The following is a 270,587-nucleotide window of genomic DNA, read 5'->3' as shown; positions in this document are numbered from 1 at the left end:
GACTAGATTAGACTCTGCTACTCAGACTCTTAGTCCATGAACTGGTGCCAGTCTTTGATCCATCAGCTGCCAGTCCTTGGTTTCCAGCAAGGAAAGAAACAATTGTAGCCAAAAGGCACAAATAGGGTAGCAGTCCCTAAGCACATTGGGGGGAAATAATTGTGCCCCCCACATCATATAGCTTGGATAGGACAAAACTATAAATGCAGGTCACCTTTCAAATTGACATTGTTTGGTAGGATTGCCCTAGTTAAGACGTTTGTCATCCCTAAGCTCTTTCTTTTGCTTTTGTTCCAAGTTATCCCATTAACTACAACAAAATATAACACACAAAATGGTAAAAAGGCTTAGGAGTCATTTACAGTCAAAAGGGTGGATCAGATTCTCAAAAACAGCAGAAGACTGTTTGCCATCACCAATATAATACATTATTATACTGCATTTTATTTAAACAGGTTGTACAAATAAACATCATGATGGTGCACTGCACTGGGTGAGAATGGAAACCTGATGCTTTCCCATAGCTGACAATGTACAGTAATCTCTTTTCTCCCTTTAAGACGTTTTTTAAAAGAGGAACAAGAGTCATTTTCTTTCTGGATACTTAAGAATATAATGCTGGGCAAAGGTTTTGGATCCTTCCTTACGCTCATTTCTAATCCACCCACACTTTTACTCTCCAGAAAAACTAAATGAGTGCAAAAATAGAAGAATAAAGGGTTCTAGGGGATTTGTTCCACCGGTAAAGCCATTTCCAAAGGAGCAGGCAACGACCAGGATATAAAGAGCTACAGTTAACTGGTTGTAGAAATCACAAATCCTTTCATTTAGAAGGAACTAGGAAGCAAGAAAAATACAACATGCTCCTGTACCCTCTGTTCTGGCCCTTCCAGAACTGGTAATTGCTTTCTCAAGCACCTTTTTACATGTTCTTCTTGTACAATAATGGTTTGGGAAAACAACCCTTTACTTGGAACTTCCAAGTAATTAATTATGGTTGCAAGCTTGGTTCAATCCAAAACTGCACACCTGAAAGAGGATATGTTCAAGGTGCTTCACAGATGACACATTCAGCCCACTAAACTAGCCAAAAATTATAAGGACACTAGCTCACCACCAGTTTGTGATAAAGATTATGGAGAAAGACATCCATTGTCCCACAGGTGCCTAGTGTATCCCAAAGCATGATTTGTAATAACTGCAATAGCTTCAAATCTAATAGATAATAGAATTAATGGATCATGAGCTTTTATTGCTTTTAATATTTATTAGTCACAATAAATCGTTAATACATAAGCATCTATTTTTTTCCGTGTAGATACTGGAAGGATGGTATTAGTTTAATGTTGGAAAAATATTAACATTGATTTAGCATTGACAAGTGGTTGTGCAGAGTCTGGCATACTGGCTGAATAGAGAAAGTGACCCATAAAATGTGTGCTGGGGGCGGGGAGGAGTCAGATAAGATAATACAAGTTTAGGAAGCATGTTTTCCATTTATTTATGTTATGAACAGTAATCATCTACTAATCAGCCCCTTCCTGAGAAACACATTGATTTCTAGAGGGATGCCATCTATTCCAGTGCTACTCAAACTTGTGGTCTGTAGACTGATGCCATCTGTAAATCAGCAACTGCTGGATTGCAACACGTTTTTCCAAGAAGCTACGTGAATGCAATAATAATATGGCATAAATACGATTAGAGTCTCTGGTATATTGGGGAAAAGATTGCTGGTCCACTACATCAGATGTTTAGAGAAACAATGTTTAATCTACCATGTATACTTGTATACAAGTAGTCCTTATGTATAAGTCGAGGGAAGGTTTCAGGGTAAAAATCATGGATTTTGATATGACCCGTGGATAAGTTGAGGGTAAAACAAAGGGGGTTATAACAAAGGATGGAAAGGGGAAAATATCACTTCAATCCCGCCTTCTCCTTCTCTGGACCTCTCCTAACACCATTTTTTTGGACCTGAGCAGAGAAGCTGAGAATTGGGGGGGGTCCTGGAGACGTCTCATTCACAGGGTTGCCATGAGTCAAGGTGGATGAGATTGACTCCAAGGCAGCTAACAACAACAAGGAACCTGATGTGGAATACATACTACACATTTTTAATATTACAGCTGAGCTCCTATGTTATCTGGTAGTAGTAGAAATATTGTTAGCCCTCTGTATCCACGGTTTGAAAATATTTTTTAAAAATAAAATAAAATTCCCTAATGCAAACCTTAATTTTGTCATTTTATATAAGGGAGACCATATTACTACACCATTGTATTTAATAGGACTTGAGCATCCATGGATTTTGGTATCCACAGGGGTCTTGGAACCAAACCCCAGCAGATACCAGGGGCCCACTGTACTAGAGTCTCATTCACTTCTGGCTCTAGTAGTAATAGTAGTAGTAGTAGTAGTAGTAGTAATAGGCTATTCCCTCCCAGGCAGGTGCTATCATCCCCTGATACACAGCCCCACATTGCGGTTTCTCTTTTGCCATGAGAGAATGAAAGCAAGGCTCCAGTTTGATGCCTGCCTTCCTCACAGAAGATTATCACACAGAGGATAATGATAGGAGTGAAGTGGATCTCTCCCATCCTTATGCCATCCTTATCGCAAGATCGTGGCCAAGATTATCACACACGTTGCACTTATCCCGTCATTATCCTGTCAGTCAAGTAGAATTGTCCCGTCAGTTTTCTATTAACAGAAACTTCCATTATTTAAAAATGACAGGCCAATTCCACTTCATTGACAGGATAATGACGGAATAAGCAAGATATCATCTGATAATGTTTTTGCGATCGCACGATAAGGAGAGCATAAGGATGGAATAAAGACAGATCCGCTTTGCTCCTGTCCTTTCCCCCGTGTGATAATCTCCATGGACTTGAATTGGCCCTAAATGCAATGGATGGGGATGGAATATCAGGGGTCCTCAAATTGTGCCCTTTAAGAGCTTTTAGACTTCAGCTCCCAGAAGCCTCAGCCATGTTGACTAATAGTCTGGGATTCTGGGAACTGAAGTCCAAAATCCCTTAAAAGAGCACAGTTAGGGGCCCCCATTATCTCCAAGCTGAACTGGAAGGAACTGTCAGAAAAGATTGTTCATTCCCTTTATTATTTATCATTCCCTCTCTCAGGTCCAAATCACAGTGAAGAAATAATCCAGTTTGAGACCTCTTTAACCGTCTTGGCTGAATGCTAGGGAATCCTGGGAATTGTAGTTTTTGTGAGACATTGAGCCTTCTGTCAGAGAGAACCCTGGGGCCACAACAAACTACAATTCCCAGCTTGAGACTGCTTTAACTGCCTTGGCTCAGTGCTAGGGAATCCTGGGAATTGTAGTTTTTGTGCTTCTGTTGTATTAAATTAACATTTCATTTTATCCTATGGCTTCTCCGTCAGCCACTGGTTTCCTCCCAGACTCTTTTCCACCAGTACGAGCCAGTAGGCAGTTAAAGCGGTGTCAAGCAGGATTATCCCTGCAGCGTGTGCGTTTGTTTTTTGGGACCTAAGTCCTGCTGAGTGAGAGAGAGAGAGAGAGAGAGGGAGGGAGGAGGCCTCGGCGCAGACCCAGAGCTCTTGCTCTTCTTGGGAGGAAGACATAAAATGGCGGCCATAAGAAGGGAGGCTTGGCTTGGGCGGGGGCGGGCCTGAGGGGTAGTAGGCCGGGCTTTGGCTCCAGAAGGGAGGCAGGGACTAGGCAGGCAGGGCCGAGGTATGCGGCAGAGGCTCTCCCTGCTCGTCGTCCCTCTGCTCCGCTCGACGACACAGCAGCCGCTTTTGGGAGCCTGCCTTCGGCCTCCTCCTCCTCCTCCTCCTCCTCTCCCCTCGCCTCGCCCCTTCTCCTTCTCCTCCTTCCTGCGACAGACTGGGTAGGGCTCCTCTGGCGCCATGCGGTGTGTCTGCGTGCCTCCTGTGCCCCCCTGGGACTGACTGCTGCTCAGGGCTGTGGGGTTGTGGGGGTTGTGTTAAACGTGTACTTTGCGTAGGCACTCCCTTCCCTCCCTCCCCCCTCTCTCCCTCCCATGCCTTGGTTGTGTAACCAGAGCAAGAGGGTCTGACCTCCCCTGGTTGTGTAACAGGCGGCAAAACAACAGCAACACACAAAAAAGGTGTGTGTATGTGGGTGTTGTTGTTTTTGAGCCCCTGGAAACGGGTGATTCAGCGTTAATGTTGGAGAGGGAGAGCGGTGCTGGTTGTGTTGCTGTAAAGGGGGGGCGGGTTAGTAAGTGGCTTCCATTCCACCTTCCTTGTTGTGTTGTTGTTGTTGTTGTGTGCCTTCAAGTCGTTTCCGACTTATACAGACCCTATCATGGTGTGTGTGTGTGTCCCCTTGGCAAGTTTCTTCAGAGGCTGGGAGAGTGTGACTTGGGAGTCGAACCATGGCCTCCAGTTGTTGTTGTTGTTGTTGTTGTTGTTGTGTGCCTTCATGTTGTGATTTATGGCAACCCTATCATGGTGCCCCTCCCCTTGGCAAGTTTCTTCAGAGGCTGCTATCCTTTGAGGCTGAGAGAGTGTGACTTGCTTAAGGTCACCCAGTGGGTTTCCTTTGGGATGTGAGCAGTGGCCTCCTGTTGTTGTTGTTGTTGTTGTGTGCCTTCATGTCATTTCCCTATTTATAGAGACCCTATCATGGTGCTTTTTCTTAGCAAGTTTCTTCAGAAGGGTTTTTGTCATGGCCGTCCTCTGAGGCTGAGAGAGTGTGACTTTCCCAGGGCCATCCAGTGGGTTTCTATTGGGATTCAAGCAACGGACTCTAGTTGTTATTGTGTGCTTTCATGTTGTTTTGACTTATGGCAGCCCTATCATGGTGTTTTTCCTTGACAAGTTTCTTCAGAGGGAGTTTTGCCATGGCCATCCTCTGAGGCTGAGAGAGTGTGACTTGGGATTCGAACCATGGCCTCCAGTTGTTGTTGCTATGTGCCTTCAAGTCATTTGAACTCTATCATGTTTTTTCCTTGGCAAGTTTCTTGAGAGGAGTTTTGCCATGGCCGTCATCCTCTGAGGCTAAGGGAGGGAGACTTGCCCAAAGGTCACCCAGAGGGTTTCCATGGACTTGAACCCTGGACTTCAGAGTCACACTCAATCCATTACAACTCTCTGGCTCTCCTTTGCCATGGAATAAATCTGGGCAGACAGCAGTCCAAAACACACTGCAGAAATAATCCAGTTTGAGACCACTTTAACTGCCCTGGCTCAGTGCTAGGGAATCCTGGGGATTGCAGTATACTGCAGCACCAGAGCTCTCTGACAGAGAAGGCTAAATGTCTCACAGGCGGGATACAAACCGCCGCTTTGCGGTGCTTCCGCGCGGAGCAAAAAAGGAGCTCCAAAATGGAGCTTCTTTTGGAGTCGCGTTTGCGATGTAGCGAGGCGCCAGGGGCGCACTCACTACGTCACAAAGGACGCGACACATCTGGACGCTATGCGTCCAGTACATAAAGATGGCGGCGCCCATGTGGAAGGGGCGCCGCCATCTTGTACGTATAGGATACGTACTAGGGTTAGGGGGGTGCGGAAGCACCGCCCCTTCCTAACCCTAGTACGTATCCTATACGTACTATATAGCGGTTTGTATCCCGCCACAGAAATACAATTCCCAGTATTCTCCAGCATTGAGCCAGAGCAGTTAAAGTGGTCTCAAACCGGATTATTTCTGCAGTGTGTTTTGGACCAGAGTGGGTGGGATGCCAACCATGGAAGGGGTTTTGTATGTTGCTCTGGACAAGCCACACGTTTGTGTCTTGACTGAATAAGTTGTAGAAATGCAAGGAGTAGGAAAGTAAGTAGTAATTTGTTGTCACCAGTAGTTAAAGTAGATTCCCCCCACCTTTCCTTTCTGATGTGTATTTTTTGTGGAAATGATGTTTTGTGGGAAGAAACTAACCTCGTGCAGATACTAAGCAGGTTTACTACAACCTACAGTAACATCCAAAATCAACAAACTAGTAGACTATAAAACATATGTCTTAAGCTTATGAAGCTCCACTGGCTCATGTTAAAATACTATAGGATATCTGTATGTATGTAAAATGTCGTACTTTGTTATATGGCCAACACAGCTACCCCAGCTACATTTCCTTACAACAACTTGGCAACTAGGGATCAGACTTAGTACTGACATGTTAGTAGTGTGTGCGTGGGGGTGTTATATTTTGTTTCTCTTTATAGCAGAATTATGTTTAAATAATGGTCTTACAGTTTTGGGGTGTCAGATGCAACTGTTCAAAACACATCCTACAACTATGTGCAGTTTCCCAGACAAGAGTCTTGCTGTGTTTTAATACCTTCTCTGTTCATTTTCCTCCCTCAGAGTAATTGTGATGAGTCTGTATGAGTTGGCAGTATTACGGTAGCTTCTTTCCTGCAGGGTGGATGGGAAGGACATTCTTGCAATACATAACAAAGTGAGCAGAAACTGTGTCTCTTTATAACGGAATAGTTAATGCTTTTATGTCTGTCGTGTAGGCCTAAGTGCACCATTCAGGCAACTTGATGTAGAGGAAGACAAATTGGAAACTAGTAGTCCAACATCATAAATATGAGGAACTCACTAGAAATCTTTCACAGTTGCTCTGGTGAAGAAATCGTTCCTTTCAAGAAATGTGAATTTAACATTTCAGCTGCTGTTTTCCTTTATTGACATCTGGTTGCAATACGGGTCTTCTGGGAAATCTGCATTCAGGGGCTTTGCAATCCTGTACCTTTTTACCTGGCAGTAAGCACCAGTGGACTCATCGATATGCATAGACTGTACCATTAGTAATTGAAAACATACCTATCAAACACAATAGGATTTGGCCTTTAGTCACAATGAATCAACAATTGGCATAGGCAGTTTGAGAACAATAGAAGAATCTGGACCTAAAAGAAATTTGTTTGCTACTCTTTACAAAGAAACAAAACAGAAATGAGGTGGGAAAAAAGCATGAATAGCTGCTTTCAGACTTTTAACATACAGTGGTGAAAAGATAGGTAAAACTATACTATACACACTTGGACTCAGTAGGCATTACCTGCAAGCAAATATTCATAAGGTCGGGTTGCACAAGTTTCTAGTGAATGTGCTGTGTAGAAGAAAGATTTTTAAACTTTAGATCGGTTTTCTGTAGTGAGTTACAAAAATATCCAGGTGTAGTAATCGGCTAAGAAAGTGTAAATTATTTGGAATACACGACTAAGGAACATTTTGTATGGAGCTATAATAAATGAGGATTTAATAAAGGTAAACAATTAGCCTAATCCAGTGTATGGAGTTCAGACTCTTTGACTTATAGGTTTTTTCCCCCCTGCCTATCAGATGTAGTTGTACATAGGATCATTTGCACAGGATCTCACTGTAAAACAGCATTTCTTCTGAAGGAGACAAAGAGCCTGTAAAGACAGGTCAAAATAAAGCTGCTTCGGGCCACTTTGGAGTATGCTGTTTAAATGATGCATATGCCCTAAGAGGCCAAAGCCAAGCTCCAGTCCTTAGGACTGGAGTGCAGTTTTGGTGCAGCTTCTGGCCTCTTAAGATGTGTGTATCATTTAAACAGCATACCTCCAAAGTGACCCGAAGCAGCTTTATTTTGGCCTGTCTGTATGGGCCCCGGATCAAAACAATGTTAGTACTTTCCCATTCTAGTAGTGGCAGAGTTATAAGTGTAGTCACAATACTTACTGACATGTGGAAATATTAGGAATATGATCGTGCTTTTGAAAGTATTGTCCATTTTTCAAAGAAGAGCTATAAAATATTATTTAAAATGTCAGTGTCTTTGGTTATTTTAGATCTTCATTGTTCTCTCTGTTTGTATAAACACATATAAAACAGTATCAAAAGTAGGGATGTCATCATATTTTAATTTTTTTTTTTTTGAGATTTTGAATTTTATATCAAAGAAATAGACTTTTGGAAGAAGAAACACACTTTGATTTTTAAATGACTGGTGCATGCCACACGGTGATCTCTCTTACACCAGAGGGATTGCCTTTTCTGATGTGACATTGGCTATTTGCATTTTAAGCAGTAAAATCAAATTAAAAAAAAAACACAAAACCAAAAGCAAAGCAGATATACCGTTTTAGTTGGTCAGAATATTTTACTTAGTTGATCTATGAGATTTTGAAGTCCCAATAAGAAAATGGCTACTTCTTGCTGGAGGGATAGTTTTTTGTTTGTTGTTAACTGCCCTCAAGTCAGCCTCCGACTCATGGCGACCCTGTGAATGAGAGCTCTCCATTCATCCCTATCCTGAACTGCTGTGCTTACATCTGCAGGCTCATGTCAGTGGCGTCCCTGATTGAGTGTACCCATCTGCGTGTGGTCTTCTTTTTCTTCTTCCCTCTATCTTGCCCAGCATTATTGTCTTTTCCAATAAGTCATGTCTTCTCATGATGTGGCTAAAGTATGACAGCCTCAGTGTCATCAGCTTGGTTTCCAGGGAGATTTCAGGCTTGGTCTGTTCTAAGATGTGGGTGGATTTTCCATCCACTCTGTGAATGTCCAAACCTAGCTAGCATTAACACAAGGGGATCATCTGTGTAACCTCCCACCCTGCTCTGGTATGCCCTTGATGCCTTTATTTGTTTGGTTTTTGCTATTTGGAGGCAGGATTGTTATCTCTAGGAGAAGTTTCTTTACCTTTTCTTTCTAAAATCAATGGGGCTGTAGGTTGCTATGAGTGTGGGTGATTTTCCAGTGTATCTACACGACATTTTCAGCGGACAAACCGCGCGGTTCCCCAGCACAGCAAAAAGAACCCGGAAAAAGCTGGTTCTTTTTGCGGCGTGGAAATGACGCCAATGGCGCACTTGCGGCGTCATTTCCGCATTGTGATGTGTGGACGCTAAGTGTCCGCAACATCAAAATGACAGTGCCCATGTGTATAGGGCACCACCATTTTGTACGTGCTCAGCACGTACTAGGGTTAGGGGCATCTGGAAAGGACACCCCTTCCTAACCCTAGTACGTGCTGAGCACGTACTTTTGGCGCATGTGGAACGTGCCTTTGTTCATGATTCTTCCTGTATGAATAGATAGGTACTTGGGCAGGTCCCTAATATAGTTCTCCTTTCCTTGCACACTGACTTGACTCCTTGTGTGGAATTACAAAATAAAAGGGTATTTTTTATTCTCACCCACTTGCATTTTAATGAAACATCAGTCATATAAATTGTGTAAGAAGATGCTTTATTTTAAGAATAAATGAATAGTTAATATTCATTAATAGTTAAAATGGTCCACCGTAGACTTGGAAGTTAACATTCAGGTAATGAATGGAACAGTTAAAATCTTTAAAGTTGCTCCTTTAGTCTCTTGGTAGATTCATAATTGTATTTTCGTGTTTGAAGATTTATTGTGATTTTTTTTACCTAGAGACACAATTTTTTAAAATTATCCTTTTAAAGCAGAGATTTAGGAGTCAAGAGGACAAGATGCAGCTCTCTAGGAGTGTTTCTAGTATATGAGAAGCACACAGGCTGAGTCTCAGAATGTTATCTGAACTTGTTATGATCAAATACAAATGGCCTAAAGACTACTGCAAGTTTGGCATGTGTATTTCTACTCCTCTTTCCTTCCCAGTCACTGATGATTATGATAATAATATTTATGTCTTATCCTCCTCTCCGCATCGATCAAGGTGGGGTACAACAACAATTAACAGACAAACATTCATTAAAAAGACATTGACTAAAAACACACATTAATTAAAAGAATAAACAAGATGTACCGTATATATATTAAAAAGAATCTATATTTAAAATTCACAATTTAAAATAGTCTGAATAAGCATTCCAGAAGAGCTAGCTACTGATGTGCCACTGGAAGCAATACAGGACACAGATGCATCACTGTGCTCTCAGTCCCTTCCAGAATGGAATTGCCAATTCAAGGAAGTGTGTCATGGCCTGTTTGAATTTCTCTGTGTTGCACTTATTCCATGTTACCACTAGAAGATAGGTAGTTTGAGCTGAAATGTGGACTTGCATTTGTAGGTTGCTTAATTGGACTGTTTCTGCTTATTTGTTTCCATGGGTGTGGGTCTTGATGCAAAATGTATATAGAGCATTAATTAAGAGATCTTGTAGGGAGCTTTTTAATGTTTTATATATTTATGTTTATATGTTTTTAACATACAGTTTTTATTTACCTTCTTAAAAACATCCAGCATAACATATAACATCTCTACATACATACAACAAACAAAACTTTTAACAATATCAACAAAAAAAAGAAAAGAAACCAATATGACATCATTCATAACCTTGTACCAAAAGATACTTTGACTCCCTAGACTCCCTCTGACTGTTATATTTAACTATACAGTATTTCTTTGATTTTATCTTTACGTCTTATCTCTGCACTATTCTTGTTTATCATAAACTGATTATAGCTTCTTGGCCCCATTCCTCCTTTAAATAACTTATCAGTGGTTTCCATTCTAATTTGAACTTTGCCCATGAGTTTAATAATAATAATAATAATAATAATAATAATAATATTTATTTATATCCTGCCTCTCTACAAAATGCAATCGAGGCGGCTTACAAGATTAAAATATACAGCCCAAACCCTCAACCCACCCACCCCTTAATATACAATTAAACAATGTAGAATTTAAAACATAAAATATGTATCAGTTTAAAAAGGTCAAGGTTTTCCCTTGACAAGATTGTCTAGTTGTGTCTGACTGTAGGGGGCCGTGCTCATCTCCATTACTAAACTGAAGAGCCAGTGTTGTCAAAGACGACTCCGTGATCACATGGCCAGCATGACTGCACAAGATGCTGTTACCTTTCCACCAAAGTGGTACCTATTTATCTACTTGCACTTTTACATGCTTTCGAACTACTAGGTTTGCAGAAGCTGGGACTAGTGATGGGAACTCACTCCATCACATGACACTTGGGCCTTGACTTCTCAGTCTTGTAATAGTCAGAGTCAGCGTCTTAACCACTGAGCCACCGCATCCCTGACATATGTCAGTTTATCTATTACCAAATATTGATATAATTTCATCAACTATTCCTTTATATTTGGACATATGTTCCCCCCCATTTATGTATATAGAAAACTCATGCGGGCATTGTCATATAAAATATGAGTTTACCATATTTCCTTCCTATATTTTCATTAGAGATCATGCTTAGCACATAGATTTTTTTGATCCATATTCTCTTTGGTTTTTAAGATATTTATAATTACTATCTTTATAATTATTGTCAGCCCTTAGTATCCATGGGGGTTCCATTCCACTCACTCTCTCTGTCTGTCTGTCTGTCTGTCTGTCTCTCTCTCCCACACACCTGCAGATGCCAAAAACAATAAGACCTCAGGTCCCATGGTTTTTAATGGCAGCATGTGCATGATCACCATTAGATTCAGTGGGCCTTGTCATCTGCAGGTGGGGCTGGTGGGCTGTACATTATGAATCTGTTTTCAGTATTGCATAGTCTATTTTCATGACTACCAACGATGATAAAATGTGCTTAATTCAAACTCACATTTCCAACATTTATTTTTTACATTTTTATGCATTTTAGTCGGTTTATAAGAAGTGAAATACCATCTGTATAACATCTAGTATAGATTTTCTTTCAAATCATAACTCATTGTTTATTTTAGTGTTTGTCCATGTTGTTTCCCATTGTGTTAATTTGATATTTTGACCTATATCCTGGGCACACATGATCTCTTTTATTGCTTTATCTGTTTTTAATCTTAACAAAAATTTATAAAATTGTGACATCTCATGGTTGTCTGTTATCAGTATTTTTTCAAACTCTATATCCACTGTTCCAGCTCCTGCAGTATTCATATCCATTGTAAAACGTTCTCAAAGTTGTCTATATAAGAAAGAATTGCATTTATAACCTTCTGTTTATATATTTCATAATATTTTATTGATCTATTCATCTAGCTCCACAGCAAAAAAAGACAGTTATGTGCCTTCAAATTGTTTCCAATTTATGGTAAGGTGAACGTATTATGGGGTTTTCTTGGCTAGATTTCTTCAAAGGAGGTTTGCCTTTGCCATCTTCTGTGCTGGGAAAATGTGGCTTGCCCAAGGTCACCCAATGGGTTTCCATGGCTGAACGGGGTTTGAATCCTGGTCTCCTGGAGTCCCAGGATTTTTAATGGTATATATCCTTCCTTCCTTCCTTCCTTCCTTCCTTCCTTCCTTCCTTTCCTTTAAAAGTCAGTTTTGGTGCTAGCTGATCAGACTGAACACAAAAAAAGACAAGGGGATGGGGAGGAATGACGAAAATAGCAAACAGTCCTTCAGCAGAGCAAGGCTCATGGAACAGCCCTATGTCTCAGTTCATCTCTCTCCCACAGCCTGCTGGAATGGAGTGCAGATGGTAATGGGAATGAAGAGGCTTCAGTGAGATCTTGTGTTGCTTACTAATTTCAGCAAGAGAGCAACTGAAGTTGTTGTTGTTGTGTGCCTTCAAGTCGTTTCTGACTTACGGTGACCCCAAGTTGAACCTTAGCAAGTTTAGTTCAGAGGAGGTTTGCCATTGCCCTCCCCTGAGGCTGAGAGCATGTGACTTGCCCAAGCCCCCCCAGTGGGTTTCATGGCTGAACTGGGAATGGAACCCTGGTCTCCAGAGTCTTAGGGCATGGAACAGATGACCAAATGAAGCTGCTCCTAGCTGCTTTGGAGGAGTGTCTTTCAAACAGTACCGTATATTCCAGCATATAAGACGACTGGGTGTATAAGACGACCCCCAACTTTACAACTTAAAATAGAGTGTTTGGGATATACTCACCATATAAGACCACCCTTCTCTTCCACGATAAGTCAGAAAGGAGCTGAAGGCACACAACAACAACAACAACAGCAGGAGCGACAGAGGAGAAAGAGGGGGGAGGAGAAAAAAGGAGAAGGAGAAAGAAGAAAAGAAGGGGAAGAGGAGGGAGACTCCACTACATTCTGAGGAAGGAGTCTGTTCCACGTTTGAAATAACAGCATACACAACATTATTTCACCCGCCTCGACAACTCCTCCCGCCCTTCCTCTTGGTGCATCTACACTTTAGAATTAATGCAGTTTGACACCACTTTTAAGAGCTGCTGCTCCATCCTATTGGAATCCTAGAATCTGTAGTTTTATAAGGTCTTTTGCCTTCTCTGCCCAAAGAATGCAGGGAGGGGCACTGATCCAAACTACAAATCCCAGGGATTCTGTATGGATGGAGCCGTGGCAGTTCAAGTGGCTCCTATTGGAATCAAAGCCCAGGAAGCTTTGTGCCAAATAGAAATGTGTTAGGCTGCAACTGCACTGCAGAAATAATCCAGTTTGACACCCCTTTAACTGCCCTGGCTCAGTGCTATGGAATTCTAGTTTTCTGAGACATTTAACCTTCTCTCTCAGCAAACTTTGGTGTGACAACAAACTACAATTCCCATGATTTCATAGCACTGGGCCATGGCAGTTAAAACGGTATGAAACTGGATTGTCTCTGGAGTGAAGATGCAGCTTGAGTTGGATCCAAGACACACTTTAGAAATAATCCAGTTTGAGACTGCTTTAACTGCCCTGGCTCAGTGCTAGGGAACCCTGGGAATGGTAGTTTTGTGAGACATTGAGCGTTCTCTATCAGAAAGAGCTCTGGTGCCACAACAAACTATAATTCCTAGGATTCCCTAGCACTGAGCCAGGAGAGTTAAAATGGTCACAAACTGGATTATTTCTGCAGTGTGTTTTGGACCTTGGTTATTAAAAATGCTCAAGGTCCAATCCATACTGCAGAAATAATCCAGTTTGAGACTGCTTTAACTGCCCTGGCACAGTGCTAGGGAACCCTGGGAATTGTAGTTCTATCAGAAAGAGCTCTGGTGCCACAATGAAGTACAGTTTCCATGCATCTGAGGAAGTACGCTTAAGTCTAGGAAAGCTGCCAACTTTTCTTTCAGTGAGTCTCAAAGGTGCTACAAGATCTCTCTCTCTATCATCATCACTATTATTATTATTATTAAATCCAAATGCACCTGCAGAAGTGGACTTAAATTGGCAAAACTGATTTACTGTAGACTCTATCTCTGGGGCTGGGATCTGGAAGCATGGAGGCAATTCCCTTGAAAAACCAGGGAATCCTGGGAATTGTAGTTTGTGAGGACAGGGGGGGCAACCACTGTCCTCTCTCTAATTGGCTGTTAGTGTGACTCCATCCAAACAGGATTGGTTGCTTTGTAGCCTGGCTCTCAGAGGGACTCAGGGGCCGAGAGAGAGAGAGAGAGAGAGAGAGAGAGAGAGAGACCCTTTTCTGAGGGTGGGGTGGCGACCACTCTCCAGCCCTTTCTCTGATTGGCTGAAAACTGTGAGTGTGTGACTCCAAAGGATTGGTTGCTCTCTAGCCAGCCTGGCTCTCAGGCTTGAGCTGAAATGGGCAAGTCACCAAATCTGCCCTGAAATAGAGCCAGGCACCAAAATCACACCCAAAGCTCTTTAAAACCCCCATTTTTGTGTGAAAGTCACCACATTGGCAACACTTCTGCCGTCTGAGGACAGGAAGGGAAGGGAGGGAGCAAGGAAGGAAGGAAGAGAAGAAAAGGAAGAAAAAGGGAAGGAAGGAAGGAGAGAGGGAGAGAAGGAAGGAGGGGGAAGGGAGGGAAGGAAGGAAGGGGAAAAGCAAAGGAGGGAAGGAACGGAGGAGGACGCTCCTTTGCCTTTGAGGGAAGGCTTCCCTGCCGAGGGCTCTCTTTAGGACCCAGGGGCTTTCCGGCATACAAGACGACCCCTGACTTTGGGGAACATTTTCCTGGGCAAAAAAGTCGTCTTGTAGGCCGGAAGATACGGTACATACTTTTTATTTATGAGATGGTTTTTAAGGTAGATGTATGCTTTATCTGTTTTTAACTTTTGTATGTTTTTGAAATCAGTTTTATAGTTTTTTAACTTGATGTTTTTAAAATTTGCCTTGTACCTATTGTAAATGTTTCAATGTGTTATGGAAGCTGCCTTGAGTCCTGGACTGAGAAAAAGTCAGCATATAAATAAAGTTAATAAATAAATACAGTCCGCTCTCCCTATACGTGGGAGATCCGTTTTGGAGAAAAGAGTGTATCCATAGGAAATAATCAGGCGCGTGCACGTGGCGGTGCAGAGGGTGCACGGTGCGGGGAAGCACCTCATTATTTCTAATGGGGCTTGCCTTCCGCGTAAGCTCAAAGCCACAGAAGGCAAGCCCGCCTATGAGGAGGGCTGGCTGTAAATGCTTAACATTGGTCCTTCATCCACGGCTTGAAAATACTATATATATATATATATATATATATATATATATATATGAGACAGGCAAATTTTGATTTTGTCATTTTATATAAGGGACACCATTTTACTATGCCATTGTATTTAATGGCACTTGAGCATCCACAGATTTTGGAACCAAATGTCAGCAGATACCAAGGTAAAGAATACTTTATGTTTGTTAAAGAATACCAACACTTTTTCTAGTTGAACCAATGGAGAGAGAGGAAACAGTCTGATTTGTCCATTCCATATTCTTTCATGCTGTTTTAAAAATGGTAATTCATTTAGAGAATGGAAACATGGGCCAACTTACTGCATGTTCCTGTTGATAAATATCAACTAATGTAAGTGGTGGAAGCTCTGTTGGTGACAAATTCATAAAACAGTTGGAACTGCCATGAGAGGCACTTCTAAATGATGTCACCAAAGTTAATTTTTATCTATTTCCATTTTCTCTCATTGAAATCCTCTAGTAGCTTGGCCCACGGATAAGACTGTAGGAAACTAATCAGATTGAACAAAGTATGATCAGAAGACGTCCCAAAGAAATATAAGCTCAAAATACAAGCAGAATTACAGGGAAAGTGGAAGCAAGATAAACCATATAAAATTGAAAGCTTATTTCATGGTATTCTTTTTTTAAGGAAAAAAATCCACACCATAGAAGGAGAAAGTACAAACTCTACAGGGAAAAGCATAGAAATGCTGGTGATATAGACCAGAAGGAGGAAGAGAGTGAGGAAGTTTCTGTTTACAGATTAGGTGTGGTAGGATAGCAATGGCTGAGGTTGCTGCAGCATCTTTCCTTTGTTTACATCTTTGGGATATATCCAAGATTGAAGTGATTTACAAAATAGTCAACATGCTTTGGCAAGTTGAGAGACTTCTGATGCTTCCATTTCTACAGTATCAGGGAAAGTATTATGGTTACTACAGCTGGCAGATGGAGTTCACAATGCCATAGAGAAAACTGGTGACCTTCAAATGACACTTGATAGTCAGCAAGGGATGTAACTAAATCATTTTGGAATTCCTGTTTGTGTTGATGCGAGATTGCATTCTCAGCTTCTTCATTTGCAAATAAAGCCCTATGTGAAACAGTAAATCTGCCTTTTCAGTCTAGCTTTTGCAAACACCTGCGTATCTGCTTTATATTTGTCCATAAAGTGGCTGTCTGAGAACTTTGGGCTTTGTCAGTGGGTGAATTCAGATGACACGACAAGCTAAGGGATCTGTGGGAGCCGAGGCTTGTTACGAGTAAGCATCAGGCTGGCTTGAATGCACCTGTTTACAGGGGCAACTAAACAAACCATAGCATAATTTTGTGATTTGTTTATCATGTCATACATTTGTATGCAATAACTATAGTTTTCTAATTTGTTTCAGCTAATTCCGGGTTTATTCTTATTTGCTCTTTGTATGCTATAAGCTGGAGCAGTTGAGCAAATCTACACAAGCATGCTTAAATACAACAAGGTTTGTAAACCCACTGAGTGATCTTGGGCAAGTCTCACTCTCTCAGTCTCCGAGGAAGGCAATGGCAAACCTCCTCTGAACAAATCTTGCCGAGAAATCCCTGTCATAGGGTTGTCATAAGTCAGAAATTACTTGAAGGCCAACAACAACAAGAAGGTCTTCTATGAATTTCTGGCCTGTTGAGATGTGTGATTTCTCTTGCTGCATTGTCAGTGGATGATAGGAATGGACGATAGAAAAAAATATTTTCAGAATTGCCATGCATTTTTCCTTGTTTCTGCAGTTTCCTGCTAACCATTCCAGAGTGCAACTTCTATACTTCTTCCTCAAACCATGCTAAATCCTACTTTTACCATTCAGTAATTTGGGATACCATTTGTATCCTTCCTGTTAAATCTCTCAGACAAGTTTCATGAGATGCACTTTGTGTGTTGTGTTGTAACCACACCAGTGATACATCTAGAATGCCCAGGTGACTAAATGTCATGCATCTTTAAAGCACTGCCCACACTAAGCTTATATTTTTACAGTATTGTGATTTATTATGTTCTGCACCACTTTCTGTCCTGTTACTTCTGGTAACAATACAAGGAATTTCTAAATGAAAACAAATGCTTGTGACCTTAGTATTTCTCCAAATCACTTTAGAACTCTTATGGAACAGTTTGGCAGTATGCATTTCAATTTTGGATATCATCATGTCTATAATTCCTTCCCACATGACTGTTATTTAGATCTGAATGAGTTGCAGGGGCCACCTGTGCCATAAAACTTATGTGGGAAGCAGCTGAAACCTCCCTCCCGAGGGTGTGCCTCATTACACGTTTCCTGTGTAACTGCTAATTCACAGTTAGTGATATTTATTGAGAGGGCCCAGAATATATGAAGGTACTCTATATGCCTCTTGCTGCTCATAGTTTATGTTCTTGGGTTTCTATCCAAACAAGTTTAGGATTAGTTGATGAAAGCCAGTGAAGTTTGTGAGAAATGCCACTAGCATCTGGTCAGTAGTTCACTTCTTGGTTAAACAGTCTAAAAGACAGGTAGGAATTGGAAGGAAGGTTTCTATAATGCCAAGTCCTAACTCCACAGGAAAGGTACAGTTTCTACTGAACTGGAAATTAATTAATCTCATTATCTGAGTCACCGCAGGTGGGTGTTTAGGTTGCTATAAATATAAGATTACTCCGACTGTCGCATGTTTGTACAGTATTTGGTCCCAGATGAATTAATAGGTGCAAGGTTACCAAATGTGTTCACTAGCACTGTAGTATCTACAGTGCTATCATTTCAGATTCTGTGGCTTTCATGGCTGTTTAACAGGCAATAATACAACATATGGATCTCTACACTTCTTAAATATACACACGTTGAATTTTTTCCTATTGGAGGACTTTCAATGAGGCAGCATCATTGCCACAAAAATGGGAACTGGAACATCATGAAAGCCTGTTTACATATTGAATTAGATGAAAGGAAAGCAGAAATGTGGTTGTGCCATGGCTTTGTTATAACATGCAAAAGGAGGCATGAAGTTTTGAATTTTAGCAGAGAAGTCAACCTTTAGCAGATAAATCTTTGCTTTGACATGTTATTTAAGTCAGAACTGAATTTGAGGTTCTAAAATGGAGCAAAAACAAATTCTCAATTTTTTTTCTTTAAGTAGGCATTCATGATTATAGTGGGAAGAATAACATGCTCTTCACAAATTGGTGTTCGGAGGCATTTTTACTAGGCTCTATAGAGGAGCTTTAATCTTACAAAGATTAAAGATTTCAAGCAGTATTCATTTTTAAAGCAAGTAATTTATACTATGATTCTTTCACTTCACCTTTTTATATAACATTATTATAGTTGGTGACTTTCAGGCAGTGAATTCAGTACAACTCAAATCCCCAATTTTCAAACTGCCGAGATTTTTAAATGTTAGAGAACACAAATGATGCTTCAGCCTGAGGTAAAATTTGAATCCCTGACTGTGATGGATGAATGCACTAGGTGTTTTTCAAGTACAATGAGTCTTTGTATTCTATCATTATGAATAATATAAAAATGAATAATGCAAAAAAGTATGACTGAATGCAATGCAATTTAATGGTTTAAGCAAGTCTGTATGCTGTTGAAACTACTCTTATTACTGAAAAAGAAACTGGCTGTTATTGGCTGGTGTACTTTAAATGTCACTATTACTTTAGGAAATATGTCACAATCTCAGCCTTCACTCTCTGTTAAGTGGTCTTTTTCAAGATGAACAGGGAATGTGCAGAAGAAGCATTAAAGCAAAATCTGTGTTAAGGAATGGACTCAGACTTAATATACGTTTATCAGGCAGTATTAGGATCAATGAAATCCTCCAAAGCTCTGAGTTTTGTCTCCATTGTAGAAGAGGTGAGACATTATATCATGGTGATTTCTATGTAGTGGAAATTGTGCAACTGATGGAGTATTATGGGACAGGTTGGATTCTGTGGGAATACTATATCTGGTTTTATCAAGTGTGGGAATTTCTGACATTAGCAGTCTGATGTCTTCTGCTTATACTATAGTTTGCCACATACTGTTTATTATAGGGTATATTATATTATTTAAGAATGAGTTTCAGCTATTAATGTCATCAAGATTCAGTAAGATGCTCTGGCTAAACTTCATACTGTAGTGTTTTTGAGGCAAATCAGACAAATATACATTACTTCAGTATAAATTAGGTAAGCCTTGCTAATTAAATATTTTAAGGGTCATATTTATTTATTTATTTATTTTTGTTCTTAGGTTTTTCAGAGAAGCTAAAGATGCACCTTTCTAGCTGCTATGATTTGCCTTTCTTGCCTTTGGATCCTTCTCTACATTCTTGCTTCAGCCCAATTTCTGTTCACTTTTACATACCATTTTTTGTTGCTGTTGTGTGCTTTCAAGTTATTTCCAGCTTATGACAACCCCAAGGTGACACTGTCTTCTCTTGGGAGATTTGTTCAGAGGGGATTTGCCTTTTCCTTCCTCTGAGGCTGAGAGAATATGGCTTGCTCAAGGTCACCCAGGGCTGAGCAGGTACTTAGATCCAGAGTTGTATTCCAACAGTCAAACCATTACACTATGCTGGCTTTTTGTTTAACATTTACACATCACATATCTGTTCAGTTGTTTTAGACATTTGCTAAATTAATTATGGGTTATAGTAAAAAGAAAAAAACAATAATAAAAAACTTCTAGAGTACAAAGCACAATACTGAAGAATTCATCCCCCACAGTCTAGTAATAAAGGTCACCGTCCCTGGACAACAAATTATCTCCTGCCTACACACTATATAAAATAACTATGTAATCTATCCGGAAGCCATCTTCCATACACATTTATGATGTTGTGTGGGAAGTGATTCCTGAACTTCAGTGTGGTAACACTGATGACCTGTTAGCTGCTATTAATTTCATTTCCTTCAGGGAGGAACTGTGGCCATGGCCTGAACTGGTAATACCGCCCAGGCCATACATAGAAAAGAGACTCCCAAGAATATAATGTTGGAATACGAACTATGAAGGGCTTAAAAATAAGTTCTGTCTCCTGCAATTTAATTTGAGTCTAGAAGCTTGATTCTTATCACCTCTCTACACGCCAGAGGAAGAAGTAAACTCTGGTGTTACTACTTCCTATGATTCTACTTTAGCTGCAGTTATCATCATCAGCAGTGCAACACATAATAACATTAATTATTTGATCCTCAGAGTTTAAAAGCATGAGTAAATGCTGTGAGATCTCTTGATCTCTTTTTTTGGAGTCCCTGATACCTGGGGCAAAAGAGCTAGGATTTGTCTTTTAAAGTGGACATTCTAACCATCTTCCCGTGTGCCTTGTTTCCTACTTTCTTTTTGCCGCTGCTTCCAAAATTCACTGAGGATGGGGGTATCAGGGGGCACAAAACATGCTGGAGAGACTACATATGTCCACACCTTCTTTAAAATACCCAGAGTTTTGCAACATCTAGCAAGCCCTCGCTATCATTATCTATTTAGCCATAAATAAGGCAGAATCGAAGTGAGGGGTTCTTAACCTTTGATCTGCTCCTGCAGATTCATGACCTGGGTGCAATACGTATATATAATTGAATTGGTTTTTTCTTCCATTTCTTTCAAGTTATTTTGAAAATTGTATTTTAAGTGCATTTCTCTATGGAGGGAGTCCATAGGTTTCATCAGATTGTCAAAAGTATCTGTAGCCCCTAAGAGCTTCACCAGTAGTGCAAGACCATACTTAAACTTTAAACATCTTTAGATGAAGATGAGTACCATCTTTCTCAAAAGTTTTTGTGTTATTGATCCACTTCACTTCTTGTTCTAATCAAACTAATTTGGCTCATTCACAGATTTGGAAGTGAGGCAGCTATCCTGACTTGGATGTCATCAGCATATTGATGATCTCTTACTACAAAGCTCTGAATGATATTTGCCAGTGACTTCATACAGGGTTAAACAGCACTGATGAAAGACTGCCATTTGTGAAATACACCAGTCATTTATTATTGTGTGTATATAATTTTTCCAGTGATTTCACTATGAGTGCTATAATAAAAGATCAAAGCAAATAATTTTGGTACTATCTTAGAGACTTAAACACATTCAAGTCAGTCTAAAAGATGGTCCTGTTTGCCTGTCAGAAGTTGCTAAGAAGTCCAGCAAGATCAGCAAGGAGATTTTCTCTCTCTTCCCCCACCCTGTGACCTCTAGATACAGATAATCCACCAGGGCGACTAATGCAGTAAATCCCATATCCATGCTGGAACCCTAATTGAAAATGGAGACAGGCAAGAGACAGTAGGCCTTGTTTGTATTTTGATAGAAGACCCTCATAGTGAAACATTGGTGACCCTTGCCTGGACTAATTCCTACTACAGATTATTAGACATTGTGATCATAGGTGTAATAACTGTATGGTAGCCTTCATAACCCCAAGTACTTTTTCCACAAATTGTCATAGGACAAAAGCAGATGGAGGAGAAAAGCTGGCTCACCCCCCAGGTTTCCTGATCTCTTGGGAGACCTTGCTGACCACACTGCCAGCTCTCACAATGGGCCGATAACCAAACTGCAGTCAGCACTGCCCCATCCCACTGCCATAGATGGACCTGCCATAAAGCAATTGCAGCTAAAAGCTGTGCATTCCCCCCTTCCACTCATGTGCAAGAATGCATAACCGTTCCTCTAGCAGCAACCAATCTCTCCCGTGCCCCACGGCCAGTCCATTGGACAGCCTGAGCGTCTGCTTGATCACACGATCAATAGGCTGCCCATACACCTCTGTGTACCCTGTGACACATTGGCACAGCACATGCCTGTCCAGCCATCATGTTCCCTCCCATACATACCCCCCTTCCCCCCTGTTGGACCAGCCAGTTTGTTAATGTTTCTATTAAATCCACTTTATTGTTGGTAATATGATGTGTGTGTTGTCATTTCACTTCACAGGGTGCACATTGGGTTGATGGTACTTCTGACCACTTGTGCAGTTCAGTCACAGGCAGGTGACCCCCCAAAAATATTTCCAGCCATGGCGCCAGCAGCCACCTGGCCCCTCCCCGGTCTCCGTACCGACTCACAGTCCACACACTGATGTGATAGATTCCTTTTTCTGGCTTGAATCAGAGCAATCTAGGATTTATTTGTTCTGGTGTTAAGCTCCAAAGCATGGCTTGGGGCTATTTTCTTGCCCTTTCAGCCATGTGCGTTGTCTGCATTAGTGTATAGATGACGCACATGGCTGAAATGGCAGGAAAACGGCTTCAATCAGCGCTTCGGAGCTTAACACCAAAGCAAAATAAATTCTGAAATGGGGTGGGGATGTTTCTTTTAGCCTGTGCAAGCAAGCTCTTAGTGAGCTGTATCTGCTCCATCTTCTAGTAGCTCTTACTTGAAGCTCAGTAACTATACCCTCCAGAACAGCTCAGCTGAGTGTAATGATGGTAAAGAGAGAGAAAATACATTGCCAGCATCTCAGAGTTTCAAGTGAACCCCTGAGCTTTCTCACATTTGGTGTGACATTTTTGCTACTTGTGTTTAAGCTCTCTCAACCTATTTTCTTTCCCAGACCTTTCCAGTAATTCAAGCTTTTATCAGATTAGAGAAGTGTTGGAGACTGATTTGGGCAGTGGTCCGGTAGAGCTATAATTTGAAAAACTGGCTAGGGAATCTGATTATTTTTAGAAATTGTATTGTTGTGTGCCTTCAAGTTGTTTCTGACTTATGGCAATCCAAAGGCAAACCCATTACAGCGTTTTCTTGGCAAGGTTTCAGAGCAGGTTTGTCTTTGCCGTTCTCTGAGGCTGAGGGAGTGTGATCTGTCCAGGATCACCAAGTGGGTTGCCATCACTGAGTGGGGATTTGAACCCTGGATTCCAGAGTCATAGTCCAATGCTCAAACCACTACACTAGGCTGGCTCTCACTTTAATAAATGGTATGTTGGAATCATACAAACTTGTTTCCAGGGACTGGCTGTTCTAATGGCCCTCCAGTTATGTAACTTGGATCTATGTGTGCTACAGTGTGACCTCAACAGATGCTTTATTTTAGTGCCTCCTGTTATCAGAGCAGCAGAAAATGCTGTGCAGTCCAGAACATAAAATCCAATATATAACCTTTCACACATAGGATCTACAGTAAACTGGAACAGACCCATTGTCATCGTGGAGACCATGATATTCTGAGCTGCTTGTTTCAAGATGGCCCCAGCAGGAATACTGAAATCGTTAATTACTACAAAACTCCAATAACAGGTCTGATGGTACCTTGTTGGATCTACTGTGACCTGGTATACCTGTGGGCTTCCCTGCTTGCCTCTGGGTTCCTTCCTAAGGTCTACACAGTCAAGACTGACCGTGTTTCTAGGTACCTGTTTCTCCTTAAACCTATGCTGATCAATGGCAAGGTCACTTCTGTGATTTCTGTACAGACCTGTTAAGAGTATATATCCTGCACACTTGCTCCCTGCCTTTTTGTTTATCACTAACCTTTTTATAGCCACCATTATCATTTAATATTTTTAATGACAGCCTGACTGCCTTGTTTTCATTTCTGAGACTGCATCCTCACTGCAGAGGTAATCCAGTTTGACACCACTTTATCTGCCATGAATCAGTGCTGTGGAATCTTGGGACTGGTAGTTTGTTTTGGCACCAGTGCTCCCTGACAAAGATGGCTAACAAAACTACAATTCCCATGATTCTGTAGCATAGAGCCAAGGAAGTTAAAGTAGTATCAAACTGGATTATTTATGCAGCATATGCAGAATGCAGAATTTCTGCAGCATATGCAGAGGATGCAGGATAATTGTTTCTTACTCACATGTAGTAACTGAGATGATGATGGCTGGTGTAAAATGTTAGTGCAAAATATTTAGGAATGTTAAGACTAGTGAAAACTAGCAGGATTAAAAATGTGAGTAGACTGCATTGATTCACTCTGGGTGTCAAATCTACAGCTGCTATGAAATTGATTGGAGAATGTTTGACAGGTTATTTATTTATTTATTTAAATTCTCCTTAAGTACTTCATGCTCTGTTTCAAATCTTAATATCTTATACATTTTTGCCATTACATCTCATATTTTCAAATTCTTTGTATCCTTTTCAAAACGGAATCTGGTTTTATCTTCCCTAGTCTGCATTTGCCTAACTTTCCCATTCTATAACATGCCACCCAAATTTCAGTTCATGCCCTTTCAGTTCTAGCATCCTTTTATTTTCTAATGTTTTTCAGTTTTTCAACCACATTAGATTCATGCAGATTCAAAATATAATTTCATATCCATAGCCCCAACCCTCCTCTCTCCTTTGCATTAATCAAAAGCTTCCATTTAACTCCTGGCTTTTTATCATACTACAGAAATTTTGTCAATTCTTTCTGCCAATTTTTTAAAGGCATATTAATGATGATGATGATGATGATTTATATACCGCTTTTCCAAATTAGATCAAAGCGGTGTATTACAGAGAATAGTTGGAATTGTCTGAAATAGGTACATGAATTTCAGTAATACACTCATTTTAATTGTTGATATTCTGCCTAATAGAGACAAATTAAAAATATGCCATTTATTCAGATCTTTCAAAATATTTTCCCAGATTTTTATATAATTATCATCACACAGTTGCTGATTTTTCAGAGTTAAATTTATTCCTAAATACCTCACCTTTTTAGTTATCTGAAATCCTGTCCTAGTTGAGAATTCTTCTTCCTCTTGGACAGATATATTCTTAGACAAAATTTTTGTTTGATCACTATTTACTTTAAAAAGTGCAATTGTATCAAATTCTTTTAATTTTTGCATCAGTTATTCTAAACCAGGGGTAGGCAACCTTTTTGACCCGTGGGCCGGGTTGCTGTCCCTTAGACAACTTGGGGGGGGGGGGGGGGCGAAGCAAAATAATAATAATAATAATTAAATATTTTTTTTAAAAAAATTATATATATAAATAAACCGGGACAAATGTAGGACAAAAATTTAAAATGGAGGACACTTTTAATAAAAAATGGAGGACACGCAAAAAACTGCTGATTTTTTAAAAAATGTTAATATAAATGCATGTTTCTGCATAGACAATTGCCCCCTTGCCCGCCGCTTGCTCCTCCTTGCCCCCCTTGCCCGCCGCTTGCCCCCGCTTGCTCCTCCTTGCCCGCCGCTTGCCCCCGCTTGCTCCTCCTTGCCCCCTTGCCCACCGCTTGCCCCCGCTTGCTCCCCCTTGCCCCCTTGCCCGCCGCTTGCCCCCGCTTGCTCCTCCTTGCCCCCTTGCCCACCGCTTGCCCCCGCTTGCTCCCCCTTGCCCACCGCTTGCCCCCGCTTGCTCCTCCTTGCCCCCTTGCCCACCGCTTGCCCCCGCTTGCTCCCCCTTGCCCCCTTGCCCACCGCTTGCCCCCGCTTGCTCCCCCTTGCCCGCCGCTTGCCCCCGCTTGCTCCTCCTTGCCCCCTTGCCCGCCGCTTGCCCCCATTTGCCCCCCCTTGCCCGCCGCTTGCCCTCGCTTGCTCCCCCTTGCCCGCCGCTTGCCCCCGCTTGCTCCTCCTTGCCCGCCGCTTGCCCCCGCTTGCTCCTCCTTGCCCTGCGCGCAAAGGTCCCGTGTGCTTGCGCGGGAGGCCAAAGGCCCCGGTGGCAATCTGCGGCAGGGCCGGGCTGGGGCCGGTCCCTAGGCCTCGGCAGGCCACATGTGGCCGACCCCTGTTCTAAACCTGTTCTAAATTCACCAGATATTCCAATCATCTACTAAATCATCTACAAATGATTTTAATTTAAATTCTTCCTTTCTAATCTTTACTCTGCTTATTGTTTTATCTAATCTGAGATCTCTATTCAAAATTTCAAAAATAAGAATAAACAACAATGGAGAGGGGAGACAAGTTATAATTTTTTAAAAAAGTAGAAACTAAAGCATCCCCCGTTCTACACATTAATAAGCCTTTTATGCCATAGTTATATGCCAGCTGTGTGGAGTCCAAAGATCTTTGTGTAAACTTTTTGTGTTGCAATATGTGCATGTCAAAAAGCATCTTTTAATGGTATACTTAAAAAGCAACTGTCAATTTGAGGCACAGAAATGTGAATACAGTGCTGGATATGTAGTTTTAATTTGATGTGTATCTTGATTTTTACATAGAAGCACAAGCCCAAAACATACATGGAGTACACAATTTTCTAGTATGCATTCTGCTTTCTATTGAAATGTTGTTTGTTTGTCCATCTTTCACTTACTTTTTTCAGTAAATAGGACAGTTCCAAAAATTCTGTGCTGATGTTTGTCTTGATACTTCTTTGCTTAATTTTAAAATTTACTTTAATGTTGTGACAGTAACTGTGATGATAGAGAAGATAGAGAAATGCTGTCGTTGTTTTTAATTGAATAATTTAGAACAGACATAATGTGATGCTGTTCTGCTCCAAATACCTAATACACTTTTTATTTGTCTCAGTGTTTCAGCCTTGTATTATCACTGCCAGGAAGTAGACAAGCACTGGGAACAAGTAATTCGGCACTTTGCAAATTAAAGTATAAGGCACTTGAGTGAAAGTGATGTGAATGATGTGAAAAAAGAAAAAGGAAGTTGATTGAAAAGAATTTTTAATTGACAGGCTGAAGTAAGCACACTTTTTCTTTTAGAGATAAAAACATAGAAAAATGATTTAGATACAAAATATCTTACAAAGCATAGACCCAAATGTAGAAGGCATACCTGGAATTTATTCTATGCAGAACACTTATTCCTTTTATTCAGTCTTATGTCAAGATAAGTGATCAGGCAGGAATAGGTGTAAGAAGAACAAATATTGAAGACTATATTATAATAGTTTTCCCCCCCCTGGAGAAAGATGTTATTGGGTACAGGTGCTGAACTAAACTATTTTCTGCTTTATCTATTGATCATGGCTTTGATGCTTGAACATCTGGACCAACTTGCTCATCTCATTGTGGCTTTATTTCCCTTTGCATTTATTGTAAAGCACTTAATCCTCATGGATTCCAAGAGCCATGCAGATACAATCTTGCTATGCCAGAAGAGATATACACACTGAGCTTTACTTATATCTTATCTGGAGTAATGTTTTTGTATAGATAATAAAGCATATATTGATACTACATTATTTTTATTTGTCTGTCAGCTATGGGTGTTGGTTTCAGGGGGAAATAAATCAGTGCCCTTTCATTATTGCAAATCAATAAGAGCTCGTTTGTTGTTGTTGTGAAGTTGACTGACTTATGGTAATCCTGTGAATGAGAGACCTCGAAGTCACCCTATCATCAACAGCCCTGCTTAGGTCTTGCAAACTCAGAGCTGTGGATTGCTTGACTGAGTCTGTCCATCTGGAATATGACTGTCCTCTTTCTACCACCTTCTCCCTTAGCAAGCATCACTGTCTCTTCTAGTGAATTATGTCTTCTCATGATGTGCCCAAGTACAACATTCTCAATTTAGTCATCTTGATTTCTAGGAAAACATCAGGATTGATTTGTTCTAGGATTTGTCTTTTTAGCAGTCCACGTATCCAAAGAACTCTTCTCCAACGCCTCCTCTGAAATGAGTTGATTCTCATCTTATCCATTTTCGTCACTGTCCAACAAAAATAGAAATAAAAAAAAAATACAATGGCATGGACAATCCAGACTTTAGTATTTAATTATACATTGTTACACTACAGAATCTTGCCTACTTTCTTCATAGCTGCCCTTTCAAGTCCTAGTCTTGACTGCAATCTCCATTCTGATTAATGACTGAGCCATGAAAAATCTTGAACTATTTCAGTGTCTTCATCATCTAGTGTAAAGTTATGCAAATCATCTGAGGTCATTATTTTTATTTTCTTAATGTTCAATTGTAAACCTGCCTTTGCACTTTCTTCCTTGATTTTTTCAGTAGTCATATAGTGTCTAGCTCAAGGGAAGTAATAGTGCCACTCTATTCTGCTCTGGTCAGGCCCCACCTGGAATATTGTGTCCAGTTCTGGGCACCACAATTCAAAAAGGATGTTGAGAAACTGGAGCGTGTCCAAAGGAGGGCGACTAAAATGGTGAAAGGTCTGGAAACCATGCTTTATGAGGAACGACTTAGGGAGCTGGGGATGTTTAGCCTGGAGAAAAGAAGGTTAAGAGGTGATATGATAGCCCTATTTAAATATTTGAAAGAATGTCATATTGAGGAGGGAGCAAGCTTGTTTTCTGCTGCTCCAGAGAACAGGACCTGGAACAATGGATGCAAGCTACAGGGAAAGAGATTCCACCTCAACATTAGGAGGAACTTTCTGACAGTAAGGGCTGTTCGACAGTGGAACACACTCCTTCCTCGGAGTGTAGTGGAGTCTCCTTCACTGGAGGTCTTTAAGCAGAGGCTAGATGGCCATCTATTGCTTTGATTGGATTTCCTGCATGGCAGGGGGTTGGACTGGATGGCCCTTGAGGTCTCTTCCAGCTCTGTGATTCTATGATTCTAAGTCTATATATACAAGTCTCTCTCTCTCTCTCTCTCTCTCTCTCTCTCTCTGTGTGTGTGTGTGTGTGTGTGTGTACATACAGTCACCCCTCCTAACTCATGGATCTGGGATCCGCGACTTTGAAAATCCACAGGGCAACCTCTGCTATTTTCAATGGGGCATGTGGCGCGAGCCTCCATTTTCTCAGGGGGGTTCGGAACAGATCCCCCATGAAAATGGAGGGCTAATTGTATATGTATATATTCCAAATATCTTGGGTTTGCCATTTTATATAAGGGACATTATTTTAGTACACCATTGTATTTATGGGTGTTGAGCATTCACTAGTTTTGGTATCCATGGGAAGTCCCAAATCCAAACTTCAGCAAATACCAAGTATATATGCTCAAGCATGGAAGAATTCAACACTTCTCACTATGAAGGAATGGCTATTGAAATTAATAGATTTAGCAGAAATAGACAAATTGACTTGTTTGATTAGAGAAAGGCCATTAGTGACATTTCTTAAAGATTGGAAATCCCTTATAGACTTTATGCAGAAAAAAGAAAATGATTTGGTAACTTTTGGTTTTGATTATTAGAAAGAATCAGATATTGAAAGTACGGAATATGCTGTAATTTTTAAATGGATATGAAGTGTGTCAGCGTGTGTATGTGTATAATATGTATGTCTAACCAGCAAAAGGAAGATTGGAAGTCACTTTGTTCTTTGCTTTTTCTTCTTTTTTTTAATTTCTAGAATTCTTAATGTATTTTAAAAATAAAAATATTGAATTAAGAAACTATGTATAGATTTTAAAACATCTTCAAAATATATTATTTAAAATATATTTAAGTACCGTATATACTTGACAATAAGTCAACCTCATGTATAAGTCAAGGGCAAGTTTGGGGCCAAAATTATGGATTTTGCCATGACCCGTGGATAAGTCGAGGGTACAACTTAGGGGCCTGTATAAAAGGATCTAAAGAATGAAGCACAGTAAAACAATGTAATAGAACTTACAAAATTCCAGCAGACATAACTCTGTGCTCATTCTTAAGGCTGGATGGATGAGAGGAAAGAGGAGGTCTGTGCTTACAGGACAGATTATACTCTTGCTTTTCACCAGGGGATGGTTCCTTCTTATAAATAAGAGTTAAGATACAGTACTTAGATTGACCCATGGATAAGTTGACTCAGTTTTTTGCAGTCAATTTTTTGACCTAAATTTCTAGACTTATACATGTGTATATACAGTGTATGAACAATCTGTTCATCAGTGGACTTACCGTATGCATTACTAATATTTTAGATCTGGTCATTAGAGGTGGATATTGTAGACCTAAAGAAGTTTCTTTTCATCCTTGTGGGTTTTTTCCTGTATTATTTTGGATGAAAGTGTAACTTTTACTGTTTGTTTTTTTTAGGCTTCAGCAAGACATGCACGACAAAATGAATGATCCTGCTATTAAAAGAGTAGCATACGATATTATCAAGTCACCTGAGGATAAACGAGAGTATCGCGGGCTAGAACTGGCAAATGGCATCAAGGCAATGCTTATTAGTGACCCCACCACAGACAAGTCTTCAGCTGCACTTGATGTACACATAGGTATTTGATCAGGTTTTTTTTTAGGTTTATAAACTAACCATGGAGTCATGCAGATGATTGGCACAGAAGCGCTGTGACTGCAAGGGCCCGGGCCTGATCCGAGCCGCTGCCACAGTCCTGAATGGGACGCCAGCAAAGAGTGGACTTTCTCCGCTCCTTTTCCGTCTAGCTTTCCCCGGCTGGGCACGCTCTCCACGTGGCTTCTGGCTGTTCTGGGGTTGTGCGTTGTCTAAATGCCATGCCCCCATAGCGGCCAGAAGCCACACTTTCCTGCCCATCTGTTTTGGGCCTATAAAATAATAACTTCCAACAGTTGCACTGTTTACTGGGAAAGCTTGTTGCTTACTTGGGAGTTTAATTGACATCATTTCCATATAAGGCTCACTCTACATCTGGTAAGGATCATGAGCATCTGGTTAGAATTAGCCTAACCAAATTTGTATTGCATTACTGGACAGAGTTCTAAAAATGGACACATTAAGGCTAATGAACTGAACAATGTTTAATTGGAGAACTGCAACCTCATGACTCAGTTCTTAAATATTTGTATAAATGTGGGCATATGAATACTGTTTGAAAGTACTAAAATGAACTGATTTTTCTGGATACAATCTATTTCTACAGTGCAGTTATCTTTATGCCTAGTCAGGCATAAGCCACATTCTAAACATTTGCTTTTATAAAAAGTATATAGTATTACATTCTTATTGAGGCTAGCTGTAGAAGTTGTATCTCTATAAAAGTGTCTGTATGAATTACTTGTCCTAAACAGCAGTGCATTTTATGAGGAAGAATGATGGGAAATGATTTTATGTGTCACCTTCAACACATTTAATTGATAACATGAAAGAAAATAGTGTAATACCAGGAACGGATGAATTATTAATGATATTTGAAAAAATTGGCTGCAACTAACTTGCATAAAAATGTTTATGGTAGTTCGAAGGTATGCATGAAGATTATACATTGGTGTATGTAGCACACATGGAATTAGAAGATGACTGTTTGTAACTTGTGACTAAATATTCTCTTCATCTTTGTTCAGTTATTTATTATGTGGAATCTGTTTTATTTAATCTATTTCCTTTTATGTTTGGAGCACTTGCACAAGCATCAGTCTCTGCTTAATAATGCCTTTATTATAACTACAGTACAGGTTCACATAAAAGAGAAATATGACACAGTTGTATACCAGCAAGTCCTTTCTTGCATAGTTTATCTGCAAAGCAAACTAGACCTACCCTATTCACTAAATATTGGCAGTGATTTCTTCCTCGGTCTAGAAAAGAAAAATATCAAAATTTTGCATCTTCTAGTTTACTTTGATTACACTGCTATTCTTACATGAAATAAAGATATGAACTCTTACATGAATTGCATTTCTGTAACTGTGTAGAATGAGAATCCTGTTAGTCAAACACTTGTATAATGTAGGATGACCTTTTCCATTTTTTCTCTTTCATTAGGGTCCTTGTCTGATCCCCCTAATATTGCTGGGTTAAGCCATTTTTGTGAACATATGCTATTCTTGGGAACCGAAAAATACCCAAAAGAAAATGAGTACAGCCAGTTTCTCAGTGAACATGCAGGAAGCTCAAATGCTTTTACCAGTGGAGAGCACACCAACTATTATTTTGATGTGTCACATGAACATTTAGAAGGTGCCCTGGACAGGTAAGGATATCTGTTAACAATTCAATATATGTATTGGTTTGTGTCCTTCACCATGCACCATTCACATTTAGTAGTATCATTCCTACATAGTGACAGCATCCGGAATGTAGAAATGATCTAGTTTGACACCACTTTAATTGCCATGACTCAGTGCTGCGGAATTCTGGGAATTGTAGTTTTGTGAGACATTTAGCGTTCTCTGTCAGAGAGCACTGGTGCTACAACAAACTAGAATTCCATAGCACTGAACCATGGCTGTTAGAGTGGTGTCAAACTGAATTATATCTGCAGTGTGGATACAGCCACTGTATTAAATACTTATGCTTTTTCAGTAAAAACATCTCATTTGTAATAGCTTTGAAATGAAAGATTTTATGGAACAACCCTCTTCATTATTATATAGAAATACTGGCAGTTTTTAGTGAGAATAGACAGTAGTCTGATGTGTATTTATAGCTTCATATGTTTTATTTAGCAATTCACTAGTGAATTGTCATACTATTACTGTATAGTTGAGAATGTGTTATTTAGGAACCTCACAAGTGTATGTTTCTCCTTTCAGTTTGAACAGAAGCTACATTATTCAACTGTTCTTCAAAGGCTTATTTCATTTATATAGTTGTTAAAAACAAGGCATATTCAAGCTAGTACTACTGTTTAGAGCAAATGAATTTACTGCCGAATTAACCCATTTTTAGTGTGTTAGTGAACTGTCCCTTGGCACTGTAGGAACTCCAATATATGAAGATGATTAAATTTTTATTTTTTAATGACAGGTAAGGTCTTAGATATTGTAGAATTAATGAAAATTATTTTACCAAAGGCTTAATAAGAAGGCCTCTCTGGATCAAAGCTCTGGACTGTTTTTAGGGATAAGGGCAACTATTGTCCTGCAATTAGTTCCTACTGTTATCCAGTTGTCATCTGCCTTTGTAGAGTCTTCGTTGCAACCCATTGCATAGTTGAATCTTTAGATCTGCCTCCCATTTCTTATGTCATAGTATGAGTGAGTAGCTTGACACATGAGAGAAAATAACTTTGAGCTTATGAAGTTTCAGGGTCTAACACTCATATTCAAATTATAAAATATTTATTTAGGATCTGAAAAAAGGTTAAACCTGTGATGAAAGATAGATAACAGATAACAGATCAACGTGATGTAGTGATTTAAATGCTAGACTACAACTAGCCTCAGAGGAAGGCAAAGGCAACCCCCCTCTGAACAAATCTTGCAAAGAAAACCCCATGATAGATTTGCCTTAGGGTTACTATAAATTAGAAATTACTTGAAGGTACGCAATAACAACGACAACAATAGATTGAGCCAGGAGTATCACAATTTTAATAGGTTTTTAACTAGCCTACACACTAAATCTTCTGACAGCCGGATTTGAAACATAGTAGTTGCACCTTAGGAAGCACCTTAGATGTGCAGGGAAGCTGGCACTTCCTGTAAGGAAGCAGTTCCTAATCTGAATCCTGAAGACCAGGGATTTGGGAATAAGGAGATTGTGTTATCCCATCAGGAATGAGGACATTGGGGAGAAGCTTTGAGTGGCTGACTAGTGGAACATGATATTCCCATACTTGGGTGGACTGGGTACTTTTGCGGGCAGAGTTCTTATACTTGAGGTTTTGTGTATTATGTACAAACATAATTTGTATGTAATTGATTTTAATTTACACATTATAGTTGAACCATCAGCAGCTGCCTTTGAGCAAGAAAAGAAAAATTAGAGATGTGAGTTGGGAGGATGCTCATGTCTCTATCTAATACAGTGGTCCCCAAACTGTGCTCTTTAAGGGATTTTGGACTCCAGCTCCCAGAATCCCAGACTATTGACCAACATGGCAGAGGCTTCTGGGAGCTGAAGTCCAAAATCTCTTAAAGGACACAGTTTGAGGACCACTGATCTAATAGATCAGTTAAACATTTCTGTGTACCAAAGCAGCTGATTCACTAAAGAGAAGATGAGCTAGAAGTTCAGTGGAATAGAAGAAGGAGACAGGACTTTTCCCCACAAGGATTTTTGGATCATACCGAAGTTGAAGGAGAAGGTTAATAAATGTTAAAAAATCAAAGGAATAAGATTAAAGTGGCAGATTCTGGGGTGGGTCCTGGATTTGTCGGATTACTCCCAGTATTTATTACACCACACACCACATGATATGCAGTAGGCAACTGCCAATGACACTTGGAATGTGTATTCATTCCAGCATTCAATAAGAAGTAGTAGATCTCTTGCGATAGGCAATGATAGTATCATAGATAAATATTGTGAGTGATAACTGGGGATTATTCATGTCAAGTATAGCAGTTTGCATCTGAGCAGCCATTTGGAGATGGTGGCTGAATTTCCAAATTTTGGGGTTGTAAGTGAACAGATTTGATACAGTTGTGGGTACCTGTCCAGGGCACTGAGGACAAAAGGGTAAGTTTTGGTGAGCACAGTATTTTGTAGTTCATTGTGCTTTTAATAATTCAGAATGAATGTAATATTTTAAGCTTTAAAAATGTCATTGCATATCCAGTATGTTAATTTGAGAAATATTAAACTTCTTTCATCTAGATTTTCCCAGTTTTTCTTGTGCCCTCTGTTTGATGAAAGCTGCAAAGATAGAGAAGTGAATGCTGTTGATTCTGAGCATGAGAAGAATTTAATGAATGATGCTTGGAGGTTGTTTCAACTAGAAAAAGCAACTGGAAATCCCAATCATCCCTTCAGCAAATTTGGCACAGGTATGTAAGAATACGTTAGACTTGAAGGAAGGACTCTCCAGACATACACTATGATACTTTGTCTCATTCTTTTGTATTTAAAAAAAATAAGTTGTTTTCATAAAAATGGCATGGTATGAGGTATGAAGGTGTTTTTTTTAATGATGCATCTTATATAGTTATGATGACTTAGCACTTGATTTACATTTAAAATCTGATAGACTGCAACACATAAGTGCAAGTCTTTGTGTGCATTGCCCTCAGTGAATGAAATGTGTGTTAAGCTGTTCAGAGGTAACATTGATTTAATAATTAGGGTGAGCTAAAATATTTAAAATAAACCATAGGCATGAATTAAAACCATGATCAAGGCAGAAAGTAGGCTCCCAAATACACTGGAACAAACGTGTGGATACCTACTAATACTACAAGTATTTTTTAAAATACAATTTTGCTCTTTATTTAGAACCATTTATAATATAAGAGCTTTCAATTAAGTTTTCCACTAATGGAGGTTTAGTTTATCCAGATACGTTTTTAGGGATAATACTGCATTTGCATAGCAGGTGAAAAGGTGAAAGTAGATGTCATCTTGCATCATGGTGAAATTAAATTTTATAGCTCTGAATGATGTCTCACAGTGATATTTAAAAGTCTGAGCAAGAAAAGTCAGCCTCAGGAAGTTCACAGAAGAACAATAATCTCCTTGCATTATCATCTGAAACTACAAAACAAAGCAGTAATTGTGAGGATGTGAAGGTTCTGGAAGAATAATAGTGGTTTCTTTCCATATTTTTCTCCCACTGTAAGTAATTACTCACAATATAGTTAGTACCAGTGGTGACAGTTGATTTAATTCAGGCATGTAGGAGTAGGATTACAAATAATTACTGCAGCCCAGCAAGACCACTAAAACTTGTATTAACACCTGAAGTATTTTTCCTCCACCTTTTTTCACTATAGAAGTGGGTCCCCTACTGAATTAATTTTGCTATAGCAAGAATCCGGGCAAAAAACACTCAGGTGTATTTTTAAACTATGAACATAAGTACAAAAGATTATATAAATATTAAGTAGATAATGATTAGCCTCTGTTAAACTAGAGATTAACTGGTTAATTGTCAGTTTCTGTCTTGCATATTACATGGATAGTTCTTTTTTGTTACATAACTTTAGTTTTTAAAAAGAGTTGAGCTTGGCCTTTTAAAAAACATAGCAGTTCCAATTCCCTGCACTTAATATGATAAGGTGTTATATAGTGGTTTGAAGTGGAAATGTTTGGAGACCTGTCAAGTTGTGTATTCTCTACAAAAACTGTGCATTCTCAGCTATTGAATAAAACTGTTTTCTTATTTATTTGTAATGATTTTTCTTGCTTATGTTTCTCTGTGCTTATTGCTACTGCTTGTAAAATGAGTTGATTATTTTATACATCCTTGTTTTTATTTTAAGGACATTGTTTTCACTTCATTTACTTTATGGTTCTTTGCCTCAAGCTTCCTTTCAGTACTATGTTCTGTCAGCTCAGAATGCTGCATCTTAGCTTCACTTTATATAGCAGTAGTGGTTGAGTCAGCATGCTGGAAACAGAAATTCCAAACTTCAATTTATTTTTTACAGCTACAGAAAACAAAGGATTGTCAGCAATAGTTGAGACAAGACTCAGACACTGATCCAACCTATTTCAAACTTTAACAAATGAAATACCATAAAAGTAGTTTTAACTGCCTGAATGTTGTTGTTGCTGCTGCTGCTGTTGCTGTGTACCTTCAAGTCATTTCTGATGTATGGCAATATTAGGGTGACCCTATCATGGAGTTTTCAGAGGGAATTTACCATTGCCATCCTCTGAGGTTGAGAAAGTGTGCCTTGCCCAAGGTGATGTTTAAAACTTCAGAGCTCTGAATAAGGTTATATCTAAAATTATGTCCTGATCTAGAGATAATGTTCCCAGCCAGTATCATACTACGTTCCAATAACTTCCTCCACCATTCATATGGTTAGCTACACACCTTGGCTTTAAACAATATCTTATCACCATACCCACAAGTTATTCATTTCTGTTGCTATATACACACACCATCAGCTCATTCACAGGTATAAATGTCTGTCCCTAGGTACTTTACTCCAAGTATCTGATGAAGAAGATTTAGACTATGAGTGTTTATGTTACTAACTTCTTTCCCTCAGTTAGTCTTAAAGGCACTACAAGTTCTTTATGTATACTGATCCAACAGATGAGTTTCCTGGCAAGTTTACTTAAGTGTTTCACATTTAAGGGAGCACAGTATTCCCATAGAATCTGAACTAGGAAACTGGTGTGTTTTGAAGGAGCCAGCCCAGCAAAGCATGCATTGGTCCTTGCTGAGAGCACTGAAATCATTTCCCTAGTTTACTCAGTATGAGAAAACTGTTTTAACATACCAGAGGATCTTCTAAGAAGGACATGCCAAGCAGATTGCTCATTTGTGCTCTTAATAATGAATAAAGTGTGACTAAATTTTGCCACCATTGGTAATTAGACAGGTAATGTTGAAACCAATGTTTCTCTGCCTTCCCCTAGATTCCATTCCTGCAAAATCTAGTCTGCTTTTTATGTATGTATGTGTTTGTGTTGTGTGTCTTCAAGCAGTTTCTGACTTATGGTGACCCCAAGGCAACCTTGTCAGGGGGTTTTCTTGGCAAGAGTTGTTCAGAGAAGGTTTGCTATTGCCTTCCCCTGAGGCTTAGAGCATGTAACTTGCCCAAGGTCACCCAGCAGGTTTCATGGCTGAGCTAGGAATTAAACCCTGGTCTCCGGAGTCTTAGTCCAACACTCAAACCACTGTGTGACACTGGCCTGCTTGTATGTTTCCTCAATATGCCTTTGAGCTATGAAGCCATTAACTGCCAATGAGGAAGTTATAGTGGCCAATGTTCATAGTTGATAAGCGCAGTCTGAATTATAGCTGTGTTTTTATTCTGCATAATGTTATATTTTGAAGCCCGGCATAGAACTATGCAAGTAAACACTTTTTTGTGTTATTTCTTGAGGATGACTGTTATACCCAATTCAAGATTTCACACTGAATTCTAGGCTACTTGATCTTACCGAGGTTGTGAAAGCTGCAAATAGGAGAAACATCTATCAGCCAAGAGTAACATCATGTCTTTAAAAAACAGAATGCCCATTTGTCATAATCTATATAGCCATGTTTCTAGTCCCCATGCTTTGACTTGGCTGAGAAATGTGTACACTAGTCTTGCTTGTCATTATAAGAATTAACAGCTTTTGTGAAATTGATTTTGGATTCATGACTGTTTTGTGACACATCCTTTATTTTACTTTTATATGGCAGGAAACAAATTCACTTTGGAAACTAGACCAACACAAGACGGAATAGATGTAAGGCAAGAGCTGCTGAAGTTTCATTCAACTTATTATTCATCAAATTTAATGGCTGTCTGTGTTCTAGGTCGAGGTGAGAATGACAAATTTATGGAGGTTTATTTAATCAATATTTTAAAAAATGAAACTATGTTTGAATTCATTATGTCGGGAATTAATTGAAAGTAAATTATATTGTCACATACTGAAATATAAGTTTTAAGCCACATGTTGAAGAAACGTCTTACACATAGCAGTAGAATTTCATCTGATGAAAATATTAGAACTAGGATCTGAATGAGTACAAGAAGCATTCTGCTTGTTCAAGGGGGCTTTCAGACGTCTTCTATTGGCACCTTCAGTGCCACTCAAAAAGCCCCTCTGCCCAAGTTCAACAAATTTATCTGGAGTGACCATATAAGAAGTTGCTACAGAATGAAAAAGTTGGTAATTGTCTCTCTTCCCATCTGTCAAATGTAAAAATACTTTATATATACAAGCATGGATCTGTCAAATTAGCAATCTGTAAGCTGCTCTGAGAGCCTTTGTAGGTAAAGAGCAGTATATAAATACATTAAATTAAATAAATAAATAACATGTGCTTAGTGTTCTCTGGATCCGTCAAAATATTTTGACTGGGTATATATATTTTGTGATTTTGAACTTATCTTGATAAATAAGTTTACTGAGTTTTCTATTTTCTTCAGTAGTGTAGCATGACTGTGGTTTTATATGTTGATTCTAATAAAACAATTTCTGTTGTCTTATTGGAACTTAGCTTTCTGTGCATGAATAAACTTGATGCTGAACAAAGTGTGATTTATATTTTAAAAATCCACTTTGCTTACATACAGTTCTAGTGCCTTTTATTTTTTAGTATCGATTAGCATAATTTCTAGGATAAAAATTATTCCTACATTTGAAAAATGGCAGCAATCCTCCATTAATTATTCGATAGATATTGGTTTGGATAGATTTCAGGATTTCAAACAGCAAAGGTGACTGCAGTCATATTGTAGTGTTTTTTCTTTATGGATGTGAGATAACCACAGAAACTATCGCCCGATACAGACGGGCAGAAAGGAGCGATGAGATGCTGCCCCTTTCTGCCCCACATGGAGGCTGCAGCAACCAAATGCTGCAGCCTCCAGGAGCTCTACAAAGAACCTGCTCCCGACTGGTTCTTTTTAGGGCACACGCACAGCGCCATTCGCACCCCTCCTGCGCGTTGATGACAACCGTGCGGCGTTATCATGGCGGCCTCCTGTGTAGATGGGGGTGCGCCATTATGGCGTGGTAGGGCTTGGGAGCGTGCGGTTGCTCCGCACTCTTGAGCTCTAATTTTGGCCCCAGGACGGCGCTTGTTGCCCGTTTGTATTGGACCTATATTTCTTTGCTTTTTTGTATGCAGATTCATTCATCTTTCTTTACATGGCCCATTTTTAGGATTCACCGGGCCAAAACACTCTGCAGAAATAATCCAGTTTTGAGATTGCTTGAACTGCCCTGGCTCAGTGCTAGGGAAACCTGGGAATTATAGTATATTGTGGCACCAGACCTCTCAGACAGAGAAGGCTAAAAGTCTCACAAAACTACAGCTCCTAGAATTCCTTAGCATTGAGCCAGGGCAGTTAAAGTGGTCTCAAACTGGATTACATCTGCAGCCTGTTTTGACCCACTGTTGCAAATTTTAGGTGAGGGCTGTCAGAGCCAGGGATAGGATTGGAGGAGGAATTCAGATGTGGGTAAGAAGGAGACAGGAATATACAGTCTCCTCACAAACCCTGAAATATAGGTTTATAAACCAGGTTTGATGCTTGCACTTGTGAATTGATAAGATGCTTTTAATATTCTTTAACATCAGGGCTCTATATAGACTGAAGGTTTGTGTTGAAAGTGAAAGATTTTGTCTCTGAAATTGGGCATTATGAAAATATCATATCTTAAACAAAGTATTGTTTTAGCCCCTGTAAATGTTTACTGATATTGAAAATGTACAATGTAAATATGTGGATACTAGAACATAGTTGGGCATGTCTTTCATGAGTAACAGATCCCTAGTACTCTTCAATCTCCATATGCTCTCTGCCTCTCCACTCTACACCCAATATTCCAGATGTCTTAGGAGCATATGTATTGTAGGCAGAATACACTATGCAGAGTAAAAAGTACAGAGTAGTTTAATTTAAGCATAGACATTTTATTTTTGAAATGTGTGTAAAACAACATTAACTTTCAGGTATGTGGCTTTTTTAAAGGCCTGTTCAATGGGCTTTCTTTAATAGGAGAAATAAAAAACAAAAAACAGATGCATCTGAGGAAGTAAACTTAAAATAAACTCTATGAAAGCTCATGCTGCCAACTTCTTTCTTTAGTTAGTCTCAAAGGTGCTACAAGTTCTCTCTACATACTAAAAAAACCCAGAAAGTATTGTGACTATAAGGAATTTCATTTTAATTTGTTATATAGAATCTCTAGATGAGCTAACCAGTTTGGTAGTGAAGCTATTCTCTGAAGTAGAGAACAAAAATGTTCCATTACCAGAATTCCCTGAACATCCTTTCCAAGAAGAACATCTCCGGGTAGGTTTGAAACTTTATGGTAACTCTTAATTTGGAAGTGAAGACTTAATAATGCAACCTGACATTAAGTGTAATCATTCATTTCCTGAAACTTCAGTAATTATTTTGATAGGAAATGCTCTTGAGTAATATATTATGTTATGGTCTATGCATGACATACAGTAATTATATGTGTTCTGTATTGTTTGTGGTGTATGTGGGAGAACAGATACTCCCCTGTAAAGACAAATTGTTGGTTTAGTTTTAAATCAGTTTTTTTTTATTTCACAGCAACTGTACAAAGTGGTACCTATTAAAGACATTAGAAATCTTTATGTCACATTTCCAATACCAGATCTCCAGAAGTACTATAAATCTAACCCTGGCCATTATCTTGGTCATCTTATTGGGCATGAAGGGCCAGGAAGTCTTTTATCAGAACTGAAAGCTAAAGGTAAGACTTGCAGTGAGTTGATACTGAAGCATAAAATATATTTTGAAGCTTTGGCACAAATACTTCTGGAGCCTACTCCCTAAAAGGTAGAATGAAGGACTCTTCCATGCCAGCCTGCCCATACCATGAGATGGAATTGACAATTTTGATGGGTTTAAGGTACAATGTTCTGTGCCTTGGTCTCTCTGACTCCCAAAATGCCAATAAATGGGACTGAGGGACCCCAGGCCGGAAGTGGTCAGAAATCTGTGTCTGGTTTTGAAAAACAAATTCCAATACACTGCCCTATTTGAAATGTGAATCACTGTTCTTGGAGTGTTCCAGGAAAAGCAATTCACTTTTCTTTTGCCCAGAAAAGGGGCTGCTTGAAAGAGTGGGAGGGGGTGTTACAGGTTGCAAAACCAGCCTTGTGGGGAGTGCATGTATGTCTGAGGCCACATTTTGTCCAATCTTGCCATAGGATCTTCTACAGAGGATGTGGATGTTTTTAGAAGGGTTAGGTGAAAAGGAAGCGAGCCCAGAGCAGAAGTGGACTATCAGAAGAAGAGAGTCTGAAGGGTTAGTCAAGGGAAAGCCTACGAGAGATAGAGTTCATAAATGGATAAAGGAAGAGTATCACCAAATTCAGGAAAGGAGGGACTTGGTGATAAAACTGAATGAGAGAAGGAGAGCTTCCATCAAACAGACTAAGAGCTGGAGTGAGAGAAAGAGCCCTGGGTTTGAGCTCAGTTGGAAAGTGGCACCATTTAAGAGTTGTAGTGAGAGAAAAGAGCCCTGGGGTTGGAAAGTGGCACCACTTAGAGAGGCAGAATCTAACCATGTCTCTTGGTAGGTAGCCATGTAGAAAGCTCTTCAGGAGGCTCAAAAGTAGGGTTTCAGGACATAAGACCATAAGGCAAGGAAAATAATGTGGAAAGTGTCCCAAAAACTAAGGGCCAGAACAGACCGGGAAGAGGGGGTAACTTGAAGCCACCCCCACTGAAGATGCTTTGGGGCTGCGGCAAACACGCCGCAGCCCCAGTCCACCTTAAACCCAGCCCAAATAGGAAAAGGTCTGCTCCTATTTGAGCCAGGAAAGAGCCAGCTTTCCCAACCGTGCCCCATTCCCAGCATGGCTTCAAGATGTTCTGGTGGTGTGCAGCTTCTAAACGTCGGCTTCTGGGCATCATCACAGTGTGTAGCTTGTAAATGCCTTGCTCCCAAGATGCCCAGAAGGTGTCTTTAACAGGACATCTGTTCTGGCCCTAAGTAATTGAGGAATTTGGATCTGTAAAGCCACCACCTGGCTATTGGAATAATGGGGTGAAATAATTACCATATCCAAACTGTGTCACCTTGTGCAATAAGGCAATGAAGAGCATGTCTGTACTACACAGTTATGACAGTTTGATATCACTTTAATTGCCATATTCCATTCTGTGGAATCCTGAGATATGCAGATTTTCCCTTTGCAGACATATGAAGACATACATACACACCATTCTAAGTATCCTGTCATGGTACAATTGCACCTCTCCCAAGGAGGGGCAAAGTTTTCGCCTGAAATTGTATTACTGGCGCTTTGCTTCTTTCTTGTTATTTCCATTCTTTTACTGCTTCAGTGGATTATCTCCTCCACTTTAAAAGATGTGTTAAGCAAATATTTATATGTATCCCTTTAAAGTAGATGATGAAATCAGGCTGGAACTCTCCCTACACTATAGGATGACTAAACTGAGGCTGTCGTACTTTGGCCATATAAGGAGAGCTCATTAGAAAAAATGATAATGTTTGACAAGGTGAGGGCAACAGGAAAAGAGGAAGACCACACCACAGATGGGGGACTTAATCAGGGAGATCACTGTTCTGGATTTGCGGGACCTGAGCAAGGCTGTTGAGGATAGGGTGACTTGGCTATCTTTTATACACGGGGATCACCATGGGTTGAAAACTACTCAAAAGCAGTTAGCAACACAAGACCAAAATGAAATGGAGAACAGAAGCTACCTATAAAAGAAGTATCATCTGAACTGAAGTTGTAAATCTGTAGTATTCCCTGTGTTTAAACCTGTTGTTTAACATTTATATTTAATTGCTGTGTGCATGTATTCTCAGTCTGTAAATTCCATCTGTTTCCTTCATAACATTATTTGATAGTTGTAGACCAAAGCCACACACATTTGTTCTGTTTGTGTGTACACAAGTATCAAATGTGAGAAAATAAATGTCAGGTATTGTGCCTAAATTTTCAATATACTTTACTTAATTCCACAGGCTGGGTAAATACATTGGTTGGAGGTCAAAAAGAAGGTGCTAGAGGCTTCATGTTTTTCATCATTAATGTCGACCTTACTGAAGAAGGACTTTGTAAGTGAATCCCTTCTTGCATTCTTTTGTTTTGTTGTTTAAAGCCCCTGAATATAAATGAGATACTCAGAAAAGCCTTTTTATTTGTCTAGAATGAGTAATACTTTGTAGAAAATCCATATCAAACTTGCTAAAAATCCATACTGTGCTGGAGATGAATAAATAATTTTCAGAGAAATTTACTCTTACAGTCTTGCTTTGGCAATGGATTTATTTTAAAAAGTGCTCTTTGGATGTACTTGAGCAGGTGGCCCAATTGGTGGCTGTCCTGTATGTTTGATAAATATTCTCCTTTTTCTAAATCTTGCTAGCATTCACCCACAATAGTTCCTGGAATATTAATTCTGCTGAACTAGCAGAAAACTAGTTGCAAAATACCCCCTCTTTTCGAATTAGCAGTGCTGCATGCACTCTGAAGGTCATAAGTAATTGATCTGCAACCTGCCATCTCTGAGATTCTTAGTATATTGAAGGCATAAGTTTGTGTGGCTTGCTTCTTACACTGTGATTTTGTTCTGCCATTTGCTTATGGATTTACCTGATGTATATGCACACATTTTTTCAAAAATACTCAATACCTTTAGTTTGGTATTAATTTATACTAGTTTAGTCTGTACCAAAATAATGAGTTGCTTGTTTGAGATATAAGGGCCAAACTAGATGGGATGCAGAAGATGTTTTTCTCACATCTGACAATAATATCAGCTACATAAAGTGTTATTTAGATTAGTGTTTTTCAGGCTAAATGATGTGGTAGACTGATTCCTCAGTTAGGAAAAAACAAAAGAGTAAAGGTGAAATATTCTCTTTCAAAACATCACTTTCCCAGTTTCCAAGGCAGTTGCATAGGAATGCTCATTCATTGTTTTTATTTTCCATGGAAGAAATACTACTGCCAGATCAATTGTATTATTTCAGTTTTGACCCTAAGGCTTGTATTTCCCTAAGAAATTGTTTATGCATACAATGTGTCTTTCTTTTATTGAAGTACACGTGGAAGATATTATTTTACACATGTTTCAATATATACAAAAACTACGTACAGAAGGACCTCAGGAATGGGTTTTTCAAGAATGCAAGGTAAGACTTTTTACACAAATATTGGCTATTCTATTTGCATTCAAAACAAAACAATATATTTAAAAACAAGGTATTGTGGTAAACATATCACTTTTATAGGTACAGAAATTGAATCTTCTCTTATTCAACTTATTTTAAGAAAAAAAATACATATAATGCTTTTTAAAATGTTTATCAACACAGACATGCGAACCTATAAACACAACTCAAATTCTATAGTGTACAATAATTTACAACTTTCTAACTTAAAATTCTGTGGTCTGTAACATTTATGATAAATTTAATCAGCAATGTACCAGTAATTTTTAAGTAGGAAAGTTTCTAGGTTTCCCCCTTGTTATTTCAGCCTTGCTCATTATTGTCTTAACTTTATTCATTAATATTTCTCCTGTCACGTGCTGCCAACTCTACCTCATTCTGTTCATCATCATAGATTCTAAGGTCTGATAAACTTGAGACACAGAGGCATTACCTCTTGGCAATATCAATTGTAGCAGCTTGCATAGAGAATGGGAGGATGGCTAGGTATAGGTCTATACTCTTGCATTTCTGCCTTTCATCTACCATATGCAGGAGAGAATTCCATTCTAGTAGATTCCAAGCCAACACAGAGAAGTAGCTGATATATGTGGTCACTCATTATGAATGTAACATGTGAATTATGGCTGTTGTTATATGTTAATGAATTAATACATTAAAGAGTTTTGCTTAGCAGCTCAAGAAGAACTGTTATAATTCCTTAAAACTAATATTACAGTTGGCCTGCCACTTTTGCAAGTTTAACATTTGCAGATTTGATTATTCACAAGTTTGTCCACAAGCACGGTCAGAAAGGGTATGTGTGTGCTTGTCCTCCTCCCTCCCAGGCTTTCCTTCTCAAGGAAAAAAGCCCAGGAGGGAGGGAGCAGTGAGGAAGGACATGCACACGCTCCTCTCACCTTCGTCCATGCTTTGGCCAGCTTACCTCAGCCAGGCAAAGCGGGGGGGGGGGGGGAATCATGCATGCATGGCCCACCTGCCTTCCCCCATACTTTGGCTAGTTGTAGAAGCTTCCCTCAGCCAACCAAAGCACAGTGAAAGGTGTGGGCGGGGCGTGCACATGCACTCCTCTTCCTCCCATGTTTAGCTGGTTGAGGGAAGCTTCCCTGAGCTGAGCAAAGCGTGGGGGAAGGAGGGAGGGGATGTGCACATGTTTTTCCACTTTCGCAGGGGTCTTGCCCTAACCCCTGCAAATGTGGAAGGCAGATCGTAGTCTCATTGTAGTTGTGACAGCCTTGATGATTAGGCTTGAAACTGGTTCAGAAGGTTATATCTACTTATCTATTTCTATTTTGAGTGGTCAGTAACTTGCAACTCCTCCCCTTTGGTTACCCATCATTATGTTTAGTTAAATATGTTTCTTGTATACCCCATTTTTGATCCTGTTGAATGCAACCAATCGCATGTTTTGTTTACTCTGCTCTGTAAATACAGTGTGCCAGCATCATACACTTATGCTTAAAGTCGCACAACAGAACTGGCAATGGCGCACACACTGCACCGCACCATGTGCACGAGTCCCATTGTTTTCAATGGGGCTTGAACATATGCGGTATTTGCCTTACACAGCGTGTGTGTGTCCAGAATGGATCCCCACGTAAGGCAAGGGCACATTGTACTTGGTAATAACATAATTGTGACTTTTTACAAATTCCTATTACGTTCTTATTCTGAAATTGATGTCTTAAGAGCCATTCTCTAAAACTACAAATCTGATGAATTTATAGGATAGGCAAGACTGTAATGAAGTTGTATTTTCTTTTTAGGATCTAAATGCTGTAGCCTTCAGGTTTAAAGATAAGGAGAGACCCCGAGGTTATACATCAAAACTTGCAGGGATGCTGCATGTAAGTGATAAGGTTTTATTTTGAGCTATTTATGAGATTTAGTATATGATCTCAAACTGCATTTAATAGTGTGTTATTTCTTCATTCATGATATTTTAAACTTTTATTTTATTTATAATTTTTATATATTTAACTTTTCATTAATGTTATTGTTAATGTGTGCCTTCAAGTTTTTTCCGACTTACAGTGACCCTAAGGTGAACCTGTCATAGGGTTTTCTTGGCAAGATTCATTCAGAGGAGGTTTTTCATGGTGCATTGTTGCCGTGATGTGTGGTCGCCGCAGCAACGATCCACAGAAGAAAGGGGTGGTGTCTTGCTGCCCCTTTCTGCCCGTCTGTATTCCCCCAAAGTTGAAATCCTCCCATTCCATTTATTCCCTTTTAAGATTTTGTAGACTCTGGCGGGGGGGGGGGGGGGGCGGGGAGGAGATATGGTTTCTCCTATAATAGAGGTTTTCCAGAAGAAAATTGTTCCACAATTATTGCCTAGTGCAGAGATTTGGGGATATGATAATGTTTGCCCTTTAGAAACTGTGCAGAATGCTTTCTTGAAATCCCTGCTGGCTGCCCCTCAAAATATGTCTGCTTCCTCTTTAAGAGCTGAAACAGGGCTAATCTCTCATCAGTGTGTCTATGGCTCTAACCTTATATTGGCTGAACCAACTAGCATGAATAACACCTAGGTTCCTAAAAAATGCTTCCTAGAAGAATTACAATCTTGTTCCCAAAACTCTTGGACAAATTCAGTCCAAATGATACTCCATCAGTATGGGATAAATGTTGAATACCTTCCAAATTATTCCACCAACACAGTCAAACAATTATTTAAATAAAAAATTCAGCTTTCCTCCAAATGGGCGGGACCTATGTACACTTTCCCAAACAACATATTCTGTATGGTAACCACTGTATACAACATATTTTGGAATAGAACAATATTTTTTAACCTGACCCTGTCCCCACCTAAAAAAGTGTTTACAGCCCTATGCTTTTACTATATGCCATCCACCTACTTGAAGGGAAAATATAACAATACTCCTGTGCACCAAAGACTTACGATTTGTGAGTCAGGGAAAGTAGGACATTCACCACTATCTTTTGCAAAGCTCTCTCTTTATGGTCCCTAGATAAATGTTTCTTAATTATATTCTCCACTCCCTTTCCAGTCAACCTTCCCTTGAACAGATCTGTATCCTATTGGTAGGCAACAATACATATATCAACACCACCATTTAACCATTGCCCTGCTGGCGCAATGGTTAAATGTTGGTACTGCAGCCACTCACTCACAGCCATAAGGTTGTGAGTTTGATTCCAGCCAGGGTTCCAGGGTCAACTCAGCCTGGCATCCTTCCAATGTCACTAAAATGGGTACCCAACTTGTTGGGGGCAATTAGCTTACACATTGTAAGAACTTAGAGACTGCTTAGTTCAGTATGAAGCAGTATGGAAATGTAGCTGCTATTACTATTGCTATGGTTGCAAAATTTTCATTGGCTGCAAGTAAGTTAAGATCTAGATCAAAATCATTTTTAAGAATTATATGGAAATGATAAAGATATATGGTACCCGATCCAGGGGCTTTTAATTTACATTAAAGATATTTTATTTTTTCACATTTGTATATATTTTATATTGCTTGTTCCCTGTATTCTATTTTAAATTTATTATTGTTATTATAGTTTATTTGTATTTTACCTTTGTTATATTGAATTGTGATAGCTTATAGTTCATAGCAATAAATAAACATGCAATTATTGAGTTTCCCTGTATCAAATTTAACTGGGGCCTGATTCTGAAAACATCTTCTTACTCAGCCACACTTTCAATATATTTTGTATTATCTTTTAATGTCTTCACTTTGGGAATTAGTATCTGAACATCCAGAGGTGGGGTGGCCAGCCCTCATGATGTTAATGAACATCTAGAACATTTAGAACTTGTGATTCTCCAGATTTAAAACAGTACTACTGCCAACATCTCTCATCACTGGCCATATTGACAGAGACTGATTGAAAACTGTAATCCTACAATGTCTGAAGGACCCTAGGTTTTCTAGGCCTGGTTTGGGAAAGCTTAATTATGTATTTGCTTATTAAAGTCGCATGTAGAGATAACAAAAGCTCCCACAAATTTATAAATTGGCCTTGGGCATAGACTTGCTCCTCTGTCCCTCTTCTTTTTCTAGATTGAATTCATAAATATTCAGGTCTTTTCTATAATAATAATAATAATAATAATAGTAATATTTATTTATATTTTTCCACCTCTCCCAGGTGAATCGAGGTGGGATTACAGCCAATAAAATGCATACAAAACATATCAATAAAATACAGTACAATAGTAATTACATTAAAACTTACACTATCATCACTATCTTTGGATAGTGTGGCTAATACATTTAAGAATCCTGTAAGAGATGCTGAAACCTGGTTTCTTGAGATACCTCTCTGTTATGTTTACTGAATGTTGTTGGTTTCTGCACTGCAAAAATATCCTCCAGGGGTCAGCATTTACTTCTTTTTATGTTCTATGTTTATTTTAGTACATTTAAATGATGGCCTTTGTTCTGAACCATTTATAGCATACCAAAATGACAGTGATTCTTTCCATGCAACCTTAGTGATTGGAGCCTTACCTATTTTAATACAGTGCAGAAAATCAGTGATTTTTAAAAATGCTTTTAGACTAAAAGTATAACATTTCATCTATTTTAGTATTATCCCATTGAAGAAGTTCTTGCTGCTGAATATTTACTTGAAGAATTTAGGCCTGACTTAATAGAAATGGTATTGGATAAACTGAGACCTGAAAATGTCCGGTAAGTTATATTGCCATAGCTAAAAAGTACACAGGTGAAAAGTATAGTGACTGAGATGAAAGTGTATGCAGTTTAATACTGTTAGTAGATCAAAATTACTATTTACAAAATAAAAAAGGCTATCAGACATACTCAGAGCTGTTTCAATTAACTATATAAATGTATCTATTATTTTCAAAGAAAAATGCTTAGCACCCTGTGCCTGCGGGAAAAAGAGGGAGGAAAAGTTAATGGTATTTGCTTTTCTCATATTTGGATGGGGGAGGGGGGGACACTTTTTTTTGGGGGGGTAGACTGTCTGGCCCTCTCCCTCGCTCCCTTCATTGCCCTTAGTTTTTGGAATATATACAGTATATTCCCCCCTCCCCCTGGTGGGTCTTTCTTCCATTCTTCTGATGGTTGCCATCTCCCATCTCAGACAGCTCCCTAGGGAAAAAACGTCAAAACGAGAAGTAGTTGTCTAGTCACTTCTGGTTCTGGTTTTTCCCTTACCTTAAAAACTTATTTTTATGGGTCACTTCTGGAGCTGGAATGGTCGGTGGTGCTGGAGTGAAATTGACTCCTATCACTCTCAAAAGTTGTCAACCCTCCTTTAGTCATTCAGTTATGATTTGATTGAATTAGCATTCAGATTTGAGGTACTTTATCAAGGTTACCTCAGTTCCTTTCCATCCACTGCACTGGCTACATAGGAGGAAATCTGTCTGAGCAAGTGTCTTTTTCTCTTTGGTAGTGCTATTATTTTTAGATGAAGATAGAAGATAATCATAACATTTTTTCTGCTTAACTTGAAATCAAAAACAAGATAAACTTAGGATAGGTAGAGGAGCTTGATGTGTCCTTCACATTCTAGATTGTCAACTCCTTAGTATCACATTGGAATTTCAGATCATACGAGTATACAATTCATATTACTGAAGTTATGATGCTTTAGGCTGTCACCTTGGATCTCCTAGCTATAGAGATCAGGTACCAGAGCTTAACATGATCCAAAGTCCTCCTGTCCCTCTTTGAAAAATGCCTCCAGCTACAGGACTCATTCAGCTTCATTTAACTTCTAACCTACATTTGATTTTGACCATACTCCCAGTTTTGAGAGTTATATCAGCACCAGTTCCATTGATGCATTTTATACCTGCATATTAAGGTGCACCCTCACCCAGTCTGCACCACCATAGACTTTGTTACTAATCCCATTTGGTTGATAAGTAGTACCATCTTTGCTCCCAAATGGCATCTTGTCAATCCGAACAATTTAGCCGGGAATCCCACAGGCTTTCACTGATGGTGATGAATCAGATTCTGCCTCTGCCTCCTACAGTCCATTGATACCTTCACTAGGCCCTACAGTTGGTGATCAACCTCCACTTTCTCCTTTTGGTAATGTACATTTTTACATAGAACAAGTGATGAGTTTGGCTGATGTCTTAGAATTACAACACAACCAACTTCCAATCCAGTCTCCAAGTGGGCTGAGTTACAAAGCAGATCTCTAGATGTAATCACCTTGTTACCTTCCCTATGGAAGTCCACTTAATTCTCATGATAAATACCCTCTTTCATTCTGCATCATCATTAACAATGTAGAGCTTTTATAGAGTGCAAGAAGAAAATTGCACTGTATTATTGAGACACCCACAACCCAATTCAGTTATAGTGGCGGCTACACAATCAGAATCTACCAGCTTTTTGTGGGTTTTTCGGTTTATGTGGCCATGTTCTGGAAGAGTTTATTCCTGACATTTTATTCCAGCAGACAATGATCACCAATTAGAAGACACTAATCCTCTTTTGCATATCCTCCCACTCTGAGACCCAGCCATCAGCAACAGAACAATACACAGATTAACATGGGATTCACTCCTCCTTACCCAGGATCACACAGTATATATATATACCCACTCTCTTCCAGGTCAGTATTCTCTGAAGATGTCAGCCACAGATGCTGGCGAAACGTCAGGAATAAACTCTTCTAGAACATGACCACATAGTCTGAAAAACCCACGAAAAACTATAGATGCCGGCCATGAAAGCCTTCGACTTCACAGAATCTACCAGATCTGCACTTTCCAATCTAGCTGACAAGGGAGTGCTGTAAAATCAATGCTATAGGATGGAAGACTTTTCCACAGTTTATCTGTTGGTTCAGATGGTAATTCCCAAGTATGCATGGGACTTAATAGTTTTCCTCCATGTTCCTTTTAATGTTCCCATCAAGCTGTTGATGTCAAGAGATCCCCAGTATTCTACATTTCTAGAAGTAAACATTTTCTTTTTTCATGAAGCTGTTAATCACATATGCTGGAACTAAGAAAGGCAGAACATGCCAAGTTGTGAACAGGATTGATTTCTCTTACCATTTGGCCCATCATCTCACAGAAATCTGAAAGGTGCAATATAAATAAACATTGATGATGATGATGCTAATTCCAAAAATAAATGCAGGAAACAATATTCTGTTGTGTAATGTTTCCTAGCTGGGGGAATAATGCACACCTCTAAGGCTTCTGAGAGTCTGTGCTTGTTCTCTACTCTCCCTCCAGCATGCATATATCAGTGAAAATGCTTTGCAGCATTTTCTTCATTTGGAGCAAATGTTTTGATTTGATATGACTCCTCTATGTACATGCTTCTGTCAGAAGATAACATCTATATACAGCAGTGGTAGCATGCACAGGTAGAGGGGAAACAGAATGGATGAAAGGAATTTAATTAAAAGTGTGAAATAACCACTTCTGTGTCTACTGCCACAGAATTCTGCAGTTTTTGCTGCAAAGGACTAACATGTCTAGTCCTGTGGAAGCATTAATGACTGGTCTGTTAAACAGAGAAGGCCTAAGGGAGTAAAAGCAAATACAAAGTGAACTCTGAAAAATGCCACTGAAGACTCTTTTAAAATAGTTTTGACTGTTTTTAGTATCTTCTTCCCATTGGAAGCTTATGTAATACGGGTACATTCAAGCTTCTCCTGAAGTTGCTTTTCAAATCTTTAAAGAAGATGGTGGGTGAGAAAGAAAGATGCTGGATTTTGTAAAACGTGATTTTGTGATTCTGTTTTCTGCAACTTTGTGACATTAAATTTCCAATTGATTCTTAAAATCACATTTTAGTCATCAGTATTGGGTGACTTCATTTGACAGAACAAGCAACTCTAGCTTGTCATGAATGAGCAGCACTCTGTGGCACATGGCTGTTTTTCTCACTTGCAATAAGAGCCATTAAGAAAACCATTCAGCTTTGCTCCATGGTTGGCTTATTGTGTAATCTAGCAGTGGATGCTTTCTCTTCTTTGACTAATTGCCTCCCTGTGAAACAGAGAAAGAAGCCAAGAACAAACTTTGGAATCTTTCTCTGATCTGGAATACAACAAAGACAGGAAGCTGCCTGCTTCCAGATGACATGATGAACTAATTGTGGAACAAATGCTGTGATCCCACTGCAAGGAAAAGCAGCAAGTGGCATGCACAAGCATACTCCATGTACATGACAAAGTAGGATTCCAGTGTCTTTTTGTGTCATGCAAAGATATCCACTGGCTGCATTCTTAAAAAGAATTTGCTTTACACAAAGACAGCACTGGACTTTAAAATGACCACTTACATTGAACCGAACCCAAGAAGGAAATCCGCAACACAATTCAAAGTTGTGAGATGAATTGTTTTATTTTACTTTATTGTTGAGAAGTCTTGTACATAGTTGTTTATTCATAATATTTTTAAGGAATTTGCTTAGCAAGGAGTTCCTGTTGATTTCTTCAGTGAAAAGGAGAAATAATAATTTGAAACAGCAAGAGCAAATACCATTTCTACTAGCAATAATGTTAGTTTTGCATCTTGGAAACAACTGATAGTTATTTTGAAGAATATAGGACATTTGGATCCACTGAGCACCTATCAATTTGAACATTTAGTACAAACAAAACAATGAATAGGGCTGAATAAGAGACAGAAGCAACTAGTAATTATTTATTTTAAACTTGTTATGGGCTGCTAAATAATATCTCAAGATGGAAGTGTCAGTGTTATAAATGAAGCATGCCATATAGCCTTTCCTTCACATTATGTATGAGTACAAGGCACAGTACAATAGTGTAAGGGACGCTTTATTTTCCTTTGCAATTAGTTTCTATGGTAACAATTCTGTCATTGGTACTGAGAAACACTGCTTACCTAAGTGTTTCTTGTGTGCACTCCCACAGAATCATGGCTTCAGCAAAAAAAAAAAAAAAAAAAAACCAAGTCAATTATGTACACAACAGCTGAAAGTCTATACTTCTAATATGAACCATGGTGTAAGAACAATGATAATTTACCATTATGTGAATATTATATTAATCTTGATCACTAATAAAAATGGCCTCTCTGTTGCAAGCAGACAACAGTGTTTTGCTCTCTGCAACAAGGTAATTATACAAATCACAGGACACAGAAGAGAGTAGAATACTGCACTGGTGAGAGTGAGGCAATTGAGGATTATTGCAACTGTTGAAATGGGCATTCTCACTCAACATCTAGTTCAAGGTCGTCTGACTGGGGAGAACAAACTATTATAGGTACAAACCATGATGAATCACATCTTCTATGGTAACTCTCTTATCTCAACACAATGAACAATGGGTTTACACATATGGACATGATGCTTACCTATAACTGTAGTTCTTTGAATAGTCATCCATAAACCCACACATATGGATCAATCTGCACCTGCACAGACATTCTCTGAATCTTCTACAGCATGTGTTTTAGAGCAGTTCTGCTCCCACACCCTGCAGCTTTATGCTGCCCCTTCCTACTCTTTACCAGACAGTCTATTCCAAACAGTTCCAAGTTTGCTGCAATGAAATAAATGCTATGAGATAAGGGCAGGACATGAATAGGGCGAAATGGTGGGTTGTATGAATTTACAGATGATTACTTGAAGAACAAGAGTTACAAGCATGTAAGCAACTTCTTCTTTTTCATGATGTTCAATTCACACTTAGGAGATTAAAAGCCTGACTCACCATGGAGGAGGGGTGTCATGCCAACAGCGAAGTGAGCACTGCTCTTCCAAATGCTATGTCAACTCAAGGTTTTGCATATAGCTTATGTACCAGCATTTTCATTGATATATGTATGCTTCAGGGAGAATAGAGAACAAGCACAGACTCTTGGAAGCCATAGTGGTGTGCTTTATTCCCCCAGCTAGGAAACATTACACAACAGAATATTGTTTCCTGCATTTATTTTAGAATTAGCATCATCATCATTAATGTTTGTTTATATAGCACCATAAATTTGCATGACACTTTACAGGTCTCATCAAAACAGCATATCACCTGCCAATGGCAAACAATCTAAAAGTCATAGAACATAAACTATACAAATGAAATAAATAAAAATATTGGTATAGGAATTATACCAGTGTTTAGTTCTGACAATGTCCAGCAGAAGGACTAATTGAGCAGAAAATTACAGAAATTCTTGCCCTCTTATACTTTGTAGATATATTGGCTTCCTTAGTTTTCAAATGTTATGTACCAAGGCTTCTGAAATCAGTTAGTAAAAAATAATAGGGGTTATGGTCACTACTGTTAAGTCACTTCATTAACTTTTTAAAATCCTTTTCTATTGAAACTGTTCCCATGTACATCTCGAAGCCTTGGGTTTGGAGGTTAATATGGCATAATTAATGGCATCTAGATTTCTAGCTAATTCAAGAAATAATGACATTAGAAATAAGACAGTGAAAGAAATAGGCCTGTAGAAACTTTGGTTCTCTGTTTTGCGTAGCATTTGATCTACAGCTAGCTAGAAGCCAGAACCGGAACTTGATGTATTCTGTCAGGGATGGGGAATCTGCACACTTAAAATTCATCCAAGCCTCAGGCATTTCCCCAAACTACCTCCTTCCTTGCTATTTGGTTGGGTACTGCTATTGGAAGATCATTCAGACACTGTTCTGCAGTAGTCCTCAACAGTTACTGCCTTCTTTACTTGTTCTGCACCAGTGCATCTCAAGCTATCTGATGTGGCAAACTGGACATTGTTTTTTCCTAGTGATTGTTAGCATATTTCTGTTATATTATTACTATATTTGCATAGTTTCCTGGAACTTCACCGTAGACCATCACTGTTCCACAGGCCACCTCTTTCAGTAGCACTGCTCTGGAGGTCATATCCCCCAGTAGTTCTGTTTTTTGTTTTTTAGGAATCCTCCTTCTCATTCCCTCTGTTAGGGATAGTTATAGTGTTGTTTCTGTTAATCAGTAGGTCCCACTTCGAGTAGACAGAGCAGCAGGAGATTAATAGTGCTTTAACACTGTCTTCTTGAGAATTACAATATTTTTTATTTTATTTATAGAATTTATTATTAAGAACATACAATTAACTATTTATTTCAGATTGACTTTTTTCCTGTGGATCTTTGACCTTAATGGGAAAGAATTCCCTGTGTTAAGTTCGGTAAATTTTTTCCTTGATAGTTTTGCAAATTGAATGTATTTGTTCATAAGTTGCAAACAAATTTTAAGTTTATCAGAGTCCTTTAACACAGTTCTTTTAACAAGAATAATTGTTGGCTGACTTGGATTTTTCATTGGTAAGAGTATTAAAAGGAGTGTGCAGATGTAGAATAGGAGTGCCAAAAATTGCACTGTCAATAAAAAGCGTCTTTATTAATATTATTATAACAACCATGCAAGATGGTTTTTTTGTTGTTGTTTTCTAGAAGAAAACCCTGGTTACTTACTATGTTTTAATTTTATTTCTAGGGTTGCAATAGTCTCTAAGGCTTTTGAAGGAAAAACTGATAGAACAGAACAATGGTATGGAACCCAGTACAAGCAAGAAGCAATTTCTGATGAAGTCGTTAAGGTGTGTTAAGAAAATTGGTAGTATCTAATTCTTGAAACCAGTCCTGGATACAAACCCTTTTTTTAGTGCTGCTAAGAAAGTTTTTATTATCTGTAAGAACAGTTATTACTAATTGTTACTTGGGCCATTACATTGTAACAGTGGAAATTATTCCAACAAGAGATATCAAAAATATTGCATATTCTACTGAAATGTGGAATTATTAATAGTTTTTTTATGGTGGGTTGATCATATTAAATAAAAGTCTGAAACTCTATACTAAATATTTATTCATTAAAATTTCTTTTCTTTAAAATATGAGATTATCTAATGATGGCTATTAAAAATGATTCCATTTTCTTAAAAACTGAACTCTCAGTAATAGTCACAACAAATTGAAAGGAAGCTTGTATTCCTGTGCAGGTAATTAGAAATTACACTACAGTATTGAACATGAAATTTAAAGCTGGGTCGATTCTTGAAAATCATTGTCTTCCCATTCTATTCACAAGGGTCTTATTCATGGAGGCTTACTTTTTCAATATATTGAGAATGGTAGTGATATCTATGGCAAGGTAGAACTAAGGTTATTGGTTTTTAATATGCACACTAGGTGATAGCAAAAACATCATTCTTGTTTACATTTTATACTCAGAAATGGCAAAATGCTGACCTTAATGGGAAATTCAAGCTCCCAATGAAGAATGAATTTATTCCTACTAACTTTGAAATAGTACCTTTAGAGAAGGATGCACCACAGTACCCTACCCTTATTAAGGTAAGTTTTTCCCCCCTATACATGCTGAATATCCCTTATCCGGAATTCCAAAATACCAAAATTGTTCACATGGCTGACTGAGATAGTGAAGAACTATTTTTTTACAAAATAGACAGTTGCTGAATCCATTACAGGTTGAGTATCCTTCATCCGAAATTCTAAAATGCTTCAAAATCCAAAATTGTCCATATGGGTGGCTGAGATTGTGACACTTTTGCTTACTGATGGTTTATTGTGCACAAACTTTGTTTCATGCACAAAATTATTAAAATATTATGTATAACCTTCAGGCTATATGTATAAGGTATAGACAAAACATAAATGAATTTCATGTTTAGACTTGGGTCCCATCTCCAAGATACCTAATTATGTATATGCAGTATTCCAAAACCCCAAAAATCCAGAATTAAAAACACCTCTGGTCCCATGTATTTCAAGTAAGGGAGACTCAATTTGTATCAAATAGAAATGTTTAGAAAATGGTGTCTGGTAAGTTATTTTAAAATTAGTTAGTTACAGTTCTCTAATCTTGATTGCTAGTTGCTCTTATAGTTGAGGGTTTTAACAATGATAGGTTATGTTTCCATTTCACACAGGTAACTTAAATAGATACTTTAAGTCACTATTCTAAAAATCCCGTCTGATTGCTATAAGTGATTGTGTCCTACAACCTCTACTCTCAATGCCTCAACATCTATAACAGAGCAAAAGACAATAATAGCATGGGCAAGCATTTTCACCATGTGATGTTCCATTTGCTGAGGCAACATTCCCATAAGTATAAAAGCAACTAAACATTAAAGGTACATCACAAAAGCAGTGGAATTATCCCTCACAGGATTCTGATATCTTTATACATGATTAATAAGCTATAAGATATTACTTTTGAGTAATAAAATTTGTGGGTATTTTTTTTCTGATGTTCTTATGAAAGATTAAGCTTATTTGTTCAAAAACCAAGCTTGTATATTCAAAAACCATCCTTTTATAATACAACTTGAACAGTATTTTAAGGTTATATGGTATAAGTGAATATCATCTGTTTAGCTGTGGTTTAAAAGATATTTTTCTCCGATATATAGTTTGCAGTTTACTGTATTCAGATATATAAGTAGCAGTGAAGCCAATGCTTAAATTGCAGAGGTTGAATATGAACTCCCATAGATACAACATTGCACCTCAAAATGAAGCAAAACCAAACTATTCCAGATTTGGGCATGGATTGTATTAGGGTTCTTCCATCACTAGCAGTGTTGCCAGCTAGCCTTCCCTCTTCTTAAGCTTAGCTATGATTCAAGGGCCATATGTTTTGCCCCTAAGTGCCTTTTTTATGTAGATATGATTAAATCACTTAGATGAGTCTACTAATATACAAATTTGGCACCCTCAGTTTATGATCTACTTGCATTGTTGTTGATGCTCTAAGAGTTGAGCCATGGAGTTATGTTAATTGCTTTGTTACTACACTCTTCCACAGCTGCGTATATGGTGGCTGTATTTCATGGGGGGGGGGGGCACTTCTAATGAAACAATACCATAGGACCCAGAAACTTGTTCGCAGACATGAATGTGAGCACATGTCCTCACATATTGCTGCCATGAAGAGACATTAGACATGAGTAGTTCCATGCATCCCTATTATGTCTACATCCATTCCTCAGGTCTGTGCACTTGAGTTGTGGAAATGCAAAATGGGACTCTGATGAGCCTTGTGGTATTCCTGTTTTGCATAGGTGTTGCATCTCTGATATTCAGAAGAATATAATACAAGTTAAAATGATTTCAAAAAGACAGTTTTTAAATGTAGAAACATATGTTGTTTTTAAATGCAGGACACCGCTATGAGCAAACTGTGGTTCAAGCAAGATGATAAATTTTTCTTACCCAAAGCTTGCCTCAACTTTGAATTTTTCAGGTATGCGAGCATTAGCTTTACAATTTATCATACTAAGTAGAGCATATCTTTGTAATAACATGATTGTCAGTCCATCCAATTCTTTCCTCGGCATTATGGTGAACAGTGAGCTGTTTTTGTGTACTGTTTTCTCCAGATTGGAAAATGCAGTTGAAGAGCTGCTTTTGTGTGGAAGACAGGATTCATATCTTCTCCAAATCAAATGTATCTCTAATATTTCCAAGATAGAATTTTTCAGCACATGAACCGTGGAGTAGACAGCTAAGGATAAATAAGCATAAACATGCTTCCATACATTAATAACTGTAGCTGAATGTCTTGGATTTTTTTTTTCATGCTCAGCATTTAAGCTGGAGTTCTGACAGTCAACTTCTTTTTTATAGTTTTTTGTGGGTTTTTCGGGCTATGTGGCCATGTTCCAGAAAAGTTTCTCCCTGACGTTTTGCCAGCATCTGTGGCTGGCATCTTCAGAGAATTCTTTTTTGTTACTATTTGGGATTTTTCTGATTATGGATGGCATTACCTTTCCGTTTGTTTAATGGACTTCAACTTTGTGATCCAACTGACAGGGGAAACAGATGGTCAAAAGGAGCGAGCTTCCTGGCGGACTGGGGGCACACTCCCAATTCTCTGGGAATCTTGCACAGCTGACCACACATGTGGCAGATCCACAATGTTTTGGCAGTGCAGCATTTACACATGCTGCGCCAAAGAAATGCCACAGCGGCAGCAAAGACTCCCATTCCCCAGTACAAAAAGGAGTGACTGTCTGTATGTGGTTGCCGCAGCCCCAACCTAGCGAGCAAAGAGGCAGTCAGAAGCTGCTCCTTCAGGGCCATATGTTTTGCCCCTAAGTACCTTTTTATGTAGATGTGATTAGATCACTTAGATGAGTCTACTAATATACAAATTTGGCACCCTCAGTTTATGATCTACTTGCATTGTTGTTGATGCTCTAAGAGTTGAGCCATGGAGTTATGTTAATCACTTTGTTACTATACTTTTCCTTAGCTGCTTAAAAGTTATTGTATATGGTGGCTGTATTTAATGGGGGAAGAGCACTTCTTAAAAAACAAGGTACTTAATAGGTGGAATGTGGGGCTGCTCTGTTTATTAAAAGCTGACAATTACCTCTTTTGGTTGGTTTATTTCTCATTTTTGGTAGAGAATAGTTTTTAGAGACATGAGGTATTAGATAATTCTCATTTCTTTACTATTCATGCAGTTTGCTTATGTATTCACATCATAGTCTATGGATTATTTAGCAACCATCTGTTCCCCATGGTTTTGCTAGGCAAATAGGCAGGGCACAACTTTGACTGGGAGGCAGGAAAAGAATTACATAGGGTGCATAGTGGGTATTTGGATCTAGCAATTACTAGCACATGGTTGCAGGGCCCCAAGAGGCAATTATATATTCAGTCTGCTGAGCTGCTTCCAGTTTTCTTCAGGTCCCGGGTTACAGCTGCTGAAGTATCAGTCTAAAATTAGACTGTACCATCATTTCCATGGTTTGTTCTTTTAGCATATCCTGTTTTGCATTTGCAAGGTGGAATTTCTGCCTGGCCTGGACACATATAACCTGTATGCAGGAGACAGCTGGGACAATAAAAAATCATAGAGCTGGAAGAAGCCACAAGGACCATCCAGTCCAGCCTCTTGCCTTGCAGGAATATACAATAAAAGCACTGCAAATCAGTATAAGCTGTTACTGCAGGACGGCAGTCTTTTATATAGAACCCTAATATTCACCTGTGTCATGACAATGCTAGGTATATATTTGTACACTATGTTTATATATTATATTAATATGTAGCATGTAATATATTAGTATTACATTTATACAAGCTAGCATTGTCATAGCATACATGAGATGCATACTTCTCTTGACAGAGTAACTGAATGGAGTGCTAGTGACAGCTTGTACATGGTCTATAGAGTCCATGTGGACAAGAATAATTTCTTTCTAGAAAAAGTATTCTGCATTGTCTTTTTTCTTCATCAGTAAAATTAATACAGAACTGTATGGGGAGAAATTTGATTTAAACAGGCATGACATGGATTCTGAGATCAAGACAGATTAAGCCAATAGGTGAGATACCAAAAAGCAGCACCAGAGGGCTGTGTTGCAGAGTACAAAAGCATTGTGGTCATTCCACATTAGACTGTGTGAGTTTAGTTTTGATTTATCTAGAAGCCCACATGAATTTCAGTGTAATCTGTGCATTCCCATTCAGAAGCAAAATCGAAAGTGTTTAGTGGTGCTTCTTCCCTGGTAAATGCATTTAGGATTACTGATATAGATAGCATATTCAAGTGAATCTGTCTCCAGAAGAAGTCTCTGCAAGACTTGTCAACAACAACAACAAAAAAGCTCTATGTCATTGCAGTTTTAGGCATAAGATAATACCATGGTAAGATGTAAATGGAAAAATACTGCAGCATTGTTCTATGAGTAGTAAACATACACTGAGGCTAAAAGCCTCCATGCACCTTCTTATGAGTAAGCTCTTTTGTGCACCATGAGACTTATGTCTGGTTAAAAATGCATAGGATCACTGTGCAGATCTGAATTACTGGTGTTATAGCCTGTTTCATGTGACTTGTAGAGTATTCTGATTTTCCTTTTAAAAACTGGGGGAAAATTATAATTTTTATTAGACATTGATTCAGTTTCTCTTTCAAACATCATTATATCTCACTTGTTTTTTATATTTGATTTTATGATAAAGACATACTTCAGTAAGGATTTTGTATGAACAGTTTATTTTTGTGCCAATTACAGGTTTGTATTTTTGTAACTGCTGCATATCTATGTACGTATCTGTAGAAGATTTTAGATCATGCTGTACACAAATTGTTTCTGATCTTAATCGGGTTAGTCTAGCATTAAGCAGTATTGTGGAAACATGACTTGAGTCTTTGAGTTGTCTTTGCCTTTTATACGTCTGTGCAGACTTCTGTACCTCCTTGGGATCTACAAAATTTTATCAGCCAAACATGAAACTTGGTTTGATATTTCTGTGCTTAATCTAAAGATGACAACTGGATAGTAAAACTAAACCCCCAGGTGTAATATTTTTCTTTTTCTATGAAACTAGCAGATGTGTTCAGTGTGATTTCATCTTGATACAGATTAACTTCTTTGTGAAGCTGTCTTATATGGACTAGCCATTGAAATTTAAATTAGTACTTTGTGGTGGATTTTAGTTCCCTTACAAAATGATTGTTTTGTATTATATTCTTTTTCTAAATTCTCTATACGAAACTCAAAATGTAGTGGGCAAAAAGGCATTTCTGTTAATGTAGTTGGTCAAAATGTTAAATGGGTATGTTTTTAGCTCTCTGTTCCCATTTAGTGTGTGTTTGTGTTTGTTTCAATATTGTCACAACTGGAACCACCAAAATGATTTTCTTAATTGTATCCTTGAGACCTAGTGTGGAGGATCTAACAGAAGTGGAAAGTAATTGTATCAGATATTTTACTTTCAACATTTTCTTCCAGCCCATTTGCTTACGTGGATCCCTTACATTGTAACATGGCCTATTTGTACCTTGAGCTACTCAAAGACTCCCTCAACGAGTATGCATATGCAGCAGAACTAGCTGGCTTGAACTATGATCTCCAAAATACCATCTATGGGATGTATGTAAGTACCCAGATTAAGGAGACTCCTTAAAAGCCTTAAATTTACATCCATGAATCAAAAAGCTACAGCAAAACTTGATTTGCTGAAGCGTATTTAAAATCGCCTTCCCAACTGAAAATCTTTTTTCTTCCCTTTTCAACCTTGGTTTCTGACTATACTTTCTCATAGTTTGAGTTTTCACTTAAATCTTTTCGCAAGTCTTCAACACTTCCATTCACATTCAGGACTTTTGGCTTCATTTTACATCATTTGCCAGATTAGTTGTAAATTTTTTTCACCTAAAACTAAATTAAATTGTGCTCCTAATTGGAGCTAAGATCTCTGCTCTTCCAGTTATTAAATCAGAACTTCCAATGAAGAAACAAATTCTTTACTATGATTTCATTTTTTCATTTCCAAGAATATTGGTTATGAGGCTGCATATACATACTCTTCAGTCATGTTTCTTCACCCCTTACCATGTCGCTGCTTGGAAGTATCAAAGCATCCTTTTTTTTCTTTTTGTTAGTCGCTACCTTTATGCTGACCCTCTCCATTGCAACATGACATACCTGTTAATCAGGTTATTGAAGGATGATTTAAAAGAGTATACATATGCAGCACGCCTTTCAGGTTTGGTCTATGCCATTGCATCAGGAATGAATGCAATACTTGTAAGTAAGCTGGGGGGAAACCAGGAAGGAATGAGATGGCTTGAGAGTTAAATGCCGTTTGGAAAAATGTTGGCTTCTTCCTTTCTAAGCAAAATGGCTACTTGTTCTGTGTTTCCTTGCATTTTTGTTGTAACAGGTAGGAAAACCCATGTATAATATTAAACTATTTATTGAATGGTTTGAACGTGATTGGCATGTGTTTTTTGTGAATTTTTTTGTAGTGTGCTGTGTAACATTGTAACTAATTTGCATGGTTAGTTATTTCTATAGAAACATTGCAAGACTAATGGTTTTAAAATAATCATGGAATTTTCTAAGTTATTGGTGATTTGAATTGTGAATTTGATAAATGAAACCATGCATTCACCAGAATGTTCTGTGACAATAAAGACTAATTGGTCTGTAGGAGCATGCGTATTTGTAAACCTAAATTAGTTCACCCCCCCAATATACACTTTACTAAACTGTTTTACTGACTATGAGAAAATTGCATGTTAGAGTCAAATAAATTTGAGTCCGCTTTTTCTGCAGTAGAAAAAAAATAGATTTTTCATACATTACTTCTTTCTTAGATTTTCTTGATCATATATAAAATATGAGATCTGTTCAAGACTTTTAAGAGGATATACCTCTCATCTCATAGAACATTCCTTGATGATGTTGTTTAGGCTGACCTGGAATTTTCTATACTAAAACTGACTGAAAATACAAACACAGTTTTTAATATTAAAGAGGTTACTAGATTTTTTGTTTGTTACTATTTAAATTTATATTCTGCCTTTCTTCCACTGTGTAACTCAAGTTGATGTATGTACTGTTCCCAGAGAGCCTCTCATTGAATCACTGACCCAGATCTACTTAGGTTAAAAAGACTGCTGCATCATATCTCTTCAGTCTGTAGCCTGGGATGTAGACAACATAATTTAAAACCAAGTCTAATTTCTTTGATCATCTACCATAGTCATTACCATTTTCTATCAATCATAAAATACTTCAGACATCTATCCTATTCATTACCCAGAGATTGTGATTCTGTTCTGTTAAAATAATGTTTATATAATTTTGGGGCGAAACAGACCACCCTTGTGCCGCTGTCTGAGCGGCTTCAGAGCACAGCAGTTTGGTGCCGCATGCTCTGAAGTCGCCTGGAAGCCAGCTTCATGGCATCTGGTTGCCCACACATGGACCGGCTTCCAGGCAATGCAGCATTTAGATGCCCCACACCACAGGAGCACTGTAAAGCTGTGGCAGGGTGGGAAAACCCATTTTTGGGGGTTTTTTTGCCAGCACAAAAAGGAGCAGCAATTTGCTGCTTATTTTTTGCACCGGCAAAAAGGCGGATTGGGGCCATGGCATGTGGTTGCTGCAACCCCAATCTGACTTTCTCATGGGAGGTCTGCTTTACCCCATAGTGACTTTATTATGGGATGATACAACTTTCAGGTATACTATATAATTTCTGCACCACAGGATGTCATGGGATAAGCAGCATTTTCTAAAAGAAGTGCACACTGATGCAAATGAACATTCAGGGTGAGAAAGAGAGAATGATATGATAAAGCAGGGTTAATGGAATATTAAAGTGGTATGCATTTCAAAGAAGCAGTACTTCAGTATGAGTGCATACATGTGATGATTAATCCAGTTATGCAATAACTTTAGAAAGCTATCATCTCAATGTCTTAAATTTTTTTACTATCCTACTTTTCTTAATAAGAGTATTGTAAACTCTGTTGCTTTAGAAATTATGGAATGGAGGTATTTTCTTCTATTTTTGAACTAGATTTTGAAATCTTAGGATACCTTTATTCTTTTTGAAATAATACTACATTGCTTTTGGGAGGTTATCACACTGTTTTTCCTATTTTAAATTCAGAAAATTCAAATGAGGATTTACCTTATCTTGTATGATGAACAGTGCTTTCTTTGCTTTGCACTGTACAATAATATATTTGCTCTGTGCTGTAGTATCACTTCCACAGTGTTTATTTTTGGTACAAGTTTATTCCTGAGAGTTAGTAAAATACTAGTGAAACTCTGCAGAAATGCAATGCAACTGATGGAAAACATTAAGAATTCCATTAAAGCAAGGCAAAACATTTCCTGTTGTTAGGAGATTGCTATTTACTGTAGTAATAGCAGTAGTTGTTGTTGTTGTTGTTTGCCTTCAAATAATTTTTGGTTTAATGGCAACCCCAAGGCAAATCTATCATGAGTTTTTCTTGGCAAGATTTGCCATGGCCTTTCTCTGAAACAATCTGACTTGCCTAAGACGACCTGGTGGGTTTGAATCCAGGTCTGTAGAATTGTAATCCAACGCTCAAACCTCTATGCCATCCTGGCTCTTAGCGATTTACAGCACTAATGGAAATCTCCATTTTACTTTAAAAGAAGGTTCCAAGTACATAAACAACTTACTTATTCTCTCCCTATAGCTTTCTGTAAAAGGTTACAATGACAAGCAGCATATCCTGCTGAAGAAGATTATTGAGAAAATGGCCACCTTTGAGATTGATGAAAAAAGATTTGAAATTATCAAGGAAGCGGTAAGCCATCTAGAAGTTTACTTTGATACTAAACTCTAAACAGGAAACATGCCACCCTATTAAAATTTCAAAAAGCACCATACAGGACCTACCAATGATACTTTTGTTGTGAGACAGACACCCACCCACCCCGCCAAAGAAAACACCAGTTCATTCAGTGAGACCTGTATCTGAGTAGACAAGCAGTTTCAAGTTCTTGTTATTTTTTATATATCTGTATGTTGGCTTCCCTCCGAAGGCTTTTGCTTACCCCATAAATCTGCTCTGAGGAGCTTTTTTTAATGGCTAAGAAATCTTCTGTGAATGGAAAGAAATCTGTACCCTAAATATCCCCTGTGTTGGCAGCAGCTTTTTTAACTGAAGCTCTGAGCTTCTGAAATCATCTGTTCAGCTTTTGCAGATGTATTCTTTTCCTAGTCCTTAACCACATTTCAGAGATTGGGAACAGGCTGCGAGTTCACACACTCACTCCCTGTTCCTCCATCCACATTGCTTTTGTTTTTGCTAGCATTAACTACAGGTGTGTACTATATTGCCACTAGTGTTAATATGGCATGTTGAGTACTGACTGTGCTAACTAGTTTCAGATAAGAGGGAACCCTGGTTGCCTACCTGAATATCTTTTGGCTGTTTTTATTTATTTTGAATATAAAATTTGAGAACTTGAGGTAATTCAATTCTTTTCCAAACTTCATTGTTAACTATTATGTGATTTTTATTGTAATTTTGGTAGTATATGAGATCACTTAACAACTTTCGAGCTGAACAGCCACACCAGCATGCCATGTATTACCTCCGGCTATTAATGACAGAAGTTGCCTGGACCAAAGATGAATTAAAAGAAGCTTTAGATGGTAAGCTTTTCCTGAATTTAAGCATCTTTGCTGACTAATGTTTTAAAAGGGCTAGAAAACCTTCTGCCTCAAACCATAGAGGATTGCTGGCTGTTAGTGTAGCAATATTGAACTGATGGTCCAATTTGTTATAGTGTAACTTGTGAAGTTTCTAGTCTAATGCTTCATCTCTCAACTCAATTTAGAAGTGTTCTAGTTTATTTCTTTTCAGTCATGAGTAGATGCTGGCATAGTGTTCCCATTTCATGGACAGTTTGAAGCTTTTCAGTAATTGACTTGCTGATGGTTGGAAAAACTGCCAGAAATTTTCTTCTCTGTCCTAGGGCTTTAGCCTCCAGATTTAGATTCTTGGTAATACTTAATGATGATCAAAACCCCATTTGGTTCAAGGGGAAGATTAAAATAACAGAATATTAAACATTTAAAATAAGTTGCTGAATAAATTTAGTGAATTCATCAAAATAAGATACCTAGTTGAAATCTAAAATATACATGTAAAAATAGTTTATTCCCAGAAGTTTAAGTTACATCAGCAGAAGCTAGGCTATCCAAAATTCTATGCTTTCAAAAACATACTGAGATGTAAACTTTGATTAAAGCCTTGTTCACATGTTTGCCTGAACAAGCATAGCTAGAACTTAGGCAGGGATATATTTGACTTACAAGTCTTGCTCCTAGTGTTCCTAAGCACCCAGACATAAGTTAGACTGTTCTGCATTTCCGCTCAGCCATCTTAATAACTACATTCAGCTGTGGTTACTGGGTTGTCTTCAACCCCCCCCCCCCCCCGCGCAAAAGTCTAAATCATTTGTGGGTGCTTGGGTAAGTAGGGTGAGGGCACCTTTGTCCCTGACCTACAAATCTAAGAGAAAGAAATTTCCTAATTTTGAAGCTGCCACATTCCAAGATCAGTTTTCCATCAGCTGTGCTAATGGAGTGTGTCTCTGCATGAATATGTGGAATCCCTACTGTCCTGCTTACACCACTGTCTTTCCTATCCAACAGGGTGCCCCAACACTCTGTGTAGCACTTTCATAAGGCTGGAGGGCTATTGTAGGGCAGGATAAGGAGATAGTATTATAAATTAGTTTTCCAATATTAATGAATAGTCTCGTTGTACATACTCTTTTTCTGATCCCAAAAGATCAGAAATGTGAGTAAATATCAAGGCGTGAGTAAATATCAAATAATCGAACAGATGAGTTAAATTGTTAATTGTTTGAATAAGCCATAATTCCCATTTTTGTTTCACTATCTTTAACACAGTTGATATTTTGAGGATGAAACTAGTGCTAATGGATTGACCTTAGAATGAGAATGTGTGTGTATGTGTGTTACTCCATCTGTTTTTTTTTTACCTATTAATTTCCAGAATTGAAAATATATTTGTCACTAAACTCTTTTTCTCCTCTGATACCAGAACCCTCGCATATGCATAGGCACATGTGCACGCACACACACATATACGGGTGGGGCATACTAATCTTATTGTATTCTACCAAAGAGGATTTGGGAAGGGAAACATTGGTCTGAAAAGTAGAGAAGTAGATGTTTTATCTCCACCTACTCTTTTTGTTCTCATTTGGGTTGTATTTGTGTTACTCTGAGAGCCAGTGTAGTGATTTGGACATTGGACTATGACTCTGGAGACCAGGGTTTGAATCCCAACTCGATCATGGAAACCCACTAGGTGATCTTGGGGCATGTCATACTCTCTCATCTTCAAAGGAAGGCAAAAGCAAACCTCCTCTGAAAACATCTTGCCAAGAAAACCTTGTGATAGATTCATCTTAAGATATCTCCATAAGTTGGAAACAACTTGAAGGCACACACAACAACAGTGTTGCTCTATTTGGAAATCTATTTCTTGTAGTCAGAAAGATACAGACATGGTACAAGCTCTGTGTATGTCAGGGTACAGTAGTTTATAACAAGAGACTTGAGAAATGTTTTCCCAGTGTCTAGTAATGATTGTCTCTCAGTGCCAGATGTAGGCTACAAAGCCTGGTGAATTAGACCAAATTTATGCCTGATTCTGTATTTGGTTTGCAAAGGTGGCCATACAATTGCTTCTGGATTAGAAGGCACATCTCATTGAAAGAAGTGCAGTGCAGATAATGACTACAGTGAAAGAGAGGTTACCAGTGAATCCTTAGATGTGACTGGACATAAAGATGGTAGCCTTAGCTAATGCACATAAACACACCACACAGACAATTTAATTTCAAAATGACAACTAGCCTTTAAGTCTGCCATTAGAAATAATTGCTGTCAACATGATTGACCTTCCTTCCAAGAAAAAGATAAAAACCCCATGTTCTTTCTGTAGTTAACAGCTTAAGCTTTATCTTCAGCCACCACTTGAATGACTGTTACTATTTTTGAAAGTGGATGTGTCTTTAGTTTGCTTGTAGCACAAAGTAGTCTTTCCTTTGCTTTCTTTTCCTTTTTTCCCTGTATTGGAATCTGGGTCAAACGACATATGAATTCTAAGCAAGGCAAATTGTGCAGTGAGCACAGCAATTTAGATCTGGATACTTTCCCAAATATGAGTATTTGTGAAGGAAAAAACACCCACTGCCTTTTGGTGGTGATTTTTTTCTTTCTTCTTCTTAAGAAATGTGTTTCATCTTAAAATAATGTACTTTTTTTCCAAATAGAAAACATGATTGATTTTAAATGTCAAAATATCTGTTGTAGATGTCACTCTTCCCCGCCTCAAGGCCTTTATTTCTCAGCTGTTGTCACGGTTACACATTGAAGCACTCCTCCATGGCAATATAACAAAACAGGTTAGTTTTGATGTGTTTTTCAGCTGAAACAGATTTATAATATTATGTGAACTTAGAATCAAGTATTTGAGTTTCTGTATAGGCTGGGTTGTTTTTAAAATCTTCATATGTTTACTATCAGTGGGTTTTATTGAAGGTTTCCTTATATATTTCTTCCTACTCTATTGATCTGTTAATATCTATTTCTAGAAATATGTGTAAAATATTATATGGAAAGCCCATACAGGAAGAATAGAATGCCATTTGTGTGAACTATAATCACCACAAGTTATATGTGTCCAAACTGGACATAACTATTGTTTTCTGTTGCATGTGTTAGGGGTGCTTGAAATGTTCCATTGCATTTTAGGTTTTTGGTTATGTCATATTACCCTTTTGCCTTGGCTATGCCAAAATACAAAACCCACTTATTAATAAATACCCATTAAACATAGCAGGACTTCAGACATGAATTTGGAAAATGGACTGATGAGGGTAGTGGTTTCATTTTCCTAAATTCCCCAGCCAGCATGGCCAGTGTCAGAAGAAGAAATTTTCCACATTCTGTCTTTAACTAAGCATATTTTGGGTTGTGATGTGAAGCCATTTGTATTTCATAGCATCATACGCCCAAAACACACTGAAGATATAATCCAATTTGAGACTGCTTTAACTGCCCTGGCTCAGTGCTAGGGAGTCCTGGGAACTGTAGTTTATTGTGGCACCCGAGCTCTATGACAGAAGCTAAATGTTACACCAAACTACATTCCCAGAATTCCCTAGCATTGAGCAAGGACAGTTAAAGTGGCCTCAAACTGGATTATTTCCACAGTGTAGTTTGGACCATAGAATCATAGAGTTGGAAGCGGCCTCATGAGCCATCAAGTCTAGCCCCCTGCTTGATGCAGAATCTCCAGCTAATGCATCCCCAGCAGGTAGCTGTCCAGCCTGTTTTTGATGACATCTAAAGTAGGAACCGTCCATCACCACTCTAGGCAATTGGTTCCATTGCCAAATCACTCTTACTGCCAAGAAGTTCCTTCTAATGTTTGGTTGAAATCTATTCTCTTGTAACTTTACTATTAGAATTGGCCCTACCCTCTAGGGCAACAGTGAACAGGCCTGCCACCTCCTCCCTAGGACAACCCTTTAGATATTTAAAGAATGTAAGCCTGTCACTTTGCAATTTTCTCTTTTCCCAGCTGAACATGCCCAGCTACTTCAACCTTTCCTATTATGTTTTGTTCTCCAAACCTCTTTATCCTCATTGCCCTTCTTTGAACCTGCTCGAACCCAGAACTGAAACCAATACTCTAAATGAGGCCTGACCAGCACAGAATTTAGTGGGACTGTTACTTCCCTTGACTTGGAAATTATGCTTCTATTAATGCAAGTTAAAATAGTGTTCATCTTCTTTGTTGCAGCATCACACTGCTAGCTCATGTTCAATTTATGATCAACAATAATCCCAAGGTCCTTTTTGCATGTAGTACTGGTGAGCCATGTATCCCCCCCCCCCTTCCTATGCACATGCATTTGGTTTTTGAGGCATAAACATAGAATTTTGAATTTGTGTCTATTGAATTTCATTTTATTAATTTCTGCCCAATATTCTAGTTTTGAATCTTCCAATGTGTTAGCCAACCCTCCCAGTTTTCTGTCATCATCAAACTTGATAAGGATTCATTTCACCCCTCATCTAAGTCATTGATAGTAATGTTGAAGATTAGTGGCCCTAGGATAGAATCCTGAGGTACTCTTCTTGAGACCTCCTTCGAGCTTGAAGTGCAGCCACTCTGAGCACAATTTTCCAATCAGTTATGAATCCATCTGACAGTGTTGCCATCTATTCCACATGCAAGAGTTTGCTAATCAAAATATTATGGAGGACCTTATCAAATGATTTGCTGAAATCCAGATGAATGGCATTGACAGCATTTTACATCATTTACTATAGTGACCTGATCAAAAAGTTATATGAGATAGTTTGGTAGGGTTTGTTCTTGATAAATCCATGCTGGTTCCTATTGATCTTTGTTATCAAGATACTTGCTGACAGACTCTTATTTAATCCATTCTAATATTTTTCCTGGTATTGAGGTCAAGCTGACTGGTTTGTAGCTTCTTGGACCTTTTTTGGAGGGTGCTTTTTTGAAGAGAGGGACAAAGTTTGACTTTCTCTAGTCCTTTCACACCTCACCTGTTCTCCAAGATTTGTCAGAAATTATGTCAAGTGGTTCAGCAAGTTATTTTAGTACTTTGGGGTGTAGTTCACCTGGTCTTGCAGATTTGAACTCTTTTGGGTTAGCTAGGTGACTCCTAACTCCCTGTTAATCTTGATTTGCAATCCAGCTCCCTTGCCAAGATCTCTGCTGCTGCATGCAAGCACACAGTTCTCTCTTTGAGGGAAAACTGAAACAAAATATGTATTGAGTAGTTCTGCCATTTCATTGTGATCTGTTAACATTTCACCATCTTTATTAAACAGCAGCTCCACTGTCTATTTGGTCATTTTCTTGCTTCAAATATATCTGAAAAAAACCATTTTGTTGCTCCTTGTTTGTCTAACCAATCTCAGCTCATTCTGAGCTTTTAACATTCCTTATACCATTCCTGCAAGCTTGGCTACAAGCTGTACTCTTCCTTGGTGATTTGCCCTTCCTTTCCACTTTCCCACCTTCCCACTTTTTCCCACTTTCTTCTTAACAATGGCTTTTTCAAACATTCAGATGTTTCAGATGTTTTATATTTTTCTTCTTCCATGGGATTGTTTGTGATTGTGCTGGGTGTCTTTTTCCTTTAGCATGTCTAGCCATGGTATTCCACCCAGTTATTCCCTGAACTTGTTAAGATCAGTTTTCTTGAAATCCAGAGTCTGTGTTTGGCTATACTCTTCTTTGCCCACAATTGTGAAATATAACATTTTATCGTCACTTCTCCCTAAAGTACCAGCTAGTTTGATTCCAGTGATCAGCTCTTACCTATTGGTTAGGATCATTTCATGATGTAATATCCATTTTCTCACCTTAAAAAAAATAAGTCTATAAAAATAATGCATGCCAGATCCATCCACTTAAGTTCTCAAACTAATAGTATATAATTTGAACAGAGAACAAGAATTCAGAATAGTTAAGAATGAAGCCAGTGTCAAATTTAAATGGTAGTGTATGAACTTGAAATAACAGACTTGGGATTTTGCTTTTTATAGTGCATGATGATTTGCTGGTAATAAGTATGTTACAGCATTCTGAGAGATTTGAATATTAGGTTGGCAAGGGCATTTTATTGCAGCACAGATAAGCATAATATAGATAATATTATAGAATTAGTTTGCTTCCCTACCAAACTAAAGTGAAGTTAGCCCTATATGTTAGCTCAAAGTATGACAGGACTGTACTGAGTATTTCTGTTTCAGGTTAGACACCAGATATAAGGGAAGGGGGAAGACAGTAGCAAAGCAAAGCATGTAGGAAAACCTACAAAAGATATTAGAGTTGTGTTTCTGAAATTAAGAGTTCGGTGCACCGACAGTGAACCTACAAGTTCAGCTAGTTTCTTCTGAGCACCCCAAAGTAAGGGAGACCACCACATTCCATCCAATTACTTATCAATGGATAAGTAATTTGATGGAAGGCTGCTTCTGAAAGTTTTCCAAAGTGAGGAATCAAGGACAAGTAAAAACAGCTTGACTTTTGCAAGTTAACAGAGAAAAACTAATTATGGCTTTCTTGGATGAACTTAGATTACTGGTGCACCTGATGGATGAATTCATGATCACACAGCTTTCTGTTTCAGGCAGGCCAAAAACATTGCACAGGTTTAAAAACAACCTCAATTTCAACTCTCTGAATATTTTCTTAAAGAAAGAGAAGCAAGACAAAATAGTAGCATACTTTATAAAGGAAGATCAATGGTAATAAAATCAAAGGAAAAACAGTAGTGCTGCTAGTTATTACTGCCATAGGTGTTGGACTACACAGATTCAGTCACATTTCTTAGTGAGACAAGGAATATGCACTGGAAGAAAATTGTGCCTTTCTTAGGCTGTACTTTCTTTCAGATCCTTTTGGTGGTCTCCCTTACAGCTTATGAACCTTGTAGCTCTAGGGCAGTGAAAAGTATGTTAATATTTGTAACTTGGGCCTGTTACAGACTGCCAAAATAAAGCTGCTTCGGGTCTCTTTGGAGGTATGCTGTTTAAATGATGCATGCATCCTAAGAATCCAGAAGCTGCACCAAAGCTGCACTCCAGTGCTTAGAAATGGAGTGTGGCTTTGGCGCGACCTCTGGACTCTTAGGACCCATGCATCATTTAAATAGCATACCTCCAAAGAGACCCAAAGCAGCTTTATTTTGGCAGTCTGTAACAGGCCTTAGTACATTTATTTGAACAGGATTGCTTATATTACCACATAGAACAAGAACTGGAAGCATGTTCTTGCAACAGTGCTAAAAAGCACAATTCTAGAATAGAGCAGTTGAAATCAATGGGATAAATAAGTCATGACTACCTTAAGTCCCAGGGATTTCCGTGGGTCTGCATAAAGTATGATGAAGTCTGGATCCAATCCTGTCAACCAGGGGGAAAACAGGGACTGTCTTTTTGTGAAGTTCTAAGAGTACAACTGGAAAAATTTTGGTTTTCTTAATTCGCCAGCACATTTTGAATTAGATCACATGATGCAGGTCAGTCCAAGTTAGTCCCTGTTTGAAGTTACACATCGGAGTGCAACCACCCTTTCAGAAGCCTTTAGGGTTTTGACAGTGCACCAAGGCACTTGCTTTCTGTGATGGTGGGATTGCATGCTCCTGTGAGGCAAGAGGCTATGCCACTGGTAACACTGCTGATAGGGTCTCCCACATCAGACAGGGTTTTGCTGAGGAGCCAGGCTAAATGTGCCAGATATCAACTGGGCAGCACTAGTAGTAGGAGTTGATCATTTGCTACCGTGCACTCATGGAGGATCTCTCATAAACACTGGCAGTGGCACCAAAGCTAACACTTGTTAGTACTGTGAAGAAAGAGGCACCAGTAAACCTCTCTTTGAATATCTTTTACCATGAAAATGCTATGATGAAACAATCCAAAATGAAACGAGAGAGTGCTAGAAGATGAGACTACCAGGTTCCCCAAGTTGGATGGCACAACGAGCAGAGGACAACTATGAGTGCACGGTTGCTAATGATGCAGCTGGACTAAAGGCAAATTATACTCATTTGTTGACATGCTCAGAGGTGAAAGAAAATTCCAAAGCTGCCCAACACATATTACAGGAACATGGATTGTGAGAAAAATGAATGAGGGAAGGAAGCTACAGATTATAAAACAAGAAGTGTATAAATATTGCAGTCCTTGGGGTGAGTGACCTAAAATGGGCAAGAATGGGACATTTGAGTCAGATAATTACACAATGTTTTACTCAGGAAATGCAAATATAAAAAGAAATGAAGAGGTATTAATAGTGAGAAGAAATGTAGCAAAAACAGTCAAGGGATATAATACAAAGTCTGACTGACTGATATCAATAAAACTTAAGGAAATCTTTGCAATATAGCCATAATCCACGTTTATGCCCTAACTATAGATGCAGAAGAGGAAGAAATTGAAAAGTTTTGTTTTGGGTTCAGGAGGAAATTGATCACAATTGATGTTGATAATCAAAGGCAATTGGAATGCAAAAGTAGAAAACAGAGCAGAACCAAACATAGGAGATGAAGGCTTTCATGGCCAGCATCCATGGCATTTTACACATAGCCTACATAGCCCGAAAAACCCACCCACCCACCCCAAAAAAAACACATAGGAGAATTTGGCCTAGGATCAAGAAATGATGCAGGAAAACAACTGATTGGCTGAGGCCAACAGTTTGTTCATCACATACACATTCACCTGGTTGCCAGTATCAAAATAAAATAGACTACATAATTGGAAGCAAAAGATGGAGAACCTTCATTCTTTCTGCAAAAAGAAGACAAGGAACAGAATGTGGCACAGACCATGATGTGCTATTATCAGAAATTCGCAGAAAGCTAAAGAAGAACAGAAGTTCAAAGTAAAGCTAAATAAGAATAGTAAATCAAGCATCATGCCAAAATACAAGTTGACAAACATCTGTAGGCTATATTTCAGAGGAAGGAACTCGCAAAATCACCTCTGAGTATTCCTTGCCTAAGAAAACCTTATGAAATTCATGGGGACACCATAGATCAACAGGCGAAGGCACATACACATACACACAACCAGTACTCAGGGTAAGACTCCACTTTCAGGACAGAATATGGAGAAACAGAATGGTTTCCAATTGACAAAGGGGTCAGACAAGGCTGAATTTTATCACCTTATCTGTTTAACTTGCATGCTGACTATATCATATGTAAAACTGGATTAGACTCTGAGAAAGAAAGTGTGAAAATTGGAGAAAGGAACATCAATAATTTAAGATATGCAGATGATACCATGTTACTAGCAGAAAATAGCAAAGACTTGGAATAATTACTGAAGAAAAGGTAGAAAGTGCAAAGGCAGGTTTATAGTTTAACATTAAGAAAATAAAAACAATGACCACAGATTATTTACATAACTTTAAAGTAGACAATGAAGACACTGAGAGTCACAAAGATTTTTCATTCTTGGGGTTGCCAGATGTCAAACTCAACAGGAGTTAACAGAGTCTGCTTTTAAAAGCTTTAATTCTTTCTGGATTGAAGTATTTAATTTTGACTCCAATCTAATGTTTTTGTTTTCAGTCAGTAAAAACAGTTCACTAAACAATCAATATACATCCCCATCCACAAAAAAAGGAGACACAAAAGATTGCAGCAACTATAGAACCATAGCACTAATATCCCATGCAAGCAAAATTATGCTCAGAATTCTATAACATAGACTCCAACCATACAATGGAGAGAAAAATCCCAGAGGTCCAAGTGGGGTTCAGGAAAGGAAGAGGCACTAGAGAACACATTGCAAACATACGATGGATAATGGAGTGAAGCAGGGAGTTCCACAAGAAAATCAGCATGTGCTTTATAGGCTACAGCAAAGCCTTTAACAGCATAGATCATGAAAGGCTATGGGACACCCTTAAACATATGGGAGTGCCAACACATCTGATAGTCTTGATGAGGAATCTGTACTCAGGACAAGAGGCTACTGTCAGAACAGAACATGGAGAAACAGAATGGTTCCCAGTTGTCAAAGGAGTCAGATAAGCCTGCATATTATCACCCTAACTGTTCAACTTATATACAGTGTGCCAGTGTTATATGTGTGCATGGCTTACGCGGCTTCCAATATACGCTGGAAGCCTGCACTGGAAGAAGCCTTGGCGCGCCAGGAAGAAGTAATAGGGCAAGTGCCCATGGCGCGTGCCCCACAGAGCGCCGCATGCACTAGCCCCATTCTAATGTGGCTTGAGCATACGAGTTTTTCGCTTATGTGGGAAGGAGTTCCAGAACAGATCCCCCATGCAAGGGAAAGGCACACTGCACAAAACATATTGTAAGAAAAGCAGGCTTGGACACAGAAGAAGGAGGAGTGAAAATATGAGGAAGGAATATCAACAATCTGAGATACGCAGATGACATCATAATACTAGCAGAAAACCTCAGAGACCTGGAACAACTACTAAGAAAGATCAAGGAAGAAAGTGCAAAGGCAGACCTATTGTTGAACATAAAGAAAACAAAAATAATTACCACAGAGAACCTACACAAATGTGAATTAGACAATGAAGAAATAGAAATAGTAAAAGAATTATAGAAATGGAGACTGCAGCCAGGAAATCAGAAGAAGATTAAGAATGGGAAAGACAGCTATTAAGGAACTAGAGAACAATTTAAAATGCAAGGATATACAACTGAGCACAAAAGTTAGAATCGTACAAGTCATTGTATTCCCTATTGCCATATATGGATCTGGGAGTTGGACAGTTGAGAAGGAAGATAGGGCGAAAATCAACTCATTTGAAATGTGGTGCTGAAGAAGAGAGCTAAGGATTCCATGGACAGACAAAAAGACTAACAAGTGAGCCCTGGAGCAGATCAAGCCACAAATCTCCTTAGAAGCCAAGATGACAAAACTGAGGTTGTCGTACTTTGGACACATCATGAGAAGGCATGAATGATTGGAAAAAACGGTAATGCTAGGAAAGGTAGAAGGAAGTAGAAAGAGAGGAAGACCGCATGCCAGATGGATGGACTCTATTAAAGAGATAATGAGCATGGGTTTGCAGGAGTTGAGTAGAGCAGTGGAGGACAGAGGATCTTTGAGATGTCTCATCAGCAGGGTCGCCATGGGTCAAGATGGACTTGAGGGCAGTTAACAACAAACAACAACTATTAATTAAGACATTTTGTAAAAAAAAATTATTCATTCTTCTAAGGGTCTTTTCATTTTCCTTAATTTCTACTTTCTTTAATTCACTTAGATATCTAGTCCATAAAGTAAGAAGAATTGCTGTACAGATTATTTTAAACATTGAGATACAAAAGGCATTATGCTGTTTGTCCAGTTGCTTTACATCATCCATGAGGTGAAGAAACAACTCTTCCATAGCTATAGGTTCAGGCAGACCATGGATGTAGAGTGTAATGTTTTCAAGCAGAAAATGAGTCAGCTTAGTGGAAGCATTTGGTTCTGCTACCTTCCCAGACCTGTGCACAGAAGATACCAAAGAAAGAGCAGAATAGTGTACCATGATACAGAGCCTTTGAACTGGAAGTGGCTTGGGAAATTTCCAGTAAATGAAGAGGGCGAGATCTAAAAGACATTTCAGCCTCAAGATATTTACAAAAGTGAGAAGATTAAGAAGGCTGGATTCCTCCCCCTCCCCCCAATCTTTTTTCTTTAAGCATTTAAAATATAATACAAGCATACATAGATAATTCTGTTTTTCAATTCTGAATGTTCCATAGTGGCCACATACATACTCAACTTTTAAAAAAATATTTGCATTTGATCTATTGCAACTAATCATCTCCTTTTCATTCCTAATTTTTCCATTTCCTCAGTGCTGTTATAATTCTATGCTTTACCAAATGGAAAATTATTATCATGAGTAAAATCTGCAATGAATTTCTTTTCTTCAGGCTGCGCTAGGAATAATGCAGATGGTTGAAGATACCCTCATTCAGCATGCTCACACAAAGCCTCTGCTTCCCAGTCAGCTTGTACGATACAGAGAAGTGCAGCTGCCTGACAGTAAGTTGTCCTTCTAGATGTAAACCATAAAATGGTTCATTTAAAACTAAGATTTGCGATGCATAAAAACTGAAAAAAATCTGGGGACAAATATCCTTTCTATCATCTCTAATTTGTTTTTGGAAACTGACACTGCAGAATCTTTCAGAATCAATGCCAGTGTGATTTGTTTGCAGAAATAAACCACTCCTGTTTGTAGCATTTGGTGGGGGGGGGGGGGAAACCCTGGCTCGTTGAATACAATGTAGAATAATTATGCAAATGAAATGTTCAATTCTCACTATTTGACTTTCAAATATATATCCAGAATTTATTCACAGCTATGAGTTATGCAGTGTGGAATAATAAAACTGATAGAAACATTTCGAGTTGCAGATTGATAGATCGCTAATATACACACTGAAAGTGTTGTTTATCAAAACCCTCTTTTGCATTGTTTTGAGATATTTATGTATTTGATCAACGTTATTGTTGAATGTCAAAGTCCTTTGCTTATGGAAACAACTGATTGCTAGAAATATATTGTCTGTCTTTGGCCCTCATCCATGTCTTGGATATATGTAGTGCTCTGTACCAATATAGAGCCCATCCAACTGTTTTGAGTTAAAAACTCTGACCATCTGACATAACACTGACCTTGCTGTTTGGGGCTTCTTGGAGTTGAAGTACAAAACATCTGGAGAACTAAAGGCTGAGAACCACGGCAGCAAACTACTCTGCAGCAAAGGATATGTGACATCTTCAGATCACATTTTGTTTGTATTAAGGGCTCAGTCCTTTGACTGTCTTTCAGAATGACCTTTTGTATATCTTCTATGTTTTTGTAGGAGGTTGGTTCGTCTATCAACAGAGGAATGAAGTTCATAATAATTGCGGTATAGAAATATATTATCAAACAGATATGCAAAGCACCTCAGAGAATATGTTTTTGGAACTTTTCTGTCAGATTATCTCAGAGCCTTGCTTCAATACCCTGCGCACTAAGGAGCAGTTAGGTGAGCTTTTGGTTCCTTCTCTCTCTCTCTCTGTAGATCAGTATATAACCTGAAATTGTCAGTGATGGTGGACTTTTTGTTTCTGCTTTTTACAAAGAATTCTACTCATAGTTTTAACCCAATGCTCTGGTTAAGGGCAACTAACCAATGATGAGATGCAATGAGTGTGCCTAATTATTTACTGCAATTCAGCATTGTTGTTTTGATTACTTTGATACTTCATAGCCGTGCTGCATCCACACTGCAGAAATAATCCAGTTTGACACCACTTTAACTGCCATGGCTCAATACTATGGAATTCTGGGAATTGTAACTACAAAATCCAATTCCCAGAATTCCATAGCATTGAGCCATGGCAGTTAAAGTGGTGTCAAACCGGATTATTTCTGCAGTGTGGATAGACTCTAAGTAATTTGGCCACACATTTTATATAATGTTTTGAATACAGTACTTAATTATAAAGTTGAGCTTGAATGCACTGTTTTTCTCACAAAATTAGATTTAAAATAGCAGGCTCATTAACAGGATGGGGTAGTAGTCCTTTGTGTAAATACTTTTTAAAAACCCAGTTGAAGTTTGTCTATATGCTGCTTTTCAGTCCTACGCCAGATATAGTAAAAATGCAAATAAAACAAGCAAAAAATGATAATAGGAACTCAGTTTACAGGTCCACATCAATTATACAGTTGTGTACTTTAAATACAAACAAATGGGGTATTCAAACAACCAGTCTTTCCCCACTGTTTGCTGACATTTGCAACCAATGTTATTTGAAGATGTCAGCAGCGTAATATATTCAGCTCCCTGTAGGCTTTGGACAAATCTCATCAGTGTGATGCGCTGGGAGTATGATGACTATAGAGTCCCATTACCTATTTAGAATTCTTCCCATACAGTGGTAAATCAGATTTAAATCATCTTTGCAGAAAAGATACAGCAGAATTGTAAAAATGATGTGTAGGTTTTTAATCTGTCTGCTGTTTTTTATGGTATAAAATGCACATTAATGTGAAATCCGCCATCAGCCTATTTAATAACTAACAGATCAACCTTAAGTGAGGTTGAGGAAAAGTATAGTTGCAAATCTTCTGCTGCATCTGAATCCATGACTGATATTGGCTTGGGAAAAAGGAAGAATGGGAGTGCATAGTCAACATTCTACATTAGTAGACCAGGAGACTGGTCACATGTCAGATCATAGTTGGAATGTTCAGTTGGTTGTGAGCTTTTGTTGGAGCAGCAGGTTATTGCTGTGAGCTACTGTGTTTTAGTTTGTAGCTGTGAGACAGGCATTGAAGTTGATTGAAAGTCAGAAAAGAATGTACAGTCAGCCCTTCCTTTACGCGGGGATCTGTTCCGGACCGCCTGCATAAGGGAAATACTGCGTATGCTTGAGCCCCATTGAAAACAATGGGGCTTGTGCATGTGGAGCAGCACAGCACAGTGCACCATTGCTACTTCCGGTGTGTGGCTTCAGCGTCACCTGAAAGCCACGTATTACATGCCCATATGGCGCAGGTGCACTGTGTATGTATGTATGCTCTTTTATATTGTACTTACTATATAACTGAAGATAAAAACCTCCAGGACTTTGGATGAATCAACAGTCTGCAAATGTTTCTTTTAAATGTGAAAAGTGGTCAGTGTACTGCCAATACAATAGCTGGTGTTTGTTTGTTTGTTTGTTTGTTTTCTACTCTGTTTTATTTGGTGAGAGCTAATAGGCTTAATTTGCTTGTGTTTTTCAAGGGTACATTGTGTTCAGTGGTCCACGGCGAGCTAATGGTATCCAAGGACTGCGGTTTATCATCCAGTCAGAGAAGCCTCCCCACTACTTGGAAAGCAGGGTTGAAGCTTTCTTAAAAACCATGGAGAAGTGTATAGAAGAGATGTCAGAAGAAGCATTCCAAAAGCATATCCAGGCTTTAGCTATTCGTCGCCTTGACAAACCAAAGAAACTGTCTGCTGAGTGTGCAAAGTACTGGGGAGAAATAATTTCCCAGCAATATAACTTTGACAGAGGTAAGAAGAAGATGACTCATCCCCTCCCCAACTGGTAAAGCAACATTTCCAGATAAAAACTTAATGAAAGTAAAAAAATATATATATCAAACTGTCTAATATAGCTACCACAAATAATAAAATAATATTTACTTTCATGAGCAAAACCTGGAGAATCTTTGTTTTTGAACTGCAGCTGGCTGAGAGATTTGAAGAATTGCAGTTAAAAAAAAGATATCTTTTCCAAGCTCTGGAAGGCTAGCATGGGTTTTAGTGCCCATTTTAAAGAAATTTGCTGTTATAGAGAGAGCTGGTGTGGCATAGTGGCTTGAGTGTTGAACTAGGACACTGGGAGACCAGAGTTTGAATCTCTGCTCAGGCATGGAAATCCCTCTGGGTGACCTTGGGCAAGACACACTCTCTCAGTCTCAAGCGGAAGATAAGGACAAAACCTCTCTGAACAAATTCTGCCAAGAAACCCTGTAATAAGTTTGCCTTACTGTTGCCATAAGTCAGAAAAGACTTGAAGGCAAAGTGCAACAAATATTGTACTCTATATTTTTGAAAGAGAAGATGTTACACTCCAAATATCCCAGGGCTGCTGTATCCCTTTCTTTCCACCAGACTGTGAAAAAGGCTTGATGGAAATTTAACACTACTAATCCCTTAGCCATGGTTAAGGACTGGGAATGTTGCATGTTCCAAAAAATACACGTATCATTCAGGATAGCAATAGTTTCAGTGGCAAACATGCTGAGTTTATACAATGTTTTAAAAATATGAAAGCTATGCATAATTGTATTTATCATCATTGTTGTCCAGATAACATTGAAGTGGCATTTCTCAAAACTCTTACAAAGGATGACATAATGCACTTTTATAAGGTAAGTTGATTATAATATTTCCGATTAATTTATTGAGAAATATTAGGAGATTTTTGTGTGAAATTTAAAGTAAATTATTATAACATAAGTAATAGAACATATAAAATGTGGTAAAGTCTGTTATTTTTTAGCTCAGATAGGCCAAGCATAATAGTTGAGGCTTGCTTACTTTCCTAGCTGTGATAATGGTACATTTATCATTTCCTGATTTTTCCCCTCAGATTCTTTTGGCCAGTTAAAAAAATATTATTCACTTGTCTTAATCCAGTAACAATGTCTGTCTACAGGAAACTCATTGAAGCAATGGAATTTATATACGTTGATTTTCCATTCATCATTTGCTTGTTGAGACTTGTAATTGGGTTTAGGCTTCTGATTATGTATAGTCACTCAGCAGAATTATATTTTCCATTTGACACTTCAGTGTGGTGTGCTTAAAGAGAATTAATTAATCCATAATACTTGGTTACTTTATTTTGTTTACACAGTCAGCATAATTCACAGTAAAAGTGGGGGTAGCCCTGTTTCCCCCCAAATCTTTTTATGCGAATAATCATATTATATAATCCTCAGACAATAAAATGATGGCACAAAAATGAGAGGAAAGGGAAGAACAACCCCTTCCTTTAATTTTTAACCAGGTTCTGCAAGGTAATCCTGAAAATGTCTCCACAACCTTGCTTATTTCCATTATACCTTGCAAACAGCTCTGGTGGGGCAATAATCCAGAATTAATTCCAAAACTGATAATGTTCCAATGCTTACCCTGGAGTTGCTGACTCAAAATTTAAAACTTTACAGTAAATAGAAAACACTCTGATTATTGGGAAGGTGGGAGATGCCAATGAAATGGCAGCTATACTATGCATGTTCCTTTGAGAGTTGAGGTAGTTGCCCATTCCTGGACAGGGATAACCTAGCCATAGTAGTGCACCGATAATCTGTCAATTAAACTACTGCAATTCATTTTGTCTGGGGCTGCCCTTGAAAACAACCCATGAAAATGCAGTTAATATAAAAACTGGAACAGTATAGGGAAGCCATATGACACCAATTTTAAAGGAATTACACAGGCTGCCAGTACACTTCCAGTCAGAATTCAGATTGCTAGTGATAATACTGTATTTCAAGATCTAAATGGCTTTGATACCTGTAGGAGGACCTCTCCTTGTCTATTCCTTCCCAAGAACTGAAATCTGTTGAAGGGGCCCAGCTCCCCAGTGGGGAGAATGCATTGTGGAAGTACAGGGGAGAGGGCCTTTTCTGCTCTGGCACTCTGGTTGTGGAATGTTTTTGTTTTTTTTCCTTTTCCTTTTAAGATTCGTAGCAGTGCTGATGTTACTCTGGTGCCAAGACAAAACATAGCTTTTAAATAAAGACTTTGGAGTCTAATTAATTTTTTTCCAATTTGCACATGTGCAATAGTCAGCATTATTTTAAATTACTTTAACTGATTTAAATTGTCTGGTTCTAAGTGATACATTATTTAATATATTTTTAATATTATAAAATTAATGTTATTGTTTCTCATCTTAAATTGGGATGCAAATCTTAAATTTGTGCATTACCGTGTAATCCTTGGATATAAGATGGGATATAAATACTCAAACAAACAAACATAATTTCTCTGACAACAACTGGCTATGTTTTTTCCCCTGTAGGAGATGTTGGCAGTAGATGCTCAGAGAAGGCACAAAGTATCAGTACATGTATTAGCAAGGGAGATGGATTCATGTGAGTATTTACAGCATTATTTTTTCCCCTGGAATCTCTTCAAGTCTGCACAGAAGAGCAGTTGGTAGTGTAGAGCAAGCATTCATGAAGGATTTTTATGACCTCTAGTGGATGGGTAGAAGTATATTTATGCATGTTAGACCAGAAAAATACATACCGTATATTCCGGTGTATAAGATGACTGGGCGTATAAGACGGCCCTCAACTTTACAACTTAGAATAGAGTGTTTGGGATATACTCACCGTATAAGACCACCCTTCTCTTCCACGATAAGTCAGAAAGGAGCTAAAGGCACCCAACAACAACAACAACAACAACAGTGACAGAGGAGAAAGAGGGGGGAGGAGAAAAAAGGAGAAGGAGAAAGAAGAAAAGAAGGGGAAGAGGAGGGAGACTCCACTACACTCTGAGGAAGGAGTGTGTTTCACATTTGAAATAACAGCATACACAACATTATTTCACCTGCCTCGACAACTCCTCCCGCCCTTCCTCTTGGTGCATCTACACTTTAGAATTAATGCAGTTTGACACCACTTTAAGAGCTGCTGCTCCATCCTATTGGAATCCTCGGATTTGTAGTTTTATAAGGTCTTTTGCCTTCTCTGCCCAAAGAATACGGGGGGCGCTGTTCCAAACTACAAATCCCAGGGATTCTGTATGGATGGAGCCGTGGCAGTTCAAGTGGCTCCTATTGGAATCAAAGCCCAGGAAGCTTTGTGACAAATAGAAACGTGTTCGGCTGCAACTGCACTGCAGAAATAATCCAGTTTGACACCCCTTTAACTGCCCTGGCTCAGTACTATGGAATCCTGGGAATTCTAGTTTTCTGAGACATTTAACCTTCTCTCTCAGGAAACTTTGGTGTGACAACAAACTACAATTCCCATGATTTCATAGCACTGGGCCATGGCAGTTAAAACGGTATGAAACTGGATTGTCTCTGGAGTGAAGGTGCAGCCTGAGTTGGATCCAAGACACACTGCAGAAATAATCCAGTTTGAGACTGCTTTAACTGCCCTGGATCAGTGCTAGGGAACCCTGGGAAGTGTAGTTTTGTGAGACATTGAGCGTTCTCTATCAGAAAGAGCTCTGGTGCAAAAACAAACTACAATTCCCAGGATTCCCTAGCACTGAGCCAGGAGAGTTAAAATGGTCACAAACTGGATTATTTCTGCAGTGTGTTTTGGACCTTGGTTATTAAAAATGTTCAAGGTCCAATCCATACTGCAGAAATAATCCAGTTTGAGACTGCTTTAGCTGCCCTGGCTCAGTGCTAGGGAACCCTGGGAATTGTAGTTTTGTGAGAAAGAGCTCTGGTGCCACAATGAACTACAATTTCCATGCATCTGAGGAAGTACGCTTAAGTCTAGGAAAGCTGCCAACTTTTCTTTCAGTGAGTCTCAAAGGTGCTACAAGATCTATCTCTCTAACATCATCACCATTATTGTTATCATTATTAAATCCAAATGCACCAGCAGAAGTGGACTTAAATTGGCAACACTGATATACTGTAGACTCATTCTCTGGGGCTGGGATCTGGAAGTGTGGAGGCAATTATTATTATTATTACTATTATTATTCCCTTGAAATTCCCTTGAAAAACCAGGGAATCCTGGGAATTGTAGTTTGTGAGGGTGGGGGGGGGGACGACCACTGTCCTCAATCTGATTGGCTGTTAGTGTGACTCCATCCAAACAGGATTGGTTGCTCTGTAGCCAGCCTGGCTCTCAGAGTCAGGGCCCCCGGGAAAAGGAGGACAGGGGAGGGGAGGGAGCAAGGAAGGAAGGAAGAGAAGAAAAGGAAGAAAAAGGGAAGGAAGGAGGGAGGGAGGGAGGGAGGGAGAGTAGGAAGGAGGGGAAAAGAAAGGGAGGGAAGGAAGGAAGGAAGGAAGGAAGGAAGGAAGGAAGGAAGGAAGGGGAAAAAGCAAAGGAGGGAAGGAACGGAGGAGGAGGCTCCTTTGCCTTTGGGAGAAGGCTTTCCTGCCGAGGGCTCTCTTTAGGACCCAGCGGCTATCCGGCATACAAGACGGCCCCCGACTTTGGGGAAGATTTTCCTGGGCAAAAAAGTAGTCTTGTACGCCGGAAAATACGGTAGTTAATGTTGGAAAAGATTTGGGGTTCACAATTTCCAGACAGGGAAAGAAGTCCTGCTCAGTTGTTTGCCTTAAACATTCTATGCAGAATTTGTATATTTACTGGAATATTTTAACAGAGACTTAGATGTGGTTATTGTTGTTATTGAATAGGCCCTGTTGTGGGAGAATTTCCATGTCAAAATGATGTAAACCTGGCACCAGCACCACCACTGCCACAGGTAAAATAAGTCCCTCATATCCTGGCATCTAATTTGGATATTGTGCAATTTATTATAATTAAATATATAATTTGCATTCTAATTATGCACATTCAACACATTAATCATTACATTTTTTCTACCATTATGCTTCAACTTCAGTGCCTGTACGAAGCTAAGAGCTTTCTTTTTTTTCTAACCCAGCTGGCGTGAAGTAAGGGAAGCTACCAAGCAGCCCCAGAGAGTAAAGGGACTCCCTTTACTCTCTTAAGGCTGTTTGGAATGTCCCAGTCAGCAGTCTAGCCCTAAGTTCAAGCTGCCAACACAATCACCACACAACTCACAGCCATCTTTGCTAGCCTCTTTTCCTTTCCCATCTTCTAGCCCTGTTTGGGGTAAGGAGGGAGAGAATTAAAGAATAAGGTGGCAATATTACGCCTTTGTAGTAGTAGCCGCAGCCTACAGGGCAGGATGAGGTTCCCACCAGTGCCAGTCTTTTTACACAGTTTCCTGCTTCATTGCCACTGCCACATTTTATCTACTTACTGGTTTACAGTGAAGGAGAAATCTGGGATTTACTACTTCAACTGGCCCAGCTGGCTGGGGCATTTTTTAGTCCCTTTAATTCAGGATTTTCCAGGTTTTCTGGGACAAATGGCAACCTTACCCAGAAGTAAATACAGCTGTGTTTAAATGAGCAAGTGTATGTAGGATTGCTGTCTAGGGATCCAGGCAAATATGTCTAGGATTGCATCTTAAGGGTGACAACTGCTTTTGAGAAAGAAATGTGAAATTTAGCAGCAGCACAAGAACGTGCTTCCTTCCTCTGCACTCGCTGTACCTCAGCTTCTACCTCCACTCTTTAATCCCAGTACATGAGTAATTTTGAAGCAAGGCATTGCAGCTGGCATAGCCATGGAGACCACATGTGCCATAGTGAAACAGGGGGTTTCCATGAAACTTTAATGATCTCTTTAAGAATGAGGCATTTGGGCCTGTTAGGCTATCTAGAGAGCTGTGCTTGAATGTTTTGCTATTGTGACATTACCACAGCAGAGAAACATGTGGCATGACTCTCCAGAAAGGCTGCTAATGTTCCATTTTGAGGGGTGGTCTTCAGAGCAAAGAAGTGCTTCACTCTGAGGACCTCTCAGAGCTGCAGCATCAGGCCAGATATTTCAGAGAGCTTATTTCCTCCTTTCCTCAGTATTTGCTGTGATAAAAAAGTAATGGCAGAGGTTTTCAGAGACATCAACTGACCACACCCAATCAATGGCTCACTCAAATGCCTCCTTCAGAGTAAGGCACTGTTGTCAAGATAGCTTGAAGACCATGTTTATATTTTAATTATTTTATATTTGACCCACTGAAACAGTAAAAGCTCTTTTACATGTAAGTAAATTGTGTAGAATGACTTAATCACTCCTGGGAAACCATATTACCATGAAGAAAGGAAGAACTATCCTCTACTGATGCTTGCAGATATAGATGTTGTGCTCTGTGTGGTGATTTGTAGAGCTCAGCTGTACATGTTTTAGCCAGGAAGGTTACATAGGTCACTACAATGGAATACCTTGCTTCTGGAACTTATCGTCATGGGGCTTCTGTTGTATTTGGGCTAATTTGCAAAGACTAGCCTTTTGATGGTCTTAAAATAATAGACAATAATGTGGAGATGATAGTACCCCTATTGCCAAACGTTTGATCTCAGTATCATTAGATTGTTTCGCCTTAATTTGGTTGATGTTTTGATAACAGCTATTTAGTCATGAAGGGAATTGGCATAATATTCAAAGACATACTGTTTCACATGTTCCAGGGTTAATCTCTAACAACAGAAACAGGTTCCAAAGATGAGTCTTGTCTCAAATTTGGTCAGTCCTCATGAGCTAGTACTTTCTCCCTATGTATCATTTGGTAATTATCTAACCTTGGGTATTACTCTTGAAATGGTTTATTGTTGCTGTTCCAAAACCAAGCTTCTGACATAATCTATTTGGAATATGTCTTTGTAATCTTATAATCTTTGTTTATCACAGGAACATTGGCTTTACAGATATTATTGGACTGCAGCTCCCAGCATTCTGCACTATTGGCTGTGTCAACTAGGGCTGCTAGAAGCTACAGTCCAGCAATGGCTAGAGGGCCTAACCTTGTTCACTCCTGTTTTGAAGTAGTTTCGTGTAACACAGCTTAGATTTGTCTACTTTTTGATTGTCCAAATTAGGGATGCAGTTACTCTTTCAGTTGATTATAAAAATGAATTTGCCACCATGACTATGTGTGCTACATTCTCAGTGTATCTTTCTTAAAATGCTTATTTGCAGCCTGATGTGATTCAGAACATGACAGAGTTCAAGCGCAGTCTACCACTCTTTCCTCTGGTGAAACCTCATATCAATTTCATGGCTGCAAAACTGTGAAGACTTGCTGGGTGAAGAACTGGAAGAGGATCATTCTTATTTGACCTCAGTGGGTTTTCATAATGAACAAGCATCTTAAATTGTTATTAGGACAAACAGATCTGTCCAATATGAGGGTACCTGATTCCTTCTAGGTTCATGCAGCATAAATGGTGTGATAAGGATTCAGCAAATTAGGCAAATAGGCTGTAGTCATATGTCATGTTTATTGTAGAGCCTCTCTTGGAGACCCAAATCAAGTGGTATATTCAAAGGTCTGTGTAGGTATGGTATATTTAACAATAGTGTGGCCCTTCAATGATTTTGTTTGCAAAATGGAACATGAAGAAGCTTTCTGAACAGACTGGTTTTACTTTAAAGCCTCTTGCTTTTCCTATAAATGGTCATTAAGATTAAAAATTTTGGGAGTTTATTTTATTGAATGTGGAGGGAAAAACATTATTAAAAACACACATATTGATATTTTGAAAGAATGAGCATGGAATGTTTTGTTTTTAAATGATTCTCAACTGCAACCAAGTTCTTTGGTTCTGTATAAAATCTGTGGAAATGAGAAAATGCCAACACATGTCTTCAACAGAAGAGGAGTTGCTAGGCTATCTTGACATACTTTTAATCTTTATACACAATTGAGGATGTTTTATATTCAGACTAGTAAAATGCTGGAAACACTTGGTAAGCATCCTTTTCTTACTTGAGTTATCTTCTATTTATAACCCTTGCATTTCTCAGGGTTACTCAGATAATCTGTTGTTGTTGTTTTTTCATAAATAAAATGATTTGATTTCCCCCCCCCCCCTTCTTTTTCCAGTTGTTCATGTACTGATTTAGATCCCCTTCAGGCTTGCCCTCACTTAGGGGTGAAAAAGACTGGCACAATATGCCAGCTTGGGGGCAATGTCGGGGCATAGCATTTAGACGATGCACGCCCCAACACTGCCCCATCATGTCACCCGTCCACCCAGACAGTGGGCAGCATTGGGGTGCTCTGACGGCACATTTGCACACCACAGGAGTGCCGAAAAGCTGCTGCAGTGGTGGGAAAGCCACCATTTTTTCAGCGCAAAAAGGAGTGCCATTTTGCCGCTTCTTTTTGTGTCGAGAAAAAGACCAGATTGGGCCTGCGGTGTGCAGTTGCCACCGCCCCAGTCAGGCACTCAAAGGGGCGGCTTAAACCCTTATTTATTATGTATGACTTGCCAAAAACTTTTTAAACTCTGGGCATGAGGCATACTTCCATGCTGGGAGATAGCTCTTAGCATTTATCACCAAAACAGCTCAACCTATTCCTGAATCCCATAGATGCATCATTTTGAATGTCCAGGATGGGGTTACAAAACTTACATCAGAAAATTGGCCCCACAAAGCATGGCACCCAACTGTATCATAATCTGTACCTACCATTATTATTTTTTAAATACTTGATGAAAGCTTTCAGGGTACACAGAAAACTTTTTGAGGCTTGAGTGTTAAATGTGAGACAATGTACATTTACAGTGTTAGTTCATGCCAGCAGTTACATTTTGCATTAATTGTAATATGTACAGAACATGAGTATGTACTAAGGCAGAATTTCTTGTGCTTTAAACCTTGTGTCAGTCTTTTAAACACAGCCTAAATGCTTTCCCTTTACTGTCTTCGGAAACTTCAGGTATCTGAAATGCCAGTGATAGCACAAAATATCAGTCAGTTCAGGATACAAAACAGCAGACCAATGGCAATTGATTTCAAGGAATACAGCACAAATGAAAGAAGTTTGTATGTAAAATTTAAAAAATAGAAATGATAACTTAAGTTTCTTTTGTTGATTTGTTTGGGTTTTTTTACTCTTCAAGCTATATGGGGGTTATGCCACCAAAAGCACATAGAGAATGATCAGATGCTGAAGATTTTATCAATCAGATTTGGATGAGAAAATGCATTTGCATGCTTTTTCAGTTATTTACTTTCCTCATGTTCATTACATAGATTCAAAATTCCAAACATTCAGGGCATGAGGATCTGTCCAATAGATTTCTAGACCCAGTTTCTATTTTCAAGAGAAATTGTGCCTCTTACCTTTTGAAATTTGACTTATGTAGTGATAACTATTAAGAGCATTGATTACATGCTTTGCAGGATCCAGCTGTAATATGGTTGTTTTATCCCACCCACATTTATTGTGACTGATCCTGACATACATTGGTTGTTTTATTAATTGACAGAAGAAGAAGGTCTCTTTCATCTTCCTGGAAACCAAGAACAGAGCAGAGATGATAAGCCAAAGTAGAAAGTAAACAACCAGCCTTAGACTTGACCTGTCTTCTCTTGTAGTATATAGTGTTACATCGTTGCTGGATTTCACTCTGTTAAGTTTGAAAACTTCTGCCACCTCTTACGGCAAAAAGGGGAACTGAAAGACAGAACTAGGCCAAAATGTCTCTAGGGCATGTGTGTGTGCACTGCTGAAGGTCAACCTTTCATGCTTCACAAGTTCAGTATTCATAGTTGCATTCATGGTAAAGAGGTCATTTGATGGATAACAGATTTTGTACAACATGCTTGGGGAGAAAACATGCAACAGCATGATGAACACTCAGAGGATGTCTTCACCAACAGACAACTGGCATAATTTGTTAAATTTGTCAGGAAGAGTCTAAAGAACCCAATGAATTTCTAGAATCAGTTTGTTTTTCCACACCATGGATTTGTATTTTGAACCTGGATGCCATTATATAAGTATATCGTGGTATTTAAATAATTTTATTTATGGGATGCAGGTTTTGGTATGGGCATCAAGGATTAATCATGTGAGCACTGTTCACGTATCAAAGGATTGGTGCTAAGGATGGAATCTGCTGAGGAATTATACTGCAAAATGTAAGGAGAGTTATACAGGAGCAATTCTTAGAGACTATTGATATGAGGATCCTACCCAAGGTACTTTTGATTCATCTTCCAGAAGAAAGTTTGTGACAAGTAGACTCTGCAATTTTTAAGATTCATCTAAATCTTTCTTAAGGGGAGGTTTGTGAATCTGTGGCCCTCCATAGGTCGCCGTTTGGACTCCATCTTCCATCAACCTTACCCTCCTGGCCAATAGTCAGAATTGATGGGAAATGCTAGTCCAGTGACAGCTGAACATCTACAGGCTCCAAACGCCTGCTCTAGGAGAACACTGAAACAGACTTTGAAAGGATCGCTTTTATAATACCAGGTTTTATGTTATTCATTCCTTAACTGTGAAAACAGCTATAGTGTCACTCTCTATACTGGTGGCTTTTTTGAAGAGAGAGTGTATGTTTGGAATTCCTTTCCTTTTTTTCTCTAATAGAACTTGGGGCATTAATAATGGCAGAAGCATTTTGAAAAATTATTACAGAATTATTTAGGGTCTCTCATTGGAGGAATGGAATAAACACACTGGGAAATGTGCTGCTTTACAATGATGTTAACAGCAAAAAACAACCACAATTTTTCATATATGAAATCCTATTATAGTTATCTTCACAGTTAAATTCTCTGTCCTCAAAACATTCAACAGATTTTAGATTTGTCTTCACCAACACACCATTTTTGTGTGTCTCCCTACGTTGTTCAAAATGTCTTGTATACCTGTTTTAACTGGAATACATACTTCAAAATTATATATTTTGAGATTTGATATTTAATTGGGTGCCATGGTCAAGAACTGTCAACAATTTATGTAAAAAATTAGTTTATGAGATAGAAGATAATCCTTAATATATCCACGTAATTTAAGAACATTGAATTTATATTGTAACTTAACACAATCATATAAACTGGTTCTGTCGCAGGAGAAGACATCTTTATATTGCAAGCATGGAAGCATTTAACAGGTAACTGATTTCAGTTAGATCTGCAGATGTTTAAATGGTTTGAAAATAAATGTTTGCCAGCCTAATATTAAAAATTGGTGCTAGGATTATAAGATAACAGAGGCAGTGCTTGCTTTTTGTGACATGACATTAGCACAGCATACAACAAATACTCACGTTGGTTCTTACATTCTGAAATGATGGATATGGAGTCTGGACTTCAGATATGTCCAAACACACATACAAAGCACTGTTCTGCTGATTTGCCCTTCCATCAGCAATCTTTTGTGCCTAATAGTGTGCCACTCTAAAAGGTCCCCTAGCCTTTGGCGGAGACCTTTTTGGGAAGGACTATGAGGAGGGGTGCCACTGGATATTGGGTATGCTGAAAAGTCACAATATGCTTGCAGCATACATCTTGTGACTGTTTTCCTGACCCATTTTTGCTGGCTATATTCCACACTTTAATGGAGTGCCCATGATAACCATCAGTCATACAATAAGCCTTATTCAAAAGTATCATGAAATCAACATGTCCATGTACTATGAACACAGTGTCTCTGTTAGCAATATTCAATTTCTCATTTTAAGTGTTCTCCAGCATTTTATAGTTTGAGTTTGGTAGAACAATGCAGTTTGTTAACTCAGGCATATCAGTGGATTCTCTCCAGTAGATCCAAAGCTGCAGTGTCAACAAGCAATAACAGACTACCTAGAGTACACTGTAATTCCGTTTTAGTGCTCGTTAACAAAATTTGTGTAACAAACCATCAATTATGACTAGATTACTGTAATTTTTGCAAGTGCTATTTTGAGCAGTTGATGTGGAATTGGGTGCATGTTGACATAGTATGGAGGAGTGTTTGTCATACTCTTGACAATAAACAATCTGAATACAACCTCTGCAGTTTTTCCATTGTTTTTAGTTTTACCTTGTTAAACACTAGTAGTCATTCTACTACCACTGACTTTACTGAGCTCCATATATAGAAGATTATTTTTTAAATGATGCTGCTGGCATGTTTAATGTTATGATTTAGACTGTTCAGAATAAGCTTTTTAAAACAAATACAGAAGGAAGGCCACCAGTTAACAGATGTGTTTCTGAGCATGACCTTTGGAATGGAAACTTTGGTACCACAGGTAGAAATAACATGGAAGGAATAAAGATCAGTTCCTACATCACAAAAAAGAAGAGCAGTTCAACACGTTTCAGCAAATGTTTTATTCAAAATGAACATTATGCACACAAGAAATGAAATAACCAGGTCAGGCACGTCTTGCATAAGTCAACAGAAACATTTTGAATTGTTTAGACACCACTTGAAAGCTTCTTCCAAAATTCATCCGCTTTCTTATGATTTCTATTTTGGTGCTGAAACTTACAGATCTATGCTTTTTTCATCATGCCATGGTAGCTAGTAAGGCACACTAAACTTCCTTTGCTCTCTGGAGGCAGTTGTTTATTTTGCTTGTTATACATAGGTACACAAACAGCTACAGTAGGATCATCTAGAGTAGAATGCTATTCTTTCCCAGGTCACACTTTATTGTATTGTTTACTGCAGACATGCTCTTGCAATCCAACAATGAAAGCCTTTCCCCAGATCTCCTACACAATCCTCCCAGTGCCAATGTGTCCAAAAACAACAACCTTCTGGGCAGAAAGAGCAATAAAACTGGGGGCTGGGCTTCCACAAAACCACTTCATAAAAAAGGCGCTTCTTTGTCAGGTTTTGTTAAGCGAGATAATGCCTGTACTAAGGGGTTTCAGTTTCTTTTCATCTCAGTTTGGTTTTTATAATCCTTTGCTGGTTTTGACAGCAGTTTTATCCACCTCCATCCTCAGCTTAAGCTCATCTAATGAGACACTGAAAATCCCTGCCTTCTGTGGAGGTCATGGGAAATTCATCTGCCCTACTCACTTGTCCTTTTAAAGGCTAGTTAAGGATTCACTCTTTAACAGCGAGCTCAGGCTCTACTGAAGTACTGTTAACATTTTATTGTGCCTTTAACTTGACAACAGTTGCTTTTTGATCTGTGTTTGGCTTTGGTATACAGCAGCAGTTCTCAAACTTAACCCCTACCTGCCCCCTTTACATTTATATGTGCGAGGGGAGAGGCACTTGACATAGTATAGGAATAAAAATAATTTCTTTTTTAATGTGTATATATTAATTCACATATACTTAAACACTTGTCCCTCCACATTCCCTGGAGTTAAGGGCACAGGACCCTGTGAATGTGGAAAAACCACAAATAACAAAAAAACTGTTTTTACCTGAGAGAACATCTCTCTAGGAATCTCTAGGTCCTTCAGTGCCACTCTGTGGTCAACATCTGCCAGAGACTGACCACAGAATTGCGCTGGAGGAGCAACAAATGCCTAGTGGAGTGTTCTCTCTAGGAATCTCTAGGTCCTTCAGTGCGACTTTTGGTTAAAGTTGACTGTTATAAAGTTGTGCTGGAGGACCTAGATATTCCAAGACAAAGCCGTAAATGTGGAGGGATAAGTGTATTTTAACATTTATAAGGAAATAACATTACAATCAAACAATGAAGGTCTTTGTAGTAAACCCCTTAGAGAGTGCTAAGGTCACCATGAAGTGGTATAGAAATGTAAAAGGTGCAACATTGTTCAGATTAGAATGTTTTTATTTCAATAAATTCAATACCCAGTTCAGCACAATGGTTATACTTAACATGATACATGTGCTTGTTTCTGAGTGCAATGTTTACTAAAATGAGGAGTAAGAGCAACTCTCTTAGAAAGAGAGAAACTCTTAGAAAGAGCAACTCTCCGTTCTTTGGTGACATCGAGTCTTGCATGATATTTATCCTTATTAGCTGTCCGAGCTGAGAACCCAGTTTCACAAAGGTAGTTAGTTGCAAACAGTATGAGCACTTTCATAGCCTTTTCCATTAATGTTTGGTATTGAAGAACACTAATCCAAAACTCCAGCAAGGAGTGCTCTTTAAATTTTATTTTTAAAGGAGCATCAGTCTGTAGATCAGTAGGATGTTCTTGATCAGTTACGTTTAATGATATTGGCTGTAGTGAATTTTCAAATGGATTTTTTATCCATCTAAGTGCTTCAAAGTTTTCATAAAAATACTTTTAAAATGTCCCTGTAATGTGACTTAGATGGTCAGTCAAATAACTTTCCAGCTGTGAAGGGGAAGTACTTGAAGGTCTGTTTCTTTAAGCATGTTGACAAGATTAAGAACAATTTCCAAATCAATACTTTTCAAACCATGTGTCCAAAGTTGTAGGTTTAAAAAAAAAAAAAGCCTTAATTTTATCATCTACTGAAGTATGTATGGTTGCTTCATTTTCCTGAAGGATTTGTGCAGAATGTTTAATTTTTCAAACGTATCTGCAAGATGTGCCCATTTCAAAAGGAAATCTATGTTGCAGTAAACCTCAGCAATTGGATGATTTTGTTTGAGCAAAAATGGAATACCTTGTGTTTCAGTTCAAAAATTCTGTTCAACACTTGCCTCTGGGCAACCATCAGGCTTCAAGAGTGAAACCGTAAGGCGGTGTGATCTGAACCCATATCTTCACACAAAACAAGAATTCATATCCCAACTCAGTCATGGGAACCCACTGGCTGTTCTTGAACAAGTCACACCTTCTCAGCCCATGCAAAACGAATCTTACCAAGAAAGCCCAATGACCGTGTTGTCTCAGGTGATTTGAAGACATACAGCAACATTTTTTTTAAGACAAGTTGAAATTTTCCTGTTATGCCTCTCATTTAAAGATATTTGGCTTCTGATGTTCCCTCATTTAGATAGTGTCTCTTCCTCATAACACTCTACTAAAATTTTAAAGTAGAGGGTTTTTTAAATCTATAGATTCAAACATACATGGCTTGAAAATATGTTGAGAATATATACATTCCAAAAAGCAAACCTTGATTTTGCTATTTTATATAAGAGACGCCATTTCACTATGCCATTGTATTTAATGGGGCTTGAACATCCACAGACTAGTATCCACAGGGGGTCCTGGAACCAAACCTCAGTGGATACCAAGGGCCCACTGTAACTTCCTTTGGGATCTAAACTATTTATTCTGTAGAAAAGCGGTGTATAAATAAATAAATTATTATTATTATTATTATTATTATTATTATTCGTAAACCCCATTAACTCCAACATAACATCTGTGTAAGTGTGTTCTGCACTGACACTTTACAAACTCAGTTTGATTGACAGACACATAGTTACAGGCTGAAGATGCAAAAACCGACTGGAATCAATGGGGTTTATCTCGCAGACATGGTGGCTCAGCAGTTAAGATGCTGACTGGTGATTGCAAGAGAGGCAGGTCAGCAATTCGAAGCCCAAGTGCCACATGACAGGGTGAGTCCGTCACTAGTCCCAGCTTCTGCCAAGCTAGCAGTTCGAAAGCATGCAAATACAAGTAGATAAATAGGTACCAATTCAGTGGGAAGGTAACAGCATTCAGTGAAGTCATGCTGGCCACAGGTCCACTAGAGTCATCTTTGGAGAACTCTGGCTCTTTGGCTTAGTAATGGAGATGAGCACCACCCCCTACAGTCAGTTATGAATAGACATTCATGTCAAGGAACTGCCTTTACCTTTAAGCACTCATAAAATGGCAGCCTTATTTGGGAATAACAGTCACAGCTGAGTTTGACTGGACTATTTGAGTATGCTCTGATCCTCCATGTGTTTAAATGTGTTCAAGATTAAAGGATTAAGCTACAATCCAAACCACACCTACTTGGGTTCAAGGATGTTGGCAGTCTGTTTAAAGGTAAGTAGTCCAGTTGAACTGGTTTGTAGATTGTATCTTCCCCACAGCCAATATGCATTAGTGAAATAAATTATTTCACTTGTCTAAATCAAAGATTCCAAAGCAGTCTCTCATCACGATGTAGTAAAACAATTTGAATAAGTAGAGAATATTAGCAAATAAATTCTTAGTTTGCATGTCTGGACAAAACTATTCTTTATCTACACAAATAACCACACTCTACAGCAATTACCATACAAAATACAATGGTGACTAAGGAAGCAATCTAATTGTTATTTCCTCTTGGCTTCTTCTATTTTACCCCTAGCCTACACCCATTTTATCAACAATCCTCTCTAATCAGATGATTGGAGATAATATACACAAACCAGGGTAGAGCTAGTTCTAGGGCTAGAGTAGACTCATTTTCAACTTGTGGTCTTTTAAAACTCCTAGATTCCTTTTGCATTTACTGTCCCCCATCCTATATCTGTGCATTTCACTTTTTTCTACCTAAGTGTAGTACCTTACATTTCTCCCTGTTGAAATTAATTTTGTCGCGGGACATACAGTCCCAAAGTGTGCCACCGCTGATTCTAGGGGTAGAGACCGTGCACCAACTGCACGGTCCCTAACCCTAGCACAGCACACCGGCGACCAAATGGCAGTGGCCCATCTACACGGGCTCCACCATCTTGGCGCAAGGGACACACAGCATCCGTATGTCGTTGCATGTTGTGTATGTCATGAGTGCACTCATGACAAAAACTGGGAGCCACAAAAAGAACCCGGAAGCACCGGGTTCCTTTTACTCCGGAGGGACACTGCACCATTTGGGTGCTGTGACGTCCCTCCGGAGGGAAACAGGCGCCACCATCCCAGAGGGGTGGTCTGTCCTGGGCATTTGTTAATTTGGGGTCAGCTCTCTTAATATGTAAAATTCATTATAAATTCTGGTCCTGTCCTCTGGAGTATTAGCTGCCTCTCCTAATCTGGTGTCATCTGCAAATTTGATAAGCATGCACTCTATTCCATCATCCATGTTTTTGATAAAGAATTTTTGATAAAGAAACACATTTCTCTGTGTTGAAATTCATTTTCATTTTCTGTCCTTTCATCATCAAAATTCTGAATTTTGATCCTCTCCTCTAGAGTATTAGCTACTCCTCCTAACTTGGTGTCATCTGTAAATTTGATAAACAAGCCCTTTTTTCCTATTATCCATGTCGTTGATAAAGATATTGTCATGGGCCCAGGACAGAAACGTGTGGCAACCCACTGGTCACTTCTCTTCAGGGTGAAGAGGAGCCATTGGTGAGCATCCTTTGGGTTCGGTCAGTCAACCAGTTAGAAACCCACCTAACAGTCGCATTGTGTAGCCCACATTTTACAACCTTTTTTGTAAAGAACCTTGTCAAAGGCCCTACTAAAATCAATATACACTACATTCGCAGCATTCCCTTCATTCACCAAGTTTATGACTCTATCAAAAAAAGAGAGAAGATTAGTTTGGCATAGCTTGTTTTTGAGAACTCCATGTTGACTTTTACTGATCATAGCATTTAATGATCCATCTAGTTTCTGTCTCTGGAGCTGTTTTTATAGTATCCCTAGTCTGTATCTATCATTCATCCCTGAACCTTGTTTTAAAATTTCCAAAATGACCCTGAATTCAACTCTATTATTTTGTTGTTCTGTGCATTGGCAAAAACCATGTGGTTTCCTTATTATGGAAAAGTATTGGACAGCACACTAATGGCAAGACTGTTTTAATTTTAAATTGTGCTTCTACTAGATTCCAACAACCTAATCTTTGTTTGCTCTTCCAGAAGAAAATATCTCATATTGTCAGTATGTAATAGCACACAGACCGTGGGAATTTCCAATGTGTCCTTGGACTGTAAATCCCATCAGCCTTTATCCTTGGCAGCCTGGGCTGGTAACTGATGAGAATTGCAGTCCATCAATATCTGGAGAGCCATGTGTTTCCTGCCCCATTGTAGGTTGCCAATAACCACACCACAGAAACAAGATACTAAAAGGAGGAAGGATCATGCTACTTTGCAGCACTAGTGCAGAGGGAAGTTATAAATGTTGTCTGCAGTTTCAGAAAACTGCAAGAGTAGCAGGTACTCTCTTTTAGACAAAGACCAAACTCTGGCAGCATTTAGTAGCAGCCTTCCCCTCCTCCTTCTTCTCCTCCTCCTCCTCTTCTTCTTTTTTTTAAAGCTTTTTGTTGTCTTTTAAAGCAAAAGGGTTGAAGAATGATGTGACATGCTCACTTGTCATGTGCTCTGCAGAGGCTAAAAATAATGTTGACATTTAGGGAAGATGCATATTTTAGCCATGTTTTGCTGTGCATGAGTCTTAGTGAGATCAAAGAGGTTCTGTATGTTTCAGGACGAATCTTTGAAACACCTTCTTTCCTGCCCTTCCTCTGCTGCCAGTTTCTTGCTAACTCTGGTCCCATTTTGTATCCTTTAGGGTACTGCAGAAATAGATCATTTATAATTCCTACCCTTGACCCTCCCTGGCACACACTGCAGTGGATGGTATGTTGTATATCATTGGGGAATGGTACTTGACTGAGACAGATAGATACCTCTTGCAATATGGGACAGTTTGGGAGTAAGGAATTAGCAATAATACAATTACTTGTAACAAGTTACAGGTACTTTTGTAACAAGTTATCATGTCACTTTTATGATCCCAAAGCAAAATAACAAGTCGGAACAACTTTACAGCATTGATGTTACAAGTAATATTTTCCAGCTGCTTTTTAGAAGTTACTTTCTCTATTTATTTTTAGAAGTTACTTTCTAAGCTCTGGTGGCCGGTGGCTGCCATGTTTGTGGGCCAGTGAATCAGTTAGTTCATTCTGGCTTAGAGTCTAAATTTTAAAGGCCCTCAATATATTTGGGGAATAGAGTTCAGTACTTCAGAGGCCTTCTTTAAAGTTCCAGCTAAAACCTGGAACAGAATCACAGGCCCACAGGTATGAAAGCCACTAGTTATCACTGTTTTTATAACAGCCTTTCCAGAGGAATTTGGTCAGTAATTTTTCACATTTACACCATTCTCTTATGCAAGAAGCATGTCTAGGGATAGTCGTGTTGGCCATATAGTAAAGTACAATAACACCCCAAATCCACAAAACAATGTGATGACCAATTCAAAACAGATACTGGATTGAGACTTGTTGTTGTTGTTGTGTGCCTTCATGTCATTTCCAATGTATGGTGATCCTAAGGCAAATCTATCACAGGGTTTTCTGTGGCAGAGAATATGTGACTCATCCAAGATCAGCCAGTGGGTTTCCATTGCCTAATGGAGAACTGAATGAGCCCTGATCTCCTTAGTCATAGAACTTTATCACATGCGGCTTTTAAACTTTCATAAAAGTTTGATGAAAGCACCTTTGGTGATGCCAATTGCACAACACTATCTCCCTCTCATTGCTGCCTTTTTCTAGAAGTGTGGTTAGCCCACAACTTACCATTGATGGATAAACGTATCAATAAGCTCCCAGTCATGCTGATATAGCACTAGTCCTCAGGGGCAGTAGATTACTCCTGCAGAAATTCTGGGATTGCACAGTCACATAGTGTTAGTGTCTCCTTCCCCATACCCCTTTGCTATTCCAAAACAGCCTTTTCTCCCTACATCCATCCATCCATCCATCTATCTATCTTTGTTAAACCACATTAGCATAGCTCTGGAATTGCATTTTTGAAAAATACACACACACACAAGGGCAAGGCATAGGGCAAGAAGGTGGGGTTTAAAGATGAAGGTAGAAGAGAGTGCTAATGGAAGTATGTGTGGTAGGAAATGCTCCTCAAACTTTATGTATGTACTTCCTTTCGTTAATATGATTGCAGCGAGAATATAGGGGTTGTGTGATAAACGTTCCAACTACTGACCCTTAGTTAAAAGATATGCATTCCCAGCAGGGTTCCCTGACTCCCAGACACTCTAGATGGTGCTATTGGCCCACATCAGGATCCAGACAGTCACCAACACTCTTCCTGATAGATAATCATTTGCAATTAAACATCTTTATTTTTCTGAAAACAGAGTTGTGTCTGCTTCTTTTTATTTATAGTAGTGAAGTCTTCCTCAGGAGTGTGGATCTTCTCTTGTCATCTCTACAGTGTGCACTGGTTTACTCCACAGTGTGGGATCCCATTTTAGATTATATATGGAAAGATATAATCTATGGTTCTGCACATTCTGTACAGAAGCAATGAGATCTCATTTAGACTGTTGTTGTATGCCTTCCAAGTCATTTCCAACTTGCAGTGACCCTAAGGCAAACTGCTGACAGTGGTTTTCTTGACAGGATTTGTTTGTGGGAAGTTTGCCTTTGCCTTCCTCTGAAGCTGAGAGAATGTCACTTGCCCAAGGTTATCCAGTGGGTTTCCATGGCTGAGCAGGAATTTGATCCCTGGTCAACAGAGTCATAGTCCAGCACTCAAACCACTACACCACACAGGCTCATTTACATATATATGCACAAATTAAATGATATGTGCATGTTTCTTATTGTGTCCATAATTGGTTTCTGCATGTTATGGCTTCTAAACTAGTGAACAGGAATAATCACTGTACCCTCCACTAGATAATAGAATGTTAGCGTCTTCCTTTTTTAAAGTAATTAGTTATAGTCCAGATCTCAAAAAGTAAGGACAACATTTTACTTCCTATTTCTCAAATGTTACTAAAATAGCTTTAATTACTTGAGAGAAGCACATCTTAACACTACAAGCTTCTGCCCTATAGTATAAAACACAGTCAACCCACCACATTGTTGCCTCAGCACCCACGACAGAGCACAAGGCACTAACCCAACACTCTGCACAAGCCACTAGAACCATGAGATGTTCCTTTTTTGCCACTTAGTGCATTTATATACACCCTATAACTATTAAAAGTTACCAAAAGTTACAGTTGTGCCACATTATTGGGGTAAGTAATTAATTGTAAACCAGGTGTTATATACAATAAGTTACTTGCAGTTTACTCTTTTCAGTTATGAAATAAAAAAAAGACTTAATAGGGGATTATTTCACTCCCTTTACTTCCAAACTTATGTTTTCTCTAGCTGAGGGCAGATGTAAAATGTAAACAAAATGTGCAGGGAGTTGTTACCAGTTGTACAACACTAGTTTTTCAACTTACCCCACATGTGTATACTGGCAAGTTGGATATAAAAGCAGCCAGAAGGTCAGTATTGCCCTTTCCTGATGCATCAGTCAAGCTTTTTTTAAAAAGGCATACCTGTACACATTAGCCGATACCCAAACCTGCAATGGTTTTAAAAACAGCCTCAAAACTCACAGAGCCAGTTTTCCCTCTCTAAGTTCATCTCAGGAGAGGAGAAGAAAGCATGCCTTTATTTTGAAAGCATTAGGGATTATTTCTGACATGGTCTCTAAAAGTGTTGTGTGTCTTTTCATTCTACAGTACATTGTATGTGAAAGGTGGGAAAATATTATGAACCCCCTTCTCTCCGTTACCATTAGTTGTTGTTGTGTGCCTTCAGTCCTAAAGTAGACCCATCATGGATTATTTTGGGAACATTTGTTCAGAGGAGGTTTGCCATTGGCTTCCTATGAAGCCGAGAGACTTAAAGGTGTGCTGTAAAATATACACAGATTGGAGGTCCAGCTTGGTCATTCACCGGCACAGTTGTTGTCTGAATTCTAAAAGATCCTGACTTGTTTAAATTCTTGTTCGCTATATATCAATAACATACATCAGATGGCAATTGATTATAAAAGCATTCTTGAATGTTGATCTTTCAATTTCTTCAATGTCTTTTTATCTGTGCCTTACTGATTGGGATTTTACTGTATTTACCTTTCCTGACCTTCCAAGCATGAGCCTCATGTTGAGCCCACCATGGAATGGGAAATCTGTGGACACACAGCTGCTGCCTATATGGATCTATTTCCTTATCTCCTTAAGGTGTGCCAGCTAACCCTCACCACGGGACTGGTCACAGTGCACATTTTCAACATTAAAAGCATGATTGGGAGCTTATTAGTGGGTTTTTCCATCAGTGGAAAGGTGCAGGCTAACCACACTTCCAAAACAAGGCCGCAATGAGAGGGAGATGGCACCATGCAATTGGTATTGCCAAAGGCTCTATTATCAAACTTTTATGGCAGTTTAAATGCCACATGTAATAAAGACCTACGACTTCAATTCTCCACCAGGTCAAGGAAACTCACTGGGAGAACTTGGAAGAATCACACATTCTCTGCCACAGACAATCCTATGATAGAGTCACCTTAGGATCACCATAAGTTGGAAATGACTTGAAGGCACACAATTTGTGTATTTGGTGGAGAGTGCTGGATCAAATCCTGCTTGCATCATGAATGGCCTGGAGTCATTTAGAAATATCTGAATATGGATAATCATTTTTTTTTAATGTGGGAGGCTTTGGGGGCTCTAGGGAACCAGACAACCATCCCTGGGACAAATTTAAAGAGTAATGTGAACAGATTACTTGGGGGCAGGAACCATTTCCAGTGCTAAACTAGCAGCTGGACAGTGTTCCATTTCATATATGTATTTTAAACAGCAAAGACTCTTCCCACTTTCCCAGTATACAGGAAAGGCCAAGTACATCTGAGTTAAAGGAGCAGATGCTGTGTTCATTTCTTTCTTTCTGAGCAAATGCCGAGTCCCTGTAAGGCATTTGCCCCTTCTGCAGTAGTTTCATAGTTGTTACTGATTTGAAACAATGCTAATTTGGGGATGGCTGCTTCCCTTAGCATTGGTGATTCTCAGCATATCATTTGCCTATCAAGAAATTCCTATATAACTATATTTTTAAAAATTATTTTCAGTTTCACAGAAAGAAGGAAGCTATGGCTGTGGGGATGAGGGACTTGGACCTGCCACCTCTGAGTGCTTGTTAATGTTTAACATGTATGGTGCTTATAAATAACAGGTAGAGAATATTTTATTCAATGGAAACACCTATCAAACAAAACATCGTAGTACCTACCCTAAACTGTAATGTTTTCATTGCTTTTCCACTCTGCCTAACAACATATTATGTAGACATAACTTGAACCCTGCAATGACACCTACATTAAAATATAAGGATTAAGCCCAGATCCATATACTTCTGGGACTCTTTATCTCCCATTCCATCTTAAGATTCTAAGAGCATTTTTTCCAAGCCACTACCATAACATAGCTAAAGCACTGCTGAGAGATGGTCATCCAACCTGTTTTTGTTGTTGTGTGGTTTTAAGATGTTTCCAATTTATGGTGACCCTAAGGCAAACCTGTCCTGGGGTTTTCTGAGGGTGAGAGTGTTTGACTTGACTGAAGTCACTCAGTGGGTTTCTGTGGCTGAGCAAAGATTTGAACCCTGGTCTCCAAAGTCAGTTTAAAGCCCTCCAAAGAAGAAGATTCCACCCACCCCAGGAAGTCTATTCTATTGTTGAACAATTCTTATAGTAAATAAGTTCTTCCTAATGCTTCGATGGAATCTCTTTTCCTATAATATTAATCAATTGGATTTAGTCTCTGGAGCAGCAGAAAATGAGCTGGCATTTTCTATGTGACATTCTTTCAAATATCTAAAAATGGATATCACACGTTTATGGGTTATCTGTTAAATGAACTTCCTCTCACCCATTTTGTGTGATAAAGAGATCCAGGGATCTCAACATGAACCACATTTTTGTGCGTACTTTGGCTGTTCCTAATAAAAGTGCTGCTTGGTTGTGTGTTTTGGCCTTGCTGACATCCTGGCTAAACCTGAATCTTTAGTATTATTGCATACCTTGCCTGGGAATCTTGGATTTGCCTGCTGTAAGGGCATCTCTGCTCAAAAGATGCTCCTGATGGTAGACTAAGACAAGGATTGGTTGGTTGATTTTACCACCTTTCTCCCCGAATGGGACACATGGCAGCTCACAGAAGATAATCAACTAAAATCTATCTATGCAATTTTGAAAACAATTAAAATAGTCACAATTAAAACAATAGAAAATCATTTAAAAACATACCAAAATCAACGAATAAATAAAGCACACACCCCAAGTCCCATCTCAGAGAGATGGCCAAGAAAGATATCATCGTTGATGGCATCGAAAGTCCTGAGAGGTCTAGAAGAACCAACACTCTTTGTCCAGTTCTGTGTGTAGGTCATCCATCAAGGTGACCAAAGCTATCTCTGCCCCTTAACTAGGCCTCAAGCCAGATTGAAATACATCTAGATAACAGTAGAAGATGTCTTTGTTCCTCAGCCCCACTGCAACCTTTTGTGGGTCCCCATATCGGCCTCAGAGGGTGTGGGGCCTTCTGGAAAAGGAGTGGGGAGCCTCAGGGGCTGGGGCCAAATCTGGCCCTTCTGTAATATCAATGTGGCCTGCTGGGAATTTCTTAAAGACCAGCCCCCTTCACCATTAAACAATTGTTGGTTGATTTCCCATCTGTTCTAGTTTTCTCCTGCCTCATTTTAAAAGTCTGAAAATACTCTCCCAAGGATCACGTAAAGCTAAAACTTGCTCCTGTTTTGGATCTCACCCTTTCATCTTTGGGTTCCACTGACCACTAGATGCTGTCCTTGATGATTTATCTGAAACTCAGTTTGTCCTTTAGGCTGAAAGAGGTTCCTCACCTTTGCTCTAGAACACTGACTAGACTGTAAAAGAAATAAGAACCTTCCTAGATTGCCAGTAGGATCGTATAATGGATCTTGGTTCCTTCTTTCCAAGCCCTTATTTTTATTTATTGTGAACATTTGATAGGACAGGCCCTTTAAAAAAGCAGCCAGGAATCACTTTGGACATCTGATGATGCAGATAGCTGACCTGTGTGCTTAGCAGCCCTAGTTACTTTCCCAGCACTTGTTTGTATTTCCACAGGGATCAAGTGCTTTCCATGTGATGTGAAAGTTGCTTAAGGCATGTGATTTCTGAAGCAATAGCAGCCTACTCTGCAGCGTAACCATCTCATATTCAATATAGATTACAGCTATGAAACTGATCCTGAATGATGAAGGGAATTGGAATTTAGAACAATGTGTTTCTGTTCTGGACGAAATCAGATTGGCCTAGTTTGGTTTCAGAGCAAAATGGCACAGTCTTAAATCTCAATTATCCAGATGTTACCTATAAATAAGGGGGAAGCCAGTATGCCTCCTAATTATCATATATATAGAAGCATTAAGGAGATTATCACACAAGGCTTCTACAGAGCAGCAGTCACATTTTTTAAGTACATGGAAACATACTGATATTATAGCAATCTTTATCACACTACCTCTTCAATACTGGTATGAAGTTGCATGTTTCTTCCATGCTGCTTCCCCTTCCCTCCCATAACTGCCTTACCTAGGGCATGCAGATTGGTCTGGGGATGGGAAGCGAGATTAAGCACTGGGGGGAAGAAAGATCAGCCTGGTGGATAGGAAAGAGAGATTGAGTAGTGAATTACAGACAAAAAAAATGAGAGGAGTGGGGAGAGAAAGTAAGAGGCGGAGAATCCTGTCTCTTCATGCCATGCTACTGCTGTCTCTTTTGCTTTGGAAGCAGAAGAGATTAACGCATGAGGGGGACTACCTGGATAGGACCACTATTTGGAGTCATTGACAGATTTTTGCCATCAGTGACAAGGTGTACTTCAGAAATTACTTTGGAAATGACTGAAGTGCACACTAGCAATGGGATGAAGATGATGTAGTGTGGCAAGTACCGGACAATAATGCTCTAGTCCTGCAGTAGAAGCCTTTTGTGATACTGTCCTAAATATGGTGCAGATGGGGAGGAAGTTGGACTTTGCTCATTGACAGTTCTATTATGCATTCTGGGGCAAGAATTTTAACAGTACTCCAATCATACGGCTTAGGGGGGGATTGTTTGAGGTTAATGTTATACGTTCAGCAATCTCTTCCAACACCCCTTTGCTTGCTAGATTGTGGGGGAAAAACTATAGTGAAGCCTTTGCCAGTCATTTGAGTTGGTCTCTCAGGGTCTTTCTCTTGTTGAAAACAGTAGCCTAGGTGAATGCATCTACACTGTAGAAATAATGCTGTTTGACATCACTTGAAGTACTGTAGTCCAATCGTATGGACTCCTGGGATTTGCAATTTTACAAAGTCTTTATCCTTCTCTGCCAAAGCATGCTAGTGCCTCACAAAACTACAGATCCCAAGATTCTGTAGAATGGAGTCATGGCAGTTGAAGTGGTGTCAGACTGCATTATTTCTACAGTATAGGTGCACTCTTTGTTTATCTTGTTAATGTGTCAGTTCACACATCAATTTTAGGTACTGAAACCTGCTTCACTTGCCTCTAGTGGTAGCTTTTGGGTGTTCTATAGAAGGCAAACGCCTTGAGTCACAGCAGAAAGGCTGCAAGCATTGTTTGGGTTCACTTTGAAGTGGAAGAGGATCCCTAGATTATAATCTGGCTCTACAGTGAGCAGCAAATGAGCAGGGCCCAGAGCATGACAGAACCAGCAGGTTGCTCAGACCTTAAAATGCAGCACCAAAATCTTGCTCAGGAAAGAACCAGGAAAGTCCCAGCAGATAGGGAGCAGATCCAAAGGGCAGGAGGAACAACAGGCACACAATTCTCAGTCTTTCTCCAAGGAGGTTGAGACAGACAGCTCTGGAAGAAATTAGTTAGGGAGGCGAGTATGGGAGCATAAAGGGAGAATTCACACCAAATATTTAGATCACCAAATGCCTTAAGGACAATTATAGCCATTTGGACTGTTAATAAAATATCCATTTTTCATTCCCCACCTCCTTACTAAGATCTTTTAATCAAACATGAACAGAGGCAGAGCTCATCCAGACTGATTAAAAAGACCAGAAAAACCCAGATGTTGTTCCTGGTCTTCCCAATTTGATTTTGGAGATTTGTTTATTCCAAAATATTTCCTGTCAGCCCACACTACCATCAGAGACTTTTATACCAGCTCCTAGGTCAGTTTATTTTAACCCAGTATAAAAGCAGAATAACAGGATGAAAGTCTGGGACTTTTCAGACAGTCTGGATGTGCCCTTAGCTGTCTGACATTCTAGGAAGACAGAACTAGGACCATAAGCAGCTATAAATGCTGGTTCAAAAAGCCTTTGGAGTTACGTGTCTGGAAGTTCACTGGCTCTATTGGGTCTGCCCTGTCATCCAAATTTTAAGTAGATGTGTGAAAAAATAGAAACATTACAGATTGTTTTGTTTTCCCAATGCATGTGTGTGTGTTTGAGTTTGTGTGTATGACTGGTGATCCAGGTTCCTGATTTGGATTTGCAGTCTGGATTGGAATAGATTTGGTCTGGCTCCAAACTGAACCAAGGGCTCGTGCACAGCCCAAAAATAGATTTTATATAGGAAGAGGTGACTAATCTGAAAGATTCTCTTAGAAAGATCAATTACAGAGAAAGCTCTAGGGTCCTTCTCTGATCTGAATGCTTTTAAAATAGGGCACATGTTTCATGCAAAAGTGCTTTGAAATCAAAGCCCCTTCCCCTTCTGCTGAAAATTTGGAGATGCTCCATGCATGGAGTTTGCTGCACTGCTTCTGATAACGCAATGTTACATTGGTACCAAGACAGAGATTATGTGTTCTCTTCAGACTGCTGGCTGCCTCCTACATGCCAAAAGGCAAACACCTTTTTAAATTAATTGGGTACAGGCTTCAGTATGTTACACAAGATTTAATGGGCAATGAAATGCATCTTATTCCAAAAATGAATATGCATTAATCCCTTTGATGGGAGAAGGCGATACCATCTGTTTGACTTTAGCTTTGAAAGGGTGTGTATGCCATATCTACTGAAATCTGAACTTTCCTAATGATCTTGAAAGATTCCTTTTACCAGCAGAAGGGCTCCCGCTGTTGTCAACAACGGCATGGAGGACCAAGGAAACGGGAGAAAACAGGACAGACACAAAGGGATTCATTATATCTTAGGACCTCCTGCCAGTATCTGCAGGTTTTTCAGCCTCTAAGGGTGTTCCTAGGCTACAGAGATATAGCAGTTTGACACCACTTTAAGTCCCATGGCTCAGTCCTATGGAATCCTGGGATTTGTAGTTCACAAGGTCTTTAGCCTTCTCTGCAAAAAAATGCTGGTGCCTCATTGTTGCTGTTGTTGTTGTGTGCCTTCAAATCATTTCCACTTTATGGGGACCCTAAGAGGAACCCATCAAGGGGTTTTCTTGGCAAGATTTGTTCAGAGGACGTTGGTATTGCCTTCCCCAGAGACTGAGAGAATGTGACTTGCCCAAGGTCACCCAGTACCAAACTACAAATCCCAGGATTCTGTAGGATGGAGCCATGGCAGTTAAAGCAGTGTCAAAGTGCTATGATTCTACAGTGTGGATAAAAGCTGTCTGAGTAGGCTTACCCTTAGTCTGCTTGAGTGTGACATGCATTACTGTTTGTTCAACCCAGCTATGGGGATTATGCCATCTTCCACATCATTGGAGGCTTTATAGATGTGATGTTAAGCAGTAACTCAGCTCCAGATGTTAGTCTGATCTTTAAAGGAATTATCTGTGTTGCTGAGCTCTATGCCCAAGATAGATTCAGCATCTTAAATAGCTACTTTAAGATCAGACTAAAAGCCAGAGAGGATCTACTGTAACATTAACATTACAGCTACCAGCCTTGACTGTTCCAGAGGCTGAACTGTGCTTCCAGCCACTGCAACTGGCGCAGCCAGGGATGAGGGATAAGAGAAGCCGCAGTGCAATGGCACCTGGGTGGCCACCAATTCCATCTTGGGGCTGAATCAATGTGTCAAGACTGTGCATTTGCTTTTGAAAACATCAGCCATTGAGGACTCATTGAGTAACACCCCAACCAATCTCTCACTAAGTAACAACTATGCTCATAATCGTACTGTTGAGCATGTTGCCAGAGAAACCAATGGTCATCGAGACATTAACAACAAATCACATCATCCCTCACCATTAGCCAGGCTTACTGGGGCTGATGGGGCAGATCTGGTGGAAATAGACACAAAGAAATGAACAAACAGGCCTCCTGAAATCATCAAGTGACAAACAGGATACCAAGTGCTGACTTGTACTTGTGAAACCGCCATTACCAAGAGCACATGATAGATGACATTAAGTTAATCTTAGTTACAGTAATTTTCAGGGGTGGCAGTTCTCACTTCCAGCTAGCAACAATTGAGCCAGGTTACACAACAGAGAATTAAGTAGGTTTAAGACCATAAAAAATCATAACAACCCAGCAGAGTTAGGCATCCTCAAGCCCATCTGGTTCAACGGCCAACTGTTCTATATATTTTGTGGGATCGTGGACACAAAAATATTAGATCTTTAGCACCACTGGGTGGTGCCTGTTGTGTAACATGTTGGTAGGTGATTGTCATGTACTTGCAGTAGCCCTCAGCCAACTCATTTGGTAATCTAGCGTTACAATCTAGCACCAGTATCTTTATCCCCACTATTATATTGCTTTGAAAATGTAATTTTCTTACATTACCAAGAAGAAAGAAAGAAAGGGGAGAAAAGAAAGAAAAGGACACTAAGGCTATAAAGGGGTTTTCTTAGCAAGATTTTTTCAGAGGAGCATTGCCTTCCCCTAAGACTCAGAGCAGGTCACTTGCCAGAGCTGGGAAATGACCCCTGGTCTCCAGAGTTGTAGTCCAACGCACAAATCACTACACCATGCTGGTTCTCACATCCCCATAGCCAGACCCATAATGATGACATCAATGCTTACATCCATGGGGATCCTCCAGAGCTTTCAGTGCTTCTTTAATCCTTGTGCATCTGACTATGGGGAGGGAGCCAGACACTTCTCCAATCCTGCTTGCTTGTTGTGAAACATGGGTGATTGTGCAGGGCACCTTCATTGCTTTACAGTAATTCAGGGGTGGTATATGGCTTAGCAGAGTGTAGATCTGCATGTGGATATTTACGCTACACCAAGGGGATGCTGGATTAAGCCAATATGTGTTACTTTTATTTCTCACTTTTCCTCCCACAGCAAGGCTGGTGGACATGTAGTCCTCCAGGTGACATTGGCCTGTAATGCCCATCACCCTTAGCTACCATCATTCTTACTGGCCATGGATGGAAATTTAGTTTCTGTTCATTTAAAAAAATAAGAATTTGCAGTAATTTCTCCATATTCAGAATGAATACAACTTGAGATTTTAAAATATTAAACATAGCAGAGCCCAAAGCTGACTTTTACCAGTCCAGGTCCAGGGTTCTGAGTGATAAGCCTTAAAACCTACATTCAACCAAGTTAGTTTTGAGTTAGGGTTACCACCTCTTTTCCCCGCAAGAGACCCTTCATCTTTTACATTTACAGGTAGGCAAGTGTATTCCTTTCCACATGGGGAATTGTTCTGCTGATTGAATTTGGCAAATGATTGAGAATTTCATTTGGTTTGTTTTTGACACGAATCTTCCGAAATCCATAAATTGTGTATTTAAGAAACAAAGAATTTGAAGGGTTTAAAAAAAATCTCTAAGCACGAAGAAGTAAAACCTGAAACTATTGAATGATAGCAGAAAAAGATCTATAAGATTGTATCTTACTAACTAGGGCCATGATTCTGCATTGGCAGACACAGCTGTGGTGATGGAGCTCAGTCACCTTACTTAGTCTGATGATGCCAGCTCTACCTCAAAACCTCCCTTTTCAGCTTGGCAGTGCCCCAGTCAAAGTGCTGCAGTTTGGGTCACTGGGAACAGACATTTGAAGTGCGCTGAAAAGATTTTTCCATCACTCCGCTGCAGAGAGATACAGCATGTCTGGAATCCCAAAACCCAAGGAAGAGTGAGAAATATATACAAAATGCTGCATTATTTTACTTACTCTGAGGTGGTGTCTGCACAGGCCACAATGTTCCAGGAGTTACCCTGATATAACCCCCCTGTCCATTCCCTGGGCACTCTCGAGTGATGGCAGGTGGTTGTTCACACATCCCATTGTGCTGCCTGCTACCATGGGTCACTCCGAGTCTGAAAATGAGGCACCCAGCCCTTATGGCTGGGCACCTCATTCTGGCCTCAGAGGGAGTGACCCTTGCCAGTGATGGACAGCACAGTGGGATGTGTTGTAAAAAGCCGCCCACTGTCACTCCAGAGGGTTAAATGCTGAACTGTCCAGATGCTGCCTGGACAGTTAACACCAGAATCAGAGATTGGGTCCTGCATCATCAGGACTACTCGCCATGAGAACGGGAGGGACATGGTATTTGGCCCATGTGGACATGGTTCTGGAAGGCTCTTTGAAATAAAAATAATGGCTGGCATCTTGTTTGGGAGTTACAATACTGTCAGCTGGACTTGCATATTCTAAACTTCTAGGGATCCATGTTTCTGGTTAACAACCAAATACGACTCCCATACCCAATAATAATAATAATAATAATAATAATAATAATAATAATAATAATAATAATAATATATTTTGTGGTCTCTTATTATTAATCTGGTCTCTTCCAGCTTTTTGATTCTGTATGATTCTATATACAGTAATTGTTATGTATAATATTAAAATTTGTACTGCTCTTCTGGTTGCCAGGATAAATGTATTATTATTATTATTATTATTATTATTATTATTATTATTATTATTTCTTACCCACCTCTCCCCATGGATCAAGATGGGGAACAACAACAGACCAACAAATATGTGTCAGTTAAAACACAATTTCTGTTAAAACATGCATCAGTTTAAAAGAATAAACAAGACATGTATTAAAACAATATGCATTTAAAATTCAACATTTAAAATTTACAGTTTTAAAATTTTTCAGCCTGGAAGCACCCCAACCAAAGGTTTTCTGATCATAGACACTGAAAAAGGATGATTGCAGTGTTCTGCTGGTCATGGGGCACACTGAAGCAATTGAGGAAGCAAGATTCCAGATCTCTCCAGATGCCCAGTAAACAAGGAGCGCACTGCCAGTGTCCGGCAACCAGGAGCGCACTGCAAATGGGGCACTGCCAGGCTGAAAAGGGAGGTTTTGGGGTGGGGCTGGCATCATCACACTAACTATGATGACTAACTCCATCATTGCAGCTGTGTCTGCCAATGCAGAACCTTGGCACTAGTTAGTAAGATACAATCTTATAGATCTTTTTCTGCTATCATTCAATAGTTTCCCTCCTTTCTAGAAGCAATTTTTCCAAATTACAACAAAATCAGGCTTTGTTCCACTGAAAAGGTTAGCTTTTGGAGTTCTAACACACTTCTGACCCCTGACAAACTGTATCATTGTTCTGTTTTAAATTCACTTTACTTTCAAAATTAGTTTGCTATGAAATATTGGGGTTGTACTTTGAGGGGAAAAAACAATCTAAATTCAGTCAGGAAGGAACTGGAAAAATCACTTCTGAGTATTCCTTGCCTAAGAAAGCCCTATGAAATTTATGGGTTCACCATAAGTCAACAAACATGCAAACACACACACACATACATGGAGAAGTGTTCCATTATTTCTTGGGTACCAGCGACTCAGTTAAATTTAGATACATATTCAGTCAGGGTAGTTCAGTGCTGACAGTAGAAATGGAGGCAATAGATTCTAAATTGCTTATTAAACAGGACCAATAGCAAAACAGATAAAATCTATTTTGAGCACCAGTATCTTCCAAGAAATCTTTAATTGTGTTGCTGTTGGCTCAATCTTAGCTAAAGGTTTTGATGCAATAAGGAGTCAACTACTCATAAAACCCTCCTTTTTTTTTTAACTAACAGCTTCCACACTGTTATATTGGTTAAATGATTATTGCTTTGCAATAAAATGCCTCCGCTGTCTGCCGACGGTATTTTCATAGCACAGCCAGGATGAATGTTCATAACTGCTCTCCTTTATTTAAAGAAGAGCTTAATTAAAACAACTGCAGACATTAAAATACAACAGTAAGCAAATTTCAATGATACATATGAGTGAGGTACCAGTGCTAATGCGTTCCTTTCACCACGAATATAGATTTATATGTGAGATTTACATGAGCTGGTCAATCCAGATGCAGAAATGGAGTGTAAGCTTTAAAATCTCACTGTCAAGCTATTAACATCCATTTTATGGTATACGGGAACACACAAAAATTAGCCTGCTCAGTTATACAAATGGAATACAACGGACTTCTGAGAAGTGAGGTCCAATAATGGCATTTAAAAATTATGGCTATGATACTGCCTTGGAAGGTGCAACTACCAGATGTAGCTGCAATAGTCTCCTGTCCCACCATCCCAACTCACCTTTTCTCAGCTACAGCCCCACCGTTTCCTGGCTCGTTTGGGAGTTACAATATTGTCAGCTGGACTTGCAAACTTGGAACTTCTAGGGATCCATGTCTATGGTTGTTAACAACCAAATATGACTCCAAAATCCTATCTTTTAATAATGGGGAATCTGAAAGACCACTTCCTCCATCTTCTGAAGAATCTGCTGTGTCTCAGTGCCCCAAAGAGGTAGGCTAATTATGTCAGGTAAGACTTTTTCACCAAAAACACCTTGATTATTGAACTTATTCCCCAGGCAGCCCAGACTGGTTTCTTCTTTACTGACTGTCCAATAGACCATTAAAACTGTATTACTCTGCTTTGACTTCTCTTTTTATTTTGTTTTCAATTAATAACTCAATAATTTCAGTAAGGCCTTTGACAAGGTCTCCCACAACATTCTTGAAAACAAACTAGTAAAATGTGGGCTAGAGAATGCAAGTGTTAGGCAAATTTGTAATTGTTTGAATGGCTGAACCCAAAGGTGCTCAGCAATGGCTCCACAGGGTTCTGTCCTGGGCCCAGTGCTATTCAACATCTTTATCAAAGATTTGGATAATAGAAAAGTGGGCTTGCTTATAAAATTTGCAGATGAGACCAAGTCATTAGGAGTAGCTAATACGCCAGAGGAGAGGATCAAAATTCAAAATTTTGATAATGAAAGGATGAAAAATGAAAATGAGTTTCAACACGGAAAAATGTAAGGTACTGCACTTAGGGCAGAAAAATGAAATGCATAGATATAGGATGGGGGACACTTGGCTTAATGAAACTATGTGTGAAAGGGATCTAGGAGTCCTAGTAGACCACAAGTTGAACATGATTCAACAGCGTGATGCAGCAGCTAAAAAAGGCACTACAATTTTAGGCTGCATCAACAGAAGTATAGTGTCTAGATGAAGGGAAGTAATAGTGCCACTGTATTCTGCTTTGGTTAGGTCTTACCTGGAATACTGTGTCCAGTTCTGGGCACCACAATTCAAAAAGGATGTTGACAAGCTGGAGCATGTCCAAAGGAGGGTGACTATGATTCTAATATTGTTTTTCTTCTGTTTTTATATTCTGATTTTATTGTACATTGCTTGGGGAAACAAAGCAGTGATTAATGAAAACAAACCACCAGTAAAAGGATTCAAAACATCATCCTCAATTATAGTCAATGTCCTGACTTATTTGAATACTAAGCCCAGTCACAGAAAGCTGAAACCATGGCTTGGATTCATATTTAGGCAGATGCAAGTGAGGTGGCAAAAAGCAGATGTAACTCCAACAGCTGCTTCCAAATTCTACAGAGAACCAGGTGACCTTGCTCAGTAGTGTAGGGTATGGTTCAGGGGAAGGGCATATCCCCCCCCCCCAAAAAAAAAAAAAATCAGGTAAGGCCACTTTCTGAGAGTGGAAATTTGCTCATGGAAAGTGCAGGGTTCAAGTTTTTTCCACAGCTTATATTTTGCCATCAGCAGGACCACATAACCTTCTGTGCAGTATTTTTTTTGGGGAAAGAATCCACTTTTACCAGGCCAGTGATGCGTGTTTAAATCTCACATTCAAAGATAACACAATTTTCAGCAACATTAAATGGTTTATTTCATTTACCGCCCACCTTCATGGAGCTCAAGGTGATACACTTGGTTCTTCCTCTCCATTTTATGCTCAGAGCAACTTTTTTGAGATAGGCTAAGAGAGGAGCAACTAGCTGAAAAATCACTCAGTATACTTTATGGTGGAGTGATCTGAACCCACTTTCCCCACTAGTAGCTTAGATACAAAAATGTTAAGTGATGATCTAAATAACAGGGAGGAAGATCAGCAAAATCTCAACGATTTCTTGTGGACAGAGGGAGATTCCACTGTGTGCAAAAAATGTGACTTGTGCCAAATTGGGCTTCCTGTTCTGTTCTGAAAAAGAAGCAGTTGTGCGTGTCCTTTGAGTGCACAGAGCTGCTTCCATCACTTAAGTCAATTGGACAGTGAAAAAAGGAAAGAGCTTAAAGTGTACATTTGAGTTCACATGCAATGTTCACTTAGGACAAATGGAAACAGAATAGATGAACAGAGTGGGAGAGAAATGGTAGGATTCAACCATTATCTCACAAATTAAGAGTAATAGGATCTGGAAGCTTGGAACATGACACTGTTGCAGTGAATAATGAAAGGACAGAATGGCCAGATTTAGAGTGGCACAATTTTGAGTATGTAAATCTAAATTTTAGTGAATGTGTTCCAACCTGAAATCTGTTGTGGATTGATCAAATTGTGTCTACCAGTAAAATAATCCATAATTATTTTGGATGTTAAATTAGTCCTGGTATGTATATATTAAAAATCTGAAGCCAGCAACAATAAAACAATTCAAATTTAACTTATTTTTCTGCATTTCCATAGTTTGCTCAAAACACCATACAACCAAGGAATGTAAAAAAAATTTATTCACTCTAATCCAATATGTGACCATAAACTGCACTACTAAAAACATTTTAACAGCACAGTAACCAAGGTAATGTTTTTGCTTCTGAATTTAAAATAACAATCTCACATTCTTTACAGTACATTTGTAGTGATATACAATAATTTCAGCAATTTTATCATAAGACAAATTACAAACCAACCCATTGCACTGTTAACTTCTATTCTGTGTAAGAGGGGGATTAAAAATCAGAAGATAACAAAGGGCTAGTATATCTTCTATAAAGACCACCTAGAAGGCTTCTTGCAATGAGAATTTCTGCAAGAAATGTTTTATAGCACTGAAAACCCATCCCACAGAAAGTCAGGATTTTGCAATATACTGCTGCATATAGAAATATATAACAAGAGTCCAAATGATGAAAATCTATTGCATTTTCCCCCAGTACTTATAACAAGAAACTAAAGTATTTTCTTATGCTTTAGATTTTTCTCATCTCAGAATACTAGATGGTCATTATGTACAGGTTTTTTTACACTTCTAAAACACTATATTTCAGTATTTAAAGTAATGCTTATGATGGAAAATCATTACAGAAAACACAAATCCCATTTTTAAGCATTGCTTGTTTTTTTTATTAAGAACATTCTACCAGTTCTTTAAAAGAAGGAAATCTTTCTCCTCCCCATGCATTGATATACTGCCATAATCTGAACATAATTTGAGAATCTAAACGCTGGTTTGTTAAACTTGCTTGAATAAATACCACCTGTAAACCTAGGATGATTTGTTTATTATATAGGTACAATTTTATTTGTACAGAACCTAACATTTAACATTAACACACTAACTCCATCCTCAAGAAAAAGTGCTGCCTAAAATATCTCCCACATAGTATGCAATTCTGATTTACCAGGAAATCCATCTCACTGATCGGAGCAGGATTTATGTATGTATACAGAACTAAAATCTCCCATTCTATGTATTTACCTAGGGTTTTACTCTGCTGTCTTTCTGTTAGAGCAATGGCGGGCAACATACGGTCTGTGGGATGCTTGCATCGCTCCTCATAATTTATGTACATTCTCTCAAAATCTGACAGCAAATTATGCCACTAAAGTTCAGTGGCAAACCAGGGAAATCCCATGTAAAACAAACTTTGTTTTCTTTCCGTGCCTTAGAACATTTTGCTATGACTTTTAGCTTCAAATCATTACAAGTCATTTCAAACATGCAAATTGCTTGTTTTACATACAGATTTTTTGGTTTGCAATCAAATTTGGGCAATGGGAGCATGAGTGAAAACCTTGACCCACTGAAATTGCCTGCTTTTGAAGTTCCACAACTTGTACAGAAAACATATGTCAAAACAGAAGCAGCTAATGTGAGCACCAGACATAAATGTAAGATCTGGAAACTATTTCTATAAACCAGGCTTTACTTTAAGAAATCAAGTCTTAATATTGGTATTCAAATGTGTATATTTTCCTCTGCACACAGCTACATCTTACCAGAACTGATTTTTGAATACTTGCTTCATGATGAAGTAATAATAAGTTCACAATTTGGCTGTGATTCCAGAGTACACTAGCACTAAGCAACAGGTCTAATATTGCAACTCATTACATGCACAGTGTCATTCAGTTCTTCAATTTCACAGGTGGCAAACAGTCAATTATATACAATACAACTTGCATTACAACCAAGAGCCAAACTAAAGCAACATGATGAAACATTACATAAAAAAGCAGTTTGCTGGTGTTCTAGGTGCTTATCAAAACTAGGCATGTCCAATTTAAAAAACAAACGCACACACCTTCTGGAAACCTAGGCTGTCTCAACTGGTCACACGTACTAGCAAAGATAATAAGTTAACTTTTGCAATCATGAATTTGAGCAGGTTTTAGGTTTTAACTCCATTTTAGCTTCAGTAAGGAATAAGAGAAGAACCCTTATTCACTCATATTAAAATTCCACTTGGCAATTAAAAAACAAGCAGTCCCTTATCTTGGCCCATGTAGCAAAGGACTGTGCATTTACTGCAATAAGCATACAAAAGATATTTCGATACAGTGTATTAATTTTACAACTGTTTGGCTTCTGTTTCAAAAAAAGGCAATTATTTGCCCACAGGAAAATGATTTAGATGTCTTCCGCCAAAAAAAAAAAAAAAAAAAAAAAAAAAAAAATGCAGTGAAAAACAAATCACATTCTTAGGCTCAACAACTAAAGAGAATTCACCCTGCCATAATAAAGTCCTTTATTAGTCTATGTAGGAAAAACAATAACATGACATTCAGCAGCATATCCTCCAATCTCTGCTCCTTCAGCCAAATAATAAAATTGGTACAATGCTACTGAATATAAGTAGATGAGATTGTTAAAGAGTCTGACAGCCTAAGCCATTTAAGCACCTTCTTGCTCAGGATAGTTCAAAATTTTCCGATGAGCTTGTCGCAAATATTGCTGCTGTTTGAAGTAGACCTTGAAAGCTCCTTTTATAGCAACAAAAGCAATTCCACCCTAAAATGAAAGAGAACAATTATTCAAAAGGTACAGAACAAGTTCAGCATCTTACTTTTTAAAACTCGATTTTACACACCCAACTGCAAGCAGTCTTTCTTTTGAAGTTAGCCTAATTAAAGCAATTCTACATAAACTTTGGAGGCCTGCAATTCCCTGTCAGTGTACCACTGCAAAGTTTGTCCTGTATAAAAATATCCCATGCAGAGTTTACACATTCCTTTGGATGCTTTTGTTCATTTAATTTTTAAATGATTATTATCTGCTGTAGAAAAACTGATTTCTATACAATGACTACAGTTAAGAAATTCCTGCAAACCATGGTTTGGAGAACTGGGAATGTGCCATAGGCTCAAGAATTTCCATCTCAGAAAATGTATGGCTTATTGATTTTTAATTGTTCCCTTATCGTAGGCTATCCTGACCAATATTTTTAAAAACAATGGCCATGAAAGATAGAGTAAAACATGAGGTAGTTTTAAAGTCAATGAATAATCAGAGTTCATGTTTGCGGAGTGTTACAGCCTGTTACCTTCATAATCATCATTCAAATTAATTTTACCCAAAGGTTTCAATATATTCTGCAAATAAGAGGCTTAATTTGAGAATCACCAAAAAATGATGACAGTTTCAGCCTGCATTGTTTATTTTAGGGTTTTAAAACTATGTCAATAGTACAGAGAAGTACTGCAATTCAGGAGAAGCAGCAGCAGCAGCAGCAACAGCTTTTCTTTTGCCTTTTTCCTTTCTGTTGGGATCCTTCAGGACTCTCCTTTTGAATCTCTTCTTTCCATCTCTCAGCGGTCCCTGGCTCATCATATCAAATCCAACAGCTTTTGGTACCAAAAGCATGGATCCAACATACAAATTATTTATCTTCAAAGCTCCACAGCTCTTAAGTCCCAATATACTTGATAAAATGTGTTCCTTCACCTCAGCCATCTTCAGCTTTCACTTCCTTCTTGCTCTTCTTCAAGACTACTTTTTCTCTTTTTGCTGCCCTGTATGTTTGAAATTACCTCCCTTAACGGCACTCTCTTTGTTCCTTCTCTCTTAAAGCCCACTCTTCTGTGAAGCTGCTTGCATAACATCTAGTTCCTGCACCCCACTGGAACTGATTTGATAACTTTACCCAAGAATATGCAAGTGAAACAAATATCCCTTCGCTGTTTGTTCCTGCCTCTTACTTCATACTCCTTTCAATTTCCACTTACACAATTTCCACTACCTGTCCTCTTACATTCTGCAGTGGTACGCATGCTGGTGGTGCTTACTGATGACAAACATTTTTAATATTAACTATGAGAAAACAATAAGCAGACAAGCTCAGAGCTCTAAGATGGTTTATTACTTTTAAAATAGCACAATACATTTCAGCCTGTATGAAAAAAAGGCCTTCTTTAGGGGCCTTCAACAGAAATCAAACATTCTCCAAAACACAGAACCAAGAAGTATTCTCACATAGGCCAAAACATGTTGGGCTATTTAAGTAATAAACAGTAGATTATCTAAGAGCATGTGGAGCTTATCTCCTTTATTGTTTTCTGCTCTTAATGTTTTTCAGCACACTATTCACTATTATGAATTATGACCACCACCATATAGGGAATACCTGACATAAGTTTGGAATACTTTTGATGAGAATGGTGACATAGGAACCATACAGACAGCCTGGAAGCTGGGCTGAGGATGTGGCAACCACATGCCATGCCCCCAACCTGGTGCAAAAAGAACCCACAAATTGCGGGCTCCTTTTCTGCCCTGGAAAGGGCATCAAAGGGTTATGACAACCTTTAGGAGGTGCATCATCTAGATGCAGTGGCAGGGGCACACCATGATGCCATGCGTTGTCTAGATGGGCGCACAGCATCATGACATGATGGGGCGGAGTCACAGCATCAAGCATGTGGACACTGTGCTGTGGGTCTGTATCCCCCCCAAAAAAGTTTTGTAATCTCAAACATCCATTTTATCCCTTGCTCTGTTCTCCAAGAATGCTCAAAGACAAACCTTCTTAGATATTTCAGTGGGAAGGCTCCCCACTTTTTATCATCATCCTTTACATGGACAAACAAGAAAATGACAGTGTTCCTGTTTTTCCCTTTCGTTTTCCACTTGTATTGATTTGTTGTTGTTACTGTTATAACTTTAAATAATAAAGAAAGTGATTTATCTGTTCTTGGCAGTGGCACTAATACATTTCTTATTCCTTTATAAAATGATACTCTGGGCTATTCCTAGCTAATTCATGTGATCCTGGTACTTATACCAAGCAAGTCTGTTTTCGTGCCATCCTCCCATGCACTCCAGCATGGTAATGAGTGGTGCATCAAATTAACATTTCAACCTATTTTCAGCAACTTAGACAACTTCAATAGCTTAACCAAAGAATTCTACAGCTATACACTGCAAGAGAATTTGTTCAGCCCATAAGCCAGATAGATTCAAGTTTTCCTCACAACTTGACTTCACTCCACATCCTTGCCATATCACACTCCCTCAGCCTGACTGCCCTTTAACATTTGGTTTTAATAATACTGGTGTGTTTAACAGGGAGTAATGAATGTCAACAGAGATTAATGCATGTGAAGACCTTTCTGTCAGAAATACAACATAAATGCTTCTATTATTGTTTTATTTAAATTTTTATTAACATGGCAGCAAAGGGATTTATTTCTCATGTAACATGTTATTTAACAGAAATCATGCTTATTATGTACCATGTTACCAAAAGGCATAAAGTGTTCTACAATCCTGCAGGCTTATTTCTATGTAGAACATTACACAGTCTTACCAGAATTGTCCTTTGAAGGTTGGAGTTAACACTGCTGAACATCAGCTTGCCAACAATTGTAGCAATAGTGGGAAAGACAAGAGCTCCACACAGAATACGAGTAGCAGAGACGTGATCTGCCAGAGGGTTGGCCTCAGCTGGAATACGAGGAACAGGACATCCAATCCCTAAAGAAAGATGCCATTGCTAACCGATAATTAGAATGCACTAAACCATATTGGTGATATAAATTTAACCTTCCAGTTAGTTTTTCAGTATAAAACTTTGACTGTATGCATATTCAGAATACTTCTATTCTGCAAGAAATCCTAAGAAAATAATCTATGCCAATGGATGCTTTATTTCACACATTAAACTACAGGCCTTCAACCTTCTGGACTATTTAGTGTGTTGTGGAGACTCTCACAAAATGGCCAACATTTAGAGACAATAAACCTGACAATAAATTTGAGGTTGCACCTCAGCTCTAAATACTAACTAAATGACATATTTTCTTGAACAAAGCATAATATAACCATTTCACAGAAGACAAGTTAGTGATAGGAAACATGCACAGAAAGAATACCTCACCTTATCATATGCCCATACAGTCCCCTCCCAGACCACATACAGGCATACTTGTTGCATGAGAAACCCTGCCAAAACACATACACACAACCCTCATCCAGGCAAAACAGACACACAAAAAGAAAACATACAGATCACACAAAAGACAAATGGGCACACCAACTAATACAAAAACTTTTTAAAAAAGCTGAAAGGGAATAGTACCACCATCCACACAGGCAAAAATCCCCCTCATTTCCTGCAACCCTTGTAGCTATCCTATAGCTATCCCTGTAATTTACTTTCCCCACCGGGCAGTTAGGTACATTCAAAATGAAGCACCGGGCAGCAATCCTTATTATTTTTATTTTCTAAGAAGGTTGCCAGGGCAGGAGGCATTTTCAGAAGTAAGAAGGGTCCTAGAAGTCTTTTGAATAGACTACCCTCCTGACCACACCAGGGATTCCAGCAATAGAAAGCATTAATTTTAACACTATAGCTCATATAAACTTTGTCTTACTCTTTATTCTATAATACTTACAACAAGCCTCACTTAAGACACAAGACCCCTCTCATCACAGGCTGTCCAAACTATGTTGTGTGATTTCACTTAGCAACCAGTAAAGGAAAGAGAACCAGTCACGTTTTAAATACTGAGATTTGTCTCATCCCTCCTCCAGAAACAGTCCACCTAGAATTTAATAGCATTACCTGGGAATATACTGTTGAGTATCTGTAGTTTGTTAGAATATTTGCGCCACAATCTAAGCACATAGTCTTCCCAACGAATCATCTTTCCCAATATAAGCATAACCGGGATGGTGGGAAGTCCAATTAAAAGGAACAAGGGATCAGCTCTTTCCATGACATCAAGGCCCTCTTTATGGCCCACAACCTGTGAAGTAAAAACATCACATTATTACATTATGCATGGAACCAACAGACATAACTAGTGACGATTTTATAATGAAATACTTCAGTGGCATTGAACTAGACCATTAAATTGGTGGAAGAGTAGCTGACAGACTGACTACAGAGGTGGAGAAACCAGAGAGTCAGAGCCAAGCTGCTGAGTCATACAGCAACTCAGAGAATCAGGTAATTATCTGTGCCTTTTGCTATGTATAGCTGTAGAATTCACTACACCTTCATGCCAAATAAGCCTGTGTGTACCTTATTAAAAGACATAACTGCATCAAGAATTTGGTTGCACAGAAAAAGATCTTTTAAGTGGTACTGGAACTTCATTTTAACAAAATGCAGACCAGTGGTAAACAAAGAAGAAAACTCATAAATAAAGATGACCCATGTTTCTGCTGATGAATGACTGCACATATAAAAATTAAAATTTGGTATAGCAGCAATAGTTCATTAGACCCATCGGTGCAGTTGTGACAAGTCTGATGTCAATATATAATGTGAGTATACAGATGAAGAGGGAATTGAAACTGATGATGCAGCTATACTCTGAGACAGGAGCTCAAAAAAGTTTGTCTCACATCATTCTGGCCAGAAAAGATGAATAAGATGAATTGTGGACAATTCACTGAAGTTTTATAGGGCCCCCATAATCAGGCTAGTGGCTTACACTCATTCGAGTATTATTGCATTTGTACTGCCTTCTCCACTCAAGGACCTCTCGATAGCATATATAAGGACTGTATCATTATATGAGGTAGCTTAGAATGAGTAAAATTTAAACCCAGGGCTCTGTGGTCTGTGTTTTAAACACTGTCTTTTGGCAACTTAAGGATTCTTACAAGAGAAATTCCTTTGCAGTGCTATGGTCTACCATATATTACGGTCTAATCTTGCACAAGTTATGCTCTTTTCACCTGAAATATCTCATAGGATTGTTGTAACTGTGAAAGTAAAACAGTACAATTTCTATGACCTGGGAGGAAGAGTGAGACATAAATAAATGTAGCATATAAACTTTAAATCCATCCATTGAGCATGCTTAATCAAATCAGTTTTCATATATGGAAATTTTTATCAGAGATTGATAAAGCTGGTTTGGCATATTAGCTAAAAGACTGAGTTACAAATCAAAAAGCCCTAGAGTTGGATCTTGCCTTGACTTATGACTATAGGCAAGCCACTCATTCTCATCCTCAGCTCCCTCTTCAGTTTGTAACCATGAGATTAATACTGATCCATTTTAAGATGTTGTAATACAGCGCACCCGCAGTTTACGCGGATGTGCCATACGCGGCTTTCAGCATATGAAACCTGTGGCTTTCCAAATATTGATGAATTCCATTTCCACCAGCCCTGGCTAGATTGGACAAAGGTAACACATGTTTGGAATAGTAGTTCACCAACAGGTAGAGCCAAATGTTTCCTAACCCAGTTCTGGAGAATCTTTGAATTATTATTATTATTATTATTATTATTATTATTATTATTATTATTTAACAGTTCAGTCATTCAGAACAGGAGTTGAAATCATGTTGTCCCTCAGATATTGGACCGAAGCTCCCAAGTAGCTCGCGTTAGCACAGTCAACAGTGATGAATGAGCAGATGCAATCTAGCAACATCTGAAGGGCCAAAAGATTCCCACTTCTGATTTAAATTTATGACCCAATACAGACGGCCAAAAGCGCCACCAAGGGCTGATTTTACGGCTCTGGAGGGCTGGGTGTCCATATGTGCCCAGCCCTTCTAGCAGAGCCCATGCACCATCTTGCCAGCACCCTGCCCACATGGGGTGTGCAATGACGCGTGGGCATCCACATGCTCAAACAGTGTTCGCCAGAAGAGGCGGTGTCAACGTGCATGAGCGCCATTATGGCGATCTTAAAAAGAAGCTGCTCTAGGCAGCTTCTTTTTTAGGGCATGTGTCGGTGCTGTGCGGTGCGGCTGCTGCGGCACCGACGAGGGGAAATGATGGGTGGCACAGAGCCGCCTGTCTGTCGAGCCCCTATCTCTGCTACTTGAGACATTAGGGCAAGAACAAAGGTAGGAGACAAATATCCCATGCCCTTCTTATCAACTCCTCAGAGTTACAGATGGTCACTGCAAGAAACAAAATACTTGGCTGATGCAGCAACACAGCTCTTATGATTCTTAAAAGTATAATTTAAGTGTCAAAGCTGCCTCATGTCTGCACCATTCTTTCTAAATCACCCTGTGTTAAATAATATAACACATTTTATTAGGCAGGATTATCTAATAGCAAGCAATGGGGAAATTGGTTGATCTTGTAAAGCTGCATTCAGGTATTTTTTACAAGGAAAGGTGTGATAGAAGGGTCCAGCTTGTGGATTATAGCACTGTTAGTCAAAACAGCTAGATAGGCAAACTCAGTATTACACCTGGATTCAATATTCCAATTACTATAGTCCTCCACAACAAACACATTGTTGAACCAAGCAAAAAAAGATAAGCCCACCTGATTTACATCATTATGAATATATGAATCTAATGCCAGAAATTTATCAACTAAACAGTTGTTCAGGGTGCTAAAAGTGGGGAAGAGTAAATCAAACCAGAATCCATTTCAACAACAAAAGCCTCCCTGTTAACAAGATCAACCACAGTGAGAAGCTAGACTGCCATTGCTTGAACATTCTGCAAGAAATGGCCTTACCAGCTGCTAAAATGGTCAACAAAGAGAAGGATTCATAGTGGGAGAAGTGACTTACGAGCAGCAATGTGACAATAAGCAAGAATAAATATATTGTAATATAAGAGCAAGAAGAACCTGAGCTCAGAAGAAAAAGTAACAAGCTCATGAGGTATCTTTCCTAACTCAGGAAGAAGAAGGGATTTATTTCCATCCAATCAGCGGGTATTCTCAAACAGTGAAACACTTTCTGCTCATTTCTCCACTAGGTGTTGTGGAATAAAAATGGACAGACGTGTGTCTAACTATGTTGGACATACTGTATGTATGAATGGACACAAGCACAAATATGTGCAAGATGTGAGTCATCTCAGGATATTAATGAGAAAACCTTATCATAATATATTTATTATTTATTGAACTTATACCATGCCTTTCTGCCTGTTTATACAGGGCAGGAGCGGGGAATCTTTGGTCTTCCAAATATTTTAGCTTAAAATTCCCCTATAGCAGGACCTTTAGGATGGCCATGATGAGGAACTGTGGGAGCAATAATCCCACAACCATCTGGAGGGTCACAGGTTCCTCAGTGCTGGTACACAGAGAGAAGCTGAATGTATGTGCACCTGTTGGACAGGATTTGTAAATCTAAATGTTTGAAAGTTCACAAAGAGAAAGGAAATCGACATAGCTATGGGAAGCAAAATCTGGAGCTAACCTAGTAAACTGTGTTTTTCAATTCTCCCTCTGAATTCTCTTCCTTACCAAAAAAGTATTTCTTCAGCAAATCTCTAGCAGTTTCCAGCTTGATTACAATAATTTAACATTTAGAAAGTTTATGTGAACCTGCATCACTGTTACAGCTCCATAAGTAACAGCTGTCCAGTAGATAGAGCCCACCATTATTCCAGCTGCAGCAAACGGACAGGCTTTAGAGATAAGACGATCTGCTAGATCTAAGACATAAACAACTGGACCTATAACATAAAAGAAGAAATAAGAAAGATCATGAACTGCAAGAGAACATAGCAGTGACACTGTGCTAGTTCTGGCTTAATAAAGTTATGCTGAAATGTAACCAATGGGATATGTGTCCAACTGATCAGGTTAGGAACACATGTTCTACTTCTGTCTTAAAATTACTGTAACATCTTTGTACCAACTAATACTCCACTAAACCACTAATGCTATTCATTATTACATTATTGTATTTGTGACTGGTAGAACTAGATTTTCAATATAGATGCTGTCACTGAACAAACACTAAAAGAATCTTAAGCTGGAAAAATTAGTTTGCGATGTCACCCCTGCTTTCTTTTTACTGCGACTATTATTTCACCCAGTAAATGTCCTAAGTCAAAACACACAGATACAATCTTTTAGGTATTCAGGTAGCTTCTGAAAACAAGAACGTGTAACACAGCATCAATAAAGATGGCAAACCATTAATTTACATTTACACAGAAATTGTACCCATCTACTCATTTGCTTCTCTTTCATGTGTTCTGTTTTGAAAGTCTACAGTAGTATGGCTGTATCTACGCAAAACATGCCAGGGTTCCCCAATTCCCACTAGAACTAGGGATTTTTGCATTTTCCCAGAAGTTTCATTTCAGAGACCAAGAAAGGATACGGTGACTAGGAAGGTTTTAGAAGCCCTACAGAATAGATGTTTGAAAGATCTGCCAGCAAGTCTCTGGATCCTATTTCATATCCCTTTTCATAAGTAGAACAGAAATGGTGAGAACATGGGTAAGGATTCAATGCACAAAGTGAAGAAGTAAGAGCATAATCCCCATCGCCCATAATCATCTAAAACAGCATGTAATCCGGGCATAATCATGAATAGATTGACGAGTGCATAGACTTTTAAAAAGTGAAAGAATTAGTCTATCTGGACTACTTAAACTGACTGTCCCTCCATGTCCCCACAAGACTGAGGATCAAATCCAATTGGCAGTCTCTATAACAGTTCACAAACTGAACCAGTGACTCAATGTACATAAATACTGAATCACAATTCAGCAGCTGATGTTAGGACCAACAATTTGAAGCAACCTAACCTGATTTGCAGTTCTCAGACTAATGTGTGGCTTCGAACATAAGTATATACTTCTCCAAATATTGTGATACAGTTTTCAGTTTAAAAATTGTACCAAAATACATATATTTCAAGTATTCATCCGTATACTCTGTCCAGTTTGTCAGCAATTCAGTCTTATTCCATGGATGGGCAAAGTGTACCTTGAGCCTGCATGCAGCCTTCCAATTCTGTTTTGGTGTCTCAATTCTCTTATTGTCCCATTTTAAAATGGATAGCCAGGAACATATACTGTATATACTCATATATAAGTCTAGAAATTTAGGTCAAAAAATTGACCCCAAAAACCTGAGTCGACTTATCCATGGGTCAATATAACTATTGTATATTAAATCTTATTTAAAACAAGGAACCATCTCCTGGTGAAAGTCAGAGTATAACATGTGAAGCACTGACCTCCTCTACTCTCTCATCCATCCAGCCTTAAGAGTAAGCACAAAGAGTTATGTCTGCTGGACATTGTTTTGCTTTGCTTCATACTTTAGATCCTTTCCTATGTGCCCCTAAATTTTACCCTCGACTTATCCATGGGTTATAGCAAAATCCGTGATTTTGGTCCCAAAATTTGCCCTCAACTTATATATGAGGTCGACCTATAGCTAAGTATATATGGTAGTTATGTCCCCATCATTTTTGACATTTTGCAGTCCCTTCAGGGGATGGAGCAGAGAACTGGCCTCCAGACCTACTGAAGCTGCCCACCAATGGCCTATTCTCTGTTAACAATTCATGCATTTTTATTGTTATGACTGTTCTGAGGACAGGATATAAATATTTTATACAGCAAGTGCAAAGGGAAGAACTAATTGCATCAATTCTGTTCTGCCTTTGCTTCACACAATGTTCACATACAGGTAAAATTATGCATATGAAATGCATAATCTGGATTAAACTCATATGTATATCTTACCTAGTTTTGGAAATACTATTAAGTATTCTGCATTACACTGAGGACAGGCAACTCGGGCTGTACTGTTCCCTCTCTGTTTTTCATCCACCCAGCGCTGGAGACATGTTTGATGAACCCATTTTGTTGAGCCTCTACACCGGCATGGTCTCACCCACTCTGCTGTTCTGTCATCCTCATCAGTGGCAAAACACACCCAACAACTCCTGCAAGATGAACATAGGCCACACATCAGAAAGCTATACTATATACAACAAATATAATAACAGCAAAGTATTGTATCCCTGTCCATTTATCTTGACAGCTTGCTAAATCTGGAAAAGTCAGTTCTTCATAAATTTGTGTTACTAAATCAAATCCACTACATCCTAGTCCAGCAGCTACCTTTATATATATTGCATAGATAGCAAAGATGTGTGTTTAATCCTGAAGCTTCTATTAAAATATTTTTGTATTAAATATGATACAAACATATAATTTTCAGTGCTTTATTTAAGAAAGGCTGAAGGGCGGGATATAAATACCTAAATAAATAATAAATAAATAAATATAAAGTAAACAGTTTAATCCCAAGCAGTAGTGGAGAGATCTGCCGAGTTAAAACCGGAAATGGATTTAAGATTGCTTCCTAAATTCCTTAGTATTTTCAAATCACTGACCAGGATTTATACTAAAAATACTAAATGGTAGTGTACATTCTGAGGACAAGATCCTATTGCCCGCCTTAACTCTGCTAATACAGGAGGCGGCAATGCAGAGGTTAAATGGCTTTGAATCCTACAATGATGACAGCAGTGAGGGTAGGTGGCAACAAAAGACACCTCTATTAGAGCAGTTTTTTCTCCAGATGAAGACAGTGTTCCCCCCTCACTGCTGTTTCTCATGCTGCAGCTCTGCCCTAGCCAAAAAAAAGAGGTAATTTACAACAGTGGAAGTGACCAACAGGATCCTAGCTCAAATCACAAGCAAAGGAATACAATCACACTGTTTGAGCCAGGCCATCCTGTTTATTTGAATTAAACAGAATTTATGCAGGTATGCCTTGGTTAACAAGGTAGATGTGTTCCTTGGCCTTAATTCTTTAATAGAAAATTGGTACCAGAGATAGAAATAACATGGAAAGAACAGAGGGCAGGTTCCTGCATCACAAAAAACAACAACAACAGGCCAACCATTTTCAGTAAACTGTTTATTCCAAATGAATAATATGCACATGTAAAATGAAACAACCAGGTCAGGTAACCCTTGCATAAAGTAAACAAAAATATACTGAACCTTTTAAAGACCAACTGAAAGCTTCTTCCAAAATAAATCCAGGGAAGATTTTATTTCCCCATTCACCAGCCTCCTTTTTTCTTATGATTTTTATTTTGCTAACCAAACTATGTTTTGTTTTTTAAACAGACCAGAGGTAACTCATGAGGCAACCTTCTCTCCTAACCCCTTTTCTCTCTGTTGTGCTGTTCATGCACATTCAAGTAAGGGATTCTGGAGGCAGCTGCTGATTACCTTGCCTGTTGTATGCAGGCACACACAACTACAGTACGATCAGCTAGAACAGAATCCATTTCTTTCCCCAGCCCAAACCTTATTGCATTGTTTACTGAAGATGCTGCTGCAACTCTACACTCAACTCTCAACACTGTCTTTCTCCAGCCCTCCTTCACCATCCTCCCGATACTGGTGCTGCTAAAAATCCTTCAAACTAGACAGAGGATGAAGAAGAAAAGAGAGTGGGTGTAAAAAGACTTTGGGTGCACCTGCACTGTAGAAATAATGCAGGTTGACATCACTGTAAGTGCTGTAGTTCCATCCTATTTGAGCCTGGGATTTGTAGTTTCACAAGGTCTTTAATCTTCTCTGTCAAAACTATATGTCCCAGGGCTCTAAACGACAGAGCTGTGGCAGTTAAAGTGGTGCCAAACTCCGGGGCAAAACAGATGGCCCTAAAGGGGTGGCTTGCCGCCACCACTTTGATAGCTGGATCGAGACTGTGGCAACCACACGCTGCTGTCCTGATCTGGCTTTTTTCTGGCACAAAAAGAAGCAGAAAAATGCCGCTCCTTTTTGCACTGGAAATACACTGCCTTTTCCACCACTGCTGCAGCTTTTTGGCACTCCTGCAGCATGCAGTGTCTAAATGCCGCGCCGCCAGAGTGCTGAAAAGCTGCCCTTGTGTAAACAGCGGAGCGGCGTAATGCCGGCTTCAGGACAGTGTCGGGGCATGCAGCGTGCATACACCATGACCCCATGCCGCCCCGAAGCTGGCATATTTGCCAGTCTGTACCGACCCTTCATTATTTCTACAGCGTATATGCACCCATTTTAAAAAGGAGCTTCTCTATCAAATGCTTTGTTAACAGTGGTATGCCTCCATTTGCTTTTAAGCCAGGGTAATTTTTACAAGATGGTAAATGATATATTTTTTTAAAAAACTTTTATTATTATCATCCACCAAATCAATGATCTCTAAATTCACATTTTGAATTTAGAATATACACTAAGCCAGCTGTATTGTCTGGATAACCATCCATGGACTGGAGCTCCCATGGCTCACCCTGCCCATGAATTGGCCAATATAGGCTTGAGCTCCTGTGGTTTCCCCATCTGTACCACTAAAAACACAGGCTTGCTCCTATGAGTTGTGACCAGATTACTACTTGTGGATTAGTACGTTCTTCAATCCTCTGCACAAACCACTCTTGGTGGTAGAAATAAGTAATTAAGCATAAAGCACTGCAATCCTGTGACAGGGAGTGGGAAGCAACCAGGGAACCCTTGTTACACAACAAGAAGTGTTCTTCCACTTCCAAGGAAACATATTTTCTACACTACATTTAATACATGCAGACTTGTCAAGAAGCTGGCATCAGCTATCACACCTCAGAAAGCAATGGCAAACCTCTACTGAATAAATCTTACCAAGAAAATCCCATGATAGATTTATTTTAGGGTTGTCATAAGTTGGAAACTACTTGAAGGCACACAACAACAAACAGCAGGCCACACTCACTTTTTGCAAAGTTCATGCAAATGCTTAAGGTATGTATATATTTTTATTTCAAATTCTTAAATCCTGCTTTATAAATATATCCTCTTTAGTATAAGTTTCAAGCAATAGAAATTTACGATACGTTCACACTCAAAGGTCCAGAGTCATCACACTTGCTGCTGCCTCCTTGAGTCAGTAGACAAGTGGCAAAACCACCAAGGAGTGACTTATGTACAATAATAAGTATTTCTGTAGTATTCTCACATTCTGGATGTGACTTGTGGCACCTTACTCAAGAACTGTTCAAAGTTGTGTTTTGTATGATTCCTGGGCTTGTATCCAATTGCTGGAATCAATGGGACTAACATTAGTGTTTTAGCATTCAGTGGGTCTTCTCTAGCTGGAATAAGCAACTGAATTAAGGCTTCAGAGTTTATTCAAACAATTTCATAAATGTCTGAGCAGCAATTAATGCTACCTTGTAATACTTACATAGTTTATGCATATGGACAATAGTAACCATCCCATTTGCAAATGTTTCACTCTAAAAAATTTAATTTCATCAAATCCTCTAGAACAACACTAAAAACCCAAGACACACCTATTGAAAACATAATTCTCTAATGAAATTTTAAAAGCAATAAATCAGCATCTCTAAGCAAGCAGAAATGGAGCCACCCCAAATTTTCTTCTCCAATGTAGTGGTGGCTCATGTCTCTGGATCCAAAAATAGCTTTAAATGGATAGAATTAAATAATAATAGATATCACGTTGTTCTATCTAAGAAGCATATGATGCATGCATGACAGCTTCCGAAGCTTGCTCTAGTTGCAGTAAGTGTTGTGGTTTGGTTGTTACCTCAGAACTATTAATGAGGAGAAAGCTGAAGAACTGGGGCACTCATGTAAAGCTGTGAAATGCCTTCAAACAACCCGAAACCCAGAAAGGTCTGAAGTTCAGTTGGATGATGGGGAGAATAAAAAATGACAACACAACCTTGCAAAGTAACACTCCTGAATTAGTTATTGAAGGCTGCCCTTTGAAGCTGAAAACATGTTTCATACTTGAATATAGGTCTAAAATATAATGGATGCTAGTGATACTTCTGAATTCAATTTTCACATTGTAATGAAGCAAAACTGTGTGTATCTTTAAATTATTTTTATCTAATTCATTGCTCAATAGCTATAATTTAAAGAACACATGGTTTACAAAAAACAATAATATGATATGCTCTATATTTCTAAGCCTTTAGCAAACTATGAATAATAGATGGAAAATCCCTTGTTTTCTGTCATCAACTTTATTTTGCTATTGACAGTAGCTACAGTAGAAAGCTAAATAAAACCATTGACACAAGGATCTTAGTTCTTGCCAGATTTTCCATTTTCTTGTATTGAATAAAACATTAACTTGATCCTAGTACAGAATCAGGTCGCAACTAAGACAGCAACCAAAATAGAAACAGCTGGCTAGGTCAAACAAAGCATAGTTTCTGAAAACTCAAATCTCAAGTACTTGTTCTGCAAAAAACACATCAAGTGGCATTAATATATTTTTCCAACACTTATGCTATAAAAACACACAAACAGGCTTATTATTTCAGCTTTTGAAATATGATTTTTCATTCTATACATGCTACATTTACCAGAAGATGCCTGCTTTTACACAAAATAAAGGTAATGTATTAGTACCTAAAACTGGCATTCTGAAACTATAAGTATGTTTCTGACTAATGCTAGAAACATCGCTCCTCAAAATCCAAGGATTGCTAAAGTGTAGAACGAGAGAACTCTTACAAACCTACATTTTGGAGATGGGCCAATGTGAAATGTCTCATTTTCAGACAAATTTGGACTGCAACTTTAGAAACTTGGTTATCCAATCATCTTGAACATCTCTATATTCCAATACAGGTGTGACTCTCTTTGTTGTGTCCAAAGTTTTTAGTGAGTTTTTTTTAAAATGCCAGTTTCCAGATTCTTCAACAAGTAGTAGTCAATGTACCCAAAATTACATATATACTGAAGTTTGAAATTTCCTTTTTCCTGCCTATCTGGAGCAAGCGGGAGGAGAATAACCCAAAGTAAAGGATGTTGGGACCTTATCTGCTGGGAAATATTCAGTTAAGCCAAATAAAGGAATATCTAAAACTCCTTTAACTTGGTTTTTATATTACCTTAATCAAAGGTAATATAAATATAGTCTTTAAAAGCAACCAGGGGAGTTAATAGACTATTGCAGTTTTATATGGAGGATTAGATTTGCACTATGTTAAAGCCTTTTCAAATGGCATATAAGAACAATCTAAAAATATTAACAATTATGTAGTAGCCAGAACTATACAGTAAGCATGCTGTTTTCCCCAAATACAAAACAGAGCTTATTTCCTTTTAAAAACTAAATTTCACAATATTCATGAGAACCACAAAATGAAACTTTGCAGACTATCTTAATTCCTTTCCCCACCAGATTCAGGTCAAAACCACATGAATCCAAAGAGAAAAATCCCTGAGTTCACATCATCGCTTGCACTTGTCCAGAGCTATCACAATTGATTACGCAACATAGAACTGTTGATAAAAATGCTTTTATATCCTGCCAGACCATTTGGAGGAGATAATGTTTAATTTTTTATGTTTTCTGTGAGATTGCAGAGAAAGTGACCTATTTGGACTTCTGATTGCCAACTAAAGATTGCAAATGCTATCCCAGTCCTCAAGTGTTGGTATTTGCTTGCGTTTCCATTTTTGTGCAAAAAGAAGTCTTGCTACAGAAGTCAGGTATAATATTGTTCTCCAGTGCTGCCTCTGTGTATCTTTATCCATCATGTGTGTTATTTTGAGTAAGTAAAATTTAGGATTAGTGGGGTAATGTAATCCTAAATATTTGGGACATTGTAATTCAGTTTTATTCTGGCTCCCCCTTGCCCAATTGTCAGTTCAACCACATATGAAAACATGTATTGACACATTATTGGCATTTCCAACATCTATTGTCATGCATTTTATATATATTTTTGCAAGTTTGGCCAGTGTTAGATACCACCAACACAGCATTCTGTAATAATTTTTTTTAAGACTCTGTTCTGTGTTGTTTTCCAAGTGCCTTCCCAGTGTTCAATTTCTATATCATGTTTTACATTATTGACTTCACTTAATCATAGATTCTTTTATGACCTCTTATTCTAATTTACACTTTAGTTGCAATTTATACAAGTTGGATGTCTTCTTACTTCTTTTTTTCAGGGAAGACTTTATCAAATTCATTTTGTTCCGCCTCCAATCCTCCTAATTTCAGGTCCATTTAATTTTTCCCCATTAACTGTTTATGTAAGAAGCACTGCATTCTTAACCATTCCTTCTCCAATGCTTCTCTAAATTTCATCTTGGATTTTTTCTGTGTGTCCTCTGCCAAAATATGCTCATATTTTATCCAATTCTCTTCCTTTGATTTCCACCTCCCCAAAAGACTATGTGATAAAGAGGGATTTTGTTGTATTTCTACCAATTTTTCAAAAGGCCTTTTCTAGCATAATAATTATTCAATCCTTTATTTTCCTTCATTTTTCCATATCAGACATAAGCATGCCATGCATATTTCAAATTTTAATGTTCTTTCTCCAAACTGACCCTGTAAGGGGCAAAGCAGACCTACCTAAAGGGATGGCTTCAAGCTGGCCCCACCAAAGCCGGATTCAGGCAAGCACACGCCGCAGCCCCAATTTGCCTTGAAGCTGGCAAAGATCTGCTCCTTTTTCAGCTGGCAAAAAGCCGGGTTTTCCCACCCTGCAGCGTCTTGAAAACGGGTGTTCCATATTTAAACAGCTGAGCGTCTTCAAGACATCTTGGGGGCATGTGGTGCCTAAATGCTATGCCCCCACCCACCCAGAAGGCTTTACAGGGCTGTCTGGCTTGGCCCATAGGCAGGCCAAATGCAGAATAGAGTTTTGAAGTTCAAGACTGCCTCTTTCTTTCTGAATTTCTTTTTGTTAATCAGATTCCTAAATATTTCACTTTTTTCTCTGTTTTAAAGCCTGATCTTTGACTTAATGCTACGTCTGCAGCAGTAAAAAGATTTCAGCATCTATGACTGTTTTTTCTTTATTGACCTTGAAACCTGAAAACTCACCCAAGTCATTCACTAGCTTCCATCAATTCCTTAATAATTTTAAATGAGTCTTTATTACCAGATCATCAGCATAAGATTTCAATTTATAACTCTGGTCTTTTATTTTTATACCCTATCTCGGTTATTTCTAATGTTTTTATTCACCTTTAATAATGGCAATAACGAGCTTTGTTGCCTTGTTGCTTCTTCTATGTTGCATGGTTATTTTCTCAGTGCTGATGATAATTTGCACCATTTGTCTCTTATATATTGATCTGATTCACATGATAACATTACCCATTTTCTTAAGTGTCTCTAACATAAAAGTCCAATTAACATTATCAAATACTTTCCCCGCTTCGATAAATAGCATTGCCTTTTTTCCATTATTTTTCTGCCAGAATCACTGTCAGAATCTTATAGTCACAATTTAAGAAAAGTATCAGCCTGTAATTTTTTGGATATTTTGAGTCCTTCCTTTCTTTGAAAATTAACAATATATTTGCTGTGTTCCAGTTTAACTAGGAACATAACTGGTCTTTAAAGAGGAAGAAAGGAGCTTCTTCAGAAATTTTGACTGCACTGCAACATTTTAATGAAATAATGGTCATTAGAATTCCCAGAACTGATATTAAGTATTTCACATTCCTTATTTTTTAGCTTCCTTCGAAAAGAAAAAACATATTTTTGGACTTTAAGGTTAAACTAACATTAAACTCTAGCAATAGTTTGTTTGAGCATTCTTCAGAAAATCAGTAGGAGAATATTCCAAACAAATTATTACTGAGACCTTTTAATTAAATTATAGTTGTGCATATGTGCCCTCAGTGAAACTGCAAACTTCTTGCTGTATACCAGGTGTGTTTTAAGCAGTTACTTAAGCACTTAATCTTAGTTCTATTTAAAGACTTCACAAAGCTTCCTTATCATATTATACCACTAGGCTAGAATTTTGTGCCTTGTCATTCTCTGCTATGTACATAACTTAAATGAACAGTGACTTTTCTTCAACTGTAGATGACATAATGTTTACTCTGTTTGATACCTCCAAAGAGAAAATGAGAGCGGGGACATCTTTTTTTTTTTAAACTCTTAAAATAGTGTTTTCTTTTGGAAAGAATATCTTCCTTTTTGCAGATATATAAAGGATCCAAATACTACACATTATAAAGCACCACTTGCTTTCCTGGTTATATACAAAACCTAAGGTATGCATTTCCTTCTTTCATGGGTTACAATTATTTTGCATAATTGCAAAATTGCTACCCCAGTAAGTTTTGGCTGTTACAATATTTGGCTGGTATCAAACTGCGTATATTACTGTTGGAACTGCTTCTGTTTGCCAAATTAGGTGGTGATAGCAACTGCATTTATATACTGCTTCATACTGCACCAAGCAGTCTCTAAGCAGTTTATAACTGTAAGCAAATTGCCGTCAACAAGCTGGGTACTCGTTTTAGCAACCTTGGAAGGATGCAAGGCTGAGTCGATCCTGAGCCCCTGGCTGGGATTGAACTCACTTGTGGTTTATGAGTGAGAGGCTGGTGTATTGGCATTTAACCACGGCACCACCAGAGCTCCTAATGATCTCCCTGTCTCAGTACCTGTACATCTTCACACAAAGTCTGCTTTTTTCAGGTAATGTTTGGCTGCAAGGGGTCGGAAAAAGGAGAAAGATGCACAGAGTTACTACAATCTTGGATTTAAAGCACTAAAACTACCAAAACACCTTTTAGTAATTACAACTGTGCCTAAAAAGCTCCTTCACTAAGCAGTTTTCAGTTTGAACAAAAGGAACAAAGATGGCGTTAACTTATTTTTTAAACAAGGCCTGAAGTAGGTCCCTTTTAGGCCTGAAACAGACGGGCAGGAAAGTGAGGCTTCTGGCCATTCTGGGGGGCATGGTGCTTAGATGGTGTACGCTCCCAGAATGGCCAGAAGCTGCGCAGAGAACGTGTCCAGCTTTGTCAGCATTCTGTTCGGGTTCACAGCAGCAGCTTGGATGCATGTGGTCACTGTTGTCCCACAACAATTGAGGCAGGAGTGGACCCATGTGCATGACCTCATAATCAGCACGTTTTAACTAGACAAATGCTTTAATGGTAGAAACATATCAAATTAACTTAACGTGTGTATATCTTCTAGTTAAAAAAACAACAATAGGAGTGTGTGTGTGTATATATATATATATATATATATATATATAATCCTTCATCTTCAATTTCTTTTACTATTCTATACTTTGACAGAAATTAACATAGCTATATAAGAGCCAGCGTAGTGTAGTGGTTCGAGCGCTGGACTATGACTCTAGAGACCAGAGTTCAAATCCTGGTTCTGCCATGGAAACCCATTGGGTGATTTTGGTCACACTCTTTCAGTATCAGAGGATGGCAATGACAAACCTGTGGCTTAAATACCCTAGAGGCACCAGGTCCTGTCTGATCTTGGAAGTACTTGGATGGGAGACCGCCAATGGATACCAGTTGCTCTGGGCTACATTGCAGAAGAAGGACCTGGCAAAACTGCCTCTGAGTATTCCTTGCTTAAGAAAACTCTATGAAATAAGTTGACAAGTGAGTTGAAGGCACATACAGACACCTACCATTTTCTTCACCTTTCATTGTTGTGCCACCTGCCATGCTGTCTTGATTGTAGGCCCTTGGGACCTATAGGGAAATGTTTTCCATTTTCCTTCAGAAACAATCTGAAATAATGTTTCTCTTTCTCTGAAACATGCCCGCACATGTATTGTGCTATATAACTAAATGATCATTCTCTTCATTTCCCACATTCAATCTGCAAGTATAACTGCTTATGTTGTAGAAATGGTGTGAGACACAGTCAACAGGCTTGGGGTAAGCCCCAGTTCTTCAAACTTAGAAAAAATAAAAATAAAAATTTAGAAATTATTGGGACGGGGAAGGTGAACCCAAGAACTGCCCAATGAGGAATATGTATGCTCAGTGGCCCCAAGATGGTGATTGGTTGGGGAAAGGTGAGATGGAAAAGAGAGAACAGAGAATGAAGTGGCTGGAATCCTGGACAGAAGCACTTCACACAGCAATGTTCTGTTGCAGGTTCCATTTGTGTTTCCCAGTCCTCTGAAACTCATTTTGAGGGTGCACTGTGGGTCTGAAAGAGGAATTGCTCCATCCCATTCCTGCTGATGCAGCTAGTTCCATTAGCAAAATTACAGCATTAGATCCCACCCATCAATATACCAACCTGTACTAAAAATATGAAGTTAAAATAAAATAAAAAATCAGTAAGCACAAAATAAAACCAAGAATTAAAATAAAAGAAAAAGTAAAGATAAAAGACAAATCTAAAATCTTTTAACTGAGAATTTTACACCACATCATTTGTTTTAACCTTTGTAGGGTGTCTTGAGTCCTAGACTGGGTAAAATATAGGTTAACAACAAAGCTATTCAACAGATAACTGCAATCCTCTCTGTGAAGAGAAATTTCCAAGTAAAACAAGCACCATAGATTAAAATTTCCTATAATCACCTATTTGATCACCAATAGCAAAAGAACCCTGAAAAAGAGAATAGACAGATAACCTTTAAGATCCAAGCACGCTGACATGAACAAAGCTGTATAGTTATGCACTTAGGACATATTGGTAAAACAGGAGACTTAAAGTATTGTGTTTGGTGGTCCTTATGTAGACTTGTCTGTAGCTGCACCATATGGGGTAAACTCCTGCAGCCGTGAGAGGGTCTCTCCTGTCCTTAGCTGAGCACAGCATTTGCTGGATTTTCTTGGTCGGTATGTAGACCATTTGGAGATTTTGTTTGCTCACCAGTTTCCCTATTCCATCTGTGACTCCTTTAATGTATGGTAAAAATACCTTTCCTTTGAGTGGTTGGTTGTCTTCACTCCTATGGTTTTTTTCTGGGTTTGGCAAAGTCTACATAGGGACCACCAAACACAGTGTTCAAACACGGATCAAGGAACATGAGAGACACTGCAGACTGGGTCAGTCATAAAAATCAGCAGTAGCAGAACACGTTATAAACCATCCTGGGCATAAAATGCTGTTTGAAAACACTGAAATTTTGGACCAACAGGAAAAGAAGAAACTCTTAAAGTGAACAAACTTTGGCTACCAGTCCTGAAAAACACCACAATCAAAACCCAGCAAATGAAAATTAAAACCATCCAGGGTGAGGGAGCTTTCACAGCAGATAATGGATCATTAATTAAATAGACGCCCTGAGGCCTTGCCATTCAACAAGAGAATAATACACAGATTAACATGTACATTACTTCCTCTCAACCAAGAGTATATAAATCCATATTCCGTGCGAAGATCTTTTTCAAAATTCAAAGACCTCTGTAACCTAGCATAAATAGTCCTTTGGAGATATCATTCCATATGAGATCCAAAGTACACATTCCAGTGCTACCTTATTAGGTCAACCGAAAGGGTGCAAAATACATTATGCTAGCTTTTGAACTCTACTGGCTTTTTTTTTTAATCAGGCAAAGATAATAACAATAAAAGGCCAGGGAAGAAAAGTGGTGGTGTTAGAGTCACAAGTTTGCATCTTGCTTGAGGGGTTTGTCTATGTATTTATGCATGTGCCTTCAAGTTGCCTGTCAACTTTCCTGTTTGGGGTCACCAAGTGAATGATAACTTATTGGAACAAGAAAAATAATGAAGTCTGAGATATAAAACAATCATACAAGGCATTAAAATATGTTTGCTTATGAACCAGTATATAAACCGCATTATCCTTTATGATGTACAATGAACACACTGAAAGTAAAAGATATGCTTTATTGGCTCCTCTACAAAGTCAGCACTGCAGCAACTAGAAATAAGTTAGGCGGAGCCTAACATTTTATAATAAAATCTAAAGTTCCAAATCTTGTGCCTCACACTTTCTTTTCTTCATCTTGTTGTTGTACGGATGCTTCAGATTATTATACAGCCAGTTATGTAGTGGTTTGAGTGTTGGATTAGGACTTCAGGGGACCAAGATTCAAATCCCCATTTAGCCCTGAAAACCAACTGTGCTTTGGAAAAGTCAGACTCTCTCAGCCTCAGAGGAAGGCAATGGCAAACTCCCTCTGAGTGTCTTTAGAAACTGGCTGGTTTGGGGTGAAGGACAGCTTGATAGCGGGGTATCAGGCAACGGACAGCACAAGAGAAGCGAAACCCAACCCAGCCGGTTTTAATGGGCATGCAAGAGGAGAATTTTTAAAAACGCAGTCGGTTGAGTCCGTTGTGACACTTAGTTCAGTTGGTCTGCTCTAGTCTAGTCAGGATCTGGTTGGTAGTTCTACCAAGAGAGAGGGAGCAGTATAAAGAGTGGTTAAAAACCTGTGGAGTGTTTGATTTTAAAATACTCATACTAACCTTGACGTTAACTTATACAAAATACTTTACTTCTGTATGTTATCAATTAAAGTTACTGTTTGTTTTACAGTGGTTGACTCTGACTAAAGTAATTACTATTAACCGTAAAGAAGAACATACACACTACCTAAAATACTGAAAGTGGTTTATGGAGACACTTGGGATCCTAATTATTATACACTTAAGGATAGTGTTGAAAGGGTAAAAAGCAGGGCAAGTGCTAGTGACAGGGGTCCTTCTGAAGTTAGTAGATAAAAGCAACCTAGGTCTTTAAAAAGGTCCCATCACACCTTCTGAACAGATTTTCTCAAGAAAGCATGATAGATTTACCCTAGGGTTGCCATAAATTGGAAATGACTTGAAGGCACACAATGACAATTTTTATCCTTTTTAATCTTATGAGTTAGTCAATAAAAACTGTGTATCTCAGTACATTTAGGAGGTCAACTAAAATGATTCCATTTTTACTTCAGTTGAGCCATGTATTCTAATTTCTGAAGCCCTCTTGGCTCATTCTGCTAGTTATTGCGCTTCTAAATTAAATAAATATTTTTGTAACTACATTTTCCCAGTCTTCAGGACCAACAACTTCAGTGTCAGAAAATATATTCAGCTCAGAAGGCTACAGATGGACTTTAATCTCCAACACCAAAAAATGAAGGTAAGTAGTTTTATCTCTAGTTCAATGATTCTCAAATGGTAGGGTGGGACAAAGTATTTATTTTGTTGCTGTTATTGTGTGCCTTCAAATCATTTCCGATTTATGGTGACCCTAAGGTGAACCTATCATGGGGTTTTCTTGTCAGGTTTTTTCAGAGGAGGTTTGCGAATGCCATCCGCTGAGGCTGAGAATTTTTTGAAAAATCTAATACAATTTACTATTTGTACTGAACTATAAGCCAAACTTATGTGTGAATCGAGGGCAGGTTTTTGAAGCCAAAATCGTGGATTTTGATATTACTTGTGGATACACTGAGAATAAAATTTAGGGACACGTAACAAAGGATCAAAACGATGACAAAGAACATACAAAATTCCAGTAGGCACAACTGTTTGTGTTCACACTAAAGGCTGGATGGATGAGAGAGTAAAGGGAGGTCAGTGCTTCCATGGCAGATTACACTCTTGCCTTTCACCAGGGGATGGATCCTTTTTAAAATAAGAGTTAAAATACAGTACTCACTCTGACCCATGGATAAGTTGACATAGGTTTTTAAAGTCAATTTTTGACTAAAATTTCTACTTATATATTAGTGTATACAGTAGGTAATTTATTGTGTTGCAGTAGCAGTATATACTTATTATTTGTTTTCCCATAATATCATTATTGAAAAGGAATTTCTGGAATAATATACAGTTTAAAAAAGGAAACTATGTATACTATATATGACTATGATTGCTCTGTAAATATGAAGGCCTAACGGTTCATTAATTATTAATCAATATTAAGTTTCTGTAAGTAGGCACACTTCCTAACGATTATCAGAAGTCATCTCCTTTGCAATCTGAAGTATGCAGCTCTACATTCCCAAAGGAACAGTGGATACAGCCAATTTGTAACTTGCAAGGGGAAGCACTGAAAGAATGACATCTATTATGAAACCCTTTGGTATTAGACCAATTTGATTAGAGGAAGCATCTTGAAATGGCAGTTGAGAAGGAGGCACTATTAAAAAACACACACACACAAATAGCAAGGTCACAACTCCCACAACAGGTTTAATATTTGGTTTGAAGTTACAGCCACTATTCAGCTTCAGAAACCATTGAATTTATTAGACCCTGAGAGTACCGTATATACTCGCATACAAGCTGACCTCATGTATAAGTCAAGGGAAGGTTTCAGGGTCAAAATCATGAATTTTGATATGATCCATGGATAAGCCAAGGATAAAAATTAAGGGTATGTAACAAAGGATCAAAAGGAAAACACACTTCTCTCCCTTCTTCTCTGGACCTCTCCTAACCACCTAACACCACTTCCCAGATGCTGGAGGAGAAGTTTGAAAATTGGATTGGGGAGGAAAGGAAGTGGAGTTAAATGTGGTGTTTCTTTGATGTGAAGAGAAGGCTTTCAGATCGGACTGGTAAGGGGAAGAAGAGGAGCTAAAAGGGATGTTCCTTTGATGGGAAGAGAAGGCTTTCAGATCAGATTGGGAACCTCTTACACATACACACAACCTCCTCCCTCGAGGCGTGAAGAGTGGGGCATCAGGCGGTGCTTGTTTCAGGATCTTTCTAAGTGGTATTATTCTATTGACCTGAATATATGTTGACCCAGAATTTTAGGGTCAATTTTGAGGCATAAATTTCTTGGCTTATGGTCGAGTATATATGCTAAGCGTAATGAAGTAGTTAAGAGTGAGGAACTGTGGCTGGGAAGATCTAGGTTCAAACCCTCAGTTGTGGTGGATCTACACTGTAGAAATGATGCAGTTTGACACCACTTTAAATGGCATCCATGGCTTCATTCTACAGAATCCTGGGAACTGTAGTTTTGTGAGGCATCAACACTTTGGGAGAGAAGGCCAAAAACCTTGTAAAACTATAAATCCTAAGATTCCATAGGCTGGAGCTACAGTACCTAAAGTGGTGTGAAACTGCATTATTTCTACAATGTAGATGTACCCCCAAGACATAAAAGTTCACTGAATAATATTAAGTTAGTCATTCTTTACTTCAGCTGTATATGCATATACTCCATTCTTTCAGCACTTTCAAGTACTCCATAAATGCAACAGCTTAAAAAACAACATCCCAGAGCTTAAATTGTTGTGATGTAATATCACACAAACGCATATACATGTCTACTCAAAAGACAGGCCAACTAAGTTGAATACACCTCCAAGGAAAACAGTACAGAAGTGCAAAATCACAAACCAGTACAGGAAAGCAGGTCCAAGACCCACAATCAAAAGATAGGCAATTTTTCTGTTTAAAAAGTTTTTTGATTATCCTGTTTTTTAAAAAAACACATGTTCCAACATTTATATTACTGAGTAGCCACAGTCTGTCTATCCTCTCTTCCTCCTCCTTGTTTTGACTATCTGTTGAAATGTCTAAATAAGTCAAAGTTAGAAACCACAGGCCCTCCCACTTTTTGTTTAACAGTCCAGTTATATGGAGATTCTTAGGCAACTCCAGAAATGTCTGCTGCTGGTAGCCTGAATGATATTTATATGTTTTTTATATATTAAATTGCAATTTGTTAACCTTTAGGATTTTATATGCAGGTAACCATATAACAACCAGGTTGTTTTCTAAATTTTGAAATCTAATTTATTACAGTCTCCAAACTAAGTGCTGTTCTATATATTTTATGTTGTCTTGATAATTCCTGATTTTCATTTTGAAAATCCTATCACAAACTAAAGCAAGGTGACAAAAGTCATCCAACACATATCATCTCCCCCCTTATTTGCCAAAGATCTGTTATTTATTATAGAATATATACACCTGCTTTTCATCTGCAATTACTTCTCTAAAATCTCTTTTTTCCTATTGTTAAGTCCATGTCCTAGTTACAATTTTACATTTTCTGTGTTTAGCAGCAGGGCATATATTTAATAAATGGGTTTTTAAATTGTAATTTTAAATTGTTTGATGTTTTAATTATACTGTTGGAATCCACTTGGATTCCTTTGTGAAAAAGCAGAATACAAATTATTATTATTATTATTAAATAAAAGTTATTGCAAACTTTAGGAGCTCTGATTTACAACCAGTACTACCTGAAAACACAGACAAATCAATGCACTTCTGCAGTCTTACAGCTTCTCATTATCTTTCTAACACAGCCTAATAACGGGTGAACTCAAAAGCTTTTATTTTGATAGAAAAGAAAGAAAACCATTCCCATCAGGTAGGAAAAAGAAAGAACTATTCCTTTGTTGCATTTTTAAAACAGCACACAGAAATGAAAATGCACTGAGCAATTCTCAGTCCAATAGTCTTACCCCACAAAAAGCTTTCGCAACTCAGACACTAGCTCTAGGCTTTAATGGTTTTTGTTCTTCTTGCTACAGTTATATCACCTCTGCTCTAAACTTCCTTTGTTGTTTCTCTGCTCTTGACCAAAAGGCAAACAAACATGAACTCAGAAGGGGAGTTTTCTGTACCACAGGACTCCAATGCTCTTGACCAGAGGACTTGCAGCCTAGAAAGCAGTCAGTGCTGAAGGACAGCCACAAAAGCAAAGAGAAAGTGATGTAGGCGCAGCAATAGCAACACAAGCACAGGCCCCCTGCTCAGTGTGGTAATAAGAGAGCACCCACAGCCTGTCTCCCCAGTTGTTTTTCCTTATCAATACAAGATCCAAGCAACTAAAAGGAATGTGAATGTGTTTGCATAAACTGTTATTTTAGGCTGAGTTCAGAGACGTAGTTAGGAACGTCACTATGCAAAGGGATCGTGCAACATCTTTGAGACTCAGGCTACATCTGCACTGCAGATATAATCCAGTTTGGCACCACTTTAACTGCCACGACTCAGTGCTGTGGAATTCTGGGAAATGTACTTTTTTGTGAGACATTTATCCTTCTCTGTCAGAAAGCTCTGGTCTCACAACAAACAACATATCCTTGGATCCCACAGCATTGAGCCACAACAATTAAAGTGGTGTCAGCCTGGATTGTTTCTGCAGTGCTGATGAAGATTGAGAGAAAAAAGGCACAATCACCTCCAAATTCCACAAACAACAATCCCTTCACTGAGCCAGATGCCAGCTTTCGAAATTCTGCTGGCTTCTTCATTAGAAGCTGTTAAAAACCAAACATGAGAAAGGGAGGGGAAAAAAGACTTTAAAGGTATTGCTGTTTTGTGGCTTTTGGTATTATTGTGCTTTGGCAACTTGGCTATCCCTGGATATGTGTTTTGAGAGAGAAAGAAGTGGGTAGCATGAGCTTTCCTAACCTCCCTCTACTTCCTCAGAGGCCTGAAGCAGAAGCAGTGCCTTCTTCTAAGCAGGCTCTATGAATAGCCATAGGAATGCAAAACATGTGGGTTTGAGGAAGAGGTGAGAAGTTCAGTGCATCTGAGGAAGTAGACGGAAGTCTAGAAAGCTACGGTTTCTTTCCACCTCAAAGGTGTTATTATGCCAGGCTAGACATGCACACACTTACTTGCCTGGACAATAAACCTTAGTGAACGCAGGCAGAAGGCAACACAGAGGGACTACATGCCCCCACAAGGACAACTCATCCGCAGGTAATACATAATCACTGCACACAGGCGTAGACTGAGGGGGCCTCTGCACTGCAGAAATAATCCAGTTTGAGACCACTTTAACTGCCCTGGCTCAGTGCTAGGGAATCCTGGGAATTGGGAGTTTATTGTGGCAGCAGAGCTCTCTCTCTCTCTCTGACAGAGAAGGCTCAATGTCTCACAAAACTACAGTTCCCAGAATCCCCTAGCACTGAGCCAGGACAGTTAAAGCGGTCTCAACCTGGATTATTTCTGCAGTGTGTTTTGGGCCAATAAATTGGCAGCAGGAGCTTTCCTAGAGTAAGGTCCCAATCAAACACAGTGCAGGAATAATCCAGTCTGAGACCGTTTTAATTGCTGTGGCTCAATGCTAGGGAATCCTGGGAACTGCAGTTTTGTGAGACATTGAGCCTTCTCTCTGTGAGAGGAAGATCCCTGGTACCAGAATAAACTACATATCCCAGGATTCCCTAGCAATGCGCCAGGAGGGGCAGGTAAAGCGGCCTCGAAGTGGATTATTTCTGCAGTGTATGCTTTGGGACCTCAGTCTAGGAAAGCTCCTTTGGCCCAAAACACACTGCAGGAATAACCCAGTCTGAGACCGCTTTAGCTGCCCCTCCTGGCTCAGTGCTGGGGAATCCTGGGAAACTGTGGCTTTTTGTGGGTTGTTTCTCCAGTCTGGGACCTGAAAAAGAAAGGAAGAAAGAGGTTGAGGCGTCAGGAGGGGATGCTTCAGTCCGTAATTTAAAGCGGTATGGAGGCGCCGTGCGGACGCCGTACCTGTCCAGGGTCTGCGGCGGCATCGCCAATCCCGTCTGTTCCGACATCCTGCCTCTCTTTGGGGCCGAGGCAGAGAAAGAGGGCCGCTAGTCCGAATGGAAACAATAACGAGGAGGAGGAAGAAGAAGAAGGACGACGCTGACGCTGAGGATGCAAAACGGGAGGGCGCTCGACAAGGCCGCGGCTCTGACTGAGGCGAAGAAGAAGAAGAAGAGTGACTTACTACTGCGCATGCGCACGCGCGCGGGGAGGGGGCGTGGCTCTTACCTCACAGAGGAGAGGAGGAACGGCGCTGCTGGCCCTCGCTTTCCCTTCCTCCACCCCGTTTCCCTCCGCCTCGGAGACCGCCCGCCCCTCTCGCCCAAAGCACCACGGGAAATGTAGTTCTCCCGCGGCTGAGACCCGCGCGCGCCCGTTCCGTTACACTCTCTCTCTCTGTCTCTTGTGTCAAGGGAGGGAGGAAGGGGCTCGCTTTTGTCCCTCGCTCTTTCCCCTTCTCCTTCTCCTTCTCCTCCTCCTCCTCCTCCTCCTCCTCGGCTCTTCTGTTGGGGAGATGGCCACGCTCTCTGAGGGGAAGGAGGTCAGCAGCACCAGCAGCACGGCCGCCTGGACACACGACTGTCACTTGGGGTAAGCAGCTCCACAGCAGCAGCAGCAGCAGCAGCAGCAGCATCAGGGGCTCCAGCCCTCCTCCTCCTCCTCCTCCTCTCCCTCTCTGGGATACAAAATAATAATAACAATAATGATAATAAGGGTGCTTTATTATGTCCTCCTTCCTTCCTTCCTTCCTTCTCTCTTGCCTTGATGGAAGGGAAAAGGGGAGGGCTTCATAGCCTTGTGGGATAGGAAATAATAGTAATGATAATAATAATAATAGGGGTGTTTTAATAATAATAATAATAATAATAATAATAATAAGGGTGTTTTAATAATAATTATTATTACATTATTCCCTCCTTCCCTCCCTCTTGCCTTGATGAAGGGGAAGGGGAAGGGAAGGGGAGGGCTCCATAGCCCTGTGGTGTAGAAACTGGTGATGATAATAATAATAATAACAACAGCAGCAGCAATCATAGGGGTGTTTGTGTACTGTATGTAGAGAGGTCTTGTAGGACCTTTGAGGCTCACTGAATGAAAGAAGTTGGCACCACAAACTTTCTCAGGCTTAAGTCTGCTTCCTCAGATGCATTTGCTGTTTTAGTCCTACCTTCTTCGCTCCCTCTTGTCTGGATGAAGGGAAAGGGAAAGCGAGGGCTTCATAGCTCTCTGGGATAGAAAATAACAACAACAACAACAATAATAATAGGGTGTGTTTTTGTCCTCCCTCCATCCCTCTCTCTTGTCTTGATGAAGGGGAGAGGAAGATGAGGATGGTGTGCTCCATTTTGAGCATTCATAAGAAGCCATGAATTTACATTTATATATAGTGTTTGATAGATAGATAGATAGATAGATAGATAGATAGTCCTCCTGGATTATCTCATTATAGTGGGGATTTATGGTTATTAAATAAATAAATAAATAAACTTCATTCTTACACCTTGCCTTTCTGCTGCAGCAATCAAGGCAGTTTACATGACTAGAATATGTTGGAATAATACATTCTTTCAATAAATAAATTGACCCCCCCCCCTTTTGAAACAGGATTAAATACAATACCGTTTAAAAATTAAACCTGTTCAAATGACAGCAATTTTCTAGTAGAGGCAGTGGTTGCGTAAAGTAGGGAGAGTAGAGAAATTAGATTGAACTATTCTGGGAAGGCCTGCCGGAAGAGATCCGTCTTGACAGCTTTTTTGAAGCTGTCTAGGCTGGTTATTTGACTGATCTTCTCCAGCAAGGCGCTCCATAGTCTGGGAACGGCAGCGGAGAACATCCTCTGGGAGGCTGCCATTAGTCTGGTTTTTATGGGTTGCAATAAATTACTCACAGAGAACCTGAGGGTGCAGGGCGGATTGTACGGAAGTAGGTGATCCCTTATATAGGTTGGACCTAAGCCATGTAGGGCTTTAAAGGTAATCATCAACACCTTGTACTGTGCCTGGAAACCAATAGGCAACTACAGAAGAGATTTCAGTTCTAGTTTTACCAATGATCAGCCTGGCTGCCATGTTTTGTACTAACTAGTTTCTGGACTAGGTACAAGGATAGCCCTATGTAGAATGCATTGCAGAAATCAAGTCATGAGGTTAACAGTGCATGCACTACAGTTTCTAGGTCCCTTACTTCCAGGAAAGGGCACAACTGGTGTATTAGCCGGAGCTGATATCAGGCGCTCCTCCTGACTGTTGCATTCACTTGATTTATCATGTGAAGCGACAGGTCTAGGAGCACCCCCAGATTGTGAACACAGACCTTAAAGGAGAGTGTAACCCATCCAGGACTGGAGGTTGCAACCCAATACCTGGTTTGGGGGTCCCTACTGTAAGTAACTCTGATTTGTCTGGATTCAGCTTGAGTCGGGTTTTCCTCATCCAGTCCATTACCACATCAAGACATTCATTGAGGGGAGAAATGCCATCTGTTGTCATGGCTGCTGAACGAGACATGGAGAGGCTTCTGCCCTCCCTTTCCTGCCTTCCCCACTGTTAACAGGTCCACCTTTTTGATATACAGCCAAGTTCAACAGACCCCCCACCCTCCATTTCCCCTTCCTCACACCTCTTTTGAGGAAAGGGATGGCTGGCCAAAGAACTGCAGCTGTGACAATGTAAGAATGCCACTGTTTTTAAATGCACAGTATAGCAATAATACTAATATAGTGGGTTGCTCAAACAATTGGGTTATAGAAGAGATCAAGCCAGACTTTCCCTTTGAAGCCAGGATGACCAAATCAAGGCTGTTGTACTTTGGCCACATCGTGAGAAGGCACACTAGAACAGACAATGCTGCTAGGAGAGGTGGAGGGTAGCAGAAAGAGAGGAAGACCACATGCCAGATGGGTAGACTCAATCTGCAGGGCTTCAGCAGAGCAGTAGAGGACAGGGGCAGGGTGACTAGATGTCATAACTACAAAGGAAGACAAGTTACCACAAAATGTAGGTCATTCAAGAAAAATGTAGGACATTACAAAATAAAAGCTAAAAGCATGAACATAAATATAAATCCATGCTCAAAATGGAGGACATTTTGGAATTACGCCTGGACAGAAGGTTGAAATGTAGAGCATGTCCTGGAAAAGGAGGATGTCTGGTTACCCTGGACAGGGGGTCTTGGAGAGGCCTCATCCATAGAGGTCCACTTGAGGGTAGTTAACAACAACAAAACACTTGCAAAGATTCCACACTGACCTTCAAAAGAGACAAACACAAGCAAAGGTGTTTTAAATTGGAGTTGGGAGCAAATATGTTCTCATTGAAAATTCTTGTTGCTCCCTCTGTTAAAGCTGACCTTCAATTATGGCAGTTTATCTCAACCCCAGTTTCTGAGCAATAAAGTACAGTATTTCAGTTGGGTAATCTTTTCTGTCAGCCCTCTTTTGAAGGGACTGAGGCTTTGGAGCACTTTTTGTAATAAATGCTGCACCTTAAGTACAGGGGAAGAGAGAAAGACAGTTCATGATAATGCATGATAATCTCCCACCCACCCACATGAAAATATACATTTGTCTTTTAATCTCGTGCATGAGATGAAAGGCAATTGAAGTAAAACTGGTGTATCTGAAGTACAGTTTAAAATCTCACGAATACTAAACATGGGTCAGTTTTCTGGAATGTTCTGGGAGAAGAGTACTGTCTTTTCCCCCTTTGGTGTATGACAAATAAAACATACATGTCCAGGCATATAACCAAAGAAATTTTCAAACTATATAGATATGATGCAATATGTTCCTGACCAAGAGTTTGATGAGTTATGGGGATGGAGTATGAGTTCTTTTCTGTATTCATCTAGTGTATTCATTACAGTGCTGCATGTTATGACAGCGATTTTGAAATTAATGCTACGCAAATTGAATCTTACTGAATTATCAACTATGTGAAACAATCTTACTTCTCTCAAGAGTGAATACCATGCATTTGGACATTTCTAGAGTTCTAGCTTGTCAACTAGTTGCTTCCCCTTAACTCCCGACTATGGAGTGTGCTGGTTTCGGGTGACAGACGTTGCAGTCCAAAACATCTAGAGAAAATGACACCAGGGTCCAAAATACTGCAGAAATAATCCCATTTGAGACCACTTTAACTGCCTTGGCTCAATGCTAGAGAATTATGGGAACTGTAGTTTTATGAGACTTTCACCTTCTCTGTCAGAGTGCTGATGCTACAATAAACTTCAGTTCCCAGCATTCCCTAGCACTGACCCAGGACAGTTAAAGAAGTCTCAAACTGGATTATTTTTGCAGTCTATTTTGGACCCAGGTTGCCTATTTCATTTCTACCAGAAAAGACTGCATATCTAGAGCGAACTACAATGCTTAACCTTATAGTTTTCTGTACCTATTAAATATGTCTCTTCTTATTAAATTACCTCTTAAATGAAAGGTTAGTTTCCATGTTCAAAGGTTGTACCTACAACAGTATCTTATGAAGGATCTTGACATTTTGCTCCCCGGAGCCATGCATATAGTAAAGCATACAGTTCAGTTAAGCCATAATCTTAAAGGGTAACCCAAACATGTGATGTAAGATTAATGTTTTTTAAACTGAGAGCACTGTTAAATCATGACCAATCTGGGACAGGGCATATTGTTATCTCTGTATAACTCTCTCATGGAATAATTTGCTGTTTGCTTTGAATCTGCAATTCTGTATCTTGCGATGCAAGTTCATAGTATTAGCCTTCTATTGCAGTATGCTTGGTTGTCTAAAATAAGAAACTGAGAAAATAGATAGTTTTTAAAGAAGTTATCATAAGTTATTTGTTACTGATAGGCAATTTGTATCCCAATTTGCCCTCCACATTTGCAGCTTTGACTTTTCCAGATTTGATAATTTGTGGTTTTGATTCATATGTTCTTTGTAGGAATCTCTAGATCCTCCAGCACAACTCTGACAGAAGATGACCTAGAGGTTCCTAGAAAAACACACGTCTAGGCATTTATAGGTCCTCCAGCTTGATTCTGTGACCACATTCTGGCAGATACTGACCATAGAGTCACAGTGGAGGAGCTGGAGATTCCTAGAGAGGTGTTCTCTTAGGTGAAAAGAATAGTGTGTTTTTTATTTGCATCTTTTCCACATTCATCAGGGTCTTTCACCCCTAACCCCAGTGGATGTGGAGGGACCACTGTACTATGTAATGCAGTTGTAGCTTTTAAGCATAGTGGAGTTCTATCAGGAGTAAACATAGCAGAATAGATAGTATCTATTGCAGTTTTAAGTAATAAATGAGACATATTCTGTTAATTAGTCTTGACTAGAGTAAACCCATTCAACCAATGGAATTTACTTATATGTTGACTCATCATTCAACAATTTATGCCTTCTATATACTATTCAAAGAACAGACAATATAGCTTGGATCAACCTGATTCTGCCTGCTGAGCAACGCTTTCCAGTTTCAGTGCTGGCTTCAAGGTTTGGAAGTTATTACAAAAGGCACTATTGGTGGGCCTCTTTAATTTGATACAGAAAGAGTGTGTCTGCATGTGCTCACATATCCTCTTTCCTTTTTGGATGCTCTGTACCTAGTGTTATATTTGAACTGGAAACAGGCTCATCCAAATGCTGAAATCTGGTCACTGAAGGAGTCTGGGAATGAGAAGAAAACAGCTGCAATTACATTTCTTGCTTGATCAGGAGTAACTAATAAGAGTAACCATAGTTTTATTACTAAACTTTAGTAACTGTAAAGTAACTAGGTCTGTTGTAGTTGCACTGTGAAAGGAGTAAAGCTATCCTTTGTTACATTACAATTGTAATGTATTCCTTTGTTACTGCAAAACTGAATTAATGTTAAGTAACATATTAATAACTAGTTGGCTGCAAGAGCTGATGTTTACAGAGAAGCCTTTACCAGAAAGAGCATCTTTTTGGGCAATATTAATGCTTCCTGTTAATAACATAAATTTGCAAGCTTGATAATGTATCAGAACAACATCTTGCAAATGCATTATACTGATGTGTTATTATCATCTGGTCTCATCCATTTGTGTTCGCCTCATTTCAGATGACAAGAGCAAAAATGTTTTGGCTCCCAAATCCCTGACTTTACTCTTTCTCCTACAGAAGTCATCCCACTTGACTGCTCTAATCACACAATAAAGAATTCAGTAATTATTATAATAATTTATTTATATAGTGCCATCATTGTACATGGTGCTGAACAAGAAAAAGAACAAGAAAAAAAAACAGTTATCTGCCCTCAGGCTTACAGTCTAAAAAGACACACAAGGAAAGGGGATGGCAGTGGCAGAGGGTTAAAACCAATTGATTTTGTGGCAGGATGGAGGGAGGGCCTTTCATCTGCATCTTGGCCTAGGCATGGTGGAATGTATGTTTCACCCATACATAGTTTATATTAGGCCATTCCTTCTTTTCCCATCACTGTGAATGCAAGAAGCTATTCATTGGTATTTAGGACATGTCTAATTTCTGTGACTGTATCCTCATCTATAATATAATTTGACCCAAATAGCTTTATATTTGATATATCACCAGGACCACAACATCTTTTTAGATATGACGGTTAAGCATAGATCATTTTGATTTGCATGGTATCACTTATTTAGTAACTACTATTTTATGTGAATGAACTAATTTTATTTTCTCATAGACTCAATTTCTGTGTCCTTAGATCTTTAGAGGGATTGTAACCCTCTCCAAGGGAGATTATATTCTTGACTCTGCTAGACCACCAACAGTAATTCTGTCATATTAAATGAATGAAATGTATCCATCCATATTCAGTCCCTTGTTGCTCTCAGGCACCAATTCTAACTCCCTCAGATCAGATGAAAAAAAGAGATATGGTCTGGTTTGGAGCAAACTCCACTGGACTAAACAGGACTTGCACCTGAATCGACAAGTGTAATTGCCGTTAGTGGTCAAACCCAAATGTGTTGTGTGAATAGCAACTCATTATATCTTGGTACATTGGACCTGATTATAGGTGCTGTTGGTTGTTCTGTGCCTTCAAGTTATTCCCAACTTATGGTGACCCTAAGGAGAACCTACCATGGGATTTTCTTGGCCAGATTTATTCAGAATAGGTTTGCCTTTGTGTTCCTCTGAAGCTGAGAGAATGTGACTTGCCCAAAGTCACCCAATGGGTTTCCATGGCCAAGCAGGGATTTGAATCCTGGTCTCCAGAGTTGTAATCCAAAACTCAAACCATTGCACCACACTGGCTCTCATACCTGATGATATTGAAGCTTAAAACATTTTTGCCTTCTCTGGGTACTTCTAACAAAATGCTCATTTGTTGTAATTAAGAAAATATTATACTTAGCTTGGCTTATGAAAACATTTAGCTTGGCTTATCATAGTCACATTATCCTGCTCATAACATAACATATTATAACTACTGTATATTCAGAACATAGGAAGAGAGTTAGTTAATGTGATTTGTGATGATGCTGCATATTGGTAACTGAGGCGGACTAATCAATTCTTGAACTGTGGGGTGGGAGGAAGGTAACTTGGAGGCGGAAAGAATTGTGACTGGCTTTGAATGATTTTAATGTTTGTGAATTTTACTCTTCCCTGCCCATAAATGATACTTGAATCCAAGACATTTTAACAGAGCTCATATTTTGAGAATACATTGTTTTATCATATTTAACACTAAAATCTGGAGCAAAGGGATCCTGTAGTACCTTCGAGATTAACTGAAACAAAGAAGTTGGTAGCATAAAATATGGAACACTTCTTGAATTTGTGTGTTATCCTGAACTAAAATCTGATTAACCTGATATAAAATCTTCCCTCATTAAGAACAAGATAAAAATATTTTCTGCTTATTACTTACTAGGTTATAAGTGTCTCCACATCTGAAGGTGCTACACGTATGTATCTCCTGTCGGCACGTGATTGATCCTGCTCAGTGGATGTAGGAGGACAAAGTCGAGGAATGGATAAGTTTTGAATAGAAACTTATCAAGGCAAGATGGCTAGTCACCATTTATTTCTGGAAACAACCTGTGTAGGTTAACTCCTAGGTCCATACCATTGCAAAGGAAACAGAGTGAGTGTGCAGGCCACAGCTTAAAAACACAGCCCACATATGCCTTTGATTTTGATCTGTTTCATCAAGGCAAAGGGTATGTTAAGCTCCTTTTGATTTAAATTCTTGAACTGGGTACTTCAGTTCTAGTGCAAACATGCCTCACTTACCAATAAGCAGAGCCTTTGAAGCCTCTTTTTTTTACAAAGTCTTTTACTGCTTCAGGCCCCCTTTTTCTTCTCTTTCACTGTCTGGCTGGAAGGTGTGTGTGTGTTTTAAAGCAGTGTTGGCATTAGGAGGATGGTGAAGGAGGGCTGGAGAAACACACTTTCCATGTCAAGTTGCAGTAGTATGTCTGCAGCAAAAATGGTTCAGCTGGGAAACCATGGGATTCTGCTCTAACCAATCCAACTGTGCCAGTCTTCTAACAGGCAGGGTAAACAGCAGCTACCTTCAGAATCCCATACTGAGAATGAGTGAACAGAAATACAGATAGAAAAAGGGAGAGCAGATAAACCCTCTCCCTCTCCCTTCATGTTTAAAAAGCTTGGGATGGCCCCATCCCACTATCCATCCGTTCGCAGATAATGATTTTTTAAAAAATCTTTATTATAATGTGCAAGAAATCGAAATAGAAAAGACAGAGGTGAGACACAGGCAAAATACCACTATGGAGGGATACATGAGAGTCTCCAACAAACAACCATATAAGTGTAAGTCATCATAATCATTAGACTTCTGTAAACGTCCCCTCCCAGAAGTTCAAATGCTGATCCGGTGGTTTTGGCTGACACAAGTGACTGTTAATATACTCCACACACACACACACACACACACACACACACACACACACACACAAAAGGACACCTTCTCTTCTCAAAAGAAGCACAATAGAAGTTATCCATCATATCTGACAACTTTTCCATTAGTAAACTGTCCTAAAGCCTTGCCACCAGTTGTCTACTGTTAAGCTGCCCGTCTTCCAGTTCTTGCCTATTTCAATTCTTGTGATGGCCAGGAGAAAACAAATCAATGATTTATGTTTCTAGTCTTTGTTCTCCCCCAGAAATACTGGGAGTAATAAAAGACCCAGGCAGAGAGCTATCTCTTGAAGAGTGATCTCAGAAATAATAAATAGTACATTGGACCAAAATTGTCTAACATTATCACAGTGTAACCACATACGGACATACGTTCCTTTGCAGTTACAACCTTTCCAACATTTTGCAGCTGATTGCTTAGAAAATCTAGCCAGTTACATAGGGGTGAGGTACCATCTATAGAGCTATTTTAAGGGACTCTCTAAGCAGGGTACATCTTAATTTAAATAGGGGGAGACTCCAAATCTTATTCCAAGCAGCCTCTGAAATTGATATTTTCAAATCTAATTTCCATCTCGTTTTATATGAGATAATGGCTTTCTTGTGCTGGCAGGCCTTTGCAAATTGACACGGTCTGGGAATGTTGTGCAATTTAAATTTTAAGGTTTGTATTTGTAACATATTCTTATTTTAATTCATAACCGTTTTAACTTTTAAAGTGGTTTGATTGCTTTTTAAATGTTATATTTATACATTTTAATGTTGTACCGTTTTTAAATTGTATTGTTTTAAAATCTGCTGTTTGCCGCTTTGAGTCCCTATATTGGGAGAAAGGCGGAATATAAGAAAATAATAAATGAACAAATAAAAAACATAGACCTGTATGTCTGGCCATCAAAATAGGGAAAAAAAAATTTAAGTGGAGACTCATGGGAGGGGAAAGTGGTTCCTAGATGAATTTTGGAAGATGATCCAAAATGTTCTTGATATGATTTTTCATTTCCCATGCGCATAATGATATATTGAAGGGAGGCGGGAAGGAGTTGCCTGAAAGATGTTGAACTGCTCTTCTTTTCTTTTTGTGGTGTGGGAAGGTATCTCTATTCTTTTGTGGTGTAGGAACTTATCCCTATTCCTTTCCATGTTATTCCTGCCTGTAGTACACGTTTTTTCTGTTGAAGAAGTACTGTCCAGGAGCACATCTTCCTTGCTCTGCTCCAGTGCCAGAGTGAACTACAGTTCCCAGAATCCCACAGCACTGAGCCAGGGCACTTAAAGTGGTGTCATACTGGATTATTTCTGCAGTGTGGATGCACACTGGAGAAATAACCCGGTTTGGCAGAGCTTTAAGTCTTTTTCTGGCTCAAGGCTATGGAATTCTGGGAGTTGGAGTTTGTTGTGGCACCAGGGCTCTTTCTGACAGAGAAGGCTAAATGTCTCACAAAACTACAATTCCCCAGGATACCCTAGCACTGAGCCAGGGCACTTAAAGTGGTGTCATACTGGATTATTTCTGCAGTGTGGATGCAGCCACAGCTGTGCATTTGCAGCCACAAGCCCTCCCCCTCTTTGCCACCTCCCCTCTCCTCCCAGCCTGCCTCTGTCCAAGAAGGAAAGACTCCAAGCCCCACAATCCCTTGGGCGGCGCATGCGCCCTGGCCCTCCAGTTGTCAAAGTGCTCTTGCCGGAGCAATTTCTATTTGTCATCCAGCAAACCCCGAAAGAAGGAAATAGACACACACACACCACTGTCCCTTCCTTCGACTGACCTTTCCATACAGAGCACTCAAAAGGTAACTGGCTCTCTGCCTTGGCTGCAAGGGTGGCTGCATGCAGACGAAGCCTTTTTATATTGGGGGGGGGGGTGGAGATGTGGGTTTTATCGGAATGGATTTTATAGTCTGGCACAAATGCATCCACTTTGCAGGAAAAAGGGGAGCCCAATTTGGCTGGATGTTTGCCTCCTTGCCTTTTTTTTAGTATAACATTGAATATGTTCAGTTGTCTTCCTTTCTCTTAAGGTTTTTGGCCTTGACCTTGAGTGGGAGGGGTGGGATTTGTAGTGAAACCTTTAGTGTAAAGGATGAATAATATAATAATAATAATAATAATAATAATAATAATAGATGAAGTTCACAAAACAATCGCCTGATAGCAGAGCTGTTCTGTTGTATGTAATGTTTATAGTCCTGAATGGTTTGGGTGTGTGTTCTGTTAATGTTCATAGTCATCCTTGTTGGTATCAGCCTTATCCTGAATGGTTGTGTGTGTGTGTGTGTGTGATGGAATAGAACTGGAGGTATGTGTGTGTGTGTGTGTGTGTATATATATATATATATATATATCTTGGCTTTCTGTTGCCTGCTGTGGTGACTTTGTTGGGAGTGCAGCTAATGGAAAACTACACAAAAGGCTGTCGAGGTTCTGCCTCACTGCAGTGGCTGCTTTAATAAAGGCTGCCTCTCTCTCTCTCTCTCTCTTTCTCTGCGCCTTTCTTCGCAGCAACAGCAGAGACAGATGCAATGCTTTACTCCTTCCTGAATTAGGGATTCACTCCCAATGCACCCTCTGTATGCCTTTTCCATAAGCCTAGGTTTTATTCTAAGATCTGTGATGAAGCCAAGGAGCTTCATTTTCGTTTTCATTTTCCAAAATGGCCAAGAGATTGCAAGGCTGTGCCTTTTGGGAGTGGGGTGCCCTGGCTCAAGGCTATGGGATTCTGGGAGTTGGAGTTTGTGGTGGGGCCCTCTGGGCCCCACCACAAACTCCAACTCCCAGAATCCCATAGCCTTGAGCCAGACAAAAAGAGTCAAAGCAGTGCTAAACCGGGTTATTTCTGCAGTCTGGATGCAGCCAATTCCTGAACGATTCAGGGCCCTCCTCGGACCGGTGCCTCTGCTCAGAAGTAAAGCCCCATTCTCAAGCCACCCAAAGGGTCGGATTTTAGACTCCATGGGATCCCCATCTGGCCCTGTAGAGAAACAGGGTCCCGTACGGTTTAGGCGACTATGTGACCGAAAGGGACACAGAGTAATCTGTGAAGGGCAACAAAAAGGCAGATCTGGCTGCTGCCACAGTGTTAAAAGCAAAAGACTGAGTCTTTAGAACAAGGCACCATGTTGTTATGTGCTGGGATGGGGAAGGGGAAAAGGAGAACCCGGCCTTCTTGGGTAAGGAAAGGTGCTTGGTTTAGGCATACATACACACACACACATATACACACATCCATACATATCAATTTATATATATATATATATATATACACACACACACACACACACACATACATATCTATACACATACATACACACACATATATACACACACATATATATATGCACATCTATATCTACACACACACATATATACATCCATATCTCTCTATATACACAAGTATACATATCTATATATACATACACATACATACATATCTGTATACATACATACATCTCTCTCTCTCTCTCTCTCTCTATATATATATATATATACACACACAGTTACACATATATGCAGATACATATGGATGGCCATCTGTCAGGGATGCTTTGACTGAGAGTTCCTGCATGTCGGGGGTAGGACTGGATGGCCCTTGTAGTCTCTTCCAACTCTACGATTCTCTATATTTACACACATATCTATCTATATCTATATACACAGACACATATATACACATTTGCTAATGCTCGTCTTGGAGACCTGGCTTCGCTTGATTTGGCCGAAGCTGTTGGTGACTGATTGGGAAATGGGGCTCTGTCTCCTTTAAGAGTCTATTCCTGGGCGGGGGGGGGCTGGGGGAGGGAGGGGGTGAGTAAAGGCTGCTGTCTTTTTAACCTTGCTGAAGGACGCAGCAGTATTTATTGACGTATGCAAATAACAGGGGGGGAGGAGGAGGAGGAGGAGGGTGCAGGGAAAAACAGGAACCAGAATCAGTTGCTCATTGCAGGGCGAGAGCTCTGAGTTCCGGTGTCAGAGAAAGAGACGTGGCGAAAGAGCTCTCTCTCTCTCTGCCCTGTGAGCACATCTTTCCTTCTTGACACTGAAGGGGGGGGGGGGGGACGGAGGCGCCCAAGAAAAAGGGGGAGCCTCCTCCAAATGTGTATAGATATATATTAGGACAGAGTGATCTCTCTGATCCCAACCCCTTCCTCCTCCAAGGGATGGGGATGGTGGGGTGAGGATTACGTCTTAGCCTTGCAACTTGGAGCAAAGCAGTGGCTGAACGTTAACACTTTTGTCTTTGTGGGGTTCCCCCCCCTCTCCCTCTCTCCCTTTTCTTTCCAGCTGCGCAAACCATGCAGGATGATTTACTGATGGACAAAAGCAAAGCCCAGCCTCAGCAGCAGCGGCAGCAACCAGATCCAAACGCAGCAGCAGCAGCCGCCGAAGCCTCCTCTTCTCCTTCCATCGCCCCAGAAACGCCCAAAGCAGAGGACACTAGCAGCAGCAACAGCAGCAGCCCAGCGACCAGCCTTGGCTCAGCCGCTCCTGCCCAGAGCAGCAAAGAGAAGATGCAGATGGAGCCCCCCATCTTGCCAGGCTTGAGCTTCCACCAGCCCCAGCAGCAGGAGCCCGCAGCCGGCACCTCCTTGTCCCCCTCCTTCGGCAGCACCTGGTCCACTGGGACCGCCACCAACGCCGTGGAGGACAGCTTCTTCCAAGGGATTACCCCTGTCAATGGGACGATGCTGTTCCAGAATTTCCCCCACCACGTCAACCCTGTCTTTGGAGGCACCTTCTCCCCGCAGATTGGCCTGGCCCAGACTCAGCACCATCAACAGCAGCAGCAGCAGCAGCAGCAACAAGCCCAGCAGCAGCAAAGGAGATCTCCAGTCAGCCCCAACCAGGCCCCTTTTGCCCAGAGAAATGCTGCTTACAGCCACCAGCCCATCATGACCAGCAAACCCTCCTCCTCCTCCTCCTCGGCCTCCACTTCTTCCCCTTCCAGCTGGAACAACCACCAAAACGCAGCCTGGAGCACGCCTTCCAACCCTTGGGCCGGGCTGCAAGCTGGCCGGGACCCGCGCAGGGCTGTCGGGGTGGGAGTGGGAGTGGGAGTGGGGGTGCCCTCCCCGCTCAACCCCATCTCCCCCCTGAAAAAGCCCTTTTCCAGCAACGTCATTGCCCCACCAAAGTTCCCCCGGGCTGCTCCCCTGGCCCCCAAATCCTGGATGGAGGACAATGCCTTCAGGACCGACAACGGCAACAATCTGTTGCCTTTTCAGGTACCGTCTGTGCACCACTATAAGTCGACCTCGTGTATAAGTCGAGGGCAGGTTTGGGGGCCAAAATTAGAGATTTTGCTTCGACCCATAGATAAGTCGAGGGTAAAATTTAGGGGTGTATAGCAAAGGATCTAAAAGATGAAGCAAAGCAAAGCAGTGTCAGAGAGCCTATAAAATTCCACCAGACATAACTCTTTGTGCTTACTCTTAAGACAGGAGGGATGAGAGAATAGAGGGGAGTCATTGCTTCACATATTATTATACTCTTGCTTTTCACCAGGAGATGGTTCCTTCTTTTAAATAAGAGTTCAGATACAGTACTTACATTGATCCATGGATAAGTCGATTCAGGTTTTTTGGGTCAATGTTTTGACCAAAATTTCTAGACTTATACATGCGTATACACAGCAGTCCTTTTTCACTGAACAATGGGGTGGGATGGGAGATGTCTCACTTGTGATTTCATTCTGTGCAAAACCAAATGTCACCTTGGCTGTTAAAGCTCGCACCGACATTATATTAGACAGCTTCCCTGAAATCATTCAACTGCCCTTCTGGTGAGAAGGATTCACATAGGCCCAAAATCCCAAGGGCATAGTAATTGGATTGTGTGTGTCTGACCTTTCCTTACCCTTTCAACTTGTTTTTAAAGGTAACAAATATTGGCTGCTCGGTGACAAACCCATATCCTTTATTGCACCCCTCCGCTGCCCCTATGCCTCAAGTTTTAAGCATTTTAATTGGTATGCTATTTTTAAAACCTGAAACAGAAACGTGTTTTAGATCCAGTAAGGAAATGGCTTCACATCTGAAATTAAATGGCTGACTCAAACCAAGAACACTTGAGGAATCTGGTTAATGTGGAGAAGATAATTAAAGGGCTGAACCTGTTCTGCTTTAAAGTGCTCTCCCTTATTAATGCTGAGAAATGAGGTTCAACAGGATTCTGTTTGCAAAATCAGGCACATGAGTGCAAATAAAAACGCTGAAACTGCTGAAGTGTAATCATAGCACTGGGTTCAGGGTGTGTGTTTGAATATATTCAGGAAGAGGTTTGGGTGTGTGCTGACCTGAGTATCAGTTGCTTTTAATAAGAATTTCTTAAGAGCAATGAGTAGATTAAGGAGTCCAGAGAAGGGATCTGTGCAGTATAGAAATAAATTCTGTTTCATATACTACCAAAGGAAAGATACCACAGGACACGACCTTCACAGCCATATTGCAATGGAGCCTATTTACTAGCTACATAAGCCCTGAAATATTTAAAGCACCAGTGTCCTTGGCTGGTTTTGTTTTCTAAGATGTCAAGGGAGATCAGTTTCAACAACTGAAACGGGAAAATAGAAGCTCTGAAATTTTAATGCAGAATGGAACTTGTCTTGGTGTTAAATGCTGCCTTAACTGAATAATTGGCACACGCCACTGTCCTTGTATCCCATATCAGATTATGAAGATAAAAGCTTGCAGGGGTGGAGGGGGGAGTTGCTCCCAAGTTTTCACTTCCACTTGCATGAATTAGATGGTTTTAAAATGCAGCTGAGATTATTTTCTGTTTTTGAATTGGTCTCCCTGTGTACGGTAAATAATCCACATAATGATAAAATAAAAGCCATAATGACAGGCGATGAAAGTGCAATACATTAATCAGTACAGAGTAATATTTCTTAAAGTACTGCTGTCTTCCATTCAAACAAGAATGTTGACATGACTTAATTTTGCTGCTTCATTCTGCTTAAAGGGAGAGCTACTAATTTCCTATTGGTGTTCTAGGGCTAGAGGAGGAGTATGCTTCTGCCAGTCAGTCTCTGGAGTCTTAAAGCCAAGGGGGAGGGTACATAAAGATAGGAAGACTTCTTTTTGGCCACTTCATCTTCTCCTGCTTACACACAATGATTGTATTCTGTAAACTGTATCAATTAATTAGATTCCTCTAGCGTGTATAGATTATGATATTAGCATTTAGAAGCATAGATGATTAGGTTAAGATATGTAACAAATCTTCCTCTTCTCCATTAAGCCACTGGCACAAGCTAATCTACATAATTTTCCTTACAGACGGAGTTCTTTCCAGTAAATACAAGCCTTACTTTATCTGGTTTAAGGAAATCATAATAGGAAAAAAGTATTTTTAAAAGAACAGTGAGACTCAAAATACTTTGTGTAGGAAAGGAGAACGTAAAGTAATAGTACTAAAACTAGTGATTAAATGTTTCTCATTAAATGTTCTCTTGAAGTAAAAGAACAAATAGTTGACGTAATGGAGGTGTGATATTTAATTAAGAGATGTCTTCTCACCATAAAGATTACATATTTATCACATGAGACTATTTTTGAATAGAGAGGAGTGTAGTAGTTAACTACATGGTTCATGTAGAGATCATAGCTTACGCTACTTTAGTAATTATCCTCCTTTCTCAGAAAGCCTAAGAACATTGGCTTTGGAATGGAGGAGGGGGCTCTCCAATAGAAATAGAAAGATATTTATTAAATAAAAATAATACCAGATTTAGATCATGATAGTTGAACAAGTGGTAATAAAATTGTACTACAGTGATATCACATAAATGCTAATAGTGGGATTTGCATTGATACTAACAACACCATTGGCTTCTCGTTTTCATATGAAGTATTTGGATTTTTTTTCCTTTTACATATTTTTCAACTTGGAGCCACTTGAAAATATTTGGTTTTGTAGCTTTAGTCTAGCTGTTAACTTGGTTTGTGTTGGAACTTACTGATTTGGCAATTCTAAAAATAGCTGCATTTTGTGACGCCATTAGTTTGCCAAGGTCTAGTATTACGTTGTATTATCCATATGACTGAGAACATATAAAAAGTCAATATTTAACTAACTATAGATGATGATATCACTCTTCAACTCCTCCTCCAACTAGTCACTACTTCAAGCAGAATCATAATGAAGCACTGTTTTGGCAGTCTAGCTGTTATCAGTAACTTCCTCAATTTGATCAACAACTCACAATGTGCATCTGACTCAATAAAGTATGGGGTGATTCAAAAAGAATGGTGCAAAGGTAAACCTGTTCTTTATTAGGGTTTGCACCATTCTTTTGAATCACCTTGTGTTTCACTTGAAGATACCAGACTATTATTTACAGAGAGAAAATAAGTGGTCTTTGCTGGGAAAATAACATCCTCTTCAGTATAGAAATTTACTTGATATTGTTGTTGTGTGCTTTCAAGTCATTTCAGACTTATGGTCACCCTATCATGAAGGTTTCTGAGGCTGTGACTCTGTGACTTGCCCAAGGTCACCCAGTAGGTTTCCATGACCAAGGAAGTATTCTCCAAATGAATGTCAGTGTCATTCCTAATTATTACCTTATTTAGCAGTGTTTATGTTATTGCATTCACATAATTAAAATGTCCTTAGTTTGCAAGTTCCTTTGTAGGACAAGCAACTATTGTTGCTTCTGGAAGGATCCTGTTCTTGAGTTGTTACCAGGATATTCTGGGATTTGGGTCTCACGTTAATGTTATCTCTGGGGGAAAAACCAAATACGTAACTGCAGTAGCTTCTCTTTCACTGAAAAATTAAAAATGCTGCATATATTATTATTATTATTAAGCTTTATTTATATAGTGCTGTAAATTTACACAGTGCTGTACATACAATCAATTAAAAAAGATAAAATAAACCTGCCTGTGGCATACATTTGCATTTTTTGGTTAGAGTTTTCAAGCCCTTAGATTAAGTCCATAAATAAGGGAACAATTCCAAAATCTTGAGTACAAAGTGAGGACACATTGCAATAATTGTGAGCTTGTACTAAATTTCAGTCATGATGGCAACTGACTAAAGTATATGTTTAACATTATTTTTAATTATATTGTTAACTTAAGGAATTATGCTCTTTACCCCAGACCTACTAGTTGTAAGTATTATGCCATATGTTACACTCTAAAAATAAGAATCATGCTAGCCATGCAGAAAAGTATTGAAAAGAAAATAGGGAAAGCAGACATAGTATATTGGCTATGATTCACTGCTGATTTTGTTTAAGGATAAACAGATTAGATACATATCATGCATTGTAAAATAATATATGTTTTAATAATTATTGGAGCATGTTTTTCATGTTTACTAGTTGTTTTGAGTATTTCCATTATTCAATATGGATAGAGACAGTATAGCATAATAGTTGGTACATGGGATTTAAATCTGTTGAAATCCCTGCTCAACTCCCTCACAGTTTAACTTACCCTACAGGTATCCTGGGAGGATACATGGGTCTCCATTGCTGCCCTAGCAGAAAAAAACAAGATAAAATATGATGATATTACTACTGTTATATTTTATGGATCTGTGCTGTTGGCAAATACTATAACTGTAAGACAATAATATAAAGTGAAATTTTAAGTATTATGTCTTTATTGTACTTGACATTGTACAGCAGCTATGCTTCTTGCTTTGGTAATGTGGCAACCGATGCTACTGAAACAGGTTATATGGAAAAATAAAGGATGCAGTTTTCCACAGTTCATTTGTTGCTATTAAGAACGAAATATGAACCAACAAGACCCCATCCAACCATTATGCAGAGTGAGGCTGTCATAGCAGCTTTTAATGCCATGAAAAGGCAGAAAAGTGCTAGTATTAGATTTGTATTTTTTGTTAATTGTTTTTTCTGCCAGGAAGTAGAAAAGACACATTTGAGACTTTCTGTCTCCCTAGGCCAGTCTAAAAACACTTGATTGGTCTAAAGCATCTGACTTTAGAGAGGAACAGTAAGAAATTCTTGGGCCACCCTGTCATCAGCTGATACAGCAATTGGTAAAGGGACAAAACCTGGAGATTTAATTATTAAATTATAAAGCAAAACTAGTAAATACGGCTATCAGAGATCAGTATCCATATGGGATGGTGGAAATTTTCAATAATGCCAGTATGACAATCTGTACCAGTAGGAATCTTAGTGTTTTATGTGATGATAATAAACTGTGTTCTGGTGGATACTGCAATCAGTAAACATGCTGTGTAATTTTTCATGGCTATTTACCCCACACTGTTCAAGGGTACAAACATATTACATATTCACATGCTTATTCTTTTCTGTGTCATTTTGGTTATAAACCCTGATAACCAGCAGAATATGCTCTCTAGTACAACAGATTTTAAATAGATTTCCTTAATTAAAAGTCTCCAAATATTACTATGTAGTTTTAAACCCATTTAAATTATAGCAGTTAGTAGTCATGGAGACTCAAAACCTTTGTAGTAAGAAGGCACAACTGTTCTCTATACTATTGTTTGTAGTCTTTTGAAAACTATAAATAATATGCAGTTTTATTTGCTATGTGTCCCAAGCTATAGTACCACACTGTAACTGTGAATTCTCTTTCTGTTCAGAACTTATTTATGAAACGGAGTTTCAGATAAAAACAATAGGGATTGTAATCATTATTTCAGTATCACTGCTTCCACTAAAAAAAGTCTTTCCTTATTGTCAGGGCTAATAGTATGCCTTAGGTGCTAGCTAGAAAGAAATAGTGTGTGCGTATGTAATAATAAAAAATGATAAATAATAAATAATTTATTTATATTTTCCCGCCACTCCCAGATGGATTGAGGCAGGATTGCAACCTGATAAAATATACAAAAAACAACAATAAAATACAATAACAATTTACAAATAGTCCCATTAAAACAGGTTCTATCAAAAAGTGAGCAAGGAATAGAGATATTCAAATCTTAGTCAAGAATGGAACAATATTTCTTACACTAGGTCAGGTGGGTAAGCTTGCCGGACGAGATCCATCTTGACTGCCCTCTTAAAAGCATCCAAGTAGGTAATAAGATGGATCTCTTCTGGGAGACTGTTCCACTATTTCAGAGCTGCTACAGTGGAAGAATGTATGGATGTATGGATGTGCCTTCATGTCTCCTGTCGACTTATGGTGACCCCATGAATTTCATAGGGGTTTCTTAGGCAAGGAATACTCAGAGGTGATTTTGCTAGTTCCTTCCTCTGAAATATAGCCTGCAGTGCTTGGTATTCATTGGTCCAGCACCTGCTTAGCTTCCAAGAACATATGGGATTTGTTGCCTTTAGGGTATTTAGGCTGATACACACAAAGTCTGAATAGGCTTTGACTTGAAGTTGTTAAGAGCTACTTCAGTTCATATGAATAACAGAGTGTTTCTTCACTTGTCTAAGTGGTGGTGGGTCAGTGTTAAGGGTATTATATGCATTGGTTGTGTTTCTTGGAATTAATTTAAAATAGATCTTAGAGTGGAGTGAGCTGTGGCAAGCAGCCAGAAGCAAAGCTAAGCCCTAGTCATGGACTGAGAAAGAAGGAGCCACTCCTATTACCAGTGTGGGGTGCTTTAATCAGGAGATTTCTGATGTCTTCTGCTGCAGTGCCATAATTACACTATTGAATAACTTCCCATGAACTTGCAAATGAGTATGATGAGATAGGACAAAAAATAATTATTTTAAAAATGTTAATCTCTAGTTTCTCTGTAATTTTGAATAATCTATTGGCATTTGTCAGCAAGATTTCCATGGGAGAATCTGTTCCAGCGAGGCAGTGCCCTCATTACACTCTTGAATTGTCCCAATTTGGCAGTTTAATCCTCGTTTCATTTTTCAGCAGATTTTAAAATGTCCCAGATTGTCTTTCCTTCTTCCACTTTGCACACTTGTTATAAGCTAACTTCAGTTGCTGCAAACTGAGTTCAAATTGGAAAAGTAGTTTTGCATTCAACTCAGTGAGAAGAGAGAAGAGAAAACAGGCTGGGTGGCCTTGTGTCGGAGGTCGTTTGATTGTGAGTTCCTGCAGAATAAGGTTGGAATAATGGCCCCTGTGGTCTCTTCCATCTCTGTGATTCTATAAACAAAGGAGAAGTGGACAGGAGCAAGGAAAAAGTAGAGCAACCTCTACATTCCTTACCCTTTCCCTATGAAGGGCTTCGTGGATTAGTTCCAAAAGGAGAAAACATGCAAAGAGGCAGCAATCATAGCAGTGGGGAGGAGATAGATCTACCCAATGGTCTTATTGTGGAGATCTTGTTAAAGCTCCCACAGTTCCAATTGCTGTTACTACTAAAAACAGCCTGGAGCTAGAATTGGTCCAGGCTGAGATCTTACAAGCACACTCAGATCTCTTCAGATATTTTAAGAAAGATCAAAAAGACAACAAATATTTACTCTGTTGCAAGGGGAGGGAGAAAGATTGCCAAGTTTGGTTGGCTGAACCCATTCCCACTGATACAGGTCATAATAATTTCCAACAATTTTGCACCAGAATCATTTGTACAGGGCCACTGAATAAGGAAGCAAACAAAGCCATAATGACACCTTCAACATATAGGAATGTAATGACAGAATTTGTAGTACGACTGTGTGTTAGCAAATGTGTGTGAGTCAGTCATTGCAATGATGAAAGGAAAACAGTGTAGAGTGTCCCCTATCAGAACCTACCTTGAGTAGGAAACATATTCAGGGGTAGCCATGTGGACAGTGCAGCAAAATACAACAAAATACACAAAATGATGCACTCATGATGCAGTAATACATTTATTGGGCGAACTCTGAAGTATAAAATACATCATGCAAGCATTTGAAGCTTCATTGACATCTTCATCAGGCAAAGATATTAAAAATCATACAGCAGAAGAAAAGTGCCAATTTTGTCTCATGTTACCCTGTTGTCAGTTAAGATGGTACTGAAGGGCCTGTCCCCTTCTTGGTCATGTGAGAACTAGAGACAAAGGGCAATAAAAGGCTAGTAATGAAGTGTCAACTCCATTAGCAACAGAAAAAATAAATTCCCTTCAGATGCACCTGTCCCTGTCCTATGAGGCATTAAGTGCCCCTTGGAGTCATAATCTCAACACTCAAACCACTACAGCATGCTGGCTCTACACTTGATTTAAAATGGATTATGTAGATTTATGATTTCAACATCAAACAGTCCCCCAGCCTATTTCCTTCTGGTGCTAGGTGTAACATAGGCCAGTGGTGGAGAGAGAACCCTTGGATGCTGCCTGAGCAGCCTACCTCAGATGCTTTCCCTCTTTGGTCTTTCTAATCCCCCATCTGTTTGTGCTATTCCTGCTGCTTCACCCACAAGACATGCAAAGAAAAGGGAATCATCCTGTAATGTTCTGGAGTCAGGCGCTTACAGGATAACAGTTTGATGGACTGGTTGAAGACCAAATATCTTGGTAAACAGGACATGATGGAACAACTTGCTTTGCATATCCTGTTTTCCAACAGAACTGAATGCTGGAAAATATTTCTTTTTCAACAAGATTCCTACAAGAAAAGCAGAATTGCTGGGAGAGAGAGGCTGAAATGTCTCAGTAAGATGAAGGTCCTATAATGTGTTATATTTGGGGCTGTATTGTGTAGGCAATATGTTGTTCTGATTTACAAGAAGATGCTATCAGTTCACTACCAGTCTGAATTCAAGATGCTGGTGGTGACATTTGAAGCCCTATACATCTTGGGATTTCAATACAATATATATAGCAGCTTCTACCTATATATAGCTGCCTGACGGCTGAGGCCTAGAACAGCCCCCCCCCCCCAGCTGTGTTTTACATCTAGGGACAAATGGTGCAATGGAGGGTGTGGGAGAGGGTTTACTTAGCTGTTGTACCCAATTCTGGAATACCTTTTACTTGGAGGTCTGATTGGTGCTACATAGTTGTGCAGCTGTGCACAACATGGCTATAATGCCTAAGATTGGCTTATTGTGACAAATCAAAAGACAGCTAGATTGGTTTTAATGTGGGTCTCTTTCTGATGCAAAGTCAAGATGGGCATGCTTTAGTTCCAGTGTACAGCAGGTACATAGTGTGTACTTGTGATATGTTTACTATATATGTATCTTGTTTTTTACAGGATAAATTACAGGTTAAATGAAATACCTTAAATAGCTTTAAAATGTTTATTGATTTATTTCTACACTACCCTAAAATCCTGTTACAAAGAGTTGAATATCTGTATTTCCGACGAAGGAATTGGCAAATGACCTCTGAGTATTCCTTGCCTTAGAAAACCCTATGAAATTTGTAGGGTCGCCATAAGGCAACTTGAAGGCTCGTGCTTACCCCCCCACACACACACTCACGCACGCACGCACGCACAAATATTTTGATAAGTAAATCATACATAGGATTTTGCCTCATTTCCTTCCCAGCATTCTAAGTCAAAATAACTGCAAGGAGGGTGAAGATGAAATCCTTCTCTTTTCCAAGTTGTATGGGCAAGTTTGTTTGCATGTACAGTCCCAGTCTCTCAGACAATACCAAATTGCCTACCCTGATCAAACTGAAGAGATTATTGCTCTTAATAAATGCATTTCCTGATTGTGGGTTTTTATAATTTGTCTTATGGACTAACATAGCTTATATTGTTCAGATACGTTCACGGTAATCTTCTCTCATCATGTTTTGTTGTATGTTATTCATTTTTGTTCTTGTGATATTCTTGTCAGCATGGTACCATTCTAAACTTGTCTGTGAAAAGAAATACAAATTAAACTGGCTCCTGCTGATTATGAAATTTTATCCTAGGTTTTTAGTTTGACTGGCACTTTGATTATTAGGATGCTAGAGAATTCACATTTATCAGGAAGGCCACAAAATATTCCACTTCATGTATTGCTCATGCCCACTCAGGCCATTGTATATGCAAGTCTAGCTGTCTGCTTCCACTAGTATTTAACGCACATCTTTTGGCAACTATTTTCATAAAATGGGGTGTTATGGAAAGGGAGAAGGAATTCAGGGATGTAGTCAAGGTGGAAAGTGTCATAAAAATACAGTTGGTACTCCACATTTGCAGTTTTGGCTTTTGCAGATTTGATTATTTGTGGGTTTGATACATTCTCTCTAGGAATCCTTAGGTCCCCTGGTGCAACTCTGCCAGAAGCTGACCATAGAGTTGTGCTGGAGAACCTAGACATTCTTAGAGAAAACACTTCTCTAGGCATTTGTAGGTCTTCCAGCATAATTCTATGACCATAGAGCAGATGACCATAAAGTTGCACTGACTGGAGGAACTGGAGATTCCTAGAGGGGTGTTCTCTTAGGTTTATTGTATTTTAATTTGCAGTTTTCCCACAGTTGGGCGGGTGTCCTTCACACCTAACCCTAGCAGATGTGGAGGGACCACTGTACTTCATATTACACTGGGCCCTTGGTATCCACTGAGGCTTGGTTCCATGACCTCTCTAGATAGCAAAATCCATAGATGTTCAAGTCCCATTATAAACAATGGCGCAATAAAATGAAGCCCCTTATTTTAATAATGGCAAAATCAAGGTTTGTTTTCTGGAATTTATGTCTTTTTAAAATTTTCAAACCATGGATGGTTGAATCTGTGGATAAAGATTCCATGGTTAAGGAGGCTCAGCTGTATCATGCTTACTGGAGAAATGTGAGTTTCAGTTGCAGTAAAGACTGAGATCCACATCTAATCAATGCATGTGCCATGAAACAGTTGTGCAACCAACTGAAGAGGAGTCACACTAAGTTAATCCTCATCTTAGTGCCTGGGATCTGTTGCATGACATTAGTGTTTTTGCAGTCATCAGAAATCATGATCACAGTTGCTTTGAGGTTTGGAAGGTTTGTTCAGAAGGTCTAATATAGATCCAAATACAAAAGATTAAATGTCTTAAAATATAGTAATTACATAAAAGGAAGCCAAGTAGAAAAGACAAGTGGGTCAAATCTCCTCAGAAGAACTGGGATTTATTTAAAACCACTGTAATAAAATGCTGCTCCTTTCCCTTATCTGTAATATAGAAGTCCAAGAGGACATTAACACAATCGAGTAGATAAATGTAGGAAAGGCAAGAAAGATCCCTTTAAAAAGTGGGAGACTTGCCCAACTTAGGAGGAGAAAAATAAAAAGCAAAAGTTTTAGTAAATGCAAATAGTAAACATATGGGAAACTATCACTTAAACTTAGATTAGACAGCCCTCCAGGTTCTGACAAACTACTATTCCCAGCATGCCGTAGGTTTTCCACCCCTGATTTAGAGAAAAGAACAGCTGGTGCTCAATGCTTCACAGCCCTCCTGATGCAATTGTTTTTCAGCAGTTACTGAATATCAGTCACCAACTGGCTGGTGCCCACCCCAGATATGGGCCAAATATGGCCTGTGAGCTGTACGTGACTCCAGTCCCTTTTTGTATTCCTGCAGTCTCTGACTTCCTCCACTTTCTACATTTTGTTTAGAAAATCAGTCTGAAATGCTGTTGTGCATAAATTGACTTGTGCCACAGTTGCTCAACCATGGCCTGCTGAGAGAGATAGAGAGAGAGATTGTCTTTTAGAAATTTTAAATATTTTGGCTAACATGCATTTATCATGAATTAAAATGAACAAAGACTTCTCTGGCCTTTCACACTTAAGAAACTGCATGTCAGCAAAACTGATAGCTAAGCAAAAATTATTTTTTAAATAGGTTGACCCTTTGCACATGCATTGAGACATCTTCTTCTTCTTATGATTTCATGCCTTTTCTTAATTCAGCTTGGTTGTAGACCAGCATTGGGATCCATACAGCCCTCTAGCAATTGTTGAACTGAACTCCAGCCATTCCTTACATTGCCAATGCTGGCTGGAGCTGCTAGGACTTGTGTTCCAACACTTAGAAGGCAGAATGATTCACATTCTAGAAAAGAAAGGGATGGTGTAGGAATCTAAGAATTCCTCTGCCAGATGATAATAACAAAGGATCTAGAAATGGGCTTTCTGGAAACAAAAGGCACAATCCTGTATTAATTTATCTTATTTTGTACCCAGTGAGATATACTTCTGAGTAGACTGTGCAAAGATATTACTGTTGTATTCTTCCACAAAGATGTTAAAAGAGAAAGAAATAAGAACAGCTTGTGCTTTAGCCAGCTAATTGTTTATCTTGGCTAATATTTTTTCTAAGAGAGAGGAACGATACTGTACATTCCATATGAAATGACTATAACATTCTATGGGCAGAAAATAACTTCCACCGATGTTACATTGAGGAAGATAGCCATTAAGAGAACCTTGGCAAGAAGACTATTACATATGTGTTTCTGTGTGCACATCTAAAATCATAACCCTGTTATTTTTATATATCATTGTTAGATTTTGTTGTTTGATACTGTTACGTTAACCTCTTACTGTAGAATTCAGAGTCCTATCTGTGTCAGTCTGAATAATCAGTCTAAAAAGGGATCTTGCAGCATCTTTAAAACTCGCTGAAAGAAAGACATTGCTTTTGTAGACTTGAGACTACTTCCAAATGCATCTAAGGAAGTAGGGTCAAGTCTACAAAAGCTCATGCTACCAACTTATCTGTTTCAATTAGGAGTTTATAGCATTGTTAAAAGTGTCGTACCCCTCCTGGGATAGAGTCACTGGTGGAATGCAGATGGGAGTTATCACATGGAAAATGCTGCTGACTGCATCCTGCCTAAATCCCGGCTCCCAGCCATGCTCAGCTGGCTGGTTTCCAAAGTCGGGAGCTTTCTGGTTTTGAAAAACGGCAGGCTAAGAGCAGCTGGGAGCCAGGATGTAGGCAGTATACAGTATGCAGTTAGGCAGCAGTGGCATTTTCCATGCGATAACACCCGGCTGCATCCTGAAAGTGACTCTGTCCTGGGAGGGGTAAGTCACTTTTTTAAACAATGCGATAAACTCCTTAGTATCAAAGGTGCTGCAAGATCCCTTATTGTAGAGTTTATTGTTAGCCATTTGGGGCCAGTTTAAAGGAAAGTCAGGGTATTCATGTAATAACTATACAGTACAGGATATGTAAAACTGAACAAAACTAAAGCTTGGAACGTTATTATAAAGATTAATGTGTTACTTATTGATTCATTCTAAAAGTACCTCATTAATTTTACTAATTATTTTAACAGTAGTGTATTGATTACTGCGCCTTTAAAAATTATTTTTTAAAATACAATTCAATACAAATACAGCCAAAAATGTTCCAACATTAATTACCCAAATACAGCATTTAATCAGTAAAAAAGCAAACAATTTGTTAACACCAAAAATGTCACTAGTAATTATGCTGTTTTGTTTAAAACTTGACAAGGTAAATACTGTACATATTATGACCTTTCCCCCTGTGAGATGAATTTGGCTCTTGTGGGGGCATCCCAAGGCAGTCCAAGGGTGCAAATATAATGAAGATGTAGAGTGAACAAGAAGGCACAGACTACATGATGAGGAGTCTTCCTGTTTCCAATTTCTCTTAATCTCAGGCTACACTCACACCATGGCAGGAAAGCAGGGGGAAGTGGGAACGAATATAAGAACCAGCTACAGTTCACCTCTACTATGGTGTTTCTTCTCTGCTTCTGTCTCTTTCATACAGTCATAGTGTTGAATTTTCTTTCTACCTTGCCACTCATCTGAATACCTGCAACAGAGTATAAGGCATTATGGTGCAAAGCAGTGCACAGCATGAGTCAGCATGAATCTCCGTAATGTTGACAGAGGCCTTACCCCCATGATCAGAGAAATGCTTTTAAAAATTACTGGTTACACCACAAAAGGAGTGAAGTTATCCCTTGTAACATTACAATTATAGTGTAAAATAGTTCCCCCCGCACTCCCCATCACTACAAAAAATGACTGTAACATGCTACTACCAAGCTCTGGGTAGCAAAAGGGAGAGCCCAGCTGAAACAGAAGCAGGTACCTGGTACTGTTGATCTACCTTTGCCTCCTGAGTTGTCCAATAGTTGTTATGCATGCACTCTTGCTTTTATTGACATATAATTAGGTGCCAGTGTTACTGAAAAATAAAATTATTGTGAGATAGGAGAGAGGAGTGTAGTGTACAGGCTTGAGCATTGGACTATGACTCTGAAGACCAGAGTTCAAATCCCTGCTTGACCATGGAAGCCCACTGAGTGACCTTGGTCAGACTATACTCTCTTAGCCTTAGAGTAAGGCGAAGGCAAACCCCCTCTGAACAAATCTTGCCAAGAACCCCCTCCCCCCAAATATGATAGGCTTGCCTTAGGGTCACCATACATTGGAAACAACTTGAAGGAACACAACAACAGGCATCCAGAATGTTGTAGGGAAAGATATCCAAAAAGGATAGAAATAATTGCACTTATATTATTGAAAAATTTCAGAGACCTAAATCATAGAGTTTAGAATCATGATTAGAACTGTCCACAGGCCTTATGTTATACTCAGACATGTAAATTCATTTGGTTTTTCGCTAGTTCTCTAGTTTCTCTAGTTATATTTAGGGAAATTTGTAGGCGAGGATTACCTTGGGATGGAATCAGACAGCAAGAAAAAGTGGCTTAAACCTGCTTTTTCCGAAAGTGGTTCAAGACCCCACTATCTGCACTGGCCGCACCCAAGGCGGCCCAAATGTGTATGGCTCGACTGTTCAGCACAGCATCAAACTGCACCACTGGGTTTTTTGTTGTTGTCTCCCTACCATCCATGTTCAGTGTCACACAAATGCGCTGCCCGTGACTACCTCCTGTTTCGATGCCATCCCATTGGATGGTCACCCATTTCATTGGCCACACAGGCAGCATTCACCGGTACAGCACATTGTAGCATCAGGGTGCCCAGTAAAAAACTGGCAAAGCATAATCATGCCTGCCCCACATGCATTCCCATGCCCCTTCTTGGACTGTCTGGTTTGTGTATGTTGTACAGTAATTACATCCACTGGACGTGTCACACTTCCACTTTTCTGCATTGCTGCCCTGACTGCTTGGATATGACAGCACTATCCTTTTTTAATGTGCACCTGCACCAATGCCTTTATATGAAGCTTTAGGGTTAGGGTTAGGATGGATCGCTCCTTCAGAACTGCTCTCACATTGGGGTGTTTATATGCAGGGTCAAAGGTGCACATTTTCTGGGCTAAGTTGGAATATCACAGGTTCATTTTGCTCTGGTTTTTAACCCTTGAGCATGGCTTCAGTCTGGTTTCCACCTGCTTTGGAGGCATGTGTCATCTAAATGCCCTGCCTTGAAAGTGGTTTGAAACAGTTTTATTTGACTCCTGGGTTTCACTCCTTCATAGAAGTTCAACAGAGTAGTTCTGAAACCTTCGGCTTGAGCTGCAAGAACTTTCTAGCACATTGAAGTAATGCAATCAGGAGGACTATGAGTTTTACTTCAATGTCATATACAGCTTCAACGGGACTGGAACATAAATACATCCGCACTGCTTGTGTGTTGGCAAAATAACTGTTTACTCTTAATGATCAATCCTATCTGCTATGTAGCAAGTGCAGTAGGAAGTAGTTGGCCTAAAGTTGCTGGAAAGATGAAGTTTATAAATGTGAGTAGGATCAAGGAGGTATGCCATTTTCTTAAGTAATTACAAATACCACATGATAATCTGTTTGCAGAAAACATGCATCTGGTGCTTTGGACAAAGCTTATGATTTGGCAAACACTATACAGTTGGCCCTTCCCTTATGTGGGGATCTGTTCCGGACCCCACCGCATAAAGGAAAAAACACATAAACTTAAGCCCCATTAGAACTAATGGGGTTCTTTCCCATGGCGCGCACCCAGCGCACAGCAAGGTGCACACCATGGGCGCACACACCATTGCTTCTTCCGGGGCACGGGAGAAGTCTTTTTGGTGCGGCTTTCAGCATATGCTGGAAGCTGCGTATGGCACACCTGCGTATGATGCAGGCACACTGTATCTGCAACTGGATGAAATCATTAATGTAACTGGGTATTCCCACTGGCTGTATTCTGACATAGCCATAAGCAGTTGGTTAGTAACCATAGCTTAACATTTATGCCTAATTTCTGAATTGGCTAATTTTTCAGGCGCTGGCAGCCTGGTACCCTCTAGACCAGTGGTTCCCAATCTGTGGGTTGGGGCCCCTTTGGGGGTCGAACGACCCTTTCACAGGGGTTACCTAAGACCACTGGAAAACACATATTTGTATGTAACAATGAAAATAATTTTATGGCTGGGGGGGTCACCACAACATGAGGAACTATATTAAAGGGTCATGACATTAGGAATATTGAAAACCACTGCTCTAGACATTTGGGATTACAGTTTGCTGAAAGGTCTGCGTAGCCAGGTTTCTAAGCAAACTGGATGGGCCTGATGGGAATTATAGTTAAAATGATTTGGTGGGCACCAGTTTGCCAGCCACTTCTTAATTTCATGTTACAAGCCAAGAATAATTGTTTCTTCTAATCTGGACAAAATTTACTACAGTTTTAAAAAGGGAAGGAAAAAAATCCTGTTTTTTAACACTTAAATTGAAGGTTTGGAGAACTGGGGAGTCCACAGGCCCAATAGTATTCTGTTTGTTCCCTAATGAAGGGATGAGGAAGATATATGCAGGACATAAGCACTCCCTTGATTTCTTGTAAATTACAAACTTTTGGGGAACCCAAACATCACTCATATTACCACCCCAAAAACCTCAAAAATGGAAACTGGTATTGTTGGTGCTACTCCCAGGAGAGTACAAGGTGGAATTTGGCCCCATCCTCAGCTGCACACCCTATCTTAATGATAAACATAGTTTATTGTTACTTCTGAACAAGATTATTATCTGAGAGATAACTGGCAGTGAACTAGAAAATGATCCAGGCTCTGTTCAGCTAGTAAATTTGATATACCTTGAATCATAAGCAGGAAGTGGTGTTAGATGCTTCTCTCTTCATACATTAGCATGGAAAGCCTTCATTGCCTATGCAGAGTTTACATGCACATATCTTAGAATCATAGTAATGACATGCTCTGGATCAAATGCCTAATATTTTATATGTTTTGGCAGAAGCCAAAAGCTACAAAATCAGTCTACCTGTTATAAACAGTAAATGGCATATGCCTGTTTTGTATCAACATGTTCAGATAGTTTAATCAGCACTCTCACAGCATTGTTCAAATGTCCATGGCATATTTCTTTAGTTAAATTTCATATCAGAAGGCATGCATATCCTCTGATGTAAGAACAACTAAATCAGTGACAGTCAAAGGGACAGTGACGCTTGGATAAACCTATTGTGACATCAGAGAGAATCAGACAATGTTAGCAGTGATTCGGAAAATAGAGAGGACAGAAGCAGAGAAAATGGCATTATATGTCTGGACTAAAGGGAATACTCCTGATGTCTCTGTAAGCATTCAGAGTGGTCTATACTTTCATTGGCTTCACCCTGAAGCAAGTGTAGTGGGGGATCTATCCAATGGGTCTGCCCTTAGAGGCTGAGGGATATGTGAGGGCTCTGTGGGATTTTCCAAGTGGTATAACTAGTGCACCTGTTAAAGCTCTGGCTGTTTTCTGAAATTAAGAGTTAACCTGTGGTGTTCACTAATGCCATCCTCCCCAAGAGCCTTATTCTCTTGATAAGAGACCACGTAGCTCCTTATCCTACACCTGGGTTGAGAACAATGGGAAGACGTCTGGAACACATGTGTTACAGCCCATTATCAGCCCTAAATAGCCATGGTGTTGGAGTCACAAACCATTTATTCTTCTCCATTTTGTCCCTTTATTGTTGTTCAGTAAAGATGTGGTATACTCTTCATGCTGGCCTGCTGGTGCATGTGTGTGTGTATCTCAGAATCTTTACTGGCTACTTTGATTCATTTGCAAGATCATATGGAGACCAAGGTTTGAATCCCCACTCAGCCATGGAAACACACTGGGTGACCTTAGACAAGTCACACACCCTCATCCTCAAAAAATCCCATGATAGGGTCACCTTATAGTCGAAATGACTTGAAGGCACACAACAACAACAAACAACAATTCTTTCTTGCACAGAAAACTGATTTTAATGTTTCTACCAGAATTCAGTGCGAAGTTATAAATGTTACATTTTTTGGAAAATAGAGGAGGTGGGCAAACAAAGGTTTTGTTATCATTTTGCTGCCCATGTAATCTCTGTTTAAAAACCTCCAGCAAAGGAGAGTCCACTACCTTCCGAGGCAGGTAATTCCACTGTCATGCTGGTCTTACTGGCCCCATACAGACAGGCCAAAATAAAGCTTCTTCGGGCCACTTTGGAAATATGCTATTTAAATGATGCATGCGTCCTAAGAGTATGGAAGCCATGCCAAAGCCACGATCCAGTCCTAAGGACTAGAGCACAGCTTTGATGCAGCTTCCGGACTCTTAGGATGCATGCATCATTTAAACAGCATACCTCCAAAGTGGCCCAAAGCAGCTTTATTTTGACCTGTCTGTATGGGGCCACTATCAGGAATTTTAGGTGGAATCTCTTTTCTTCCAATTTCAGTACATTGCCACAGAATAACAGAATTAACTGAGACATATATGCCTTAAAGGCACCAGTTCCCATCTGATCATAGAAGCAAAGCACGGTCAGGTTAATACTTGGATGGGAGACCACTAATGAATACCAGGTGTTGTAGGCTATGTTTCAGAACAAGGAACTGGCAAAACCACATGATTATTCCTTGTCTAAGAAAAATCTATGATTTATGGGGTCGCCATAAGTTGGCAGGCAAGTTGCAGGCACATTGATGTTGTTGTTGTGTGCCTTCAATCTGTTTATGATTCATGGTGACCCTTAAGGAAGTTATCACAACGTTTGCTTGGCAGCATATACATACAAATGCCTAGAACATTTTTGGAAGGATGGGATGGTCGCATTTGAACAGATTTTTCTCATGAGATGGAGAAAATGTAAATGTTTGCCATATGCATTAAGTATTCACAATTTCAAGACAACATATTGTTCATGTCATGTAACTGAAGCCTTTAAAATAGCAGCGGATATTTTGAAAAGTGCAAAGAATGTAGGTGTTATCAGAGCCAGTTAGAGCTATATTTTAGGGTTGTTGCTTTGCCTCTCTGGTAGAGGCTGAAGCCTATTCAAGTGGTAAATCATATTTCTTCTCACCCACATTGTGCCTTTCACTATATAAGGCACCACATTTGGCAGAAAGAGCCATTGGCAGCTCATAAATGTGCTGCCCGGAAACGTCCTGCATTGGCGGCTGTGGTTGCAGTATAATTGTATGCATTGTGAAGTGTGCTGCTACAGCAGCTTAAGCATTTCTGCCAGGAAAAAAATGGGTAGTAGTTTTATCTGTATTCATTTTTTAAAATGAATTTCAAGACCAGGAATATATGGCTATTTCATAGTCCATGAATATGCAGATTTGGAGAGATTTCTCCTTGTTTGTCTTTTGGTTTTCTTTAAGTGATGGGCATCTTGTTTCTTAATTGTTAATGTGCACGAGTAATTTTCTTCAGATTTAGTCAACATGCCTATTAACTTTTTAAAATGGATGTATAAACCATAATATGTAAGTAGATTTTTATCTAAGGGCTGGTGCTAAACTATAGTTTAAATGCCAGCAGTAAGTGCTCAGTCAACTATAAACATGTCTACAGATAATTTGCAGGAGTATGGTCATCAAAGTAAGAATAATGACTTCCACTTTTTTGTAAAATCGAAAGGGAAACATAATCCATAATATGTTCCTGTATAATCTCTTACAGAAATGAGTGGCATTCAGCTTTGAAATCCTGGGTTTGGTGAGCCAGGTTTCTTCAGCTGCACATTTCTGTGGCTGTGTGCCTCATAATCGGCATAGAAAAACATTTTTGAAGTAGGCCAGCAGTATTACAAAATTATGTAAAATGTGTAGCAGAAGAATTGTTCAGTAAGTAAAATATTGTTAAGAGTTGAAGTGACTGGAACCCTGGGCTCCAGCAGAGAAACAAGGAGGACCATAGCAAGTGTGTGTCAGGGAAGAAAAAGATCTTGTCAGAGGCCTAAAAATTGGGAGACTTGTTGGAGCCTTGGAAAGGATCCCCCTTTCTGTTTTGTGTCTTGCAGGAGAGACAGCCCACAGCTGAAACAAATGGTCTATCTTTTATTTTCTTCTTTTGGCATGTTGGATATGCCACCTCATCTCCTTCTGTGTCTCTTTAAATTATGAGTTTAATTGAACAGTAAAATGAGTTGCTATATCTCCTGGATCATGCACAGCATGTGTGTAGCACAAATACCACAACAATAAGGTTCAAAAGGTTGTTTTTAATCCTTAAAGTTAAAAAAAATTGTATGTTTACAGTGCTTTTTCATTTTATACTTAATAATATTATTAAAAATTCATTATATACTTAATATTCATTCTGGATACATGGTAAAGAAAGCAATCAGAGTTTACTCAATAAAGATGACTGGCAGCATTTTTTCATAGGATTTCATAGGAAGGATGTTCCCACGAAACATGGTTGACTGCCACAGGATGTGGTGGACAGAAGCTTATTTAGTTTTTTAACAGATGCAATGAAATGTGAATTTCCAGACAGGCTGAAATCTCAAGTTGGTAGATCTCAGTTAGTAGGTTATGATTTCCTTTTTATTTCTTGTTACACTTTCCTCATTGCTGAGGCAAGGTTAGCATTCTCAGTGAGACCAATAGGAATATGTGGAAATGATAGTCAAATATTTTATACATTTACTACATTTGAATATAGGTCACAATGACAAGTAAGAGCCAGTGTGGTATACTGGTTTGAGATTAGACTAGGACTCTGGAAGCCAGGCTTTGAATCCCTACCTGGCCGTGGAAACCCACTGGATGACGTTTGGTAAGTCACAATCTCTCAGCTGCAAGAGGAAGACAAAGGCAAAGCCCCTTTGAATAAATCTTACCAAAAAAACTCTGTGGTATGGTCACCTTTGGGTTGTCATAAGTCGGAAACCATTTAAAGGCTCACAACAGTAACAGAACAAAATGACCAACTTTGAGAGATGTTCTGGCATAAAACAATTACAATTCAGGAAGGTTTTCTTGGCCCTTTTGGTTTTTACTGTAGCATATAAGTTAAGTGTGGTCAAAGAACGGGAAGTGCAAGTACTCAGGTTGGCTTATCTTTTGGCAGGGGAAATGGTTACTGAAAACATGCTTATAAAATTTGCAAAAGAAAAAAAGTAAGTTAAGAAAAAAGCAAAGGAAGAAAAAGGTTAAATTCATAAGCAAAGAAAGAAAAACAGTATAAATCCTTTCTTACTCTAATGACGATGCCTAGCACTTATGAAGGGAGGTAAATTTTCCTTGGTAAGGATGAGCTCTCTTCTTTTAAGCCACATTGAAAAACCTTTGGAGTTTGAATGTCCTTAGTTAATGTCTAATGTCATGAATTTCTTTTCTTGGCTAGATGTATTTGAAGAGGTCTGTGTCTCCAAATAAATGATCTACCTCTATGTCCTTTTGGCTCTACCATTGCTCTACTTTCAGAGTCTGACTTAATTTTATGAAAAATTATTTGAAAGATCATGTATATAAAAGGTGAGAAATCTGTTGATCTGGGGCCTGGATTTGTGATGGCTGAGTATCATAGGAGGCAGGGCCTTGCATCAAGCCTCCCCCCTCTGATATATCCCACCTCCTCCCGTATGTCAATTTCCCCTGCTTTATACAAAGAGAGTTCCTTACCTCTATCTGCATGGAGAATGATTCTGCTGTTTCTGGACTCAAGTTGAAGATAACAGTGGGAGTTTCCAGTCTTACTTGTGCTAGGTCCAGGCTATTTGAGAGACCCTATCTCCCCATACAAACCAGATAAGATCCTCAGGAGTAGGCTTTCTCTCATTCCAGCCACCATCACAGACTTTCTTGGTGAGGACATGAGAGAGAGCCTTCTCAGTGGCTGCTCCCACCCTCTGAAACTCCCTTCTGCAGGAGGCTAGGCTGGACCCCTCCCTGCTGGCCTTTTGCTGGCAGGCAAAAATGTTTCTATGCAAGCCTGGTTTTATTTTGGGAGTGTGTGTTAGATTATGTTTTTTAACTTTTGTATGCTTAAAATTTAACTTTGTAGTATTTTAATTAGGTTATTTTAATTGTCTTTATTATTATTATTATTTAATGTGTTTTTGTATTTGTGAGCCGCCTTGGGTCCCTTTTGGGGGAAAGGTGGAAATAAAATAATAAGTAAATAAATATATAGGTTTGTTGGCCAGATTCAGACCTTCTCTGGGCTGGATTTTCCCATCCCTTGTCTACATGTCACCAGTGAGGTAGCTCTTCAAATGAAAGTGGCTTAGAGTCTTCTTGATTCTGTCCTAGTTGATATATTACCTGTCCTAGTTGATATATTACCTGAAACACTGGTCTTCAGTGGTGTTAAATTAGCTCTAATGCATAGACAGTGCAAGCAAAAAAATAGTTTAAAATAATAAGCTTTTCCTCTAATATTTGTGGAGTATCATCCAGTTTATCACAAAGGGGTTAGACACATTCTTGGAGGATAGGTTTGGCAACAGGTATTATCCAAGATAGTTACATATAGGCCCCATTCCCACTCAGCTATTTGCTCTGGATGGAACTGGGCAGATTTGGATCCCCCCCTCCCAAATCCCTCCAGAAGCAAGTGCCCACTATCATTTACCTTAATTGGGGTTATTTACCCCTGAATGTCATTGCATTTCTTTGTGGAAAGTTCACATTTGCAGTACTGGTTTAAAATGAAAGCTCCTTTGCTGTCAATCAAATTCACCTCTGCTTTCGTCAACGGTGACGTTTCCTACAGCAATTGGCCAACAGAATGGGTGCTTTCCCCCTCCTTTTTTAAAAAAAACTGGCGGCAGAGTGAGCATATTCTGTCAAATTAAAAAACCTCCAGGTGTGTGTGTGTGTGTGTGTTGTGTGTAGCAAAAGCATTCACTCTTGTATCAATTTGCCAAATTGAAAGGGAAACATTTGTAACATTCACATTGTAGCATTCCCATTTTAAACAAAAATAATAATAATTTAAAAAAGCCTCTTAAAGTGAGGCTGCCGTTCTGGGAGCAAGCAAATGAAAGGGAAAATGTAGCACAAGCAGACACACATTCTATCTATATTGTAGCATGCAAATATTAAAATAATAATAATAATAATAATAATAATAATAATAATAAAAGTCTCTTGCAAAGTAAGGCTGCCATTCCAGGAGCAAGAGGAAATGAAAGGGAAATGTAGAACAAGCACACACACATTCTATCTATATGTATCACCCAAATAGCATTCACATAGTCTGTCAAAAATAAAAAATAAAAAGAGAGAGAGAAAGCTGCCTGGTGCAAGAGGGAGGCTTGTTCTGTTCGCTGCCCTCCCTCTGACCATGCCTCCCCTGAACTTGACCCTTCCTCCGGCTCCTTCCTCCTCCTCCTGCTCCATCACCTCGATTGCCCTTGGCACCCTTCCTCTGGCTCCATTCTTCTCCTCTTCCTGCTGCGTCACCCTGATTGCTGTTGGCACCCTTCCTCCGGCTCAATCCTTCTCCTCCTCTGTCACCCCGATTCTCTTGGCACCCTTTCTCTTCTCCTCCTCCTGCTCCATCACTCCAGTTGTCCTTGGCACCCTTCCTCCGGCTCCATCCTCCTGCACTTCCTCTGTCATCCTGACTGCCCTTGGCACCCTTTCTCAAGGCTCCTTACTTCTCCTTCTCCTCCTCCTCCGCCTCTGTCACCCCGATGAAGGGGAGGCATGTTCTGCCCTCTGACCTAAATCCCTCCCCTGAACTTGACCTGATTATGATCGGGGACAAGTTCATATTGACGGAACCCGTTCCCCCCCCCAAAAAGATGCAGCTTTTACTCCGCTTTCAAAAGACTCACTCCAAGGAGCATTTGCCCCTGAACGGGTGTGAAAGCCTCATTTTCGCTTGTGAAAGGATCGGGGCCAATATGAATTTCCCGTGGTTAGTCCAGGTTCTGATCCGGGATAAAAGGTAGTCTGAATGGCCCCAGCTGTGTGCTGGACGCTGGTGAAAAAGATTATGGAGAACACACTTTTCATTTCCTCTGTGAGATTGTCTACAGCAGTGGCTATTAATGTTTTCTTTACCAGGGACCCATTTTAAATACAGTGCGTCCGCGCCATACGCGGCCTTGAGCATACGTGCTCAAGCCGCGGCGCGCGGGGCGGAAGGGGCGGTGCGTCCCATTCAATTGAATGGGCGCGCGTGCCTGTTGCACCCCGCACGCACCCGCGCCGCCGCGCACGAGTCCCATTGTTTCCAATGGGGCTCGAGCATAGGCGGAATTCGCCTTACGCAGAGGGATCCGGAACGGATCCCCCGCGTAAGGCGAGGACGCACTGTATTGTTACTGTAGCTGCAGAACAATAACAAGTCTTGACAGGGACTGCAACTCCCGTTAACAATTATACTATCCATTAAACGTACCATCAGATATGCTGGGGTGAGGAGAAGACTTTTCTCCCACTTCTTGTCACCAATTTGTGGCTGCTTCAGGGGTATAACTGCCAGCCCTTCATCAGCTGCTTTCTTTTGTCCCCTTTTGCCAGCTGTAAGAAAATTGTGGGGAGAAAGGATATTGTAGCAGGGGACTGGCGGGAACCGGAGGACTTGCCAGTCTAGCAGCAAATAACATACTGAGTGTGTTTTGCTACCATGAAAACATGAGGTTGGATGACAAGCCCAAAATTTCCTGGCAGGGAAAGACACTGAGTATAATTTCCCACAGGATGAGAGGCCCAGTGAGAAGACTCCATTCTTCTTTGGAGCCCTCTGCCAGCATTCTTTCCCAAAGGCAAGTTTGTTGTTCCTGGGGGAACAGCTGGTGATGTGGGAGTGAAGACATAATTGAGGTAAAGGAGGTGCTTGAGGTGTAGGCTGCATCTTCTTGGTTTATTTGCAGTAGCATAGTTACACACTCAGGGGTATTTGCCCCATTCCTGTTGTTACTAAATTGCTTTCAGGGAATCATGTTGGTTCACTTCTCATCCTCTTTATGATGGGCTTTGTTACTATGTGTTTTATTTCCTTGAGAAGTGCCTAGAGCTCTTGTCAGCAGAAAAGTGTTGTATTAATTAAACTATTTTTATTTTGAAGGAGAAGCTTCTAAGACAGTATAAAATATACATCTTTGTATTTTGTGAAGTTGAAGGCTTTCATGGCCAGCATCCATAGTTCTTTGTGGGTTTTTCAGGCTATGTGGCCATGTTCTGGACAATGCCAGCCACAGCTGCTGGTGAAATGTCAGGAATAAACTCTTCCAGAACATGGCCACACAGCCCGAAAAACCTACAATAAATTATCTTTGTATTTTGTTATTTTATGTATATAGAGTTGCTTGAAAAGCAACTAAAAACATAATAATGTTGAGGGAAGTATTCAGGATAGTTGGAATCCTTTCTTTTTCTTAAAATAATTGTACTTTATATTGTTGTTAGCTTTTTGGCCTAGTATGGCAAGTAGGGTACAGAGCCTCTCAAATCTTCTCCTGTACAAGGGAGAGTTTATGATGCAAATTGATCAAGTGGTAGTACTGTAAAGCAAGTCTTTAGTTCAAATCTTCTTACTGCCATAAATTTGCAATATAGGCTTAAATAAGTTCATAGATCATTGCTTCTCTTCAATCTGTGTCGTCATTCCCTCTGCTGGTGCTGTGTGCTGAGAGACATGAAACTAAAATAGGGGCACTGAGAAACAAGAAAGAAGGCATCCAGTTGCTAGGGGAAATCCTGAGGTGTTGTTGTGTGCCTTCCAATTATTCCCAATTTATGGTGACCCTGAGGGGTTTTCCTGCAAGATTTATTCAGAGGAGGTTTGGCATTGTCTTCCCCTGAGGTATACTAAAGGAAAACACACACACCACCAGCAGTAGATCAGGATTCAGCTTGTTCAATTGCTACTGAATATTGAATGCTGTTTGGTACAGAAACAGAAAACTGGGTTGGGATGGGATAGAATGGTGTGCTGGATGCAACTCTAAGCAGGAACACTCTTTTCAGAAGATTAAAATACATTGCAGTGTTCTGCATTGTTTCACCTGAATAGGCCCAATAATGACCTACTTTCAGGGGGTTGGTAGGATTAGTGAAGTAATACTTGAACCACTTTTGGTACAAGGAGTAATTTTGAGTTTCACCTAGAAGGAAACCAATTCCCAATAAACCATGAATCTTGAACTGGTGACACTCTAACAGTGGTGCACAGTAAGTTTAATATAACTTGAGGTGATCCTGTGATGTGATAATCTGATGTACTCTTCAATACTGTACGAAGGGTGGGGATACTGATTATCATCAATGTAAATTCTTTGCTTACAAGAGAAGAATTTGCCATCATCTTAATAGTTAGATCAAAATATCTAAGCTTATTGATATTTTGCAAGCAAATCACGTCAGCTGCTATTTTGATAGTCTTATCTTTCCTGTATGTCATACAAGTGTTGTTCTGTGGCATTCATACATTGTTTTGGAATAATACAGGAGCAAATGCCAAACCCCTAGGCCCAATGCTTGGTGTTAGATATCTCTCCTGCCTGTGTATCTGATCTTAAATATTTTGAAAGTGGAGCAACAATCAATACAATCTGATTATTAGTCTAGTGGCTCGAATACTCTGTTTGAAGCTGATTTCTCTGAAATGAATAAAATTTAATTCAAGTTGATGTTAAAAAAAATTCAAGTTAAAATTATACTGTTAGATAGGCTGGGTTTTGTTTTGTTTTGTTTTGTTTGGTGGTGGTGGTTTGAATATTTATGGCTCAGTCCTCCACAGACTCAGCCCTGGTGGGAAAAGAATAATTCAAAAATATCAATACCAGGATTTACATAGGAAAGAGACATGCATTTGGAGCCTTAATTTTAACTGGTCTTCTAGAAAGTGGTAAAGGCTCTCAGGCATGGATTAATAATTGATTCTTTGTGCAGTGAATGCTAGCACTAAAAAAATTAAACGGAACCTGGCAAGGATTTCAAGAGGCTGCCACATGCTGCTTGGTCTTCTGTTGTGCTTCACTGCTTTTATCCACTCTCAAGTTGTTTGCACAATCTTCTGTGCCCAAGGGTTTTGTGTCAGAATAATTGCCTTATTTTTGCAAGCAGGAAGTGCAGAATTTTTCCTTGGGTGAAAATGTTAATGTTTTCAGGGTACAGTGCATTGTTTTTCCCGTAGACTTCTTTATCCCCAGAATCTGTTTGCCCAGAAATATAGACATCTATCTTAGTTGGAGGTCTGTTTCCGTAAAACATTTAACTTCTGTTAATATTAATTATGTGAACATCAGTGGGATTAAAGCAAAATTAAGGGCATCTGTTCTAAACTGTGACTTGATCCTAAAAACTGTAAGCTCTGCTCCAGTCATAGTAGTGTGCGGGCCATAATGTGCTTCCTCACATAATTTGTGAAGATCAGAAGAGCCTCTTGAAGGGATCTGATGAGGTGAAACTCTGGTAGGGGGGCTGCATTTGGAGGGCAACTGAAATCCATACACATGTCTTCTCACGTTAAATTATATGAACATGAGCTTTGATACTTTTCCTTCCTTGTTCTAGACCTGGAGTATGTAAGTCAGCTATTTTCACAGCATGTGGCTGTTTGATCTCTGTAAATTAGAGTAACTTAAGTGCACCTTGCTTATGTCTCTATGTGGGCATGCATGTACACATGTGTATCAGGGGCAGTAATAGAAGGAATATGTGAAAACATTCGATGTGAAGTGTACACAATGATCAAGTCCCTAACAGAAAGAAGAGACACACCAATTGTTCCACCTGTGAACATGTTCTGAACTTTTTTTCATTCATTTGCCTAAATAAGCTGTCATAGTAAAACTGTATACTTTATTATTATATTATTCACACTAGCCACAATATACTGCATTTCTGGAGAAGAGAGAAAAGTCTAATTTTGCTTTTTGCTTGTTCTGCTGCTCTCAAGATTCTCTGCCAGTCTTAACCAACCCAAGGTTTTAATCTTTTGCTAATTCTATAATAATTTATGATTAGTAGAATAATTGTTAAGAAGTGTTTGCATTATTTAGTGATGACTTTGTAACAGTCCTTTTATTTTTTGTTTTTTCCTAGGACCGGAATCGGCCCTATGATACTTTTAACTTGCATTCTTTGGAAAACTCATTAATGGATATGATAAGGACTGATCATGAGCCTCTTAAAGGTAAACACTACCCTCCCAGTGGCCCACCAATGAGTTTCGCTGATATAATGTGGAGGAATCATTTTACAGGTTAGGAATATTCATATGTTCATACTCGCTTTAAAAGAAAACAGCTTTTTGCTGATAAAACATTTACGTGTTATACCTTTTTGCTAGTAAACAAGTTGCTAAATATTTGATGGTACTCTTGGCTTAATAACCTCACTTAACTGAGGTTAAAAGTAAGTATGCAGGGTGGTTAATGATGCAATCAGATATTAAGTCATGATTTCTTAGGACATTTCTCATACAAAAATGTCCTTGGCTTTTGACTTTATTTTTTTAATCAAGGAAACATCCAGCTGAGAAGCCCGTTGTTTTGTTCTGCTTTGAAATGAACAATACTTGGTGTTTTTAATGTTTTCAAATTATTGTTTAAAAATCTATCAAGTATTATTATCTTTTCAGTGTGAATGCAAGATTCAGATCTCAAATGGCAGGGAATTGAAGCAGATAAAAATTACTTTTTTTTAATGACTTGCTTGGTGGATGTAATGAAATATTGATGATCCCTTCAGCTGAGCAGACCAGACTGTTCTTTCAGCTCCAGCGATTAAGATTAAACTACTTCTAGCACTCATCATAAACCATATGACTGAGTGGTTTGGGCAGCTTTTAGTTTAATAATTCATACTAATGTCTACTATCACATCAATCTCCTCAATTTTTAGTTAAACGCACTGTGTAGCCTCCAGGAATTATTTAACTTTGAGGACATAGAGCAGTAAAACTCTTTGTTAAATATTGTCACAAATAATAAACACATTTTGTGCTAAACATAATTGCTTTTGGGGATCAACCATATGGCAGAATTGGTAGAATTGACCAGGGGTAAAGGACATTTGGGGTCTAGGGACATCTGTGATCTGATAGCCCAGAAGAAGCAGATAGCCGGTAAATAGTGCTGAGCCATCACTAGCTCTGAGTAAAGATTAAACAAAAAGCCATGGATCATACTGGATACATATGAAATAACATAAAAGCTAGTACAGTAGTTTGCAGGAAGTTAGTGCTGGACAGGTGAACTGGTGCTGAGAACAGTGAAGATAATCTGGCTTTCTACTTCTTGTTTACCAATAAAATCGTTAGATTACAACTTCGTGTAAAACCCTACTGAAAGGGCCCATTGCTTTGTGGTGGCTTGCTTGAGATTAACTAGCTAAATATTTATGTATTTTTGTTTCCCATAATCTTTGTTGATTCAGTCAGTGCTGTAGTGCGATGATCATAATTTATCCCTAAAGATGACCACCATCTTTAGAAAATATAATTGAATTGTTTTTTAAAGGTTACATTTTAGGAGGCTCAAGCATAAAATTAAACATTGTCATGAAAATACAAACAAATGGATAGCTAGAGTTTTGAAAATAAGCTAGGGCATTATGGTGTTTGTTAATCAAAGGACTCCCAAGTTTCATCTGCACTGCAGAATTAATACAGTTTGCCACCACTTGTTATGGCTCCATCCTGTGGAATACAGAGCTCTCTGATAGTGGGTGCATCTACACTGTAGAAATAATGTAGTTTGATACCACTTTAACTGCCATGGTTACAGAATCATGGGATTTGTAATTTTGTGGAACAACAGTATCAGAGAATGCTAAAGACCTTGTAAAACTACAAATCTGATGATTCTATAGGATGGAGCTATGGCACTTAAGGTGGTGTCAAACTGCATTATTTCTATGGTGTAGATGCACCCAGAGAAGGCTAAATATTTCACAAAACTACATATCCCAGAATTCCATAGCATTGAGCCATGGCAGTAAAATCAGTGTTAAACTGCATTAATTCTTTAGCGTAGATGCAGCCTAACCCTTAAGGATTTGTTTTTTTAATGTTTGAAAAGAACAAAGAAATTACATAATAGAATGATAAAACTGTTAATGCCATTAGAAAACATGGTTATGGTGAAATGGCCAGAGCATAATACATTTACCACTCTTTTCTTCCAAGAGAAGAGAATAGCCAGAGGGCTCAGGAGTGAATTTGTAAGCTGCCAGTGTATTCCTCCAACTTGTGTCACCTGAAGCAGTTATCTCATTTTGACCAATGGTTGAGTTGGCCATGTAGACAGATACAAGTGCTAGACTGGTTTGAGGAACATTATGTTGTTCTGTTTAGCCTGTTTCCTCACAAATATCCACCTAGTTGGAACCATGTGAACCTAGATTGTTTTTGAGTTTTGATATGTATTTGCATGTGTTCTTCACTTTTTTAAAACCAATGGGTGGCCTTTTGCTATATTTACCATGGTAATGTTACTAAAGTTCTTTCAGAAAAATACTGTATGCACGATCTGAACCTAGATCTAGGTTTCACTGTGGCAGTATATCTGTGCCTCATTTGTATTGCTTCATAATTCAGGTGAGAGCTCACATAATGGGAATGCTGTCTCACAAAAAAACGGTCTTAAATGCAGGGCAACTAGCATGCTAAAAACAAACCGCACTGAAATGTAGCTTTTGATGTGCCACTATTATTTTATATAGAAAGATATGAAGTCCTGTGCACCTGCACCTGTTACAATACAGATGAAAAGCAGGTTATTCCCTCAGTTGTAGTGTCTGATATAGCTTTTGTTTGCTAGAGTCTAGTATATAGAACCTAAATACTACTGTTCTATAAAACAATGGTCCTCAAACTTTTTTACCCTTGTGACCCCCTTTACATCTACATGCATATGTTACCATCCTGCTCCAAATAGTATATGAATAAAAATATATTTGTTTACTATGTGTATTTCCATTCACACATTCAGGTATATTCATATTTTAACATTTTATTTATTTATTTATTTATTTAAATACGTATACCCCACCCTTCAGAGCAGCTTACAATTATTATTTTTAATTAGACAGTTCCCTGCCCTCAGGCTTACAATCTAAGAAGACACGACACAAAAGGAGAAGGGAATGGTGGTGGAGAAGGGATCAGGTCCAGCAGTTCTTCTCTCCCTCTGAGGCCTGGACCAAGGCACATGGACTGGAGGGAGGGCTCTTCTTCTTTGTTTGGGCCAGGCCTAATGGAGCTGGAAGGCCTCACTCTCTCCCTCTGAGGCAGGGGTCGGCAACCTCCGGCCCACGGGCCGGATGTGGCCCACGGAGGCCTTTTGGCTGGCCCCTGCACACTCCTGCCGCCGATTGCCGCCCCGCTTCCTCGCCGCCCTGGGAACCATTTTGTTTTTCAAAATGGCGGCCGAAGTATTGCGTGATCTTTCCCGTCGCGGGGCACGATGAGAAAGGTCACACGAGACTTTGCCTCCATTTTGAAAAACAAAATGGCAACGGATCTCTAGGAAGCCCGGTGCGGCCCCTGGAGCCCTCCAACAGGGTTCTGGCGGCCGCATCGGGCCTCCAGGAGGCCCTATACGCTCACTGGAGCCCTGTTGGAGGGCTCCGGCGGCCACATCGGGCCTCCAGGAGGGCTCCGGCGGCCGCATCGGGCCTCCTGCCCTTTCCCTCCCTTCCCACGGCTGCGACAGCCGCGGGGAGGGAAGGAAGGGGCGGGGGTCCTCCTCCTCCTCCTTCCTGCGCTACCCGCAGCTGCCCTTCCCGCGGGGGAAGAGGAGGAGGAGGGAGGAAGGAAGGAGGAGGAAGAGGAGGAGGAGGAAGAAGGAGGAGGAAGGGAGGAGGAGGAGGAGGAGGAGGAAGAAGAAGACTCTTCTGAAGGTGAGACAGTGTGACTTTCCAAAGTGCATTTCTGTGTATTTTCGGTGCTTTTAATGCTAAAAGGTCTGCTTTAACAATGATAGTGGTTTTGGCCGTCCCCTTCGGCCGAAAGGGCCCCTTGGAGCCTGTTCGGCCGAAGGAAGGGGCCGAGGAGGAGAGGGCGGGCACAAGCCTCCTCCTCCCAACGGGGCTTCGGCACACCTGAGGTGTCCTTTGGAGGACACGTCAGGCCTGGCAAAGTCCCGAGGAAAGGAGCAGGGGCCGCGCGCCTGTTGCTCCTGCCCCTCACGGGCCCTTACTGGTCCCCAGCTGTCTCTGAGAGGCAGCTGGGGGCCAAGGAAGGGCAGGAGGAGCAGGCGTGCACCTGTCACCCCCTCTCCCAATCCCCCCCCCCACTTCTAGCTGTCTGTCAGACAGCTGGAGGTCGGGAAAGGGAGCAGAGAAAGCCCCGCCCCCGGAGGGTGGAAGCCCCACCCCCGGCATGCGGCTCTGCCCCCGGAGGGTGGAAGCTCCTCCCTCGGCTTCAGCCCCCCAGTTGTCGGAGGGACAGCAACCCGGCCCCCGGCTCAAAAAGGTTGCCTACCCCTGCTCTGAGGTCTGATGAAGTTTTATAAGGAAATAGCTCTACTCCTCCTTCAGGCAGAGGCTGCAAGTGACCTCCTTGCCTTTCTTTTCCCCCCAGGACAGAAGGTGTTTGGGAAGTGGAGCAAGAGGAGGAGAGGGGGATCATGGCCTCCAAGTATGGTGCCCCCCTGCGGGTCCTGCCCCATAGTATGAGAACCACTGCTATAAAATATATATTCTGCTTCTTTTCAAAACAGTAAAAGAAACAGGAATGTCAGAATTAGACCATGTAATCAATCTACTGTTGTAATACCCTGTACTTTTTGCTATTGAGGCCTATAAAATGTGATTTGTCTTTTAATGTTTCCAAAGATGGGCACAAACTGTTCACTACTGTACGTCTAAAAACAACTAAGTGACTTGATTTGTATGTGCCAAGTATTTGAGGCAGCTTTCAAATGTGCAGTTAGGATGTCAGAGTAAATAGGCATTTGTGCATGTAATACTTGTCACTGTACCTGGAAATGCCCATCTGAATTGCATCTTTGAAGAAACATTAAAAGGTTGCAGAAATAATTGAATGTTGCTACTGTAAATATACAGAATATTTGGTCTGCAGATAGATCTCTTGTTGGTTGTCTGCATGAGCCAAAAGACCTGTGTTCCCTCTGGCCTTGTGTTGTCCTTCTTGGACAATGCAGGCCAAAACCCTGGGGCCAGGATTGGGATTCGGTGGATTTGGCCAGATGTCGGGGTAAATGGGTCTTAATGCGGGTCAAATTGCCCTGCTGTTTGCAGCTGAGTTTCCTGCATGCTCCTTACCTTCCTATGCCATTGCCCCTACTGAGAAGGCCCCCATTGCTACGTCTGATGTGGTGACAAGGGGAGCTTATCAGTACAGGAAGATAAGGAGTACATGCTGGTAGCAGATTCCTGGGCTGGCACAGAGACAGGTGTGTAAACACCCATCCATCCCTGCGCTGACCTGGAGGCTAACCTGGGTTAGCACACAGATTAGGACAGCACAGGCTGATCCCATGGTATCCTGGCCCATCTGCCCAGCCCCTAGATTGGTTCTACTTTGCTAAGTTTTAGGTGGAAAATTAGAACCTTTCTTCCTCCTTTCACCTGGCTTTGTGTGATTTTAAATTATCCTTTTAAATACAGTTTTCTCCTATTTTAATTTATTTGGTATGTTGTTTGCAAAGAAAAGTGTAGTGTAGATTGGAACTGGAGGTCTGGTCTTTTTGTGGTGATGGTGGGGCTAAATATATAAGCCTGGTTAAGTACTTGCTGACCTACCAAATGGGCTTAAGAAACAGTCCAAGGTACTCTGAACAAGGTATGTTTTACTATGTTGGTAGTTTGGAAAAGTACAGTTGGTTTTTTATGAGAGGTGACTATTTTTCTACTTTATGTGTAGGACATACAATAAATTTGATCACTTTGCTTAGTTTTTGACAAAGTGTTGTTAAACAATGCTTGTCTCATAAGTTTGTTTTTAGAAAAATAGACTTTTCCAAACAAGAGATGAATGGCGAGCATCGGTCACATGACCTTCTGCCAAATATACAAATTTGGAAGGTTTGCTTCAGAGCCAATAGGACTTCTTAGATAAAATGTCAGTTTATCATTGGACACTATAAAACGTTTTATTCTTCCTTGAAGTCGCCCTGAACTGGTTTCTATTTTGGCATGGTTGCTAACATGTTTCCACATAATTCCAATACTGAGGCAGAACTTGTGCTGATGAACTAAGCATCAAGCTCCCTAGCATCTTAACTGTTATAGTTATAGACTCAGAAGTCATAGGAAGTGATTCTGCCAAAATATATTCTAGTATTCCTCATTTTGCTTGATTAAAATTTCATAATTCATCACCCACTACGTCAGGGGTAGGCAACCTTTTTGAGCTGGGGGCCGGGTTGCTGTCCCTCAGACAACTGGGGGGCCGAAGCCAAAAAATAAATAATTAAATAATTTTTTTAAAAAATTAAATAAATAAATAAACCGGGACAAATGTAGGACAACATTGTCAAATGGTGGACACTTTTTTAAAACAAGTGGAGGACATGCAAAAAAATTTGCTGATTTTTTAAAAAAATGTTAATATAAATGCATGTTTCTGAGGCGTCTATAGACAATTGCCCCTGAGTGCGGGAGGCCAAAGGCCCCAGCAACAATCAGTGGCAGGACTGGGCTGGGGCCGGTCCCAAGGCCTCACCGGGCCACATCCGGCCCGTGGGCCGCAGGTTGCCTACCCCTGCACTACGTGGTACAGCTTAATTGAAGCACCTTTTTGCCTTCATATAATCCGAACATAACTAGGTCTGGACTAACCAGAGGCTTGCATCCTAATAGGCCCTCAGATGGCACTGAGAGAACATCAGGTGATACAGCCAGGATCAAATCGATCCTAGGTCAGTTTAGGCCCACTGGTTCTGCCCCCTGTTCCTGTATCATCCTTATTTTCAAAAAATACTTTATTATAGCAGCAGCCAACCAAGACGTGTATGGTTACACATATGTGCAGTTTTATTTTTATTTCAAAATAGGTAATAATTATTGTTTTATGCAGTTAAATGGTGCTCATTCCTAAGTAAATTTATTTAATATCATAAGCAAAATCTATTTTATGTTTGTAGTTTTGATGGTGCCATGATTAAGTGAGTTTAAAATTCAGAACTGCATGTATTCTGAATACTCGTTATTTTTATCAGGGTTGGCAAAGATTTGTTTTGTTTTCCTCTATGAAACAGTTATGTGGAAGCAATTGTAAAGCATGACACAGGGGATGAGAGCCATATTTGTCATACTTTTCACAACTGAAGTAAATACATGATAACTAGTGGGGTTCCCTTTAGTCAATTAAGTCCATACCTAGCTGTACAACTGACTTAAGAATGAACAATTTGATTCATATTATACTTTAACTCAGTGATTCCCAAATTGGGTGGTATGCCCTCATGGGGGTGGTGGAAAGATCTGGGGGGCAGTGAAGGAAAAAGGCAGCAGGGGGGCAGTGAGGAAAATAGGGGCAATAGAGGGCCTTCAGTCAAAGGCAAGTATTGATGTGCAAGAAAGACAAAGGGAACCAGTGGTCTTTGGACCATGGTGGAGATGAGAAGTGGGAACATGTAGCATTGGGGGAGAAGTGTCAGTAAAAGGGAGCTTTCACATTTGGGACCCTGCTTAAGCCTTATGAGCTTTTGCTGGGATTTGGCTGGCTCTGACTCGTCAGGCCTTCTTTGGCCCATTTGGTACTGGGAATATACCTGGTAGTTTGGGTATGGTTGTTGTGTCAACAATTGAAGCTGCACCCACCCTCAGGGCTACTGTCTCTTGCTGATATTTACATGTATCATAAGGCATAGCTGTTAGGAAAACATCTGTTAATGACTACCCCACTGTCTTCCTCTTGGTCCCAAATACATGTAAAGCAAAGAAAGCAACCTTTGAACACTTAAGAATCTTCCTCCCTCCATCATATGTGCATTCAAATTCTTGCCTAGTTGTTAATTAGTCAAGGGTAGTTGTAATAATCATTATCTAATCCATGTCCTTGCCCATCTGCCCTATACAGATTCTAAAGCAGTGATGATGAACCTATGGCACGAGTGCCAAAAGTGGCACTCAGAGCCCATTCTGTGGGCACACACGCCGTCACCCCAGCACAGAGTTTGCCAGAGTTTGTTACTAGAAAGCCAGAGGGACATGGCACTTTGAGATAAATAGTGGTTTTTGGGTTGCAGTTTGGACACTCGGTCTCTAAAACATTTGCTATCACTGCTCTAAAGGATTTGTCAAGGTCTATTGGGCAGAAAAAAGTCCCTCCCCCCAGGATAAAGGTTCTAGGATAGGTAAGACATGGACCTACGTATCATCCACCCCTAAGACTTGAAAATCACAGAAAAGAGAGAGCAAGTAAGTTCAACATACATAAAAAGCCATTTAACATAACCAGAGATAGGGAGAAGATCTTAAATTTGCTAGGTCACAATATGTACATTATACTGTATGGTACAATCCCCATATCCATGGGTGAAATAACCATGGTTTCACTTACCTGCGTCTGGGGGAAAAGGTCTTTCTAGGCATTTGGAGATCCTCCATATTATGTCTGTGGTCAACGTCTATTGGAAGTTGACCATAAAGTTATGCTGGAGGACCTTCAGATGCCTAGAGACCATCTGGAGTGCCTCCAAGGTGAGTGTATGTATGGTCTGCTGCCAGTGGAAATATAAGGTTCATATTATCCATGATTTTCACTGTCTGCACTGAGTTTAGGGACATATATCCTGCAGATGGGGAGTGGGGGGTGTTGCACTGTATGGTGTGTATGGCAATCCTAATATCTTTTCTTGTTCATTAGACTCAAGACTCTATATAATCAAGTTGAAATCTACACAGAGCATTGCATGACCTTACTTGGGAGTGCTGAAATGTTTTTCTAACTTTGGAAATTCTTGACCAGATTAATTTATTGAGAGAGAACTTGGGATCCAGGGTATAGTTCTATAAATTCTTGTTTATTTAAAAGATCTGTATGCTGCCTTTTATCAAAACTGATTCCAGAGTGTATTAAAAACAAGCCTAAAATTAAAATATAGCACAAGGAAAGAACCTAGCAATATAAGCAACAGATTAAGACAAAACAAAACAAAACAAAACTGGATTTTAAAATGCCTGGGTGAATAAAAATCATTTTGTTTGATTCCTAAAAACAACAACAGATTTCATGTGATGTGAGCATTCTGGGGGAGGGATTTCCATACACATGACAGACACTATGGTCACTAACAAATTTCGCATCTCACTAACATCACCTCAAGTCCAAAGAGGGGGAGAAATTTGTGAAAGCATCAGTAGAGAACATACTGTTTGATACCAAGAGTGGATAGTCTTTTGGGTGTTTTTTTCCTCCCAAACCTTTCAGTGCTGCCTCATTGGTTTGGACTTTTAAGCAAATGGGCAACCATTGGAGCTCTCTTCAAACTACTGAAATGTAACCTGCCCAAAGTGTAATAATTTAAAATTTTGCTAGTTTTAATTTGAAGCCTTCAATTTGAAGCATTCAAATTGTTTTCTAAGGCAGATCCCCTTGTAATACATTTCACACCATACAGAATCCTTAGTAATGCTTTTTTTGCACAAATGTTACTTGTAAATCATAATTCCCATATACCATTGAATGTAAAGCTAATAGTTGTGACATAAAAAACTAGCAAAACTAAAACGATACCTTCAAATAACAATATCATACACACAACCTAAATGTATGTACATATACATAGTGAAGATTTGGTTAATATGTGATTTTTATAAGAAAATTTAAAAAGAATAAAACATTTAAAATGTCAATTTTTAAAAAAAATTAAATTAAAATTTTGAAATTTTAAATTTTAATTTTAAAAATTTCTGGGTCCTCTCCCTTTTCCTCCCACTGAGTTTCACCTTACTCCCACAATCTCTTAAAGCATTTTAAAGGGAAGCAGATGAATGCCACCCCCCCTTAGGATGTCACCTGGTACAGTCTGCACCCCCAAGTGATCCCACTGGTAGTAATTCAGCCAGGTGGTTACAAGAGCATAGGTCACTGTTTCTTAGTACAGGAAGGAGGGTAGTACCATTTCTGACACACATAGTCTGTCATGTTGTCGGCAGGTTGTAATACAATTTCTCTGGCTTTTTCTGCCCTTTCTTAGAATTATGTTTCTAATGGTGACCATACTGCTCTATCCCATTTCTTACATTATGTATTTCCTCTCACTATACATTGCCATGGAAGAAGAAATGCAAAGCTACTTCTTCTAGAAGTAAACATTTTCCTTATTGTCCAATTTTACATTTAGACTCTTGATGCAAAATATTTTTAATGCAGATAACCAATAGCAAGTTGGATTTTAGGTGAGCTTTCCAGATCAATATGGGGCTTAACTATGAAGGCTTGAAATGGTCTGATTTGAAGCAGTTTAAATTTTACCTGCAGCTAGGAGGACAGACAGGTTCTACAGAATTGAAAATGAAATGAAAAACGTTCCTGCTTCAAGCTGCTATATTGAGTACAGTACATTTGTAGGAACAAAAGAGTATCCGATTTGCATTTTGTTTGCATAGTCTCTGTTTTTGCAGCATCACTGTCAAAATAAAAATTAGTATGCCAGATGACATCATGTAAAAGCTGAATAAGGTCAACCCATATATAAATAGTTGAATAATTATGGAAAAACATATTTAAATCTGAAGAAGTACTTAAATATTTTGTCAGTATTTTATTGTTTTTGTAGTTCATATTTTTCTTTTCTAATAGCAGTGCATAATTCTAGTAACAGTAACAACAAAAAATTGCAATTAACATATTCTTCATAGGTTTAACAAATCGCTATGGATGTATCCATGATTCTTACTTCCAGGTATGAAAATATACCTTGCAGTGGAGAAAAGTTTTTAATTCGCACATCAGCTATGAAACAAGTATTTCTGGCATTCAACTCTTCTCCACTCCATGTTAGAATGCTCTGGCACATGCAGCAAGCATAGGGAAGAGGCTGAGCTGGTGTTCCATTGCATACCAAGTCAGGTATTGGAGCAAAAAACAGCAATAAAAATTATTTCTGTTTATGACTGTCCATAGTGTATAATATACATTAACATAACATAGTGAGACTAATTCCTCTAATAAATTATGTATGTGCTATCTATCTAATTCCATGAAACAAGTGGAAGACCTGCCCCAATCTCCAGTTTCTTGGCATCATGGAAAGAGTTTGCTGGGAGGCCTGCTTTTTCTTACTTTGTGCTGGATGTCTGGGTAGCATGAAACCAGAATAAGCTTGTTCGTTGTCAGTGGTCACAGATTTGTAGATTCCTGCTGCCACATTTGACTATGTGTTTGTATAATGAGGGAATTAAATTTCAGACCTCTATTGTATGCTTTGTAGAGATTATTAACTGCTTTGCCCAGTGTGCATTCTGTAATTGCCCTTTGCACACAATGATGTAAGTGTTGCTGTTCACCAGTGTTGCATATAGGTAATGATTCTTCTGACAGACAGACATCTTGAAAATGTTTCTTATGGAAAATTCTGGCAAATCTTTATAATTTTGTTTGCTCATTTTATTTTTATTGAGGGGAAGGGCTCTGGAATATTCCCCATGCTGATGTGGCTTTTTGTTAAGATTTTTCTACATAATTTACAGCCAAGCTGCTGAAGTGCATTGTGGTAAAGATACAGTTAAGCAAAATACATTTAGTCCCTGTAGGAATGCACAAAGTCTCTAACCCAAATCCAGTCAGCTGAGGTCACGTGTCTGGAATTACATAGTTGGTTGCTAACCCTTTTTGGCTCAGTACCACTGGGACTGCCTGCTAGAAAAGCAAAAAGGAAGAGGACATTGTGTGATTAAAACACAATGCTCATGTCAAGTTTTTTTAAGGTCTCTTTGTCTCACAGACAGACACACACAGAGTGACTTCTTGTAGCTTTTCAGGTACTATCGTTCCCAATGTTTCCTTAAGGTATTAAGCAGAATGTTGTTCAAAATGTAAGTTGCAGGGTATATTTTATCTGATGAAATCTTGAGAACCATTTAATATCTTATTAACTGATTTACCTGCTCAGAATAATTTTAAATTGCCCTTCTCCAGTTAGTTAATGTCTTAAAATTTAAAACAATTAAAATATATCAACTACAAACAGTATACAATAAAACCAAAGTTAGTAAAATGAGACAGCTATTAAAAACTTGGTGGAACCATGTCACCAACTGGCTGACGGACAATAAAGAGGAGACCAAAGTCATTGGAGAGAGAAAATGTTGCTACAACTGCTGGCCTCCATTTCTGTTCCAAAGTTGTGCACATTTTTTCTGGGCTGTGACTACACATGGTCACTTCATGTTGACTAAAGAGTTGACTGCGATCATTGTGTTGATGAAACACTATGTTTAAGTTTTGAGTCAAAACTTGACTGGATTATTTCTGAAATTACCGGTAGTTGTTTTTGTCAGAATGGTTTCCAGTTGAAAAAGGGGTCAGCCAAGGTTGCATACTATCAGCATATCTCTTCAACTAGTGTGCTGAAAATATCATACACAAAGCAAGATAAGATTTAGAGAAAATAAGTTTGAACCTTGGAGGAAGGCATCAACAACTGAAAATATGCAGATGACACCATACTACTAGCAGAAAATAATAATGACCTGGAACAATTACTGAAAGTCAAGGATGAAAATGCTAAGGCAGATTTAATGCTGAACATTAAGAAAACAAATATAGGCCCTGGACAGACTGGCCTGAAAGGCTGGCCTGCGGGTGGAGTTGGGGCACCGTGTTCAGATGAAGCACACCCTGACCCAACACCCAGGGCACTGTGATGCTACACGCCACTCCACACGGCACGTGGCATCATGACGCTTCTCTGGCACTGCATCCATACAACACAGTGCTGAGGGAACGCCATATAGCTGCGCCGCCGTAGCTATAGCACCCTTTCGACGATGCAAAATGGAGCCACTTTTTGCAGCTCCTTTTTGTGCCCTCGAAAAGCTGGATTGGGCTCATGGCATGAGGTTGTCATGGCCCCGATCCGGCTAGGAAAGGGGCAGCATCCCATCGCCCCTTTTGGGTGGTCTGTCGCACCCCATAATGACCAGAAATGACTTTTAAATAACTTCAGATTATAGGATGAAGACATTGAAATAGTTAAAGATTTTCCATAGCTTGGAACAGTCATTAATCAGAATGGAGATTGCAGTCAGAAGACTAAGACTTGGAAGGGTAGCTAAGAACTGGACAAGATCTTGAAGTACAAAGATATCTCATTGAATACTAAAGTTAGGATTGCCCATGCTGTTGTATTTCACATCACTATGTATGGATGTGAAAATTGGATGGTGAAGAAAGTTAATAGATAAAAAAAATTACTCGTTTTAGATGTGATGTTGGAGAAGAATTCTGTGGATGCTGTGGATTGCTAAAAAGACAAATTAATCCTAGAACCCATTTATTTGTCCTGGTTGTTGTTTCGGATTTATGGTGACCCTAAGGCAAGCCTATCATAGCGTTTTCTTGGCAATATTTGTTCACTTAGGTTTACTTTTGCCTTCTTCCGAGACCGAGAGTAGTTTGACCAGAGTCATCCAGTGGGTTTCTGTGGATGATCAGGGATTCAAACCTTGGTTTCCAGAATCATAGTCCAATGCTCAAACTACTACAGCATACTAGCTCTCAGCATGTCAGATAATTTATGTTCATTTTAGTGCTCTTGCAGTAAAGAATGATGGTTGAAATCTTGGGACTATAATGTTAGTACAAAGATTTTTCCGGATTACCTAGGAAATTTCAGTAATTTAAATAATACTGTACATAGTTCAAGCAAAAGTATCATACCTATAGAATTGTATAAAAATTTATCTGAGTATATTTAATTATTTTTGGAAAGTAATTGATTTAGCTGCAGTTATCAAGCATGTTAATCTTAAAGTGGCAAAAATAAATCAAGATAAATTTTGATTTCAGTTCTTGCTTTGCAGAAAGATCTTATGAGATAGTACTTCCTGGAAGTACTGAGAGCACTCCTGTGATATATTTAGTTTTCCCATGTTATAAATATTTTTAAAAATATTAGAACAGTGTTGGGAAAAAGGTAGATCTGAACCTATTGGTTTGTGGCTAGATGATTTTCAGTAGAACAGGAAAGTTTTCTCACAGCTAAAAAAAGAGTACATTTTAGTGTGGCAGGGCAGTGGCCTTTATTTAGTTCTGGTACTCCTATGAAATCCCTCGAATCAGAATTCTTTAGTTCTCGGTCATTTGTAATGGCTTGACTGGTGGATCTCAGCATTCTAGCTGAAAAACAAAATATATTCTATAAACCTGAAACCTGTCCTTTCTTTGAGTGAGAGGAATACGTTCCATGTTTATTCATTCCCTGAACATATCATATGTGGTTTTCATACTGTTAGAGAGGTTAGTGTAGTCTATTTATGGATATTGCTTCAATAATACAGTTCTGAGGGGTTTCTGTGAGAGATACAAGAATGAAAGCTGACTCAAGGAACTAGAAAGGAGAGTTAAAATGGATCTTGAGATTAGAAGGACCATTTCTGAAATAAAGAAGTCAATTCAAAATGTTTTTCCCCCTATGCAGTCACCCAGGACAACAACATAAATAACCTAGAATGGAGTGAGCACGTATGGCCATCCCAAAAGCTTTGTAGTGAAACTCCCATCAGCCCTAAGTCAATGGTAAAAATTATAAGAGTTGCAGTCCAGCTGAGGTATGCTGTTTCAGGAGAGAATGTTTATAAAGTAGAAAGAATATCAAACTAATTCAGGCTTGTCCTCAAGCACTTGCCTATTTTTCTGTGATAAGAAAAAGTTGACAACTACGGTAAATACAAGCCTTCTGCTAGTTGAGACACATAGGTATGTGTCTCAGCTATGCTTTTCCAGTCAGAAAAATGAAGCAGCATATTGTGTCTACGCTCCATCTTCCACAAAATCTGTATTTTGACAGAAAAACAGAACAATACTTAGACGAAAAGGCTTTTATTGGAATGGGGAAGGGGAGGTCATGCACTTGATCAGGTGATATATATTTGTGTTACCTCACAATCAAAATTTGCAAGCTGAATAAATGATGTAAATAATGCAGGCTTTACATCTGATATATTTAAAGTTCTTCTTAACCATGAAGCTAAGAAGAGCTGCAAATCAAAGAGTCTACCCTGGTCTCAGTCAGTCACCACCTGCTTACATGATTCTTAGAATATGTGATCGAAGAAATGAAGTTTTTGTATATTACTATATTGAAATATAAAGGAATCTGACTTTGTGCATCGTAGAGATGCCTTTAAAACAGTGATCACTATTTGTGAGTGACTTCCAAATGGCAAATATTTCAGTCTTAGTTTGTTATCTGAGGCAGTTCAAGATCTATCATAAACTCTTTAAAAACTATAATGAAGTCCTTCCTGTTTAAGCATTTTAGTACTGTAACTACATGTATATTTATCTACTCTTACAAGCTGACATTATTTTCTTTTCTGGGAAGGTAGTTGTCAAGAGCAACTTAAAAATAGAAGGCCAAGGGCAGGTGACAAAATGTCATGCAGGCAGCACCTGGCACCGTGACTGAATGAACATGAACACACACACACCAGATGTCACACACTTGTTTCTATTTTTATATATATTTTAATAGCACAGCTCCAGTATTAGCAAAGGAAAGGAGTGAAAAGATTAAATATGCCACCACAGCTGTTATTTGTAGCATCCCCACTTAATAACTTGCAACTATCCACATTCGGTAGTCTATCACTGAAATAATTGTGTTAATAACTATTTTTGTCAGACATTTCTGTGTGCAATGGGACTCTCTTGTGGACATCCCTAAAGTTTAGATAGGGCTTTCAAGCTGTTTCCTTCTCAGTTATTTGGCTTAATTCCAATCTGAAAATCAGAGTTTGTCCTTACCCTTGAGGCAGTGTTCCACATTCTTCTGGAAAGGATTTATGCCAGTAATGGCAGAAACAAAGCACAACTCTGTTGTGCTTTCTTGGCCAGATCACCTTCAGGTGATTATTCAGCCAAGGAGTCTGGTCTGTCTCACCTGACATGTGTGCTGGCTGGTAATACCAACGTGGAGCATCTGTTGCATCTGAGCAGATTGATTGGGAAGAATCTGGTCTCCCAGCTGAAGCTATCAGTCACTATTGATTTAAAGCACAATTGTGACTTGATTTTCTTTAAAGGATCGTGAGGATGAGTGGAATGGAAAACAAGGATTTCATAAAGTGTGAAAGAACATCTTCCATGCTTGTATTGCTCAGCAGAAACACAGAACCTCAGGTTTAACTATATCAGGATGTATGCAGTGGGATCTATGAAAACTCACGCTACCAGCTTCTTTCTTTCAGTTAGTCTCAAAGGTGCTGCAAGATCCCTTTGCATACTGATTTTCCATACTAACACGGCTGTGTCTTTGAATTATAACATGATGTCTTTGAGATAAAATCTGGCTATGTTCAGAGATTTGGGGGTTTCTAATTAAAAGTCCCAGTGTTTCAATTTCTCTTGCAGCCTCTCTAGAATGTTGCATAGTAACACTCAAACGTATTTTAGATTATTTTCTTTCAGTACAGCTCTAATATTAGTTGCAGATTTTGGATTAGTTGAGATACTTGGAATTATACTGGCTTTAAATTCAGTTGAAAAATACTGTATATGATCAAATAGTCTGATTTTATTGTGATTTAGAGAAAGATCTATGTACAGTACCTGTTCACATAAATACGGACAGATATAGTAAAAACAAACCCTCAGCTTCAAAGAAGTCCTTCTTACTTTTGTTCCTATTTTCTGCAGGAATAATTCCTTTATAGGGCATAGGAATATAACATCGGCATTCACCAGCAGCCCAGATGTTCTTGTTAAGCACAAGGATATCTGCATGGTGCTTCTATGGGAGGGCAAAATTATAGTTGTTGCTAAATTTCCAAAGAAGCCATCTAAGACTCGGGCTTACTACAACATGAATTAAAACACTTTTCAGCTCTTTCAGCTATATTTGCTTGCATTTTTGGTGCTGATTTTTTTTAAACCCACTGAAATTGCACTGGCTGCAACTCTGTTTGAGACACAGACTTATTTTAGAAAATAAGATGTGTAGTACAGGCTGAAGGGTAAACAAACTGGTGAGTGGGACGAAGGTGGTTTCCAAAAATAACAAATTAAAAACATTTATAATTAAAAAAAATTAAAACAGTTTAAAATCCTTATGCTTAACACTATATAATCATTTAAAAAACATACAAAAGTTAAAACAAATAACCACAAATCTAAAGACCTTCGCTGCTTAACCATTAAAAGCTTGCTGAAACAAAAATGTCAAAGCAGTTCACATACACACTTGGCTGAATCACTAAAGCCCCCTGGTTAGGCAGGCTAATTAATTATCACACCTGATTTCATGAAATGCAAAATTCAAATCAAGGACTTTCTGATGCACCAATCTATGCTTCATTTCAGGCAACTGTGTTAGGTGTTTTTTTATTTGTATACAACCATTAGTGAATCAGAATGGATCATTATAAATTGCAGAAACTGTGGAGAAAGGAGATTTCCTTGCACTGTCTTGATGGTATATATCCTATGTGCTGTTGAGGATCATAGTGAATGATAGTTATTTCTGTTTGTGATATCTGCAGCCAGTTAAGCAGACACTGAGTAGCTGCAGGATTTTGCTCCTTGTTCCAGGTTTTGGAAAGAATTGGGGTTTATGGGAAGACATTACAATACAGTAGCCAAACATCTCTGTAGGATTCTTCTCAGCAATTTATTTTATTTTATTTCTTTTGCAGTACTAGTAAGGAGGGGGAAATCAGCATTTTCTTGTCAAGGGTCCAAGATTTTATTCAGGACATCTGCTACTTGCTATAATTTAAAAATTAAAATGTGTGATCTATGCTAATCTAAAAAAGTAAAATCTGAGATGTTTTAGTAAATTAGTAAGAGGAGATTGGAAGTGTTCACAGTATTGTTTTATTATTGCCTTGTTCTGTTTTTGTGATACTTGCTTTATATTGAGCAAGCAACATGATTTTTAAATGAGTTTATTACAGATGTGTAGTTTTTGTTAGTCTCATTACTATTTTTTTAAAATAATTTCTGTAAGTCTCATTACTTTCTTTTATTTAGTTGAAAAATCTAATATTGAAGAATCACCTAATTTACATAAAGCATGATGACAGAATATTTTGTTTCATTTTTTTAGGTCGTATGGGTATAAATTTTCATCATCCAGGAACAGATAACATTATGGCTCTCAATAGTAAGTTCATACCTTTCTATTTGTTTGTCTGTCTTACAATGCATTTTACAGTACTTGTATATCCATTATGCTTTTTCATTTAGGTACAAAGTGAAAAAAATGAAACTAAAAAATATATGTTTCTACATTTAATCAGTCACTTTAAAGCTGCTATCATGTTATCATAAGTCAAAAATTTACTTAAATCCTCTGCATGCATAATATTGCACACACATTGCTTAATATGTGTGTGTGTGTGTGTGTGTGTGTGTGTATATCATAATACACATACTTCAAGAATGGAGTTGTAGTGTGCTTCTTAAATATATTTGGTAAACTGGCGGGGTCACTTTTTCATAGTACAGCCCTGTACTAATTGACATTTGTATAAATTTATAGCTTGTATAAATTTATAGAATCATAGAATAGTTTAGCTGGAAGAGGCCACAAGGGCCATCCAGTCCAACCCCATGCCATGCAGGAAATCTCAATCAAAGCATCCTCGACAGATGGCCATCCAGCCTCTGCTTAAAGACCTCTAAGGAAGGAGACTCCACTGTCGAACAGCCCTTACTGTCAGGAAGTTCCTCCTAATGTTGAGGTGGAATCTCTTTTCCTGTAGCTTGCATCCATTGTTCCGGGTCTTGTTCTCTGGAGCTGCAGAAAACAAGCTTGCTCCCTCCTGAATATGACATCCCTTCAAATATTTACACAGGGCTATCATATCACCTCTTAACCTTCTCTTCTCCAGGCTAAACATCTCCAGCTCCCTAAGCCGTTCCTCATAGGACATGGTTTCCAGGCCGTTCACCATTTTAGTCACCCTCCTTTAGACATGCTCCAATTTCTCAACATCCTTTTTGAATTGTGGTGCTCAGAACTGGACACAGTATTCCAGGTGGGGCCTGACCAAAGCAGAATAGAGTGACACTATTACTTCCCTTGAGCTAGAGACTACACTTCTGTTGATGCAGCCTATAATTGCATTGGTCTTTTTAGCTGCCTCATCTCACTGTTGACTCATATTCAACTTGTGGTTTACTTGGACTCCTAGATCTCTTTCACATGTAGTCTCCTTAAGCCAGGTGTCCCCCATCCTATATCTATGCATTTCATTTTTCTGCCCTAAGTGCAGTACCTTACATTTCTCCGTGTTGAACATCATTTTGTTAGCTTTGGCCTAGCTTTCCAGTTTATTCAGGTCATTTTGAATTTTGATCCTGTCCTCTAGAGTGCTAGCTGCTCCTCCTAATTTGGTGTCATCTGCAAATTTGATAAGTATGCCCCTAATTCTGTCATCCAAGTCATTGATAAAGATATTGAATAGCACTGGGCCCAGGACAGAGTCCTGTGGGACCCCACTGGTCACTTCTCTCCAGGATGAAACGGAACTATTGTTGAGCACCCTTTGGCTTTGGCCGGACAACCAATTATGAATCCATGTAACAGTTGCCTTGTCTAGCCCACATTTTACAAGCTTGTTTGCAAGAATGTCATGGAGAAACCTGTCAAAGGCCTTACTGAAATCAAGATACGCTATATCCACAACATTCCCTTCATCTACCAAGCTGGAAATTTTCTCAAAAAAAGAGATCAGATTTGTCTGGCATGACTTGTTTCTCTGAAACCCGTGTTGACTTTTTGTGATTATGGCATTGCCTTCTAGATGTTCACAGACTCTCTGTTTAATGATCGTATAGTTCATATTTGTATAAGATTATAGATAAAAGGTGGTTCTGAAAGCCACTCCTCCATTGGACCTCAAGGGACTGTCTGCTCCCCCTTCCATTTTTTGACATACAAATGTTTCTTGCAATGTTTAAATAGCAATTCTCTGCAATAGCAATTCTACAATTCTGCCATGTCCTCCCAACCTAAGACTCTGTTTTTTTAAAAAAAAAACCAAACCCAGAAGTGACTTGTAGTTCTGGGGGAGATGAAGGGCTCATGGGCCTAAAACAGGACAGTGGTCCCCCATGTAACAAAATTGCTCCTTAGATACTGTGAGGTAAATAACTGGAAGGGTATTAGAGGCTGTTGGGGAACTACACTGTGGAGTATGTATAACCAGTAGGCCCCACTTTATCCAGCCTGGTATAATTTCTTTATTGGACTTCCAGTGTTTTTGTTTAACTTAATTATGACAACAGTATTGAAATTGTGTAAAGAGAGAATATAATTGCAAAGCATCTTACTATAATTTGCTAAATTTGTTAAAGATGTTTAGCTAAGTAAGGGCACTGTAGTTTAATTTTAGTTTACATTTGTACCTTTCAAACTATAGCATCTCTCATGCTACCCTGACCCAGTGGTGGTGGGAATCTTAAGGCAATCTCTAATATCTTTAGTTTGGTTCAGAGGCAAGGAAAATGGTGTACTTACTGTTTGTTTTTTTAAACTGCTTTGTTACAAATCCATAGAGTGAGGAGGAAGAATTATAATGTGGAAGAAATATTTACCAGCTGTTTTCTTCAAATCAGTTTGATGAAGATTTGTTTTCTTGTTACAGATCATTACATGTTTAGGTCTGGACTCTCTGAGTTGAAAAACCAGTAGGATAGCCTGCTCCCAAAAGCTTACGGGTTGGAATGGGTTCCTGATGTCTCTTGGGGATCTTCCTACTGCTATGCTGAAAAAGCTGTCACAGCTGTAGTTAACCATGAAATAGAGAAAAGGGAAAATTAACTCAATTACAGAACACTAATGAATGTCTTCTTGTTTTTCAAGTCTGGTCAGTTCCTTGATTTTCTGAGCAACTACAAACATTGAATAAAAATGGGGAAAGAATTGTTGCACCAGTCTCAGAAAACTTGAGACATATTTTTCAGACATAGATTGGTGCCTATGTTAACACCTACTCTGTGCTAATGTTGGTGACCAGTTTATTTATTTAAAGAACGACATCAGTCCCTGTACCATAGGATCTCAAGATGGTGTATAAAAAAACAATTTCAATATTTTGTATAAATTTAAAATTTGAAATATGAAAAGATTATTAAAAGAGATTAATAGAAATCTAACAAGATAAAAAAGGTAAAACAATTTAAACTAGGTAGGTGTACAGATTTGGATTAAATTACTAGAACCCAGAAATTATAATCAGTGACATAGAGTTGAGTTGTTTGACTTGGACTTGAGTCAGACTCAGGTTGTTTCAGACTTGACTTGTACTCGACTCTGCCATAAATGAAACACTGACTCAACTCGAGACTTGTAAACTTTTTGCTACCTACTTGCTGGCCTTGGAGTAGAATTAGGAACAGGACTATTTTGAAACATTTCTTAACTGCAGGCAAGACTCGCCGCTGAGGGTGCAGGAAGCTTTTCTCAGAAGGGAACATAGCAAATAAGTTTGGCAACAGGCTTGAGGAGGAAGGATCCTCTAAGCTTTTTCTAAGCCGCAGACAAGATTCGTCTCCAGAGCATGGGAAGCATTTCTCAGAGGCAGCCAAGCAGACTTCAACTCCCACCTCAAGCCCAACCTCTGGTTTAGTTTTCTATTTGCTCTCATATCCTTCCTGCTTCTTCCTCAACCAAAATGTAATAATTACATACTTCTGCACCCCCACCCACCCCATGCCCTCAGTGCCACTGATCTGCTTCAGCAACCTGGATCACTGTTGGAAACATACACACCACAACTATATAGTTCATAACAGTCTTCTTGCCCCTTCTCTACTTCTGATATCCTCGGATCGTGCTGTTCATGTTGTCATCTCCACAACTATCCTGCAGGCTTTCTGACTCCTTTTCACTCTTTCCTTTGAGTCGCTGACTCTTTGCTAGCTTCCTCTCTGGATTTCCAAGCTCCCCCCCGCCCAGTCAGCCAGGAGATTCAGTCTGTGCCTAACATTTCTCTTAAAGCAGGCTCCCAGACTTGAGACTCAACTTGAAAGTATCTTGCAAAGACTTGAGACTTGAAGGGAGAGACTTGAGACTTGACAGGAGAGTTGGAGTACAAGACATCACTGGTAACAACAACAACATATTTTCATTTGGGTCCTGGAAAGAAGGCAGGATCACTGCTGATTGTGCCCCCTGGGGTAGTGAATTCTATATGTAGGTACCACAGCAGAGAAAACTCTTGTCTCACAGCCTTATACAGTATATTGCTCCAAATAGTGGGACCCAAGTACAGCTGGTCTAACAGCCCTTGTGCCATCATATATAGGGAGAGATGTTCGTTCAGATACCGAGGTTCTAATCTGGTTAGTGCTATAAATGACATCACAAGTACCTTGAATTCAGTGGAAGAATATTGGTAACCAGTGCAGTTTCTTTATATATATATATATATATATATATATATATATATATGATTTTTACATCATGTTCTGGTCAGTAGCCTAGCTGCTGTGTTTTGCACTGGCTGCAGCTTCCGCAAGTGCAGCCTCGTGTAGAGCACACTGCAGTATTCTAATTGGAGAGCTACCATTGCATGAAGTGCTGTGGCTAGGTTATGCCTGTTCTAGAAATTCAGTAGCTAACTGACCAGTTTAAGTTGTTATCAAGCACTCTGCCTAGCCACCATGGCCCTCCAGTGACAGAGATAGTCTTCCAAGCTGCACAGTAATCCCTTAGGGGTGTGCAGTCTCTTCCAGAGTCTTGTTGATTACCCAATTTCCAGACCTGCAAACCTGCAGTCCACAGAGTTTCTGTTTTAATAAGATTACATTCAGTTTATTAGCATCCATTCAGCCTATTGAAGCATCCGGGAACTGGTCTAGCAGCTGACATCCACAGCTGACTAATAACAGGGAGAAGTAGAGCTGAGTGTCAGCAGCTTGCTGATGGTGCCCCACCCCCAAACTCACCCAGGTGCTTCATGTAGATATTAAATAACATGGTGGACAAAGTGGAGCCCTGCAGAAGCCACAGCATAATAATCTGGAACTAACCCTGTGAAACAGCACCTCCTACTCCCTTTTCACAAAACTGGTCCTGAAACAAGACTGAAATTATTTAGAATCATAGAATCGTAGAATCATAGAGTTAGAGAATCTGTTTCCTGCAGGAATGTCTGAACCTGCCCAGCCACCCACACAACTGAGCAGCTTGCCCCAAAAGAGAATCCAGATCATCTTCAGGAGAGGATGTACTACTGCCTCTTTCAAAGCAGCAGGCACCTCACCCTGACAGAGCAAGGGACATTTACTACCCCAAAACCCACACAGTCAGTCCATCTCCTCTGATTCTGAAATCTACTCAAAGTAGCATTGTCTGATTAAACTTTTTGCATCTCACAAACATACAACAGCTTATTGTTGCTGTAATAATATTCGATATAGCTCTGTAACAGCACAAGCAATTACAGTAATGTGGAAATTGATATAGCTCATGCTAAATTTCTTTTCAGAAAGTAACATCTGAAATGAGGTTAAGTTTTCAGTTAATAGGAGAGGAAAAAGGAGGATGGTAGGATGAGGGAGATGAGTATAATACTAGAGCATAGCATCTAATTATATGTTACTCAGTTTGTATAGCTCTGTATGACTTCCATGGAAAATTGATCTCACATTTGCTAGTGCTCCCTTAAGATTTAATTTCTGAAGAAGTTGTATAGATTGCATTCCCTCTGATCTTACAGTGCTGTGAAACCTGTGCAGTTAGAGAAAAAATACACATTTAACATTAATAAAATATGAAGTTTTGCTTTTAGGATTTATGAGATTAATGTCTCTACAGTACTTTAAAAATCTGTAATGTGGCATTTCACTTGTTATACAGGGAAATGTAGTTTGCTTTCAAACATGATACTTTTTTGCACTTTTATTCTGCTCTAGCACATTTGGAGTCTGCTAAACTGGCAAGGATTTAAAATTGTCATGAGAAAGATTGGAGGGATGCAGAAATCTCCCTCAAGTTATGAAAGATGTCTGTCATAGCACATTATTTTCCTCTTTTATCCAATATGTTGGATTTCTGCCTCACCCTTAGTGTATATGAGGATGAGGTCAATAGGTAAAAAATTATCTGGTTCATGATAGCATTTGTCTTTCTGAGTTTTCTTTCAGCTTTCCTTTTATATGATAAATAGTTGGCAAGAATGTCCCTTTTCTGGAGAAATGGGGAATATATATATATATATGTAAAAGCTGGAATTTGTGGGGGGAAAGTGGTGAATATCTAGAGATTATAGTCTACTTAGGGGTAATTCATACTACAATATACCCCAGTTTCCACCCCAGATTAAAAGTGGGACGTTCTCACTGGCGTCAGTTTTCTCACACTTGGATCTGGGGCTTGCACGCCAGATCCGGAACAAATGCCCCTCAGTGCAGGATATTTGAAACAGGGGTATATCCTGTTTCGTTTTGGAAAAACTGGGGCCAGGCCAATGTGAACTTGGCCCCGGTCATGATTGGGTCATTTAGGGGGAGGGATCAAAGGTCAGAAGGTGGGCAGTGGGCGGAACATGCCTCCCCTCTCGCATTGGAGGCTTTGGCTTTTTGATTATTTTTATTTTTGACAGATTATGCGAATGCATCGGGCTGGGAGCGAAGGGGACGTGAGAGGGCTTTGTGACAGTTTGGCCCTGCGGGGCTCCCTTTCCCTCCTCCTCCTCCTGCTGACCCCTTACCCTGGGGTCCAGGAGCCTGGCGTGACCGAGTGGGGCTCCCTTTTCCTCCTCCTCCTCCTCCTCCTCCTCCTCCTCCTGCTGCATGATGTGACCAAGCGGGGCTCCCTTACCTCTTCCTCCACTTCCTCCCTCCTCCTCCTGCTGAAGGAAGACGGCAGGGAAGGTTTTTCTTGGGGATATCCCATGAATGGGACCTTAGTATATCTACTAAGTAAATACTCTACACAAAGTTTATCTAGATTCATTGTGAGATGAAATACTGTGTTTTAAAAGGGAACTGTTATGGACTGTTTGCTGTTATACTTGTTTCAGAAACGTATGCAAGATAACAGAATGTGTGAATACAAAGGGCATGGGTGCTGAGTAAAACAAGAGACACTTTATGAGCTGACTCCATAATTTGAGAACAGAAGTATTACACATATGTTCCTGTTGCAGAAATGGATATACACCCATCCCTTCACATTCGCAGCTTTGACTTTTGTGGATTTGATTATTCACGGCAGGCCTTTCCAGACTAGAACACCCTTGCTGACCTGCCTCCCCCCTCTCCCTTCATCCTCCATCTTTTATCTTTTACCCTACCCAGACTCCGCTTGAAAATTTTATCTCATTTTAGTGTACTGTATTTATATATTCATGTTTTTAATTTTTCTTTTTTGGATTAATCTTATTTTAGGACTCGATTGTATTTTTATGTTAGGGGAGAGGGTTGGGGATTTTGGAATTTTTAATGTATTTCTCTTTTAATTGTATGTTACTTTACTGCTGTAATCCATTTTGGATTCCCTGAGATTAAGTGGAATATAAATTATTATTATTATTATTATTATTATTATTATTATTATTTAATAATACGTTCTCTTTAGAAATATCTTAGTCTTCCAGTGCAACTCTATGGTCAATGTTAAACAAAGGTTGCACTGAAGGACCTAGAGATTCCTAGAGAGAAAACTCCACTAAGCATTTGTAGCTCCTCCAGCGCAATTCTATGGTCAGTCTGGCAGATGTTGACCACAGAGTGGCACTGGAGGACCTAGAGGTTACTGGAGAGGTGTTCCCTCAGGTAAAAACATAGTGTTTTTGTTTTTTGCAGTTTTCCCACATTTATGGGGGTCCTGTGCCCTTAACCCCAGGGAATGTGGAGGGACTAGTGTAGTTTACTTACATGTACTTTGTATTTACATACTGTATCCTACATCCTGGGCCTATTTAGGAGAGGAAACCAGTATTTAAAATGGCCTTTACACTTTGGGGCATAGTCAAGACTTTTAAAAGACATCAAGAAGCACATCTTTTAAGAAGTTTAAAACTATTAGAGAAACTGCCCCTGCTTATCTCAAAAAAGATCAATAATGCTGAAAAGCTTCTAACATACTAGTAAAATGGAAAAAAGTGGTGTAAAAATTGGGATTGTTATTGTTTGGAATAATTAAATTTACTACATAATTTGTACCTTTTTTCTTTAAGTCTTTTTTAACCTTTGATTTGTTAAGGTTTAAGGAGTATGTGATACAACTTCCAGTGGAAGGAATTATTTTATGCAGAGGTAATGCTAAACTAAGCAAATGCTGTCTTAACCTGAAACAGAACAAAATTTAATTTCCAGGTACAGTCTTAAGACATTACTACATGTGGCTTTTAAACTGCAGCTAAACCAGGAAAGAGGCGGCTTTGACAATACTCATTGTTCGACGATGCCTCTGACTTGTAGTTGCCCTTTCCTTGATCCATCCCTTTTCGTTCATGGGGTAAACCTGCAGATGACCTGGCAGTTGTTGAATGGCAAGTGCAAAACGTTGCTCCTGGAGCAGTTGTGCAATTGCTAGTCACATGGTGTCAGTGTGCCCTCCTTCCCATCCCTCTTCGCCATCACTATTCTGAAGCACTCTGGTTATCTTCTTTCTTTCTTTCTTTTTAAATCTTCAGTCATGGCAGCAGAGCTCTGGGATTACATGGAAAAAGTGAAATTTAAAAGCCCGCTATAGCATGCTGGGTAGGGCATGAAGCAGGGAGACAGAGTTTAGGGAGAGGTCAGGAAGACAGCATGAGGGAGGGAGCAGCCCTAGTGGCGCAATTAAGAGAAGTGTGGTGGTGGCTTGTTTGGAAGCGGAATGTTCCCGTTTTATTTTTACTAGCATGATTGCTACAAGAACTGGGCTTGTGAGGATGAGTCCATAATTAAAGGCAATAGAAGACCAGAAAGGGGTGAAGCAGATGGCCGGGAGGGCTGCTCCGGCTGTCATTGTGCTGGGACCATGGTGACTGCATAGCCCACTCCCAAAACAGGCTGTTGTTTGTGTTACCAAGCTGCATGCTACAGGAAACTGATTTAAACGGTTCCTTTTTGTGGTGGCTTCGGGCTCCCTTCCGTGACCTTAGCGCGGCCTCCGGCTGCATGGAGGGTGTGTGTCATGTAAACATCATGCCTCCAAGTGATTGGAAGCTGCTTCTTTTGACCTGTGTATTTCAGGCCAAAGTCTTCTTAAGCTTAATGGCCAATATTCAAAAGTACTGCGTGGGTATTTTCCAGCATCCCCCTCCAACCAACCTTCTGTTGCTCCTGAGAAGCCCCTGTCAAAGTTCTGGGTCCTGAATAAATGCACTGCATGAGATTAGAAGGGTGTTGTCTGAAACAAAGGTCAGACATTAACCATGCATTTTGGAGGTGCTGTGTGCACTATTGCAGGGTTTCTTTGTAACTCAGCCATTGGCTTTTTATTTAAAAACTTAATGAAATATTTTAAACATATGGATTAAAATAATTATAAGTACTAAGAAAAAAAGACTACAGCTCTTCATGACATATTGTTTACAGTGGTTGCCTGCCAGTTTGGAATTAGCTTTTCTGCATGTTCGAAGACAATGAGACTAATCATTTAAAGCCAGCGATAAACAAATAGTAAACACACAAGAGAAACCCAGTTGGATCAGATCAAAGTCCAATCTAGTCTGCATCCTCTTTCCCAGTGGCCAACCAGATGTTGACAGGAGGCCCAAAAGCAGGGCATGACAGAATTAACTGAACTTAATTGGTCTTGCTCAGCCACTTTTACTCAGATATCCTGAAGGTAGTCATCATGCTTAGTAGCCATTAACAAATGTTAATAATTATATTTTGCAGTTATTATTTTATCAAATATTTGTATACTGGTCAACGATCAAATAAATTTTACTACTACATTAACACAATTAAACTTCATGAATTTATCAGATCCCCTTTACAAGCAGTGAAGTTGTTGTCCATCACCACATCTTTGTAACTGAATGCAGTTTGAAGTACTTTCTTCTGTTCTTTTACCATTCAGCTTCATTGGATGAGCCCAGTTTCTAACAGTATTTATTTATGTATTTATGGCATTTCTGTATTGCCTCGCAGCTCACAGAAAGCCCCAGAGACAATGCATAATGGATAAAAACATTTAAAACATTTTATAGATTGAAAAACAAATACAAAAAATAAGAGAAGGATGACCTCTTTTATGAGACTTATATTATCACAGATGAATGACCTTCCTGTCCATCTTGTCTACGCCATGCCCATCTTGTTTACTCCATGTTCCGCCTTGGAAGCCTTTAAGAAGGCCTTGAAGACTCATTTATTTCAGTTGGCATACCCGTCTGACTCTTTGTAGAATATTCCCCGATGGAAGTTCACTCTAAGGATTTGACTGATAGATTCTGAGATTGATGATTTTATCTTGTTGTATGTATGTAGATTTTAAAATTTTAATGAATTGTATGTTTTTATAACCATTATGTAAACCGCTTTGATCAGATGGAAAAGCGGTATAGAAATAAAGTTTTATTATTATTTTTTATGTATAATTTTATACACTTCTATGTGTTTCCACTTCAGATTTTTAAAACTAAAAAACTCTAAATGTTACAATTTTCACTCACAGAGGAGTATTGTATTGAGTACACTTTTTAGCTACTTTCCCACTCTGCAATATGCTTTTTAAGGTGTGGTGACCATAAATGTGCCCAGTATTCCAAGTGTGATACTTGTATAAGGGTATTTTGTTATGTTTGATCATCCTCCTAATGTTCCTGTCATGGATCCATATTTTTTTGGAGTTGCCACCTTCATTAAGCTGTCCTACTAACCCAACTTCACTCTTCTATGTATTTCTGAAGATCAGATATTTGTACCAGTGCACGTAATTTTACAGTTTATTTCATGTACATTTGTTATTTTATTGCTTGCTTACCCATTTTGGGGTGATTCCTTTGGAGCTCTTTGTAATCCTTTTGTTTATTTTTACATGCTGCATAATTTGGGGTTGGCAACAAACCAGGCCACCCACCCCTAATTTTAGGTCATTTGTGAAGACTTAGAAAGCGTCAGTTCCAATTAGGATGGATGAATCAGTGTATTTCCAGCCAGTGTCAGTTTTATATGTAGTCAGTCCTAAGTGTTCTTGGTCTCAGTACTATAACACTGCAGACACAGTTCTGACTAACATACATATTTTATATGCAATTTTCCAAAATATGCACATATTTATATGCAGTTTTGAGCCAAGAACTGTTTTGCAAAATTTGTCCAGCTTTTCTGTTGTCTCTTTATGCTCCTTTATCAGACTTTACTTTCCTTATTCTTAACTTTTTAAAGTCCAAATGCTTCCAAGCTGGTTTTCTGCTTTAATGAAATAATGTTTCTTAGGGAGGTTTTTTTGTGGGGGTTTTGGGCTATGTTCTGGAAGAGTTTATTCCTGACACTTCACCAGCATCTGTGACTGACATCTTCAGAGAATGCTGGCATGGAAGTACACACACACACTGTGTGACCCTTTGTTGAGAGGAAGTGATTTACATGTTAATCTGTGTGTTGATCTGTGTTGAATGGCAAGGCAAAAGTAATAGCAATAAGAGTACATTTCTATACCGCTTATCAGTGCACTTAGGCACTCCATAAGCGCTTTGCAAAGTGTAAGCTAATTGCCCCCAACAAACTGGGTACTCATTTTAGCAACTTATGGAAAGATGCAAGGCTGAGTTGACCCTGAGCCCTTTGGCTGATATTGAACTTGCAACCTTGTGGTTTGTGAGTGAGTGGCTGCAGTACAGGCATTTAACCAAGGCTGTATAGTAAAATACAGTCGACCCTTCTTTTTTATATTTTTTAAGCATTCAAGCATTCACGGTTTGAAAATGTTCCAAAAAAGTATAAATTCCAAATATCAAACCTTGATTTTCCATTTTTTATAAGAGACACCATTATGCTATGTCATTATATTTAATGGGACTTGAGTATCCACGGATTTTGTTATCCACGGAGGATCTTGGAACCAAACCCCAGGGTATAAAAAGGGTCCACTGTATATTACAGGATAGTAAAGTATAAGGCTCAATATATAGGCCTCAGGGTATCTATTTAATTATTGTCTTCTGAGAAACTTGCTGATTCTGGGTGGTTTTCATTTGCCCTTGCTGGGTTTTGATTTTGGCATTTTTCAGGACTGGTAGCCAAATTTAGGGGCTAAACAGACCGAATTTTAATGCCAGCCTTGGGGCAGAGTGGGAGTGTGGTGTCCGCACACCCTGATGCTGGCGTCACATTGCGCGCCTGACTTCACAGCAGGAGATGTCACAGCGCTCCTTTGGTGCAGCATTTAGACACGCTGCACCAAATGAGTGCTGAAAATGTGCCGCAAAATGTCAGAAATAAACTCTTCCAGAACATGGCCACATAGCCTGAAAAACCCAGAAAGAACTATGGATGCCGTGAAAGCCTTCAGTTTCACAATGTTTCTTAGGATTTATCACAAGAGCCCTGTTCTTACTATGATAGCATTAATAAAAGGAAATGCATACATACCAGTTTTGGAGCAGTCCTTACTACATGTCTTTGCTTGCAGGACTGCCGCTGTAGTGGCCATTGCCAATCTGGGAATAATAATAAAAACAAAAACAAAAAGCATGCTGAGTAGAGCAATAGGGCAGGGAGGCAGAATTTAGGAGCTCTTTGGGAGAGCTCCTAAACTCCGTGTCTCTGCCCTATTGCTCTGCTCAGCATGCTTTTTGTTTTTGTTTTTATTTTTCTCTTTTTAAATACAACTTAGGCATTATGCCAATGAATGAGGTGGGGGGGGGGAGGAAAGAATGTTTCAAAAAGGAAAAGAAAACCAGCCTGATTAGGGATAGCAGGGGGAGTGGAAAAGAGGGAGAGATGAGGAGATTGGTTCATGTGATTGGCCATTGCAAGAACTGCTGCTGGAAGCCTGTCACACACACAACTAATGCCTCAGCAACAATTGCAGCTATTGATGGACAAAGCTGGTCAGTGAAAAAGTGTGCAAGTCATAGGTGGAGGTCATACCAGCCATCACGTCATCTGATAGAAGTTCAGCCATAGAAGCAACTATCCTGCTTTAATTTCAGTTTTTAGCTTTGTGTGATATTATCTTTATTTTTTTTCCACATGAGCATTGTTTATTGTAAAGCAGACATACACATATTAATATAAAAAACATCACTGACAATACACAACATTAACATAAATAATATAGACAAATGACAAAACAAAAATATGCTTATCTCCTCATATCATATAAAAAGCTACATGCACTTCCGACACATTCTGCGGTAGTTAACTAAATGATGTTCTATCGAATTCCACTAAATCCCAACCCAAAAGAGACCATAGCCTTTGATATCTTACCTATATATCATATAGAGGAAAAGGAAAACTAAAAAAAAAAAAAGAGAAAAAAAAGCACACAGATCATTTTCTCTAAGTATACTATTATTTCCTAAGAGCCAACTGTTTATCATAACTTTAAGCCACAGTACAATTCCAGACATTCCCATCTTACAGTTATCTTCTTCACATCCTTATTTTTCAGACTCTCTGTTAGTACATCCATTTCTTTGGCTTCCCATAGCTTACTTAACCATTCCATTTCACTGGGAATCTCCTCCTTTTTCCAATATTGTGCGTATAAAATTCGACCTACAGTAATCATATACAATATTAAGGAAGACTTCTTTCTTACATTAGGTTCCTCCATAATACAAATCATATTTAACAAAAAAATACGAGGATCTAGAGGTATTTCCACCTGAAGGATATTAATCATTAATCTATGTATACTCTTCCAAAAAGTTCTAGCCATCTCACAGTCCCACCATAGATGAAGAAAAGAACCTTCCTTTTTCTCACACTTCCAACAAAGATTGTTTGAAGTCTTATAAATTTGATTAATCTTAACAGGTGTCATATACCATCTATGGAGCATTTTAGTGTAATTTTCCTTGTAATTTTGGCATACAGTAAATCTTTTCGTGTCTCTCCATGATTTTCCCCAGTGCTCTAGTTCTATAACCTTCTCTAAGTCTTGGGACCATCTAATCATTGAATGTTTCACTAGTTCATCCTCCAATTGTCTTGCTTTCAAAATCTTGTAATATTGTGACAGGTGTTTGTTCCCCTTGTGCAACAAAATCTTATCTAATTCATTAATTCCTTTACAAAAACCTTTCTGTTTTAAATCTAGTCTGAACCTATTAGCAAGTTGAAAATGCAAATACCAGTCAATTTCTTGGTTGTCCAACAGAATAACATCTTTCTGTTTAAATGATATAATATTATCTGGTCTCCAGAATATTAGGTCTTTGTAAGTCAGCCAGGAATTGCTATAATCCTTGGTTCTTCTGAATAAAGCCTCTTGTGGTGACACCCAAACAGGTAAACCAGTATAAAAAAGGTTCTTAACAGTATTCCAAACAAAAAGAAGAGCCTTTCTCAAAAAGTGTTGTTCAAATCCCTTATGTTCTTTCACTTTGTCGTACCACAGGTACGCATGTATTCCAAATCGCAGATCTCCACACTCCAAGGTCATCAGTCTTTCATTTTGCAATGTAACCCAATTCTCAATCCAACATAAAGATGATGCCAAATAATACAACTCAAAGTTGGGCAACGAACATCCCCCCCTAAGCACATCATCCGTTAGCAATTTCCACCTCACTCTAGGTCGCTTTCCCTCCCAGAGAAATTTTGAAAATTCTCTTTGCCATGAGGCGAAACATTTTTTGTTAACAATTATAGGAATATTTTGAAACAGATATAAGAATCGGGGAAGGATATTCATCTTTAATATCGATATTCTCCCAGAAAATGAAAGGTGTAATTTTGACCATAATATCATATCTCTCTTCACATCTCTCCATAGCCTATCATAATTATTCTGGAATAAGTCCATATTTCTACTAGTTAGATAGATTCCTAGATATTTGACCTTATTTACCACTCTATATCCTGACCCCTTACTTAATTCCAACTGTTCTGTCTTATCTAAGTTTTTCGTTAATATTTCTGATTTACTTTGGTTGACTTTCAATCCAGAACATTCTGAAAACAAATGGATTGTACTGTTGAGGGCCGGCAATGAATGGTTCGGGTCTTCTAGAAGACAAATTAAATCGTCAGCAAAAGCTCTTACTTTAAAGGAATGTTTTCTAATAGAGATTCCCTTAATATCATCATTAGCTCTTATCTTATTCATTAATACCTCAAAAGCTGTTATAAACAGAAGGGGCGACAGAGGGCACCCTTGTCTGGTTCCACGTTCGATTTTAAAGAACTCTGTTTTTTCGCCATTCACTAAAAGTTGCGCTCTCTGGTCTTCATAAATAGCACCTACCCACGTTAACAGCTGATTTCCTATATTCATTGATCTTAATAGTACTTTCAAATATCTCCAAGAAATCATATCAAAAGCTTTTTCTAAATCCAAAAGCAAAAAAGCTAGTTTCTTACTACAATCAGCCTTGCCATGTTCAATAATATTCATAACAATCCTAAGGTTATCCCTCCCCTGTCGATTCGGCAAAAAGCCACATTGATCTTCGTGAATATGCTTACTTAATATTTCTCTTAATCTATCTGCTAGAATGCTCAAGTAAATCTTATAGTCTACATTGGTCAATGAAATAGGTCTAAAGTTGTTTATATCCTCTTGAATATTTGGATTCTTAGGAATTAACACAATCAAGGCTTCTCTCCAAGTTTCTGGTAGACCATTCTCTGAAACATCATTTATTGTATCCTTCAACGGACCCACCAATATATCTTCCAATTTCTTGTAATATATTGCCGAGAAGCCGTCAGGTCCCGGGGACTTATTGATCTTTAATTTCTTAATGGCTTTTGATATTTCCTCTATCGTCACCTTATGGTTAATCTTCTGTCTTTCATCTTCATTGAATATTAAAGATTTTTGGTTACTCAGATAATCATGAAGTCTCGTTTCAGATACATGACTCTCTTCGGGTTTGCTATACAGATTCTGAAAATTTTTTTAAAGCGTTCCTTAATATTACTTTGTTCAGTATATTTTTTACCATTAAAGTTAATGCACATGATCATCTTTTTTTCTCTTTGTTTCTTTAATTGAGCAGCTAATAGCTTTCCCGCTTTATTTCCCTGCTCGAAAGTTCTTTGCTTTGCCAGCAGCAATTTCCTTTTTAGCTCTTTCACATCCAATATCTTTAACTCCTGCTTAAAAGCTTCCATTTTCACTTTCAATGCTTTATCGCCCTTTTGTTTCCATTCTTTCTCTATACTCTCCAGCTCTTCTTGAATTTTGGCCCTTTTGATTTGAGATTCTGTCCACTTGCTGAGCTATTGCACTATGAACATTTTTACCAGTTCCTTCAGCAAAATGTATGTCTTGCATTAGGTCCTGGGCACCAAACCATTATTTTCTGGTTGGTTCCCAGGCCAACTGTTCTAGAGCATAGTTGTCTAAAGTATGCATATTTTACATCTTGGTTGTGATCAGATCATCAGTTTATCCAATCTCTCTGTGAGTATTTGAAGTCTTTTGTTCCTTTCAAAAATTCTGCCTTGATCTCATTCTTCATATCAAGTTCAACCTGTGTACACACAAATAAATGTACCACACTGGTTTTCTCCATTTTATGAAATTTCCACTAAGTCTATAAAACCACTATGTCTCCTTATACCCACAATATTCTTTAAGTGAAAGCATTCCAGTTTCAACAGTGTACTCATTGCCTAGCTCTACCAAGTCCCCTTTTAGACAATCACACATTTTTACCCTCAGTCACTTCAGATGAATCATCCTGAACTAGATACTATCTAGCTCCTGTTGGGATTCACCCGGAGTTCTTTTTAAAAAATGCTCTTCATTCTATTTTGGTGCATTTGGAGCTTTTGTACAGACTCAGCTTATACCAAAATGTTCCCTAGTGCCTAACACAGGGGTGATTAAACTTTCTGCCCTGCAGGAGTGCATGATGTGATAGATGGTGGGTCTGAAGCCATAGACATACTTTTTTCAGACACATTAATACATAGCACTCTGTTGCTTTTCTTAAGAAGTTAATTAAAATCAAAGTTGTTGATTTAGACACAGAATTTTGCAATTTGCCATGTAATTACTTCATCAGATTCTTGCGCTTATTGTTTCTGTTCATTGGGGGTGAAAAATATTATATTTTAATATATCATATTATATTTAATAATATTTCATTAGATGTTATTATTTTTTATTAGCATTTTATTTATCTGTTTTAGTATTATATTTTCTCTCCTTCCACTGTTTCATGATTTATTTTTTTTACTGGTGCATGATATTATGGTGCTTTGTGTTTAGTTATTCTACAGCTATTCTAACGAAATGTCACTATTTTACCATTGATTTTCTAATTCTTTTTTTAAAATATTTTTATTACATATTCACACACAAACTGACACTAAATGTAACAACACAACAATACATATTCCACATATGAAAAACAACTACAAATTTTACACAATTACATACTCAATATATATATATACATATACAAAAACACATTGACAAAAATTATTAACTAAAGACCTTCTGAATGCCAAGATAACAGCTAAAAAATCATCCTATTTTTTGTAAACTTTTCTTAAGAACTTAAAAGGTAAATTATAAATGATTTATCCCATTTGTTTACTTTTCAGACTTCGTAGAAACTCTTTTAGTATGTATTCTTCCCTCCCATGAATAGCATAAATCAACTCTTTATTAAAGAAATTCAGATATAATCAAATCATCAGATCTTTGTTTTAGGGAAGCCTGAAATTTGTCCCAACCTTCAGTTAATTTACTGTTGGCTTTATATTCAAGTGTGTAAGTCAACTTGTCCATTTCTGCTATGTCCACCAGTTTTCCTGATGTCTCCCTATTCTAGTTGACCCTGACATGAACTCACTGCAGTGAGAAACAGTTACCCAAAGACATTTCAGCAGAAATTTACAGTTTTGTTTTCATAAATAGTAGGCCTTGTTTTATCCTTATCCCCTTGACAGACCCCAAGAAGCTTTCTCATATTTGGCTTAAAATCCATCCATCATTTGCTCTTTATCCCAAAAGTGCAGGCGTGCAATATTGATGGAATGAAATGGTATGTTTAAGATCATAAAGCCTGGCTAAAGTCTAAATTCAGTTGCTGCTCCTCACTAGAATAAACCCATTATTCAGGTACAGATCTTAGCAGTTTTTATGAAGTCAGTGATGCTTCCAGATATGGCCAGAGAGCAGTATATAACCCTGATCTTCAATGACCTTTGGAGAAGGTTGCCTGGCCAGCTGAAAACTGATCAGTGCACATGAAAAGGGTCTATATAAAGTTCATCTCAAGTCTTGTAGAGAAGTACTATTTGCAAGAGTTCTTGGCTCCTGCAAGATTTGGAATCTCATAGGAGCCTGGAAATCATGTGACTTATGCAGGCTTACTTTGTGTGTTACTTGCTCAGTCATTTGTACAGCTAAAAGCAGGAAGAGCAGATGCCAGCCACACTCACAACAGACTGACTGTGGAGCAATTGGTATACAGCAAAATGGCTTCAAGGGAGGGTTTGTCTGTTGTGAGCACAGTGGGTATCCTTTTTTCTTGCTCTCAGCTTTGCAGGCAATTCAGAAAATAGCACATGAGGCATAATTTGGGGCTGCTCTGCCTCATTGGCCAAGGAAGAAGAAAAAGAGTGGCACAATGCCAGCTGTCATCCCAGCAGCTGGACCTTCCAGCATTTGATATGTAATCCTATTTTGTTTTTTTACCAAAATCTTAGGGTTATTCTATTGGGAATACAGCTGCCACCTGCTCTCAGTAGGCCAAAGGATATGGGATTTAGGATGTCCCATACAGCTCCAATATCGGACCATATTTCAAGCCCCCAAATATGGGATGCCCTGTACAAACAGGACACGTGGGAACCTTAGCTTTGGCTCATTATTCATTTCTATGCTCTGCCCAAGGTGCTAGTTCTTAGCTTTGAATTCTGAAACAGTTTGGCATCTGAGCACCTTAAGTGCCACTTTCTCCCTTACTGATATTTCTTCTCATATGCTCTAATTTGCATGTGATATCCTGCTCCCATTCTGATTGAAATTAATATAAAGGGGAGGATAATCTTGGTTGTAATACTGACATTATTGAATTATCTCCCCAGGTAATCCCACAGCTCTATCTCGCTTTGCTTTGCTTTGCTCCTGTGGCACATCTCACTAAAATGTGGGTTTTGGTTTTAGCAGCAGATCACAGGGCTACTTTTCTGCCTGATTAAGACTCGGGTCTAATCAGCACTGTAGAAATAATGCAATGACACTGCTTTAAATGCCTTGGCTCGGTGCTGTGGAATTCTGGGATTTGTATTTTTGTGAGATATTTAGCCTTCTCTGGTGCCACACCAAACTACAAACCCCATAATTGGATAGCACTAAGCGGTAGCAGTTAAAGTGGCATCAAATTGCATTATTTTTGCAGTGCAGATTAGACCTCAATATTTTTATGTTGTTCAGTTTTATTATTGTTACTACTACTTGTTCAGATTTTTCTTGCTGCTTATTATATTCTATGTTACACTTGTTTGCTGTAAGCTGCTATAACTAGCAAAGTTATAGCTACACCGTTTCCAGTTTCAAATTTTGCAACCCAGTAATAAAGACTTTAAATTAGATTAAGTTTGCCTATATTGTATGTATGGAAATGCACTAGATAGTGCCAGATAGAGGTATTGAGCAATATTTGGGACTTTTAAATATCTATTTTTGTGACAGTGCCTTCAAAGTCCATAGTCTGAGGCAAAACAGTGGATTAAGCTTTTTGCCCAGTTGGCATGAGTTATTCATTATTTTTCTTAGGAGAGTACACACAGTCACGGGGTTGAACTGTTCAGTATACTTGCATTCTCAAAGGAATTGTTTGTCTGACTGAATCCTGTGCAGTTTTATGTTTAAAATAACACCCAGTATGGTAACTATAAAAACACAGAGATTTTTTGAGCTATGTGGCCATGTTCTAGAAGAGTTTATTCCCAACGTTTCCCTTGTATCTGTGGCTGGCATCTTCAGAGAATGCATTTTCTGAAGATGCCAGCCACAGATGATGGTGAAACGTCAGAAATAAACTCTTCTAGAACATGTCCACATAGCCTGAAAAACTCACAAAAAAGTATGGATGCCGGCCATGAAAGCCTTTGACTTCACATTATAAAACACACACATTTTGACGATCTCCCCCAGCCATTTAGCTGTTGCTTTATCTAGTTCATGATGACAGAAAAGGAGTATACAGAATAAGTGCAAATGGGATGATTACTGCATGGAGGCAATGGTATCAGAAAATGAAAACAGTCTATTTGCTGTTCTTAGTAAACTTACATAGATTCCTGTTCCCTTTAGAAACCTATTGCAGGTTTTTGCTAGCGGGTGACTTGGTACCATGTGGGTGCTTCAGAGACTCAAATTTTTATGTTGAGCTGTGTATGCTTTTTCTATGAATGTTTGAATCACCTGAGCTACATTGTCCAAAAATTGATTTTGTTAAAAAACAACAACAACAACCTGTAAATAGAGCAATTAATATTATGCCACCCACCCATTATATTTTTCTGTATTTACATGCAGCCAGGAGCTATGGACGGAGACGAGGTAAAAATTATTTTACAATTTTATTAAACATTATCATGGGAGTGTCAAATTTGGGCTGTGTACAATTCATTGTTTCTTTATGGTAACTGGAATGACAACCTTTATTGCTACAATGGTACTAAACCTTGATTCTGCTTCAGTAATTTTATAATTACTTTATATACTCATGTATAAGTCTAGAAATTTTAGTCAAAAAATTGACCCAAAAAACCTGAGCCGACTTATTCACTAGTCAATGTAAGTACTGTACTTTAACTCTTATTTTAAAAAGGAACTATTGACTCCAGTCTATCACTCATCCATACACTCTTTAGTATGAGCACAAACATGCCTTTGAGAATATTGTAAGTTTTTTGGCATTGTTTTCCTTTGCTTCATCCTTTAGATCCTTTGTTATATGTCCCTAAGTTTTACCCTCAACTTATCGATGGGTCATGTCAAAATCCATAATTTTGGCTCCAAAACCTGCCGTTGACATATACATGAAGTTGACTTATAGTTGAGTATATATGGTAAATTAAAATATTGGAGTGAGAAAGTGGTGGAAGGAGATATTTTGTTGGTTTCTCTTAAAGACTAACAACAATATGCTGCTGGATGAGAGTAGCAGATGCTATTCAGAGGAAAATTGGCCTAATTTTTTAAAAAGAAAAAAAATACTCTTGAAATGTTGTCAGTTTGCTATGATAAGCAAGTAATATTTTACCATCTTTTTTCTTTAAAGAACTACATGAGCACACACATGGACAAGCATCTATGTACTCTTCCACTTAAAAGATCAGAAAGAAAAAAATGTAATTGAAATTTCAAAATTATTTAACAGGTATCTGAAGAAGCTTCCAGTATGTGAACAAATGTATTGTATCAGTGTTGCTGTGCTTCGGGACATTTAAAGCCAAACTGTGTAACATTATTCTTCACATGTTGTGATCCAGCATGCCTGGGAGGGGAGGGGAACTGGACTAAGACCATGGTGTGGAAAGGGACATGAATCATATGGCCTGCTGCAGTTCTGATCAGAATTTCCCTACTGTGCCTGCTATCTCACTAGATGTTTTCCTTTTACTGTTAACAACAGACGTAAGAACTCCAGTTCAGTCAAAACTGTGTTTGGGGGAAATGGTTAGAGATCCTCTCCTCCCATTCCATCGTTGAATTTGGCTTGGATCTTCCTAGACAACTGAATGTGTGTGTGTGTGTATGTTTTAAATTGCACCAGACCAAACCATGTGAACAACGTCCTGTGTACTTTATGCAGTTTTTCCTAAGCACATCTGTAATAGCTCAAAATAATTTTTGTTTAAATCTGGGGAATATGACATGTTCACTCCTGGTGATGGTTGCATTCACATAACAGCTCCAAGTCTCTGTAGTTCTGTGTGTACAAAGAGCTGTACAGCTGGCCTTCCACATTTGTGGCTTTGACTTTTGCAGATTTTATTAGTCAAGGATTTGATTAATATGTTCTCTCTAAGAATCTCTAGGTCCTCCAGCATGACTCTGTGGTTAACATCTACCAGAATCTGTGCTGAAGGACTTAGAGATTTCTAGAGAGAATACATAGAGTTGGAAGAGAATTTCCTTCTTCACAGTTTCTAGGCAGTCCTCCATATGCATTCTGCACCTGCACAGAGCAGTGTTTTAAATCCAACATCAGGCGTGAGCAACTGAGGCTTTCCAGATGCTTTTGTCCTAGACCTTCCATCACCTCTAGGTAGGGTTGCCATACTTGTCCACTAAAACACGGGACAAAATGTAGGACAAAATCTAGACCAAACTGTAGGACAACTGCATGACAAAACTCAGCCCAAAATGCAGGACATTTAAGAAAAATTGAGGACCTTAAATGTCCTACATTTTGGGCTGAGTTTTGTCCTGCAGTTGTCCTACAGTTTGGTCTAGATTTTGTCCTACATTTTGTCCCAGGTTTTAGTGGACAATTATGGCAACCCTACCTCTAGGCAATCTTGCTAACATTGGTGGATTATGGGAACTGTAGTCAAAAAACATCTGTGGATCTACAGTTGGCCCATCCCTGCCTCACAGCTAGGCAATAAAGTTATTTGGTAAGAAGATGTTCAGAGGGCTTAGCCCAGGGGTAGGCAATCTTTTTGAGCCGGGGGCCGGGTTGCTGTCCCTCAGACAACTGGGGGGCCGAAGCCAAAAAATAAATAACTAAATATTTTTTAAAAATTAAATATATAAATAAACCAGGACAAATGTAGGACAAAATTTTCAAATGGAAGACACTTTTTTTAAAAATGGAGGACACGCGAAAAAATTTGCTGATTTTTTAAAAAAATGTTAATATAAATGCATGTTTCTGAGGCTTCTATAGACAATTGCCCCCCAAAGGCCCTGGTGGCAATTGGTGGCAGGACTGGGCTGGGGCCGGTCCCAAGGCCTCGCCGGGCCGCATCCGGCCCGTGGGCCGCAGGTTGCCTACCCCTGGCTTAGCCCCTGCCTTCTCATTCACTGCCTTCTTGACTGCTGTGTTACATCAGGCATACTTTCAGTGTTTCTGTCTAGTGTAAACCCCAAATACTCTCCTTCTCTTTCCCCCCTGCTTTCTTTTTATTTATTTTTTTGATCATTTGGGTAATTTTGTCCTCTGGCATCTTACTGGTATAGTACCTGTGGCACATTGGTATCTTGCCCCTGTTGTCAAAATTTTAGAAGGGGGCACATCAGGGGACCTCTGATATTGCAGAATTGAACTGGTATGATTCCACTTTAAGTGCTATGGATGCATCCCGCGAAATCCTGGGATTTATAATTTGGGAAAGCACTGGAATAATATGTCTTAAGAATTCTAAATACCCCTCCCTAAACTACAAATCCCAGCATAGTCTTATGTCTGTATTCTTAGAAATGATTTAGTAGTTAAGCAGCCAGCCTATAGACAGGTTTCTGTGTTCATATTTTCTCACCACCTCTAATGTGATATAGACTTTTGGCACTAACACCAGTCTGTAATTTAGTTTATGCTAACCAGAATATAATTTTATCTGAAGTCTGGTCACCAAATTAAAAGGACAGTAAAGGATTATGATTCCCATGGCTGTAGTACAATCTGGCCATTAATTAAGGGATATTTCATATTATATCTTTTCTGCACTGGCTTTTCTAAATAACTTTTTTCTAAAATCAAGTAAATATACTCAGGTGAAAGATGACTGTTTGGCTAGGCTGTTTAAAAGGCACAAAGTTTTGTATCTGAAACTTAAGAATGCGGAGCAGAGCAGACATTTGCAATTATATTTTCTTTCAGTGCTTTATTGCTATCTGCATTTCATTCAAGTGCTACACAAGTGCTATACAAGGGCTACTCTTTCCCATTCTGTTTTTTTTACCTATAAATTGATATGTTGATTATATTAGTTATAGTGGTGAAACCAGCATGATAAGTATAATTCCCCATAGATCTTGAAAAATATTTTTATTCAATTTATAAAATTACCCATTCATCAGATCCCCACACACATGGTAACACTCTGTAGATTGTCTGATTAACACTAAAATTATTATAATTTATTATAACAATGATAATTCATTATAATTATAATTATTATTCATACTCTTAGATCTTCTGAAATTGGTAAGAATGGGTTGGCCAGATGCAAGAAGACAGAAAGCTTCAGGACTGGGATTGGGAAAAACGCATCCCATGCCTCTGTCCTGGCTTCTTGTTCTAAGATTCCTGCTGCTTCATGGATTTTAGAAGCAAGAAAACAGAGAGGAAGAGAAATGGCAAGGAGATGGAGTAGAGGGGGAAGGTTGATGGGAAGGTTATTTGCTTGTTCAGCCAGGCAGTTATGATCCTTTCAGAATATTAGACTCTTTAGAGCTGAAAGCTGGAGCCTCTCCCCTGCACTGACCTGTGCGGAAGTTATTTTTGTATTGAGGGGGAGGGCATTGTGACTCTTAGGTTTTGCTCCTCTAATATTTATTGATTTTATTATCTCTTTTTATATATCGTTTGGAATGAGCTACCTTGAACTGCTTTGCACTTGTTTATGGTTTTTGCTCACACAGTGTTTGCAGTTTGATCATTTAATGAGATGTTTTCTTCATCCTCTTCCCACCCCCATTACCTTGCCTCGGATTCCCCTGCCATCTCTCCCATTCAGCTTTCCATCCACCCTGCACTTTATTGGTCACACAATTTAAAGGGCTTGGGTCTACTGAGTCTGTTTTTCTTACATGTTATAGAGAACCTGTTAGTGCTTTGCCACTACTATAATTATAAGTAATTAGAATGCAGTGCATTAAGTAATTTCGATTAGCAATGTTAATAACAATAAATCAGTCTCTTACTTCCTAATGTTGAAAATTGGCAGATTTATTTCCAAACTTAATATACCAAGCTTTGGTCCCAACACACTGTTGAGGAAAGAGATTGATTAAAGCAACTGGGAAATGTGTCATTCAGTTAATTTTTTCCCTACTAAATCTGTACTAAATTTGTACACTATTTTAAATTAATGCAAGGTTTATCATGCTAGATTGTCTGCAGCTCAGCAGCTAGTGGGCATTCATCCCAGTGCTCTTTTAGGATAGTTTATTCTGATGTTTAATTCTTCAGAATAATTTCTATCTATATTGGATGAATGTGGTCTCTATGTGATATCACCACATCTGAGTATGCTGTAGGTCAAGCGTGGAGAATTCAAATGGCCCAGTGAAATAGCTCTAAAATGCACTAGAGCAGTGATGGTGAACCTTTTTGCTTTGCCGTGCCTGGGGCGGAGCTTCCACTCTCCAGGGGCGGGGCTTTCCCTGTGCCCTTTCCCGACCTCCAGCTGTCTGAGAGACAGCTAGAAGTGGGGGGGATTAGGAGAGGGGGTGACAGGTGCGTGCCTGCCCTTCCTTGGCCTCCAGCTGTCTCTCAGAGACAGTTGGGGACCAGTAAGGGTCCATGAGGGGCAGAAGCAACAGGCGCGCGGCCCCTGCTCCTTTCTGAAGGGCTTTGCCAGACCTGAGGTGTCCTCTGAAGGACACCTCAGGTCTAATGAAGTCCTGAGGGAAGGAGGAGACGTACGCCCGCCCTCTCCTCCTCGGTCCCTTCCTTCGGCCAAATGGGCTCCAAGGGGCCCATTCGGCTGAAGGGAAGGAAAGCCGAAGGGAAGGGCTTGGGCACGCAGCCGTCCTGGGCTCCTCCATGGCCTTTTCAGCCCCAGATCTCTCTCTCCGGAGGAAGGTCTAGGGCTGCGACGGCGCCCAGGACCTGGCACACTGCCTCCTGGGCTCTTCCACGGCCTTTGCAGCCCCAGATCTCTCTCTCCGGAGGGAGGTCTGGGGCTGCAAGGGCCGCGACGGAGCCCAGGATGCGGCACGCCGCCACTGCTCCTCCTCAGGGGCCTTTCCCAGTCCCCAGCTGTCTTTCTGGAGACAGTTGGAAGCTGGGAAAGGTCTCTGGGGAGGAGCAACTGGCACGTGCCAGTCGCTTCGCCTCCCCCCAACCCTTTCCCAGCCTCCAGTTGTCTCCAATAGGCAACTGAAGGCTGGGAGAAGGAGCCAGACGCGCATGCTTCTGGCTCCTTCTCTCCAGCGCCATTTTCTGCCTTCCCGCTGTCTCTGAGAGACAGCGGGAGGTCTGAAAATGGCAGGGAGAAGGAGGAACGGGCACTCATGTACCTGTTTCTCCTTCCCCCGGTGCCCGTGCCCGGTGAAACGGCCCGGAGTGCCACTTCTGGCATGCGTGGCATAGGTTCGCCATCACGGCACTAGAGTGTATATTACTGTTTGATGCGAGCACATCTTTGTATGTGCCTTTAGACTATGACTTGTAGTTCAAGAACCACTTCACGGATGTATCTTATTGTTAAAAACAGATAATTGAACTTTCTGATTAATTGTGGAGGGACAGGCAATTAGGGTATGGAAAATAATTTTAATCCCAATCATCATGTTAAGCATTTTTGTGCTAATGCAGTTTTACAGACACTTGCCAAAATCAAAAGCTAAAATATGTGAAAAATTTGACAACAGGAAATATTATCCCATTAATCTGCTAAATCTCATAGCATTATAATACTGGCTAAATAACTAGTGCGTACAATCTCAGGGCACTGTTGCTTCAGTACAATAATTGGGCTGATGATATTTTCTGAATTCAAAGTACTTGAAGTTCAGTAGAAAAGAAACAAGAGAAATGTGTACAGTCACTGAGAAACTGGTTGCCTTTTGGGACATATGGCCCATGTTTGTTGAGTAGTTGGTTGACTACTCAACCAAGTGTTCTATTGTGGTATTATATGCTAAGTAAGCCAAGAAAATATGGCCATATAAGCTTGATGGTGGTCCAGTGCTAAAACATCATATCCTAAGAAGGGAAACATTTGCCTGAGTAGGCACCCTGGTACACAATAGGAAGCCTGGCATGGTTACATTGTGGAAGCAACACTAATTGAACCATATTTCCACACTGGAGACATCATGAGAGTGAAACGGGGAGGAGGGATTTATTCTTTATGGTCTCTGTGACTCACACATATTGGATACTCTGTGCCTGCTCAGGCCATTTTTGGAAACCTTAAGTTTTCCGCTATATTACTTCAGCTAAAGCCCCCCAACCCAACCCAACCCACACTGCATATGCTCAGTACCGTTTCTGTTCAGTTCCACTCAAATCTCAGCAGAATCACTCTGTTCAAAACTGTTCCCTTTTTGTAAGCAAAATACACAGAGAACAGACACAAAAGACCTGGCCAAACAATATATCCAAAGTTTCTATTTTTAGATATCTTCTCAACAAAAGCAGAAGTTTGTTTCACAGAAGACTTCTACTGCAAATGCAAAAAAGCTCTCAGCAAGCATGCCAGAAAAAAAATCACTTTCATGTTGATAAGAAGAAAACTATTAGCATTTTTTATTCCTGCATGTGAGAGCAAAGCAAACATTTATATCCATGTCTTGGCCTGAAACTCCCATTGGCCCTAGCCAGCATTGTCCAACAACATCCAGAGAGGCTCATAAGATCATCATCATCATCATTATCATCACCATCATCTTTATTTATATCCCACCTTTTCTGCAAGAATGGGTCTCAAAACAGCATATTCTCTCTAAAATACAGTGATGTATTTTCTATTTTGTTTTCTACTGTATTTTCTACTCTGAAATATAGGGATGTGTTTGCTATTTCTAGTCTTTCAGTATGTACAATATGATTTTTTTTCTTGTCAGATTCAAACTTAGTGCCCAGAACTATTTCTAATTTTGGTACCTTGTCCTTAAAAACAAAGCCTGGGTTTTAGAAATCGGGAAGCACAAGATCTCTTCCATCAGTTTGAGAGATCATGAGTTCATGACTGTTGGGGATATTAAGTTTGTTGCTGTTTGTGTGTTTTATAAATCAGTCTTTACACAGTGTATAACTCTGTGTGTATGTGCGTGTAAAATGTTAACTACTTTTTATTTATTAGAAAAGGTAATGCTTTATACTCAGTTTTTCTTTTTTCTAAACGAATGACTATATCTTTTCATTTCATTATTTTCCTACTTACTCAGAATTCTAGTGAGTTCTAAGCTCAATGGCCCTATTTCTGATGAAAAAATAAAACATTAATCAACAATTCCATATAGTGAAAAAAGCTCCATCAAGACAAAATGTAAGAGTACTATAAATTAGGTTTTCTTCTATAAAGTACTGACTTCCTGTCTTACAAATTATCTATCACTGTGACTGAACAGCATAAGTTGATTAAACAAATTGGCTTATTTTTAAATACTGTTTGAGCTTGGAACATGATTCCTTCAGCAGATATATTAAAAACTTACTGGATTTAGGTGAGACATGCCTTAAGACATGAGAAAATATTGCTTAAGATACATGTATATTAGATGTCTGTTACTCATTTGACCTGAGCAGATACAGCAGTAACCAAGCCAATCACATGGCATGATTCTAGCACATACTTCTGCAATATTGAAATTTAGGCCGGCCCAGCACTCAAACTTAAAAAACCCTCAAAAATCCTAACACAATTGTTTTCAAGCCAGTAAATTTCTAAGTCACTACCCAATCTGTTACAGGTCGGTCTTCACTCTTTCCTTTTGAAGATGGCTTCTTGGATGACAGTCATGGAGACCAGTCTTTATCATCAGGTCTGAGTTCTCCAACCCGCTGTCAGAATGGTGAACGGGTGGAACGCTATTCTAGGAAGGTGTTTGTTGGAGGTTTGCCTCCCGACATTGATGAAGGTAATGTGAAAATAATTATATTTTCTAAAAAGCAGTTGGCAGTAACAGAATTTCACAGTCTTCACAATAATACTGAAGTTGAGAGCATGGGGCTGTTTTGAGATTTTACACAGTAGGTTTTATTAATCAAATAATACTTTCAAATAATACTACACAAAATGTAGTGGCTCAGGTAGTTAAGACACTGACTCTGTTGATTGCAAGATCAATCAACAGGTGACACATGATGGGGTGAGCTCCCATCACTAGTCTCAGCTTCTGCCAACCTAGCAGTTTGAAAGCATGCAAATGCAAACAGATAAATAGGTACCACTCTGGTGGGAATGTAAACAGCATTTTGTGCAATCATACTGGCCACATGATCACACAGTAGTCTCTGACAATGCTGGCTCTTCGGCTTAGTAACCGAGATGAGCACCACCCCCATGGTCAGACACGACTTGACAACCTTGTCAACAGGGAATACGTTTACCTTTATCTTTACTTAAAGCAAAAGGTGCTTAAGGCAAATAGCGAGGTGTAGTTGCGATTAAGTGGTATATATTTAAGGAAAAGTCAATGAATACAAGTTCATGGTTTTTTGTGGGTTTTTCAGGCTATGTGGCCATGTTCTAGAAGAGTTTATTCCTGATGTTTAGCCAGCATCTATGGCTGGCATCTTCAGAGAATCTCTGAATAGAATCTCAGAGAATCTTAGAGAAGATTCTCTGAAGATGCCAGCCACAGATGCTGGCGAACCGTCAAGAATAAACTCTTCTAGAACATGGCCACATAGTCCAAAAAACCCACAAAAAACTATGGATGCCAGTCATGAGAGCCTTTGACAAGTTTGTGGGTTTGTTGGATCCTATCTTGTCCTAATCCTGAGTCTCAGACCTATAAGGATTATTAATTTCAGAGTATAACCCTGTATATTGGGAGAAATTACTATAAAAGCATGGAATAATTAAAATAATTTAAAAACTCAGTTTTAATTTCAATTGAAAACAACCCTGACCACCAAAAGCAAAACTATGGAGCCAAACAGACAGCACCTAAAGGATGATTTCAGGGCGTCATCAGACGTGGGTGGCTTCAAGATGCTCTAGTGGCATGGCATTTACAAGCTGCATGCTGCCAGAGCATCTTAAAGCCAGCTTCCAAGTACAATGGGATACAAAAAGCTCTTTGTTAGGGAAAAAAAAGAGTGGATCTTATCCACTCCTTTTTCAGCCAGCTTCAAGGCAGATTAGGGCTGGGACATGTGTTTGCTGTGGCCCCAATCTATCTTCAGAAGTGGCGACTTCAAGCCACTCCTTACCATTCTGTTTTGCCCCTTAGTGGCACATAAAAATAGATTTAAGCATGATGTTTGATGAATCTAAGGGGGAAAAAATCTTATCTGTTCAATCAGTGATAATGCCTCTGTAATGTCCTTGAGGTTCAAAGTCTATATGGCATTTTACGGCATTTTCTGCAGATAAAAATGACTGTATGTAGGCAAGGACAGTATTTTAAAACTTGTGGAGCACACACTTTGTAGGATTTGATTGGTTCAAAATCAATACATTAAATTAGGTTTGGAAAACAATGGATAGTTCAAACGTAATTTGCTTGTCTTGGGTCATTCATTCAAAATCTGGTTATATTTTAGACTGCTTTTTTAGGGTTGTCCTATGTAAGTATAATGTATTAGAGTACTTTACTGTCCATCTGCTTTATTAAGCAAAGAGAAATATTTTTATCCCAAGCAATTTGTAGATGTTCTTTATGCCTTCCCTCCCTTCTGTATCGTTTCACAGTAGAGAAGACTTTAAATTAAACAAGCTAGAAATGATTACAGGACAAATATTGTGATTAGGATCATATTAACTTAATACGATATAGAATGTGTAAAACATTTTGAATTTTATTGGACTTATTTTATCTATACCAACAACAACAACAAACTTTAATGTTAGATATTTAGAGTAATATATTTTATAGTAATAAAGAGATTTCCTAGGCAGGCAGTATTCTAGATATACATATGTCTAGAGAAATACTTAGAAGAAGACCAGTATATTACCATATACTTCACTGGGCATAAAATTGGTTGTTTAAAGCCATTACTATATTCCACCTTGGATGTTATGCTGGAACCATTTTCTTTCCCATTACTGTTTGTTGTTGTTATTTAAAGAAGAGAGCAAGAGACAGAAGAAAACAGACACATGGATGGAGGAGAAATGTGGACAGGCACATTGGTGGAGGAGTTGGGGGGTAATGTTGCAGGTAAAGATTAATTCCATATCAGAAAGACAGAAAAACTATTGGCATTGTTCTAATTTTAAAGATTGATAATTGCCCGAAACAGACGAGCAAAATGGCACGGCTTCAGGCTGCATTGAGAGTGTGCTGTTTACACAACGCATGCCCTGAACATGGCCTGAAGCTGGGCTGAGGCTGTGCCAACAAAAAAGAACCGGAACAAGAAGGAGTGGATAGAATCCACTCCTTCCGCTGGCCCAGGTCAGGACTGCCGTGGCAGCTCGGATTAGGACCGGGCACTTGCAGTTGCCACTGTCCAGGTGCGAATGGCACCACCATGGCCTCGCACCACTCATTTGAGCCTGTCTGTTTCGAGCCAATATCAAGGAAGAATGTTCTAAGTTTTTCCTTTTTTCCTTTAAGGGTGACCATACTGGTGTTTTTTTCTTAAACAGATGAAATCACTGCCAGCTTTCGTAGGTTTGGACCTCTTGTGGTGGACTGGCCTCACAAAGCTGAAAGCAAGTCCTATTTTCCACCTAAAGGTAATTATTTTAATTTAAAATTACTCAGGCAAGAAGCTGCTTCCTTTTATGTATGAATGCTTAACACAGTTTTCAGTTAATGTGCAATCAAAAGTAGAATATAAATGAACACAAAAAGCATTTTTAAATAGTATTTTTGTATACTTTAAAAAATGAATTTAGAATTTCATTTCTAAGTCTATAAATATTTTTCCTCCCCCCCCCCCCCCCCAATATATAGCTATATAGGGATTTTGGCTTTGTACTTTTGGTTTTTGAAACATCTGTGATCAGCTCCTTTTGTTAACCTGAGCTTGTCTCATAGTATTAATGCAGTAAATAGCTAGGTGCCCTGCCATTGTGTTTTCTGGTCTTCTTATAAATGGTTTTAAATATATAAGCAATTATCATGGTATCCTGCTGCATTTGAGTTGTTCAAACCTGTATTTAAGTTGTTAAACAGAGCTTACAGTTACTGGCATATAGTTTTGTAAAAATTAACTAGCATTATTCTTATTAGCACAATCCCTATTACTTAAGTATTTCATATTGGGCCGTGAGCATGTATTTTCAAATTCCCTAGAAGTACTCAATCAGAGCAGGAATTATATCCTGCAGTGTCTATTCTGTCTTTGAGTAAAAGCCACAACTGCATGCACAGTCCTTAAAGGGATAGGACAGGACACTTGCTGAACTAGAAGTGCAGCATGACCCAGAAATGAAATATGAGAACAGATATTCTAGCAGCTCTTAAACATTTACTGTATAGTAGTCATAGCCTGATTAAAAATCAGCACAACTTAGTAGCTTAGTTGATACAGGGATGGGTTTAAAGCCATTCTTGAGATCCTTTAGGGCTGAAGGGTGGGGTATAAATACTGTAAATAAATAAATAAATAAATTTAAATGGAAGAGCGGTATCTCTAGTGGTAATTTTTTGAAAGCTCACCAACCAATAAAATTCACAGTTCCTTTTCAAACTAGTGAGCATATTACCAAAGTCAGATACATTACAGTACTTAATGTTAAAAAAGGTTGCACTTATCCAAAATGGTTTTTAATGTCTGAAGTGATAAAACCTGTTTTGGGACATCTTTTACAAATGCAAACTGTTTTAAATGCAGAAAAGAATAGTGAATTGGTCATAATTTGTGGATGAACTAAAAAGTGGAAGATGCTTTTTGAACATCTTCAAAAAAAAAGGGGGGGGGGATCCCAACAATTATCGCCCAATTAGCCTGACATCAATAGCAGGAAAGATTCTAGTCCAGATCATTAAACAGAGGGTCTGTGAACATTTAGAAACGAATTCCATAATCACAAAAAATTCAACATGGGTTTCTGAAAAACAAGTCATACCAGACTAATCTGATCTCTTTTTTGAATAAAATTACCAGCTTGGTAGATGAAGGGAATGCTGTAGACATAGCATAGCTTGACTTCTGTAAGGCCTTTGACAAGATCACCCATGATATTCTTGCAAACAAGCTAGTAAAATGTGGGCTAAACAATTCAACTGTTAGGCAGATTAGTAATTGGTTGACTGGCCGAACTCAAAGGGTGCTCAGCATGCTCCTCTTCATCTTGGAGAGAAGTGACCAGTAGGGTGCCACAGGATTCTGCCCTGTGCTCAGTGCTATTCAACATCTTTATGAATGACTTGAACGAAAAAATAGAGGGAAAGTTTATCAAATTTACAGATGACACCAAATTAGGAGGAGAGAATTAAAATTCAAAATGACCTGAATAGATGAGAAAGTTGGGCCAAAAACTAACAAAATGAACCAACAGGGAGAAATGTAAGGTACACTAAGGCAGGAAAAATGAAATGTATAGATAAAGGATGGTGAACACCTGGCTTAACAAGACTACATGTGAAAGGGATCTAGAAGTCCTTGTAGACTACAAGTTGAAAATGAGGCAACACTGTGATGCAGCAGCCACTGCAATTCTAGGCTGCATCAATAGGAGTAGTGTCTAGATCAGTGGTCCCCAAACTGTGCTCTTTTGGACTTCAGCTCCCAGAATCCCAGACTATTGGCCAACATGGCTGAGGCTTCTGGGAGCTGAAGGCCAAAATCTCTTAAAGGATACAGTTTGGGGACCACTGGTCTAGATCAAGGAAAGTAATAGTACCACTCTATTCTGCTTTTGTTCAGACCTCACCTGGAATACTGTGTCCAATTCTGGGCACCACAATTCAAAAAGGATATTGACAAGCTGGAGTGTGTCCAGAGGAGAGCAACCAAAATGGTGAAGCATCTAGAAATTATGCCCTATGAGGAGAGACTAATGGAGCTGGGGATGTTTAGCCTGGAGAAGAGAAGGTTAAGAGCCCTGTTTAAGTATTTGAAGGGGTATCATATTGAGGATGGAGCAAGCTTGTTTTCTGCTGCTCCAGAGAATAGGATCCGGAACAATGGATGCATGCTACAGGAAAAAAAGATTCCACCTAAACATTAGGAGGAACTTCCTGACAGTAAGAGCTGCTTTGATTGAGAGTTCCTGCATGGCAGGGGGTTTAACTGGTTAGCCCTTGTGGTTTCTTCCAACTCTTTGATTTTATGATTCTCTTCTAGTTTGAGTGGGTTTTTAAAATGTTACCTTTCCCCCAAATAGTGTTTGTAGCATGCTTTGATTTTATTTTAAATTTGTAAGAGAGCCTTAAATAATTCTGATTTCTGCCTTACCTAGCAACTCGTAATTATCTCTAGGTTAGATCCAAAGTTGAAGAATTTTCTGTAAAAAAGAGAGCTTCCTCCATTCATAGAAAATACTGCAATCCTGTAGGAAGCGGCTTGATTTTTGCCACCACCCACATTTTTTCCGAGGGTCCCCTGCTCCTGAGGACTGAAGTTTCAGGAGGCACAAGGAAACCTCAACAAGCCATCAGTGATAATTGCTATATAGGAATTCTGGATCCAAGCTAGTATCTTTGCTGTTGCTTTAACATATATATTTAATTGTTGCTGAATTACAAAAGGCCTGTGTTGTTGAATTGGAAGCATTCTACGTTTGGGAAGGCTAAATCAGTGTTCTGTCATGCTTGTAAAAATATTCTTGAGTAAGATCTGTTTTAGCATAAGACAAGAGAACAGTCTTTTGCTATTTTTATCATGGTTCTAATATGGGGGAAAGTTTTCCAGGCTCCTGCCAGTTGCCCTGAATATCTGTCCGAAAGTGCTAAACAACGCTGGGTCACAACTGTTCCAGATTATTTATAACTGACTTCTGAGCTGTCAGAGCTTTCAAAATAAACCCTACAGCATGATTATTGTAAACTTTGCTTGTCAGGTAAGCTTTAAATAGGTACTTAATTGACATTTGCTGGACCATTCTGTCTGTTTCTAAAAGGTTTAGTGCTTGTGTAGATGTTTGTGTAGGTTTTTTATGTACATTCCTTCATGTCTTCATTCCAGAGCACTATTCTGACTCAGCCTGATATCAGGGTACTTTAAAAATTAATCTCTGTCTGTTCTGAGATCAAATGCTATTTCAAATTGCTAAAAGCAGGATTGTTGTGTTTTTTTAAAAAAATGTTGAGTAGTCCTTCCATATACTTCCGGCATATATGCATTTACCTTAGCTGTAGAGCTGTTATTGTGCAACACTGTAAGAATGCTCTAAAAGTGTTATCTACAAGAATGTTCTAAAGTACAGTTCTCCACAGTTATGCTACATCAAATGTTAAGGCTGGAATATTTCCTTAGATGAAGGAAAACCTTTATATGAAGGGGAGGTTCTGTGATTAGATCCTAGAAAGATGATTGACAAGTTTCTCTTATTGCTGGTGCACAATACAGCAAGAATCTGCTCGTGGTAAAGTTCTTCATGACACCAACCAGATAAACTGCTGTGGGTTAGGAACTGGGAATGCTAGCAAAGGTGTGCTTACCTTCTCAGTTTATGCACTTCCAGTTTTCACCCTTAGTTTTGCTTTCAGAAGTCTTTCAATCTTTGAATTTCTTGTTGTATTGTCAGAGTGGAGATTTTTCCTGTAATGGAAAGGATCAATTGTATCCTTGTATCCCCTGAGAAATTTTTCTGTTACTAATAAGATGATTCAGAATTGGGGATTGAAAGAACTCCTTTTGGCAGTTCTAGCAGAATAAGTTATAGATGATTTGTCACATTTAATCAGGCAGAATGATGACACTCCTCTAATCTTTCTCAAATGTTTCTCTTTCACTTGAATTCTAACCCCTGCTTCCTAATTATGCCTCCCCCCGTTGCCAATGTGCAAAGGTAATTGCTATTTATTTAATATATTTGTTTATTGAATTTATACCCTTACAGTAATTTAAAACAAGGTCAAGCTAAAATCATATTTTCCAAGATACTGTTCTTTTGTGCAAACTCACAAGCACCACAAAGTTTGTCTACCCACAGGGTTATTTCCTTCCAAAGTCAGTGCAAAGGGAACAATATATAGTCCAATGTGGTTGTAAGGATAAGCTAGACTTACAGAGAATTTAATTTTCCTATGCAAACAGCATGATCATCATGCATACTGGCTATTGCTCCTGCTGCGAGTGGAGAGGGATAAACAAACCACAGTTCTTCCATCAGACTAGGAATGGAAAGAACAGCTATAAAAGAACTAGAAAAGATCCTACTAGTAAAGATATACAACTGAGCACTAAAGTTAGAGTTGTCCAAGCCATTGTGTTCCCCATCACCATGTATGGATGTGAGAGCTGGACAATGAAGAAAGCTGATAGGAAGAAAATTAATTCATTTGAGATGTGGTTCTAGAGAAGAGTGCTGAGGATATCATGGACAGCCAAAAAGACAAACAAATGGGTCCTAGAACAGAACAAGCCAGAAATCTCCCTAGAAGCCAAGATGATTAAGCTGAAACTGTTGTACGTTGGCTACCTCATAAGAAGGCACGATTCATTGAAAAAGACAATAATTCTAGGAAAGGTAGAGGGACATAGAAAGAGAGGAAGACCACAGACTAGATGCATAGACTCTATTAAGGAGGTCATGGATATAAAGCTGGAGGTCCTAAGCAATCAGTAGAGGACAGGGAGTCTTGGAGGTGTCTCATCCACAGGATCACCATGAATCAGGATTGACTCGAGGGCAGTTGACATCATCAACATACAGACATATAAATATACTTGTTAAAAAAAAATAATCTTTTTAAAGTAAATATTTGGATTGGAATCCCAGGAGAGCATCCCATATTGCCCTGCCTATGAGAACTCCTGGGAGACAGCCACATGTCAGATGACCATCTCCTTCTCTGGTGGCATAAGAAGTTATGTATACAAGAAGCAGGTGGCTACTGCCACCCTTCTGTTATTGTCACAACTGTGTAACATGTGCATGAAGATCCTGGATGCCTCCTTGCATGGATCTTTAAACTGTCAAATCACTCACACTGGGGCCCATTAACTCAGGAGGAATCCTGTCCAAAGTTTGTTTATTATATGTGTATGTTTCTGTCGAGAAGTAGGTTGAATTCAGAAGCCTAATTAGGTTAATGAAGGTGCTTTTCATTGTGGTTTTGACTTTTTTCCTTGAAAAGCTAACTTTGATGGAATGTAGTCATGTGCCCTATCAGGGATGTATCCAGGATTTTGGGAAAGGGGGAGGGGTTCCAGACTAAGTGCCATCATTATAATGGGGCTTGGGTGTGGCGGCATGGCTGCACGCACCATTCACAGAAGGGGGGTCCGGACCCCACAGACCTCCCCCTTGGCTACGTCCCTGGCCCGATTTTACAGAGAACAGTTGTTTATTTGAAGGGCTGTCTGATTAAAATCTATTATAAAGGTAAAGAATGATCACAATGGAAAGGTGCACCTTGGTGGCTTGGTGCCCATTTGGATAGCAGACCGAGCAGCTCAACTGGTCACTGTCTTTCCTGCTATAATGACACATGTTACATTTCTATCTAAATTACGCTAACATACAAGATATAAATTTTAAAAATAAAGTTAAATAAATTAATATAGTCTGAAATAAAGACAGTCTCTTGATATAGCTTTCTCTCATGTAGTACTGATCTTAGAATTGGGTTGAATCTCACCTTTGCAGGGAAATCATCTGATTAGCCTCCTAGCTAAGCCTGCGTCAGTACTTTATAGAACTGCTGACAAGCAAAACAACAGTGAAATGTATTAAAACTCCATCAACAATAGATCTTTTTCCCTAGCAAGAATTACATTCTGTTTTTCCCCCTCCAATTTATAGATTAACTTTTATTCTTAACAGAGCTAGGAGTAATTCTGCATTATTTGTGCTGCAGAGATGAAGATGCTGCATATATTAGTTTAAAGTTTCAATAGAAAGACATCTAAAAGCAATAGAGAAGAATGTATTTTATGTTTAAAAATTCCTATGGTTTTCTTTGAGAAGGGTAATACATAGACTATTAGATTATTTAATTTTTCTTCCTCTGAAATGGTTTATATAGTGTTCTCTTAGTTAAATGAATCAGCTGGCTATATAGTACATTGCCACTCTCTCAAGAGGAACTTTAGCTTCACAGAGTAATATGTAATATCACTCTTCTGTAGTAGCTAAAGTAAGATTAGGCTCTTCTATTTTGCAATTTCTTTAGTGCTAAAGTCTTTGATGTATTTTGGAAAGCCACTCACAGCACAGCTATACTTAAAATGAAAGTCTGCAGATTTTTAAAGATCACCTCTGGGTTCTTATTTTTTAAAATCAGCTTCTTTGACTTTTCATTTCATCTTTGGGTTTAAGAAGTGCAATTTTATTAGTGTTCAAAGCATAACATTACAAAGCTATAAAATAGGACTGACCTGGGAGTACTGACTATTTATGCTAGTACCTGTAGTAAATTTCTTAAATGTATTTCTGAAGTTTGTGTTCATGTGTTTGACTAAGAAAACAATAATATAGAAAAAAAATATAGCACAACGTTTCAACTTTTTCCAGTGTTCTTGTATCACATCATTCTTACTTCACCAAGTTAATGGATACAACATCATGGTTTTATATGTAGCTATATGAGATGGAACCTGCTATTTTAGTAAATATAATTTATGAACAATATATTTGGATTGGGGACATCCTGATAACATTAGAAAGCTTGCATATAGTTATGGTTTATATGCCTACATTTAAAATTATTAAATTTAACATGTCAAGTCTGAACAGTTATTGCTTAAAGGCATTCTTCTCCATTCTCATCAAATACTGCAGGTGCACTCAGCGGAAAATTATTTAAATACAATATTTTTAAGAGTAAAGATACCAAATTTCATAAGTATTTCTAGGTGGCATGTTCCATTGACGAGGCTTTGTTACCTTTAGACAACTTTTTAGAATTTTCAAATTTAGTCTGCCTTTTCCTCTTTCTTCATGATACATGTTTGAGTTGATTCATTCATCATCTCTGAGAAATGCACCTAAGGTATTTCACAATTACACATAAAAACAAAGCTGTTCAGGTGTTCAGTTACCACAGAATGACTGCACATTGGGAAGAAACCCACTTGTACAGGCAAGCTTCATTGCTTAATAAATTATTGTTGGCTGAAAGTTTGAAGAGAATTTAAAGAAGTAGAACCCGAGGAAGGAGACTCTACCGGTCAGAAGGAATGTGTTCCACTCTCCATTCTGTGAGGAACCCAGCAAAGAAGTAGCATTGGCTTTCTTTACACTTTCAAACACGACAAAAGTAGGGTGAATTTGAGCCACCATAATTCTGCACTTCTTTTCCCATTTTCTTCATTAACTGAACATCTGGAAGGTCTTAGGGGCAAATGTGGCAAACGTATGTTTTAAAAAAACATGCACTGTACAGGTACACTTGCCAGAGATCTAAGGTTGCCTATGTCCTCCAGCTAAATGTACACTTCATAGAAAATCTAGGTATCTGTTAAAAATGATCAATTTTGCATACTTACCATACCTGTGGCCATGCTTTTTGCTGTGTGAGAGAAAATTTGTAGTATGTTGAAAAACATGAGACCCATAGGACTGCATAGAATCTATAACTATACTATTTTGGCCCAGTCATATACAAAACAGTTATGTTAAATTGGTGGAAAGATTGTGATAGTGCAGTTGTTAACTATATAGAGAGTTATTTATTTCTAATGAGTGCCATCACGAGGGTTGGTGTTACCTGGTGCGGTAACTCATGATGTCATACACACCCCTATTGACCTTCTCCCATACCACAGCATACAGAATCTTAGTAATGTTTTTTGTACTAACATTATTCATAAATTGTAATTCCCTATATCACTGAATGTAATGGCAATAGTAATATAAACAACTAGAAAAATTAAAATTACATCTTTAAATTCAATATCATACACACAGCCTAAATGTATGTATCTTCAGGTGTTTCACAGCACTTGAATCTCATCATCATCATATGTAAATATCTGAAAATATTGCACTTTTATCCACTTTGTAGGTCCATGATACAATTAGAAACAGGAGCATCACTAGGGGCATTCAGGTCACACCTGTTCCTAATTGTATCCTGTACCTACAAAGTGGATAACATCTGAAGAGTTATAGCCTACACTTTTGACTGACAATGTGCTGTTTGGAGTTAGAATCATAGAGTTGGAAGAGACCACAAGAGCCATCCAATCCCACCCCTGCTATGCAGGAACTCACAATCAAAGCCCCCCTGTCAGATGGCCATCCAGCCTCAGTTTAAAGACCTCCAAAGAAGGAGACTCCACTACTCTCCGAGGAAGTATGTTCCACTGCTGGACAGCTCTTACTGTCAGGAAATTTCTCCTAATGTTGAGGTGGAATGTCTTTTCCTGTAGCTTGTATCCATTGTTCTGGGTCCTATTCTCTGGAGCAGCAGAAAACAAACTTGCTCCATCCTCAATATGACACCCCTTCAAATACTTAAACAGGGCTATCATATCACCTCTTAACTGTCTCTTCTCCAGGCTAAACATCCCCAGCTCTCTTAAGTCTCTGTTTGTAGGGCATGGTTTCCAGACCTTTCACCATTTTGGTTGCCCTCCTCTGGACACACTTCAGTTTGTAAACATCCTTTTTGAATTGTGGTGCCCAGAACTGGACACAATATTCTAGGTGAGGCCTGACCAAAGCAGTTGCTTTAATATAACGAGGCTGTGTACAACTGCTAATTAGGATGTCTAACATACCGTACCTACAAGTTGGGTGCTTCTGCTCCAGGCCAGTTCCACCACCCTGCTATTTCTACTGTACAGTTGTGAGGCATGACAGTTCAATGGCACACATACTATTCATTTGTTTGTATTGCACTGTATCCTTCTTTAGGCATCCCTCACTTTATTGCTTTAGCACAAAGCTTCTTCTTTTTTAAGGTGTGCGTGTACGCAGTTATGAATGTGAAATATATTTAAGATTAGATGGGAACATAAACAAAATTACTGGATTGGGGGAGGATGAAAGGCCTAGAATGTTTCTGACCAGTTTTCCCCCCAACAACTTTGTGTTTTGTATCCGCCGTGTCTCAGTGTATTATTGGCCAACATGTGTCCTGCAGAATTTTTGCTCTTTGTGTTTTAGTATGAGTATATTGTGCCGTGCTTCCTAGAATTTGCAGGTGCTCACTTTGTAACCTTGTTCTTTCCCAAGGTTATGCCTTTCTGCTATTCCAGGAGGAAAGTTCTGTACAAGCTCTCATAGATGCCTGTCTCGAAGAAGATGGGAAACTTTACCTATGTGTATCAAGTCCTACTATCAAGGACAAACCAGTAAGTAGAGTGATATACTGTGTTTTCCTTGAATAGCTGAAAACCAAATGCATTTGTGAGTAATTGACCATTCAGTATCATTTTACTTGGCTTTTGCGAATAGGTATTGTCCATGAAAGACTCTAAGATGTCTGTAAATATGAAAGCTCTTCATACTATCTGCTTTACTCAAAGACATAGCTGTGTTAGACTAGATCGGTATGCAAAGGGATGTTGAACCCCCTTGAGATGAACTGAGAGAAAGAAAGAAGTTGGTAGCACAAATTTCATAGACTTGAGTCTAGTTGTTTGCTTTAGTGTTCTTTAATGGCTTAATGTGCTGATCCAGGTACTAGAACTCATCAATAAGCTTGGTATCTGTTTGAAACAGCTTCCTCATGTGTCGCAATGCAGTCACTTTATGTACATTTCTTTTTATCCCTCAATTGCCACCCTGTTTAAAACATGGGTTTGTTTAATTCATTAGAGGTTATCACCCATATTTGCATCAATGTTTGGCTTGCAATGTGATCCAGTTGTGTTTGTTTTACAAACCATTCTTCAAGATGGTTTTGCTTAATGTTGGAGTGCTCTAGATATTAAAAAATGGCTTTTTCCCTACATTTTTAGGCAAACTGGCAGTACCATAGGAAAAGTAAGATTTAAACATTAAAAATATATATCTTAAAAGTGTACCCGTAAGTGTGCTGCTTAGAATAAATAGGTACAGGCAGTGCATATTTAAATATCTGGATAGTACTTTTCATATTGCCTTCATTTGCAGATAATCCTATAAGCAAAACAGTGTTAGACTCCTGCTTTATATCCTTTGATGTTTAATCTCTGGGCAAACCTGCTCACACTGTTTCTTGCCTTGTAAAATTGGGAGAAGATGGTATGAGCATGATCTCTATAGGATTGGTCATCAGTATGAATGCCCTGATTTTTATGTCACTTTTCCCACAAAGGTGTTATGGTGGAGTACTCTAATAGGAATGTTTTTAGCAAATAAACCATGACTTTGTCTTTTTTATATATACAATTTTAAAAGCGTATGGATAATAATAAAAATTAATAGCTGTAGAAAGTCTATATAATAGTCATACTTTAGTTTTCATGGTTTATATATTATTCCCAAGCTGGTGCTTTCCATATATACTGGACAACAAGCCCCTGAATCCTCCAAACTAAAGAATTTATAAGGCTTATCAACATTACATTTTTATGGATTGCCACATTCAAACAACCCAACAGTTTTGTCCCAGATTCAACCATCTGCCTTTTTAAATGGACAAAGTAAATGTTTTCCATTTCAGCAATCCTCTTAGCCTAAGTAAATGAGTTAATTCCTTCACCACCCACTTTTTCCTTAGTTTTCAATATATATGGAATATTTACTAAAATGAAGAAAGCCTTGCAGTTAAAAATCTATCAACTTTCAGAATGTGAGGGATACTTATGAAACGTTCTCTATAATCCATGGTCTATGTTTGCATTTGCATGAATTATTTGTAGAATGATTTTGTAATTAATGCTGAAAAGAGGAGATAGTTTCATATAATAAGAGAATGTTGTGTTTTAACAAATAAAATAAAATAAATAATCCAAGGTCTGGATCACAGGCAGCTGGTGATAGATACAGATATAGGTATAGATAGAGATATAGAGCTGTTGCTATAAATAAATGTAGTATTTTAAAAAGCCAGCATGGTGTAGTGGTTTTGGTGTTGGACTGCAATTCTGAAGACGAGGGTTCAAATCCTGGCTCGACCATTTAAACCCACTGGGTGACCTTGGGCAAGTCACACTCTCTCAGCCTTAGAGGACTGTTAAAAATAATGAATTAATTTTCTTATTCATATATTTCATTCTTACATTATAGTACTCTGTTACGTATTTGTATATTTTTGCTGTAAAAAGATAAACTAAATCACCCTAATCAGCCCTCAGTCTACAGGGTTTCGGTATCATCTGAGGAGCACAAGTTTTGCAGGTGAATGGGAAATCAGGCTTCATTTCACATCATAAAACTTTTTGCACATTTATTCTTTGTGTATATGTTCAGTTACTCTTAGGTTACAGCAGATGGGCGGGTTATAGACCGCCGCTTTGAGGCAGTCTGCCGCCACCGCCGTTTGCTCCGTAAGGGAGCCGTCGCAGCCAAACCGCGCGGCTCCGTTACGGAGCAAAAAATAAGCTCCAAAATGGAGCTTCTTCTTGCGGCGCCCTAATGACGTCGCGAGGCGACAGGAGCGCATTCGCGACGTCATTAGCGCTGCGACATGTTCGGACGCACAGCATCCGATACGTAAAGATGGCGGTGCCCGTATGAACAGGGCGCCGCCATCTTGTACGTATTCTATACGTACTAGGGTTAGGGGGGTGCGGAAGCACCGCCCCTTCCTAACCCTAGTACGTATAGAATACGTACTAAATGGTGGTCTGTAACCCGCCCTGGATAGCTCAACAGTGATGTTTCCCTCACATGACTTAACTTTCCTTAATTCAGAGTCTGTGGACCTATATGCAGACCACATGGCTTTCTAGAAAGTCGTAAGCATTTTCCAGAATCCTAAACATATAAATGACAGGTGCTGCGCCATGCTGCTCAAGAGTTAATTATCCAGGTCCCATTCAGTGATGGACCTCTTCACACTAAATTTAGGCAGGTTGTACTTGTTTTCAAGGCAAGTTAATGTTGTGATTGGTAGTTATGGATCTGACCCATAAGTTGAAATGTGGCACCCAGAGATTATTCATTACCTGCTAAGCCAGAAGTTCTGCATACATCAGACGTCATATCTATATTTGGAAGACTTTTGTTACTCTAGTATAGGTGTTCCAACTTAGTTTTTTAAGGGTTTTTCGCGTTATGAAGCTGTGGTCTAGAACAGTTTATTCCTGATGTTTCTCCAGCAGCCGTGGCTGGCATCTTCAGAGAATGCTGTTCCAACTTAGTTTGAGCATACAAAATAGCTATTCTAGTGATAGTAAATACCTTGGAGATAACAGCGATAGATAAGGGCAACCCAGCTGCTTGTGTCCTTGGGCATAGATGAGAGCTTCTGCTTGTCTTATAAGTCTTCAGATGTGGCATATATTTCTTCCTGTAATGTTTAATTCTAAGTGTTCTTATTTTCATCAGTTTTATCAACACAGAATAAATACTGGTTATGCAGTATAATAATATAGCTTGATGTTTTAAAAAACATCAGTGGATTAAAATTCCCTTCTACAGCTTTCCAAAAGCCAATTAAATATTGAATCTTTTGGCTTTTTCAGGTGCAAATACGACCTTGGAACTTAAGTGACAGTGACTTTGTAATGGATGGTTCTCAACCTTTAGACCCCAGAAAAACTATTTTTGTTGGAGGAGTTCCACGACCCCTTCGAGCTGGTGAGTGAAATTGCAGACCAAAATGCTAGTGTTATAAATGGTTGCCTAACGTTTGATGCAATAATAGTCTCTCAATAGCCTCTCTTTTTCAGGATGCTTGACGTGTTTTTCTAGTGTTAGTGTGGCTTCTGTCTGAAGTAGGAAAAACATGTTGCAAACTATACAGTGAAGGGGACAGGAGGGATCAAAAGTTCAGACTGCAAGCCAAACTTGTTTCTCTAGTTTCTCTAGTTCGAGGTGTCCCCTACCAAGAAAATAAACTCAGTAGTTTTCAGAGGGACAATGCCACTTTCAGATGTTATGGAGAACTCAGTTGGGAGTCCATTTACCATGCTATGCCACTTCAAAAATGAGAGCACCCTAGTTAGTCTGCATTTGACAAGAAACATGGCAGGTGAGAAGATAATGCCAAAGCCTTTTTTCTTCCTGGTTAATTTTCAACTCATAGTCATCCTTCTCAAGCTGTTTTTGCCAAGCCACACAAGGAAAACTATGGAAACTGGGAGACCATATTTTCTAATTTATCAGTGAAAAAGTAGCTAGGAAAGGGTTGTTCCTGGGCAGAAAAAGTAAAGCTGTTTTTGAAGACTGAAACTTTTACCTATCTAGGCTATCTATCTGTAGTTATAAGTTTTAGCTTGTAACTTTGAAATGCAGTGGCAAGGGAGAACACAGGACAGAGGGGGCAATTGACCCCTAGGCCCACTAAAGTTGTGCACCCCTAATTTAGACATTTTGTAGCACAATAGGCTCAAATTTTGAGCATCTGTGGGTTTTTTAAAAAAATAGATGGCTTTGTATCATACTTTAAGAAGCCTGAATGAATCCTGCTTTGAATAATGTTATTCTCTGTTCCTCTGACAGTTAGGACTTTTAGGTAAGGGCTTTGATTATACAAGTCTAAAATCTTGAGGTATCTTCAGCCATATATATTCTGCCTTTCTGTAATATGAAATAAGCCGGTCTTCATATTGTCTTAAAGCATGGCTGGTTTTCATTTTAAAATGTTAAATTGGATTTTAAATTGGATTTGGAATTTCTCCAGGTATTTCATGCATATGTAATGAATGAATTTTCATTGGATTGTTCTATAATCCATTTCAACTATTACCGAGATTTATTTTTTCTAAGCTATTTAAGATAATTTTGAAGTTCCTTTGTCACCTTAATTTACAGGAAATCTTCATTAAATATAATATATATAATGTTGACTGTACTTAGATAGAAATAGTGATTTAAATAACTGAAACAGGGTTGGGCAATTCCATCAGATCCAGTGCCATTTCACCTCTTTCCTGAATCTTCCTGCTGGCGCAGCATTCACTCCAATGCAGGAGCAACTTCATTTTCAGGTTTCTAAACATGAAATTCTGAACTAAAACAAAATTTATGATGCTTCCATATCTTGAGTTAATGTGAACATTTGGTATGAGGTTTTACTGCTACTCATAACTGAAGTTCAGCAGGGATTGCAGGAGCCCAATGTGACCCATTTCTGATCTCAAAGCATAACAATGGAACAGTTGTAGGCATTTGTGCACTTCTCTCATTTTCTGTATATGCAGTCCGGCTGACTGCATTTTATTTTATTGTTTTGGGTTACATTTTTAAAAGATGCTTGTTTCTTCTATAGTTATTCAATTACATTTCTTGTTTTAGATTCTTTGGGCAATATAAGTCTATGTCATTATATTCTCCCTGAGTTGATTTCAACAATTTTGATACAGAAGAGGGTTTTTTTTCCCTTGTTCGTTTCTTGTTTTTCTTGTATTTTTGCTTCTTGTGTTGATACATGTAAACATTATAAAAGAGCTTTGAGAGAGAGAGAAGACAGATAAGAAATAGAAAAGTTAATGAAGTACTACTACGTTACATTTGTACAAAAAAAAATTAAAGACTTTATCTAAATTGCATTTACATTGAAAAGGGAGTATTCACTACAATTCTCAGTCAGAAATATTGTGAAGACGCAGATAGTTTGAGAATTAATACTGCTCATTATCTGCTGCTTTCCTGGGTGGGAATTGCATCTGCTTTGTTCAACTCTTCCTGTTATTACCCTTTTTTCCCTCCTCTCTGATTTCTTTCCATTTTTCAGCATGTGCTGTCTGAAAGATAGAAAACCTAATGCAAAACTGGAAATAAAGACACTTCATTGTCATAAAATGCTTAGAACAATGACTTATTATATTATATGAAAATTAAAAGCAAGCTGGGAATCACCATGACTCTGAGCAATGCTTTCCTTAAAACACAGGTGGGCAGAGTGCAGCCCAAGGGCCACATGCAGCCTCTAGGAACATTGTTGTGCTCCTAGGGGCTCCAAATGCCCCCCAAATGATCTCTAGGGAATATAGAAAGCATTTCCACATTTCTGAAGCCCCACCCCACCCCAAGTAAAAACATTTTTTAATGATTTTTTGAAAAGCTATCTTTGCCTCAGAATGAGCCAGAATGCTCTCTAGGGGCTCATGAAGGCCTCAAAACATGCCCCATGTCCCATAGAGGGTGTTTGGGGACACTAAAACAGGTGCAGCCCTGCAGGATCTCCTGGAGGGCTAATGAAGCCCCCTAGTCTATCACTATTGCCCACCCCTGGCTAAAATGGTCCTTCACTTTGGATGAAGTGTTTGTACATATCACTGTTCACATTGGATGCTGGCAGGAGTTGCATTTTACCTTTCATTATCCCTTTGTGTTTCTAAGGCATGCTTGTTTTGTTCCCATACCATATTTCCATGTTATTCACACTGAAGGTGAATGGCGATGGTATCTCTACTTCTTGCTTGATATCTGGAATAGCCGTAGCTGGCTGGAGATATATAAGCCAATTTTTCCCCATTTAAAGCCATTCATTTCTATTAAAATATCATTTTAAAATTCCTAACTCTCTAGATAATTATATGGTTAAACAAACAAAGATTCCTGTAACCAGCTGTACATATTAATGCACCTCATATTGAAATTAATAATTAGGTACGCACTCACATTCATGTACCCAATTCTTTCTTAACTGTATCTATAGTATTTTTAGTCTTGATTTGGACAGAGTAGATTATAATTAGAATAATGAGTGCTGCACTGAGATCTTCCTTAATGAAACCTCAAAGAAACACAATAATACCTAAAGCAGTTCCACTCATTAGAGATGAATATATTTCTTTTCAGAACTTCCAAGTTGGATACACTTACTGCACCTACTAAAAATAATATCGTATTCTCTATTTCTAGTCAAAATACACTAAGTAAAATGTTGACAAAATAATACAAAATCATCCCTGGTTTTATTTATCCGGTTGGTTTTTGGTCAGGCCACCATTGAACATTTTCCTTTTATTTCTCCTGGCTCTTTAGTGTTTGTGACTCTCATCTTATTTGATCTTATCCTCTTGTGTCACCTTTTTGTAAAGTCTTCTACTCACCCATTGTTAGAAATGTCAGCATCATTGCTGTCCATTTCTGGTGTCCTATTTCTTCTCTCCTTCTCCGCTTCCATGTAGCAAGCCTGCATGATGTCAATACTTCTTTCTCCTTTCAGCATCCATACATTGTTTTTCTTTCCCTCTTTCTCGATGCCTTCTCTCTCTCTCTCTCTCTCTCTCTCTCTTTCATCTCTCCATCCACGTCTCTTGTCTTCTTGCACTTCATCATCTACCTCTCCTTCTCGCACCCTATTTTCCTTCCAATACAAACATGCTGCCTCTCCTTCCCTCCCTCTCTCTGATACTCATTAAACTTTGTACTACTTACAGCTTCATCCACCCTTTACAGAATTAAAACATTCAGTGATAATGACAGGTTAGGCTGTGGAACTGGGGTGGCAGGAAGTGGAAACAACCTAGGAAATGAAACAATATGTCCTGTATTGTTGTCTGCAAAATTGTCTTTAATTACTTGGATTTTTGAGGGAGGAAGGAACATTATGTTCCAGCTCCAGGTGGGTGTTTTTAAAGACACTAAGATAATTAATATCAACATGCTGGTTGTAATCTCTGGCACAGATGTGTCCTTTACTGTTTCATGTTGTTTTGCAGTTGAACTAGCAATGATTATGGATCGTTTGTATGGAGGAGTCTGCTATGCTGGCATTGATACAGACCCAGAGCTGAAGTATCCAAAAGGTGCTGGTAGAGTGGCTTTCTCCAATCAGCAGAGTTATATTGCTGCTATCAGTGCACGCTTTGTCCAGCTCCAGCACAATGACATTGATAAACGGGTAAGCAGAATATACCTGGATAGATTACTACTGCTGACAAACTGCACAAGTTCCTTAAGTGACATCACAGCATTAGTCTGTCTAACCAAAATGGTCTTCTCTGACTAAAGTTCTCAGGCTGTGGCTTTCCAGGTCCTCCAAACCCAAGATCTACTAAGTGGAGATGCCAAGAATTGAACTGGAATATTATGCCCATTAAGTGGATGATTAATTACTGAGCTATGGACACTTCCTTTGCACTTTAATGTGAGCTGTGTGTGGAGGCTTCCATCTTCCTTAACAGTGATAAAAAACTTATTTAGCTTTAAAAACTTTCTAATCTCAAATGGAACCTTGTAAGAGTTTACAAAAAATAATATTGTGTCTGAAGGTGAAAACTTGCTAAAAAGTTCTTGCTATCCTTTTCCACTTTTGGAAGTTTCCTTTTTATGGGATATCCTTTTGAATATGATTGTTGTGCAGAAAATTGAATATAAGCTAGACAACAGTAATGGAGCAATAGTGCCATGGTTGAATGAAGGAAGATGGAGAAAAAAACATGCCAATGTATGTGAAGTCAACACTGAAGATGATTTCTTCAATAGTCTTTATTCATCCCACAGTAAAATATTGCTGCTGATAGTATAATATAATGAAAAAGGATCAAGTTTATTGCACTAGATAGTGGCTCAACCTGGAACTCAAAATGCCATGAAATTTCTAGTTAAATTTGAAAACATTCTACATTAAAATGTTATTTTGTTATTACCATGAAATGACATTGGGACCAAAGAATCCACATCCTTCATGTATGGTTGTATTTTTCTACCCAAAGCAGTAGATGATTAGATGATAACAGTAAAACATGAAAATGAAAATTCCATATGTTATTTTTGTATAAATTTAATCTTATTTACATACAAATGAAACCCACATTGTTTAATTGTATTTTAAGGGGGGGTGAGGGTTCGGACTGTATATTTTAACCTTGTAAGCCGCCCTGATTGCATTTTGTAGAGAGGTGGGACATAAATTATTATTATTATTATTATTATTATTATTATTATTATCATCATCTTTTTTCCCACAATTAAAATAGAGTGTGTAGAAATGCTGTGCAAACAAAACAAAACAGTAGCAGCAGTTCTCTTGAATATCTGAATAGCACTCCTTTTCCCATCACTGTGAACCCATCCTCCAAACTTTACTAATCCAAGAAATAACACTCCACATTGATTTTAATAGGAGATACTTATGTATGTGAGAAGCCAGTATGGCATAGTAGTTTAAGTGTTGAATTAGGATTTTGTGTGACCAAAAGTCAAATCCCCACTTAGCTATGGAAACCCACTGGGTGACCTTGGGCAAACCACCCTCTCTCAACCTCAGAGAAAGGCAGTGGAAAACCCCTCTCAACAAATCTTGCCAGGAAAACCCTGTGATAGGTTTGCCTTTGGATCACCTTAAGTCAGAAGCAACATGAAGACACATTACAACAACAATAACATTTAAGCATGTACTTAACATTAAAAGCAGTGGGACATAATATATTTTTACTTCTGGCTGAATCGTTTCCTTAATGTTTATGGCCTGACTCCTGTATAGGATTTACGGACGGCAGAGGGTCCAGACTATTTGAGAGACCGTATCTTCCCATACGAATGACCGAGAACCCTAAAATCCTCAGGAGAAGGCTTTTTCTCAGTCCTACCACCATCCCAGTCTCATTTGGTGAGGACACGAGAGAGAGCCTTTGTAGGAAGGGAGTTCCTACCCTGTGAAACTCCCTTCCACGGGAGACTAGTCTGGCCCCCTCACTGCTGGCCTTTTGCTGGCAAGCAAAGACATTTTTATTCCAGCAAGCTTTTTAAAATCAAGCAGGCCTGATTTTATTGGGGGATGGGGGGGTTGGTTTAGATTATTTTTAACATTGTATATTTTTAATTTTGCATGTTTTATGTTTTACTGTTTTAACTGGATTATTTTAATTGTTTTTAAAGTATTGTTTTAGTGTGTGTGTGTGTGTTGTGATGTTGTGAGCCACCTTGGGTCCCAGCTAGGAAGAAAGGCAGTAAATAAATAAATAAATAAATAAAGGATTTACAGATGAGTAAGCACCATAGTGACAGTGCTACAAATGAATCCCAGCCCACCCCACAACTCCCAAAAGAAGCCATTGAAGATGACACTGAGGTATGTTCCTTTGACACTCAGGAAGCAGCTGGCAGCTGTTTCCAGCCCTTCTGAGAGTGATTGCCATTGCAACAGGCAGAAGGAGGTTCCCTATTGCAATCCCTCCTTGCATCAGAAATTGCTGGTATGAAGGGGGTGTGACCCCATCAGCCAGCTCCTTCCTGACAGTGGAACAGACCCCTATCAATGACAGTGGTTGCTTCCCAGTAAGTGATATTGGGAAACTAGGGGCTACGTAGGGATCATTAATACATAACAGTGACATGTTGTAATTCTAGATTGCATATTTGTAAGTGTCATAGAGGATACTAGTCTATCATTTTAAATTTAGTGGCAAAACTGATCAAATATAATTTGTAAATTACTGGAACAGTCATGAATCATGCTGTCACTTTTTCTCATAAGTGTTATCATAGTAGATTTGTTTTACTGTTATCATCTACTATTTTGGGTAGAAAAACACGACAGTGCACGAAGGATGTGAATTCTTTGGTCCCAATTTGGTAATAACAAAATAACATTTTGATGTAGAATGTTTTCAAATTTAACTGGAAATTTCATGGCGTTTTGAGCTCCAAGTTGAGCCACTATCTAATGCAATATCTTGATTCTAGCATAAAGAGATTCCAAACACTGGTTATTGTAATGGAGATGGAGAATAATGTTAGTATGTTTCTACTGATCCAAAAATAAAAGGATTAAAAGAGCAGGTGATAAAATCAATTACAGTTAGCTCTTCTTATACACGGATTTTTTATACAAGGATTCAATCATTCACGGTTTGAAAATGTTCCCAACAAGTATAAATTTCAAATATCAAACCTTGATTTTCCATTTTTTATAAGGGACACCATTTGCTATGTCATTATATTTAATGGGACTTGAGCATACATGGATTTTGTTATCCACGAGGGATCTTGGAACCAAATCCCAGCGTATAAGGGTCCACTGTACTACATGTTGCCATATGAAGAGAGCAACTTCATTGGGAACTTCCATAACACAGACTGAACTTCCTGAAAATGCTATGAAATGTTGTAGCCTTGCTTTGAAAAATAATGACTGGCCACTAATTTTGATGCAGCCCTCTGATTCCCAGACTTCTCTCTTCTTTGATTCAGTTATTTCCAAACATAGTAGGTGACTAGTGGTCAGGGTCAGCCCTGGTTAGTACTTGGATGGGAGATGGCTAATATCACCTCTTAACTATTCCTTGCCTCAGAAAATCCTTTGAGATTCATGGGGTTTTCCTAAATCAATAGGTGACTTGAAGGCAGATACACACATAGTGTTCAGGACATTTTACAGCTGCTCCTTATAAGATTCTTGGGTAGAGTTGGTCAACCTAGAATGAGTGACGATGAACATTTGTATGGAGAGAACCTCCTTCATTGCTTCCTGCTTTGGAATAAAGGTCTGTTACTTAATAAACCCAGGACATATCTTTTTTCCTGCTTATTTCTTTCCCTAAATTGGCCTCTTCTTTTTTTATTTACACATGGTATTAAGACTTCCAACCCTTTCAAAGTGGGAAGAACTAGTCCAGTGGTTCTCAACCTTCCTAATGCCATGACCCTTTAATACAGTTCCCCATGTTGTGGTGACCCCCAACCATAAAATTATGTTCATTGCTACATGCAAATATGTGTTTTCCGATGGTCTTAGGCGACCCCCATGAAAGGGTCGTTCGACCCCCAGAGAGGTCCCGACCCACAGGTTGGGAACCACTGTACTAGTCTTTCAACATTATGACCTCTATTTCTTTACAGATGCATCTGTTGTACTATGATGGCAATATACAATTGTGACAGTTTTTGACAGATACAACTTTCTGAATCCTGTGACATTACAGGCTGCATTAGCCAAAACTGCCAATCCATACCACTTGTTAAAGCCATGGGGCCATAATGTTTGATAATCCACCTTTAACTGTGCTGAAAGCTTTTGGAAGCCAGGAGTCCCTGCTGATGATTATGTTCTGTCATATTTCTATGGCATGTAAGCTTCTTCTGTATTCTGACTTATGACAAGGATGCACAGAATCATACTGATTTTCTGAATGACTTTGGACTCCCCCCCTTTCCTAGGTGGAAGTGAAGCCATATGTGCTCGATGATCAGATGTGTGATGAATGCCAGGGCACTCGCTGTGGTGGAAAATTTGCTCCATTCTTCTGTGCCAATGTAACCTGCTTGCAGTATTACTGCGAATACTGTTGGGCTAGCATTCACTCTCGTGCGGGACGGGAGTTCCACAAACCACTCGTCAAGGAAGGAGGGGATCGGCCCCGCCACGTTCCCTTCCGCTGGAGCTGAAGCCGGGGCCTCAGTCCAGCAGCCAGTACTGGAGCCGACGGAATTGAAGGGAGAAGAGAGTGCTGCCTCAGGGCTTTAGTGTTCTGGAAATCTGTGCATTCATCCTTGACTTTAATGAAGAGATGGGTCTTTTTATTATGATTACTATTATCATGGTTATGATTATGATTATTATTTACAGTCACATTACTGAACTCGGTGTCCAGTATAATACAAACCTAGCAGAGTATAACTGTACTGATTTTGCACTTTGATTCACATACACATCTGCTTGGTACCTTAACTTCTTACACAAGACTTGTCATGTTTGACAATAAGTAGACTGCCATTCTCATTGGCCTCCACTAGGTTGATGTCTATATGATGAAGATTTTTTTAATTTAATTTAATTTTGAAACTGGAGCATGCACTTATTTTCAGAAACTTAGATTTGCCCCTAGCAGATGACTTACCAAAGGTAACACTCACAAGTAGGTGGCAGATGTAGCAAAAACCGAACATGGATATTCAGCAATCATTAGTTTGGGTCACATAGAGTAGGAATAACCCTAAAAATAATCTTGAGTTGCTCTCCATTTTACTGGTAAGGATAATACCTCATAAGCTAGATCACAGTTTCTCCACCCCATCTTCCTACCCCTTTTTACTTTGCCAGGGTTCCCTCTTTGGTTAGGCCTGTTAGTGTTATGTAAATGTATGCTGCAAAAGCTTTTGCTGCTATTAAGATGGTATTACTGATACCACCATACTCTATTCAAGCTAGGGTATCGATTTAAAAGACAATTATGTGATTTAAAAATAGTGACGGCTGCTGAAAGGAGATCAGTATATCATTCAGAAAGCTTCCAAGGAAGGTCAATAATTTTGACTGCATGTTTACTTAATCAGGTTGCTGCATGCAATAAATTTTTTTATATATGTCTAATATGAAAATCTGCCCACCATGCACCAATTAAGAATTTATATAGGCTACAAAGTACTCAGTAAAATAATTTAAACAACACAGAAACACACAGAGATTACTGACTGGAGGAAGGCATGCCTCAGTAAATGTAAATGCTTCTGAAATTAGGATCAGCCCATTGCAGTATGACCTATATTACAATGAATATTTTTTAAAGATTAGGTGTAGAATATCCTTAAAAACAAATTTGTGAATGATAGACGAAGTACTTTGCGGTGCTCTGTTATATATTGTGCAATTTATTTTATATTGTAAAGTGATTATGTCCAGTACTGTGATCAAACTTTAACTGTTTAAGCCTCTCTGTGTCTAACATTCACACACTTCTGAAAGTTCGACAGGTATAAAGAACATATGCACACTCACACGATAAATGTTGAGCTCTTAGTTCCAATCTCATAAGCGCTTGCACCATTTGATATAGTGGCGGCCCTTATCCAGAAAACCAAAGAGCTCGTAACAGCATATGTACACTACCAATGTAGCTTGTAGGCTGAAAAAAGCTAGGCACGTTTTATGAAAGGTGAGAAAAAGTGGTGCTAAAGAAATGTCTGCATACAAAAGTTAACTTGCAAGATGTCTGCTCTCTGGGTGTGACACTTAATTTCTTGAACCCTGGATGTATCCTGTGAAGCTTGAATCTATTTAAGATCTACTATATAACAGTGGACATTTTTTTAGCATGTACTGTGGGGCTGCAAGACAAACACATAAACACACATTGGTGTGCTAATTTTGAGAATGTGTACACTATTCTTCTGGGTGTTTTTTGTTTGTTTCGTTCTTTGTTCATTTGTTCTCTCCCCACCCTGTTTTTTTGAGTTCTGGGGACAATCTGACTGGATATGGCACCGCATAGTAAATTCAAATGTTTTGGTTTTGTGTGTTGTGATGGCCTTGTTAATGTCTAACTTTGTATGTTTTCTTTTAATGTTTAGTTGCAATTATTGGCTCTGAAAGAACCTTTCTGAGTTTAAAAAAAATAGTTTTTTACTGGTTTAGAAAATCATCTTTAGTATCCCTTTCAGAGTTTCTTCTGGGCATTTTTGTGATATTGCTTTATCTAGCCCAGCTGTCTTTCTTTCTGTTTGGGGTTTTCTTTTCCTTTCTTTTCTTTTTCATCTATACGAGATTTGTTATGCACTACTTTTTGTATCTAGACAGTTTTCAATAGTTGGCAGATTATTCTTTTTTAAAAGAAAAAGGCATGCTTTCTGACTGACATGATCTTTTGCAATACCTCAATTTTGAAATATAGGAAAGAAAATATTTTCTAAGTAAGTTTATTCAGAAAAATATATATTAATTTAATTCTGCAAGAAAATGATTTAACAGATGGGTAACTTTATTTTTTTCATGCTTATTTGCGTTTTTGAAAAATTAAGAAGTTAGAGCTTTATAACTGTAATATTGAAGATCATAGCTAACCTACAGAAGTCTACCTAATTATGTGAAACAAGACATTTTTGAAGAAATTCCCCACTTTCATGTACAAACATACCCCAGAAAGAAAGAAGGGGAAAAGTGAGTGAGAGATAGAGAGAGAGAGATGCTCAAAGGTATATAGATATTAAGACTAAAATGAATGAACACAGCGTTGAAAGATGTAAAACAAACAGCATTGGTGCTGGGAGTTGTGAATAGAAGGCGGAAAATAATATTTTTCCCTTAATTTGTATATTTATAATCAAACAAATTATGCACGACTGACCAGAATTGTGAGAGTTCTTCTGTTTGTATTTTTTAAAGATAATTTTTTAGTTTATTAAATTATAACATGGTCCCTTTTTTGTTTTGTAAATGAATGTGCCCCCCTAAGTTGTTAATATGTTATATTATTATTATTATTATTATTATTATTATAAGAGGGTCCTTCAAGAAAAGGAGTTATTTTTTAAAATAAGGTGTTCTGAACTGCAACTTGACTAAGAAGCCCCTGGGTACAACAGGTCCTTGCGTGGCCTTCTCTTGATGTGAGACTTGAACTAGTCGATTTTTTTTTTGAAGGCGACTTAACCTCGACTATTTGTTGTTATGTGCAATACTGTTTGTACTGTTTGTATAAAAAAAAGAAAAAAGAAAAGAAAAAAGGCATAAATCTTTATTGCAGATTTATTTTCATTGCAAACTTTAGACATTGTGATTCACTAAGATCATTTTTCTACTGTCAAATATGTACCTTTTTCTTCATGCTGGTATTTTTTCAATAGTAATGTAGCCTTTGTACTGAGACAAATTTTCATTGTTATTTTTAGAAAGATTTTTTGCTAAGAGAAATTTAAACATTGACATATTTTTCATTTTTATTTCAGATTTTCTTTAAGGAGTGCTTTCTCAACCATTAATATAGTTGTTTCTGGGAGAGACTTTCATATCTGGTCAATGTCATTAATATTATTTTGTATTTTTACTTGGAATAAATTAATTTTATGATGCTAATTCTTTAAAAGTTTATTTTTTTCATTTTCAGTTATTTTTGAAGCTAAAAAACCTTTGTAATATTGTTACTAAAGTGTCTAGTTTTTTGAAATGCAAAGCTTTATGTATTAACTCGCTGATGTGGTTTACAATGGTGCGAAAATGGTTGGATATGTGAAATGATTGAAAAACTGTAATGAATAATTGGGCAATAAAATTACAGAATGAAGCAGGAAATGGATGTGATATTTTTGAGAAGCCTTTTTCCTTTATCAGAATGATTTAGGAAGATAATAGGGATGTCACAGTACCAGTTTGCTGTCTAGATTTATACAACACCAATGCTGATAAAACACTATTGCTGTTGTAATTAACTCCAATCTTTAGAAGTAACACGCTTACAACCTTGTTGTTGTCGTGGCGTAACACTAATTTGCTTTCTCCCCACATTATTCTAGCCACTCTCAGCACTATGGCTGCTTCGTGGGGCGCAAGTACAACCATAAATGGAGATTACACAGCACTAATGTCAATTCCCATTCTTCCCCCCCTCCGCCCCCTCAACCTCATATGCATTACAGTTTCTTTTGAACTGTGACCTTAAATCTCTCCCAAGTTTCAATGTGATCCACCATGACTTTATTTATTTATTAAACCTGCCTCTTCCCCATGCTGCATTTCCATGCACTTCTTTAGGTGGTAACCCAGAACAAATGGAGGAAGTTGTATAGATTCCACATAATGTTACAGTGCAATTACCATACAGTGTAATTTACCGCATAGTTAGTGCTAAATAATGCATGTGTAGCGACCCTTATTACTATATCTGAGCACTTTTGTCAAGCTTCTTGTATATTCCTCCCTTTCTTTGAGTTTGTCCTTCATTATTGGTGCAACATTTGTTGCTGCTATCAAAACACTGCTTCACTTTATGTAGCTCATCTCCACCTGTGTCTGTCTAACCCCAACTGTTTTACTGCTGTCCCACCAGACCTCCTGTGCTCAAGCTAGAGATACTGTTATCCATCCCTTATGACCCTGCAAACCAAACTGGTGTTATATAAACAGAACATACAGTGGCCTTCCCTAGGTACATCAGTTGCCAGATTGAATATATTCTTAAACTGGTTTCTACTTAAGGGAGGCAAAGTTACTGATCTCTTGTAGAAATGTCTAGAGTTGGCCCATTGTGTCCTCTTTGTAATGTAATGTATAGGCAAAATCAAACTAGTGAGCAAAATTTAGACTCTAATTAGGTACTACTGGTTGGGATGAACACAAATTGTCAAAGTACAATAGAAGTGAAGGAGAAATTTCTCAAATTCCTGCAAAGTGGTACAAAGTGTGTGCTTAGATTTCCGTCTACGCACTTGCCTTTTAGGAAGGCAGGGCTAAAAGAAAATTGTATTACAAATATGCAGTTAGCAAATTAACTTTGCTGATTTCACTATCTTTGTTAGAGTAGTACAAACAATATAGTACTTTACTGGGGGAAATCCCCCCGTGTTAATATTTCAGTATTGTGACATCTCTACTTGCAAGACATGAGTGAAAGATTAGTCACAGATTTGTAAAAAATAAAAGTCTTTTGTTAAACCTCGCTTGTATGTAGTTGCTTTTTACACCAGTTTGTACAATGTCGGCTTAACCTTTTTTTTTAACCAGAAGATCTTTTTTCTTCTCAATCTCCACTGTTGTAGTGTTTCTGTCTTACCACAGAGTATTTTATATTCATGCTGGTGGTTTGCTCTATACCCTGAATGGGTAGCAGATCAGGGGCTGTTATGTCATTCTGCACATTTTAAATTTACCTAATAATAACGTTTAGCAACAAATAGATATCCAGGGTGCTAATACGGGATAATCATTTCTGCTGTTTTTTGTTTCTGGATGTAGTTCTGTTGGAGTATAAAGTACTAGGTATTTGTAATTTTGCTGTCAAAATAATGGACATAACTTTTAGAGTGTTCACAGCTAAGATCTCTGTACTTGTTTTTTCAACTAATTTTAAATGTACCATATATTTTACTACATGTTCTCTTAGACTGGTTTTGCTAGTAACCCTAAAAGGCTTTTCTCTCTTTTTTTGGCTTGAACTAATGCTTTGTATGGAACTGCAGTACTGTGACTAAACATGAAGCTCAATGCTGCTATTGCTTACAACTGCTTCAACTTTGTAGTTTGGACTTAATTTTTTCTGTAATAACTTATTAAATCTAGTTGTATGAAGTATTGACACTTGTCATCCTTTGCATGTTAAAAAAGTACAATGGGGAAAGTAGTGTTGGGATCGAGACTTGGAAACTGAAGAAATAACAACTAAATCTTCCTCTGTATATTGCACTTTAATCACATGTGTGCTTACATTGTGTTCTTCTCTTTGGTTTTATTCCAATGCAGGTTCTGTTCAGTTAATTTTCTTCATCTGCTACAAAAGTCCATATCTTAGATCTGTCAACTAAATAATTATAGAAGGATAAAGGATACATCCTTTTTTAGCTGGGAAAATGTTATACTTTTTAAACAGCGCTCAACATCACAGTTTTGTTCTCATTGATTGTGGTTGGATGAACTTCACCTAACAAATGTAATTTATATTGAGAAAATGGGAGTTCCAAAATATCCCAAAGAGCAACCTATTCACACTAACCTGGCAGTTTGATTTCCTAATGTAACTTTTTTGAAAAGGAAGTCAGTTTTGTTAATAAAGCAATATCTGAAATTTTCTTAAAACAATTCTTACACTGGCAACAACAAGTTGCCCTAATTTGTTTATTATTTTACTGAAATCATTTGTATGTCACTTCTCAACCCACAACAGGTAAAAATATTCTAAACATAAAATACACAAATGAAAACACCTAAAAAGAGATGTAAGAGAGAGCCAGAACACCTTCTCCAGCTATGAAGGACTGAAGGTCATAAAAAAGCCTGGTGTTAGGGATGCCAATTCTGATGATCATAAGGTTAGAAGGTTGGCAGTTTGAGACCCAGGTGCCATGTGATGGAGTGAGCTCCCATCACTAGTCCCAGCTTCTGCCAACCTAGCAATTCGAAAGCGTGTACAAGTGCAAGTAAATAAATATCATTTCGGTGGGAAGGTAACAGAGTTTTGTGCAGTCATGCTGGCCACATAACCACCGGAGTCATTTTTGGACAGTGCTGGCTCCCTTGGCTTGGTAATGCACCATGCCCTACAGTCGGTTACAACTAGACATTCATGTTAAAGGGAAGCCATTACCTTTACCTTAGGTGCCTACTAGAAACCCAAAAGGGATGGAGCCAGCCTGACTCACTGTAGGCAGAAAAAAGCCTGTTACACACACTCACCACTAGCTTTATTGGTTATGTACATCATAACTCCACAAATTTTAGCTGTTAATAATACGTTTGAGATCAAATTTAATCACTGGCAGTGCTTCCTATCAGCTAGGAAACGGTAAACACTAAAAAATGGTAGTTTATTTTCTGAGAATAGAGTTGCTACCTTGAGTGACAGAGTTGTGGCAGTTGCACAGTGCCACCATGTTAGTGAATCACAGCCATGCACAAAGCACATGCGTACACAAATGGTGCCACATGTGAAACCCTCCATTCATAATTTTTAATTCCTCATCAGATAAAACGATCCAACCACCACCTTAGAGGAACCTATGCATCTGTAGGACACTAACAGGATTCCACTCATTCACATGCTCATTGATGCACAAGGCACATCAGTGTATGATGCACATCAGTATGGAATACACATCAATGTGTTATCAGTGTTCATCAGTTGATCTTCCATGAACTTAGAACCTAGCACATTGCACATTCCTTGCACATTGTGGCGGGACTGTAAAACGGCAAATGGATTTGCCACCCCACTGGCCTCTCTTGAGCACTAGTGATATTTGATGATTGCTCTTCTTTTCACTGAATAAAGCCCATCTTCATAACATTTCCTTGCAGGATCAATCCATCAACCCATCTTCATTCTAAGGGTTCTTGAATTCCCTGTTTGAGACAGATGGACCAGAACTGTGTGTTGTATTTCAGAAGATCTGGACCCCTGTTATCCTGAATGGGTTCCCCCCTCTCTTCTTCAGTTCACCTACTTGGACCTACTAAGCTGCTAGTGATAAGGAACTCCAAGTAGGCAAGAGACCCAAAAGCAGAGAGCTTTGTCTGCATTCAGCCAAAGATACAAATTGACATGGAAACTACAGGAAGATCTTTTCGAGGAGCTGGGTATGTGGGGAATTTCAGGGTGAGTTTTGTGTGTCCTCACTCATCTTCCTTTCCCAAAGGGTTGGCCTATATCCATCTTTGTTACCTAAAATGGATAACATGCTGCCTCTCATCCCCATTCTACATTCAGAAGCAGGCCCCAATGATAATGGAATCTCACTTCAGTGCTGATGACAGAACAGAGTCATTTGCCCCATTTGAGGAGGGAGAGTAGGTTGCACAGCATCCATAGCAAGGTCCTTTAGCACCTGACTGTTGCCTCCCATCCCCTAGGACCAGCCTTGTCAGGCAACCCCCTCCCTTAGCTTTCACATATTGCAAGTGGATGCCTACATAGGGCTACAGTTTTTGCTAGAAGGGTTGGCTTTGACAGACAGTCTGAGGAAACCAGATGGGTGGCAGCAGCAGCAGTTTGCAGGCTGTTCTGGCTGGTATTCCTAGGTTTTGGAAGATAGAGCATATGTGTATCAGGGATGTAGCCGGGAGGGGGGGTTCTTGGGGTCCGGACCCCCCCCTTCCATTAGAAAAATGAATGGGGCGTGCTGCTGCACCGCCGCACCCAAGCCCCAATATAATGGTGGCACTTAGTCTGGACCCCCCCTTCCTAAAATCCTGGCTACGTCCCTGTGTGTATACTATATATCCGGTCCTCACCCCCTTAACTAGTTGGTTGTCTGTTTGTGTGGTGGTAGTGGATGTTTTTCCATTGCCAGTATTGGATGATGTTTCAGCTGCAGCCCAGTCAGATTCTGTATCTGGAAAGGGAGACAAAGGTAATTTTGTCCTTCCCGTCAGGTAGCAAAATGTCTTCGGCTGACACAAGACATTGAAGCAACCATGAGCATATCTTCTTGGTACTTTTGAGCAGCCTCATTATTTACGCAGCTACAACTATAGGCACATGTCACTGATAGGCTATGGGAACCAGATTTGCCTTCTTGAGTGTCATGCTGTAATGGTAAGAGCTGGAAGCATGAGACAGATGGGTATGTGTGTGTACCTGCTTCCAGCAGTACTATTTCTGTCCTACATAAAGCAGTGCATCATCAGACATGATTCTACAAACTGAATGTACAGTGGGCCCTTGATATCCAGTGGTGTTTGGTACAAGGACCCCTTGTGGATATCAAATCTGTGGATGTTCAAGTCCCATTAAACACAATGAGTGGTAAAATGGTGACCCATATATGAAATGGCAAAATCAAGGATTGCTTTTTGGAATTTTTATATTTTAAAAATATTTTCAAGCTGTGGACACTTGAATCTGTGGATAAAAAAATCTGTGGATATGGTGGGCCAACTGTACAAGTTGGTTTTTGGAAAGGTTAGGGCTAGTGTTTTTCAATTGTTTCGGAAAATAGGTCCCAGCATTCCTGGTCATGGGTTATGTTAGCCTGGAATCATAAGAACTGAAGGCCAAAATCATGCTCCAGGATAGGGAAGACTGGGTTAGGATCAGAGCTTGGAAATATGGACTGGAATCCTTTATAAGATTTATGGATATAAGCACTGTATTTATGGTGCTACACAGTGAATCCTCCCCCCATCCCCACTTACTGAGAAACAGCTACTGCAGTTGACAGGGATCTGTTTTCATGTCACTTGTGAAGTGAACCTTTTAGAGACCAAGTGCCCAAACTGAAAGGCATTCTCGCACCGGGTATTACCTGGTGCCGGGGGGGGGGGGGTGAGACTTGTGAGGGCA

General features: G+C 39.0%; 3 protein-coding genes across 13 annotated transcripts; 2 read left to right on the top strand and 1 right to left on the bottom strand.

Moving 5' to 3' along the window:
- The first annotated feature begins 3,421 nt into the window (after positions 1-3,421).
- Positions 3,422-93,438, top strand: LOC149318670 (insulin-degrading enzyme). 6 transcript variants are annotated; one of them, XM_089510245.1, is made up of 26 exons: positions 3,694-3,881; positions 23,362-23,598; positions 30,096-30,280; positions 31,747-31,954; positions 34,525-34,694; positions 38,012-38,134; positions 40,510-40,622; positions 40,893-41,055; positions 43,309-43,401; positions 44,390-44,481; positions 46,287-46,367; positions 49,086-49,189; positions 55,941-56,043; positions 56,678-56,800; positions 58,633-58,715; positions 62,221-62,365; positions 65,454-65,564; positions 66,298-66,418; positions 69,119-69,210; positions 78,280-78,391; positions 79,219-79,386; positions 81,136-81,408; positions 82,210-82,271; positions 83,933-84,005; positions 86,252-86,319; positions 88,626-93,438. In XM_089510245.1, the coding sequence occupies exons 1-26, from the start codon at positions 3,727-3,729 to the stop codon at positions 88,719-88,721; spliced, it is 3,354 nt and encodes a 1,117-aa protein (XP_089366371.1). In that variant the 5' UTR covers positions 3,694-3,726; the 3' UTR covers positions 88,722-93,438. The 6 variants fall into 6 exon arrangements, with proteins under 6 accessions (XP_089366375.1, XP_089366371.1, XP_089366372.1 ...); XM_089510250.1 differs by lacking the exon at positions 3,694-3,881 and adding an exon at positions 4,025-4,121; XM_089510248.1 differs by lacking the exon at positions 3,694-3,881 and adding an exon at positions 26,672-26,837 and having other exon boundaries at positions 23,509-23,598.
- Positions 93,439-119,152: 25,714 nt separating this feature from the next.
- On the bottom strand, positions 119,153-148,183 carry LOC149318669 (E3 ubiquitin-protein ligase MARCHF5). 2 transcript variants are annotated; one of them, XM_089510244.1, is made up of 7 exons: positions 148,145-148,183; positions 147,878-148,067; positions 129,424-129,626; positions 127,313-127,389; positions 123,554-123,737; positions 122,297-122,463; positions 119,153-119,502 (listed from the first exon to the last, which is right to left on the bottom strand). In XM_089510244.1, the coding sequence occupies exons 2-7, from the start codon at positions 147,922-147,924 to the stop codon at positions 119,386-119,388; spliced, it is 795 nt and encodes a 264-aa protein (XP_089366370.1). In that variant the 5' UTR covers positions 147,925-148,067; positions 148,145-148,183; the 3' UTR covers positions 119,153-119,385. The 2 variants fall into 2 exon arrangements, with proteins under 2 accessions (XP_089366370.1, XP_089366369.1); XM_089510243.1 differs by having other exon boundaries at positions 127,259-127,389; positions 148,145-148,180.
- Positions 148,184-148,427: 244 nt separating this feature from the next.
- CPEB3 (cytoplasmic polyadenylation element binding protein 3) lies at positions 148,428-264,889 on the top strand. 5 transcript variants are annotated; one of them, XM_089510238.1, is made up of 11 exons: positions 148,428-148,507; positions 161,083-162,023; positions 189,837-189,996; positions 207,980-208,036; positions 228,509-228,532; positions 236,570-236,737; positions 239,422-239,511; positions 249,073-249,191; positions 252,453-252,567; positions 256,602-256,783; positions 261,043-264,889. In XM_089510238.1, the coding sequence occupies exons 2-11, from the start codon at positions 161,094-161,096 to the stop codon at positions 261,268-261,270; spliced, it is 2,073 nt and encodes a 690-aa protein (XP_089366364.1). In that variant the 5' UTR covers positions 148,428-148,507; positions 161,083-161,093; the 3' UTR covers positions 261,271-264,889. The 5 variants fall into 5 exon arrangements, with proteins under 5 accessions (XP_089366364.1, XP_089366367.1, XP_089366363.1 ...); XM_089510241.1 differs by lacking the exon at positions 148,428-148,507 and adding an exon at positions 158,501-158,594 and having other exon boundaries at positions 189,837-189,927; XM_089510237.1 differs by lacking the exon at positions 148,428-148,507 and adding an exon at positions 158,501-158,594.
- The last annotated feature ends 5,698 nt before the right edge of the window (positions 264,890-270,587 follow it).

This window comes from Sceloporus occidentalis, unplaced genomic scaffold (genome assembly GCF_023333645.1).
Source record: "Sceloporus occidentalis isolate IW3139 unplaced genomic scaffold, rSceOcc1.0.p SCAF_2, whole genome shotgun sequence".
Taxonomy (NCBI): domain Eukaryota; kingdom Metazoa; phylum Chordata; class Lepidosauria; order Squamata; family Phrynosomatidae; genus Sceloporus; species Sceloporus occidentalis.
The sequence above is the reverse complement of the archived record's forward strand: the minus strand, read 5'-3'. Positions and strand labels throughout refer to the sequence as shown.

Excerpts from the sequence above, each read along its gene's own strand:
- CPEB3 (XM_089510238.1), top strand. The coding sequence starts at position 161,094 with ATGCAGGATGATTTACTGATGGACAAAAGCAAAGCCCAGCCTCAGCAG. Across the intron at positions 236,738-239,421 it reads GCCTCCCGACATTGATGAAG|ATGAAATCACTGCCAGCTTT; the intron begins GTAATGTGAAAA and ends TTTCTTAAACAG. Across the intron at positions 252,568-256,601 it reads TCCACGACCCCTTCGAGCTG|TTGAACTAGCAATGATTATG; the intron begins GTGAGTGAAATT and ends GTTGTTTTGCAG.
- LOC149318670 (XM_089510245.1), top strand. The coding sequence starts at position 3,727 with ATGCGGCAGAGGCTCTCCCTGCTCGTCGTCCCTCTGCTCCGCTCGACG. Across the intron at positions 78,392-79,218 it reads AGAAGTGCAGCTGCCTGACA|GAGGTTGGTTCGTCTATCAA; the intron begins GTAAGTTGTCCT and ends ATGTTTTTGTAG. Across the intron at positions 84,006-86,251 it reads AGCAAGGGAGATGGATTCAT|GCCCTGTTGTGGGAGAATTT; the intron begins GTGAGTATTTAC and ends GTTATTGAATAG.
- LOC149318669 (XM_089510243.1), bottom strand. The coding sequence starts at position 147,924 with ATGTCGGAACAGACGGGATTGGCGATGCCGCCGCAGACCCTGGACAG. Across the intron at positions 123,738-127,258 it reads GAGCTGTAACAGTGATGCAG|GTTGTGGGCCATAAAGAGGG; the intron begins GTTCACATAAAC and ends TTTACTTCACAG. Across the intron at positions 119,503-122,296 it reads ACCTTCAAAGGACAATTCTG|GGTGGAATTGCTTTTGTTGC; the intron begins GTAAGACTGTGT and ends CTTTCATTTTAG.